Source organism: Anolis sagrei, chromosome 1 (assembly GCF_037176765.1).
Source record: "Anolis sagrei isolate rAnoSag1 chromosome 1, rAnoSag1.mat, whole genome shotgun sequence".
Lineage (NCBI taxonomy): Eukaryota > Metazoa > Chordata > Lepidosauria > Squamata > Dactyloidae > Anolis > Anolis sagrei.
The window spans coordinates 198108172-198361377 of NC_090021.1; the positions used below are offsets into that span (position 1 = coordinate 198108172).

General features: G+C 38.8%; 1 protein-coding gene across 3 annotated transcripts; it reads left to right on the forward strand.

Annotated features, from left to right (window-relative positions):
• Window positions 1-90823: 90823 nt before the first annotated feature.
• Window positions 90824-243562, forward strand: FIGN (fidgetin, microtubule severing factor). Of its 3 annotated transcripts, XM_060778068.2 has the most exons (4): window positions 90824-91210; window positions 92160-92384; window positions 152208-152261; window positions 233442-243562. In XM_060778068.2, exons 2-4 carry the CDS (start codon window positions 92360-92362, stop codon window positions 235688-235690), a joined length of 2328 nt encoding a protein of 775 aa, XP_060634051.2. In that variant the 5' UTR covers window positions 90824-91210; window positions 92160-92359; the 3' UTR covers window positions 235691-243562. The 3 variants fall into 3 exon arrangements, with proteins under 3 accessions (XP_060634051.2, XP_060634060.2, XP_060634043.2); XM_060778077.2 differs by lacking the exon at window positions 152208-152261; XM_060778060.2 differs by lacking the exons at window positions 90824-91210; window positions 92160-92384 and adding an exon at window positions 95207-95909.
• The last annotated feature ends 9644 nt before the right edge of the window (window positions 243563-253206 follow it).

Consider the following 253206-nt stretch of genomic DNA (forward strand, 5'->3'; position numbering starts at 1 on the left):
TGGCTAATGGCTACCAATAGTGGCTGGTGGCTTCCATTTCAGCAGGACAGGTGTTCAGTACCTTGGACAACTCCTTTAATGGGTGGAGAAAAGTACAGAGTGGATTTAGTGATCCACTGACTTAGAGGCCAATAATAATAATAATAATAATAATAATAATAATAATAATAATAATAATAATAATAATAAAAACTTTATTTATACTCCACCACCATCTCCCCGAAGGGACTCAGGGTGGCTAACATGAGGCCAAGCCCAAGAATTACAATAAGGCAAAATAAAATACATAGAGCAGACAATAACATAAAATAAAATGCTAAACAGTAACAAAATAATACAATAAAATAATAACAATAACATAGTGGTACAAAATATAAAGTGATAAAAAATTAAACACAGTGAGCTGGGCCAAATGCAAAAGAAAAAGTATAAAACCCCTGAGTGAGATGGATAAATAGAGTGGTGAAACTAGTGGGAGACTCAGGTGGGAAAAACAATGGGGTTAATCTTCACTGAGGGATGAGATAAAGTGTATCAGAAGGACAAGTTTGTGCTGGGACACACATGGTATGGGGATTTGGGGATTTGTTGTTCATTCCTCAAAAGCACACCAGAAAAGCCAAGTTTTTAGATTTTTCCTAAAGACTGCCAAGGTGGGTGCTTGCCTGATCTCCCTGAGTAGTGAGTTCCAGAGCCAAGGGGCCATCACAAAGAAGGCCCTCTCCCTCATCCCCACCAACCGCACTTGTGACAGAGGTAGGAGCGAGAGGAGGGCCACCCCAGAAGACCGAAGGGATTGCACAGGTTCATAGAAGGAAATGCGATCACGAAGGTAGGCGAGTCCCAAACCGTTCAGGGCTTTGTAGGTGATAACCTGCACCCTGAATTGGGACTGGAAAATGAACAACAGCCAATGGAGCTCCTTAAACAGGGGAGTAGCCCACTCCCTGTAATTTGCTCCAGTTAACAGTCTGGCTGCCGATCATTGGACCAACTGAAGTTTCCAGTCCATCTTCAAAGGCAGCCCCATGTAGAGTGCATTGCAATAATCCATCCTAGGGGTAACTAAGGCATGGGCCATCACGGCCAGATCAGACTTCACGAGGTACGGTCACAGCTGGTGCATGAGTTTTAGTTGTGCGAAGGCCCTCCCAGCCATACATAAAGATGGCTGTATTTTAAAGCTGGCACAGCACTACGAGATAGTTAACATGAGTGAATCTGGCACTGAAGCACTGAGACTGCCTTGAGTCAGAATAGTGATTCAACTAACCAACTATTACCTGTTTTGCTGTACTATACAACACCAGAATCTTAGGGAACTTACTTCCATTTGTACTATTGTCAATGCTTATGTTATTGTCTATGTGATTTATTTTAATTGCATGTATTGTTATTGTTATTGCTTGTATTGTTGTATTGCGGGCTCAGCCTCATGTAAGTCGCACTGAGTCCCTTGGGGAGATGGTAGCGGGGTATAAATAAAGTATGATTATTATTATTATTATTATTATTATTATTATTATTATTACCAAGCTAATTGAAGAAATCAATGGTTCTGCATGCAAAGCACTGCTTTACTTCTGAGCCAATGTGCCCGTAACTTGAACCAATGTGCTTGTCTATTTATAATTTTGATCCCAAAACAACTTAGCTCTTTTCTTTTCTTTCCTTTTCTTTCCTTTCCTTTCCTTTCCTTTCCTTTCCTTTCCTTTCCTTTCCTTTCCTTTCCTTTCCTTTCCTTTCCTTCATTGTACAGTTAATGATGACTCAATTTCTCTGTTTCCATACCAGCCTTTTAGTGGGACAAATATTGCTTCCGTTTCATATCTTTTCTTAATTCTTCTCCATCTAAAATGTGAAGAAATGGACTTCGGTAATCTCTCACAGTTCCTCAGTGTAGATTTTCCATCTATTTATCCTATCAATAAATAGAGAATATTTATTTGGTTACACCCCAAAATAGTAGGGAGAGGCAGGCTGCCCTTTGGTCCAAAACAAACCATGTTGCTGTTTTTTTTTCTCTTCCAGAGGTGACCCTACACATTTAACATTGTAATTATCTTGTACTAATTCTTACAGCTTGGAATAAATGGGGAGCTAAAAGCCCTATGAAATCCATGAGGTCACCATAAGTTGACAGGTGATTTGAAGGCATACACACACACACACACACATACTGCAGTGCCAGAGAAATGCCAGTCAAAGAAGCAGATGTCTACTTTGGAAGGACATGAAACATGGTTTTAAAAGAACGTTGTATGATAGTTACAACAAATGAAAAAGTAGTAATAGGTATGATATTCTTATTCATTATTTTATCATGTGGTAACATTGACAGCACTACATTCTGCTTTTGTAACTTGCTTTTTGCTTGGGCTTGGTACAGTGTCATATTTGTTGATACTAGGATTGCTTCAAGCCACAGGAAATAGTAGTAATAAAGATGGCACCCCATACAAGCCTGGCATTATGAAATAGTAAATGACAAATAGCCAAGTCAAGTATCTAGTATAGAATCCCCTACAGAAACTCAGCAGAAAAAATACAAGTTTCTTTCCTTGTTTTCTTTTCCATTTTTGTTTTATGATAAATGAAAGAGATTGGATGTGCTGTAACACACAGTTACACTAGGCTACAATAACATTAAATGTGAGCACTAATAAATCTTCTATCTTGTGCTGCTTTTTACCTTGTTTTTTTGCCCCCTCTGCTGTAAATGATATGGTTGTTTTGCCCGTATGCAACAACATGAACTAAGCTGGTAGGATTATATCAGTCCTCCCCACTGCCTATGGCAATCCTTTTCCTATCCCATTCCAAATTCAATTTAGTAAATACATTTCTTCCTTGAACACTGTCATCAGTGGCGCTGCGAGTCACCCCCTGGCCTAACTAGAGGAGGCTCGAGATGCTGAGCGGGACCTTGCAAATGGAATGTGCTGTTTTATGAGGCTTTTGGAGGCCTCAGACAGGATGTCCTGGAGGTGCCAATGCAGCCATTTAGTCACTTCTGCCCACCTATTCTGCCTAAATACCCTAAAAGCACCATCTATTGTCTTATCTTAGAACCTAAGCAGGGTCAGCTTTGGTGAGTACTTGGATGGGAGACCCAATGAATACCAGAAACTACAGATTATATGTCAGAGGAAAGAGCAGGCATAACCACCTCTGAACATTCCTTGCCTAAGAAAACCCTATGTCATTATAAATTGACAAGTGACTTGAAGGCACTTACATATACATACACATTTTGCTTTCATGCAGAAGAGTATTCTCAAACAGTAAAATGTGGGATTTTAATTCCCATAAGTACCACTTAATTTTGCCCCATGGCCGGGAATGCCATGGGGCAAAAGCCCAGAAGTTACCAGTTTGCGAAAACTGGTAGCGAACTGTTGTAAGTTTTTCCATTAGGTATGCCACTTGCACATAAGACACTTCTTGCTCTTCATCTTGGTGTAAAGCAGCTCAAGCGATTGTCAATGAATTATCAGTATGGCATAATGCTTTTGAATACACAGGTGACTTTTTTCAAGGAAAGCTAAAATACAGTTCTAGTTGGTTCCAGACTGGAGTTGCTTTCTTTCATTTAGATTGGAAATGGACTGCTCTCCCATGCATCACGAATGTTTTCCATGGTTAATACAACTACAGTTAATATTCTAGCAGTTAACTTTCCAGTTGTGCTTCCCTTGCCTTTGGGATCATTCTGCTTTCATGTTGATGACTAGCTAGATGACCTTCAAATGCATTCTAAAACTCTTGACATGAGGACAAGAAATATGAATATCTTCTCTCTTAAAATGTCACATTGGGATGTTACAGATGAATCCTACTGTGTGGTAGTGAATTTGATAATTCTTTGCCTACTAATTCTTTCCCAGCTAACAGGACAATGACGTTTATCATAGACTCCTTAATCAAACTCATTTCATGCCACAGTCTGGCTGTGTGGCACTGGCAGTATTTGTATGCCCAAACACTCGATTACTTCTTGCTTCTTTTATATTATACAGTGTACATGACATTCCTGGGACGAATGCAGAGTGTGTTTACTATACTACCACTCGATCATTATCTTGGGTGAATGGCCAGTATGCAGCCTCCTCCTTCCTCATTATTATGGTGGTTGTGTCCCAGCCATTGATCACTTGCCTAGTTCTGTCCAACAGCTCTCTGGGTGGGAGTAGTTCTCTATCTGTTTGCTATGCTTGTTTTGTAAAGACAGCCAAGTAGACAGAAAACAAATTAGCAGTGCTATTTTCCCTATTATTGGTTGGGAGTAGGGTAGGGAAAGATTGTTCTGAAAGAACACATTAACATTGCTTTCACAAAAGGGAACAGTGAAGGGGGTTGAGAAAAAAAGGCAGACTATATATAGTAGAGAAAAATATTGGCAATCCATTGAATGAAAATAAGGAGGAATATGCCCCATCCAACTCTCAGTGATATTTGTGGGTATTTCCATCACAAAATTGAATAAAGGCCAGAAATAGCCAACAGCTGATTTCAAATGCACAAGAGTGAGGCTATTAAGGGACCAAGACTCAAAGTTACTGCACATTGGTGTAGAAACGCTCTCAACCAGTGTATTGTCAAAGGTTTTCATGGCCGGAATCACTCGGTTGTTGTAAGTTTTTCGGGCTGTATGGCCATGCTCCAGAAGCATTCTCTCCAGATGTTTTGTATGCATTTATGGAAGGCATCCTCGGAGGTTGTGGAGTCTGTTGGAACTAGGAAAATTGGGTTCATATATCTGTGGAATGCCCAAGGTAGGATAAAGAACTCTTGTCTGTTGGAGGTAGGTGTGGATGTTTCAATTGGCCACCTTGATTAGCATTTAATGGCCTAGCAGTTTCAAGATGTGGCTTCTTACTGCCTGGGGGAATCCTTTGTTGACAATTCCCATAATCCCTTACTCTTGGTTGTAAGGGTCAAGCCAATGGCAGTTTTCTCCAGAGCTTGCAAAGTTGTTATCCGTAATTAATTGTCTTTGTTATATTTTGGAACAAACAAGTAATGACCAGTATTCATCATTATGCACTATTGGGATTTTTTAGAATTGATGGACTAGTATTTGCTGTTTGGTTCTTTATTTTTGTTTACATGCATTTATTTGTCTAATAATAGTACCAAACTACATTTTTAGTTCCAACCAAGATGGAGCTACAAAAGCTGTAAAAATCTGCTAAATTAATATATGCATAAGTCTCATTGATTCTAGTTAGAACTCTGAATTAGATTTATACATATAATAATAATTTGAAAGAAAAAAATAACATCCAAGATCTTTTGAAGTGACTAAATTCATGATTCCAAAATTAATGTATACAGGTAATGTCTGGTGACCAGAGAACAGACATAACAAGGAGATGGCTATATCAAATTGAATGATAATTTTTCATTTATTCTTTGCTTTTTAATGTGAAAGGAAGCATATGTCCAAATTCCTTCCATTTCAAAGAACTAGGAATGGAAAAAACTCCTTGCTTTCTGAGGCCCTTTCCAAGCAGTAGCAGCAGCAGCAGCAACAACAACAACTGATTTATATTTCGTCCCATCTCCAGCTGTATAAAATCCACATTGAACTGGATTATATGGCAGTGTGGACTCAGATAATCCAGTTCAAAGCAGATATTGTGGATTATCTGCCTTGATATTCTGGGTTATGTGGCTTCATCGAAGGCCTAAGAGACACTGGAAGGTTGTAGGATCCTGTCTACTGCATCTAGGAGGAAAATGTACAATTTAGAAATGACAAAAGTGATTGTACCTCAGCAACTATTAGGATGTGGCCAAGGAGCAGTAACTACATACATTTAGACATTTGAAGATCATGTTTACAATAATCTTTATGAGACATAATATTTATATTTTATGATAGTTTCTGGAATGATCAGCACTACATATAATCAATGATAACGCTGGCCAACTCACATTTTGGTGGCTGAAACGTTAGTCCTGTTTCTGGGTATGTTTGACTTGCTGATTCCAAAAATGCCATGCATTTTTCCCTACCATCTCTAGTTTTTGAGATATAGAACATATGCCACATATCAGTCACCATCTGCTCACCCATAACAAATAATGATAACCATATCAAAGAAAATAGAGTTGATGAAGTCTATCCAATGCAATTTTCTGAATCAGTGCCCACATAGCCGCAGCAACAGGCCTAAAAACCAAGAGAGAAAGAAAAAATGGGTTGGGCTGCGTAATTGTTAAAGAACTTTGCTGCTGTTGTTATGTGCCTTCAAGCTGACTATGACTTATGGCAATCCTAGTATAGGGTTTTCCTCTTTGTCTCACACTTTTTCATATTGAGTGTATGACCAAAAACATTCAAAAGTAGATTGTGGCATTACCAGGAAGAAGAGTTTGCATCTCCATGATGGAGTCACTGTAGAAAGGTCCACCCTGTTGTGGTTCTCTGTTCAATGGTCATTTGTTTCAAAATTTTGTGGGCTAAGCAGCGCTCAGATTAAGAAGTGCCTTGAGGTGTATGGATGTAGAAGGGGGAAAAGACAAGGAAGGCAAATGGCTGGTTTCCTCTCTCCCCCCAGGGCAGAAAATGAATGATCAAGCCATGTTGGGCTGAAGCAATGCTCTTCTTGAAAGGAGGCTTTGTTTTCTCTTCTACTTCAGAGGGGGGAAATTGATTAAATATTTGGCATCATATGGTGATGAGTTCTTGGCTGTAGCCTTTTTTTTGTCCCAACGCCTGAGAACATCCTGACCATAAAAGTGGAGAAGTGGGACTGGAAGTTTCTTAGCCAACATAAACTTCTATTTTTTTTTCCTATTAGTGCATCAAAATGCACTCTTTTCTTGTTCTGCAAACAGTACATAGGGTTCTGAATGCCCTTTGCGAATGAAAGTTTCTTCAAAGTAATTAATGATTTCATTTGAAATACTGAGCCAAGATGATCTTCAGCTTCCTGATTCATGTTGTTCCTGAAATGTCTGTTGGGGAAGCCCACACAACATGCAGATTAGAAAGTTGTTGCAAGACAACATTTTGCAAAAAAGGAAGAGAATGCCAACAAATACGAAGCATAAGATACCCACTTTAGCAACCCTACAAGATGGCAGCGTGCCATATAGATGAAACTGTTAGTTTAATATTGACATGGATTTCACTTGAAAGCTTCTAAGAGTTGATGATAAAGAAAGGAGGCAGAAAGTGTTATTTAAATACTTGATTAATGTTCCCACATATGGGCTTTACAGAATTCCAGGGGAAATTCTAAACTTTACGTACATTTGATGAATACCCTGTCTAATCTCAAGTGCATTTGATTTTTTAAAGGACAATTTTGATGTTATTAAGGAAAACTATTCAGTTATCAGATAGTTAATTAAGTGGAACTGGCTGTATTCATTAAAATATTTGTTCCAAACAAATGTATTTAACATTCAGATATTATGCAGAATAGGTGACAATTGCATATCTCCATGGAGATCAATAATGGTATTCAGATCATTGTGTAAAGAGTCTGCAAGTTTAATGCCGAGAGAATGTCATTATTATTTCTCTCTTAATGATGGTCATTATGCGCAAACACTGATTGAATTCCATTTGTTACCTGCGTTTGAGCTGAGAGGAATAATTACAATTTAAGTGTCTCCATTAAAATTCATAAAAGAATATGAATGCAAAAATTATACTTGAATCTGACAAAATATACTTTGAGGATATAAATTCTGTTTTCTGATAGGCCTCTTAAAAGTCTTAAAAATAGTTCATTTTAATAGGACGGCACATAAAGATCATGCATTATCACCTCGATGTTAATGCTTGCAAGACATGACTAGAACGAAAAACTAAAGAAATTAACTTTGAAATTATAGAGACAATAGGCTGCTGAAAGGGATATATTTTAGATTTAGTCTACTTAGTGAACGGTTCCTGATATGTAACCATAACCAGCTCTTTAATATCTAACTAACTGGCCATCTTCTCAGTGTAGTGAAGCTTAATCAAGTCATCTTTTCTATGGCCTCTTTCGTTAAAGTTTTTTCCTTCTTCTCTTTAAAACATCAATTAAACAGAGGATCATTAGTGGGGCCATTTAAATTCCCCCTCCGCAAGCACAGTATGCTCTTCTCTGTTGCACCAGCTGCTTCCTGCCCAGCCAGTGCCATCCAAACCTGCCTTATTAAGACTGAAGGCCCTGATTCTAAAGGCAGGTAACCAGCCTCTTGTGACTTCGGCTCCTCTTGGCATCCCATTGAGTTGCACCACACTTCACAGGACAGGGCCCTTAAGCCCTAATTAATAACTGCCGCCATGTCCCTGAGGGTCTGCTTAATGACCTATCTCCTGCTACAACAAACGAGAACTCTGGGCTTGCACTCCATGGCTTGCCTGACCGCAGCAGGCTGAGTAGCGAGAGGGGCCCACGTCTCACCATAGAAACTGTTTATACAATGCAGAGCTTACTCCATTCCCAAGGCAGGCCAGCATCTTCTTTGCCAATGTGAAGACGTACCTGAAGACGCCACTATGGCTCCATTTACACTACCCAATGCAGTTTCAAACCAGTATTGCTGTGCAAATGATTACATAAAAAATCCTGGAACCAGTGTGAGGTCCAGCTGGTGATTACACAAACCACAGAGCACTGATGCACATTCAGAGCTCTTTTCATGTGCTTTTATGGGAGGTTGTTGTCTGGCTAGCCTCAAAGCGCATTAAATGGTCAATGTAGCTGACACCTCTGTTTTGTTTTGGTTTCTTTATTCATTATGATGTTTGGTTTTCCTGTAGTCAATTTATTATGGCATTTGCATGATCTGTTGGGATGCAGAAGAGGCTTCTGAATGTTTAAGAGAAAGAGGTGTGCAGCATCTATGATGTACCAGATGCCTACTTGAGCTGGGAGATTTGCAGGGTTTGGTGTCCCAAACTACAACTATGGGTGCACCCACACTGCAGAATTATTGTGGTTTAGCATTGCTTTAATTGCCATGGTTCATTCAATGCTGTGGAAACCTGGGAATTGCTGTTTGGTGAGGCCCCAGCACTCTTTGGCAAAGAGGGCTAAAGATCTTTTAAAACGACAGCTCCCATGCTTTCACAGCATTGAGCAATAGAAGTTAAAGTGGAATCAAACTGCATTAATTCTACAGTATAGATGTACTCTGCAGTTTCTCAAGTCACTCCTGTCACAAAAAAAACCTCTTATGTTATGCTGAGCTGTGTCCTTGCAGGTTTAGAAAGGAACCATACACAATCTAGCTTCTAAATAGGTTCTGCTCATTATCAGGATTTAGAATTTTTTTATCGTGTCAGAAGTGACTTGAGAAACTGCAAGTTGCCTCTGGTGTGAGAGAATTGGCCATCTGCAGAGATGTTGCCCAGAGGACACCTGGATATGTTACCATCCTGTGAGAGACTTCTCTCATGTCCGTGCATGGAAAGCTGGGGCTTTCGAACTGCCAACCTTCAGATCAGCAGTTCAGCCAGCACAAGGGTTTAACCCAGTGCGCCTCTTTGACTCCTAGGATTTAGATGAGATCTATAAAAGGCTATGGTTAGTATGGAGATTAAGAACTCTTACATATTACACAGGTTTTTTTAAAAAAATCAGAAATGTTATTAAGTTTTAGTAAGACAAACACTACAATAGGAACAAAAAAGGGGAAAACGCAGAAAAAGAACAAATATCCAAACCCTACACAAAACAATTGCTACTCTGTCCCACTTTTCCCAAATACTCCACACACACCGAAACAAATTAAAAATTGACTTTCTGACTGATCATCCAAAGACAACTATATTAATATACAGTAAACATCTCACTACTACTAAACTAAAATGTATACTACTGCTTTTAAAAAATAAAGCTGAAAATCCCACAAGTATTGTTACTCTTTCTTTCTTTATGTAAGATTAAAAATGGTTCCCAGTCTTTTTTATTATTTGTCCATCTCAGCCATTTCAAAAGTCTTTAACATCATTATTCTCTTCTTGGGATAATTGTATTCTTCCATTTTTGAACATACAGAAGTCTTGCTACTAGAATCATATAATGCAACACTTTGTAGTTCACTTCTTTAGTTTGTTTCTTGGGAAGTCCTAGTAAAAATAATTCTGTTTTCAGGTGAATAAAAGTGCACATTGGGGGGGAGGGCATGGGGAAACCGTCGCCCCATGTCCCACATCACCCGATTCACCCAGTTGACCATCTCACGGGGGAAGCATCGATCACCCAATTTCCCCCAATTGTTCCTGGTAGAACATGGGAAACCTCCTATGTTGTTACTGCCACATGCTCCATGCCACCTTCTCTTTAAACATGGAGACCTGCCAGAAGTACCTGTGCATTCTGTAATGGGAGCCATTAGGCTCTGTGCTTAAATGGAAGGCAAAATGGAGCATGTCACTGATTCTATCCCCATCTGATGAGGTTGTATGTACAACCAAATTCGGAGGATTCCCACCCTACAAAATTATAAGACCAGTGTTCCACTCCAACTGCCATAGCTGGATCCAATACAATCCTGTAGCTTGCAGTTTAGTTAGAGGCACTAGAGAAACTCTGCCTGGAAATTGTAAATGCCCCTCTCTCTGTGACAAATCCCAGGATTGGATGTAGCCAAATAACTTAAAATTGAGTAATAGGGCTATAATTCTGTGAACAGTTAATGTATTTCCTCACATCCTCTCCCTAGTCAGAATCCACCCCTCCCTTATGCAGACACATGATGTGGGTAGAAATAGTTGCTCTTGCAAGCTTTTAACATGCACTAGAAGAGGTGCAACTGCATTCACTAGGGTTTACTTCTCAGTCCTCATGCCAAGCCTGGCATTGTTAATCTCATCCAAATTGGCCAGCAGCAGTTTAGTAGGGCTGGGTAGGTGTTTCACTTTTTATATTGCGTGTTGGCTATAAGATTACCCCACTCACTTCCAAAACACACATTCTCCACTTTTTTAAAATATGAAAAGGTCTCCTGGCTGAAGCACACAACAATTACAATTTATTATTACTGTGATGTTTTTTTATGATGACAGTAGAAGCCTGTTAATTGGGTTATCAGTGGACAGTCTGTCATGCTGATTAAGTGGCTGCTCCAATTAAGAGAAGAGACCATTAAAAAAAGACGACGACCGAAAAGACTTAAAACGGCATTAAAATACCCTACCAAACAAAGGCTCACAATGTAAGTGCAGCACTGCATTTGGATTTGATCTTTTCCCTGCTGCCTTAATTTTTATTTGTTAACTTCTATATTTTAAAAAAGAGAGTTTGTGGGCTTTTTCCTCTTTTTTTTTTTTTTTAAAAAAAAAATCAGTTTAACAGCTGGGTAAGCACCACTTAAGTTTCTGTCACCAGGCAAACACATCCCTATTAAACCAAATATATGCGAACATGGTTCTTATTAACTACCAGTTGTTGCCATTTATTGGTCTCAAGCAAGAATCTGTTCCTCTGAGACAGTCCCCCTAATGTGTCTGCCCAGCGTAAGTCTGTATGTCCTAGAGATCCACAGAAGAGGACAGATGCCGTTCAGATTTCCTTTCCAAGTAACTGATAGGTTTGATATCTATCTCTGGCTTCTACCTTATGATCACTAGGTAAAGGAGAAGGTTTTCCCCTGACATTAAGTCCAGTCATGTCCGAATCTGGGGGTTGGTGCTCATTTCCATTTCTAAGCTGAAGAGCTGGCATTGTCCATAGACACCTCCAAGGTCATGAATGCATGGAGTGCCATTACCTTCCCACCGGAGCGGTACTTATTGATCTACTCACATTTGCATGTTTTTGAACTGCTAGGTTGACACAAGCTGGGGTTGACAGCGGAAGCTCATGCCGCTCCCTGGATTCGAACCTGTGACCTTTTGGTCAACAAGTTTAGCAGCTCAGTGGTTTAATCCACTACACCACTGGGGGCTCCTTTATGATCACTAAAAACATTATTATTATTATTATTATTATTATTATTATTATTAAAAGAAATACAGACTATAGAGCAGAGTGAGGAAATAATGGCTTCCAGCTGTTTGAGTCCAAAGTTCCCACAATTTCTTATTATTGACCAAAATGTCTGAAGGACCGAAGATTCCTCATACCTGACAGAGAAACTTCATCTGTTATACAGCTTTAAATATTGGAAGTAACACTGATGGCAGAACATGTGGTCCATATTTTAATTGAAAGTTAAGTAAGGCGGATTCTCCCATAGACCCCACATCACAGATGAAAACCAAGTCATATGCACTAAATAACATCACAGTGTGGTAACAATGGCAGAAGTTATTAGTGAGGAAGAATTCACAAACTAGGAGATGCAGGGCTGGTTTGCTTTTGTCTGAGTCTACTGGGAAGAGAAAAATTTTGCCCCTTCCTCTCCTATAGCACCTTATAGACTTAATTGGATGCACACTACACTTGGGCTCGAATCACTGTTAACAAAAAGATTTGTATTTTTTGGTGGGCCATTTTTGTTTAATTTCCAAAAACAGAAAGGGGAGGAAGGAGATGAAAAGATTGGCAAATCAGAAAAAGTTAAGTCCGCAAAATACCGGAGGCAGGGGGATCTGCAGCATATTTTTCTCTCCCTAGCAGAAGAAGCTTCTGTCATTTTTTCTTGGAAGATCCCTCCTCCTCCAGAGAGGGCTCTGGGAACTCACTTTCCCAGTGGCACTAGCATAGGGTGGCCATTGAAAAGTTCCTCTTGGAGCATGATGAGAGTTAATTTTGTCAGCGCCAATTTTTTTAAGTGCAGGCCAAGGTGTCGACCACCACTGGGACCACCTCTACTGGCTTTTGATGGAGTCTTTGTTGTTGTTGTTGTTGTTGTTGTTGTTGTTAAGGACGAAGAAAACACATGTAAGGGGAGGCTGCAGTAGTTCACTTTGGCCCAAATCAATTGGTAAATATTCTTTTCTTCCACTTGTTGAGTTTAGCACAAACTGTCTACTGAAGTTGAAAGAGAAATGGCTTGGCCAAATTGGGAGAATCGGAGGGTATGGATTAAGGGGTGCAGGAGGGGTCATATGGCACATAGAGGAAAACGGATGGAACAATGAGCAGATTGCAGAAGATGCTGCCTCATAGAATTTGCCACCTGAGAAAACTGCCTCATTCTGCCTATAGTTGGGGCCAGTCCTATTCATTATCAGTAACACTATCTTTATCGGTAACTTATATTGATGTTGCCATGCTGGTAACTTTTCCCATCACCTACTAATTTGGATTCAAAAGAGCATGCATTAAATTCTGGGTATAAATGCAGGAAGAAAGAGCAGCTGCTAGCAATTTTTAAAAACTGACTGTTTCTGATTGGTCATAGTTTTTCCTGCTTAAATGGCTGTTTTTCAGGTATGCAAATCTTTGGATGTATGCTTACGGGCACACAATTTTTCTAAATCCTTGGTGGATGGTGATTTTTTTGGAAACATTAAAACAACACTCTCTGTTCCCTAAAGTATTTCTTTTCTATTCTGTTTCAGTAAAAGTCCAAAGCAACAATGGAACAATTCAATGCAAGTGGGTCATGAGAATTGGGCAGTTTCAAGGATGAAGGAACGGGGGGAAATCAAAGCTGATTGCTCAAAAAGACAGAAAGGGTAAAAAAAATGGAGAAAGACTATTTTAGAATCAAGTCATATAGTCTGACTAGACCGTGTGGTTCTTGTGTGGTGCTATTACATTCCTTGATAGTTCTTTGAGGTGGCCTATTCAAAGTGAGAGAAATATATCCTATGCTGATTATCACCCAGTGAAGGAAGAAGCCATAAATAATCTTAAGGAAAGGGCATGAACTTCCTCACAAAGTCATGGTTACTTTTCACACAAGGTGAACTGCTAAAGGAGGGAAAAATGATTTCCAAACTGCTATTCCCTCTGCATAAGCATTAAAGCCTCGCTGTCAAAAACTGAAGTTTTACAACAGTTGGGTTCTTGTGGGGAAAAGTGTATAGTTATGTAAATATAAAAACCAACCGGATAGTCACCCTGAATATGCCTGATTTTCAAAAAAAGGATTTTCTGAAAAGAAAATCCTCAAATATTATTTTAAATGCCATTTTTCAAAATCCATCCTTCCTATAGAAGAAACTTACAAAACCTATCTTTTTCATAACTTGGGGGCCCATAACTTGTGCTCATTCTCTAAAGGGATTTTGAGATAAAAGTGGATTGTTAGGAGTTGAAACAACCCTGTAAGGAAGGTAAAGGTGGCTGGTAGTAACTCCAAAGTTTACCTAGTAGGTTTCCTATTATTATTTCAAAGGCTGGATGGGCATCTGTTGAGGGTACTTTGACTGTGCCTCTCCTGCCTGGCAAAAGGGAGTTAGACTGGATTGCCCCTGAGGTCTTCCATGAAATAGCACTGTTAAGTTTATGTTGATTAAAACTGCAAATCAGTGGATGTGAAAATCTTTCTGAAACTTGGGAGGAATGATACCTTGGTTAGGTTGTATCATTGAAAATAGCAATTTAAGGTGAGAGCTCTTGTAGTTTTTTTTTTAAAAAAAGATACATTGTTCATAAAATCTTTTTTTAAATCCCCAAAACCAGTGGATGTGTGAAACGTTCTGAAACTGGGCAGGGAGGGGGCATAACTGTGGTAAATGTGTTCTACCATTGTAGCAAGTTTCATCCTGATAGCTCTAAAAATAAGGGAGAAAGGAGCCCTGGAAACTTTCCCACTTGCGCAATTATTTAACGAAAAAGTAACTAAAATGTTGTTATATACTTATAGTTATTATATGGACCCCTTCGATTCTTTAGAAACACTTTAGAAATGATTCCCTCTCTCATTTATTAATAAGTATTGAAACATTTTTGTCAATGATTGCACAGGCCTAATATCGATGTCTATATCATTATCTATCTATCTATCTATCAGCTTTGGAGAACATAGGGAAGGGTTAATACCTTTGTGGTGTTCATTTTCTTTTGCTGTCTGTGCCCTTGTTCAGAAGATTTCACCTCACTTTTTCTCCCTGTGACAATTGGAGTTTGAGAAATTTGGTTTACTGTGGAAGCAAGGATTGATGATAAAGCTTCAGTGGAGACACCGTTTCCCCATGATAACTCTTCCAGGAGTGAATTTCCATTCTGAGGGGCAGATTTCTCTCACTTCCTGTTGTCTCACCCCTGGTCTTAATTGAGTTGTTTGTAAGTCAGGTGTTTGTAACTCAAGGACTGCCTGGAATAAGATTGTTGTCTGAAGTCCAATATGTTTGGGGAAAAATATCTTAAATCATGGGATCTCATCTTATAACCTGCTATCAAGAATCTGGATGTGCCTCTACTGTTCGTTTATTCTTCAAAAATGTTGATTGAAAAGTTATGTCAAACTGCACTAATTCTGCATTGTAGATTCGTAAGGGTCTCTTCCACTGTGCCCTGCATTTTTCAAGCCACCTTTTTCTTTTTAGCATATCTTCATCCAAGCATATCTGGTCTCTCAGAGTTGTTGTCTAAAATTCAGACCACTACACCAGGTGGCTCTCTGTTGCAGATGCATTGTCAGAATTTTCATTAGTATCCCATGACACCACACTTGCTCAATCATACCAATGGCTAGGGCTATATCCAGAAATGACAAATTATTCCCAGTTGTGAAGCCCTTTTTGTTTTTCATCCTCAAACTCAGCTAAAGTAAACCCACTGGCAATTTAGTCTCTACTTATGTAATTGTACTGAATTGTGACCTCGCAACCTCTGAGGATGCCTGCCATAGATGCAAGTGAAACGTCAGGAGAGAATGGTTCTAGAACATGGCCATACAGCCCAAAAACCTTAAAACCCCACTATATTCAGTCTGCTGATTCGAAAAATGGCACCAGTTTTTCCCTAGTTTTTTGAGATACAGAACATATGCCATCTACCAGTTGTCATCTATCTGTTCACTCATAGAAAATCATGATAACCATATCTAAGGAACTAGAGCTGATGCAGTCTATCCAATGCAATTTTCTGAATCAGCACCCCAAAGAACCCCAGAAACAGGCCTAAAGTGTTGGAGGCAGAAATTGTGATGAGGAAATAAATAAACCAGCTTCTTGTTTTAGGTCTCTTCAACAATCTCATTTCTTCTGATCATGTTCATATCTTTAATTAATGCTATGACCAGTTTACATAGCACTCCATTTTACATGCTTCAGAGCCCTCCACTTTCTTCTCCCTCTTCTTTGTCTGCGTATACATTCCATCAAGTCACATGGCGACCTATGGCGACCCCACCTATTTACCCCACATATAAAAAACTGTATGTTGATGGGAATTTTAAATGGCTGTGCACCTGAGAACACCGAAGCCACTGTGCCTAGTTGTTAAAATATGTTGCCTTGTTGTCCACAATTTATCAGCTGTGGCCATTTGACTCACACTCACTTGAGCAGAATTAAGAGTGTTTACTTTCCTCATAAGAGGGCAATCAAATATGTACCAATTTTGTTTTTTTAACTGCAGAGAGAGCCAGGGAGCTGCAAACCGAGCGGAGAAGGGACTCAGGAAGGCCTAATCAATCACTGACAGATTACAGCTAAAGCCACTTCCATACCCATTAAAGCAGGACAAATGCAGAATTGCAACTGAACAACTTCTAGTTTTAAGCCAACAGTGGGACTTCCTAGTTATTTATCAAAGTCATTGCTGGTAAGCAGCATGCCTCACTGCTCAATTGTACTTCACAGCAGACAGAGCTGACTGAAGCCTCAGCCATGAAAGAAGTGTTTATGCCCTCAGCTGTGGTGCTGTCAGCCCTGTGGAATTTACTGTAAATCACACAGCTTTTATTGCAAGATTTAGTAGCTTATCCTCTACGGGCTCTATTCACTGCAAGCTTGTTACTATTTGGATGTTAGCCTCAGTCCATAAAGGGACTTGCTACACATCATCAAACAGCAGCGAAAAACCAAAGGTTTCATTTTTCAATTTTCTAAACCCTAAACTCCTCAACAGTCATTGAATTTCATTGCGGAAAGTGGAAGTCTACTTTATTATGGTACTCAATTTCCCCAATGGAGTTATACACTTATAACATTACTTTTATTTCCAATGACAGGATCTGGCCATCTGTCCTGGCTGTAATTTCATAACGCGCTCGCTTGTTTTTATTTTAAGGGGATTTCGAGATATTACCATTGAGCTGGTGACAAAATTGTAATGTAGATATGAAGGCCACAATAATGATAACTCTATTAAGCTTCGCCTAACATTTTAACAAAGTCTTTTTCTCACCCCCCGCATATGCTGGCTGTGATGATGGAAGAGTTGGGTGATTTTTAATATACTTTCATTGACAAATGGGGATGGGGCAACTGGAAATTCAGAAAATCCTTAACCGTTGTCAAGTGTGAGATTTGTCAGGGCTGAAAGCAGACAAGGGTAATTTTATTTTATAGACAAAAATATGTGTCACTCATGTTTCCTAATATGGAGTAAGCAATATGAAATCCCCGAATGCTATTTCAACCGACAGCAAGTGATGCTTATCAGTGCAAAGTCCAGAAATCTGACAACACAGTTAATTAATTGACTTGCCTTCATTATGCAAAACTCGTTAATTTCAATTCTCTTTTTTCTGCCCTATGCAGAGAACCTTTCCCTGACATAATATCATCTTTTTGTAAGAGGTCATCCAAGGCTTCTTTCAATTTTACAGCAGCTTTCCTCCCACAGGTGAAGTCCAACCTCCTACTGTTGGGATTATTCCTTGAGGTATTCCACAGTCAAGAAGATACAAAATAAACCCAACAGTATGAAGTTGGTCAAATCAGTTGTCTTTACTGTTCTGTTCTTTTAAAGGAGTAAAGGGGCACCATAATTGAAATGCTATACTGGTCATTTATCATCTACAGAAGCTGGACGTCTGGTAGCCCAATTTTGTTTTTCTGCCAGCACTGTAATGGAACAAAGGTTCTTTCATTCTTTTTGTGAGTCTTGTATTGTCTTCAGGAATGCCTACAGAGCTTAGGAACATTTGAAAGTAGATGCTGATCCGATGCTCCCCTCACTTCCATTTCCTCAGAATAGGCTCCAGACCTTGGAAGCACTGGTTAAATGTAACTAATCACCACCCCTTGCAAAAGAAGCTATCTTCCATTACAGTTGTAACTAACAGGTGCTTACTACACTAATCAGTTGTTTAAGGTCATTTTGAAAACTGTGTCTCCTTCATTCATAAAAGTAACCAGTGCATTGGTTCATGTATCATTACATTTGTGCTTCAATGCCTTTAATTTCTGTGCATGGTTTATCACACCAGAAATATGACAATATCATGTATTCGACCCTTTTTGCTGTACCTCCCAGTTCCTGATTGGTGTTTTTTTTTAAGTTCCAGAAGCTGCAATTGTGTAATTATACAATTGTCTGATACCATAACAATACTATTATGGAACGATCCCTACTTTCCACCCAAATTTTTTTTATCATGTCAGAACCAACTTGGGAACCTTCAAGTTGTTTCTGGTGTGAGAGAATTGGCTGTCTGCGGAGATGTTGCCAAGGGGACACACGAATGTATTACCATCCTGTGGGAGGCTTCTCTCATGTCCCCGCAGATGAGGGAGATAAACATATACTACATCACTTTCACAATTTTGTCTATACCATTTTCCCTTGAAAACAAGACATACCTGCTTTTGTATATTGCTTTTTGTAGTTTGGGATATTTAGCCCTCCATTTTTAAACTTTTTCCTAAATCACGTGTTGTCTTTGAGCATTAATACCTATATCAGGTCAACACTCAAAATCAGTAGGACTGGAAATAAATTTGAAGAAAATGAAATGGATAAAAAATAAGCCATGTGTCCAGGACTGCATTGTTATAAATGGAAATGAAATTGAGGAAGCAACTAAATATGTATATCTTAGGGCTCTTCCAGACAGCCCTTTATCCCAGGAAGGTTTTCGTTTTAAAAATGCAAATGTTCCCGAGTCCTCATCCACACACAGCCCAGAAAGCATGTGCTTTCTGGGGTGGGTGTTCAGATGTTCTCCCAGAACTTTCCAAGAGAACACCCGGATACTCGAACCCTCTCCCCAAAAGACCTTTAAAAAAATAAAAGAACTTACCTGGCCTCCATTCACGTGGTACTGGAGCTCTCCTGGCATCTTGTTCAAGAGATCCCAGGCTGCGAAAAATTGCCCATTTTCGGTAATAGACGTACCAAAAATGTACTTTTTAATCCATACAGATTTAATCACTCCCACCACTACACCTAAAAGCACTTTGAGAGGCCATTGCCCCTATGGACAGTGTAAATGCTGTGCGCAATCATGGAAAACTAAGGAGGTACACAACTATAGGAACAAAGTGAGCACTACGCTTAAACATTCTTCTACTTGCAATAGCAGCAATGTCATTTACCTTCTAACATGTGACTGTGATCTGTGGTATATCAGAAAGACAACCAGACCTCTGAGAATTAGAATTTCTGAACATAAATCTAGAATAAAATGTTTATCTACTGGGTCCTTTCTGTATGCACACTTTACACAATACAAACATTCATATAATTATTTCAAATTTTGTGCTCCTGGACACATGTGCTCTGGAATGCATCACTCCAAGACCTCATATGGACTTGGAAAGACTATTATCCCAAAGAGAAATGTACTAGATCTTTAAGTTTTAAACCTTTCCCCTCAGAGACTTAATGAGTCATTTAATTTTAGCTGTTTCCTTTAAGTTTCTAAATACTCTTTATAAACATGTGGCTAAACCTTCAGAATTAAGGTTTGAATTACTACAAGCAGAGTCACTTCTTGTAAAGCTATCAGGCACTATGTGAGTATATGTTTGATATATGGGTTATCTTTACTTCTGTAATTTTGCTGGAAAATACTTGTTACTCTATGTTTTGTTGTAGATATAAGTCTAGAGTTGCCAATTATATCAGCTCCTGAAGAAAGGTATTTCCCCAAAACAGGGTAGAAAAATACCCAGGCACCTCTGTTGGATGCTATTTGGACTCTTCTTACAGAGACTTTTTCAGCTCCTGAAGAAAGGTATTTCCCCGAAACAGGGTACAAAAATACCCAGGAACCTCTGTTGGATGCTATTCGGACTCTTCTTACGGAGACTTTTTTTTTTTAGAAGCAGCACGGTACTTGACTTGGATTTTACCCATGAAGATTTATTTGAGAGGGGTGCTCCATCTTCATTATTTTCTTCAGTCTACATATAGCCTCATGACTCAACGCTTACTTTGTTTCAATAATTTTTCTCATTGCATGTATCCCTGGAGCCGATACAGTGGAATCCTTATTCAGACCTAGAGCTGTTAGGTTTGAGAGCGGCTGCTCCTTTTCATTTTGCTTTATGCCACTGAATTGAGCTGTGTACTGGGATTTTGGTCAATCATATACTATATGCTCTTTGGATATTATACTTTCTCCTTACATAGATTGTTTTGTGTTTATATTTGTTCTGAGACCCTACAAGTATTCTGGGATATTGTATAGCATCATTCCTATGCGCCAGGAGAGCTCCAGCACCACATGAATGGAGGCCAGGTAAGTTCTTTTGTTTTTAAAGGGCTTTTGGGAAGGTGCTTTATTTCAGTCCCCTCAAAAGCCCAGAACTTTTGAGGGAGCAATCCAGACAGTGGAAGTAGTGGGTTTATCCCGCACCTTCCAAGAATGCATGGAATAAACCCACTAACAAATTAATTAATAGAAAGATGTGTGGTGTGACAATAAGAGATGAAGTCAGCAACAAAGAGTTGTGTCAAAGAACCAGGGGACATGACATGGTCAATGAGATCTATGAGGCAAAAAGGAGATGGGCAGGGCATATAGCACAAACAAAAGACAACCGATGGACGTGGTGACTAATGAACTGGATACCAAGAGACTACAAGTGGCCCTTGGACAGACCTTGTACTCACTGGGACAAACCAATGTTTAAGCTATTCAGCCAGAAATGGAAAAGAGAAGACATCATATATTTTGGCAAATGGCAGATTTGCATGAAGTCAAAAGGAGTGGATCGGTATCAAATCAAATAGAATCAGGAGAAAGGCAGAATAAAAATAAATGATATTGTACTACAGAGGGCCCTTGATATCTGATTGGGTATGGTTCCAGGACCACTGTGGATACCAAAATCCATATATGCTCAAACCCCATTTCATACAATGGAGAGTCAAATAGCGTCCGTTTTATAAAATGACAACATTTGTGGAATCAGAATCCATGGATATGGAAGAACAACTGCATTCCCCTCATTTAGAAAAAATGTTAAAAATATGCTGAAGGACAAACATACAGCAGTTCTCTTAGATTATCTGCTTTGATAATCTGGGTTATATGGCAGTGTGGAAGGGGCTCAAGTGTCTTCCCAACTCAACCATTGGAAATAGTCAGTGATTTCCCTGCTAGAGATCCCTAGGAGATCCCCCCAAAAGGAGCAATGAAACCACACCACATTCCACCTTCTATGCTTCCAGTATCACAAAAAGGCTTTAAAACCAAAGTGGTTATTAAACCACAGCAGAATAGGGGTCAAGTGGGAAAAGATCATTTGTCAAATGACCCACTAGTGGTTCAGCGCAGTATAATACTGGGAAAGCTATGATATTGTGTGATAAGCTCTAGGCAGAAATGCAATTGTGGTATAACAGTGTCAAGTGATAACCTATGTAATGAGAAATAAGCTTACTCATCTTGTGGTATAACTAACTTTGCAATGAAGCATGGGAAATCTGGTATGTGCAGGCATTGTGTATGTGTGTGAATATGTGTATGTGTGCATATATGTGTGCATACATTCAATACTGGGAAACAAATCTTCTAGATTGCATTGAACTTTGTACAGAAAGGATCATTGTATGATCTTTGAATTTTCTGGGATTGTGGACATAAATATGAACTAGCAGCTGTCATCAGAGTCACACAGGCCAAGAGCAGACAGCACTAAGCAAGTGCACATGTTTACAATGCTTGAATCTGACCTCAGTTGCTTCAATTTAACCCCATTGTGAAATTAGAATTAAGCTAAGGAAATCTCCTAACAGATAACACTCCTAACAGATAACACTTTGTCTTCTAGGCCGTGTTAGTTTTTTTTTTCAGAACTACTTTTTACATGACCTCTAACTCCTATTCATTGATTCTCTTGTTTTAAACCTAAAAGGACCAGCCCCACCATATAATAACAAGTACCTTACAGGTTTGTAAAAGAAATGACACTGTAGTTATTCCAAAAATGTCAAAGATATTAAGTAAATGAAAATTACGGTATTTGAATGATCAGGCCAGCATTCACAATAGAAGAATAATTTACCAATGTTGAAAGAATAGCCAATTTACTTTGACAATTTATTCTAAGTAATTTGGATGCACAGGCTACTCAATAATTACTATGTATGAAATTTAGGAAGAGATAATCAGGTTGGTGTGGTAGGTGTTTTATTCTCTCTCTCTCCCTTTTCTTTCTTCTACTTCGAGGAGAGAGAGAGGAAAAAAATAAGAAAGTCTGGTCTCTTAAAGTGAGTTTGTTCTTTAAAATTCCATTTTGACAGTGTCTGAAAACTTGCATTTCCATAGATTAGACAGACAGCTTTACCTCTCCTCAGTGTTTAGGAATTTTATGTGGGAGATTCCCCCGGGACTCACCTCATGCTGTAAAGTATGTTGTGATCACATTTAGTGAGTTCTCTGTTCACAAAAGCCCCTCCAGGCAGTTCAGCGCTGTCGTCCTGAGGGATGTAAACTCAAAGGAGAGTCTTCAAATATAAAGGTATTTTTAGCTCTGAGAAGAAATATGAATCTACTATAGAGGCTGCGGCAATAGCACTCTCCTAAGTGGGACCACATTCATTTGCTTCACTCAGCTGAAGCTCCGTTCCCTGCCGGTGGTGGGTCCGTCTCTCTAGATGTGTAAATCAAACACATTACTGAAATCACTTCTTCTTTTTTTAAAACTGCTTTGTGAATTGTAAACTTCTGTTGGGGCTCTGGCTCATTCCCTAGCTATTTGCATGGTGTTGTGTTTTCTTTAACCCAGGTTTGTTCATTTTTAAGGGCAAAACACACCTTTATACTGTAAGAAGTATGATGTGTGTGTGTCTATGTGTGTCCCTTACATTGCTCAAAAATCTGCCACAGGCTAGCCTGGCTCAGTGACTCTGTAGTTGATTTAGTAAGGTATACAAAAATAATGTCTCTGGAGATATTACAGTTCTCACAACTTTAAAGACTCCTGGCTCCCTATAGAAGATTCTTGGAAACTTTCATATGGCGCCTGACGTTCCTCAGCAAGATGGCTCCCCAGAGGGGAACAACTGCATAATATGCTACTGCCTTCCCTTTTCCTCATCAAGCTTTTAGCTGCAAAGTGTAGAGTAAATGAGACTGGATATGATCCTTTAGAACATGGGAGTCCCACTCCCCAATCTGTAGGTCTGCTATCAGCATCGAAAGCTATGTTCATTTCAACTGAAAAAGCTATTCGCAACTGAACAAGTGTCTGAGAATTATCTTCCTCCATTGACTTACGAAGCACTGCAGCAACATGCAAGCTCAAGTCACATTGTCTCGTGACCAAAGCAATGCTGGAAATATGTGTAGGATAAGAGAATGCTTCTGGAACGTGACGATACAGCCCAGAAAACTCACAGCAACCCAAACCTATGTGTAGGATAGTTTGCAATTGCAAGGTAGACAGATAACTGTGGGCAGCGCTCCGGAATATATTATCAGTGGATGGAAAGATAAGGAAGCACAGGCATTTTGCTTGAAAGACACTAGATGGATGCATGTGTTATTCTTGAAGAAGGGCTTGAGCATGTGATCATTCTTATGACCTCATCAGACAGGCTTAATTTCAGCGGCATGTGTTGGATCTTCTAGTTTTACAACAGAGCCTGCTGGCTCCCATCAGATGATGTTGAACTACTTCCAGGGGGGCTCCATTGTAAAACTGTAGATGATCCAGCACCACTGCAACGGCAACATGGAAGGCTATTTGTGTTACCTTTGAGACAATGGGAGGAAGCTGAGCAACCAAAGCTTCCTCTTGTAGGATGTGGCAACAGTTGAGCCAAGCGATGCAGGGCATGGGGTGATGGGTTCCACACGTCCCACAAGGACACGGCTGGATTCACCATGATGCATGTGAAAGGACTCCACAGTATCCCCACCTTTGGCCATAGTCACCACCATAATCTCTTCTTATCCTAGTCAGAGATAAATGAAGCGGTTAAATAAGGCAACATTAGGGCTTTGAGCATATCTATATGTTTAGACTATTTCCTAATGCCTAAAATGTAATGTATTTTAATATCTTTGCAATCACAAGTGACCATAAACAGCATTCCAATTTATTCAAAATTCTTTTTTTTTTACTGAATAATTATGGATGTCCCTCAGACATACTCTGTGCATCACAATACTAAATTGCTGCTGCTGTTGCAGATTATTCCAGTCTAGATTATCTCCCCTATGTGAGAAACACATTGTTTAGCAATGTAACCCAATGCTTATTTATTTAGAAATTCATGTTCCTGTATTTGATAGGACTTAAGACAGAGAGTAATACATACCTACCTGGTCATGTGTAGAACGATAGTATGGATTGACTATCAGTTGTGCACAAAATAGAGATCTCTAAACAAATCATTATCCACTGCTTTAAAAACATTTTACATTTTGAGAGTCTCCAAAAAGAGTGGATAATAGGAATACTGCTTTGCGATACATAGTACACAACACTCTATCAAATTGTGCAACAGATGCCCTCAAGCTTACCCATATAACCTTAAAAAACATTTTCAGACTATTTGACAGATCTTATGAATAACAATTACATTCCCAGAAATCAAAGATCATTTTCTGAATGGCTTGTGAATAGGAAGGGGCTAATTTCTTCACAATGAATAACTCAACCGGCTCCACACTTCAGACACAGCAGACTTTTTTCTGCTCTACTTTGGAGATTAAAAGCATGAAATAGGATCTCCATGTTAAATGCTGATTAGCAGCGCATGTGCTGTTACATTGCAGAACATGTCCTGTTTTTGAATGAAGGCGTGTGGAGTGTAATTTTCCATTTGGATAAATTTGTCAGATTAGAGCGTAGGGATTTAGCTGTGAAACTTCTATTAATGTCAAAGGGAGCCAAGTAGTCAAAAAGGTACCCCTCTGTGTTACAGTGGTGTTAACTTGGAGGACGTCTTTGTAAGGGTTGCATTTGCATTGTCTTGTGCAATTCGCAGGGTTGTCTAGTGAAGAACAGAAGGGAATACAATACAAGCCTGATCTTATGGAAGTTTCATATTCTTAGGCTTATTTGCACAGTCACATGAGATGCAAGTCACAACATGATGACAAATAAATAAATAAATGCATTTAGTCCTGTCTCCCCAGGAAATTGGATAGCAATATGTTATGTAGAGCCACCTGTTTACCAGGTTGTGACACCTGTTTACCAAGTTGAAGATAGGGGGCATCACCCCCTGCGATTTTTAGGAATGCGGAGGGGAATGCGGCAAGACTCATCATTTTGTTGATGGTGGTAGTGATGCAGTGCAGGTTTCAGACAAGGCACCTACAAAATAATGCTGTGTCTCACCTATTTTTGGAGGTGGTCGCTATAGACTTCTTGCCTCCTCCCCAAATTCATGTCACAGGCTTTTTTCTGATAAAATTTGGGCTTGGCTTTTCAGAGAAGACAGGGTAGAGGTGAGTTTTGCAATTTTATTCCTGTTGTTTTTGCCAGAATACTTGTTTGAATGGCTGGCTCTATGAACTCAGGGACTATCGTTTTTCTTTGTGAAAATTGTTGTAATCTGGGATAAATTGGGTATTCAATATCGGAGAAGGGCTTGGCCAACAAAGCAGTTACCTGCTTTATGCCATTTGCCATGGCCAGTTTTTGCAGCTGCCAGTTAGAATTAGGGATGTAAATCTCCATACAATTATTTCTAGTAGGCAAGAATGAATTATTTTACTATTTTTCCTCCCTTTTGCACTGTTTTGCACTGTTTTGAGGACTATTCATAATTCAGGATTCAAAAGAGGGGTTTGTATGTAGAGAATTGCAGTTTTTGTGCATAAAACATGGTTTACAGTGTAGAAATGTTGTTTTCTGAAGCTCCTGTTTTCTGCTCATGGAATTAGTGTGTGTTGGTGACAGTTCTATCACTGGAAAAAATGTTTCTTTCCCTTGATAAGTCCTCCCATCACCATCCATCCACACTAAAAGGATTGATAACATTGCTGTTCAGGTAATCCTAACTGTAAATTGTTTAGAAATACTCGACCATAGTTTTATCATTTCTTCTCAGTGTTATGGGTCAGCCAGGTGATAAGAAAATAGAAATGTTTGTTATTCTGCCTTCTGACTTTATTCTCCCTAATAATTTCTCTTTTACATTCTGTTGGGCCCTCAACTCTGCTTTAAGAATAGGCATAAATGGAAAGACATGTATGGCATGCCTGAGCAGATAAAATGATCAATAATAGAATTTTAATAGGATTTTGGGCAATCATTGTAGATAAGGCTGTGGTCCCATACACACTTAAGATAGAAGCGGGCCCAATTGGCCACACTGGGACTTGCTTCTGAGTACATAAGCTTACCACTCCATTAGTTTTTACTGAGCATCCCTTATTTCAGATCAATAGCTGGCAAGCCTAGAACATCCTCTACTAGTTCCCTCTCCCTGTTTTTATCTAGACTAATAAACTAGAGTAATAAATTGTACTTAGCTAACATTACTTGCTTTGTGAAAAGAAAGATTTAAATGGTATACATAACTGTTACATTAATGCTTTGCTTTTATTATTTTCTGGTTAGCCAGACTAAAATCACAACAATTCTGAGTGCTTCTGTAAATACTTAACATTCACTTAAGCTATATTCAGTATTCAAGTGGAGCTTAAATGAGGCCTTGGCAATGTAGTGGAGGTGCTTCAAAAGCAGTTTGCTATAAAATCTAGTGTAAGGGGGAAACATAAGGACATATGGGATTATTGTACCTGTAGCTGGACTATGACTTTGGAGACCAGCATTTGATTCCCCATTTGATCACAGAAAACCACTGGATGACTTTGGGCGAGTTAAACACTCTCAGTCTCAGAATCTCCATGATAAGTTCACTTTAGGGTCACCATGAGTAGAAAATGATTTGAAGATACATAACAGCAATGTAAGCAAATCCTGTTGAATATTTCACAAATTATATATATGGTTATTATCCCAAGGGCACATATATACAAATGACCTGTCTGTCTGACAAGATCTTTATGATTCCATTGTTAGATGTGGAAGTCAAACACCCAGATCTTTTCTGATGCTTGTAGAGCATAAAGTTCCTATCTGTGTACTTACGTGTACATTTGGGATGGTGGAGATCAAGGTGGAAGATGGTAGCCACTAGGGCCATAAACATGAAGAGAAATTTACTAACGCAGCTTGGAGGAGGATGGTGGCCAATAAGGGCATAGACATGAAGAGAACTTTACCAACACAGTCAGTCAGCAGTCAAATGGGCCAGAAACATAGAGCTGTGCCTAGCAACTCTCTGGCTGCAATTGCACAACCAGGAAAGAACTGTTGCACCAGGAGGTACTACTAACTATCTTTCTTTGCAATAATGCAATGATGCCAAAAGGACTCATAACACCTCATTAGACAGGCACAGACCACCAAGAGAATTCCAGCAGAATACAAAGATGCACATAGTCTTGTGAACCTATCTGCCTGGCTTTCCACAAGTGACATTCCAAGGCAAGAGAGTGTGTTGAAACCATTGGTTTCCATTTCTTGCAAAAGACACATTCTGTTGTCTCCAAAGCAACATGTGAAAGAGTTGTCTGACTGGGAGTTTATCTATACTACACAGTTATAGCAGCGTGAAACCACTGCATCCTATTGAATCTAAGCAATTTGTGTGGTTTTTGGAACACAGCACTTCTGGAGACCTTTCCTTTTGTAATTAATCGGAATGCACTAAATCCACACTAGCCTGTTATGTTCCATTCACAGAAGCTAATGAGTATGAAACAGCTTTCTCAATGAGTGTGAAACATTTTCTTGTGCTATAACTGTGCAGCACAGATAAATTCCTAGTCAAACCAGATGCAGAGCCAGAGATTGGTGTATATTTGTCAAAGAAAATTAGCTGTATTTTGAATTTTGACAGATTATTGGATGTTAGCTAAAACAGAAGCAGGCCAGGGAGTGGTTGTGAAGTGGAAGTCTACAATAAATGCTCTGGAGGATGATGTGTGCCTGATTTTAGGATTTTCTTCCACTACACCATGCATGTATAGCTGCAAACAAATGAAAGATTATGGAGATTCAAAAACTCTCCAGTGCCTTCCCATTCCAAGAAAATTAAACTAAGCTCAGTGGCGATACTGCTTCTGGAATTTCTATTGCTCTGAGGATGTGGAAAGGGTCTGGCAGCATTGCTCATGACCAATAAGCAAATTATTTCAATATTATTCAAATGGAATAATATATGGATTTGCTCGGTGTCCTTAGGTGCCACAGTGGTCCCTAAGAGTTAATATCCCATGTTGTTCTCAAGCCACAGCACCCCCTTTGCAAAAGTTTTGAGACATTAAAGAGCCTCAAAGAAAGATATATTATTTTTCTTTATTTTTAAAACTTTTTCTGTGGCTCCAAATTTGCAAAATGTCAAAGTTGCAGAGGTTCCGGGATGGACCTAGCAGCAGCTGTACTCTAAAAATTCTATTAAATCAACTATATGATTTGTACCTTTTATATATTGTAACTTGTACCTTTTATATATTGTGTCAATACTTAAATGTATAAACTGTATTGAATGTATCAAAATGTATCTAAAAGGCAGCTACCTCTCCATGCCCTCAGTTTGCATAATCCCTTGGAAGCAGTGATCATGGCCAGGGTCCCTCCAGCTATTTCCCAAGTCACATAAATGTCAAAATCTTGTGTATGTGTGTGCAGGCAAATGATCCCTTTTGTCACCAAGATGAGCTCAGAATGTTTGTCCATTTAACTTGAGGCTGAGAGCATGTGACTCATGCGAAAGATGGGGGTCAGCATACATGAATTCATTAACTTTCTGAATGGGCAGCCATGCTCCAGATTGCCTGGAACTACCGTCTTTGTTTCTTGAATCTTGCACCTATTGTCTCACAAGGAACTGGACACTTGAGTTAATCAAAGATTGATTTGTATATCCACATCACCACTTCCTCCAGGTTTGCACCATCCTAGGGGCAGCAGATCAATTCTTCAAATTGTCCAACTATCAGCTGTTTTTCTTCCCTCTACAGGAATCGCCTCCTGCAGGCTGTTACATCAAGAGAATCCCCGGGCAATCCCAGTATGGATCCCAGTCTGCCTCTCTTTTCAGCCAATCAGGAGAGGAAGCAGGAAGTGAAAACTGCATAAAATATTTTATGTGAATTTGTGCTTGTACCTTTGGAAGTATATTGCTCGCATTTGCATCCTATTTGGTGAAATCTTAATAAACCTCTGTAGTTTTGCCTTCTAACTGGAGTGCATGTTCTCAGTATGGACTGATCTGGTTTAGCACAAGCTCACCAGGCATGGACCTCCTTATCCGCAGTCCTAGCTAAAATCTCTATAATGCCTGCTGTAATTTTGTGCCCCAGTTCTGCATAAATAAATTTTATTTGTTCCAGTTGCACTTGTGTTTGCATAACAGGTTGAAAAACTGTATCCCATCCAATCATCCAACAGCTGTTACACACAATGAGGTCCTGGCCTGCCCATACAACCCAAAACAGAAAGAGAAACACTGGAAACCCTAAATATAGCCTAAGAAACATTGGATAAAAGAGAAGTCCTGAAGATTACAATTGATCAGACTTAAACCAATAACAGATTGCTTGAAATGGGTTAAGATGAATGGGTTTTAAATATGTAGGAGGCTTGTGAAATTCGATGTCATAAGAATGTGCTTCAGAGAGAAATCCTTCATAGGATTATGAAGTGGATTAACACAATTTAATAAAAATGAAAACAACAGGAATATTCTAGAGATCTACAACTGTAGTCCAAGGAGGACTCAGACCCATTTGTATAATATGAAAAAATTGCTTAGACAACAAGTGAACACTTTTCTAGGTGTAATTAACACAGTACTAAAATAGTGATGCATCATACCACTTGAATCAGTTGGAAGGATATCCCTAGGCCAGAGGCAATCGTTACTACCAAAGATAGCATTGTTGTATTGTGCACATTCAAGTAGTTTTCAACTTATAGTGACCTGAAAGTAAACCTATCACGCAGTTTTCTTGACAAAATTTGTTTAGAGAGCAGTTTCCTTTGCCTTCTTCTGAGGCTGAAAGAACATGACTTGCCCAACTTCACCCAGGTGGTTTCCATGGCCAAATAGTCTCCAGACTTGTAGACCAATGCTCAAACTGCTACACACACTATCAGCCTCAGAAGAGGGCGGACACACACACACACACACAAAAACCCCAAGAAAATTGCCTTGGAGTTGCTATAAGTTGGAGATTACTTGAAAACATATAACAATGGTAAATATACTGAAATTTGTTTATATATAAATCTAAATGTATAATCATTAATTGAATATATATGGGAGTAGTACTGGATGGCATCCTACTGGTTAGTTCCAATTAGAGTAAACTGATTCAATTAATTATCAAATAGTAAATGAACACATGGGTATATTGTTTGAGTAGGGTATAGGCTATTATTTGTTAGTCGTGAATGGTGGAGATTTGATGAAATTATTAATTTATAGATTAATTCCATCTGATTTCAATCTGTTATATATCTGAAGCTATTTTGTTGTATTTTACAGCTAATAAAATATACCCTTTAAAAATCTAGTGCCATTCTTTGACCTTGAGGAAAGTGCTTGGGCTCTTGGTACAGTCTGGAAAATATTGGTAAAAATGATTTTTTTAAAAAGTTTTGATATTATTTGTTCTTTATTAAAATCTTATTTAACACTTAAATTGTCCCCCAGCTCTCTTACAAATTCCTGAGCCCAATGCAAAAGAACATTACATATCATAATTAATATATGAATCCTAAAATCACCCAAAAGCTGGCTGGAATTTTTTTTTAATCCAGAAGTGCTAGGTGGCATAAATAATATTCTGTTCCATCTGGGATCCTGACTTATTATGCCATTCATCAGGTCATACAAGGGATTTTAATATCGTAATAGTTGCTTAAGTTGCTATAGAACAGAGTGATATTTTGTAATTGTATGCTCCACCATTTTGTGTTCAGTGTAGCACATGTCAGAAAGAGCTGCAGCCCTGGAAAGCAACTCCATTCAGGGAAAGCAAGAAATTTATCACTAAGCACTCCTGCCTGCAGGGGTCTTGTATCTCTGAATTATCTTTTAATTCCCTCTTAACTTTTGACACAGACAGGCTCAGCTTATAGGCAAAGGAACAAGATGATGATGGAGGGGAGCCTACTCCTGCTAAGACAGTAACTCCTGAAAATAAAGTGGGGAAAAATCTTTGTAAAGTGAACATCCATTTCATGAAACTCAGATAGCTATTATAGTCAGCCCCACATATCTGTAGCGGATTGATTATAGAATACTCACAGATATCCCAAGACACAGTTGCTCGAGTTCCTTATACAATGGGATTTTATATAAAGGGACTCCATTAGCATGGATTCAATAATTCCTTCAACCCAAGTCATGCATACCCCAAAGGCATCTTCTGATGGACAGGAGCCCTAGCCTTTCCTTCTCATCCCACCCTATCCTTGCTCTCTTTTCCACATTGCACTCTTAAAGCAACTGCTGCCTGATTACTTGAGCCCCAATCTCTCCTCCCTTCCTCGTCCAGAAAACCAATAGACTTCCCTCACTAACATCAGTAGCATCTGTATTGAAGTGCCACAAAACACCTCCCACCGGGCAACATGGGGAAAGATCAGACATTTCTCACACTCCTTTTTTTTAACTGTTTCAATATTTAATGTTTAAATTTATTTTTATACTCCACGGTGGGTTGAATCTATGGATCCAAAGTGTGCCGATAAGGCTCTGAACCCACTGTACTTAAAAAAATCCAATTGTTGCTAGAATAGAGCAAATTAGTCTATCAATGATGATTATCAGCCATGATAGTTAAATGACACCTCAATGTTCCATATGCTTGCAACCATCAACTAGGTGTCAGCACTTCATGAGCTTCTAGGAGAATCTAGCAAGCCACCCATGAAGCTCTTTCATACTATCCAATCACAGCACTTCATTTTGACATTAACTGGCATGGCACCATCCCTATAGAATTTGGAAATTTGCATGTTAGGGGCAGATATTTAGACTTTTTAACCAGAGACCTCATCTAGTGCCTTGCTATATCTGGAACAGCAATTGCTATTAGAGGAGAATAATAATGTTATGATTATTGATTAGTACTTGGATGGGAAACCACCAAAGAATACCAGATGCTATGCATTCTATTTCATGGGAAGGAACTGGCAAACCACCCATGAGTATCCCATGCCTTGTTGTTGTTCATTCATTCAGTCGTCTCCGACTCTTCGTGACCTCATGGACCAGCCCACGCCAGAGCTCCCTGTCGGCCGTCACCACCCCCAGCTCCTTCAAGGTCAGTCCAGTCACTTCAAGGATGCCGTCCATCCATCTTGCCCTTGGTCGGCCCCTCTTCCTTTTGCCTTCCACTTTCCCCAGCATAATTGTCTTCTCCAGGCTTTGCTGTCTCCTCATGATGTGGCCAAAGTACTTCAACTTTGTATCTAGTATCCTTCCTTCCAGTGAGCAGCCGGGCTTTATTTCCTGGAGGATGGACTGGTTGGATCTTCTCGCAGTCCAAGGCACTCTCAGAACTTTCCTCCAACACCACAGCTCAAAAGCATCGATCTTCCTTCGCTCAGCCTTCCCTAAGGTCCAGCTCTCACATCCGTAGGTTACTACAGGGAATACCATGGCTTTGACTAGGCAGATCGTTGTTGCCAGTCTGATGTCTCTACTCTTTACTATTTTATCGAGACTGGACATTGCTCTCCTCCCAAGAAGTAAGCGTCTTCTGATTTCCTGGCCACAGTCTGCATCTGCAGTAATCTTTGCACCTAGAAATACAAAGTCTGTCACGGCCTCCACATTTTCTCCCTCTATTTTCCAGTTGTCAATCATTCTTGTTGCCATAATCTTGGTTTTTTTTTATGTTTAGCTGCAACCCAGCTTTTGCGCTTTCTTCTTTCACCTTGATTAGGAGGCTCCTCAGCTCCTCCTCGCTTTCGGCCATCAGAGTGGTGTCATCTGCATATCTGAGGTTGTTAATGTTTCTTCCAGCAATTTTCACCCCAGCTTTGCACTCATCAAGCCCCTCACATCGCATGATGTGTTCTGCATACAAGTTAAAAAGGTTGGGTGAGAGTATGCAGCCTTGCCGTATGCCTTTCCCAATCTTGAACCAGTCTGTTGTTCCGTGGTCAGTTTTTACTGTTGCGACTTGGTCCCATGCCTACGAAACCCCTAAGAAGTTCATAGAATTTTCAAATGTCAAATGCAACTTGGAAGTGTACATGTGCGCACATCCATATATATACATATACTCTCTGTCCTCATTTCTCATATACAGCTAGTAGGGCTGGGCGGTTTCGTTTCGTAATTTTGTAATTCGTTAAAAATTCGTTATTTTTTTTTGATAACGAAGCGATAACAAACCATTCAGGAGCAACTAAAAACGAAACAAATTTTTAAATTCGTTTCGTAATTGTTTCGAATTCGTTTTATATTCGTTTCGTTATCGTTTTGAAATCGTTTCGTTATTATTTCCGCATGTCTGGGGCAAGTTTTATAGTTGTTGTTTGTTTAATCAGTGAAAAAAAATTATAAATATCACACCAACAGTCAACAACAGAGGGAGAGGGAAGCTTCAGAAGTTCCCCCTGTCCCATTTGGAGGTTTTTTAGCGTATTTCGCGGTCGCGTCCGCCATTAACGAATCAACTCGTAATTGTTTCATAATTGTTTTGTATTGTTTTGTAATTTTACGAAATTTCGTACATATCGAACTTTTTAAAAGAAAAAATTTGGAATTCTTTTAAAAAAAGAAACGCAAAAAACCCCTAAAAACGAATCGATTTTAGAAACAATTTTTTCCGTGGTTGCCCAGCTCTAACAGCTAGTCCTCCATATCAATGGGGGATTGGTTCCAGGATCCCCAAACACAAAATATCCAGTTTGAAAGTGTAGCCTGCAGAGCATGTCAGTCCAGGTATATAAACAGAGGAGGGGGAAAAAATAGCCACCCAGTGGTCAGAAAACATGTTCCTCAAGCATGGAGAAACCCTGACAAAAATCCTGGACCGGCAAAAATTGCATATGATTGCTTTGTGCAAAAAAACCACAATTTCTGCATAGGGAAGATATATAAATATTTATAAAAAGCATTTTCTGTGAAGAAAATCCATGTCCAGAAGCAGACATATTTCCTATGAAAATATATACTTTTTTCTGAATAGAAAATGCCTTTTTCCTCTGCAAAAATGTCAAATGCAAATTTTGTATAGAGTAAATCAAGTGTTGCAAATAGTTTTCAAATACTGAGCCATTTTTGAAGACTTTCGTGCAGTTGGAAGGCAATTGCTACACTTGTTTCCTCTTCTGATAAAAAATGCAAATAATTACATCCCTAGTGAGGCACATAATTAGCCCATTAATGACATGATGACTCCAAAAAGGAGACCTCAAAATGAATGTTAAAATTCACCAAAACATAACTGGATTATTCCATTTGGAATTATGCCACAGAATTCAGACCACGAGTTGGCTTTTTAAAGCTCTATATACTCTTCTGTATAATTTCATTTTCTATTGACAAACAGAAAGGATCACAAGTATAAGTTGGCATTATGGTCATTCTGGTTCCAGAGGACTCATAGGTGGGTGTGTGTGTGTGTGTGTGGGGGGGGGGCATTCAACAGAAGGTGAAGAACATTCAGCAAGGTCCAGGAGTTGGTTTCTAGATACATCAAGTAGTAAAAGTCTATAACAAGGTCTTATTTCCTTGTAGAACAGCCATCTATCAAAACCACTGTTGTCTACCTTCAAGTGATTTCCAATGTATGGTAACTCTAAGAGGGATATTTGACAGGATTTAATCGGGTGTGTGTGGTGGTAGCCTGACTCCATAGTAAAACCCCTCAGAAATATTGTATATTGGTGGCAGAGTCTCTGCAGCCTCCAAAGAATTAATCAAATTTAAAATAATAATCAATTACACATGTGGTAGGTGCTGAGCAAGGATTTGGACCCTGGTCTCCTGGAGTTCTAGCCAAGTATTCAAACTACTATATCACAGTGGCTCTCAGTTTACTTTAACTTCCTTAGAGCAGTTTTTCCCATCTCTGGGTCTCCAGAGATTGCAGAGCTACAACTCCTATTACTGCTCCCCACTATCACAGGTAATGATTAGGGACCTCATCACATGAGGAAGTTTTAGCATCCTAGGATGCTTCAGCCCCAGTTGAGGGATGGATAGGCACTCAACCCATCACAGGACGCCCCTCGACTTCCAGTGGAGGCCCCACCCCCAACAGGCATTGAGGCATTCTAGGACCCTTTCTCATCAACACAAGAAGGCTCCCATGTTGTGCTGGCTTTCAGTTGGGCAATGCTTCCCCCATCACTCCGTGAATGGCATGGGAGAAGAGGGCATATGATAAGTTCATAAGGTGGATGGCAGTTGTGGTCCATCAATGGTAGGGAACCCAAGGTTGGACAGCTCTTTTTCAGTTGCCTATTTCAAATCCTCCTCATTTCCACCCTTGTTTCAGATTTTGTATGGGGAAATATGATGCTTTTCTTAGGTCTTTCTAGAAATCATTCTGTACAAGTTGGCAAATTCAGAAACTCAGGTTTTTGTAACTCATGCTTTTTAATTTCACTCTGACATCTTTTTGGCATCTCCACAGCTTCAATCAGTGTCTTAAACCAGTATGTTTCCATACTACTGTGTGGATTCAGAAATGGGAGTTCAGGATTGAATGACTGAGGGCTCTTCCATACATACAGCCCTATATCCAAGAATATCAAGGCAGAAAATCCCACATTATCTGAGTGTGGACTCAGATATCTCAGTTCAAAGCAGAAGATTCTACCTTGGTATTCTGATACATATGGCTGTGTAGAAGGGTCCTGAGTAGTTTCTTTGAATCACTGCCTACTAGTTAGAAAAAAAATGCATCCACATGCTCTCCTCCTCCTCCTCCTCCTCCTCCTCCTCCTCCTCCTCTTCTAAATAAAATAGGGGTTTGATGTCAGAAAAATTAATCAATTATTACAGTGCTAGAATAAAAAGTCTAGCAGTACTTAAATATTGCTAGCCTGCATTTTACTCCAGGGTAACATATTCGCTGCTCTTATATTCATGCTGTCCACTGTTATTTAAATGGGCTAACAAACTGGGAAATGTCTTGGCATGTGTACTGTTAAGATATCAACAAAGGACCAGAAGAAGGCCAGAACTCACACAAGTTCCCAACAGTGTCAGGCTCACTCCCTTTGCATTAGTAAGTCTGATTACACAAAGGCGGCAGTCGTCCTCCCGCTTTCTCTGGAGTAGTCCCTTTTAAGTCAATTAGATTGCTTCAAAGTGAAGGATCCAAAGCTGTCCGGTCTCCAGTGAGAGGTCTGTGAAATGAGACAGGATAAGCAGAAGGTGTAGCAGCCATGAAGCTGGCTTAATTAAAGTGACTCCTAAATAGTTGCTTCTCATTATATGGTTGCCTTAACTCTGATAATAATGATTCTAGCAAATAAAAGGTGGAATTAATGCAACCTCCAGAGGTTGTTGGACTGAAAGTCCCAACATTCTTCATCGTTGGCTGTGCTAGCTCCAACAACATCTGGGGAAACTGCATGAGTTCTATGAAGTTTGCATTCAGCAAGTACTTGTCAATGTTTCTGGTTACGATTGGAAATGAAGCTTGGCAGAGTTACTCTTCAAAATGACAACTGTCAATTAAAAACAAAATCCCAATGGCTCAAGATTTCAACCTGGTTGTTCCTTGCCATCCTGTATTCTAAGGACCCTTCCACATAGCCATATAACTCAGAATATCAAGGCAGAAAATCTCACAATATCTCCTTTGAACTGGGTTATCTTAGTCCACACTGCCATATATTCCAGTTAAAAGCAGATAATGTGGGATTTAGTCAGCTGTGTGGAAAGGGCCTCAGATTAGTTTAGAAGACTCTTGTGTGTGTATTTGGGGGCGGGGGATAATCCCCATTTTTAGACGACCATTACTATTATTATATTTTTGGGCTCTAATGTACAAAATGCCAGCTTCCTGTATGATTTAAGAATATTTTATCACACAGGGTTATAATCAGAGTTTTGATGAAACAATGTTTTATTTGCAGAGTTTTATAAGAGTTGGAATATCATGGTCTATATATGCCTTTTACACCCAACTGTAAGGCTGTAGCATCCTGAGACTGTCTCCAATCACTGACTGAGCCCCACATATCACTTGTGCAGTTTTAGTGACACATCAGGATAGGAGAACAATGCTGCCATTTTAGCACATAGGCTGAAGTCTTGTATCCACACATCAAATCTTGAATGTGATATGTTAAAAATTGAGTTATTATCTCAATTCCTTCAAAATTAACAATAATATTAAAGACCATAATGGATGTAATAACAAATAGTTTGTGGGCTGAGTAGCAATTAAAGGTCTACATCATTTAAGGAATATTTGGGAGTTATGTAGTAGCTGAAAGTGCATTTCTGATAACAATAAAAATTTTTAAAAATCACAGGTTACATATTACTAAAGATTAACATAATTAATTGATTTTATAGGCCTAAAACTTGAGAAGATCTCTTTATAGTTGAATAGGGTGGACCTACGTCCCATGGAACAGATGCACATCTTTTTGACTAGTTACATTAAGAGCTTTGGATGGGCCGTGATCACCCAAAACTTCAGCAAAAAAATGGGAATATCTCGGTTTGAGCTCTGCACCATTCTTGTACCAGAAAAAGTCTGGAAACAAAAAAGCAAGAACAGGAAGTGAACAGAACAGAACTTTTTGTTGCAAGGACATGCTATTCTTTAGCTTGGGGGGATGAGGGGAGTAGGAGTCTGAAGGAGGCAAAAATAGGCTAGATGCAGCTCTTTAATCTTCAAGAAACTTTGCATTTAACACAGAATTGAGAATGTACTTCTGTCTTAGTTTTCTATATTGTGTTCAATCCTGAGTTCCACCTAAGAAAATGGCAATCATATCATACAAGGCTCGATTAGAATGTCATTCTTTTCTATTTTGGACTTTACTTGTGGCACACTTGTAAAAAAAGGTTGGCCGCACTGTGTAAGGCAATCGGTGATCATGTTGGCACCATGCCGTGTCACTCCTGGGAATTTTTTTCTTTACATTTCTGTTCTGTAAAACTGTAGCGATCTTACTTGCTCTGCTTCCAAATCTCAGTTGATTAATTTAAGAAGTTCTCAGTAGCCTGGAACACTTCATGCCTTATGCCCATGGGTAAGTAGAGGCAGTGGCATGCTGAGACTGAAAGAACGAACAAATTAACAGACAGCCTGGAGCAACAAGCAAATCAATCTGTCCTGACAATAAAAGAGAAGGAGAGAAGCAGGGGGAGTAGAAAGAAGAGGACTTTAAACTCAAATACATATCTATTTCCACTAGAATTGAGTGGGATAATAAATGCACTAATCCTAGGTGGAATTCTTAGAAAAACAGATAAGGTGAACACACAGTTTACAAATCAGAGGAATTCCAGTGGGGAGGAAGGTAAGGAGCCAGCACAGATCCAACACTTTGCTACAGAGAACGACTTCTGTTATATTGAGAGCATATCATATTTTTGTGAGAAGGGCTCAATAAGAGACCAGCAACTGCTCTCCTATCATAAATGGAAGGTTAAGAAAAGACTATTTCTTCCTGTACAAAGCATCAAGGATATACACTTTCCCCACCCTCTTCTGAAGCTGTGTGCCCACCTCTCAAGAAGATCCTCCTACAAAACCCAGAAAACACAATTTTTGAAAGAAGAAGAAGAAAATCAAAGGCTCTTTCTTAGTTTAGCTAGCTAGGTTAGGAATCAAACTAGGAATGTGTACTTGTAGTAGAAATGAGTGTAAAAGTGAGAGAGGAATGGAGAGAACTCAAATATGTGTTAAATATTACTGAATGTAGTTGTGAAACCTCTTAGTTAAACACTGTAGGGCAAATGATGGACTCTGAACTGTCTGTTCCTAATAGCTGGTTACCCTACTGGTATATTTAACTAGACTGCACTTGAATACAAATGTAAAATCTCTGTAGATTTCAGATGCAGGGCTTAACCACCCTGACTCCTCTTAGGGAGATAGGGCAGGATAAAAATAAAGTTTATTATTCTTATTCTTATTCTTATCTGGCATCATGCTCCTCAATGACATACCTTTGAAACGTACATAACTGGGATGTACTGTATACAGTACTGTCACCTAAAAGGGAAAAAAATAACGAAAAGCTTAAATGATACACTTAGTGCAGCATTCCTCAACCTGGGGTCAGGACCCCTGGGGAGGGGTCATGAGGAGGTATCAGAGGGGTTGCCAAAGACCACCAGGAAACATAATATTTTCTGTTGGTCATGGGGGTTCTGTGTGGGAAGTTTGGCTCAGTTCTATCATTAGTGGGGTTCAGAAAGCTCTTTGATTGCAGGTGAACTATAAATCCCAGCAACTACAACTCCCAAATGTTAAGGTCTATTTTCCCCAAACTCCACCCACCAATGTTCACATTTGGGCATTTTGAGTATTCATGCCAAGTTCGGTCCAGGTCCATCATTGTTTGAGTCCACAGTGCTCTCTGGATGTATTATTTTTATTTTATTTAAAACTTTTATATCCTGATCGTCTCAACCTCTGTAGAGGAACTCAGACCGAATTACAACTTCAAACTCAAGATCAATGCCCACCAAACCCTTCCAGTGTTTTCTGTTGATCATGGGAATTCTGTGTGCCAAATTTGGTTCAATTCCATCGTTGGTGGGGTTCAGAATACTGTTTGATTATAGGTTAACTATAAATCCCAACAACCACAACTCCCAAGTGACAAAAATTAGTTCCCCCACAACCCTACCAGTATTTACATTTTGGCATATTGGGTATTTGGGCCAGATTTGGTCCAGTGAATGAAAATACATCTTTCATATCAGATATTTACATTATGACTCATAACAGTAGCAAAATTACTATTATGAAGTAGCAAAGAAAATAATTTCATGGTTGGGTGTCACCACAATGTGAGGAACTGTATTAAGGGATTGTGGCATTAGGAAGGTTGAGAACCACTGACTTAGTGGGTCCTAACTCCAGTGCCTCCTATTGACCAAATCAGGAAATGACATTATCCATATAGATTCACCTATCACTTTTGTGATTGAACAGAAACAATGAAAAACAAGCTCTCATTAACCCTAACCATGCTGGCTGGAACAGATGGAAAATGGAGCACAACAACATCTGGTGAGTCATATGTTCTCCCTCCTGATATTATCTCAATCTTGAAAGTGAAGTAAATAGTCCTGTTGGATCAGGCTGAAAGAAAGGAGAAAGCTTCTGATGTGAGAACAACCCAGTTGACCTTTCTGTATTGTCGATGTTCCTGAGGATGCAACCTTGTACACACTTACAAGGTTGCATCCTCAGTGCTGCCTATGGCCAAGATCTTACATCACATGACTCAGTTTCTGGGGCTCCTTTCAGAAAATGACCCTGTGCAAGGTTACTTCCAATGCTGGAGTATCAGATAGAAGGGGATTCAAGATAGAGAGCTCCCAATCTTAGCAATTAAATGGAAGTGTGCTATTTTTCATGGTATTAATCATTAACAGATTTCCCATTAGAAGAATAAATGGGGGATAAATGGGAGAGGAAGAAGAATCTGAGTGTAGGATGACAACCTTGGAAGTCTCTATAAAATGTAGTGAATGAGACAGATGGGAAAGCATGATAAAAGCCTCATCTGGGTACCAGTCATAACCTGCTGTCCTAGCTTTGCACTGTCCCTTTGTTTAGGGCCAATAGCTCAGCTGTAAATGCATCATAAAGGGGTTGTTTTTCTATTATGGCATGATTGCTAGGGTTTTAGGATCTCAGCAGATATAGGATCTCAGTGACTAATTAATATTGCTGGAGCTGGAGGGAAGAAAGGAAGGAAGGAAGGAAGGAAGGAAGGAAGGAAGGAAGGAAGGAAGGAGACAAGAAGTACACTGAGAAATGGAGGGTGGTAGCAATGGATGAGGAAAATGGATGCTGCCCGGCCATTTTCAGTTGCTTAGAAATGGAGATGAGCACCAACCCCCAGAGTCGGACATGACTGGACTTAACGTCAGGGGAAAACATTTACCTTTACTCTTACTACCAATTCAATAAGTGGAAATACACTTAATGTAATTGATATTATGACAGGGGGCACTTTTTGTTAAAAAAATAATTAAAATAATTTATCAGTTAGTTCATTATGAACATATTTGTAATCAGTTGCCTGGGAAAATTGTATCAGGGGCCATAGAAATTTGCAGATTTCCTTTTCCCCCCTCCTGGAATCCTTTATGTTTCAGAAGCCCTTGGTGCTCTCTGTTGGTGTTCCAAAAGCAGAAGAACAACTCGAGTATGAATTTGGCAAAACGGGGTGACAATTGGATCAAATGGAACAAAAGTCCTCTTGCTTTCCCCAATAGGCTCTTGCAATAGTGGATAATGAGCAAGTGTTTTTGTTTTCCCACCCACTGAGATCAAGAGGAGACAGCAAGCTAAGAAAATGGGGGAAAGTGGGAGGAGGATATACTGCCACTCCTCTTCTTGCCCCATAAATTCCAGGGCAGCTTGGATTAAGCAATTCTGATCTGCCTCTTCCATACGACTTATTTAAGTACTAGCTTTAAGTATTTTGAAAATCAATTTTTATTGTACAAAATGCATAAGGTTGTGGATGAACTACAACTCACATCATGCCAAGTTAACCCCAAAAAACTCCATCAGTACTTAAAGGTTGTTATGTTGGGCAGGTTTGCTCTCAATGTATCATCGGTGGGGTTCAGTGGGCTTTCCGGCTGTAGGGTAAACTGCAACTCCTACTATGGTAAGTCAGTCCCCTCAAACTCCTCCAGTAGGTTGAGTTAGTTATAGGGGTTCTGTGTGCCACATTTGGTCCAGGTCCATCATTGGTGGAGTTCAGAATGTTGTTAGAATGCAGGTGAACTATACATCCCAGTACCTACAACTCCTATAAATCATGGTGAATTCTCTGTTTGCTGCACACCATAGATTAGAATAGGAAACGTTTATGGGAGAGGCAGTGGGTGGGGTCATACAAATTTGACAATACAAATTAGGGAAGGGTGATAGGGCCTCCAGATGCTCTCGCGGGCCAGTCCCATGAGCATCTGGACACCCACCTCGGAAAGCATGTACTTTCTGCGGTCTGTGTAGACAGGCCCCCAGGAACATCCACGTTTTTAAACACGGATGGTTCTGGGATAAAGACCTGTCTGGAACGACCCTTAGAGAAGTAGCACTGAGCTAAACCATTGGGCTCCCTTAATTTTATTACACAAAGCTCACTACCTCAATGTCTGTAGGAAGCATTTCTCTATTTCTTTTCTTCAACATCAATCAACTTTGATAAGTGATTGTTTATCATATCATCCTGATACTCACTACCATTTCCAAATTTGCAAACTGGATCTTTTCCCTGAGTCCCATTGTCAAGCAACAGTTAAACTTATATCATTGCTAAACTTGTAGGACAAAATCTAGAACTGGCGAAAGTACACATACCCATTTAACTCAATGACATTATTCCCAGTTCTCTTACAATTAAATATTGCCCTCTAGGTGAATGTGCTTCTCCTTTTTTACTATGTCCCTTGCTAGGGGATGGGGAGAGTTGATTCTTTTTTCTTGATATATCTATTGCTGAATATAAATGTAAAAATATTTAAATTGCTGCTGCGATGTACCAGGACGCTTTTCTCAGTGACTGCGACAGTCATGCCCTCACTGATCTCTGAGCCTTAGAGCATCTAGTGCCTGAATGGACACAGGAGACAGCTTGCCCTTGACCAATATTGCCATTTCAAGTCATTTTTTTTACTCTGATTACAGTTAAAGTGTGTATGTGTGAATTCATATATATTGAGAGATGGAAGCAAATGTTCTCTTTTCCTACCTCTTGAATTCAGCCATCTCTGGCAGCATAAAACTAAGGTTGTGTGTAGCTATGTATCAAATAATTCGCTGTAGCCTCATCAAATATTTCCTTCAGGCTAAATTTAGTAATCCCCAATATCCTACCTAGCATAAATCAGCAAATAATTTGATCCATTCTATCTTCCTCTCACTTTGATTGCTTACCCTACTTAGAACAGTTTGAAATTGCACCCATCTGAAATTAGTGCCATGCAGGGAATATTCTGAAAATATTTCATGCACCACAGAATTGCTATATGGAACCACAGCTAAACAGGAAATGCAGCTCAGAACCCAACTTTCCAGGCATTTAAAGATATTATTTGTAATTAAAAATTTAAAAAATATGCCCCACTTTTCAATTCAGTAAACTTTAGGGGCAGGATAAAGCAAACAGCTAAACATACAAGAGGCACATGAGAAGATGCAAAAAAAAAAATCATAACCCACCCTTCCACAGGGATATATGAATGACAGCATAAAAGGTTAGTTAGTATGTGTGTAGATTTGACAAAATAATTGAGAAGTGTGAAAATAAATTTCACCACACTAGTCTTATGTCAGATAATAGCCATAGTTTGAAAAAATGTGCCCTCTGTGTATGTGTCCAACTGACAAGACTTGCATAGTCTTGTGTATGTAGTCAAACATTGAAAACAAACAAAGATACCAAAATAAAGTGGCATGGATAATAAAACTGTGGGCTATACAGTCAAAAGGAAAATGTGTCAGGTTACACAAGTATCTAAAAAAATATACCTTACCACCTCATCACACAGTGTTTTGTTTTTTTTTTTACCCTTACCATGCTGGGGCTCCTCTTTGGCCACAGATCTGGACTAGGGCTATTATCTGACATTCCATTAGATGACGCAGGTTGTGGCTCTGTAAAGAAGTGTTGAAAGAAGCTTCCTCGCCACCACGATGAGTCTCCTGTCTTTTGACTAGCTGTGACAGAGCAATGAACTTTATGCTTCCCTCTATCTGTTGGGGGAAGCCGCAACACTCCAACACATCTTGCCCCAAATCTGCCACCCTTCCCCCATGTGATAGGATAAGAAGAGAGGGTGCATGGCTCACCATGCATCGCCACAGCCACCTTCTGTTTCACCAGTGATTGTCGGTGAAAGAGGACAGAAGGGAATGGGGGCGGGGCTCATAGTGTGATGAGGTCCAGTGGCAGATATTATTTATTTCTTTTAAATAAAATGGGAAGCATAGATTTAGTTTTTGGAGACAGGGTGACCTGCTTTTAAAATGGAAACATTTAATTTAATCACAATTACTTGTGGATTAAAGTTATGGATTAAAGTTGGTGGATTAAAAGATTTAGAAGGTGCATGCTTTGTTTTATGAATTACTATGGAAAGTCTTCACTCCCCAAAGTCTTTGAATTATAAAAAATACATAGCTATGTGCATATGTACATGCATATGATGACTCATGAAGTTTTTCCACACCATTTTTGAGGCTGAGAGAGTATAACTTGCCCAAGGTCACCCTGTGGGTTTCTATAAATAAGCAGGGATTAAATCCTTGGTTTCCCAAAATTTCAGACCCTTGTCTAATGACTACATCACACTGTGCTTCTTCCTTCCTCTCTCAGTGTGTGTGTGTCTGTATAAACTGAGATTTTTTAAAGAAGCCTTCCCGTGCTCTAATAATAATCACAGGGAAAATATTAAAATAGAAAACTGGGAGATACAGAGATGGTGGAATCCAAGTAGTATAAATACCAGAGGAGTTGAATTCATATTCTTACGTGGAGCCACAACCTTTTAGCCCTACTAAATTCACCAGGCTTGACTATTTTAGTTTTCCAAGGTCTGTAGCCTTTTCTGCCAAAAAGAGCTGGTGCCTCACCAAATGACCAATCCAATATTCCAAAGCACTGAGACACTACAGTGACAATGGTGTCAAACCGCATTAATTCGACAGTGTAGATGCACTCTTGGAAACACTTTGAGTTAATTTATTCCCATGAATTCAGTCAGGCTACCCCAATTGGAAGATGAGACTAACAAACTGGAAATTGGGACTAAGGACACATCTACACTGACCCCATAGCAAAGTGCCAGCAAATCAGCTCCATGGTAGCTAGATGAGACATGGGACTGATCTGGTTAATGCAGATCAAAGCTGCTTTGTGTATTCTTGAATCACATCAGCCAAAGTTGCAGGTTGCTCTGAATTCTTCCTCGGAATCTGGAGCAAACTGTAACTTTGGAACAATGTAAACAGTTGGCCATATTTCTGAGACAGAACTAGCAGCAACTGTTTACACAGTCATTCTTTGTTCCCTGACTTCAGACAGTCCAGGGAAACATAATAGCATTCCCCTCCCATATGCTTGTCATGGATTGTGTTGGTTGCTCATCACAGGGGGCCCTTCCACACAGCCCTATATCTCAGAATATCAAGTCAGAAAATCCCACATTATCTGAGTGTGGACTCAGATAACCCCGTTCAAAGCAGGCATTGTGAGATTTCCTGCCTTGATATTCTGGGATATAGGGCTGTGTGGAAGGGCCCAAGAAGTGACACTAGCCAGAGCAACAAGGCAATAGGATAAGAGAGAGAGAGAGAGAGAGAGAGATTCCTCTTCTTCCCCTATCCTCCTCACTGTGGCAGTCTGACCAATGTTACTCCAAGTGTATCACCAGCATAAGCCATGTGGTTCCCAGTGGCCACCGTAATGAGGAGAATTGGAATGGATGTTAAGAGTGGCTGTCTGGGTGGCACCAAGCTGGGTTCGGCACCACTGGATGATCAGGACTCCCCCCTAATCATCCAACAGCTGTGAAGATGATGGTTTAAACCAGGGGTGTAAAAGATATATTCACCAAGGGCCACATCAGCCTTATGGTTACCTTCAAAGGGCTAATTATTATTTGTAATAATAAGACTGTAAAAATGTATCTATGTTGCCCTAGCATTAAAAGCCTCATGGGCCACATAAGATGACATATTGGGCCAGATTTGGCCTGCAGGCCTTGCATTTGACACATGTGTTTTAAACTATGCCAAATCAGCTCTAGATAAGTGGTTATATAGAACTGCCTAAAATTTAGGTCTATATCTCTAAGGGCCCTTCCACACAGCCATATAACCTAGAATATCAAGGTAGAAAATCCCACAGTATCTGCTTTGAACTGGGTTATCTCAGTCCACATTGCCATATAGTCCACTTCAAAGCAGAAAATGTGGGGTTTTATTCAGCTGTGTGGAAGGGGCCTCAGTCCTTTCATTATAAATCTTTTTATCTCCCCTAATAACATGAGTCAAAAAGGATTCCTGTATCTACAAGTAAGTCAAACAAGTGGAGGACAAGAAGGAATGTTTTTTAAAGTGCTTTAGTAAGAAATGTTTTAGAGAAAAATAAGGCATGAGAAACAATAGTCAGACCAAGAACCTAATAGACCCAAGATGGGACTATAAGCTTTCCCCACTTACATAGGTCAATGTAATATAGGAATCAGGGCTTAAGGCCTGAAGCCCTATAACATTTTGGTTAGCAGGGACAATGAGACCCATTCAGTGTTTTGTTTTTTGTTTGTTTTTTTTGGGGGGGGGGGGAACCTTTTCAAGTGGAAGTATTAGCTGATATGAACCAATAAATCTGCTTGTGTTTGGGGGCACTTTTGTAGTATGTGGGGAGCGTGACAAGCACCCGCATTCCAGAATCTACCAACCCATATGGGCCCAGTTAATTATTTTAGCCCATTCTTCCAAACACTTCAAGAAATGTTGTGATTTTGTGGCCCTGTTATGGTGTTTGTTTTATACATGAGCTAAGATGAAGTGCCAGGTCCTTCTTGTCAGCTAAAATGCCAAGGTTTTATTCCAGTTGTCTCTAGGATACAGCAAGATTCCAAGTGGGTTGCACAAAACTGGATTTGCCGTAGTGGCCATCTATCTTAATCCATTATGGCGACTGTACAGCCTACACCATTCTGTCCCTTGGGCTTGCTAAAGCCAAAACAATACCTCCATGTTTACAACTTCACCAAAAGCTAAAGAACTTGGATACCTGTTTTAAAAAATACATCACCTGAACAAGTCTCTTTGTCCTTTCAGTGCCATCTGACCCTGGACTCCATGCTAGTGTTCTCATTTTTGTGCTTTTAAATTATTACATTTCTCATATTAGTGCAAATCCTATCCCCTATATGTGGGTGATGTCATTAATCTTGTTTTACGCCATGATATATTGCTAAGTGACACCATGCATTGTGCATGTATTGTTACTCTGCTCACATGCTTAGTTAAGACATTGCCAGCATGAGGAATGCATACCTCAAACCAGCTGTGAAAGATTTCTTTTTAAAACGCAGAGAAAGTAGAGTTGAACATGAGGACAAAGTGCCTTTCCTCCCTTATTGTAGACTAGAATAACAATGGGAATGCTAAAACTGCAATTGTTGCACTTAACTGGGAATAAATCCCACTGAACATAGTGGGACTTAGTTCCAAGTGAGCAGAAATATGTGGATTCTTAGGTATATGTGTGTGTGTGTGTATCTGGTGTGGTATTATAGATTTATTTGTACATAACAACACAGCACGCATGCATATTAGGTCAAAGTGTCTGGGATACATCTCTGAATATTGGGTTCCTCCCATGATTATTATTATATTTATTTTATAGCCCACCTATCTAACAATAAACAGCATATTTAAAAACAATATAATTTACAAATAATACATAATCTTCAATGAATGTATAACTATAAAAGGACTTTAAAAAGAAACTATTTTTAAAGTTATAAAATTCAGGCTTAGTTATCCTTATTGAAAATGCTTCAGACCATAATTGTTTTGGATACGTGTATATATATATATATATACACACACACACACACACACATATACATACACACACACACACACAAACACATTTATTTGGAATACTGAAAAAGTATTCACATGTATGTACAGAATGAGAATCACGAAAATGGGACCCAAGTCTGAACACAACATTCTTTGATGATCATAACCCTAAAGGCCCGTCCAGATAGGCCCTGTATCCCAGGATCTGATCCCAGGTTAAACTGGATTATATGAGTCCACACTGCTAGATAATCTGTGATAAACAGAAAACCTGGGATCAGATCCTGGGATATACGGCCTGTTTGGAAGGGACTTAGGCTGAAGGTAATTTTATCCTCAACACTTTAAAAAGTAATTTTATTCACGAAACAAACATTTATGCACACTGAACCATCAGGAGGTACCCATGTGGACAATTTTGGATCTTGGAGTACATATTTCAGATTTTATAATTCTGGGTAAGAACATAAATGGGCATAAGGCATCAAGTGTTCCAGGTTACTGAGAACCTCTTCAGTTAAGCAACTGAGATTTGGAAGCAGAGCAAGTAAGATTGCTGCAGTTTTACAGAACAGAAAAGTAAAGAAAAAAATTCCCAGGAGTGGCATGGCGTGATGCCAAAATGATCACTGATTGCCTTATTCAGCCGGGCCAACTTTCTTGACAATGTTGGTAAATACCTCCATAAGTCCAACATAGTTCTAATGGACTTCTAAAGGAAGACAGAGGCCTTCAAAAAGCCTAGATCCAAACCATAGGAGTCTTTCTAGGACTCCTATGGTTTGGATCTATGCTGGCATTACAACCCAGATTTACTTTGTGTTGGCTCCTGGCTATCCTCATTCCATTTTTCCACTTCTGGTGAATATTGCATTAAACTAAGGTCCTATCTACACTGCTGTATAAAATCCATATTATCTCCTTTGAACTGGATTATATGGCAGTATAGACTAACATAATCCAATTCAAATCAGATAATCTGGATTTTATATGGCAGTGTAGATGGAACCTAGGTGAATCCAACTTTGTCCCAGCTTGAAACTCCAGAGTATCTTGTGACATTTGAATATCTTGTGGACAGGATTCGGTCTCATTCAGACCAGTCTACACAAGGCAAAGGGGATGGTCTGTCAAGACCATCACTGCTTGCTGCCAGTGCAGAGCCTTATGAGACATCCCAGCTATTACAGGTGTCCCATGCCTGCACAACCAAAAAAAGGTAGAAATATAGGTGAGATTTTCCCTAAGCCATCTTAGCACATAAAAGAAGTGACATTTGAGGCAAAATGTAAACCTGGGATTCTAACATTGTCATCTTTCTTCTCTTGTTTGATTTTTAAACATTTTTTCCTGAAGAAGATAGTGAAACTTCAATGATATATCGCTTGATGCTTTTTATGCTGTGGAGGTGGCCCAATAAAGGCATCACTCCTTTGAGGATTTTGTATTTTGTTGTATCCTGCTACATGGCCAAGTGAATTTGTTTCCTTCTATCCTTATAATAGTAAGAAAAAGTCCTGAAATGATTTAAAAAATAGTAGTAGCATGTGTTGAGTTTGGTAGATCAACCTTTGCTCAAGCAGAATGGCATTTGTGGCCTTGAATGGCTATCTTTCCCTTGACTTGGGGAAATAAACAAGGATGGTTCTGACAAAACTCAAGAAATTACTTTTTTGGACTATAGTTCCTAGAATGCTCTAGCCAATATGGGCATGGTTGGAGACATGTTCTAGGCTGTTGAAGAGGGTGCATCTTTCTTGCTCACACTTTCTTGTGGGTATTGCCATTCAGGGTGCTAAATGTGAGGAAAAGGAAGACCAGTCTGTAGTTTGACTGCTTAAAATTAACAGTTTAATTTGTTATTGTTAGTACTGGTTTTTTACTGGCATTGAATGTTTGCCAGAGTTGTAAGCCAACTTGGGTCCTTTGGGTGAGAAAGGCATCTTACATGTCAGGAGCAACTTGAGAACCTGCAAGTCACTTCTGATGTGAGAGAACTGGCCATCTGCAAATGTTGCCCAGGGGACGCCTGGATGTTTTGATGTTTTACCATCCTTGTGGGAGGCTTCTCTCATGTCCCCACACAGGAAGCTAGAGCTGACAGAGGGAGCTCATCTGTACTCTCCCTGGATTCAAATTTCCGACCTGTCGGTCTTCAGTCCTGCCGGCACAAGGGTTTAACCCATTGCACCACTGGGGGCTCCAATAAATAAATAAATAGTTAATGACATAATGCTGAGACTTGAGGGGCTCTGAACATAGGATGCCCCCATCCCAAAATCCCATGTGGGAATTTTCAAACATCAGGATTATAATAGTTAAGCTGTGCACCTCCACCCATGTTTGAATAAATACAAACAATCCAAAATTTCAGGAAGCCTCCAGTGACCTCATTCAGAAGAATGCAAGCCAAGGTAAGCACTGTGTCCTCAAAATCCCGCCAATTTGGAGAATTGGGGTGAGCATAAAAAATTACAGTGAACATCTATACATGGTAAGAAGTATCCTCCAGAATTGATGATCTCTCCCTCCAGGCAGTAAAATAATTGTGATGAAGCACATAACTCTGCTAGCCTTATTGTCCTGTGCCAAGGTAATAAGCAGGAAACTCTTTTTGGCATCGAGCAAAATAGCATGGAAATTTAAATATTTCAAATTACCCATTGTAGCTAGCATCTCATTCATGTCACTGGAGCCATTTCTGTTATTTTCAATGGCGTTGACAATGCAAAACTGCAGGAAATTCCTTTCCTGTCTTGAGAGACGCTAACAAACACCCTCACAGCAAGGAAGTTTTCTGCCTCACTCATCATCCAATGTCTTAATGCATCGTTTGCTTCTTTATTCAAGACCAAACATAAACTCGGTCAGTCATAGTCCAGCAGGCCAGTTCTTTAAGTCATTGTTTCCCAAACTTTTGATATATAGGGCACAGCTTCTCCTCCCCCAAACTCTGAATTAAAATAGGAGGTATGCTCTCCCTTTAGGATACTCACATTTTTTAAATTAAAAAAAGTTTTGAAAAAAGAAGTAAGGAATCTACTTGCTCAGTTAATATCATTGCCTATTCATTTTGTCAAGCTTATGTTTGAGGGGCGTATTTCATGGCCAATATTTTCTACCTGTAAAGAGTCGCATCAAGGATTCTTACACTTGATGGAGATAAAGAGAGAACTCTTAAGAGCGAGAAAAGATTTTGTAATCATTATGATCAGTTCTCTGAAAGTTCTTTTAAAAAATAATTTGCTCCTATTACTCACTAAATTGTTTAAAAGCATTTTGGTGCTATCATTTTAAGTGCTACAAATTAATAAATTGCATTGTTCATAATTTGTTTGTTCCTTTTTATTAGCTAAAAATATGGAGGCTCCTTCTTTGGAGGCTTTTAAACAGAGGCTGGATGGCCATCTGTCGAGTGTGCTTTGAATGCGATTTTCCTGCTTCTTGGCAAGGAATTGTACTTGATGGCCCATGAGGTTACTTCCAACTCTATGATTCTATGATTCTCTGATAAATCCGTACTGATAGTACCATGGACAGGACAATGGCAAATGAAAATTATGGGTTGTTATTTTCCTTGTTGTCATACCCTCACCTTTTCCTCAGTATAGGACACAAGGTGACCTAGAACAATTAGAATCATCGAATCATAGAGTTAGAAGGGACCACGTGAGCCATCTAGTCCAACCCCCTGCTATGCAGGAAAAGCACAAGCAAAGAACTCCTAACAGATGTCTATTCAGCCTCTGTTTAAAAGTTTCCAAGGAAGAAGCTTCCGCCAGACTCCAAGGCAGAGAGTTCTACTGTTGAACAGCTCGTACGGTCAGGAAGTTCTTCCTAATATTCAAGTGGAATATCCTTTCCTGTAATTTGAAATAATTGCTCTAAGTCCTAATTTCATGGACAGCAGATAACAAACTTCTCCCGCTTCCTTATGACACCCTTTATACATAGCTATCATGTCTCCTCTCAACCTTCTCTTCTGCAGGCTAAACATACTTAGTCGTTATAGGGCATGGTCTACAGACCTTTGATCACTTGAGTTGCCCATTTTTGGATACCTTCCAGCTTGTCAATATCTCTTATGAACTGTGGTGCCCAGAATTGGACACAGTATTTCAGGTCTCACCAAAGCAGAATAGAGAGGCACCATGACTTCCTTCAATCTAGGCCTAATATTCCTTTTGATGCAGCCCAAAATTCCATTCACTTTTTTAGCTGTTGCATCACACTGTTGGCTCATGTTTAACATGTTGTCCATGAAGACTCCAAGATCTTTTTCACATTTACTGTTTTTGAGCCAGGCATCCCCCATTCTGTGTCTTTGCAGTTAATTGTTTCTTCCTAAGTGTAGTATCCTACATTTGTCCTTGTTGAAATTTATTTTGTTATTTTTGTCCTGGGTCTCTAATCTATTAAGATCATTTTGAATTCTGATCCTGTCCTCTGGAGTATTAGCTATCCCCCCTAATTTGGTGCCATCTGCAAACATGATAAGCACGCTTTTTAAACATTCATCCAAGTCATTAATAAAGATGTTAAACAGCACTGGGCCCAGGACTGAACCCTGTGGCACTCCATTACTCACTTCTTTCCAGGATGAAGAGGAACCATTGGTGAGCATCCTTTGGGTTGTCACTTAACCAATTACAGATTCACTTATTAGTAGCATTGCCTAGCCCACATTTGTCTAGTTTGCTTGCAAGAAGGTGATGGGGGACTTTGTTGTAGGCCTTACTAAAATCAAGATATACTACATGCACAGCATTTCTTGTATCTACCAAGCTTGTAACTATTGAAAAAAGAGATAAGATTAGTCTGGCATGACTTGTTTTTGAGGAATCCATATTTACTTTTAATAATCACAGCATTCCTTTATAAGTGATTGCAGACTACCTCCTTAATGATTTCCCCCCAGAATCTTTCCTGGTATTGATGTCAGGCTGACTGAATGGTATTTTTTTTGGGTCCTCTTTTTCCCCTACTTGAAGATAGGGACAACATCTGCCCTCCTCCATTCTGCTGGGACTTCTCCTGTTCACCAAGAATTCTCAAAGTTTATTGCCAATGGTTCTGAAATGACTTCTGCTAGTTTCTAAAATAAACATAGTTAAAATCATACTTTATAAACGGTAAAAAAAAATCCATTTTTTAAAAAAAATAAAAGTTATTTAAAATATAGTCTAAAGAAAACAACAACAAATAAAAATCCAATACATTGATACTGGCTTGTTTCCCTGTTATTGGAAGGCCTATACAGCTTGTCTTGGGAACAAGCCTCATAAAACTCAATTGGACTTGCTTCTTAGGGCCCTTCCACACAGTCATATAACTCAGAATATCGAGGCAGAAAATACACAATATCTGCTTTGAACTGGATTATCTGAGTGCACACTGCCAATGTGAATTTTACACAACAGTGTAGAAGGGGCTTAAGCAAGTCTGCTTCTTTTTGTGCTGTAGAAATGCAATTCCATCTGCCTCAATATTATGGAATTTGTAATTTGGTGAGGAATCAGAACTCTTCAGCAAAGCAGTCTAAAGATCCTGTAAAACTATAACTCTCGTGATTTCATAGTATTGAGCCTTGTTGGTTAATGCGGTATCAAACTGCATTAATTCTACAATGTAGATACAACCTTAGTCCCAACACCTTCAGAAGTATGCTTGGTGGGTGGACACAGGACTGGGCCTTATTGGTGATTACTCCTAGATCAGTGGTTCTCAACCTTCCTAATGGTGCAACCCCTTAATACAGTTCCTCATGTTGTGGTGACCACCAACCATAAAATTATTTTTGTTGCTACTTCATAACTGTAATTTTGCTACTGTTATGAATCATCAATATCTGATATGCATATCTAATATGTCCAAATTTGAATACTGGTGGGGTTGGGGGGGTTGACTTTGTCATTTGGGACTTGTAGTTGCTGGGATTCATAGTTATCCTAAAATCAAAAAGCATTCTGAACTCCACCAAAGATGGAATTGAACCAAACTTGACACGCAGAACTCCCATGACCAAAATAAAATATTGGAAGGCTTTGATGGGTGCTGACCTTGAGTGTTGGAGTAGTCATTCACCTACATCCAGAGAGTACTGAGGACTCAAACAATGATGGATCTGGACCAAACTTGACACAAAAATTAAATATGCCCAAATGTGTACAGTGGTGGAGTTTGGGGAAAATAGACGTTGACATTTGGGACTTGTAGTTGCTGGGATTCATAGTTATCCTACAATCAAAAAGCATTCTGAACTCCACCAAAGATGGAATTGAACTAAACTTGACACGCAGAACTCCCATGACCAAAATAAAATATTGGAAGGCTTTGATGGGTGCTGACCTTGAGTGTTGGAGTAGTCATTCACCTACATCCAGAGAGTACTGAGGACTCAAACAATGATGGATCTGGACCAAACTTGACACAAAAATTAAATATGCCCAAATGTGTAGAGTGGTGGAGTTTGGAGAAAATAGACGTTGACATTTGGGAGTTGTAGTTGCTGAGATTTATAGTTCACCTACAATCAAAGAGCATTCTGAACCCCAGCAACGATGGAATTGGGCCAAACTTCTCACACAGAACCCCCATGACCAACATAGTATACTGTGTTTTCTGATGGTCTTTGATGAACCCTCTGACACCCACTAACGACCCCCCCCCAGGGGTCTTGACCCCCAGGTTGAGAAACACTGTCCTAGATGATGGCATGCCCTTCCTGGAGAGACTGAATTAGCTTCATTCCTATTATCTCATAGGTAAATATCTTTTTTTCTCTCCAGGCAGGCCTAGAATGAACTGGCTCTAAATGTACATGGCAGACTTTTACTATTTTAATGTTATTTGTTAAGGTGGTGTTTTAAAGTTTTGTTTTGTTTTTTAAAAAACAACCTGTTTACTGTATCTATATATATAAATTTGTTAGGGGCATCCAACGAGGAAACAAAACTCAAAAAACCCCCAACGAAACTTAACCAAAATTCCCATGCCCATAACACAACCCACAAGGTACAAACATATCTACTCAAAATGAAAAACAACACAACAACACACTCACAAAACGGCAAAACAACAAAACTCAAAAATCCTCCAATGAAACTTAACCAAAATTCCCATGCCCATAACACAACCCACAAGGTACAAACATATCTACTCAAAATGAAAAACAACACAACAACACACTCACAAAACGGCAAAACAACAAAACTCAAAAATTCCCCAACGAAACTTAACCAAAATTCCCATGCCCATAACACAACCCACAAGGTATAAACATATCTACTCAAAATGAAAAACAACACAACAACACACTCACAAAACGGCAAAAAAACAAAACTCAAAAATCCCCCAACGAAACTTAACCAAAATTCCCATGCCCATAACACAACCCACAAGGTACAAACATATCTACTCAAAATGAAAAACAACACAACAACACAGTCACAAAACGGCAAAAGGATAAAACTCTAAAAAAAACCCAACGAAACTTAACCAAAATTCCCATGCTCATAACACAACCCACAAGGTACAAACATATTAATCAAAATGAAAAACAACACAACAACACACTCACAAAACGGCAAAACAACTGAGCATGCGCATTGGCGCCCAGCCACAAATTCCCTGGCGCGCGCACATGCCCTTCCGGCCAACGTTCCCTCTGCGGAAACCATGCCCACTCCAAGCCCCCGCGCCACTTCCCGCACACACACACACCCCTGCCGCACACACACACACAACTCCACACTCCATCACTCCCCCCGCCGCCGCACACACACACGCAACCCCACTCCCCCCGCCGCCGCACACACACACGCAACCCCACGCTCCATCACTCCCCCCGCCGCCGCACGCACACACGCAACCCCACTCCCCCCACCGCCCCACACACACACACAACCCCACGCTCCATCACTCCCCCCCCGCCGCCGCACACACACACGCAACCCCACGCTCCATCACTCCCCCCGCCGCTGTACACACACACACAACCCCACGCTCCATCACTCCCCCACCCCAATCTTACCTCCTTTTACTTCACGCCCCCTCCAAACCCCACCCCGCCCCTTCCCGCCCTGTCAAAATCTAGGAAAGACAGGAAGGAAGGAAAGAAGGAAGAAAGAGAAAGGGAGGTAAAAAAAAAAGGGGGAAGGAAGGAAAGTTAGAGAAAGAAGGAAGAAGAAAAGGAAAGAAAAGGAAAGATGGAAGGAAAGAAAAGAGAGACAGCAGAAAAGAAAGAAAAAGGGGGAAGGAAGGAAAGAGATAGAGAAAGAAGAGGAGAAGGAAAGATGGGAGGGAAGGAAGGAAGGAAGGAGGGAAAGAAGGAGAGAAAGAGGGAAGATTGGCCACAGCAACACGTGGCGGGTAAAGGTTGTTATTTCTATTATTATTATTATTATGCTATTGTTCCTATGAGACCCTGGAGGAATGGGAGAGGTGTCAGGTCCCAGAGGCAATGCATTGCATTATTGTTATTGTTATGATGGTGGTAAAATAAAAAGAAATAAAAAGTGAAAGAAGGAAGCAAACAGGGAGGGAAGAAAGGCAAAGGAAGAAAGGGGGAGGGAATGAAGGAAAGAGAGAAGGATGAAACCAAGTAGTGAAAGAAAGAAAGAGGTAGAGAAGGAAGAAAGGAGAGAAAGGGGGAGGAAAAGGGGGAAGGAATAGGTAGGTACCTCTCTTTCATAATAGTCCAGATATCTACCTCAACTTTGATAAGTTTTACTATAGGCCACAGCAACGCGTGGCAGGGCACAGCTAGTAATTTTATATTTATAATCCAGTGAATTTTATTAGATTATTAGCTTTAAATTGTAGTGTATTCAAACCTTGGGTGGTGTACAAATAAAAATAAGAGTTAATACATGTGGGTATAGAGCATGTGCTTCCAGTCATTTCTTTCAAATAAACAGCTAAAACTTGATGCATAATGACCAGGAACATGAGCTTTTCTGTACATTTGTATGTATGGGGAGCAGATGGAACATAATATATACAAATGCCTGTGTAGTCTGGTGTGGTATCTGTATGTCCCAGGCTGCACTTAAGAACTCAAACATAACTAATAACCCAGAAATAACCATGCAGAAATGCTTGATGTGTCATTCTTGTCTCCTTTTAGATACCTAGAGTCAACAACAGAAGGCAGCATCCCTTTGGGAAGATGTGCTACCATGTTACTTTTGTGTCTGAAAGTGATTGACTGCAAGAGTTCAAATAATTTATAATACAGACATTATTTGTGAGCATGCGGCAAGGATTTGTGACTTTCAATAAATTAGAAATACATTGTCTTGTGAATGATCTTTCAGGGAAAGACTTAAAAAGGTGTGGGAAGGGGAGAAGAAGCAAACAGAGAACTCTGCCTTGAGAATATCACCGTACTAGTCAAAAGTGCGGTAAGGAATTAAGCCAAACCAGAAAGACAGAAGACAAACCAGATAAAAAGGCCTCACTATCTCACATCAATCTTCAGAGCTGGATCATAAATCAAAGGAAGCATATCCATAGACCATTATTTAGGGCTGGCATAGGCAGCTGATGCTTTAAGGATTGCAGCATGTATGCAAAACCAAAAATACTGCTCATAAAAAAGTGTATTGACGCATCTGTGGAAGGTATGTGTATTGATGTTTTTGAGTGGATTGTTTGATGAAGAACACTTTATACTTCAGAAGTTCACATAATCTTACATTACAAGTACATCATATGAAATATTTTGAGCTTAATTGCATTGTATTTGCCATTTCTGTTGTTGGCAGGGAACTTACACAAGAAATGCACAGTGCTTTCTCCTTTGTGTGCAATACAAATATTTTACACTATTTAGAAACAAAATAGGGCACAGTTTAGCATTAGCTTTCTTAACTCAACAAAAGTTGCTTTATGCATATTTAAAGTATGCAGGAATTGGCATTAATTTGCCACATGTAGCTGAATAATCTTTCTGTGTGGACTTAAACCTTGCTTCTTGTCTTGTCTATATATTCATTAAATAGGTGTGGGGATCAGAGGGAATTAGGGTAGTTTGACACAGCCACTTAAACCAAGTTAGGAAGTGAATTAACGAGAACCAGTTTGCTGCAGAGTTCCTACACAACTTCCACGAGAACTGGTTTCAGGTTGGGACAATAGCTACAGTATTGACCAAATGAACTGAATCGAGGAATGCTGTATCTGCAGCTAGACAGCTGTAGGAAAACACAGTTTTTTGTGTTGTCGAAGGTTTTCAAGGCCAGAATCACTGGATTGCTATGAGTTTTCTGAACTGTATGACCATGTTCCAGAAGCATTCTCTCCTGACGTTTCACCCACATCTATTGCAGGCATCTTCAGAGGTTGTGAGGTCTGTTGGAAACTAGGCAATTGAGGTTTATTTATTTATTTATTTATTTATTTATTTATTTCGGGTACTTTTACCCCGCCCTTCTCAACCCCCGAGGGGGGACTCAGGGCAGCTTACAAAGAAGGCACAATTTGATGCCTATACAAACTACACATAATATACAAAACCATGGCTAAAACAATTATCGCAGTTAAAACAATCAAAACAATCAAGACAATCAGTACATAACATGTCATATAAAAACTATAAAAAACTATTCTCATGCTCAGTGCTTCGTCTTTCAGAGTTCCATAATTCTATTCCATTAATCATTTCCTAATCATTGTCAAGTCCTTCCTTTATCTGCCCAATTATCCGAATGCCAGGTCCCAAATCCATGTTTTCAGTTTTTTTCCTAAAGGAAAGGAGTGATGATGCAGATCTAATATCTGTGGCATGTCCAGAGTTTTTTTCTTAACCAGTCCACTGAAATGAACTGATGAGTATATCCATGTCCATTCAGGATCAAATCACTTTGGAGCCCTGTACTGGATATATTCTGATTGAATGCAGCAGGTTTTCCAGCTTATTCTGCACTTTCTGGTGAGTTGTTTTACATGCTATTTTGGTCTTAATGCGTGCTATAGCATGCATTGGGAATGTACGCTATGTAGATACCTGGAACTTGTGACGGCTTCAAACTGTATTATAATGGTTCTTGTGGTTTTTTTCGGGCTATAGGGCCATGTTCTAGAGGCATATCTCCTGACATTTTGCCTGCATCTATGGCAAGCATCCTCAGAGGTAGTGAGGTCTGTTGGAATTAGGACAATGGGTTTATATATCTGTGGAATGGCTGGGGTGGGGCAAAGAGCTCTTCCCTGCTGGAGCTAGGTGTGAATGTTTCAACTGACCACCTTCATTAGCATTTGAAGGCCTGGCTGAGCCTGGGAAAATCTTTTGTTGAGAGGTGTTAAGATGTGCCTGGTTGTTTCCTCTCTGCTATTTTGCTGTTGTAATTTTAGAGTTTTTTTAATACTGGTAGCCAGATTTTGTTCATTTTCATGATCTCTTCCTTTCTGTGTAGTCTGACATGGTGGACTACACAGAGAAGCCATTGAAATCCACAAGCATGTGGACAATTTCAACAGAAAGGACACATCTTAACACCTCTCAATAAAAGATTTTCCCAGGCTCAGCCAGGCCTTCAAATGTTAATGAAGGTGGTCAGTTGAAACATTCACACCTAGCTCCAGCAGAGAAGAGCTCTTTGCCCCACCCCAGCCATTCCACAGATATATAAACCCATTGTCCTAATTCCAACAGACCTCACTACCTCTGGGGATGCTTGCCATAGATGCAGGCGAAACGTCAGGAGAAATGCCTCTAGAACATGGCCCTATAGCCTGAAAAAACCTACAAGAACCTAGTGATTCCAGCCATGAAAGCCTTCGACAATACATTGTATTATAATGCTTTGTAGAGCCACCCTTATACCCCATCTATCTTTGGACTGTGGTGGACACACAAAAAGCTCCCATTAAAGTGTGCAAAAGGAAGCCCTGAATTCTCGTTAGTGCTCTGTGGTTTTGTTAATCCCATCTGGGCCTTAAACTGGTCCCATGACTTTCTTTGTAATCATTGGCACAATGAAACCACTTTCTTCAATACTGGTTTGAAACTGCATTAAATGGTCAGTGACCACTAACTTTGGTCGGTTAGGAAGACAAATTGAGGTTCATTCTTGGTTCAGTATGAATTGCAGGAAATATTAAGCTGTCATTAGATAAAGGTGTCACCAAATTCAAGAATACAGCTTTGTAAATGGCTTCAGATAAGAATTACGGAGAATGTCTTATTTTGTGGGACATTAGAAAATGCTAAGCTAGCATACAGAATTTTCAACCATATAACTCTTTGGTCATTTTGAAACAATGAAAACCTGATATTTACAGCTTTAACTGGAAGATCCGGTCCTAGAAAATCTGTTCTTAAGATCTTCCATTGAGTTTCTTTGGGCCAAAGGCATGTCTCTAGAAGCCTACTGCATCTACAGAAATTTTTGCTATTCAATATTATGTTACTGCTACTGCTTGTTCCTGGCGAAACTCCCAAGGAGACAATTTGTGCATCTATGGTTTTTTACAGAGGCATGTAGGGAACATGTAATACATTTAAATATGATATTATGGGTTTTTTGTGATTGATGTCCCACACAATTCAAGGTAAAAGAACACATTTGGGGCACAATATCTGAGGCCTACATTCTCATATCACCCATATGAATCTTAAGTAGAGGTTGCAACCTGCCATGTAAAGCTGGTTTCATCACGAATTTTAACTGGTTAACCAAATCTCTATGCTAAGTCTATGATATGCAAAAATTAGAGTTCTTCCAGAACTGAAAGCACTATCTCAACCAAATTTTGATAATTTATTCACACTATCATTACCTACCTACCTACCTACCTTTCCACCAATTTACATTGCAATAGCAGCAATAGCCACAGGGGAAGCGACCCATGTTTTGACGTTACAGATGTTTGATCAACATGAAAATGACATAATCAACCAAAACTGGATTGAACTTGGAGTTCCCAGGTTAAACTCCAAAAGAAAAACTTAAGTGTAAATATAATTTACAGTGTTTCCAGCGATATAACAACTATGACAGTTTGTGCTTGCTTTAAAAGTTTATACTTTAATTTCTCCTAAGTTATCAAGTATTTTTGAATAACTTGGTACTAGATTAAAGGTTTTAATGTAATGTTTAAAATGTAATAACATGTGTGGGTTCTAGATCTTGATTTTTAAGTATTTCAATTTTAAATGAAAATATATTTATAAAATATCTTTCAAAATGTTTCACAAATGGTGGAGAAGTTAGGATTCCTCACATCTGTTCAAGGCAGGTTTGTAAAAGCAATATCCAGGCAACTTCACCAACACCAATGGAATATTATAGTCTAAATGTATACATCCCATTTTTGGACTTTTTCTGCAGTCAACTTCAAGAAAGGTTTACAAGGTACAGGGAAGTAGTTCAGGAACTGCACGTGTTCCTCCCTATTAATTGTGACCAACTTGAACAAGTCCACAGAACTTTACAATGAATGCCTTCAAGATACTGACACACTGATGGAACAGTTTGACCTGTGGTGTAGAAAATGGAAAAAGATTACACCTGCAGAAAAATCAAGAAAGATTGACTGGATTTACACTCTTGAGTGTGCACTGAAGTTTATCGATGGTGCCTGATTTTTGTCAAAGTCTAAATAAACATATAGAATGAATTATCAATTTTGTTTTGTTTTATGAACCTACTCTTCATGATTCGCTAAAAAAAATTAAATTGTTTCACACACCCTATCCCCCATACAGCCTGAATTTTCTTTCTGCCTACGGGCCTGCTGCCATGTGATAGTTCACTACCTATATACTGTATTATCAAAATTACATGTATAAACATGTTTCCAGTAGACTCAAAAATGTGTGTGTGTGTGTTTCTGACTTTTAAGGTAAACACAAAGTCATACTCTCAGCCTTTCTTCAGAGGGAGTTTGTCAGAGGGACAGCTAAGACTGAAAAAAACTGTAACTTTGACCAAGGCTGGGAGAGTTGTCACCCAGTGGATTTTCATGACTGAAAAGGGGGTAAGCATTTGTTCTTGGACTCATAGTCCAAAATTCAAACTAACAAAGCATGTTTCTCCCAGTAAAACTCTGTTATCATGTGAGAAAAAGTACATATGGCTTCAGTATTGATGAGCAATGAAGTTACCATAAAATTGGATCATACTATGGAATTCTTCAGCATTGCCTAGATCTCCTACCATTAGTGAAGGAACATACTCAGCACTGGATTCCATGCTGGTAACGTCAGAAGAGAGGCCAAGTTACTAGACCTGCTCTCACTCTGTAAATAGACGAGCATATAATCTCTTAATGTCTGGATGAACTGGGCACATTTAAACACCTTTTTTCATTTGCTTTCATCTTGTGATATGGTATCCTGAGGGGGCTCTTACTGTTAAAGGGCAACCGGTTACATCAAAGTAGAGAGTAAAAGGATATGGGATGTCAAGTTCATTTAAAAACTACCTTTTTGCTGCTTACAGAACTTATGTCTTTTTTCTTTTTGTTTCTGTATCATTCTGAATACTGAAACTGACATTCACGTAAAGACCTGGAAAGTTGCTAAATTTCAGTCTCTAGGAAAGCAATGAAACGACAACAAAGGCAATGCTTGCTGCAATATATTTCTCTGGTATCATTCATAAAGTTTGGACAAATCGTCAAATATCCAACAATGTAAAACTGTTGATAAGTACAATTGCAGCAGCATTTAGGGTATGTATGTGGATCAACTGTGCTGGAAGATTTGATCCACACCCAATCCTTGTGTATCCATATTGCTCCTTATGTTCCCAGCCCCACATGCACTTGAAAATTTGCTCACTATATTTAGAAGGCAGGTGTATTTATTATGCAAATGCCTATGTAGCCATGGCTATTTCTGTTTAATACAAATAACTACTCTGATTTCATGCCCTCGAGGCAAATGCATTTATGACTAGCTGCAGTGTGTTTGCTGAAAGCTCCATTATATATTTTTTTCCGGGAGATGTTGAAATTTTTAAGGATCTACTGAGTGTTTGGCTTGCGGTTCCAATCATTGCAATGTGCCTGGGAGCTGCTTGGCTGATTCTCTCTGGAGCAAGCTTAAATGACTTATCATTGAATTTAAACTCTTACAAAAATAGAAAAGGAATAAGTCAATAAAACTGCAAGGGAGCAGTAAAGGCCGAGCTCAACATCTAAAACAATAACAATAGTGTTCAGGTCACCATGTGATACCCACAGATGTAAGCATCTTAAATAATAACGTCCCACCCTTCTATTAGCCTACATACCTTTCCTTCTCAAACAAATGTATGGATTTATTTTTAAATGTGTGTCCTATCTCTCAATCAACGGTTCCCCAAGCAGCTTACGGCATTTAAACAAATGTAATAGAAGCCACAAGAAAATAATAGAGGTAGAGGTTCTGCATTGGGAAATGTACATCTATCACATAGCTATCTCTGTAGCTACATCTTCTGACAGCCAACCATAGGGTCCTCGAGGAGTCTTTGGGAAATCCCTATGGAATAGGTCATAACAGCATGCCTAGGTACAGGAACATAGCTGGAGACATCATCTACTCACCAGAAATGTGGAAATGACCATATTTGGGAGGAAGGCTACATTTATCACAACATGGATTGGGAAGGATTTTGATCATTGCATGCTCAGAACACAATTTCAACCTACACAAAGTATGTTCCAATGGCACTCACTTACACCATCTTAATTCACCAAAAGAATGATGGATGCTTCTATACGGTGCAGTTCTTTATCCAAAAACTGACTATAGAGCTCTATAACAACTTGGATCTAATATATGTGAAAGACATATATGAGCCTTTTGGAGTTTTATAACCTTTGCAGGAGGCCCCTGATTTACCAAAGTCACATCTGATGGAAACACAGGAAAGGGCCTTCTCTGTGGCAGCTCCCAGGATATGAAATTACTCATCAAAGAACTAAGATGGTCCATTCCTTGCTTTCTGCCTATCTGTAAGTGAAAACATTTATGTTGAAGGAAATGTTCAGAAAAGAATAGTTTTAGGAAATAAATCCAAAGGCTTTTCAAAGCATTCTTTAAAACAAAGTCTTGCCTTTTATGTTTTAAATTCCTTCAGTTCTTTCGAGAGTTTAATTGCATTTTGATAAAACCTTTTCAATGTTTTATTCGTATTATGTGTGCTTTTATCTGTATTTGCTGTCATTTTTTGTAAACGTCTTTGAGAATATAAATGAAATTATCACCCTCATTATCCTCATTCTCATCGTACAGAAGAACAGAGTTTCTCCATCCTGAAGCCTCTTGTACACTCTCCCAAATCTGTTTTATAAGGATAACCTCTCTCACAGACTTGTTATTTGGGGAACATGGGTGGGAAGAACCATATATGACCCTTGAGCACTTGAGAAGAAAAGCAGAGTATACATGTAATAAATACATACATAAACAGATATGTAAGCACTGGAGTAATGAATAGGACTTCTGTGACAACATTTCCCAGCTAGTCGACCAGTTATATGGCTGGTTGAGGATTCTGGAATTTGTAGCCTAAGACAATAATTTTCACAGTTTTTGCTTCTATGCGCAATTTATATTCCTTTTCCATACTTATCAAGCTGTTACTTCAGTCATATTTGTGAATGGTCTGAGAAGGGGAAGAGAGAGAGATCCTGAAAAATTGAATTTCTGCCTCCTACTTCTTGTTCTTTTTAGAAGCACATAACAACTTCTTGTAATGGAGTGACCCTGAATTTACAGGAAGGCTTGCTTACAGTCTGAGTTTACCTCATTGCTGAAATTGGCATAGACAGCACTAGAAACTTTCATTGTCTAGGTCTCTTCCTACTCAATGGAAAACGAGTCAAATGCTTTCTTGAAGTCTAACACAAACAGTATAAAAACTCAACAAGACGGGTCCCCTCAGTATCTGTCCCAGTTATTAACTTAGACTACTCTTTTACCCCCTCCCCCTTTCCCATTTCCTTGTGCTGTCTTTAGACCATTCTAAAACATGGCCTGGTACAGGGCAATCCATTTTCTGCCTTATCTGTTGCAAGGCAGACATTACTAATTCTTCTTTTAAGCTGGTTCACTTGTGCCACCTCCCTGACGAAGGTGAAAAAGAATGGAAACAATATATGAGTTCCTGTGTGACCTATGAAAGCAGCATAGGTCATATGTTTGGCTGGAAAGTTCTGGGAGTTGTAAGCCAAAATATTGACTTTTCTGGGCTTTGGAGAAAATGAACGCACAAAAGGTGTCAATTTGTGGGAAGCAGTTTGAGGCATAGGAAGGGCCTATGCTGTATAATCATGCAGTTTGTTTATTATGTGGATTTTTGTTGTTGTGTGTCTTCAAGTCATTTGCAATGCATGATGACAAATTATCATGGGGTTTGTTGGCAAGATTTTGTTCAGAAGGGGTTTGCCTTTGCTGTCCTCTGTCTGAAAGAATATGACCTGCCCAAAGTCACCCAATGAGTTTCCATGGCAAAGCTGCAATTCTAACTGTGTTTTCCAGAGTTCTAGGCTCTACACAGGCCATATAATGCAGTTCAAAGCCAACTTGAGGGTGGGGTGTCCACAAAATGTACATCACCGAAGTGCACTGCAGCACACATCAGGCCCAAAACAGTACATTAAAAAAAAAACACCAGAAAGTTTGGAATAAACCAGATAACATGCTGCAGTCAATCAAAATATATCTCATGGACTCAATAATGGGACCAGAACAATGGAGCACTTGTCAGGAGATGTACTTTAAGAAGCACCAAAACAAAGCTGGCCAGAAGGTAAATAATATTTCCTCCAGGAGGGAAACACATAATTCCAATAAGGACTCCCTTTTTTGCCCCTTGGTTCTCATTTCCTGTGCCCTGCCATGGTCCAGTGCTGATCCTGAATGGACATCAGTGCATCTCATCTGGGTAAGAAAAAGAATCCTGAGTTTGGTTCTGATACATGATCAGTGGACATTGTGACCACCACCCCAGCCTTGAATCAATTCTTGGGGTTTGTTCACAGTGAATTTAGTTCCTTTTCATCCATGTCCTAACTTGGGACTTTATTCCACTACTGGGGTGAAGTAGGGGAAGTAGCATTTTTCATGTGACATTTCATTTCTTTCCATCTAAAAAGGAAACAGAGAATTTACTAACCCCATCACACATATTTGCCTTTTTTCATTTGTACTGCAATCATCCATTTGTTTTGTCATCACACAGAATAATGTAGATTCCTCCCACCTTTTCTCCATTTCCCCTTTTTAAGAAAAAATTTGCAATTGTTGAAGTCCTGTATCTCCTATATCCATTCCTTCAAAAATACCTTTCTGAAAGGCTGATTACCATAAATTTGACATTGTGCTGTTTCAGCATTAAAATTAATTAATTTTAAAAGGAACTCCCACTCCTTTTTTGTGTCCTAAGAGTAATGGTGAAAACCGGAGCACTGAGAGGCATATAAAGACCACCCACACAAAAAGATCACTAAACAAAAAGAAGACAGAGACATAAAACAATTTCCATCCTATTTCAAATTTGCCAAATGAATCCATTCCTATGTGCAGGGAGCCTGCTGGAGTAAATTCCTAAGCATGTTTTAAATCCTTGCATTTCCAAACACTTTAGAAATGGGTTCAAACAGGGAACCCACGGGTCATCTTGCATAGTCTGATGGACCGTGAGGCTTTGTGCCTTAAGTGTCAAGAAACATTTGGAAAACTACCATGGGGAAGTCCTTGGATTTATTGCCTGTGTAGAACCACCCCTAGTCCAATGTTCAAACTACTATACCACATTGGCACTTCATCTGGATATTATTGAGGTGGGAAAGCGAGGAGGACCACACTTGATTCCCGGACTGTTTTGTGACTTTTGACAACTCCACACTCCTGAAGCAAGTTGCAAATATTCTCTAAATTGTTGCACAGAAGGTACATAAATCTCTTTCTTAGGCACTGAAGGCATGCTAGTGCTTAGTAGATCAGAACAACAAGAGCTTTCCTATTTAACCACACCAGAAAGATAAGAGGTTCTTCTTTATCTTCTCTGTTCTGTCTTTGAGTTTTCACAACATCCTTGTATCTTTGGACCAATACCTCTGGCTATAGATCAATACACTCGAGAGGGAAATAGCACAGCTCTTTAATGCTAGAGTATTCTTTGCAGGTATAATGGGTGTCTGGACCCCTAAGAATATATCCCAGTACTCTGGCACAGTTATCCTGATGTCCATCTGTTAGAGTGGCATCATGCCCACTTAGGCATGAGGCACTGCTGCAGTTGAAACAGGGATTGTTGCCAAGTATGCATAAGTTTTTAAGAATGGCTTGCAAAATGCAGCATGTGTTTCAAGCTCAGTATTTTTTTCACTATCCTCAGATTCTCCTGAGATAAGAACAACCAAATTAAGTCTTATATACACATATTTCATTACCAGAGATCACATCTGCTGGATACCTAGCATAAAATTTGCATAAGGGAATTTGGCTGTTATCCTCAAATCTAACAGATTTCTTGTAGGCTGCTTTTGAGGATAAGTCAGATCATAGCTTCTCAGAAGGGATGAAAAATAATCATGTGAATACCCCTGAGTTCATCTTATTTGAAAAATCTCCATTGGCACCATAAAATAAATGCTAATGGCCTAATCTTGAGAGACATCTTGACACGATTGCTTTGAACTAAACTAAGTCCTAACACACATTTTAAAAGCTGTATGATTGGTGCAAAAATGCAAATAACATAATAAACAACCTGATTTGATCCTATGCAATCGTATCATCACTTAAGAGTCCAACAATTAGCAATGAAAACCAGCTGAGAGAACTGAGAAAGAATGGCAGAGACATGCTTTCAATGGAGACCAACCATGGAGTATGGCTCTTATTGAGATGGTGGTTGAGTGTACTGAAAAATATAATACTCGATGAGCATCCAAATACAAGTTTGTTATCTAAATGATAATTAGAAGCACTATTTAAATTTACACACTAAGCCAGTTTACAGCCACCCACTGTGAAAGCAGCATTACCTGACAACAGATTTATTCTGCCCACAGTTGGCATTTTCGTGATGACATTTGCATGATCTAATTTCTAGATGATTGTTTCCTGGGCTACACATGGAAGCAATCCAGAAACTCTTATGCCTATACACTGTTGTGGGTACTATCTGTAGATCTAGGACAAGAAATCGTGCTGCTTTCCCAGTATTATCGAACCAAGCATTCCTTGCTGTTGGCAATGCTGGTAAGGGCCTAAATTCTATTGTTAGTACTAACTAGAATAATTCCATTACAGCTATACTGTAGAATTAATGCAGTTTAACACAACTTGCATTGTCATGGTTCAATAATATGGAATCCCGAGCGCTGCTACCTCATCAAACTACACTTCCAGGATTTCACAACATTGAGCCACACCGGCTAAATTGGTGTCAAACTCCATTAATTCTACAGTGTGGATGCACTTTTGGTGGAGCCAGTACATGCATGAATCCCAGTGATTTGACGGATCTATGCTAGTTGGAATTAACAATTTATTTCAGGCCCAGGGCTGCTGGAAGTTGCACTTCAGTAACTGTTGGGAAGGTCATCCAATTCTTAGCTCTGTTGGGGCATCGAATTGTTGCCAACTGTGAACCACCTTGAGTCACTTTTGGGCTGAGAAAGACAGTATACAAATGTGATAAATAAACAAACAAACAAACAAACAAACAAACAAATAATGGAAGCTCTCCAATGAATACCATATACCAGTAGTAGTGAACCTATGACTTGTGCCAGAAGGGGCACACAGCTTCCTCTCTCCTGGCATGCGTGCTGTTGCCCTCCCCCTACTCTCTCATCTGCTCCCCATTGCCCACTTGTTCGCCCTCTCTCTCGTTTGCCTCCCTGCCCCGGCTCACCTGCCTCTCCTCACTCCCTTGTTCATTCCCCGTACATGCCCCAATCTCCCAGGTTTGGGCACTTGGTCTCTATAAGGTTTGCCATCACTGCCATATACTGTAGACTATATTTCAGAGGAAGGAAAAAGCAAGCTACCTATGAGCATTCCTTGTCTAAGAAAACCCTATGAAATGCATAGTTCACTATAAGTTGATAGGTGACTTGAAGGCACATACACACATATGCAGCTGAACAAATATAAAGCTTCCACAAATATTATTGCAATTGTAAGTGCAGTTAGCATGTGGGTGTTTCATTCTATTTTCAAGATATAATACAGTTTTTTTCTGTTAGTCTATTGCTTGAGGTGGGGGCAAGGTTTAATTTTACCCACCATGGTCAACATGCATGGGTAGGCTAGATAGTCAGATAGTTTTGATAAATTCAATTTCACCAAGAGGAAATGCAAGTGGGATTCTATTTTTTTCTCTCTTGCAGAATTGGTCTGCCAACAAATAATGCCTTTGGTTTACATTTTTTTTACCTATTCCAGGGTATTCTTCATAGATAGGTGGCCTCTGAACAGAAACGAGAGAACCCCAAAAGTGGACCTATATGAATGATATTGCTATTGTTCCATTCAACAAGAACATTGGGTCACCAGATAATGGGTGACTTGGCAGGGATCCAGAATCATGAAATTCTGCATTGAAACTCTGCTTTGCTAGTTATGACTGTGAAGCATTGCAAAACAGAAGCATATCAAAATGTGGGGTTGGGGAATGAGGATGGGAGGGAGAGCTGTAGGATAAAAGAGACAGGGGAAGGAAAATGGGAAATTATTCTGTTTTAAAAGATGGCATTTGGTGTTTTCAAAGTATTAAATTCTTTCTTTTCTTCTATTTCTTTTCCTTGTGACAAATGAATGTAAAAATGCTCATGCCTTGTGGCCTAGAGGACAACACAGTAGGATCAATGCTCTCTTTGTACTCTATGAAGCTGGAGATTAAAGTCTCCACTGATAAACTGAACATTCTTTAAAACTGACCAGAAGCAAACATTGTCTGTTTGCTGCTACTTTATTACAAAGATACCACTGAGAATAGTAAAGAATATTGTTTGATCTTAAACAGGTTGGCCAAATCGTTGCGGCAGAAAGCTATGATACATGAGATGCTTTCTGCAAATTATTGTTTCTGGTTATAAACCTTTATCATAATATCTCAGAATGAATTATGTATGGATTTCATGTTTTCTCTTCTCCTATCTGCCTTGATGTTCTCATTTCAAGTTTCACCCTAGCCTCCTAATAATGCAATATTGAGGCCATTCAGACACTAATTATGCCTCTATGGCTTTCTTGAAATGACTAAATCAGCAACACTTCTATAATTATCATTAGCAACTTTGTATCAGTGGCTTGCATTACACAAAAAGCTTGGCATTAAATGAGTTATGAATATATCTGAATCAATAGCAATGGCTCTATTCTCTCTATCCCATACGTTACTTGTGTATGCATACATTTGTGCACATGCACATACCTCATATCACTATACAATGCTTCTTTGTACATGCATCACAAAAAAGTCTCACCAAATATGTGAAACTTGATGCTGACATATTTTAACACAATGGTTAGTATGTAGAACAATATATCAACAAATTTGTTGGAGAGGGAATGCAGCACATAGTATCCCAACAAATAAGGATCAATTCTGATATTTAATGACTTTCTAATCTCTCATGTTTAACTAGAAATCAAAAGAGAATGAATAACAAGATGGAAAAAGTATGTGATGCATTTATTTGTATTGGTTCTCGTTTTGTATTAACATTGCAAGGAGTCACTTACCCTGGAAACAAATCAAGAAGCACAAACAGCAACTATGAGGCCATGTGTGCTTCTTGATTCCTTAACTACTCTTGTCTCAGGTTTCAGTATTAGACCATAATGTAAACATATTTTACTAAAGATCTTTTTGAGGTGAGTAGCAGAAGAAAAAACATTGCAACTTAACATATCTCCATGCTAAAATATTTTACTCTTAAAAGCTACAACAAAAATGTTTTCCTCATAGTGCCTTTTTAAATCCCTAACCTGGTGCCTTCCAGGTAGTTGGAACTATAGACAAGTATTGTGCAATAAACAACCAAGAGGACATTAAATGGATTTGGTTTAAATGTTGACACCAGTGACAGCTTTTCAACCAGAGCAAAAATAGCTGCTTCAAGCTGGATCTACACTGCCAAATAATGCAGTTTGAACTGCAATATATGGTCAGTGATGATTAATATAATGCAGATTGAGCTGTATTATATGAGTCTGCACTGCCATATAATCAGTTTAATGCAGTTAATCTGCATTTTGAAACTGCATTATAAGACACTGCAGATCCAGCCTCAGTGGCAAGGGTGATTTTTATTGTATTGTGTGTGAATAATTAAAGCATCTTCCTTGCACACTGTGTTATGATCCAGAACAACCCATGGCTGCTGGTTAAAAAACAAAATTCAAGTTTTGAATGTCACATTGATTTTGTCCCTCCGGCTGTTCTACCAATGCTGGACAATAACCTTTGGTCTTTGCTGGACAATGAACTCTGGAGCTGTTCTGTGTTGATTCCTTCTTTTCCCCAGGTTTCTTGTTAACATTTACAGCCATCATCCTTGAATCTATATAGAATTGTCTGTTCTACCATGGTAACCCTACAGCAGGATAGAATATCTCTGCTTTTGCATTTACTTATTGTACACGCTATAGGCTACCATTATGAGAACATACAGTTGTTGAGAGATCCAGCAACTCAATGGCAGCAGGTAAAAGAAAGACTGATAAGGGGTTTTGTGGGTAAGACTTCACATTTTGTGGTACTTGCTGCTCCCTGAAAAATTCCTATAGAGCACTGGCATATGGAAATACTGAACAACCTCTGTATCTGTAGGCGATACATTCCTGAACTTACTGTGGAAACAGGAAACTGTAGATTATAGTAAACCCAATTATAATGAAAGATGTCTGCCAGAAGTTACCATAGAGTCACCAATTATCCAATGTGATGCTATAGTAATTTTCAGAAGACATATGCCATATAATCCTCTAGGACATGGCGTTTTTATTGGGTGGAGGTAGATGAAACTGCAGGTACTGGTCCCATGGATATGGGGGTTGCACCATAAACATATAAATACAGATGTATGGCAATCCTCAGTGGTTCCTACTGACTGTTTAGCCTCTGATCCAGGAAAATATAGGAAGAGCAAAAAATGTTCTCAGTAGTAACAGTGGACCAAACAAAAATCATAATTATTACAATGTCCATGCTATTGAAACTTTGTGGAACATAATTTCCTTCAAAGTCAAAATACAAAATCCACAAAACTTTGGGGGCCCAACTAAAATGCACAAAATACATCATGCAGATTTTCAAATTTCCACTGGATTCTTCAAAATGCAGAAATGAAAGTTTAGAAGAGGGCTTATGTCAAAGTATGGGAATACTTGAAGGTATGGGTCCAGGCCAGTGCCTTCATGATGTAAGTCTATAAGACTGCAAAACCAAGGATGTTGCCATAAAAACAGTGTTGGACTTATGTCATTTTTGACCTTGCATTTAATGGCTTTATTGCAAACCACTTTTAAGATAGCAATGTGTATTATGTTCTGACTTTACAACTCAATAAGCCAGTTCTCCTGCATATGAGGCTGTGCTGAGTGGGACCCTGGATGTCTAGCAGAAAGTAGATGGCTCTAATAATCTCAGATTGTGCCATGTGTTTCCTCATTCTGCAAGTTCCAACAATGCTTTCCGCTGGCTATCTTCAGAAAACCATCTATGAATAGTTCGTGAAACTGTTATGGACCTTTTTACACTCCCTGTACAACTATACCCAACAATTATATTAAATTAATGGGTGCAGGACTAGGTGGTTTGGGGGTTCACGGTATTCAAGTGCAATTAAAAGAAGAATGATTCATGAGACTGTTAAAAATGGATCTTGATGAATATATGCTGTTCTATAAAATGCTGTTGCCATTTATTCAACAGTTCACTTTCAGATTGCTGTACCTATGCATCTCTCCCTAGTAACAATTCTTTGTTTTGTTCTTTTTAAAAAAATCCTTGTAATGGGCGCTTATATTTTATGACCTATATTATTACTCTCTGGGTAGAAAAAGGATGGTGCCAAACTAATTATTGCTTTGTCTAATTTTAAATCCAGGTCCAGAGAGATTAACAACTTGCACATTAATTCCGAGCATCAACAGACTACATAACATAATGCAGATTTGAGGGAATTAAGGAGCACTCTCTGTAAAACCTTTATACACTTTGGGCCGACACTTCAGCTGATGTACAGTATTTTCTTTCCACTACAGTGTTTTATGTAGAGGCCCAGAGAGCTATATTTGCTGATGAGATGACCCTATTCTTTTGTTTAAAATACTTTTGGCCTTCATCCAGCACAGAGTTAGACATATTTAAGCCCAGTGAAATCAATGAGTTGTATCCAATGGTGGCCTTGCTTTGAGCAGAGGCACTTTTTGTCAATCAAGGCATCAGCTTTTTGCTGATGCCCATTAGGTCCTGACCATATTGAATTCTCTTGCAGACCCACAGGAAGTGGAAAGGAGAGTAAGTGGGTTGGTATGGTTCAGAAGAAAACAATTAAGTGATCCCTCTATATAAGTAGAAGTGCTTTCTACAAAGACAAGGGTAGGCCATGGTTTGATTGCCAGATATTATAGGAAGTAAACTCATGTCAGCTCCAGTCAGTAGTAGAGATCACTGGAGTTGCAATCAAACATCTGGAAAACTGCAAAATAGTTACCCTTGTGCTAGGGTAGAAGGTTCTATTGGATACAATCCAGAAGTTTAACCAGGCTGGCATTGGACTGTGGCCATCTTATAGCACATTATGACCTGAATTCTGCTGTAAGTCGCCAACTAAAGTAGAATGGCAAGTCAAGACCTTGGTCATTCTTGAATGAAATCACTGGTTTTATACCTTTTCCCCATCTGAAAAACTCAGAAAAACACACACATACATATATGCTCTCAGCAGTGAAAATGAGGCCAAACAGATTGTTACTTTCGCATTCTGAGATTGGAATATTTTGCAGTTCTTCAAACTTGAAGGAAGAGATGTTTCAGAAACTGAGAGTGAACAGCAAAACTGCTTTTGACACACCAACATCAGTGATGACTGAGGGCACTTCTATACTGTAGAATTAACACAGCCTTTAACTGCCATGGCTTAATGTAATGGAATCATGGGAGTTGTAGTTTTAAAATGTCTTTAACCTTATCTGCCAAAGAGTGATGCTGTCTCATTAAACTACAACTCCCAAGATTCCACAGCATTGAGTCATTGCAATTAAATTGACATCAAGCTATATTAATTTTACACTGTAGATGCACCCAGAGGCTGGCTCTACCCTGTAAAATTAATGCAGTTGATATTACTTCAACTATCTTGGCTTAATACTACAGAATTATGAGATTTGAAGTGTAATGAATCCCCAGAACTCTTTGGCATGGAAGGCTAAAGATCTTGTAAAACTAGTACTCCATGATTCCATTAATTCTATAGTATTGATGCACCCTGAGGTGATCCCTGTCAGATATTACCTAAGGTGCCCAAGCAACGCCTCAGGTAAAAGAGGATTAATTCAGGACAAAGCAGGAAAACCCTGCTTTGTCACAATTTAATTGGATACCCCATTAGACCCGGGCCTTCCTGAAAGGCCCAGGTCTAATGAGATATGGGCCCTGTGAGGACTGACTATCAAGTACTCCTGGTGGTCAGTGCCCACACCTATCTCACTTCTTCGACCTTCTAAAAGTCTGGAGAACCGAGGAGGGTGCCTACCCCCTCCCCAAACCCCCCAAGTCCTTAAAATAACAAATTGCTCCTCCCCCTACCCAAGCGCATCATTTCTATGCATCAGGAGCCCTCCAGAGAGGCCTAATGGCAGCCTGGTTTTTCTTTATTTTTAAGGTTTTTGCGAAGGGGTGTTGGGTGGCCCGATGCCATCCTGAGAGGTGTGGGGACAGGAATGCAGGTGACAATGGGTTACTTTAATCCATTTTCACTTGCATTAAACATCTTTCTAGAAGCACCCTGAGACTACATATCGGTTTAGGAAATTTACCTGACATTGCCCAAGTTAGTTCTGCCTATGATTTGAATGAAGTAAAAGTTTACATTTACACACACACACAAAGATTAATCTATCTTTTTATCCAAAGAACTCTCGTCCAACACTATATTTCAAATGTTGATTGTCTTCCTGTCAGCTTTCACATCCATACAAAGAAATAAGAATTACAGTGGACCTTTGATATCTGGGAGATAGAGATTTGTTCCAGGATATCTCATGAGTATTAAAATCCATGGCTCCTCAAGTCCCATTATATGCAATGTTGTAGTTTCACTTGTTTGTTTGTTTTCATGTCAGGAGCAACTTTAGAAACTGCAAGTCGCTTCTGGTGTGAGACTTGGCCATCTGCAAGGACGTTGCCCAGGAGAAGCCTGGATGTTTTGATGTTTTACTATCCTTGTGGGAGTCTTGTCCCATGTCCCCGCATAGGGAGCTGGAGCTGATAGAAAGGAGCTCATCCATGCTCTCCCTGGATTTGAACCTCCGACCTGTCGGTCTTCAGTCCTGCCAGCACAAGGATTTAACCTATTGCGCCACTAGGGCAATCTCTTTCTTCTCATCTCTTATGGGAGATGGCAAACAACTCCCAGAAAGTGATGTAGAGAGCCTGAGGATCTGTGAAATGAAAAAGCTTGCAAACAAGTTATGCCTAGATATAAAAGAAGTAAAATCAAAGTTTGCTTTTTATCTCCCTGGAAAAGAGGAGGAAAGCAAACTTGTGAAGCTGCTGCTTCTCTGGATGAATGGGCCCAGACTGGCCTTCCCATTTGTCATGATCCTCTTGTTGTGAGAAAGTGATCTTCTATTGGCTCTTGATCTTATGAATGACAGATGAGGGCAAGAGGACGTTGCCCACCAGCTCTCAAGAGCCTTGGCAAGCATCCATGATAGGAATGCTTCCACATCAGCTCACATTCTGCCATTCAGAAGACGTACAGGAAATATTTTGCCCCTGTAGTTAATACTTTTGTCTCTCAAATTGTGACATACTTTAATTCAAAGCATAGGATATATTTGCAATGTATGTTGTATGGGATTGTGGCGCAGCTGGCTGAGTGTCAGCTGCATTAAGATCACTCTGACCAAAAGGTCATGAGTTCGAAGCCAGCCTGGGCTGGAGTGGGTGTCCAGCCATTGTGTAGCCCGTTGTCGACCTTTGCAACCCGAAAGACAGTTGCATCTGTCAAGTAGGAAAATAAGGTACCACCTTGTGTGGGAGGCTAAATTTAACTAATTTATGAGGCCATAAAGAAAGAAGACTCTGGGGAATGTGGAATGCGGAAGAACTTCATCGGTGTCGTTGATGGACGATGAAAAGCAGCAGCTCCCCTGGCGGCCAGAAAAAAAGTTAAATAGCCTTTGTCTGTTAAATGTTGTTTGTCAAACTGGCATTGAATGTTTGCCATATATGTGTTTACTATAATCCGCCCTGAGTCCCCTGCGGGGTGAGAAGGGCGGAATATAAGAACTGTAAATAAATAAATAAATAAATAAATAAATAACAGAATAAAGAGATTTTACCAGAACATGTAGATTATTTATAGGAGGGCTGAGGAATATGCAGCTTTGCAGATATTGTTGGGTTACAAGCTCAAAAGAACCTGATTAGTTGTGAGGGATGTTTGCCATTGCAGTTCAGCAACATCTGGAAGGCTTCTCTCTCTCCTTTGTTGATACTTAGAGTTGGTGCTAACATTGGCCTAGGAGTTCTGCGTAAAACATGGCTAAAAAATAGTTTTTTTCAACCAAATAGTAAATAAAATGCCATTAACAGCGACTCACCATGCATCTCAGCAGAGTCCCAGAAGATCAGACAGATGAACCAGTTTTCTTTGTAGCTGCTTTCTAGCCTAGTTGCTGTCAGTGGAAAGAGTCTATGTGAGATGGAAGTGGAAAGCAAAGACTGTAGTTTTTCCATTTCTTTCCCCCCCCCTGCTGGCTTTTCTCAGTAGGTTCTATATGATGGCATCAGAAAATAACAAATGAGCTTTGGTTTTTCCCCAGGGCCAATCTGCACAACTGTTTTTAGAGTTTCCCCTCCACAGTCGTAAAGCTTTTCTTTATTTCCCTAAACGTCTTGAAGGCACCAGAGGCAAATGTATTGATTTGGTTTGAATGTAATGCTAAGATAGCATTATGCACATGAGTTTTGGGCTCAAACCATCCTATTTCCCCTCTCTTCTTCTGACACAGCCAGAACAACCAGAAGTGCCTGAATTCATTTTCAAACAACTGTGATTTAGGATTATATTGAAACCTCATGCTATGGTGAGTCTTATTGTGGTTAAGAATAGTGGTAGATGGTCTGCATATGAGTCCTAGAGAGGCATTTAATTTCCCACCTCCTCCAAAATATTTTGTTTTTAAGAACTGACACATTTTAAAAAACCCTCCTCCTAAAAAATAGCAGATGACTATTTACTGAAAAAGGAAATGACTTCTGGTCATAGTGGGCCTAAAACAGATTGGGAAGTTTCAAAATGTGATTCTAGGCACTTCCACAATAATTAAAAAGACCAAAAACTCCCAGATTTGGTTTCTATTCTATCTGATATCTATCTATCTATCTATCTCCCCATATCCAGAATACTTGTTGTCATATCCTGGTATAATCAGATCATTATGAACACAATGGTCAATTTTCATCTAGTACGAAATGGGGGGAAATAGGAACAAAATCTAGGACTTTTTGAGTCAGTCTGGATGAATTGCCTCAAATGTGTACATGGGAATGTGTATCTGAGCACTGATTTCATAAAATACATTTTAGGAGCATGTATTCTGGAGGATTTTGGAGACCAGGGTTCAAATCCCAGCTCCACCACGGAAACCCACAGGGTGACCTTGGCCACATCACATTCTCTCAACCTCAGAGGGAAAAGAAGGCAAAAAAAATTTCCCTCTGAACACATTCTACAAAAAATGGAATGGAATCATGTTAGGGTCAGAATAAATCCAAAATGCCTTGAAGGCACAGAGTGAAAGTGGTTAGTTAAGAAGGGAACCATATTTTCCAATCCTCATGCCTAAAGACAAGAAGGAGGTCTCATTCACTTAACAATAAACCACTGTAACAGTTATTGTGTGACTGAAACTATTGCCCCAAATGGTTTGCTTACATCATGGGTTATCTGTGTGAGTGGCTGCACTTAAATAGCAACTATGTCATGGGAATGCATTAACCTGGTCAAGAATTCTTATATATCAAATTTTTACAATTATTTTCTGTTGCTATAGCACCATAAGAATTGAATGGTTGATTTCTGTGGCATTCATTGAAAAGATAAAAACATTTGCCAGAAGGTCCCAAGGTCCTTCCTGTAATCCCATTCTGTGGATTTTTAAAGTTTCCTGGTTTCCTACTATTGTTCTTTTGACAAAGGGAATGCGCATTCATTAATACACTAAATATTTTATTGACAAACTCTTCCTAAAAATGTCTCCAAAGGGATACTATGAAAGGTTGTTGCAATGACGTTCCAATCTCTGTTGCCTTTATGGTACCTGAACAGATGAAAAACCACTTTGAGCTGATACTGTTGAATCTTCATTTCACTCATCTTATTACAGATGTTGTGGTGCAGTTGTATTAATTTAAGGTCAAGGTCCTGTACATATTCTTTTGTGAAGGCCATTAACAGTTCTTTTAAAACTGAAAAAAATGCAGGCATCTAATTATCTCATGCTAACAGAATAGCAAGTAGGGAACATAAAGAGGCTCAACAACTTTTAAAGTGATGTGGTTTCTGCTTTGCTATCACTAGTTTTCTATAAATTTGGATTTGTGGAGAGAACAATCATTTTATACTAAACATTAAAAACAATTCATCGTGGTTAGAATATTATATAGTTACATATAATGTGGGGTCCTAGGCTCCTTTGAGTCATCACACTCATAGGACAAGCTTGGACCAGTCTCTGATCTACCTTTTGAGATTGTTGTAAGGATAATCAGAGAGAAAAGCTGTGAAAACTACTGTGGGCTCCTTAGATGAAAGTGAGATGCAAATGTAACTAATAAAATTAACAGTATATCAAGGACGAGGAATTTTCAGCCCTCCAAATATTTTGGCTTATAGCTCTCATCGCCCTACCAAGCATAGTCAATGGCAAATGATTAGGGGAATTGTGATCTAAAATATCTGGCGAACCAAAAGCTTTTCAACATTATTATATGTATGAAAATACATATTTTTGGTAGAAACTGAACTGCTAAACACTCTGGTCACAAATGCAGAATGTTAATACAATATTACAGGCAAACAAAATTGTTTGGTGATACTGAATTTTCTGGGATTTAGACTTCCAAACAAACATGCATCAGACCAATCTATACCATTTTCAACAACCTTTTGAGGCAGACCAATATTATTATCCTTAAATTATAGAGGACTATGCTGACAGTAGCTTGTCTAAAGGTATCCAAGTACCTGGCTGAGGTGAGGCAATTTTGATCCATAGCATGCCTCATTCTCCTAACCATTCTGTTGTGTTAGCTCTTATATAGCTGTCAAAATGTTCATAAGTGTGTTCTGGGAGAATCCTTTTATTTCGTAAAATACACCCAGTGGGGGAAGAGATGTGGAGTTGCAGGGGTTGTTTACACTTATAGGAATTCATTTTGACAAATGACATGCATGCCAGGAGCGAGTGGCACAGGAGGTGAGAAAATACAGAGCTCTGCTCTATAATTAATTTTATCTGAGAATATTGCTTACGTAGTGCTTGCCCTGTTGGAATTATCTGAAAGGTCCTTAAGTCTTGAGGCTCATCTTGGATCATGTTAGTGAACCAACTCTTATGAGTGGAAATATTTTCCTTTTTGCAAATCACTCTTTTTGCAGGTACACAATATTTTGTGTGTATGTTTGTAGTGGGGGAGAATTCTATGTCACTGCCCCTTAATACTCATCACTTAACAGATGGTTACTGCTGCCACCTTGGACAATATGGATCACTGGGCATGAGGGGGAGGACATTTCAAGCATTTATGTCCCAACTTTAGAAGTTCAAGTGGGTATTTCAAGTTCAAGAGAGTGTATCAACCCTACACTTAAAGCAACCGGCACATTAATTGTCATGGCTATCTATCTATCTATCTATTCCGTTCCCATGCTGCCTTTCTCCCACTGTGGGACACAATGTGATTTAGAAATTTTTAGAGTCCTGAATAATCTTGGGATTTGTAATATAGTGATGCATTCAAAGTCATTGTTAGAAAGAGCTTTAATTCAAATTCCTAACACTAGAGCTATTTAGGAGCACAGATTTCTAGGTAACCAAACAATAAATCCCAAGATTCCACAGAATGGAATGATGGCAGTTAAAGTGGAAGTAAACTGCTATAACTGTGGGTACACCATTGTGCATAAAGAAATCAAATTATGTCTACCTATCCATAAATAAACACGGCAGCACTAAAAATGGCAATGCACAATGTACCACATACAGGAGATTGCATTAGTCATGAATACAATACTGGTATTTGTTTACTGATAGGCAGGACAGTCACCCCAATGCCATCAAAAGGCTGTCCAGAGATGGTTGGATGAGGTGGCAATCCCAGATAGTACCTTTGCTGTCTCCAGCTATACCTGTGGAAAGGTCAGTGGAAATAACCGAGCCACTTGAAGAGTGGTCCAAGGAGCTCTATGTATTTTTGTCAGGAGCTGCAAAATTGTCATGGAACCCCAGTGCCACTTTTTAAACACTCCTAACCTACATAACCCATGCCCCCTTTGTCCATTACAAAAGTTGCAGGACTACTACTCTTGCTCCCCAAAACTAATGGGCATTTTTTTAAAAAAAGCAAATGAAGAGGACACACTTTCTGCTTTGGCTAGTGTGAAATGCCACGGTTTTGAATGCAGAAGATAACCACTCCTTTTGCCCTTTCACTCCCTATCCAAAGCAAGCCATCAAGTCATATCCTACATCCCAACCTCAAACAAAAATGGGCATAAACCTTTCTTTTAAAAATAACTCATAACTCATATTTGCTTGGTTAATATTGTAGTTTTTTAAATACAATATTGTAATATTGTATACTAATGCTTTTACGTCAAGCTGCTTTGAGTCCCATTTGGGGAGATAAAGTGGGGAATAAATATAATAATAATTAATAATAGTTATTATTTTAGTGGTAAGGAGGGGGTCCTATATAAAAAAAATATGTAAAAGAGAAGAGAAAAGTTGAAGGTACTTAAATTTCTACTCAAACAGGACATGAACACATCTGAATTGGGGCCATAGTCTCCACGAGACAAGATGGCACTCTCCAAAAGACGGGCAGGGAATTGAGGTTACATAAACAGGCAGTCCCAAAGCTCTGATATTTGGGAGAGTTGATTAAAGTCGATAAAAGACATTTTCCTGAAGTATATTTCCAGCCTAGATGGAAGTATAAAATACATTTCATTTATATAAAAGCACACCCTTAGAGATAACTACAGATAGAAATTAGTAAGAATGTTGATGAGGACAACTGAAGTACATCTATAAAACAGACTGAGTAGCCCTTACCTGGAATTCTGAAATCCAAAATACAGTACTCAAAAATGGTCCACACTGGTGACTAAGGGCCTTTCCAGACAGACCCAAAATGCAGGACCTGTCCCGCAGGATGGTGCCTACCCCCCCCTCCAGCCCCCCCCCCCCATTTCTGTCCCCAAAGCTACCAGAGATGCCTGCTGGCAGCTCATGCCCCTCTCTACAGTCCGCCTGGCACAAGAAAATGGCATGTCAGGAGTTGGGGGAGGAGGGATTTTCCTCCTCCTCCCTCCTAATGCATCATTTGCTCATGTCAGGTGTCCTGTAGAGAGGAGCCTTCTGCTGCTGCTAGGCCCCTCCTGTATGTTTGGGAGATGAAATGGAGGGCTGGAGGGAGGCTGGATGGCATCTGGGTCAACATTTGTTTGACCTGGGATGCCATCTAGCCACCCCTCCCAAGAAAGCCCAGGGTTTGGGTGGGGTGTGGGGACTACAACCCAAGATGAGGTGGGTTGTTTTCACCCACTTCCTCTTGGGTGTTAGCTCAGTGTAGAAGGGCCCTGAGATAGCGGTGCCGTTGCTTTCTGGTGGGCTTTATGTATGCAAACACAAAATGTTGTGTTTAAAATTATCTTCAGACTATGTGTGAAACAAATTTTGTATTTAGGCTTGTGTCCCATCTCTAATATATCCTATTGATTATGTATATGCAAGTATTCTGAAATTTTTTAAAAAAATACGAAACACTTCTACAGAACTAATTATTTCTATATACAAAGGTTAAGAAGGCCATTCAACTCCATTAGGTTTTATCGGGATGGTTTTATTTATCTTGTTTGGGTTTTAATAAGGGTTTAAGAGCACTTGCTAATATTTCTGGTTTTAACATGTTTTTATTGGCTGTAAGCTGCCTTGGCCCCTTGATTGGGGAAAGGCGGGGTACAAAATTCATAAATAAATGAATTCTGGTCTCAAGCATTTAGGCAAGGGATATTCAATCTGTGTTATTATATAGAACATTAGAAAATAATCAAAATAACAGTTGCACTAATTTTAACTCAGTCATTTATTACAAGTAGAATTTAGGTTTAGGTTCTTATATAGATTTTAACATCTTATTTGATCAATATGGACCAGCATGGGTTGAGTATTATCTGATTGCATGGAGGAACAAACAGAAAGACTTTTAGAAAAAAAAAACACTAAATTGACTGAGGGCCCTTCCATACAGCCCTGTACCCAAGAATATAAAGGCATAAAATCCCACAATATCTGCTTTGAACTGGATTATCTGAGTCCACACTCAAATAATGTGGGATTTTCTGCTTTGACATTCTGGGATATAGGGTTGTGTGGAAGGGCCCTCAGTCAATTTAAAAAAGCAGGTGATTTAAAAAAGCAGATGCCTCATTCTACTCTATTAAAAGTTGCTCCTAATGAGTTTAATGGGATTTAACTATTTTAAGTATTGATAGTATTATATTTAGACTGTAAGCCTTTGCATGTTTGCCTGGGCTCCACTGAACACACTGAGATTTTTTTCTGAGTAAACATTCACCAGGTCAAGCCTTCACAATTGTTTAACTGGAGGTAAACAGTTTTATTATTGAGCATGTGAAGAAATCACACACACCCTTTGGAACGATATAGCTCCAAAGGGTGTGTGTGATTTCTTCACATGCACAATAATAAAAGTGTTTACTGTCAGTTAAACAACTGGAACTTGGAAACATTAGTTTTTGGACTACACCATTTGAGTTCCCTGGTGGATTTCTTTTATACCAGACACAACCATACCTTGTACCGCTTTTTTACACTAGTCCTTGGCAGGAGCTGGGAATGTGCCATTGTGGATGGCCAAATGTGTCACTGAAATGCTTGGCACTGACACACACATTTTAAAAAGCTGAATGGTGCTCTTGGAGCTTATGCCACTCTTGGGAGTACACTGGCATGGCCCTGAAGGAAACAATCCAGGTCATAATCCTGGATACACTTGTTCCTTTGAAACCAGTGCAGCTTACTTTTGAACAAGCAGGTGTAATAGTAGACTGCTGTTATGCTTACTCCGATTGAACTTCTGATTGAATAAAGATTTTGGAAAAGAAGCCAATTTTAAAGTTGTAACATATACTTATCTGACGCAGATACAGGGATTGTATTGTATATGTTACAATACAATCTCTGCATCTGTGTCAGATAAGTTCCTAGACTTGGTATGAACATACAAAACCACGGATAATAGTGCACTATGAACTGTGGCACTGATTGGCTTTTTTAAAAATCACTCATGTATTCAGTCTATTTTACATGGAAATTAGTATGAAACAAATGTTGGTGCTATCACTCATACATTTGTTTTGTATTCATGGAATTCTCTAGAATTGCACTGGAGGACTTAGAAGATGCATAGAGAGGAGATACTTTAGTCGATATGGATACATGAAACTGCAGGTACTCCTCCTGTGAATACGGCAGATGTATTGTAGGAAAATTGCCTGACATTGCCTGGTTTTTGGCCAATGGTTTTGTATCTCATTTGAATAATACAAATAAGTGATGGCACCTACAGTCCTCAACATTTGTTCCATACTAGTTTCCATACAAAATTGATCAAAATCTGTGGGGGGGGGGTGTTTTGTTTTGAAGAGCCAGACTGTTCCAATTAGTTACAGAATTACACGAAGATGTACAAGATGTCCATATGACTCTAAATACAAAATTTGGTCAAAATGGTTTCATTACTGGAGGCTAGAACAGAAATTTGATGTGTTTCTTCAGGATGGTTTCTAAACGTTAATAAGTTGGAATGAAGGCTTCACTAAAGTGTTTGGTCTGATTGCCAGTTCAGTGACAATGGGATCAATGATGTGGATCTGTATAGCAGAACAGCTCAGAAAACCCATAACTATATAGTACAGAAGGAGAAAACATGAGATGAAACACAACTTTCTATAGATAGATTTCAGTTTTTAACTTGGACATAAAATATGGCTTTACATCCAACCAATGGAAATCATGCATGCAACCAAAAAAAAAGTGGTGGAAAGAGCATAGAAACCCTGAGATGAAATACTGAGATGAACTTACTTAGGCGATCCCTCGTTGGACGAGTAAGATGGTCTTCCATTATGGGTTTCCCTGTGGGTCCGTATGTGGCTGTGGAGCCCTATTCTTGCTCTGCATCTTCTTCCGCAGTGAGGGCATTGGTTTCCAGGTGGAAGGCGGTCCCGGTTGGGGTTGGCTTGACGCGCCTTCCTCCTGGCACGTTTCTCTCTTTCACCCTCCACTCGTGCCTCCTCAAGTTCTGCAGCACTGCTGGTCACAGCCGATCTCCAGCTGGAGCGCTCAAGGGCCAGGGCCTCCCAGTTCCCAGTGTCTATGCCAGAGTTTTTAAGGTTGGCTTTGAGCCCATCTTTAAATCTCTTTTCCTGCCCACCAACGTTTCGTTTTCCATTCTTAAGTTCAGAGTAGAGCAGCTGCTTTGGGAGACGGTGGTCAGGCATCCGGACAACATGGCCGGCCCAGCGGAGTTGATGTTGGAGGACCATTGCTTCAATGCTGGTGGTCTTTGCTTCTTCGAGCACACTGACGTTTGTCCGCTTGTCTTCCCAGGAGATTTGCAGGATTTTCCAGAGGCAGCGCTGATGGAATCGTTCCAGGAGCTGCATGTGACGTCTGTAGACAGTCCACGTTTCACAGGCATATAGCAGGGTTGGGAGGACAATAGCTTTATAGACAAGCACCTTGGTATCTCTACGGATGTCCCGGTCCTCAAACACTCTTTGCTTCATTCGGGAAAATGCTGCACTTGCAGAGCTCAGGCAGTGTTGTATTTCGGCGTCGATGTTGACTTTGGTGGAGAGGTGGCTGCCAAGGTAGCGGAAATGGTCAACATTTTCTAATGTTACACCATTGAGCTGTATCTCTGGCATTGGGGAGGGGATGGCTGGTGACTGCTGGAACAGCACTTTAGTTTTCTCGATGTTCAGTGACAGGCCAAGCTTCATGTATGCTTCTGCAAAGGTGTTGAGAGTGGCTTGTAGATCTTCTTCTGTATGCGCACAGACGACATTGTCATCAGCATACTGGAGTTCTATAACAGATGTTGTAAGTGCAGACTTTCAATGTGTTGTGGATAGCAGATTCTGATGTGGGTTTAAAGAGTGACTGTTGAGTTCTCAAAAATAAAAGACCATTGGTCAATCTATGGAGCAAAATATGTCAGGGCTATATTCTATCACCAAGCATCCCATGCTGTTAGGTGTGAATACATATGTGCATGACAATCACTCAAAGAATTAGAAAAATGTCAAAAAGTGACATTCAGTGGTATGAAATTGCCACCCAAGATCTAACACCAAAAACTGATCTTTCACATTGATTCACCCTACTTTAAATGCAGTAGAATTTGAAATAGGCCCATCCCAAAATCAGCTATGAATCACTGAGTAATGCAGTATCAAATTATATACCAGCAGATACATTTTGGCCGTCACTCTAGAGAAGATGTAGCATTGTGGTCAGTTACTCTCAAACACTTTCTCCTGGACAGTGGCTAGGAATATACCCAAAGCGACAAATAGCAAAGGATTTGTAAAGAAGCACTCTCATTGTTTAGAATCTTGCCAATTAACTTTCAAAGCTCAGATTATGGAGTTAAGTAACAGTGTTTACTAATGGAGAATAAAGGAGAGCAGTTAACCGACTATTTAAAATGGGTTCTGGGGCAATTGCTGTTTAGGCTTAAATGAATATCTGCAACTGGTGCCAAAATTCAGTATTAACCATTCCCATTTTACAAATGGAGATATTTATCCTAGTCAATGACTGACAATGCAGTGGGTAGCGAGGGATACAATGAAATCCTCTATTCAGATATACACCATTTTTTTTTAAACTACGTACACTCCCAAGTATGCCTGTATCTGACTCTGACTCTAGGTGTACTCCCTAATTATATTCATGAATATGTCATGGGACTTGATCAGAATATTTAAGACTCCAGCTTCAGGACATTTTTGTTTCTCCCATCCCAAAATATGTCTTAGGGCAAGATGCATGTGTAGCTTAAACTTCATCCTTGATATGGTTCACACTAAGGACTTCATCTCATGAGATAATTAAAATGTTTGTAATCATAGGTTTACCTCTAAGCTTCACCATATCCCATTTTGAAATTAAACAGAAGATTTTTCAACCCCCATCCTTTTCTCCATTTTCTTTAAGATTTATCAGTTTGATTTGGCATCACTTGGTAAAGACTTCTTTCCCCCACTGTCCCTACCCCATTTTCTTTTTTTTTCTTTTTTTTTAAAGAAACCCATAAACTTTCTATTTGTAATCTCAGGAGTTCACAATTATAGCCTGAAAAAATCACAACAACATATATAGAGGGGTTATTCTTAGGTTGCAGAATTGAGGAGGGAGGGGGTAAATGAAGCTTTAGCTCTCTTATATGTTTCACTCTGCTAGCTTTTGGATAGGCAAAACAATAGTCTGACAGCACAGCAGGAGTTTCACAGAAAACTGAGAAAATTGTAGGTAAGACTTCAAAAAGACTTTTATGAGAAGAGAGATAACACAGAAAGAAGGGGGGATGTTGAAAGAGGGAGCTCAGAGACAAGTGCAAGATTTGCATGGTTTACTGTGTTTTTCTCCTAAATGTTTGAATATCTTTAAATGCTTGGCCTCCTCAATCCCAAAACGGTAATAGTGGAAGAAAGGAATCAATGCTGCCCATCTCAGTTCCTCCCTCCATAGTGACATCATCATTAATAATAATAAAATAATAAAACTTTATTTATACCCCCCGCCACCATCTCCCCAAGGGACTCGGAGTGGCTTACAAGAGGCCAAGCCAAACAACACATCAATAAAACAGAAAAGCAATAAACAAAAAACAATACAATTAATATAAATCACATATAAACAATAACACACAAGGATTAAAAAACCTATTGCCGGGCCAAATGTAATAGTTTAAATTTTTAAAAATAAACGCTAGGCATGAACAGAGATAGGATGTATCTGGTAGGAGGGTTTTAAAAGAAATGAAGGGAGAGCAACCCAACGAGTAGTTAAAGTGCTTCTGAGGACATTTTGCTGGGAATTATTTCCTTATTCAGGGAAGGCACACTGGAACAGCCACGTTTTCAGGCTCCTCCTAAAGACTGCCAATGTGGGGGTTTGCTTGATATCCTTAGGAAGTGAGTTCCAGAGTCAGGGGGCCACCATCAAGAAGGCCCTTCTCCCTCATCCCCATCAATCGTGCCTGCGAAGGGGGCGGGAGCCAGAGCAGGGCCTCTCCAGATGATCGAAGAGATTGTGTAGGTTCATTACTTATAAAAGGGCGAGAGGGACTTCTCATCACATATTAAACTGAGTATTTTTACATGTCTCTATGTGGAGAATTGAAGGATAAGTTCTGGGATATAGGATATAGATCTGTGTAGAAGGGCCCCCAGAATATCAAGGCAGAAAATCCCACAATATCAGCTTTGAATTGGGTTATCTGAATCAACACTGCCATATATTCCACTTCAAAGCAGGATTTGTGTGATTTTATTCAGCTGTGTGAAAGGGGCTCCAGAGAAGGAGTCTCTCCCTTCAAAACCGGAACACCATAGGAGTCTCTTCCTCTCTCCAAAAATAAAAGCCCCAGAGAAGGACCCTCTCTGGGGCCCTTTCCACACAGCTGAATAAAATTCGACATTATCTGCATTGAACTGGAATATATGGCGGTATGGACTCAGGACGCTTCCACACAGCCCTATAACCCAGAATATCAAGGCAGAAAATCTCATAATGTCTGTTTTGAACTGGGTTATCTGAGTCCACACTGTCATATATTTCAGTTCAAAGCAGAAAAAGTGGAAGGGGCTTCAGATCACCCAGTTCAAAGCAAATAATGTGGGATTTTATTCAGATGTGTCGAAGGGGCCCCAGAGAAGTCTTTCCCTCCTAAACAGAAGCACCATAGGATACTCTTCCCCTCCCCCCAAATGCCCCAGTGCCCTTCCACACAGCCCTATATCCCAGAATATCAAGTCAGAAAATCCCACAATATATGCTTTGAACTGGGTTATCTGAGTCCATGCTCAGATAATGTAGGATTTTCTGCCTTGATATTCTGGAATATAGGGCTGTGTGGAAGGGACCCCCCCCCCCCTCACTGCAAAACTGGAGCACCATAGGTGTCTCCGGGCCCTTCCACACAGCCATATAACTCAGAATATCAAGGCAGAATAACTCACAATTTCTGCTTTGAACTTGGTCCCCTTCCATATAACTGAATAAAATCCCACATTATGTCCTTTGAACAGTGTGGGCTCAGATAACTCAGTTCAAAGTAGATATTGTGAAATTTTCTGCCCTGATATTCTGGGTTATATGGCTGGGTGGAAGAGCCCTGGGTTATCTGAGGCCCCTTCCACACAGCTGAACAAAATCCCACATGATCTGCTTTAAATTGGGTTATATGGCAGTGTTGAATCAGATAATCCAGTCCAAAGCAGATATTGTGGATTATCTGCTTAGATAGTCTGGGTTCTATGGCTGTGTGCAAGGGCCCTGAGTCCACACTGCCATGTATCCCAGTTCAAAGCAGATCTTGTGGGACCGTTTCCAGCTGTGTGGCAGGCACCTCTCTCTCAAGAAGAAAAGCTCCAGAGGAGCCTTTCCCGCCAAAAGAGAAGCACCATAGGACTCTCTCCTTCCCAAAATAAAAGCCCTAAAGAGGTCTGTGGGCTGAATAAAATCACGCATTTCCTGCTTTGAACTGGACTATATGGTAGTGTGGATTCAGATAACCCAGTTCAAAGCCGATATTGTAGGATTTTCTGCCTTGAGTTACTCTTCAAAATGAGACCTCTCAACTGAAAACAAAATCCCTATGGCTCAAGATTCCAACCTAGCTGTTTTTTGCCATCTTCTATTCTCAAGGCCCTTCCACACAGCCCTATAAACCAGAATATCAAGGCAGAAAATCTCATAATGTCTGTTTTGAACTGGGTTATCTGAGTCCACACTGCCATATATTCCAGTTCAAAGCAGAAAAATGGGAGGGGCCTCAGATCACCCAGTTCAAAGCAGATAATGTGGGATTTTATTCAGATATGTCAAAGGGGCCCCAGAAGAGTCCCTCCTTCCTAAACGGAAGCACCATAGGAGACTCTTCCTCTCTTGTGGGATTTTCTGCCTTGATATTCTGGGATAAAGGGCTGTGTGGAAGGGCCCCGGGATATATCTGCTTTGGGCTAAATTATCTGAGTTCATACTGCCATATATCCCAATTTAAAACAAAAAATGTGGGATTTTATTCAGCTGTGTGGAAGGGGCCCCAGGGAAGGAGTCTCTCTCTTCAAAACAGGAGCACCATAGGAGTCTCTTCCTCTCTACAAAAATAAAATCCCCAGAGAAGGACCCTCTCTGGCCCCTTCCACACAGCTAAATAAAATTCCACATTACCTGCATTGAGCTGGAATATATGGCAGTGTGGACTCAGATAATTCAGCCCAAACCAGATATATCCCAGGGCCCTTCCCAGGGATATAGGGCTGTGTGGAAGGGGCCTCAGTTAACCCAGCTCAAAGCAGATATAGTGGGATTTACTGCCTTGATAGACTGGGATATAAGGCTGTGTGGAAGCGCCCTCCGAAAACCCAGTTCAAAGCAGATATTGTGGGATTTTCTGCCTTGATAATCTGAGATATAGGGCTGTGCGGAAGGGCCCTGAATGTGGACTCAGATAACACAGTTCAAAGCAGATATTGTGGAATTTTCTGCCTTGATAGCCTGGGATATAAGGCTGTGTGGAAGCACCCTCAGATAACCCAGTTCAAAGCAGATATTGTGGGATTATCTGCCTTGATAGCCTGGGATATAGGGCTGTGTGGAAAGGCCCTGAATGTGGACTCACACAACCCAGCTCAAAGCAGTTATTGTGGGATTGTCTGCCTTGATATTCTGGGATCTAGGGCTGTGTGGAAGGGCCCTCAGATAACCCAGTCCAAAGCAGGTATTGTGCGCTTTTCTGCCATGATATTCTGGGATCGAGGGCTGTGTGGAAGGGCCCTCAGATAACCCAGTTCAAAGCAGATACTGTGGGATTTTTTGTCTCGATAGCCTGGGATGTGGGGGTTTTGTGGAAGGGCTCCGGGTTGGAGGCGCGTGGCTTGCCTCGCGGGGACCGTGGGCTCTGAGGGCAGCCTGGAGCGCCAAGAGGGGCCGGGCCCAGAGAAAGCGAAGGCGAGCGCCCTTCCCGCCTTGCCTGCTTCCCTCCTGGGGAAGGCAGGCCGAGGGCGGTCCGGGGCTGCCCTGACCCCGGCCCTGGGCGGCTCAGGGGCTGGAGGCGTGTGCTGTGCGCGGGGTGTGTGTGTGTGAATGAATGCGAGGCTTTCCTGAGGCGAGCCCGGGTTCCGGCGAAAGCGATTTGAATTTGGCTCGGCGCTGCTGTGCGCAGGCGTCCCCGCGGCTGGCTGGCTGGCATGCGATGCGGGCTCCGGGCGAAGCCTCCACCGCCGCAGCTGTTTGGGCTGGGAAATTCCAACATGGCAGAGGAGGAGGAGGCTGCTGCTGCTGTTGCCACTGCTGCTGCTTTCGCTCTCTCCACCGCGCACAGCCTTGCAAACTTGGAGGCACCTCCGAGCCCCGGCGCCTCTGCTTGATTCCTCCCCAACGCCGGTAAGAAGAGCCCGGACGCCCTCCTTTCATTCCCTCTCTCCCCTCTCCCCCTTCTCTCTCTCTCCCTCTCTCTCGGTTCCCCATTCCTCCCCCCTCTCAATGTATCCCTCCAAATCGCCTTTTAAACCGAGGAAGCGCCCAAATACTATGTAGCCACAGAACCCAGAGGGAAGGGAAAGGTGCGTGTGTTTATCTCTCTCCGTCCATGTGCTGCTCCCAACCTCCTAGCTGGGAAAAAAGAGGCCTGGCTTATTTATTTATCCCCTCGGTGGGAAGTCAAGAGGCTCCCAAGCCAGGCTCTGCTCTGTCTGTTTGCCTTCTCTCTCTTTTTTGTCTCTGTCTTTGTGGGTTCCTTTTAAAACAAGAGTTGACGCTTCGGAGGGGGGGCTTCGCTCTTTTCCCCGCCACTTTTGGACAAAAAGTGAGTTTATTTCCCATGTCTATACACATTGTTATTGTTAACTTCCAGGCGAAAAGCGGCGGCGAAAGAGGCGGGAGAGAAAACTAACTTTTTAAGCAAATGAGTGCAAATCAGGGGGAAGTTGGGAAGGGATGCTTGCGTTGCCCTGAAAGGGGGGCGTGAAGGTGTCAGAGGAGGCGATGCAGGGAAATGTATGGTCTCATGGAGGGGGGGGGGGGGAGAGAGAGAGAGAGAAAGAAAGAGAGAGGCTAGGTAGCACGGTGGGCGTATTGTTGGCCAGGGAGGGAGAGAAAGATGTATAATTTAATGGTATATACAACCCACTGATCCTATTACTATCCTCCCTGGAGCTCTTGTTAGTTTCAATGGGAAGTGAGTGAAATTGACATCGACTTGTATTCGTGGTCATGTGCTCGCTCTTCTCTCTCCCTCTCTCTCCCTCTCTCTCCCCCCTTTTCTTTCTTCTCTTGTGATCTGAGATCCCCCTTTTTGTTGATGTTGCTTTCCCACTTAATTATATGCATGTAGGTTAAATGAATACCTGACGAAAGGGCCCACGTTTCAAGGCAGTGACATTTGATAGCTGAGAGGAGAGAGAAAAAAAGTGGCTTTAATGAAAAGCAACCTTTGGAATTCCTGCTCCTAAGAAGAAGAAGAAGAGGAGGAGGAAGAAGAAAAAGAAGAAAAATCCCATTCAGCTGTTTTTTTTTTTGTGCTGCCAGCAAGAAATGATCAGTAGCACCAGTGTTTATGGTATGTCTGTTTTGGGATCTACTTATTTACCTCCTTTTCCTTTGCTTCTAAAAATGTTTGTTGTACTTCAGATGGTGATTTTTAAAACAGCATGATGGAAATCTCTGGAGGCTTTTCATATGGATACATAGAGATAAATGTTTGATGTCAGTGGTGGATACTCCAGCTGTATAAATAACCCATTGTGTGTGCGTATGGTCATATTTGTTTCCGATTCCTGCTTTGATTGTGGTGTGACTTTTGTTATCCTGTGTAAAATTGAAAGTTGCATGTTGCTGGCTGTGGACTGTTTACACTGGTATAGTATGTAAATTAGTAAACTCGCTGATTGTTAAAGGGCTAGTGCAGTTGTGGGGACAACATGCCCATATTTTTGCCGGTGAATATAAATATAATATTAATAATTAAATATAAATATAATATAAATATAAAATAATATAAATCTATTAATTTATTTAAATCTATTTTTTTTTACACTGGCAGACAATCGACAACTGTAGTTTTAGATTAGGGTACATGAATACCATGTTTAATATAGGTAGGAAAACTACTCCTACAATTCTTTGCTTTCTCTTGTCAGCCTCCACTTTTGATAATGGCCTGTATATTTTTCTTCTCTCTCTCTCTCTCTCTCTCCCCCCTCTTTCCCACCCCAATATATGACTGCTTGTCATTGCTCCTTTGTGCAAGTGCAAGGATCAGGTGCTTGGAACAGACTTTGAAAAAATATTGCAAAAATTATTTAAAATTGTGCGGGTTTGGGGTGTCAGTGAGTCTGACGAAATGGAGTATACGAATTTCAACTTTGATTTTTGTCCTCCAACATTCTCAAGTCCAAGGTGAGGAAGACTGTAGAACTGTTAATGGCAGAGTTGTGTTCTGCACATCAGCGCACAGGCAAAAATTAAGACTTTCCTAGGACCAGGAAGGATAGGGAATAGACTGACTTCTCATAGCCTGGGGCAGAAACAAATTAAGGGTAGAGCAAAAACTCATGGCCAGCGGTGGTAGTAGCCGAGGGATCCTGGATCCTTTGGAGCATCGCAAACCAGGATCCAAAGTAATGCTTGAGAACACTTCTCCAATTTGCACTCCTCGGCTGATGCTTGGAGGTGCCTCTTCTGCATCTCCAAAGTAAGCTCAAGCAATTGGTTACAATAGGAATGTTTATCTGATTGAATTTTTTTTCTTTTTTTGCATTTGGTACTTGTTGACTTTGAGGCGATCAATACTGGCGACTGTTTATTTTAGATGCACATAATTTGCCGTGAGACATGTTTTAACGGGGGAGGAGAGGGGGAGGGGATGAGAGCCGAAAGACAGGGCTTTCTCTCTCTCTTGCTCTCTCTCCCCCAACCCCCCCTTTCTTTCCTAGAGCTGTTGGAGCGAATGTGATTGCCAGATGGGAGATTTCCCTCTGTGATGTTAAAGCTGTAATATATATTCACAGCAGATTGGACCTGCTGCTTGTGATGAGGATATTACATTTATAAATTTTAAATCGGGAATTGGATAGTGTGCTGAGGGCTGAAATTGGATGGGGTGGGATGGTGGCCACTGTTTAAATGCAATTCTTGGGTGATGATGGTGGCAATGATGATGATAATTCTAACAGTAGTAATATACAATAATCATGGCTGGGCGATACTGCTTTATACATTGTGTGGCCTTCATCCCCCATCCTGTCCTACTGTATTCCCTTACCTTCTCCTCCCCCATATCTCTACCACATCTTACGTTTTCCTTATCTTGGCTAGGAGAGTTTTTTTTAAAATGGGCCTGAATTTTTTCCTGTGGTGGAGGTGAGAGAGAGGAAATGAGAAAATGAAAACATAATATAATCAGGCATGTGAATTACAAAATAAAAACACAGTGCAATGGTGGTTGCCAGCAAATATGCCTAGTTATTATTTGGTCTTCATTTTGTTTTGTTTTGTCCGAAGAAGTGGTCTGTCAGTGACAGAATCCTGAAATGCTGCTAAAGTGTAGGAGCGGATCACACTCTGGCAGTTTGGCTGGTACGAATTAAAAGTATGTTGTGGTCAGGAAATGAAAGCTACTGTGCCTCTTCTGAAGAAGCCATTTGTCAAAGAGTGCATGTATCAAGGAGCCACTTGTCACAATGAAGTGCCAAAAAAGAAAAGAAGGACAAAAAAACGTTAGAACTAAGTTGGAGAGCTTGCTTTTTGAGGTGACTACCCCATTTCTTCTTAAGCAAAAAAAAAAAAGTATAAACATCCAGGAAGGGAGCAGGGGTAAATAGGATGGATCTAGCTCGTATTTACTTTTTCTTGAAAATTTCTTTCTGAGATTTACAAAGCAGGAGATCTTGGTTTTTGCTGCTTTGATTCAATGTTGCACCACATAGAGAGGCATTGATATTCTTTATATAGATACAGATGGTGACTGTCAGATGCACTAGTCTTTTAAGCATGAATACATTTGTAGAGGAAAACTTGAGATGCTGTGCTACCTTTAGCGTTCATTAGCTGAGACTGTTCTCTACTTCCTGAGTATTGCATTGTCAGGATTTGATTTAGAACATTGGATGGCATAATACTGTTTTGAAATTGTTTTCCAAGTAGCAGTTGCAAGGGTTAGACTGTGGAGCAGAATCTCAAGAAAGATCTTCACTCTGTGGCGTTTGTCATAACTTATCTGTCATGGAATTCTGTTTCCATCACTAATAGGTATGGCAGGAAATTGGCACAGCTTTGCACCAATCAGGAGGACCTTTTTAAAGAACATCTCCTCCCTTATAGTTCCACTTTGACAAGTGCACAAAACAGGAATTCTTACTGTAAGCATTTGTGTCGTAAGCAGGACACACAGCTACCGACAATTCAGGTCAGGAATACCTTTTTATAACTAGAGTGCTCTGCATAATGAGCTTTAGAAAACTACAGATTAGGTGAAGTTTCATTGGACCCTCCAGGGAAGTCTTCAGCTTTCTTTGCTAGACTGTTTCAGTTAACGTGGGAAAGATCTATTTCTAGAAAAAGACTCTCTCTGATAAATTATTGCCTTTTGTGTCTATTCACTTGCTGATAAAAACAAAACAAAAAATGTAGTCGGAATTTAAGTGCTTTTTTTTTAAAAAAAAAGAAAGCAAATAATTGAATCTGATATTATGATTCCAGTGAGATTAAGTGTTGTTGTGTGATGCGTCTAAAGATACGCAATTGCTATCCAAACTTTGTGTGCCTGGCTATCAACCTCTCCACCCAGGCACCTACCCATCCACCTAAGAAAGCAGATTATTCTATTATAACCAGCTACAAGGCAGGGGGAAGTGGGATGTATGCCATTGGGATAGCCTACTAGAAGGTGTTTACTGCTGGACGATAAGCAATGGCTTCAGGTTCTGTTCATGAAGGCATAGTAGAGCATAGAACGAGTGGCAGCTACACCCCCTTCCCTCACTCCTCCCCAAATCAATACATCTGATACATCAAGGAACTTTCTCCAACTCCTTTCTGATGGCAGACTTTCAGCATGAAATCTCGATTACCAATATCTTCCATTGTAAGTTGCCGAAGAATATAATTCTGTAAGCATGTTACAGTAAAAATGCAATTGTCTTTGTGTTCTGATGTTAATCACATTTGTACTTGTGCTAGTTTATTTAGTTATTTTTAAATAGCTGGTAGTGTTTTCCCTTTCTCCTCCATACCTATCCCAACCATGTATAGTTTTCTCGTCGTAGGATTTGAGAGCTTAGATTTTCAACTTTTTATTGTACGATGCTCCAAAAAGAATGTGTTGTGGGGCATATGTTTTATGTGTGCTTTTAAAATATTGCTTTGGGGCAAATTATCATTCTGTTATGTGCATGGTTGTCAATTAGTTAGCTCTGTTGTGCATGCAAGAAATATTTGGATGTAATGACTGATCTTCCTGCAGTCTTAATCATCAATTAATCAGCTAATCTGCTTGTTTAGGAGTCATTTTAATGATACAAAATCAGCATGATAGCTGTACGCAGGAAATTCTCTTGCATGTTGTTTTTAATCCGCTAGTCTAATCTAGTGTTATTAGATCCAATAAAAGGAAATTTCAGGCTCTTTGACCTCAATTAATATATACCTTTATAAAAACTAAACTTTATATTGCATAACTTTACAGAAAGTTATATATTTAGTGACTTAAGTGTTTATCTAATTAACTGGAATTTCATCATGATTATTGATGGTGGGGAATTGTTACACGAATGTTTTTGTGAAGTAATGGAGCATTTTTACTGTCACTAGGCATGATAAAACTATTTCACTGGCATATTTAACCTCCTCCCTTCTCTACTTCCCATTCGGTTGTTGAACAAAAATGTAGAAATAGATGGAAATTTTCTGAGATGAAGAAATCAGACATTTATTTATCATTTGTTTATAATGCAAGTCTAGCAAAATGACACAAGATTATGATGATAACAATAATAACAGAGTAACTTTGAACCCATTGATTTATCTACAGTTGCTATTAAATCAGTATAGTTCTTTTTTACTTGGTAGAAGGCATATCAGTCATCTGCATCTAGACATTACACTCACTTGAATAGAGAAAACACAGCGGGCATTGAAAGTGCCACTTTCCTTCTGCCCTTCCACTTCCAGTTATGTTTTGCTACATCAAACATGGGAAATTTTACTGTATTATTCTTCATATGTTTACAGAAATAAATTCCTTTATTTGATAGGGTGTTTATACATCTGTTAATGTGTATAGGATTTTATTTTGTAACAGATTCCCCTCACTCCCATGCAAAGCCATGATTCTATATTAGGTTTATTAATATAATGGCATGATGCTTTTTGAAAAAATAGTTGAAGTTACTCTCCTTTTAAAGTGAAAAGTGATATGATTTCCGAGAAAGATTGTTTGTGGAACCCATCAGTATTAATGGGACAGGGATGGGTAAAGTTAGGAGTATTCTTATTGAGAGTGCAATGCTAGCCATACCTACTCAGAAGTAAATTTATTTGAATCAAATAAGGCTGATTTCTTGTTGAGTGCAAGATTGTAGCCTTTAAACTGCCCTTCCGCACAGCATTAAGCATGCTTATTTCTTGTAGGTGTCAGTTTCATGACGGAGTTTATATTTCTCTACAGAATTTTATTTACACACACTGTATCAAAAGAGTGTAAAATGTTTTTGAAATATATTTTGGAACACATAGGAATACAATGGGCATGTTGCATGAACTTTTAATTGAGAACATGAAATTCTCTTGTGGTATATGGAAGCAGCCTATTTAGTTTTTTAAACTCTTGCAACTTCAGGTTTTTGCTTTGTTTTTAAATAATAGAGATGACAAGAAGCTTGATATAGACAGAAACCCTGCATTTGCTATAGCCAGCTTATTGCAAAGTAACAGTTTGATTGTGTGAGCATAATTCACTGATTTGTGAAGCCTAAACTTTCAGGAAGGACAAATTAAAATTCAATTTCTCACTGTTTATGTTGGAGAAGGGATTCACATCTGAAAGGGAATGTCAGCTATGTTTCCTAGATATATAGCAGCAAATATGTATGCCTGTTGATTAGTGACAGTCCAGTAAACGTTTGTTAGAATGAATCTGGCCTTTTTTGTGTAGTATTAATAGAAATGGTGAAAGAAGAAAAAATGTAGAACTCAAAAGAAGAATTATGATATAGTAATACAACAATCTGTTTTAATGCAAACCAGATAATCTCTGTATCCAGCTAGCTCTGTGTGGGCACCTAATGACAAGGTATTATAGGAACAATACTAGTCACCTTTTTTATTCTAGCAATGTCAGTAATGGTTCCTGTCATTTGCTTCATGGCAGCATATTTTCTCTCAAGGCTAAGTTTTATTTAAAATGAAATGGTTGTTATTGTGAGGCACAGATATTAAATGCAGTGTTTCTTTTTCTCTTTAGCTAAACTAGGTTTTTCAAGAGTACTTCAGAAATAATCTTGCTATTATTGGGTATCAATGATTATTTCTGCCAAACAATTAGAAGTCATGCGAGTGTATTGCTGAAACATGTTGTCTTAAAGCAGCCTGTTAACTGTGAATTAACTGCATGCTTTCAGTTACAGTTTGAGATAGAATCACATATTTTCTGAGCCCAGGATGTTTATGATTACTAAAAGACATCAGTACTTTTTACAATATGTCAATGGGTACTATAAAATTTCTTAGGTAGTCCTGGTGAATCTCTTGTGTAGTTTTTGTGCCAATATATCACTTAGGTGAGCTCACATGCGCAAATACATGGTATAAAATGTTCAGCACCTTCAAAATAAGCACTTTTGTTTTCTGATTCATCTTCTGAATGTGCAAATGCAGTTTGAGAAATGGTTTATTACAGCAACTCAGTTTATTTTATACCTTGTATTGCTTGGGTAGGGATACTTTCTGGTTGCAACCGGGTGTGTCTTTCAACTTCTTGAACAATGGCAGAACTAGGAATTTTATTCTCTTAGGAACTATACTCTATAAATATGTCTAAATTTTCCCTTTGTACTTCTTTGTAAGTTTATCTGTATAGAAACTCCTTTTGGGAAAGCTTTGGGGAGTCAGAGGAAGTGTACAATTATCTACACAGGTTCTTTAAATTCAATTGACTTAGGTTATATTTAAGTTACCAGTGTGTAGAACTGCAAACCCAGTTCAAAGACTCTATGTTAACTTTGGGACCTGTACACCCTTGTTTTGAGGAAATGAAGATAAATGGTTCAACTGCGATTTAAATCATTTATGCTTGTGGATTTCTTTCTTTTCTGGGCAGAGTGCCGGGGCACCCAATTTCACATATGTATTTAATAGATTTTCATTTTCCCCATATGTATGGGTTGGTAGCTTTTTTGCCCATAATTCTTACAGTTAAAAGCAGGCGGGCAGGAAGTGTGAGGCTCTGACTGTCTGAATACTTATTTAGGAGTGAGTCTTACTTCTGAGTAAAGACACCTGGGAACAGGAGGCATCACTATGAGGTTTTGTCCCAGTGCTTCTGAGTCTTGTGAAGTGATTAGTGCTGCTGTGGAAGTATGTGGTGACAGCTGTGCTTAGGGATGTGAAGAAACCGTTAAGTGCTGTAACATTAACCTTTTCAGTCTGTCTCATGCAAAGTGTGAACTTAGTTTTGTTAGGATGTGCAGCAACAATTGCCTCAGCCTGCTGCTCTTCCATGCTCCCATTACCTTTCCTCATCGGTCTGATTGCTTTCTGCCTCTCTGTGTTGACATGGAGAAACTCATAAAGTCAGTGCTGCACGAATACAGTTTGAAGACTGATATAAGGCATCACATTTTGATACCTAAAACAAATTTAAAAATCAAGCATCCTTTTCAAGTCGTAACTGAGGCACCCAGGAAGGTCCAGCCACTATGTATCTGAGCACACTTGAAGGGGTGCCATTTATTTTCAAAAGAAATTTCTGCCATCAGTCATGAATGGCTCCACCACAGAAAGAGAGATATCAAAAGAGCTCAGAAAAGCAACAATATTCTTTCATGTTCTCGAGTACTCAGACACTTAGGAGATTGTTTCCAAGGAGGGAAAAGAATTGATCCTGTTTTGAATTCCTTGTTGTTGGCATTTGCGAACTGCGGTCTGTATCGAGAGTTATAAAAATTAAATTTCTGATCCATTGAGCTCATAATGTGAATACAAATTCACTTCTGGCATATGCACCTGTGAACCACATAGAAAAGTGTGACTGGGAAGCAAAAACACTGCCACAAAAGACTGGATGCTTAAACATTTTACTACATCCACATTACAGCTTCTTTACTTAATATTACTGCACAGATTTTTCATGAAGAACAGATATGAAGCTCATGCAAACAGCTGCAAGTTTCATTGCATTCATTTGGGATTATTTGAAAGTTAAATGTGCATAGAAGTAGTCCCGGCTCGCAAAAGCTGCAGCATGAACATTTCCTTCCAAGTGAATCTTAACTGAATTCAGTGTAAACTACTTCTATAGAAGATGTATATAGGATAGGGCTCTAATAGCTGCCACCTAATTACCTCCCCTAGCAGAAGTCTGACTTTGTAAGAATCTGGCAGATAAAGGCTTTCCGAACACTTTTATCTTTGTTCCAGCAAACCTGCTTGTTTCCTCTAGTCAGCTGCTGTTCAATACATAGAAGCAGAGCTAGAAAAAAAATATGATGACCAAATTGGGACATCAAAGTCATTATCATTAAGAAAAGAAGATGCCTAGCAGGCATGGTAGTCCAAGAAAATGTAGGAATTCTGGGAATGGAATTGTTCCAAAACTTGGAAAAGCCATTTTTGACTGCAAGTCCCAGGATCCCCTGGCTGACATGCTGGGAGTTGTAGTACAAAATATATTTTTTTATCCAGCCTCAGTCACAAAATAAGAGGAAGGAGAATTAAAAGGACAGTGAAACACTTTAATATGAAAGTTTCTCTATTAGAAATATGGATACTATATTCTGACTTTTTTTTGTAAAGGCAGTGAGCGAGTACATTTATTGCTCAAATACAGAACTGTTTGTACCATAATTGTCTACAAAGCATTTAAAAAACACCTATAGGTTGGTGTAGATACCTGTCCATTAACATTGTTAGGATTACTTGAGAGTAAGTGATCTGAGTGCAGAAGCTTATTGAAGCAAATCTATATTTGAAATGGCTAATGAAGAAACGAAAGAACAAGAAACATCTTGTGATCTTTGTTTCATTAACCCCATTACTTTGAACTGTTGCTAATTATATGCCATGCTGTGGTATGTGCTGCAAAATATATACAGTGTAAAGCTTACTCCTGTTTCTTTTTTCCTTTGTTTCTCTTTCATCAATCCTGCTAAATTCCTCAACAGCCATAGTGCTCGGATTGAACTGGCTCATTATCTCTATGTAAAAAGCTAGAGAGTTAAGAGTACTTGTAACTCAGGTTGCTTGCAGCTGGGATGGCTTCCAATGTGTGTTTATACACATTGTGTTTATACTCGCCCCATATTGGAAAAAAACGTCTTAAAGATATTATTGGGTTTATTTTTAACTAATTCTACTCTATAGGCAGGACTAGAAAACCTGAACGATTCAAAAAGTCCCTGAATGACAGGCAAGCTCATGGTGACCCACACTGGAATGTTTCAGGAAAGATTATCCGTTTCGGCGTGTGCTTCCTAGGATTTCTAAACTTGCCTTTCAGTTCATGTTACCCAACATTGTTTCAGCTGTTTTACTTGGATGCGATCATGACAATTATTGGAATTTTTGGGTAGTTTAACTCTTCATGTGATTCACATCCGTGTGTGTCTTATATATTGTTGAAATGGTGTTCTTCATGTTGTTGACATAAGCACAAAAATTATTAAAATGTTTCATTGACTTGGTTCTTTCTAATGTTGGCTATCCTTCAAAGAAGACTGGTGTTGTACACAGTATTGCCACAAGTTTGGTTAGGTGATTATGACAGTCAGCTTAAATGATTTGGACACAAGTCTTTCTGATTCCAGTCTTACCGCTGCACTGCATTGTATTAATACTGTATGTCTTAGAAAAATAGGGTGGGTTGTTGAATCTTACAGGCATTATCTTTTCCCACATCATTTGTTAGTTGCTCCAAGTTTAGGAGTTGCTTTTCTGTATAGAGAGCTATAACAGTGTGTGTATGGGAAAGATTAGTTTGTCCTTTTAAATACTTCTCTGCGCCTTTGCGGAGACAGAGCTACATGCCTTGTATAGCTTTATGGATTTATTGGTTGCACAGGTATCTAAAGCACTAAGGAGTATTTTCCTGCCAAGCGGTGTTGCCACGTTTTCAAAATAGCAGTAATAGTTGAAATACATGACATCCAGGTTTGACAACTAGGAAGTAGCTGTTAACAAGTTGTGTTTTACCTAAATACCAGATGAAATTATTTCTTTTCACCTAGCCATGTATTTCTATGTAAAATTAACATATTGTCTATATTCATAAATTACATGAGGCATAAATTTCTGTCTTTATGAAGGATTTTGTTTGAATCTTGTTCAATCTGTATAAAAGGAAAAGCTTTTCAGCCTTCAAACAGGTGACATCTGTTATAATAAGAAACATCAGCCAGCCTTATAAGGGGCAAGCTTTCTAACCCTCCAGTGAGGTTCATCTGTTATGAGGGACAACTGGTAACCCAGTGCTAACCCATAGCTTGTTAGAAGATAGGTTTTTTGAGGTAACAATTGTGTGTTGGAATTTGTCCCTAATTTTCTTTGCCAAACCCTGAACCAAAGTTGGTATCTATTGCTTCCAGTTTTTATAGGATGCCTAGTAGACTATGAGGAGTTTTGCAGTTTTCACTCCCATGTTTCTGAGACGTAAAAATGTGTATGTATACAGTAATATTTGTAAGTAGTGAAATATGTTAAATGTCAGGGAGATCTACCAAGAGACTTTTTTAATGTTTGTGATGTTTCCACATATCCTTGCCAAACCGTAGCTTTAATCTGTCAAATTCAAAGCATCCCAGTCATCCATGCTGTAAAAACAGTGATGCTTCTTATATTAGAGCAGTGTCCTTTCTATCATTTTCTCTTACTTCTGCCCATAACTTTATGGTCATGATACTCCTTCATTTGATTTCCAGGAATTTTAAAGTCTGGAGTTCTTGAAGTATTACCTGATGAAGATGAAAAGCTACACTGCGCTTTGTACTGAAGTTTCTACAATTTTTGGTATTTTTTTTAAAAAAACAAACTAACCCAAGTTTTGTAAGGGTTTTGCACCTAATTATGCAGATAGCAATTACGATTATACTCAATTTCTCCCCATTTCAGGATGCAGTTTACTTAATTAGTCTATGTCATATTTACAAATTCTAAGCTGTTCTGATGGCATGTTATTCCCCACACCCCATAACTAGGCATTGTCACAGACTTTGCAGTAGTACAGTTACACAAAAGAAAGCATCATTTGTAAGGGGATTTCGGCCCCATTTCTTACCAATTCTTTCTCCTTTTATAAGTATCACTTAACTGCTCAGTAATCCTACACATATTAATTTAGAAGCAAAGTGTTTGTACAATTGCAGCCTTGACTTGAAATGAGGGATGGACGTCTTCTTGACTCACTTCATAATGCTTGAAAGTATCCATGTTGGCATGCAGCTGAAATTGCTGGAGAATGTGATATAGCACATGGTAGAGTTGTCCGCCTTCATTAAGTACAGACTTTCTTTTGTCTTTAACTGTGGTGTGAAAGGATATATTTCAGCATAGGCATTTCCCCCTTTTAGTTCTCAGCCACTGGGATGTGGAAAGCCGGAACACTGGGAGTATTAAAGGAAAAGACACGTGTTTTTTTTTTTCTTGTTGCATCTCAAAAGCTGCTGGCAAGGCTGACTGCTATTCTGTCATCTGAAACTCTTTTTCAAATGGACTTGATTTGGCGTTCCCCTTCAGAATAATCCATGCTGTGGAATATTGCTAGGAATAATTAATGAAATTGCTGTCGCAATTGTATGTGGCCCAAATCAATTTGTATTTACAATATGAAATTCAACTTGAAAGCTCACACTTATACCTTATTTTTTTTGCATGATAAGTAAAGATTATAACCCCCCCACCCCCATGCACATATAGAATCACCAGCTCTAAATGAACTTTTATCAGAGATAACACATGCACACACAAACCCACACCAAGACATGTGATGTGAAGTAATGTTAAGTGGTCAGGTTGGTAGGGGCAAGTTATATACAAAGGGTAGGCATTTGGGAGATGAGCCTAATTACTTTTCCCTCCTCAATTAATTATCCCTGCAAATATTTGAACAGAACACTCTGCTGCAGTTGTACAAATATTTATTGATTATTGCTAATATAACAGTCATTTTGGACTGTCCAGAGGGTTAAATGGATACAGGGGAGTGCTTTTTAAACTGCCCCTTTATCTATAGAAAATAAAATAAGATGTTATATTGAAAACTGATTGTGGCCAACAACAAGCCCTTTGCCTCAATCACCTTACTAAAGCAAATAAAATGTTCTTCTTGCACTCTCTTCTATTCTAGAGTCATTATCATATAGTAATTAGGATGTCAGACTAAGACTAGGAAGACCCAGGTTCAAACCTCCTTTCATCCATGAAGCTTGTCTGGAACCTTGGTTTGTCATGATCTCTAATCCAGACCTATCTCACAGGTGTGTTGCAAGCATAAATTGAGGAGGTGGTGGTGATACAGGTGCTGTATCTTTTCGTCTCGAAGTAAAAGTTGTATATAAGTTCAGCAAAGGGAGAAAAATGAAGTACTGGCTAAATGTTTGGTTTTGTATACCCAAGACACTACCTCTGGAAGACAATTATACTCAGCCATGAGTGATCGCCCATGGTGCCCAAGATTTTGATTTTATTGTTCCTGACCATTTAAAAAATCCTTCATGCATTAAAATAGGATTTGCTTAATGTTACCCAGAATTGTGTAGCTTGGTGTTATGATTGCTAAGTTTCTTTAGCAGTGATACTAGTGTTTTAAATCTCTAATTTTTCTTTCGCCACCTTTTTTTAGTAGCACATAATGGCTGAGATTATACATTGGTGCATAGCTCCACCCATGCAGTTCCACATTCTTTCTTCTCCTCTGTCAGCCCTCAAGCCCTGGTGGGGGCACATCATATCATATCATATCATATCATATCATTGCCCCTGGTGGTACAGTGGGTTAAATCATTGTTCCAGCAGGACTGCTGATTGAAAGGTCAGTGGTTCGAATCTGGGGATCAGGGTGAGCTCCCATCTGTCAGCTCCAGCTTCCCGTGCTGGGACATGAGAGAAGCCACCCACAGGTTGGTAAAACATCTGGATGTCCCCGTCCTTGCAGATGGCCAATTCTCTCATGCTAGAAGCGACTTGCAGTTTCTCAAGTTGCTTCTGACATGGGAAAAAATCATATCATATCATATACATGTGGTAATTCATATCAGGATGTAGCAGCTAAACTCTTCTCATTTGAGGCGCCCGGGGAAGGGGGATGAGGGTGCACTCACTTTGTGCTGTGCTTTTTAAGTTCAGAGCAGCACGATCTTTCTGGACTGTATGGTAGCAGCCTTTCCCAGGACTTGAAGTTCTGAGGAGAGGTTTGAGACAAAGCACAGAGGCAAGAGAGTAGCTCTGAGCACCCTGTAGAAAGAGGGACCTGCATGCAAATAAGCCACATTTATGTATACACTTGTTATTTACAGGACCCTGGCTGATTAGATGACATATTTAAATAAGGATATTCTCCTATTTAGTATCGTTGAGATTCCCATTGCAGGAAGCACATGGGATTCTCCAATTCTATTTTATTACTCGCAGTCGGTATGGCCAGTTCTTTTGCTAGAAATTGCACTTTGATACATCTGGAGAGTACCAAGGTGGGAAACCTGCAGTAGGAAATATAATATGAGAGAGAAAGACAGCATATATGATTTTGGTATGGTCATCATAATTTGTATGTGTGGTATGCAGTTTGCAACAACATATAAGTGACATAAACTATGTATGATGAATAACTGTAAGTTGATTAATTGTCTTTTGGCTTAATATAAGAGAAGTCTGAATGCATGAACTTGCACTGCCTAGGAGGTCAAGGGCTAGCCCCAGTACAAATCCAGTTCAACTCTAAGCACATCTTAGCAAAGGGATAGCTGTTTATGATGGCTGTGCCCTGTACCTGGTGGCTTGACATGACAATGTTTCAGTTTATATATACAAACATCTGGTTTTCAAGTTGCTCTACTAGTCATTTTGATTCGTTTAAGTAGGTAGTTCCATTGGTAGTTCAATTTGTCTCTTGAAAGAAAAACCTGGAATCATGAACAATTAAGTACTTAATGAAAATTGTAGTTTTAAAAATGTATTTTAATTGCCTTGGGATTAATTCAACAGGGAGGGTATGAAACATAGTTAAACATTGTTGTTGTTGAGTGCTTTAAATTCATTTCTGACTTTTGGCATCCCTAAGGTGACCCTATCGTGGGGTTTTCTTGGCAAAGACAAACCCTCTCTTCGACTCAGAGGGGGTTTCTCTTTGCTTTCCTCAGAGGTTGAGGGGACATGGTTTGGCCAAGGTCTCCCAGTGGGTTTCCGTGGGCAAGTGGGAATTCAGACTGGCCACCCAGTGTCCTAGTCAAACACTCTACCCCCAAGTCCTGCTGGATCTCAGTTTCAAATATATATACAGCAAGTTTCTGTCTGATGAAGGCAATTTTACCCATATGCTTAACAGGAATTTTACATATGCCTTCTGTATTTGTTAAAGTATGTACAAACTCAATAGTTGTACATGCCATTTGAAACACTAGAAGAGTTGTGTCATCATGTTACAGTTTATAGCTCTCTGGAAATAGATATTTCACTAGAACTGCCCTTATATGATGGAGGCAGGGCACTGAAAGATAAGATATGGGCCTTCAGAACTTCTAGCATATGGTTTTAAATTTGTTTTTAATTTCTTTCATTTTTAATTTAGCCATTTTCCTTGTATTGGAGGGTATATTGCCCCGTGCATTCAGTAAAATCCTTAATTGTGCCAGAAGAGAAGATTAAAATTAGTTCTGATGCTTAAAGAAAAGTCTTCCAATATCCTGAAAAAATCCTCACCTTCGGACTGTAGCAAACCTTCGGGCTTAGCAGCTGTAGGACAAGCACCGAGAAAGTCACTCTTGTGGAACACACTTCAGTCCTGCAATCTAACAGCTTCAAGCCATTAAAACTTCCAGGATAAACTTGATCAGGTATGATCAATTTTTTACTGAAAATTTTGAACCAAGAATAGCTAAATTATTCTCTGTTTATGAAGGATATAGTAAGTTGTAGAATTTGTTTCCCTCACCCTGGCCTCCCAGGCACTTAGACAGCGCAAATGAGCCAGGGTTTTGATACATGCTTCCTTGGATAGGGTAGTGCTAAAGAAATTAACAGTGTAATACACATTTCTCTGTCACTGTCTCTTTATTATTTTTTTGTGTACAGTCCATATGTTAATGGAGAATATATATATTTAAAAGAAGATGGTGGAGATGGCCCTGATAGAGGGGTATATTAATGCTGCATAATGTGCCAAAAAGTTAATTAGGCAAGATTTCTAAGAGTCCAGCAGGCTTTGGAATGAAATCTAGGTTGGTAATGAACTATGGAAATTAAAAACGTTCATATGAAAAAATGAATTTTCTCTGGCTTAACTTCCATTAAAATGCAACTACTACTCTTCCTGTTACAGCAGTTCTTTAAACCACAGGACTTTCAAACCATCTGTTTGCCTTTACTTGTCAATTGTATATTTCCCCAAGTAGTTTGTTTCTCGTATGATTTTTCCCTCTTATATGAAACCCACAAGGTCAATCTAACAGTCAGTCTGCAAACACTTGACCCAATAGATCCAGCATTGAGCACCAAAGTACAGTCTGTCCAAGACTTGGAAAATTAACTTTTTCAGTCTGCAGTTCCCAAAACCCACTAACCATGCTGGTTCCATGTTGCTGTTATGAGTTTTAGATGTAATTTACAAGAATTTACTTGACTTACTTTTTAATGCCATCGAAACTGCAGACCATCACCTGCATCCTGTGAGACTGTCTTTTTTGTATAATGCTTTAGTCCCACTTCGAAGATATTTGTAAAACAAGCCTACATGGGTTATCTGCATGCAATGTAGTATTTGTGGTAGGGCAGAATAAATGTATAAGTTCTTAAGTCCTATATACCTCCACTTTAAAATAAAATCCTCTGAACTTTATGAATTTTGCTGAAGAGTGAGCTTGTGTGTGCCTGGCCTATGTAACTGGCTCCATTCTCAACCTGTAAGCATTTTGAGTCCTATCTACGTATTTAGGCTTTGCAGAAAAGCTGGCTGTACTTTACTGCAGAATACTTGTATATCTAGGAAATACATCCTGATGCTTATATTCTGGTTCAGTGTGCAGGCTACAAAGCTTGTAAACATACCATATATATGTGTATAACTTGACCTTGTGTACTTAGTCAAGGGAAGTTTTTTTTGGCGGGGGGGGGGGGATGACCTGTGAGTAAGTTGACCAAGTTTTTTTTTTTGGGGGGGGGGGGGATATTTTTGACTAAAATTCTAGACTTATAAATGAGTATTTAGAGTACATTTAACCCCCCCCCCCATAGGCCTTTGTCTTCTTGGGGTGAAAACTCTGTAATTCAAAATGTGAGGCTATGAAAAAAGCCCATCAAAAAATTTTCAGCCAACATTTATGTTGGTTCACACATGATAGCAAAGGAAGTTTCACCATATGTTCAACTCATGTAAAATTCCTGCTGTACCTTAAAAGGTGCCTTAAAAACACGATCAGTAGAGGCCATTGAAAATTGCTTCCATGTGGCTGTAGGAGTAGGTTTTAAGTGTTAAAGTGGACTGAGTGAGGAGTACGACCACCTGTAGAGCTTTATAACAACTCTGGTGCTGACCATGTAATCCATATTTGCAAGAAGAGATGTCTGTCTACATTTCAAAATTTGGCCACAATCCAGTGCCAGTTTTGTTGCTGTGGGATATTCAAGATATTTGCCCAAAGTAATGTTTTGGACATTTCCCCTCCCATGTGATTCTATCACATCAGATAACTTTCTCGTGGCTATCAAGGTTTAGTATTTATACTGGCTTTATGGGGGATCTTTAAAATTATTTAAAATAATTTTATTCACCATATTCAAAGCTTGGTTTCTATAGGAAAAAAAGAAGTTGCTGCTAAAGTCGGGTAGACTGTGTGTTAGAAAAGAACTTGCCTCCATCCATTGCTTGATTATACTGTATCTAGAAAAGTCCAAAGTGATCTCTTGGATCCCTTCCAGCAGTATGATTCTGTTAATGTTGCTATATGCTGTAGTATGCAGTGATGCATTATTAAATTCTCTTTAAGCCATTGGATTAAGCCCAGAGGTACAATATATACTTGCCACTGCACCACTCTTGAGAATATAAGTAGATATATTATTCTGGTTCTTTGAAAGCAACTATTCACTGTCCTTCTAGGTAGCTTTTCTGCCTTCATCCACAATATATGAAATATTTATTTGACGCACACTCTTAGATATTCTGAATTGATTACTGGGACACATTTTTGTGGCTAAGGTATGCAGATCCTGAGGTTTGCAGTGGCAATGTGGCTGTTCCAGTAATTGAAAGATTGTGGACGTGACTGTGATTTGTTTAACTGGGGACCAGTGGTTTTGGCATAGAAGTAATGTCATCAACTCTTCTCATATAATTGTGTCCTTCAGACATTACTGGAAAAGCAATATAGATGAAGACATCAGAATCATTGGTACTGTTCTTCAAGGATATTGCTGTAATGTGGTTAAACAAATGTTATAGATATAAGATAATAAGATACAATGTATCAGTGTGGGAACGGAGAATGAGTGGAGTATCTTCTTCCCACTTGTTTATAATTATAGTTGGGAGTTTCTCAATTACATCTAGTCGGTAGCATGATATCTGATCCAAGCAAATCTTTCTTGTGGCCTCTAACTGCTGGCAATTGAATAATTATTTGGTGCTGAAATGAATTACAGTTTTTTATAGAGATATTAGTTCTATGCTTCATGTTCATCTCTTGTATTTTGACATTCTGATGGATATACATTTTTAGGATAGTTTTCACAACTCTGTTATCTCTGACAATAAACATTATCTGTAATATTTTTACTTCGTAAGATGGGAGTATGCCAACAGAAAGTGCCTCAATGTGATTCCAAATGTTACCGGCTTCTTCTTTGTGAATTGTTATAAGATATGGATTTACTAGGTAAACTCCTAGAAAGACATAATAAAGGATTCCAAGTGCAAAAATATACTAATCCTTCTGGAGGTATACAAAGACCTAATTCTTTTTCCATCTGGGAGAGATGGGGCCATTGATGCCTGAACAGCTCAAGTGTAGTAGTAGTAGACTAAATAATATTATTAATAAAATTGTATCCTGATTTTCTCTCAAAATCAAGGAATATAGAATTCATAAAATACAACCGAAAGCACATAAAAAGTGAAGCTTAAGATCAATTAAATTAATCACTGTAGTAAAATGTATCTATTAAATATTTATTTATTTATTTATGTGGCATATTTGTACCCCATCCTTCTCACCCCCAGAGAGGTGGGATTTGGGATGGCTTTACAACAGGCAATCATTCAAATGCCAAACACAATCATAAATAGAATACATTTAAAACAATTCATTAAAACATTACATTACTAAAACATTTGTTTAAAATCACGCAGGTTTAAAATCAAAGTCCAGGTCAGTCCATTATCATTCATATCACTTGAGTCTTATTCTCGATTGCTGCCTCTACTGTTCAAACACTTGGTCCCATAACCAGGTTTTGAGTTTCTTTCTAAAGGACAGGAGGGAGGAGGAGGCCAATCTGATGTCACTGGGAAGAGAGCTCCGTAAACGAGGGGCCACCACATGTTGTAAAACATGATATTTTGGTGTTTACTTTGTAAAATCTTAATGTAATTTGATGTTAAATGGGCTTTCCCTTAATCCCTCCTTATTATCCAACATTTTCATTTATCCAATGTTCTGCCAGCTCATTTACGTTGGATAAGCGAGACTCTGCTGTACTAGATAATGAGTTTCAAATAACTGAGGAGCATTTCTCTCTGTAGCAACTTCTCCATTTTTGAAGCTCATCTTTGTATTAGTTGCTCAGAATATCACCCACACATCATGTATTAACAAGGAAGATGTTCTCTGTTCTGTTTGTGGTACACCTTTCACATGGAAGTGTGGTTGGCACTGGCTTAACTATACCTTCATTGTATTGTCGAAGGCTTTCATGGCCGGAATCACTCAGTTCTTGTGGGTTTTTTTCGGGCTATATGGCCATGTTCTAGAAAGGAGAAATGCCTCTAGAACATGGCCATATAGCCCGAAAAAACCCACAAGAACTATACCTTCATTGCCAAGTTAAAATTATTTGTTTCTTTGCTTTTGCAGGTTAGTTGCCTGGTTTGTTACATTGTATTGCCTTTTCAAAGGAAAATTATGCCCATGTTTTGCTTTGTTGTGGATTAAAGTTATGTGACCATTTATGGAAGGGTTAGTGTCTCGCATTTCATACATTGTCTAGATATCTCTTGGTATCAGCATAGATTTAAAATCCTACTGCTGGTCTGGTCTGGTCTGATTGGAGGGAAAGAATGACAACCACCAGAATAGCACTTGAAAGTATATTTTGCATTTGGGAATAATGTTAGTTTGAACTTAGATCAAAGCAACAATAAATGAAATTGTGGGCAAATACGTTTTCTTTCCACATATGTTTTCTCTTGAAAATGCAGTTCTTGCTCATCCTTTTACCTAATGAACCATATAGAGGTAGTGTTGGATTTAGGACAAATGAGGCCCTCTGCTTGCTATGTTATGAGGCCCCTTACTTGCGCCCTGAAGGAGGTGGGCCTGGTAGGCCTACACTGCCTGGTTTGTGCCGCGCTCCCATATACTATGAACTCTATTGTTATGCCTGGAATAGCTCCCAAAGAGAACACCTTCAAATTTAGAAATGCACCACATAAGCTAACTTTGAGAACACCTAGTCCCTAGTTATAAACACTCAGTCCTAGGTTGCCTGATATTTTTTTGTTCTCATCCAATACCCTAGGGTCCTATGGTGCGCTGTTTGCACTATCCCATGCCCGTCCCTTTTTATAGCCTGGTCACGTCCATTGTATTACTGGTTCTTGGTTTTTGTTGAGCGTTGTTTTGATTGAGTTTCAGCGCTGCTGTTTTATAGTCTTATATGTTTTATTTATTTGTGTTTTTATCTGGATTGTTATATTTTACTATGCTCTTATTTTAATTGTGTTTTTGCATTAATGAATTGTTTTGTATTTATGTCTTGTGTGCATTTTGTCCTACATGTAGGCCACCCCAAGTCTCTTCTGGGAGATGATGGTGGGATATAAGAGCCGTAGCAAACTAGGATTTTGCAAGAGCAAACTAAGCCAGCACGAGCGATGCTCCGCCTCTTTCTCCGCCTATTTCCCTTTGCTAGGGCAGCGTTGCGAGCATACGCTCGTGCCGCAGCAAACTACAGGAAGTTTGCGCTCGGGCTTGCTCTGAAGCCCCGCCTTTTTTCCCCCCGAGGCTGCTCTCTCTCTTGCTAGCGTGCCTGTTTTCCATTGCAGAGGGCAGGGATGCGAGCGTACGCTCACAGTTGAATTCTGCCAACTGCGAGAGTACACTCGCATCGCTTCCCTAGCAAGGGAAAACAGGTACACTAGCAAGAGAGAGAGCAACCTCGGGGGGAAAAAGGCGGGGCTTCGGAGCGAGCTCGAGCACAAGCTCGCTCTCGCTTCCAGTAGTTTGCTACGGCTCTAAAAATAAAGTTATTATTAGCGAAATCCATTGTAATTTTTTGGGGGGGGGGGAATGATTCCCCCCCAGCCAATGGGACCCTGTGCCTAAGCACAATGGTAAAGCACAGATTTTAAAAAAAAATAGAAATAAGGATGTGACTCATAATGGGCATATACTTTAAATAGCATTGTTATGCCTCATGGCTTTGGGAGATGTTTCTTAATCTGGAAAAATTTGCATCCTCCAGCAAAATTATCAGATGTAAGTTCAGGACAATCTAAATAAATTGCTTCCAATTTTCATATGGAGCTCATAGCTAGGACATCAATTGTGCTATCAGTACAGGCCATATTAGAAAATAAGAGGGAAAATCAAGGGTGACTGTTTGTGTCCATGAAAGTTAGGAAAAGGGTGCTATTATAGGAGGGAAACATCACTGAATATTTCCATCATGCTTTCATCAATGTCTCTGGAGCATCTGCCTGGCCACAACTGGAGACGAGACTGTTAGAAGGGGCTTTCTTCTGGTCCAACAAGAAGTTCATGTGATCTTATACTGCCATGGCAATATTTTAATTGCTAAATAAATCCAGAAATATAATCCAATGAGAAAATTAAGCTTCTGCCCAGTGGATGATTGACAGTATATCCCACCCGTGCCTAAAAGCCCAAACCCTTAATCTTTCTAAGCCATCCTATTGAATAGATGGCTTTCACAGCTTTTCCTTTTAGGCTCTTTTGCAGTGAAGAAGGGCAGAAGCTTTCAAAACCAAGAGGGTCTTCATGGCCCCCTTAATACCGCTTAGGAGGAGGGCATGTCTGAATGCCTCAGATGGCAGCTGTGATAATATGGCACCAGAATCAAATGAATCGACTCTCCAGAATGAAATACTAATAAGTATGCTGATAAGTGCATTAATTCTGTTGATGTCTTTTGAACAACATAATTAAATGTGGGTGTTTTTTAAAAAAGTGAAGCTATTTATTTAATCTTTTAACTGCTCAAAGGATGCTTTAAGGATGCTCTTAAACATTGGTACTTGGTAGCCACACCTTTTGTAGGATAGTGCTTTTGGTTTAAATTTAAAAGCTTTTCTGAGTGTTTGTCCTTGAAGTAGAAATGCCTCAATTGTTTTCTAAAGAAATGTAAGAGTGGGTGGTGCTTTCCCCCCTGCTTCTTGCACCTATTCTGCAATAAGATCGAAGTACAGCCATCCTTCCTGAAGCAGTCACTTCCTGGATTTCCTTTCAGTAATTTTTAAAATCAAAATTGTAAGGGTATAAATCAACTTGCATAATTAAGTGGCCACTTTGGGGGACAAGTCACATTTTGAATTCCAGCCCTGGATGTTCCTAAGTTCCAGTATTTGCCCTGCCCATATATTTCCATCTCCACGGACTTGTCTATAAATGCTTTATTTGCTGTTTTTGCTTGGACAACAGAGCCACTTATAGAAGAGAATAGTTTGGCTTGAGTGATGGCAAATGTGAAGGAGGCTGGCTTTGCTTTTGAATCCCTTACAAGACCATTTGCAAAACAAAACAAACCCAGAAAAAATGAACACGTGATCCAGGTTGTGATCAATAAGCAAGCTCTTTTCCATATATATATATATATATATATATATATATATATATATATGGAAAAGGTAGGGTGTGCATATCAGCATTTTTAAACAAGAGGTTTGATTTTGTTTTAGGCTATTTTTACTGCTGCTTTTATTGCAAACCAGTACCATGACCCCTTTCCCCCACCTTGTCATACATTTTGCTCTCAATCCCCCTTCCTGCCCACCCTTTCTTACGTGAAACTAAACAAATTGGAAATAATGATTGGTAACTGTCTGCAGGGCTGAAATTCCATGTACGGCAGTTAACTCCATTTTACAAAACAGCTCCAATCTAGTGAATTATGGTGCCGTTCTCCTGTGCCAGCAAACAGCAACAAGCAGTTTAGAGTTCCTCTGGACAAAGACATGCAGCCAGCATTTCATTATGCCTAGTCATTTTGTGTGCCGGGAAAAGGGGGGGAGGGGGAGGATGAGAGAAAAGGTGGGGGGATGAGTGGCGAATGAGCCCCTATACACAATTCAAAGTAATGCATTTGGAAATGAAGTGAAACCATTGCCTAATTGTTTAATTTGATCAGGTGGGGGCGGGGACAGTCTGTAAGGCCGTAAACAGAGAACAGTGCAGACGTGTGTGTGTTTCTGTTAGGCATCAACATTTTGATATTTGCAGTTTTCATCTTTTAAAGCATTTTTTAAAAGATGTAAATCTATTTGCAATATCAAAACACAGTAGAGAAATTCCTTAACATAAAAAGGAATCAGCGACTAACACCTCCAAGTAAGAAATTAACAAAATAATTAGTTACCCCACTATACTGTTACCACTAATCACCAGCATGCTTATGCACTAAAACTCCAGAAACCTATGTTCTATTTGAAGTACCCAAATAAGTTAGATTGGGGAAAAAGGTTTTTAAATGGATAATGGCATCCAATATTAACCAAAAAAGATATAAACTTCCCCTTCTCAAATAGTTTTTTTAATCATATGTTTTTATTACACCTATAGAAAGTTGCTTAAAACCTGCAATATATAGAGTTTGGAGGGTCTATCTAGTCCATAAATTCTCTAGTGTCTACTGGATTTTTCATCAGGGAGACTTCCAATAAAAATGATCTATTTTAGAAATAATATTGTTTAGTAGGTTGAAATGTGGTGTAATAAAATTAGACCTTCAGTCTTCCAAAGTTACTACTTAGATGGAACCCTTGGGATGGCAAAATGGCTGTATAAGCAGATGAATCAGACAGTTCCACTGATGGATACATTTGTCAGTCTCTGTTACAGATATAATATATTCTCATATCTGTAATCCTGACACTGTTACATCCAAATGAAATCAACATGAGGTTGTCATCTTTAAGCAAATATGTTAAGTGTTGTCTTTTGTGCTGTGGATTTGAAAGAAAGGGGCCCAAGGGAGCCAGCATCATGCAAATGGAACAAATCCCATTTCTTCTGAGCTGTGCTGTTTCTCCCCCCCCCCTCCTTCATGGCAGCTGGCTGTGTTATCTTTGTGTGTTTCTCTGAGTGCTGACAATTCTTTCAGTGATCTAAGTTAGGGCACATTAGAAAGTGGAAGCAGCTGTCTGTCGCTATACTGAGAGACGTGTTTGCTCTACTGCAAAGATGAAGGACCATGAATCCTTGACACAAACACTCCCCCCCCTTTTTTTTTTTTTACTTTCCAACATGATCAACATTCAGACACACAGATTGTCTGCTTGGACAGTTTTTTGTTCTGACTGACAGCATCTGGCATAGACAAATTTAAAAATACATAGCATGCCATGCTTGGAATTGGAACATCCCTTTCTTTATTAATTTACCCAGTTAAACCATTCATTCACATTTGAAGAAAGGTTAGAGCTTGATATGGCTGAAATGTCTATTTTAAATGAATGCGCTCCTAATGAAATACCTTGAATGAACTCCAAACAGCGAATGCATGCATCTGGTTAAAAAAAACATCTGGTTAATGTAGACCTTGGATATGGGTGGAATATATAGGGCTATTTACATTGTATTCAGCAAGAGGTTTAAATAAATGTCTGAGATCATGTTGATTACAATTTTTTTAACTCGGCCAAAAAAAAAAAGCTTAATAAAAATGATTAGTATAAACACTCAATGGCTCAGACTCCCTCAATGCTATATAAGGTGTTGCCCTTCAGTATACTGTTTACTTAACGGAATCTTTGATAACTTGAGAGACAAGGTTCATACGATTCCCTTGAATGAAATTCTTTGTGATTTGCTATGCTGTTTGTAATTTTAAGGACTAAACACTTAGCAATTTGATGGATTTCAAACTGAGATTATGCTTATGGGAAATATGTGCTGGTTAGTATGTGTTGTATTAAGAGTGCAGGCAGGTATAATATGTCCCTTCATCCCCCCCCCCCCCATTTGTTATGTACACATACCTCCATTTTAGCCACATAGATGTGTTTGTCTACTGTTTATGGGGGAGCATCAGTATAGCTGATTAGGATATACCAACGAGAGTCTGAACTCCTTCTGTGTGTGCAAATGTGTATGTTCGCATGTGTACCAGTGTATCCATGTTTAAATTGTTTGTACGGCCTGCATTTTACTGGGTTGTAGCTTTCAGCTTGGTATAGAACAATAAGGGAAGCTGGAGAGCATTGGTTCGTGGTTAGAATGGTGTTCAAATAAAATGAATAAGCTACCTATTTAAGAGCATAGTGTAAAATATAGAATGCATAGTGTGTTTTAATCTATGCTCATTTGCTGGTTGGGGGTTGGGTTGAGAGAGAAAGTGGAGGAGGGAGGGAGAGAGGGGAGGAAGGAAGGAGAGAGAGAGAGAGAGAGAGAGAGAGAGAGATGCTGCCTGAGACAGGATAGTTAATTGCGGAAAGACCAGACTTACATCATGTGGCTATACACAGAGAGGGCACTTGCTTTAGGATAAGTTCTAACAAATTTAAGATGCAGGTGAAATCAAAATGATTAAAAGGCTTTAGTTGCATCCCAAGTAGATGCTTTATGTGGATGGGCCCAAATGCACATTTGCAAATTTGCATTTGCACTTTTAGCCAAATGCACAACTCACATTTAGTCATTTGGAAATGGATCATAACAAAAAATACGTCTTTCAATAGACAGGCAGCTATCCTGAATCCGTCTGTTAAGTACACGAGCCTTATTGATTTTAATGTGTGTGTAACTGGGTCCAGGATCACAGTTTAAGCATTTCGATCTGAAAGGTTGTATGAAGAACACTTTGAAAAACATTACGTTTTTATCTTCAAATATTATTTGTTTCCTCACTCAATTTTGTAACCATGTTTTGGAAGTAGGGATCTTTACTGCATTGGTCTCCCAAAGAGGCCACTTTTTGACTGTGTTCCATATTTCATGATCATATCAACTGAAAGGGATAAATGAGTTTAACTTAGAAATCAACTTTCAATTTAAACCATGTCATTGTTTCAACATGACAGATGCCATTTGTATGTTAAACTTCCACTGCCACACTCTGGTAGTTAAAAGTGAGGAGTGCATATTTGCATCTGTAAGCAAACTGGGAATAGGTTGGAGTACACAATTCCCCTGCGGAAAAGGAGGGTTTAGCAGTAATGCTTTTAATCTGGACTTGTAGAGGATTCAGGAGCATCCATAGATCTGCTCCAGTAATTACCATACCCCAAGTGGCACCAGCAGAGACATTTGCCTAAAAACTTGATGTCTTCATTACACTGTTTACATTTTAATTAGAAACATGAAAATTTACTGATTCATGTGGACCACTGTAGTTTAAGTGGGTTTGTTCTCTACCCAATAAATCATTTAATAATAAAAAAGAGCCCTGCAGTCAGCATATGTAGTTTACTGAGAATCATTCATGGGAATAATGTGTTAGCATTATAAGCTGCTTTTAAATATGTTTTTATTTTACCAGAGGTAGAATTTGCATATAAATTAGAGAATGGCATTTTCAAATTGGCCGTCATTTATGCATGATACTACACATATGCAAATGGCATGTGTGCATAATATATGCACGTATACCAGGGTGTCAGACTTAAATGTCTAATGCAAAACAACCCAAGCACACTGCAAATGAATGGCTTAATGCACATCTTGTATGTACTAGAAGATGTCAGGACTCCATTTCTGCCTGCGCTCTCAAAATGCTTGGATGTATGTGTGTCCTCTCTGTTGGTATATATAGAGATGTAAAACAGACACCATGTATATGTATATTATTTCCCCTTGACTTTTGCATGTACCTGTCAGTGCTACTGCCCTAAAACAACTCCCACCAGGAGCAAGCTGGTCTGATGCCTTGGCGCCTGTCAGTGTCCATTCCTGAGTCAGCAGCATGTCCGTTGCTGGAAACGTGCGACAATCATTCATCCAGCCTTCCCCTCCCTAGGGGGGCAACCGTCCTCCTCATCACGGAGAATGACCCTTCTGTCTGGCACACTCAAGATCCTGAATCTCCCCACATCAGTGTGCGAGTTCAAATCCCAACTCCGGAAGGCAGAGCTGGGATTCCAGTTAATGACTCAGAGATACAGAGGGTCAATGCACTGGTGATCTGGAGTACTGAGCCATTGCACCAGCTTAGCTGTACATTTCCTTATTTTCTGTCTAACCCCACCAACTCACCGTTTCTAACTCTTTATAATTAGTAGTTTAATGTGGAAAGCTAAATGGAAGCACCCACTCCCCCACTCCCACATTTTCACTTTGTTTGATACTTACTGAATTTTTGATAGAAAATTTTGGCTTTTGATTTAAAAAATAGCTCTCATTCTTCCATGCTGTCTTAGGGATTTTGTTGTTACTTCTGTATGCAAAGTATGGATACCTAGTGCAATGAGTGACAGTAAAATGGCACTCCCTGTCTTGTATTTCTAAGACATGTTTTAACTTTAATACTCAGGAATCAAACTCATTATAAACTTGGAGAGAAAATTCCTCTCTCCCTCTCCTCCACTTTAATATCCACAGAGATTATATAAATCATAATACAAAACATTCCTGTATCCCATGTTTACTCTTTTGTTTGACTAGATTTTTATTTCTAACTCATGCAATGTACAATTTAAGAGCACGTATTAATTTAAATTGTTTCAAAACATCACTCATTCTGTTTGAATGACCTCAGTTATTATTTTTTCAATACACTTCTCAAAGTTTGCTAAATTGTGTACTATTTAATTTGATTGTAGAGCAGCAAAGACCAACCCTTGTGACTTGGTGGTTGTCAAAAGGTAGCAAGTTTAAAAGATGTAATCAGTATTTTGAAGTAATGTTTCCAGAGGGTGGCATTATCTCAGCTTTGGTAATGCCAAGTTGTGACAAGTGTAGAGAAATGGTGTGTAGCTTTAGAAATAAACTCAGAGCTTGTTTTTTACACATTTGAATGATATAATGCAGCCTCCCCCCTTCTGATCTTTCTATCTCTTTCTAGCTCTGCAATGGTAAGGCTTTAATTGTAAGGATAGTGGTAAATAGGACTTACATTTGAGTAAGGTGTTAATAGGGACTGTAAAGTGTCCCTTCCCCCTTTTCTCCTTTCTATTTCACTGTTGTATTGGAACATTTTTTGTAGTGAATGGAGCTGCCTGACTGGTTGCTAGCCATTCACTACAAAATCCTGGGTACCTGTGAGCTTATCAGTTCTTCCTCTTCTTCTGTTTTGTAAAAAAAAAAAAAAAAGGAAAGAAAGGGGATGAAAACGTTGGTAAACTGCCATGAAGGTTTAAGGCTGCCGGAATAAGGAGGCGTGTAATCAGATTGGAAAATGGTGCTTGAGATTCTCTGCTTGGGAAAGCAACCAGCAGTGGACCTACTGAGATGCTGAGCAAATGCCGAGCTGACCACTTTGTTAGCAAATCAGCTTGTTTTGAGGCAGCGGCAGCAGGGTGGAAATCCTTAGCCCTTGGTGATGGTATGTAAAGCCAGAAGTCCTCTAGCTTGGCAGAACCTAATCATTTTGCAATTAGTTCCCTTTCTATCAAAACTGCTTCCTTCTTCATGGTAATTCCCCCCACTCTCGCCCTCCTTTTTTTATTCTGGTTATAGGAGTCTAGCAGGAAGTTGCACACACTATTCGATGAATCAAACCAATCCATTAATTTTATCACCTCGGCTGAAACAAAAATAATCAGGTGGTCAACTGGCCTTCCTTGGCGGCTGGAAATTCTGTGACTCACTGTACCGTAGAAAGAAGATCTTTTTAACCCTTTCAGTGCTGAAGTAATGACAAGCTTTAAGCATGCTGCAGAAAGGGTGTGTGTGTGTATGTGTGTGGGATGATGAGAATAGCAATAATTATTATTAGCAGCAACATTAATGAAAACACATATGACTGATGAGGGATAACCTTAGCTTTATACAGTTTGCATTAATGCTCTGGTTTGTTTAGGCATTTCTATATGCTACCATTCTGGAACGCTGCCATTTAGCCTTCTAATTCCACTACTTCACCTTTTACTGAACTTCGTTCAGCAAGGTATAAGGCAAGCACTGTCTGTTAATCTTCTGTAATATCATTCTGATCATGGGCAGGTTTGCCTGGTGACTTGCTGCAATGTCTGTTTTATATATATATATATAAATATAACCATAATCTGAACATAAAAGCTTAACTATGTAATCCTTCTCCTACTTCCCTGGGAGTAAGTCTCAATATATGTCACATCATTTACCTTTCAATTCCTGTGCCTGGCAATACAGAGTATACCTTGCTGTGTGGGGATCCTGGGTTTTTAGTAACCCAAATGCAACAGTCCCTTGAAAGTCCAAGAGCAGACCTTGTTTCTGTTTAGATTATTCTACCAAATCTCCCTTTTAAAAGTGTCTAATAATTTTGTTTACTATTAGGAGTATGTGTGTACATCCAGGTTTTTTCCCCCAGTTTCGGAAAAGAGGGAAATAATCTTATACTAGTTATTTCCAAAATTAATTTGGTGGGCACAAATCTCACTAGACTTTGGCTTCTTTTTCTGTGTGTGTGGTGGGGAGGGTTTGGGCAGAAAGCTCACACAAACTTATCTGAGGGACTTTTCCACACAGCTGAATAAAATCCCATGTTATCTGCTTTGAACTGGAATATATGTCAGTGTGGACTCAGATAACTCAGTTCAAAGCAGATATTGTGGGATTTCCTGTCTTGATGTTCTGGGTTATATGGCTTTGTGGAAGGGCCCTGATTTGAAATACGAATGAATAGCAATAATATTTGGTTGGGATCATAGTTAAGCCCTTTAACACTTTCTTGCTGATGTAAAAAAAGGAAAAATAAATTTTGTGTGACAGCCTTATCAGCACTAGATCCTGAAAATACTGCAGTTGTTTCTTGGATGCTATATGTAAGGTTCTTGTCAGAAAAATTACTCCCGTTCCGTCTTGCTGAAACAACATTGCTTGTTAGTCCATCTTCTTGCACTAAATTTATTGCATCTCATATTATTAATGATTTTTGTGAAAGGGACTGTTAACATGTAATGATGAAGCTGCCTTTTCACCCTTTACAAAGAGTGAATTTGTTTAGCTTGTGAAATGAGAAAACACAAGTCCTAGCATGTAGCAGACATTTATCATGTCCTTCATTTATGCTTGCAGCTTTGGGTACAATCTCATACATAAGTTTCGATTATTATTTTTTCCAATGAGGCAAGGCCACATTTAATAAATACATTTTCAGTTGTAAACTCTGTATTTGTGGATGTACACATATAATTACATTTGTATGTGTACATGTGTATTTGTGTAAATATGTTTGAATGTGGATATGCATCTGTGTGCCGTGGTGGCTTTGCTGTCAGCCTCTTTGTTTTCAAATTTTAAAACATAAAATGAGGCTAGCCTGTATACATCTGTATGTTCAAAGATCTACTTTATATTCCTTTAGAGGACAAACTCCATTAGATATGCACTTACTGTACTTTGGATTATAAATCTTACCATTTAATGGTAATTCAGTGAGCAGTTATTGCTTCAGTGGCCTTTTTTCTCCTTCCCCCGCCTTCTTTTTTTGGTCCCGTCGCACTTGTGAAATAGGGTTACCCTTTACAAGTGTCGCATCCCTAGATTCATCTTTTGTACTTGATCCGTTGTTCCTAGTGCGTCGGTGAAAGTGAAAAGGAAAAAAAACCAGGGTTGGAAAAGCAGCCTTCAGAATAAATGTGGGGGGAGGAGCTATCTGTGTGCCGAGTATAAAGTGAAGGAGACCTCGCATTTTAACATCAATTTGACAGATTAAAATTTTGCTGTAAAGGTACATTTTCCTTAACCCCTATTCACATCCCATTTCCTCCCATAATACTGCATAGACTGTATTTGAATGTCCAAGACTCAGAAATGGTATTTCAGTGATGCAAGCTTTTGCTTTCTCCCTCCTTCCCTCCTGCTTGCTTATACTGTTAATACCTTTATTGTTCTAATATGAAATACTTTTTCTCGTTTTTTAGAGAAACAATATGCACATTTGTAAAGAAATTATAAAAGGATTCTCCTTTTGAAGATAATGAGCCCTCCTCCTTTTCAGGAACTGCAGGTTATACGGAACACAAATGAGCTCTAAGTGGAGGGATTTAACGTCCTGCTATAGCATTTAATTTCTTGAAGAAAGGAGTTCACTTCAAGGTTAGACTGTTATTGTGGTACTGGCAACTACCTCTCTCGTTCCTGTTTTTCACCAGCAGTCCTGTACAAAAGACAGTCATTTTTATTTACTACACAGGGAGGTATTAATCACAGCAGTGTTTTCTGATGAAAATTTATTTTACTAAATTCATTTTTTTCCTTTGCTACGCATGACTATAATAGGTGTTTAATTACTCAATAAGAGCAGTTTATAGATTCCATTTTTCCTGTATGCTGGACAAATGGTATTGATTTTGTACTTTGATGCAACATGAAACTGTATTAAACTCAATTAGAATTCTAAAAGTGGTAATGCACATTAGTTATGGTAAATGAGCCCTTTCCTTCGAGAGGGGAAGAAGGCTCCTCCTGTCTTCATGACTGATAAAGAAAATTGCATTTTTCCAGGGAAAAGAGGATTCAAGCAGTATGTTTATTTTATTGATACGTGTTTGTGTGTGAGGAAATAGTAATTTGAACTTTTAAAAAATGTCATTGTATTTGAGTGAGCACACTAGATTTCCATTATGGTGAAAAAGATTCATGGAAGTTAAAACCCAGTTACTAATAGGCCATCCAGCATCCCAAGATGTCACTCTGCTTACTCCCAATGCTGCTAGAGACGTGGCTCTTGCACAGCCAGTATTGTCAAGTACAGGATTTCATCTGAGAAAAATAAAATTGACATTGCACATCAACCTTGACATCAGCCTGTTAAAAAACATATGGGAACTGCCTTACTCTTGCCTTGTCTTAAGCTTTCAGATTTGATCAAAGGGATGAAGGTTGACCACATGAATATTGTGCTGCCATCACACATAGCAGCATATGATCGGAGATGCAGCTTGAACTCATAATTGCAATGTTTCTCCCTTTCAGCTAGAACCAAAACTGGAATGCCATCCATACACCTATTCCACGTCCATTATGTTCTGGCATGATTAGAAAAGAGCTCTTGCATATTGAAGAAAAGGAAAGTTTAACGCAAGGCACCTCCACTCTTTTGATTTCCTTGCATTGGCATAAATTCTGAAGCACTCACAAATGGATGAGTCTTGATCTTAGCCTGCTACTTGGCATGCTAGCTCATGGATAGAAGCATGTGCGCCTAGGTTATAACTTAGGATAAAGCACTCATGACTGCTTAGAATAAAGAGGATATTAAGATATTCTTAATTCTATAAAGGGGAAATCTTCTGAACCTCTAAAGACCATGCAGGAGAAAGAATTGGGCAGATTTGGTTTGTCTAACTCGGGGCTCCTCCACACAGCCATATAACCCAGAATATCAAGGCAGAAAATTCCACAATATCTGCTTTGAAGTGGGTTATCCCAGTCCATACTGCCATATATTCCAGTTCAAAGTGGACAATGTGGGATTTTATTTAGATGTGTAAAGGGCCTAGGACGGTACCTTCTTCCCAAATGCCCACTATAAATCTTCATTTTGTAGAAGACCTCATAGGTATCAATGACTTTGTTTTCTCATGTCTGCCAATTTATGTGGCACTTGGTATTTGGTAGAGCTCTGAACCCATGTTGTATGGACTCTATTCCCCAGCCCCTGACACAGAGCTCTTCATTCTGTGCCTGAAGCATTCTACAAATTGCCCATTCTGTTGGGGAATCCGCTGCGCTAGTTCTGTTATTGCACCTCCTTTCATGGGAGAAGGTCAGATTATAGGTCACCTTATTTTTGTTACCATAGACGTGCCTTTTATTTCTGAGCCTCCACCCCACTCCACAAGCTAACCGTGTTATTTAATACATTCAAGGATAAATCATTCTTAATAGCAGAAAGAGTAAATGTGGATATGCCTGATCATTTTTAGGTAGTGCACATTTCAATGGCTTATTTAATTACTGAAATGTGTGTTACTTAAAGCAGAAAGTTTTTTCTAAAATCAGACATCAAATAAATTTCAGAAAGTGCATATTTATTTTAATTCTACATATAATAAATTCTCCCTGAGGTTTTTAAAGAGTCAGCTCTATTTTTTTTTAACATTGCACAGGTTTGCAATAGTAATTAAGCAGTAGCTTGTTTTTCAGGTTACTGTTTTTCACTGCTATAAAAATAATTGACAACTGCTTATATCAATATCTTCTTTCCTTTGTTCAATTTAGATTATGTGATGATACCAGCTCACAGTGGAATTTAAACAAATTGCTCCTCTTCTCAGTGCATATTTTTGTGCTTTTCCAATATTTAGATATCTTCTTTTAGGTTTTTTTTTTTTTTTTTTTTACAAAAGATAAGTAATTCTAAAATGTATAGGTTTATACTTAAGAAGACTTTCCTCCTATTTGGAATATACATTTGCTGATACATGCTTGTTAAAACAGAATTTATTTCTGGGAAAGAGAAGTCTTCATTGTTTGTAAGAAGAATGTAATATTTAAAATATGTTACTATTAATACTTCAGTAGATAGAATACTTGCCTATCTCACCAACATCTCTCGGTATGTTGGCTATGCAATGTATTCAGCATAGAGGGTCACCTTGGGATATGTAGAGGGCCACAGCTAATTTGCATATTTTAGTTAACATAATTAACATAATTTGTGCAAAATGAGTGAAAGTGGTGGGGGCTGGGCAATGTTGGCTGACGCTTTCGGCTTATTTTCTCTGCCGCTCATACTTCTCATCCCTTCAGTTTCGACACAGTCTTGGTTTTGAAATGGCTAGCCTTCACAAAATGGTATCTATATACTTTTATTTCTTAACAAAAGACGCATTTCAACAAATAGCAGGATTGTTTAGTGTTTCCTAATATGAAGGGGCTTGTTATAAAAAAAAAAAACAGAAGGGCTCAACTACACACAGATTTTGTTTGAGAATAACAAGTTATCCCCATTGCAACTATCCTTTATCTGGCTGCCTGAACTCTCTTTCCTGCTTGAAGTTGCCACTATGGCCAGCCGGGTAGCAGAGGATGAGGGGATATTTGCAGCCAATGCTAAGTGGCAAGTGAGTGATACTCCATGTTTGGACTAGAGGGAGGATGGGATGTTGGCAACTGAGAAAGTATCCACTCCCCTTCCCTTTGCTCCCATCAGCAAGGGGCCAGTAGAAGTAAACTCCTGCTCTTTGCATACCTGACCACAAGGGAAGAACTGCCCAAGACATTGCAAATGGCAGCCATGAGTTGTTATTCTCTTTGGTTACATCACACAATGACAAGAATAGCCTCCCATCCCACGGGTGACTGGAATATAGATGTTAGTGGCTTAATCAGATTGGGAATAATGCTACCGACATTCAGTTGCAGAGAACATTTGTAAATACACAGTATTGTTTTAAAAAGAGTGTACTTACTGGGTAACCATATTAAAGCTACCTAGAGCTTTAGCAGGCATAGTGCACTTGGACTAATGGTTTCTTCAGTTCTGGTTTTAATTACTCTGAAACCCATTTCCCACTTATGACAGTTCCCTTTAAAGGCTGCATTGCTTCATTTCAGTAACTTTATTACCGTTTGGCTCAGAGATTGCTATTTCGCCGTGGCTACAGATTTTCATCAGTTGCCCAGTTCACCTTTGTCCACACTATACTTGTGAAATGACCTGCTCCTTTAGTACTTGTCAATAGCAAATTGCTGCATCCTCCTGCATTTGAGCTGTAGCACAACAAAGGAATGCAATACTTTTTAGTTTTTTTCTTTTTTTAGAAATTAAACTTTAATGCAGAGAATCCTAATTAGCATTTAATATCTGGTAATTAAGGCACTGGTTGGGGTCAACTATATAAAGCACCTCAGTTGAACTGGCACCTGATTAATAGTCTTGGTGATATAAAAAAAAGTTCAGCACAAAAGAATGCTCTTCTAGGGTCAGTGCTTTAATAGCTGTGGAAAGTGCAGGTTTTGCTGTAATTCTTTCATAACAACTGGATCAAAATAATAATTTGCGAGGTGTTCATGACTGGGTTCTCCAGCTATGATGTCAGGTGAATTATTTTGATGACGTCAGGAGGATTGCTTGTTTTTCCTATGATGGCCAGCAAAAACAATGAGACTTGGCTTCGTTTCTGCATTCCTTCTGAAAAGCTGTTGTTCCAAACACATTTTTTTCTGTCCTCCCTCCCTCCCCCATTCATTTTGTTTTTGATGTGATGCTGGGAAAACTCTTGCTGCCAGAACAACAACTATTCTAAATATGGATAATCACAAGCTTTGACAAACAAACACTTCGCTGTTGTTATATATATTATATATAAATAAATCAAACTTTTAGTTATATACTTGGGAGGATTTGCATAACATTTCATGAATAATGGGCAATTGTTGCCCTAATTCAGGGTGTCAGTTCCAGCTAGAGTAGACCTGTTGCATCAATGGGAATTTATTAAGTTTATCATTATATAAGCTTTGTTATTTAGTGGGTTTATTCTGTCTAGTTGGCATTTGAGTGTGCGCTTCACCAATGGTGCCTGGCTTTTCGCTATTGTGTAACTATTACATGTGATTAATACTGTTTGGGATATGTCACAAATACTGTAAGCTGAAAAAACTTAAAATGAGTAAGGCTGACAGATAACTGCATCTACCTATATATTCTTTGTTTCTTCAAATTGTTAACTGAGGGAAACAACTGAGGGAAACAACTGATACTTTTTTCCTTTCCAAGAGAAAGGCTGCTTTAATATTACATTCCTATTGTGTGCATAACTCATTTTTCTAAAGGAATTGAAAAAATGCAGTTTGTGATCTATCTGCATATGTACAAATAAGCACCCAATGTGAAATGTTCCAATCCACCAGCATTGTGCTACCATTCCTGTACATAAATCAGGTGTGGCTGAAATGAAGATGTCTTTGGTGATAGGAGCGGATTGCTATTTCCTATACTGGCATAACATATAAACTAGACCTAACCTTGCCCATCAGGTACAGTAGAGTCTCGCTTATCCAACCTTCGTTCATCCAACGTTCTGTATTATCCAACGCAGTCTGTCTCCTGCGCAGATCCACAACTTTTTCAATACATTGCAACATTTTGGTGCTAAATTCATAAATACAGTAATTACTACACAATGCTATCATGTATTGAACTGCTTTTTTTGTCGATTCATTGTAAAACATTAGGTTTTGGTGTTTAATTTGTAAAATCATAATGCAATTTGACATTTAATAGGCTTTTCCTTAATCCCTTCTTATTATCCAACATTTTTGCTTATCCGATTTATGTTGGATAGGCGAGATTCTACTGTAAAGGCAAACTTTGTATATATATTTCACAATGAACGCCTGAATATCTAATTGTTTTGTCTGAGATTCATTTGAATAAGTGTGTAACCTTAAAGCAGGGGTCCTCAAAGTTTTTAAATAGAAGGCCATGTCACAGTCCCTCAAACTGTTGGAGGGCCAGATTATAATTTGAAAAAAAAAAGAATGAATTCCTATGCACACTGTGCATATCTTATTTGTAGTGCAAAAAAAAAAAACACTTAAAATCAGTACAATAATTAAAATGATGAACAATTTTAACAAATATAAATTTATTCGTATTTCAGTGGGAAGTGTGGGCTTGCTTTCGGCTGGTGAGATGAGGTTGTTGTTGTTGTTGTTGTTGTTGTGTGCTTTCAAGTCATTTCAGACTTAGATTGACCCTGAGCGAGGGCCAGGTAAATGACCTTGGAGGGCCGTATACGTCCCCCTGGGCCTTAGTTTGAGGACCACTGCCTTAAAGGTTGCATTCTAGTTAAGAGAAACCTAAACATTTTTGCTTTGAAAAGTAGGATCAAAGTATGCACAACCTTGGATTATGTGAATTTAATAATTTATGTGATTGTTTTTTGCTTTTTAACGTAAATGTATATGCAGTGTCGGTTTCTAATGTGTGTAACTCTGAAAAAAGTCATGTGTCTGTAACAAAGAACTCTTTGCACACTGCACACTGTTATTCCACCTCTAGGCAAACACCTCCTTATTTAGGGAAGACTTTGGCCTATATTTCATGTGATAGAACGAGCTTTTAATGGGGCTGTGCTTTTATCTTTCTTTATTATGTTGTGAATGTGTTTTGAACTGTTTTAACATGCTTTTAAAATAATTGTTTTAATTTTTAAAATGTTTCTACAGATAGCATTTTAGCTGTACTAATAGGATATAAGCTGTACTGGGTTCTGTGCAAAAAGAAGGGAGAAATAAAATACAAAATTAAGGTTAACTTTGGAGAATATCCACATTTTTATTTTAAAAAAATAACTTTCATCTCATTTGCTGCATATATCATGTATAAATTGACCTCATTTATAAGGTGAGGGCAGGTTTCAGGGGCAAGATTATGGGTTTTGCTTTGCCTTGTAGATAGGTCAAGTTAAAAATTAGGGGCATGTAACAAACATTTTACTTTCTTTTAAAAACACATAGAGGAATCATGCTTAGGAGGAGTTAAATAGAAAGACTGTTTATTTGAGGGGTTAAGTGGAAGAGAGTGTAAATTGTCTTGTTCAACTTAAAATATCTACATCTATCTCAATACGGATAGGGAAAGGAATATAAATGAGGAAAAAGAATGAGAACGTAACCGGAAGTAATGGTGAGACGAGGAGAGGAAGGCAAGCTATCTGCTTCTATTATGAATCCAGTGCTAATTCCGTGACAAGAAGCAAAGGTGAGAAGCTCTCATCCCATTACCCTTCCCTTCCCCAAATTGTAGAAAAAAAGGCCTTCCTATTCACTTTTTTTGGCATAAGCAGTATTTATCAGCAGTGTGAAAGAACCCGAAAAATGCAGCACACTTGCTATTTAGGGTGCTTAGGATGGAATAGAGCAGTGGCAGCCATTTTTAATAAGGACTTTCTGCACTGGTTTCTCTGCAGAGAGTCTGTGGTGGCCATTTTTGATAGGAGCCTCTCTATTAAAAATGGCCACCATAGTTTCTGTAGAGAAGTCTATGCAGAAAGCATTTATTCAGAATATCTGGCGCCACTTCACTCTACATCAAATACATAAAAAGTAGTGATAAATTCTGCTCTGGCCAAAAAACAAGGTAAAGAAGGAGGTAAAGAGGGAGACCTACCTTTCTTTCTCTGGTTTTGACAAGAGAGGGTTAGTAGGGTGGGAAGTTCTTTGCCTCTTGTCATTGGCTTCATACTACGTCTTTTCTAGTTTTGACCCATGTATAAGTTGATCCAGGATTATTCTAGACCTTTCAGATTCCACAAGCACAAAAGGTTTTACCATCTCTGGGATCAATATGCTTGAGTACTATAGTGAGTACATTTAATCTTCCTGCCTGTGGCGAATAATAATAATAATAATAATAATAATAATAATAATAATAATAATATGTTTAAAACATTTATATTCCTCCCTTCTCAGCCCAAAGGGGCCTAAGGGCGGAGCACAACATAAAAAGCAGAAAACATTCAGTGCCAGGACACATACATAAGCATTAAAATATCGACATTAAAATTCACTGTTTATAATAATAGTAATAATAACTTTATTTATCTTCTTCCCTCTACCCCCAAGAGACTCAAGGCAGATTACAACAAAAGATGGCAAATATTCAGTGGCAGATCCAATACCAGAAACTCTGTGGCTGGTAATTCTTAACTAGTATGTTATATAGAAAAGCACACATATCTGTTTGAAACTGCTGGAACAACAGTAAAACTCTCTGCCTTGGAATCTGGTGAAAACTCCTTTCTTGGAAACTTAAATAGAGGCTGGATGGCCATCTTTCAAGGATATTTTGATTGTGCTTTTCTTCATGGCAGGGGTTGGACTAGATGGCTCGCGTGGTCTCTTCCATCTCTATGATTCTATGATTCTTCTCCTTTAGAGTAGAAGCCAACAACTCTTAGTTCTAAATTTTGATGGTTTTGTACTTAACACCATTTCTTATTTGCTTCCAGAAAACTCAAGTGGATTTGGAAAATAACTATATAAATACAGAAAAAATAGGTTTCCATAACTAATCAAGCATAATCCCAGCCCCTCCCACAGTAGGGTTGCATTCAGTAGGGTTGCATTATCTGCTTTAAACTTGAATATATGAGTCCCCACTGCCATATAAACAGATAATCTGGGATCAGATCCTGGGATATAGGGGCAGTGTAGAAGGGCCCTAAGATTGACTGTTGAGTACAGATTGGGGCTAAGTTTTCTCCAAATTAAAATAGCTTTTCCAACTAAAATTTGGAAAAACAAATAGTGCCATGGGTTAGTGTTCAAATTAAGCTTTCCTCCCTCAGACACTTGTTTGTTTTGGTTTTTTTAAAACATTCATTCATGTTGGGTAGTAAAGTGGTGTTAATTTAACACATAAATAGGATTGTTTGTGTCTACTAAGATGTCAGAGTTTTATTTCATTAAAACTATTAAATCATCACCTTTTTATCACTTCCTTTTACCCTGGTGCATGGATAGGGCAAAGGTTCAAATCAATCCTTTTCATGTACATAATCATACACTGCAATTAATCACAATCTAGTTCTTTAAAAAGGAATCCATTAAGATGTAATACCATCTGAACAATCACCATGTAGAAAATCTGATGCATTAAGAGGTACAGGGTTTTGCTGTATGAAAATTTTGTAATATTTAACCTTCCTTAGATGAGCATTAAATTTAGAGCAGCTTATATGTGTGAAGTATTAATATAAACTAGAGACAGAATAGTTTATCGTGGAGTGCTATAATTTCTGAGGCCCTTAACTATGATACGTTTTTTGTTATCCTTAAATTGGACTATTGAATTGAAGAAAAATCCGTCTAGCCTTTGATGAAAATTTGCATGATTGTAACAAAAGTATCTCAGGTGTTGATGGAGGAGAAAATTAATTTTGGAAGCAGTGAAGTCTTCTTATATCCAGTTAGATTGGTTATATCACTATTGTCTCTAGACAACTGTAAGGCTAAATTTCACTTGGTTTCACTTTATTTTGATGGAACCACATCACATTGTTCAGCTACAGGGCAACGTAGTCCATGTAATTGTAGTTGCATGCAATAATCCATGAGGTCCCCCACCCCCCTGTTGGTACTATCCCTGTTGCTACTGACTAGCGGAAGGGTCAGGGGAGGAGGCGGGCTGGAGCCTGTGGACAAAAATGGGGCGGGGAAGGGGGAGGAAGGGGAGCAAGGGTGTTGGCAGGGACCAACAAATCAAACAACTGATGAAGCAGGAAATAAGACCTTGATATTAGATCGCGGCATGGAGGGGGGGAGGTGTTCCACTAGCCGAGGGGCCCCCATAGAGGTCGTGGTGGGGAGGAGGAGATGCGGAAAAAGGAGACCTCGAATTTGGCCTAATTCGGACCGTTTATCTACATTAACAATTCCCAACCGGTCTCCTAAGGTAAATTGGTGTAACCAGGTGAGCGGGCCCTCGGGATTGAAGGTGGTGCTGCTGAACGCCAGATCTGTCAACGGAAAAACGACCTGGATCCAGGACCTAATCCTGGAGGAGCAGGCAGATCTGGCGTGCATTACGGAGACCTGGTTGGATGAAGCTGGAGGCGTAAATCTGACCCAGCTTTGTCCTCCAGGCTTCTCCGTACAGCACCAACCGAGATCCGGAGGACGGGGAGGCGGGGTCGCAGTGGTCTATAGAGATTCCATCCGTCTGACCAGGAGCCCCATCCCGCAGACCACAAATTTTGAATGCGTCCACCTGAGGGTGGGTGACCGGGACAGAATAGGGATTCTGTTAGTGTACCGTCCACCTCGCTGCACTACAGTCTCCCTACCTGAGCTAGCGGGGGTGGTCTCGAGCCTGGCGTTGGAGTCTCAACGGCTTCTTGTGCTGGGGGACTTCAACATCCATGCCGAGGCGACCCTCACAGGAGCGGCTCAGGACTTCATGTCCGCCATGGCAACCATGGGGCTGTCCCAACGAATAACTGGCCCCACCCACTGTGCTGGACATACATTGGACTTGGTTTTCTGCCAGGGATGGGAGCAGGGTGGCGGAGTGGAGGAGTTGTTCATCTCTCCGTTGCCATGGACCGACCACTTCCTGATCAGATTTAGGCTCACTGTGCCCCCTAACCTCTGCAAAGGTGGAGGACCCATTAAGATGGTCCGCCCCAGGAGGCTTATGGATCCGAATGGATTCCTGATGGCTCTTGGGGACTTTCCCGCTACCTCGGCAGGTGATCATGTCGAGGCCTTGGTCGCTCTCTGGAATGGGGAGATGACCAGGGCAATTGACATGATCGCTCCGGAACGTCCCCTCTCAAGTAACCGAGCTAAACCAGCTCCTTGGTTCACTGAGGAGCTGGCAGCGATGAAGCAAAGGAAGAGGGAACTAGAGAGCGTGTGGCGCTCGGACCCAAGCGAGCCAAACCGAGCACGGTTTGTGTCCTTTCTAAGGGCATATGCCGCGGCAATAAAAGCCGCAAAGAAAACTTTCTTTGCGGCCACTATTGCGTCTGCAAAAAACCGTCCGGCGGAGTTGTTTCGGATTGTCAGAGGTCTTTTGACTCCCGCCACCTCAGGCGGGAGCCCTGACAATTCGGCCACGCGCTGTGAAGCATTTGCTCGGTTCTTTGCAGACAAAGTCGCTTTGATCCGTTCTGGGCTGGACACCATATTAAATGCAGTCTCTGTGGATGTGACACGAGCACCTGCTTGTCCTGTTTTGATGGATTCTTTTCAGCTTGTGAAGCCCGAGGATGTGGACAAGATACTTGGAGGAATGAGGCCCACCACGTCCATCCTAGACCCCTGCCCATCCTGGCTTCTGAAGGAGGCCAGAGGGGGATTGGCTGAGTGGGTAACGGTGGTGGTTAATGCCTCCCTTCGGGAAGGCAAGATTCCAGCGAGCCTAAAACAGGCTATTATAAAGCCGCTGTTGAAAAAACCATCACTGGACCCCACTAAATTTGACAACTTTCGGCCTGTTTCCAATCTTCCCTTCTTGGGCAAAGTCATGGAAAGCGTGGTGGCCTCACAACTCCAGGTATTCTTGAGAGACACGGATTATCTGGATCCGGCACAGTCTGGTTTCAGACCGGGACATGGTACCGAGACGGTCTTGGTCGCCTTAGTGGATGATCTGCGCCGGGAGCTAGACAGGGGGAGTGTGTCCCTGTTGGTGCTCCTGGACCTCTCAGCGGCCTTCGATACCGTCGACCACGGTATCCTTCTGGGGCGCCTTGCGGAAATGGGTCTTGGGGGCACTGCTTTGCGGTGGCTCCAGTCATTTCTGGAGGGTCGTACCCAGAAGGTGTTATTGGGGGACTCCTGTTCAACCCCACAGCCTTTGACCTGTGGGGTTCCACAGGGCTCTATATTGTCCCCCATGCTGTTTAATATCTACATGAAGCCGCTGGGTGAGATCATCCGGAGTTTCGGGGTGCGGTGTCATCTGTACGCAGATGATGTCCAGCTCTGTCACTCCTTTCCACCTGCTACTAAGGAGGCTGTCGAAGTCCTGAACCGGTGCCTGGCCGCTGTAATGGTCTGGATGAGGGCGAACAAACTGAAATTAAATCCAGACAAGACAGAGGTACTCCTGGTCAGTCGCAAGGCCGAGCAGGGTATAGGGTTACAGCCTGTGCTAGATGGGGTCGCACTCCCCTTGAAGGCGCAGGTTCGCAGCTTGGGTGTGATCCTGGATTCAGCGTTGAGCCTGGATCCCCAGGTTTCAGCGGTGACCAGGGGAGCATTTGCACAGCTTCGGCTTGTGCGCCAGCTGCGCCCGTACCTTGGGAAGTCTGACTTGGCCACGGTGGTACACGCTCTGGTCACATCCCGCCTTGACTACTGCAACGCTCTCTACGTGGGGCTGCCCTTAAAGACGACCCGGAAGCTTCAGCTCGTCCAGCGCGCGGCAGCCATGTTGTTAACAGGAGCAGGACGCAGGGAGCACACAACGCCCTTGTTGTTCCAGCTCCACTGGCTGCCAATTTGCTACCGGGCCCAATTTAAGGTGCTGGTGTTATCCTACAAAGCCCTAAATGGTTCCGGCCCAAAATACCTTACGGACCGCATCTCGGCCTACGAGCCCACGAGGACCTTGAGATCATCTGGGGAGGCCCTTCTCTCGATCCCGCCTGCCTCACAGGCACGTCTGGCAGGGACGAGAGAGAGGGCCTTCTCGGTGGTGGCCCCCCGGCTGTGGAACTCCCTCCCTGCTGACATCAGACAGGCGCCCTCCCTCATGGCCTTTCGTAAGGGCCTGAAGACGTGGCTCTTCGAGCAGGCTTTCAACTGAGTGCTATGTTACTGGAAATGACAACCGGAATGAATTTACGACTACGAGATTGATTATGATTCCATAATATGACGCAGCGGATTTTTAGTGTAATTTAAATGTTGTGTATTAGTGATGTTAGTTTGTTGTCCTGATTACTTTGTAAAGTGTCTTTTTTGTATTGTACACCGCCACGAGTCGCCCTAGGGCTGAGAGCGGCGGTTAATAAATGCAAGAAATAAATAAAATAAATAAATAAATAAATAAATAATTTTGCTTGTATGCCTCCTTGAGATCATGCAAAATAGGACAAAATAAAAATATTTTAATAAATAATAAATAAAATAAATAGTTGGGAAAGATTAAAATATACCTAATTGTTTATTTGAACAAGTTCTTATAGTTCCTTAGATTGCAGAAAGTGGCTAGTTAAAATGTGACTATTGTACATTTGAGCATTTACTTGAAACATCCCTGGAAAATAAATCATGATTTATGTAGCATCCTGGACACAGGGTCAAGTCTCCCTTTGACTGGAATAGGAGGCCACTGGTAAATATCAGGGCGTTATAGGATTGCCTGAAACCTGGAGATCATTGCTTCCAATCAAGGTTGAAAATTCTAGCTTAGATGGACCAAATGGTCTGCTTACATATAAGGCTTCTTCCATTGTAGAAGTCACTGCCTCCAGACTTTCCAAATCAGTAGAGGAAGGCTAGGAACAGAGACTGGTAACAGGCTCTGTGGCACAACTCTGCCCACTACCTATATTGCTGTCATTCAACTGTAATATGTGAACAAGATTCCTGTGGTTTAGCATCTAGTTGTATCAGCTATGAAAACCAAATTGCTGTGCGCAATGAGGATTTCTCAATGTATCTTGACTAGTTTATCTTGATTAATATTTAAATATCATTTTCTTCAAACTTACCTGAATGGCAGAACTTTATATTTCTGTTCTGAATGAATTATAGCAAGGCAAGGGTATTTGACTATTAGAGATTTTAGATCTCCAGTCAACATGCCCAAGGGCACCTTACATGTTGCTCAACTTGTTAATGGCTGTATCTAAAGCAGAAGGACCTACAAGAGATGTAGTTTCATAAATTCCTGATGTTACCCAGAAATACCTTTGTAATCTTCATATGCTCTGAAACCTGGCTAATATTTATAGCCAGAAGAACTAGAAAATTAATTTATAATGTAGCTGGGCTGAGGAAATTCCTATTCTGAACCAGTTACGTATACTTTTTATGAATAGAGACTTCATCCACATTAGACTGAGAGGGAAACGACACTTAAGGTATACAATAGCTTCTGCAGCCACTGGGTAAGTTCTGCCCCTCGATCCATTTGGGATTTACAACCTTGCATCAGACTGTATCTCATCTTCTGTTGCCTGTACTGATGCATGCAAATGTTACTGAAATGCAGTGGCTCTCTCTTGGCAAAGCGAGGGAAGCAGTATCCTATCATTGCCTAATCAGAGAGAGTATGCTAGATGGCTTGGAGATGTAAAGAAAATAGACATCTGGCAGTGCCAGCTGACATCTGTCGAGAGCACTTTACAAGCCAGCTGTAGCCTAGCAAGTGAAATTGGGGACATAAGTTCTAGATTTACAATTATAACAGATCTCCATAGTGATTCGTCCCCGTTTCATACACAAAGCTTAAGAGCCTGTCATTTCTTTTATCCATTGAGGTAGTAGCTGTTTTGTTTTTAATTATACACATATCTAAATGAATGGATTAAAACTCCTGCAGTGATGTATCAGGCTACCTAGTGTGGTCATAGCCAATTCTGGGAGGCAGCTTGCTGAAGTCCTTCTAAAGAAGAAACCAGAAAGACTCTGTGCTTGGCATCCTATCCATTCCTGCGTCCAGTGGTCTTGTATCGTTCCAATCTGATTAGCCAGAGGAACTGTAAGATGAGCTTGAATTACAAGAAGAGTATGGGGGTGGCTCATACCAGTGCATACTAAGCTTGAATGGCATAGAGGTACTTGCATGAGCAAAGCTCTGTAGTACCAGACCGTCACATAAAGATTCACAAGATAGTATACTGAGAGATTAGTAGATTGCCTCTAAGCCATTATTTGGATTTCATGGGCTGTCTTAGGGAATTTTACTTTCTCTAGATATATTTCTAAATCTATTAAATGTAAATTATAGTGACTGCTCAGACATGGCTTTATAAGTGAAAATAAGAGTTTATAAAGGTTTTTCTGTACAGAAAACTGTATGGAAATAAATGACTTTTTAAAAATCCCTCCTCTCTTTGAATGACTTTAAAATACAGTAGACTCTCGCTTATCCAACTTTCACTCATCCAATGTTCTATATTGTCCGACTCAGTCTGCTTCCCACCCAGATCCACAGCTGTTTCAATACATTGCGATGTTTTGGTGTTAAATTCATAAATACAGTAATTATTACATAATGTTACAGTGTATTGAACTGCTTTTTCTGTCAATTTGTTGTAAAACATGATGATTTGGTGCTTAATTTGTAAAATCATAGCTTAATTTGATGTTTCATAAACTTTTCCTTAATCCCTCCTTCTTATCCAACATTTTCACTTATCCAATGTTCTGCCAGCCCGTTTATGTTGGATAAGAGAGACTCTACTGTACTTGGAGGGTGGTTTACAATGTTCTTTGACTGTAGTTCCCCTTAGCCATAGACATTATATTGCATGTTGATGGGAAATGGGATTTAATGTTCGGCAGCCTCTAGTGGGTCATAGACACTTCGTAGTTTATCACTTAAAGATACATATGAGATTCAAATGCTAACATTTCACAAGCATTTGTAAACAGTTATTAAGGGCTTGCACCTACATTATTTAAATGTAGAGTGAATATCTGAAACATTATTAATAAGCTGCCATTTGCAAGGGATAAATACTATTATGGTATCTGTTGGGGGAAGGAACTATGTTATCACTTAGTTTATTCTAAAACTATCTTATATTGCATGTTTGTGCACATTGAAAATTAAAGCATTGAATCTTTTTCTCTTCAATGAGACATCTATTACTAAACTCATTTTAAACAAGTATACAGAATTTGCTAAAGCCAATCATGCCTTTGTTTTGAGAAAAATAAAGCCTGAAACAATATTAGCTAAATTCTACAGATGAAAAGAGACTCATATAATAACTTGGAAGAGATTTTGCAAGGACCTTATTCAACCTTGGAGGGCTTAATTATGTCTGTACTTTTAGCACGGGGCAAAGTAAAACATAAAATTAAGCCATGAAAGAATGTTCCTATTTTGAACATAACAGTGGGATAATTGGTATGGGATTTTATTACCATTCTGTTATATGAAATGCAGTTTTTCCTTTCAGATATAACTTCGCAGTCTATTAAGTTAGATTCTTGGTGGCATGAGCCTGGTTGGAGAGGTTAAGAAGTACTTGAAGTCTTAATGCAATTGTCAGTTATCTTTGGTGTGCAATTTTAGCATAGTATTATTTTATTCTGTTTAGCTGAGCTCTTTAGCCACCTCATGGTGTCACATTGTTTTACACAAAAAGGCTTACTAATTTAAGCTGCTTTCTTTTTTAGTTACTGCAGGCAGAAGCGGCATGATGACCATCTTATGCTCTTTGATTGCACATGGCTGCCCAAATTTGTGTAAGCATATCTTGAAGTTGGATAGTAGTTATGCCTGTTTACGGATGTCTTTAGGGACAAGAGAAGCTGCCTTTAATATTGTACGTTATTTCTTCATCTATCCCTTAATCTTATGGGCAAAGAATATCCAGCATCTTATGTAGAAATCTTTGACATCATCACCTGCTACCTGGTTGTGACAGCGTCTAAACATTTCTGTATGAAATTCATGTACTCTACCTCTGAACTGTCTTTCTTCTCCATTTATCTCACAGCCATGGAGCTCACTCTGATCTCCAAGGGAAACCCATCTATGGAAACAGTCTTGTATGAACCTATCTCCTTTCTCAGTAGACCTCACTACATGGATAGTGTTGTGCATTACAGTCTCCCATCTTCATGTTTACAACTTGCCACTGGGACTGTGTAATTAATTCCCAATGTTTCAGGTGTGGGGCAGCATTAAAAAAGCCATGGGAGTGGACTGTGATCTACCAATGCTGTGCAATGTAAATTGTGGCTAGTTCCTCTCCTTTGTCTGGCAGCAAAAAATAGCAATATGTATACTGTAAGATGTGTGTTCCACATCAGCTTAATATGACAATGTATGACCTTCTTCATTTAACTCCTCATTTTAATTTTTTCCTTATATTATTTTTAAATGATCATATCTGTATGCCACTCCTGAGATCTTGTGTGGCAGAATATAAATATTTTATTAATGAAATACTCTTGATAGTTTTTGTATGCTGATTTTAATGCAGTTGTTTATTTACTGATATGTATATTTGTATATGGCATTGCATTTTGCCTTTGTGATGCCGCCCTTTGGAGTGAGAAGGGCGGGGTACAAGCGTGTTAAATAAAAAAATAAATGCTTCTTTTTCAAAAGCAAATTTAGTTCGAAAACAGAAAAAACACATACAAAGACAGAAAAATGTATTGTATCGCTGTAATAGCGTGCTTCTCCAAAGACTATATAGATGTAGAATCTATTTTCTATTTTTTCCCCTCAAATATCTATTTTATTATTATTTCAGCTTTCCATCATCTTATTTACACTTAATTTCAACTGGTGAATATACCTATAAACATCTCATTTTCATGTTATAATTCCTTTATCCGTACCTTCTCATTTTATGCATTCTTCTCTTTAATATCATTTTATTAAATTTAGTGTTAACACCACTTGTTATTGTCCTCGTCACCCTTCTTCTAGACCACATATTTTCTCTATATCTTTAGCCTTAACCATGCACTCAATTTTCTTAGTTTCTATACAGTATTTCCATTGGCTAATGTAGCCATCCTTTCTAAATTAGCTACATGACTTGATTGTATACTGTCAAAATACCTGTATCTTGTCAAACTTGCATTGCCTTTGCCAGCCTCTGAGGCTGAGAGAGTGTGACTTGCCGTAATGACCCAGTCAGGATTCGAGGCCTAGTTTTCAGAGTCAAAGTTCAAAACTAGAATCATCATAAGTCTTTAGTGACTTGAAGGCAAACAACACCACAATAGCCATGGATTACCTTAAATCTGGATGGCTGTGTTGAGGAATTGTAGTTTTGTTTTAGCTGGTTGGTACTTTTTCCTTGTTATTCCTTTGCTTTTTCGGTATTCTTAACCACACACACACACACACACACACACACACACACATATATATATATACACATGCACACACACATATACATATATACATACATACAAGTATTCATTCTATCTGAGTACAGTTATACACTTGATATGTACTCTAGATTCAAGAAGCTTATCATATAGATACAAATAGAGAATGCCTCAAGTACAACAGGATTTACACAAGCATTTGTGTATATGTAAGATCACCTATACTGTGACTAAAGCAGATTAATATATGAAACACTATCATTGGTGGTGCAGCAGGCTAAACTGCTGATCTGCTGATGGGAAGGTTGGTGGTTTGAATCCGAGGAGTGGGATGAGCTCCCGCTGTTAGCTTCTGCCAACCTAGCAGTTTGAAAACATGCAAATGTGAGTATCAATAGGTACCGCTTCTTCAGGAAGGTAATGGTGCTCCATGCAGTCATGCTGGCCACATGACCTTGGAGCTGCCTATGGACAATGCCGGCTGCTCACCTTAGAAATGGAGATGAGCACCACCACCTCAGAGTCAGACACAGCTAGACTTAATGTCAGTGGAAACCTTTACTTTTACTATCATTGGTGTAATCATTTGAGCATTTGAATATGACTTTACAGACCAGACTTTGAATCCCTAATCCACAATGGAAACTCAGTAGTTGCCTTTAGGCAAGTCACACTCTCTTAGCATCAGTGGAAGGCAAAGGCACCACTCTCTGAACAAATCTTGCCATGAGAACCTGAGATATACTCGTGATCCCAGGAATTATGTGATGAACTATCTGTACTTGAACCCAATTCCAGGTGGTTTAGCAAAAGGAAAGTAATGTTGGTCATTTATTCTCCATTTATTATGGAGATCGGGAAATGGATATCCAACCTTTTCTGGACCAAGTTGTTAATTTCTCCAAAAGAACTGCTGTGCAGTTTGCTTTATGCTTTGACCCATCTTTTTCTTTCTTTCCCTATACATCCAGGTAGAGTTTTGCCAGCTTCTACCAGTTTGTCAGCTTCTTGCAGAAAGGAAGTCTAGTGCCATTAGTGTATTTATAGCCTAATAAAAGTTACTTCTAAATTAGATTATGTTCCAGTGCTTTCTCTATAGGAATGTCTTTAAAAACAACCATGAAATCCATCAGTACAAACACAATGCTGTGACGTTGTCTTATTAGAATGGTATCATCTGATATCATTTTTTTTCACTGTTTGCCTCCTTTATTTGTGAGTTTGATATTAACCTTTAAAGCGCTATATTTACTTCAAAAACTTCCTTTTCCTAGAAAAGGCCTCCTGTATCTTGAAGACTGGCTCTGTGGAAGCCTTTCTGTTTGTCCAGAGAATGTGTATAACTAGGTGAATGGGGGAAAGTGGTGCTTCTAGTGCAGGCATGGGCAAACTTCGGCCCTCCAGGTGTTTTGGGTATCAAATCCTACAATTCTTAACAGCCGGTAGGCTATTAGGAACTGTGGGTGTTGAACTCCAAAACACCTGGAGGGCCGAAGTTTGCCTATGCCTGTTCGAGTGGAATAAAGAATTAAGGAACAAGAACTAGTTAATAAAGGCAGAAATGAGTGTAAGCAGGAGTTGCAGTGGGAAGGAGAAAACTTTTTTCCATGACTTGTGGTGATGAGAAAAAAGACCTTCAGAAATCAAGAAGTTAAAGAGAGAGAAAAGATCACCAGAGTAAACAGACATGAGAAAGCGGGTGAGGAAGCAAGACATTTGTACCACATTTTCCGCTAACAGTGGTGCAGCCCACATGTATCTCAGAAAGAAAATTATATGGTGGCCTCAGCCACAGAGGAAGTTGGGAACAGGATTGAGAAAATTAGTAACAGTGGCAAGCCATAAAGCAACAAATGCTGAGGTAACAGCCTTTTCTTCCACTGACCTCTCTCCCCCTTATTTAATCCAGGTGTCAACCGGAGTTTGAGAAGTTTTGGGGTGGAGAAGAGGTGTTAATGGGTGTCTACAGCATCTGCTATGAAGCAGCATGCAGCAAGAGGGATTAGCATCCCACAGTAAAAGGAGAATTTTCTTTTCAAGGTAGCATTTTTACCTTGAGACTTTCCTCCCATTGTCCTGAAGACCAGAGAAGAGAGGTCGAGGCTCTTCGCTCTATGAACCCTGCTATATATCCTTTGAAGGAACAATGAACCAAATTGGTTTTGTTGGTCAAAACAGAGTTTGAACCAGTGTTTCAAATTATGAATGGGTTCAAATTTCAAGAACCTGTTGAGGCGACCCTTCTGGCAGGTTGAGCCTGTTCAGCAGTCAGAACACACTGTCTCAGAAAGAGATGGACCTTCCATCATTAAAGAAGTAAAGTAGAAATTATATGTCCACCTATGTGGGGCGCTGCAGTAATGGATTGCCTGCATTGCAAGAGTGTTCAACTGTGCGATCTTTGGGGATACATTTCACACCATGACCTACATTCAATGTATAGTACCTGACCAAACTGGAAGTGGAGCATTCCTTACTTATGGGGCAGCATCAAAAGACAGTCAAGGCTAACTGAAGGGGATCAGTATGTAAAGTGGAGTGAAGTTTTTGGTAAAAACAAAAAAAAATTGTGAAAATACCATCAGTGGATAAATGCAATGTTTAGAAGCCACTCCTGTTTGTTTAGAAAACAGTCTTGCTGCATTCAGCAAGATTTGCTCATAGTTTATTAAATGACTTCTGGAGTTAATCGTGCTTCTTATATAGTATTGCCCGGACACTTTTTCACTGTGGAGAAGGAGAAAGAAAAACGTGATTCATCTGATCTTCCTGGTATCGATTTGCATTTTGAAGCAAAGCAGTATGAAAATATATCAGAAATTGTACTTAGTACTTGGTGCACAATCGGTTATACAGGTGATATTACTTTTGCAGCAATCCAAACTAAAGTTTAGGAAGAAATTGAGTACTTGATTGTGCTTTGCTTTTTAAAAAGCTTTCAAAGATTAAACAAATTGCTTCCCCATATGCTAGGAGTTCAGGGGTGGCTATGTTCTACACCCAGCTTTGCGTTGCAACACCTGTTTGTTACCTCCTGTCCCACATTTGCTTGAGGCAGCTAATTTAAGTTTGCCTAATTGTGTTAGACCCAGTTGTTTTATTACACTTTTGTTGATATTTAGTAATGTTTTGCTTTTAATTGATTGCAAAACTTTTACTAATATCTTCATATTACATTGAATAAGTTTTGTTATAAGCCACTTTGCTTGTTCACTGAAAATAAAAGCAAGATATAAATGGGTTGCTGTGAGTTTTCTGGGCTGTGTGGCCATATTCCAGAATCATTCCCTCCTGACGTTTTGCCCACATCTATGGCAGGCATCCTCAGAGATTGAGAGGTCAGACCTCAAAACCTCTGAGGATTCCTGCCATAGATATGGGTGATACATCAGGAGGCAATGCTTCTGGAACATGACCATACAGGTCAGAAAACTCACAACAACCTGGCCACTAAAGCCTTAGGCAACACAAGATATAAATGTTAAATTCACTGTTCTGCCAATCAGGTGAATGTACAAGTGGTCATAAGGAGCAAAAGAAGGTTCCTTCTTAAATCTTGCTCGTGGTAGTTTACATGTTTGTCTTCAGCAAACTAGTTAGCTCTTAAGCCTGCCAAGCAGACAAGACTGATCATTATTTTAAAAATGGGTGCTGTTCCCTCTTGTATGTATTAGGCTGTTGGCACCGGTACTTATGTGTTTTGTATAATCTGGAGAGAGTGAGCAGCAAAAGGATGAAGTTCCAAGGAAAGCTGAGCTCAACCTGACTCAAGCTCACCCTTTCAATATTGATGCCCTTGCAGGTATCAAGTAGTTGTAGCAGACTCAGCTGCATGTTTCAATTTATGCATGATTTATTTCACTTGGTCTTTGCAGATTTAAAAATTGTGTTTGCCTTCCTGGCTCACCATTTTTCCAGTCTAAAGATCATAGGTTTTATTTGATTATATTTTGGTACTCTGTTAAAGTCGACTGGGTCACCTTGCACTGCACATCTATTTAGTATTTGTTCATTTCTTTTAACATGTTCATTTCACTCCACTGTGAAAAGTTAATGCCATCTTTTATCTTTCACTGACTGGATGTCAAAGGACATAACATTAATAGAAGCCAGGAACCTCTAATATAGCTTCATACATGGCCTTTTGAAAAGCACACCTACAATCCCCCAAAGAATGCAAAATCTACAGGATAGAAGTAGATCTGGTCAGATAATTTTTATTCTGTGCAAATGGTGTACAATGTTATGCAAATTTTGATCTGGATGTATTCTTCCTAGCTCTCCCCCACCCACAAGTTGTGATAAATTAGAACATATGACTCTATGTTTCTTAATCAAAAGATTAAAATGTCTTATGTTAGATACAGAGATGCCTGGATACTCCCCTCGGGGAGATAGGGTGGGTTATTAATAAAGTATCATCATCATCATCATCATCATTATTATATTATTATTATTTTTTCATATATATTAAGAGCTTCCCCCTTAATTTTATTCAAGAGGCAGATGAGCAAATTATATTGCTCCTAATATTTAGAAAGATTTGGATGACACTGATTCCTTTTCCCTTCTTTCTGCAAATGTGCACATGTAAACACCCACACAATGTATCAAGATATACTTGGTGCAAATATAAATAATCAAACACTTGTAAAGTCCACAAAGCATAACCAGCACTTTACTCTTCCGTGATGTCTGTATGTGCACATACTTCTGTGGGTCTTTTTTGCTCTTCGTTTCAGAGAGCTGAGATACCTTCCTAGTAACTGTAGTGTGCATTAAAAGCAAGTTTGCACCTGTGTTAATGCCGCTTCCTGCTATTGAAGGAAGAACTCTGAGCCCCTTTTCCTCCTGTTCTCCCATCTCGGTAGGTGGAGCATATGATCTCTTTGCACTGTGTTCCAGAATGAGGCCGACGTTACAAGCAATGGGAGAAAAAGAAACAGGTAGTTTCTGCATCTTGTAGTGAATTCAAGTCCACATATCTGCACAATATATCTAACTAGAGAGTTAATGGTGGCACAAAACATTGGATACAGGCATCTTCTAATTAGTGCTTACTCCCAAACCATTTCAGGAAACCAGTAATCCTCCCATTGTTTCTGACTGCATAGTAAACCAAAAAATAAAATGTCAGAACTTTTGTTGCAGTGCGGGTGGTGATTTGCATTTGGCATGTTTATACAGTTGCATACTTACAGAGTTATGTGTCTTTTTATGTAGCTTCAGCTTCATTTTCTGCATGCATTAATTGATCCTCATAGCATAATAGCCCTTTTTGGGCAAGTGTTGATACCCTTAATAGACTTTGTTTCTAAAATACAGGGTGTCTGTAAAGTCTCTTTACCATTAAAAGACTCTTTAGCATTAAAAGTCTCTTTTTACTGTTAAAATGATAAAGAGACATTACAAATATCTTGTATCAGGGATGGGCAAACCCAGGCCCGGGGGCCAGATGCGGCCCCTTGGGCCCTCCTCTCTCTCACCATCCATATCCCCCCTTCCTTCTCTCTTTCCTTCCTTTCTCCTTCCCTCCCTTCCCTCCCCCTTTCTTGCTCTCTTCTTCCTTCCCTTCCACCCTTTCGTTAGTCCTTCCTTCCCTCTTTCCTCCCTCCTTTCCTCTCTCTCTCTCCCCTCCCTCCCTCCCTCCCTCCCTCCCTCCCCTTCCTTCCTTCCTTCCTTCCTTCCTTCCTTCCTTCCTTCCTTCCTTCCTTCCCTTTTGTCTTTCCTTCCTTCCTTCCTTCTTTCTCTCTTTCCTTCTTCCCTTCCCTCCATTCATTCTCTTGCACCCTTCTGTCCTTCCATCCTTCTTTTCTTCCTTTCTCCTTTCCTCCTGGGGGATGTTTAGCTGGGAAAAGAGACAGTTGAAAGGGAACCTGAGAACCAGGTTTCAAGATTTTAAAAGGTGTCCCATTGAGGAGGAGGAGGGGAGTGGAAACTGACTTTCTGTTACTCTAGAGATGAAGGCACAAGGGAGGAATGGTTTCAAATGGCAGGGAAAGATATTTGACAAAAAAGTTAGGAAGACCTTCCTGGAGAGTGGCATAGGCCGCCTCGGAGTGTGGTGGAGTCCTCTTCTCTGGATACTTTTCTGCAGAGACTTGTCTATCGGGAGTGCTTTGATTATGCCTTCTTGCATGGCAGGAGGTTGGACTGGATGGCCCTTGGGGATCTCTTCCAACTCTAGGATTCTAGGATTATATCCCAGGAGTAGACAATACAGGGTCTAATGGATACACTTTTTCTCTCCAGTCCACCATGTCAGCCTGATCAAGGCCGACCCTTGTGGGATCCAAACGTTTCCCGTTTTTCCTTCACTTTTTGCTTCTAAAAGAGAAGAGGAAGGGGAGGAAAGGACAGGGAGGGGACTTGGGGAGAACCACCCCCCTCCTGGCACACCCACTCTTCTCTGACCCACATGCGGCCCCTAAGTTAGAAAGTTTGCCCATGTCTGTCCTTTATATTTCATGCAGAAAGTGAAACAAATATTTTTTATTCTCTCCATATGAAAGTCTAAATTCTTAGGGAAGCATGCTTAGTCTGAATTCCATGTTTTTCTTTTTAGATGTGCTTGTTGCTGCTATTGCAATGAAACTTAATATCTTGTTTGGAGATTTTCCACTCCCTAAGTCTGTGTTACCATTTTTAACTACCTGATAAGGCTTGCAACATGCCAGCTCAGTTCTTTTTTCAGCATTTTCAGATAGGTTTGGGTAAGATCCCATCTACACTTCTGTATAATGCCGTGGTGAGGAGCTCAAAGGAAATTAATTGCTTGAGGGACCATTGACAGTCTCTGTGTCTGACTATTGAGCTACTGGAATTCTGTCAGCCTTATGATGGCAGGCTCCTCTAAAGTGAATTAGTTTAACTGACTCCTTAATTTCTTTATAAGCTATTGTCTGAAACAGAAGGACATTTAGCCAATTTTTTTTGACAATTGGCCTTTCTTGGCATAATTTATGTCTCTCAGTCTTCTTGACTGTGTTGCCAAAATTATGTGGTCCCCCCCCTCCCTCTTTACTTTGTTCTCACCGTGTAATTCCATGATGTCTACATTTTAATAAGCCCTTCTACTGAATTGATTCAAGTAGCCAAATGCAGAACTGGCCACTCTAGGGGCCAAATGTAGAATAGGTAGCACGACCTGGAGGACATTATATAATCCAGTAACGATTCAGGGATCTCATCTCATATGCAACAATCTGTTACTAAAATGCTGCTTTAGACTATGAGGAAAGGAGGATTAACCTGGTTTCATCACTATTTCTTTACTATTTATTACTGATGTTGAGCTGCGGGAAAACTAGGGAGGCAAGTCTCCACAGTCTTCCCTCCATTCTGGCCAGTTATCACACTCTGGTGAGAAAAATTGTGTCACGCCAGAATTTAGAAAAACTGAATTATTGAACTACAACTCCCAGAATCCTTCATGACCAATAGCTAGCATGACCAATAGCTGAAATTCTCCTGAGATTGTTTTGGCAACGTACTTTCCTGGTACAAGTTCAGAAGTAGATCAAGTCTACATCTGTAGATATCAGTTCCAAGCCTGAATTTCCAGTAAAAACCAGTGCTTTTCCAATCTCCAGCACAATCTGGAAAAAGAGCTGCATGAGCCCCAAATTGACATTACAGTCTTAACATGGCAGTATGATGCCTTCACTTCTCAGCTCCAAGTCTGGCAAGTGTATTGGAGTTAGTAGTGACCAGCCAAGTAGAAACCTCTGCCCTATCTCAAACCCTGAGAAGACCAAAGAGTAAGGAAATGAAAACTTTATCTTCCCTACTACACATGGAGAAGTTTTCTATCCACAGGAACTGCCATGGCTTTTAACAAAGTATGTGAACAAAGACACCAAAACAACATCAAAAAGAACACAAAAGATTACTAGAGGACAGGACTTGGAACAGATGAGCCTGGGTCCCATCTCCAAGATTATCTATCTATCTGTCTATCTTCTATCTATATATATGTAAAATGCTCTGTTCATTTTGAGTGACATCATAACTCAAATTTTGCTGGACGAATTGCTGCCAAATTTGGCCACAAGACATCTACTAACCCAAGGAGTGACCATCACTAAAAAAATGATTTTGTCATTTGGGAGTTGTAGTTGCTGGGATTTATAGTTAACCTACAATCAAAGAGCATTCTGAATTCCACCAACAATAGAATTGAACCAAATTGGCACACAGAACTCCCGTGAGCAACAGAAAACACTAGAAGGGTTGGTGGGCATTGACCTTGAGTTTTGGAGTTGTAGTTCACCTACATCCAGAGAGCACTGTGGACTCAAACAATGAAGGATCTAGACCAAACTTGGCATGAATAATCAATATGCTCAAATATGAACACAGATGGAGTTGTTGAAAATTGATCTTGACATTTGGGAATTGTAGTTACTGGGATTTATAGTTCACCTACAATCAAAGAGCATTCTGGACCCCATCAACGATAGAATTGGGCCAAACTTACCGCACAGAACCCCCATGACCAACAGAAAATAAAGACTTGACAGCCCAATTTGCGATCCCCAGGTTGAGAAATTGTGCCTTAAGACCATCCAGTTCAACTCCCTTCACCAGGGCAAGACAACATAATCAAAGTCCTCCTGACAAAGAGCCGTCTAACCATAGATATAAATGATTCACACATACACACATATCTATGTATATAAGTATAGTATCATAGATTTGAAAGGGACCCCCTAAATAAGGACCATTATATGTTGCGTGTTCCAGAGTTGGCAAATCAGACAATCTCTATACATCAACACTGACAAAAAAACAACAAGAAATACTGTTTACCCACAAGCATAAAGAAATTATATATATTAGAAACCAACACTTTCTTATTACTTTATTTTCCAGATCACAAAACTGGGCCACCTCAACACATGCCAGGGGATGACTAGTGTACAAATAAACAAATATAGGTATTCCAGAATTCAAACTGGAACACTTCTGGTTCCAGGTATTTTCGATAAGGGATAATTAGTTCTAGTCACTATCTAACATAGTTACCATGCTACCGTAGTTACAATGTAAAAGCAAGTCTTTATTTTCTCATCTCTCAGTTGAGCCTTTAAAAAAATCTTGCAACCTGTTTGGTACTTTACTATCTTCCATCTCAGCACCAACAGCGAAGCATGGGACCACAGCAAAATGCAGGACATGATCCTGCACTTGAACTATGTGATATTTATCCTACACCATTTAGTGAAGCCATACCACCTCACTGTAAATGTGACTGCAGTTAGTTGCATCGCACCAGTGTTATCCTCCCCTAAGTGATAATTGCAATGTGTTGTATTTATATCTGTATTGAAATATGAAATATTTACACATTGCTAATAGTTATTTGATCCTAGCAATTTACAAATCCTTCTTAAGTATCTGTAGCTAATTCCTTCAATTAGCTGTAAATACTAATTTGGGCCCCCTGGTGGTGTAATGGGTTAAATTGCTGAGCTTCTGAACTTGCTAACCAAAAGGTTGGCAGTTCGAATCCAGGGAGCAGCATGAGCTCCCACTGTTAGCCCCAGCTTCTGCCAACCTAGCAGTTCGAAAACATGCAAATATGAGTAGATCAATAAGTATTGCTTCTGCAGTAAGATAACAACGCTCCATGTAGTCGTGCTGGCCACATGACCTTGGAGGTGGCTACAGATAACGGCGGCTCTTTAGAAATGGAGATGAGTACCACCCCCAAGAGTTGGACACGGCTATACTTAATGTCAGGGGAAACCTCAACCTTTTTTTTTAAACTTCAATCTCAATATTAGGTTATGGGCTTTTTTTATGGCAGAGATGCCCTGCCCCTCCCAGTTATTTTGATAGCCCTTGACCAATCAAGCTTCTCATAGATTGTTATAGTTTTTAATGTTAGCTGCTTTGAATCTCCTTTGGCGGAGAAAAAAGAGTGTGAATGCTAATACTAATTCTTCTCTTGATTGTCTTTTCTGAGCAGCAACTGCATGCACAGACATCCAGGTGTATGGCCTTTTCAACTCTGACCTTTATGCACCAGAAATCAGATTCAACCTGATTCAGCATGGTGTATGCAGCACATTTTCAGAATGAACCTATTTGAACAAAGAGTGTTAATGTGTACTACTGGATATGTGTAGCCATCGAGTGGCAAGAAGACAGGAAAATATAGCATTACCTGGCCACATATTTCTTTTTTCTTTCTTTCTGTTATTTCAGGGCCTGTTAGTTCTATATTTATGTAGTTGATATGTGTTAAAAAAACACAACAACAAGCATGCTCTAGATGTGTCAAAAACCATTCTTTTGTGAACATCTGAAGAAAGGCATTTGCTTTTTTGAAAAAGTGTCCAATTTAGTACTGTGCACAATAAATGGGCTTAAACATTTTTATTTTCATTAGGGACCTAAGTAAAAGTGAACCCCTCCAGTGGGCCTCTGCTAGAGAAACAAGGCGGCATGTCATATAAATTAATGTGCCCTGTTACTCCCCAGAGGTCTGCCAACATTTTCCACTGAAGTGCTCTCTTTCTGTTTTATGAACAGTGAATTCACCATGGCAAAGTAAAATCTTCATCTTTTGACTGTAAATCTTCTAGTTACTCTTTATGTTGTGTTGTGTTACACACTTGATGGCATCAAATATGATGAAAGTCGAGTTCTTGGAGGAAGCAAGCATTCTTGCTTGCCACAAATGCTCTGCTAAGCAACTTGGGGAAAGCATTTTTAGTATTTCATTTCATTATTGTGCTTCCATTTGCAGTGGGATTCAGATACACCCGAGGAAAGAGTTTGCTCTTGTTTATCCTGGAAATCAGTTTGAATTTCAATTTCAATTAATACTTTGTCTAAATGGTAGCCATACTCCGGTTTCCCTTTGTTCTTAGCAATAATGGTTGGCCTTTCAGTTCATGTAAAAGAATGAGAATATCTGATGTATTTTTGTTAACTTGGAAGAAAGGCAAATCCTCTTTCCCAATTCTCTGTCCGCCCTTGGCAGTTGTACATCTTGACTGATGCTTGCTAAGTGTTGCAATGGACTCCAAGTGTACAGTAAGCATCAAAGATTATTTGATAGCAGTTTCCTTAGAAGACGTTTCCACCATATTCTAAGTGTCAGGGCACTGCTTCACTGGACTGCTGTTTCACACTGAGCTATATTAATAACCTCCTTGCAAGGAAGGCTTTCTGCAGAAAGAAAATGATTAGCTTAAAAGTTAATATAAGGTAGTCAGAAGATAAGTTGTGAAGTAGGTCAGTACATTCTGCTTCTTTTTTAACTGCATTATCAGCAGGCCATTTTTGCAAACTTTTTCTCCTTAGTACACAGCAATGTCACTTCATTCCTGCTTGCATCCTTCTGTTGAAAGCATTGTTGGTTATTGTTATTCTTTTCAATGCTGCGTCTTATATACATTTTTTTTATTTATGCTATGTTAAGAGTTTAGTTATGCCCATTCATATTGGGCATTTCCAGCCAAAGTTAAGCACTTTGTTACATTGATACCACTGGAAGGGGTTAAAGAGAAATAAATAAAGTATTTCTGTTCATGAACCACTGGAAATATTAAGCCTATTTTTAAGATATATATATTTGGAGGGAGCATTATACATAGAAAGCAAATTGGGGTCTTAGTAAATCTTTATAAAAACCTACAATCATTTCCATGGATTAAATATATGCAATATAACTGGAAACGATAAAACAGTGTCAGATCAAAGTAGATATTGTGAAAGAGTTTCACAAATAGACAGACTGACCCAAATGCTAAAAATGGTTCATACTACAACAAAAATACATGGGAATCTTTATGCATTTGTTTAGCTTTGGCCATAGCTATTGTGAATACTGCCATTTTGAAAATAATCTTGTTGTTGTTATTTGAAAGGAGGAAGTCAATATTCTGTAAATTTGACCAGTGCTCTTGTCCTTTCAGCAACTCTGGAAGAAATCTATCTCTTACAGAGCGGGTTATGGGGCAGCGAAAGAGGTACATGCTTATATCTCTCCCATTGCAATCAATGTTAACTTTGGCAGGATTGTGCTCATTATGTAGAGCTTCTATGTATTTTATAGTCTTCTAAAAGTGCACTCTTTATTGTATATGTTTGCTTCTTTTGTAATATGTGGAAAGAATTTCAGTGTGGTGTAATGAGATGTGAAAGGCACAAATAGGTGTTACAGAGATGAGAAGCGACCTTGAACACACACACTCTCTCTTTCACACACACACACACCCAGAGGAACTAAAAACCTGACCCCTAGATAAAAAAGAACATCATATCTAGATAAATGATGGAGAGGAATGAGAACCTGAACAGAGCCTGGAAAGTTAATTTTAATAGGAATGAATGAAATAATAAATTTGTAGCCATCCATAACTGAGCCATGCTAATATTATTTTCAGCATTCAAGAGTGCACAAATAGCTTTGTAGATGGCTAGAAAAAGGCCAAATCCATATTGAGATGCTAGTTTTATTAGGTCAACCAAAAAAGCATTGAAAAACTGGGCAACCTTTCAATACCACAGGCCAGGCAAAATTGCTTTAAAAAGGGAATCCCGGGGGGGGGGGGGGGATGACACTCCTAAGAGTCACATAGTATGCATGCTGTATTGAGATTTGAGTAAGAATACCTGCCAAATTAGTCATACTAGGTTACAGCCTGGTGGCCTCTAGGCTTGTTGAGGGTAGGAATGACATTAAAAGTTAATAAAGGTTGGTTCCCCTTCTTAAAAACCCCTTCCTAAACTAATAATTATAATAACAATAACAACATCCCTCTAAAATATCTTTACCCAGGCCCTCTTAGGAGTATAGAGCAGGAAGAATCTATCAGATCTAGAGATTTGGGCACTAATTGACTCAAACCAAACCAAAGGTATTCTCTTTCCATTGATTCCCAAATATTAATTTAGTGTGTCATTATAATCATTTTGGTAAATAGTAATTTCTCACCTTTGGGACCTATGACTGTGAATTACAAAGCTTTAGTATATTATACATGAGCTAATATGAATGGATGCTGTGCATATGTATGCCTAGGTTGGGAAGTGTATACAGTTGGCTCCCTTGCAAGAGCCAGGAAGGCAGCTGGGCAGTTTGAGTTTTGGCATCTCTTCTGTCTGGGAGGTAGCCCAGTGAGTCAAATTAGGATTAGATTTGGGGTTTAGAGGATCAGATGTCGAGAGGTGAAGGTCTCTGTGGAAATTTTAGAGTAGTATGCTTAGCTTTCTCTTGAGATGGTTATTTATCATTTATTTCACAAATCTTTAAGGCTTCCCAAACATTACTAGAAATATGTAAGCTTCTAGATAGAAATAATAGTTTTATAAGGAAGTGAAATTTCAGTATATCAATGCTTCACTGTAGAAACATTCAAGGTACAATGTTTGATTATTACAGTAAATCAGAAAGTTACTGAAAGGCAATGACGTTGTTGAGAGTAGGGGAGCTAACATAGCACTAGTGGGTAAGCTTTAGAATTCTGTAGACTCTTAACCTTTCCTTTAAACCGGATTTAAATATGATAATAATTCCTTTAAGATGGATGTTAAATATTATAATACTTCAACAAAACCTGGGGTGTGCCTCTGTGAATTGGCTGAAAAGGTTAATAGTGAAATATTATTTTGTTCCCACCTTTCTAATCACCCTTGTCATAACATTTTGCTCTGCTTACGTGTAAGCATAAACTAAAAATTAGAACCATGTTTCACAATCACATCCATCAAGTTACTGTTTTATTTTTGTTTTTTTGTTTTTTTTTGCATTTGCTGGTTCTGGGACAATTGTGTGAATTGTATCTGAAAAAAATGTTTATTTTCAGCTGATATTGAATAAGATGAAATGTTTATTTTCAGCTGATATTGAATAAGATGAAATAAAGAGTGGTCATTAATCTGTGATGCATGATTGCCATGTACAAATTGCCATTTGCTATAACAATTAACTGAAATATACATTACATAAGTTCTGTTTTTTTTAAAACTTTTTGCTTGGGCATTGTATATTACTTTACTTAGCTTGACACGTATTTCTTAATTAAGAAGTGTTCCCCCATTCCTCAGACTGTACATGTTTGTTACTCAGTTTTTCTTGAAAAAATAGTTGGGTGTGACAGTGTTTTTCTGAATGCTTTTTATACTGGAAATATCAGTAGTTGGGCAATAAATGTGGAACATTCCAAGTGGTGTCTTTTTTTACATTAAGTCAGGAAAAGGAATGAAGTTAAATTGTTTTAGGAAGGAACTATTGATTTTCTCCAATCAAACTATATATGATGGCAAATATAAATACTCTGTATACACATGCATAAGTCTAGAAATTTAAGTCCAAAAAAACCCTGGCTTATTTACAGCTCAATGTGGGTGCGGTATCTTAACTCATCAAAAGGGAACTATCCCCTTCTCTGTGTAGAGTTGCAAAAGGCAAGAGCTTAGACCAGTGGTTCTCAACCTGTGAGTCGCCAGGTGTTTTGGCCTACAACTCCCAGAAATCCCAGCCAGTTTATCAGCTGTTAGGATTTCTGGGAGTTGAAGGCCAAAAACATCTGGGGACCCCAGGTTGAGAACCACTGGCTTAGACTGTTCTAAAAGAAGCACTGCTTCCCTCTGCTCTCTCCATCGTGGCACCACCCCTGGCTTTTTTTTAAAATGTGCAAATCTAGTGATTATACTGCAATACAGGTGGAATATCCCTTATATAAGATACTTAAGACCAGAGGTGCTTTGGTGTCCCCTCTCCCAGATTTTGGAATATTTCTACATACATAATAAAATATCTTGGAGATGGGACCTAGGTCTAAAACAAAATTAATTTATGTTTCATATACATCTGTACATATAGTACAAAGGTTGTGTTGTACACTCTTTAAAAATATTGTGCATGAAACATAGTTCGTGTGGATTGAACCAAAATACAATTTTGGAGTGTATTTATTTATTTATTTATTTACCACTTTATCTCACCCCGGAGAGAACTCAGAGCATCTTCCAGTTTTTGTCAATTATTCAATGCCACATTGAGACATAAAGCAGATAATATACACAATATATTACACTTTAAAATCCAATAAACATATCAATACAATTAAAAATTAAAAACTGTTAAAGCATTACACCTAATCCTGCCATTATAGTCCAAGCTGCTTCGATTATATCAAAACCGTGGATGTATATTGCTCTAAGGTTGTGCTATTTCCCAAACGCCTGATTCCACAGCCAGGTTTTGACTCTCTTTCTTAAAACCAGGAGGGAGGAAGCTGATCTAATACCACCCAGGAGGGAGTTCCATAGCTGAGGGGCCACCACTGAGAAGGCCCTGTCCCTCATCCCCACCAGTTGCACCTGCAAAGGAGGTGGGACCGAAAGCAGGGCCTCCCTGGCACATCTTAATACCCGAGTTAGTTCATAGGGAGATATGTTCAGACAGGTAAGCTGGGCCAGAACTATTTAGGGCAGTGGTTCTCAGCATGTGGGTCCCCAGGTGTTTTGATCTACAACTCCCAGAAATTCCAGCTAGTTTACCAGCTGTTAAAATTTCTGGGAGCTGAAGACCAAAACATCTGGTGACCCATAGGTTGAGAACCACTGTTTTAGGGCTTTATCGGCTAAAGCCAGCACTTTGAATTGTCCTCGGTTGCAGATGGCAGCCAGTGGAATTGTCATAATGGGAGGTTGGCGGGGGGGGGGGGATGTCCACTCCCTGTACACTGCTTTGGAGAGCAATCTGGCTTCTGCCCATTGGACTACTTGAAGCTTCTGAACAGTCTTCAAAGGCAACTCCATGTAGAGCTTGTTGCAGTAGTCTATTCAAGATGTATCAAGAGAGTGGACTACCATGATTTTGGAATTTCAGATAAGGGGTGCTCAATTGTGAAATTTAAATTTTGTAATATATTATAAAACATGTGACTGTGAATATAAAAAGATTGGTCAACTTTGAATAATTACAATTTAATTATTGTTGACTACCCTTATGTACTTGAAAAGCAATAGAAGTACTGTAGATTTTTGTGTTCTCTTGATCCATGCCTTGGAAGCTTTGGTCTGTACCAATTCTGAGATAGTGACTATAATGAGATGCTAGGGTAGTGATAGTTCTTCCCACCCCAGATTAATTGCACTCAGTATGTGTGCTATTGTGAATGCTAAAGTCCGTACTGACTAGCATTATGTTAAATGCTAACTGCTCTGTCTACACTGCAATTTTAATATGTTCTGACTAACACATTTTAGATCTGAGAGCTCCAGCTGAGGTCAGAGTGCTCGACATTCTGTTAAGTAAATGTTAAAGGATTCGGTACATGATGCCTGTGAATTCCGGAATTGTAGCAATTAAAGCATTATACAAGGGAATCTTAGTGAAATATAAGGCCTACTGCTTTCAAATATCAAAAGGGATTTTAATAACCTTTCCTTTGGAATGGCTATAGCATTTTCAGAGTGGGAGCATATGTGTGTGGGGGATAAAATGAAGTTTAAGATTTTGCTGAGACTTAGTGATATCTTGTCAAAAAGTGATCTAAAGGCAGCCCAAACTGTCAAATTATCAAAGATGGTGTAGTGTGAGGAGGCTTAATATAGTAATGTGCTACATTACAAGAAGAAAAGAAATAGTTTTAATATACTATTTTAAGATGTAATTCAGTCATTTAGGAGGTTAGTAAAAACATTACCAGTAGAAACAGGATCATTCTTCCTTATTACCTACCTACATACAGCTGTATAGTTCATTATAAACAACTTTATGCTTGTTTATCTAATTATATTAGAAAGGTACAACATTTTCACTCGTGCAAGCATGTTCTAATTGCCCTAAATAGCATAATGCTTGTTCCAATTGGGCAGTTTTATAATTAAGTCTCTGTAGTTAAAAATGTATCAAAATTTATATAAGGAAACCTAAACATTGCACTAAGAAAAGAAGACTCTTGCAATCTGTAGAAATTATTGAAATCAGAATGCAATGACACATTTTCATCATTTTGCCCATTTTATTCTGAACCCGTGTGTCCAAGAAGAGGATGTACACACATACATTATAATGAATTGTTGCATCAAACCATTAGAAATCCCAATAGAGAATAGTGATAGGGGATGTGGTGGAAGGCAGGACAATTAATTGGGCATGGTACCAAAGCAGGTAAGAATTTGGATGGTCACAATTGTTGGATCCAGTCTGGACTCATTTGCACAAGATTAAAATCCATTTTTAAACGTTCCAGTGGAATCTATTTCAGACATTGGCAAACAAGTAAATCACTTGGCAGAAATCCTGAATGCAAGGAAGAGGAGGGATGCCACAACACATACAAGCACTCTTTTGAGCCTGAATTGTTTTTCCTGCTTCAGCACACAAAGGCAAAATGAGGCAAGGAAGCCTGTAAAATCACCATGTTCTTGAGTGGAAAGGAGGAGGAGGAGTAGAACACCACAGTACATCAAACCACTCCTTCAAAGTCCTTTTGGACTCCAAAAACAAATAGCAGAAGCAAAGGCAGAAAAGGGAGGATAAAATAAAGGGGGAGAGACAAAAACAAAAGCACAAGGACTGGGCGGGAATTGATTTTTTAAAAAAGATCAGGAGATCAGTGAGGAGAGGGAGTGGGTGGGTGGGAAATGTAAATAAAAATTAAATCCGCTCTGAAATTTTTTTAAAAACTTGCTGTATGACTTGCTTGTTTCATTCCAGTCTCCAGATTGGATTTTTTGGGTGTGCCGAATTTTTTCTATACAAGATGTCTCCTTCTAATATTGCCTCTATTTTTCTGCCCACTCACAAACATAGCAAAATAGTCACAGTCTCCCTCTGATTTAATGTACACGTGTTCATCCCTTTCCCCACAGTAACGCTTTGTCCTCTGCTGCTCTATGAGCTCTCTGACTCCCATGTTCCAGGGCAGCCTCGAGAGACGTGTTTCCCCATTCCTCAGACTGTACATGTTCATTACTAACTTTTTCTTGAAAAAATAGTTGGGTGTGGCAGTGTTTTATTCTGGAAATCTCAGTAGTTAGACGATAGATGTGCAAGTCATGAGAGCTCTTTGTAGTGACAGTCCTCTGCATGGGCCTCAGGAGTTATGTGAGCAAAATCATTGGCTTGGTACATTAAACCCAAGCTTTCTACCAGGAAACACATTGTTGCGTTCTGATTGGCTCAGGGGAATCTATGGGAATTTAAATGGGGTAGGGGAGGCAGCATAATTGGCAGATTATTGTTAAAAAATAAGCTCAATATCTGATCATGCACAGTGAGGATGAGAGGGTTATGAGGCAGGCAAATGCAAATCATGACATGGAAGAAGAGCAGAGTACCGGCCAACGCATAAGTGCCACTGCAAATTAGACAGATAATGACTTGTTTTAAGTTGAAATGAGTGACTACTGGGGGAGTGATGGATATGACAAGCGAGAACATATGGAGAAGCTTCAAAGAAAGGAGATAGGATACCTCCCACACCATCTTTTAAACAAGAAATTACCCCTATAAAATCCTTCTCAATAGTCTCATTTATTTCTAATTTTCCAAATATTCTGGATTCTAGCTTCCGAATTTAGGGTTCTCGGAATGCTGGCTTTTTTCTGTGACACGCGGCATCTCTACTCCTACTTATCTCCTCTCTTTCTCTAATCACTGACAAGTATGGCAATACCATTTGTGGTCTCTCTCTTTCTCTCTAATTAAATGTACACATGCTTATCCCTCTTCCCACAGTAACAGTTACAAAGACCTTGGTTGAGAACTGAACACAGAAAGTATAGCTCTTAATGTTTGTTTCAGGGGCTAGGCACTACAGAAGGCCATGGAGTGGTGGGATCAACCTATCTTTATTACTTTTTATATGTTTTAAATAATAGCATAACTTCAACAAGGGTGGTATTTGCATTTCCAGTGACAAGAGTAGTTTGTTTGTTTGTTTATTTATTTAAAACTTTTATATCCCCATCTTCTCTACCTCCATAAAGGGACTCAGACTGGTTCAGTTCCAAGTAGGAAGAGCGCTTTCATAACCAAATATACTTAAATACCAAGCAACAGGTCTTACAGTTTCTTGGCTGTTGCGGCTGGATAAAAAATTAGCACTGACGTCTGCTTCTAATGCAAAGTTATCAACTTGGGCATCCATATCCCCAAGTTCAAAACATTGAATCTTTCACAAATTTATGCATACAGTCTCTGCTCCTTTTTTAAAAAAGTAGTCATAATATAAGGGTGACAATGTGTTCTGAGCATTTGCATGCTCAATAGCTTCCTAGAAAACAGGGTCATGCCATTTTTTGGGCATCAGATAAAAGCCAGTTACTGATCCCATGCATGAGGAAGGAGAAGGGATGTGATGGAGTTGACATTTTTTTCCCAGTTAATCAGAAACACAATTATGAAAGAAATGCAGACTTTCTTTGTGGATTTTTGCCATTCTCTTTGGGCAACCAGATGAAAATGTAGGAACAAAAAGGTGCTCTCTTATATACCACTGGTAATGAAGAAGATCAAAGAACAAAGAACATGGAAGCAGGGCTGACATGTATAAAAAGAGAATGGAAAGGGGGAAACACCCTCAAAACAGCAGAAATAGTACCTCACTTGCAGCTGTTGCTTTCAGTTTTATATGAAACCTAAAAACAGTCCCAATGTTTTTAGGCAGTGAACAAAATTATATCTTTGTGCTTTCATTCTCTCGTGACGATAATAAATTGTGTTTAAGGGGTATTGCAGTGAATAAGGATGCCAAGTTAATGGGAAATTGCTGCATTTCTAAATACTGTTTTCTTTTTCTTTTTTAGATGCCTTTTCCTTTTTTTATGTGATGATTGTTTTTAACTCATTTTAGTGCAGGTTAGTTAAAGATGGCTTATGTATGTAAATCTCATCAACATGTACCCCAAAGCATAAAAATCCACCCGTTATAGGGTGGAAATCTTATTTTTCCAGTCTCTCAAGTAAAATTCCTTGTACAGCCTGTTTTTTTTTAAAAGGACACTGACAGTTTGCACTTACTATAGCAATGAGAAATTACTCTACCTTAACATTTTATGTATAGGCAGTTTCACTATTTTGCTGATCATCAGCAACATTTCCTCTACCTTATGTGTGTAGGAACCTGAGAAGCTGAAATATCACATATGAGCTCTACAAGGCCAAATGGATGAGGCACACCATGAACTCCTGTCCTGTGTTTTGTTTTGTTTTTGTTTTTTAATATAAAAAAGCTTCACTAGATAGAAGTGCTTTGATAGCTGCAACCGACCATCTGCGGTAGTACTCCATTAATCTGAGATGTTTTTCTAAGATTAGATGAAGTGGTGTTTTTTAAAAAAATTAATGTAGATGGGGAAATGTAGAAAAGTGACAGCAGTATACAAAAGGTCTTTTTATATATATAAAAAAGCAGTACAACAATTCAGTAGGGTGCGCAGTGTGGCAAAATCTGTCATATCTGAGATTATTTTAGCTTTTGATAAGTTTGTAGGAGAGACAGGGACAGTCTAGCCCTTCAGAGCTTGTTGGATTGAAATTCAAATACAGGCAGCCCCCAAGTTACGAACAAGATAGGTTCTGTAGGTTAGTTCATAAGTTGAACTTGTATGTAAGGCGGAACAGGTACATGAAGTTGTTTAATTTATTGTTTATTTTTCTGGCATTGAATGTTGCTTTTCATGTTGTAAGCTGCCCTGAGTCCCCATGGGGAAATGGGGCAAGATATAAATGGATGGCATAATTTTAATATAGAAGGAAATGTTTTAATTTATTATTTATTTACTTCATTTGTATACCGCTATTCTCAGCCCTAAGGCGACTCATAGCGGTTTACAACAATCAAGCAAGAACAAGGCAAACAATCAAGGCAAAAATTCAATGCGGCATCAACAAGATACTTAAAAACAATTAACACAGAAACAAATTAAACAATTTAACAGTAATAAACATTCGAGTGGTGTCTCATAACTAGAATCATGATCCAAACTTGTCTGTCGTAGTTCCATTCCTGAAGTCATTGCACTGCTTATTCAAACGCCTGTTCAAATAGCCATGTTTTCACTTTTCTCCAGAATACCAACAAAGAGGGAGCCAATCTCTCTTAATATGTATTAATTTTAATTTAATTTAATTTTCTCTTAATATTATTGGAATTGTATGTGTTTGTAAGACATTGAATAATTGCCTATATGTAAGCCACCTTGAGTCCCCTTCGGGGTAGAGAAAGGCGGGTTATAAATAGAGTAAATAAATAAATAATAATAGTAAAAGTGTAACTCCAACCATATATAGAAAGATAGATAGATAGCATAGGGAAGAGAAGAGTTAACAACCCTGTGGGGTTTGTTTTGCACTCTGTGCCCCTGTTCAGAAGATTTCACATCACTTTCTTTCCCTGTGATAATTAGATTTTGGAAAAAAAGGCTTGTTGTGGAAACAAGGATTCATGATATAGCTTCAGTTAAGACACCTTTTCCCCATGATAACTTTATCAGGAGTGAATTTTCCTTCCTAGGATGTAGATTTCTCTCTCTTCCTGTTGTCACAATCCTGTTCTTAACTATGAGACATTTGTAAGTTGGATGTTTGTAACTCGGGGACTACCTGTAGTCTTTCCTCATTATTTCTGGTCAGGATTAATTGGAGCTGAGGCACATAGTCTATGTTCGATCCTCTATCTGTGGGATGTGGTATACATGGGAGAAATATATCTCCCCGAAAATTAAAAACTTGTTTTGCTACCATTTGACCATGTGTCTCAAGTAGCATTTACCAAGTAACAGCGCACATGAAATTGAATTGTCACCTCACCACTGATTAAAATAAATATAAGGTAAAGTAAAATTTCCCCTTCTTTCCAAAAAGCAATATGCTGACCTCAAAATACCATGTTTCACTGTGTTCTGGATATATGTAGAGCACATGCAGACTTTTAGTCATTGCTTCAGTCTTCCTCACCCCAAAGGTATGGGAACTCTTTCAGATTCCTCTTTCATAAGTGATATAATGAGGGCAGACTTCCATTTCTAAGTAGTGTTGCCATTATTTAGCGATGTCCTGTCAAAGGCTTCATTTTAGGATAATTCTAAAACAGATCCCATTTCAAAGGACTTTTGTTGACTTAATCCTAGTATATAAAGTCTAAACTTGGCGGTTTTCACCAGTTTTCACCATCTTCTTGACATCCATCTTGTTAGGTATGAATGTTAAAAAGATCACACAGTTTGTTCACCATGACCAGAACTGTCCTAAGCATCAGGGCCTTGTCATCATCTGTTATTTGATCATCTTAACAGAAGATTCTAGGTTTTCAACCTGGAACATTATGCTTGCAGAACTCGTGGCTTACCATTGAGCTATTAGCATTCTCCTTAAATTCCCTGGAATTCTTTCTTCCAAAAAATGTCACCCTCCTATTTGATTCAGTGAGAGCCCTGTGGTCCTGCAGCATTTCTGTATCCTAGTAGATCATGTATTGGACTATTGCACAATCATTTTAGTACTATCATAATTGCAAATTCCTACAATGTGACTTTCTGTATATGAAAATGAAGCGGGGAGTCTTACATGTGTGCAATTTGTTTTATTCTCATTCAGTGAGTGCCTGGTTCTAAACATCAAGAAAAATTATACATAGAAATTAGATACTTTCCAATATGATATGGCCTTTATTTAGAAGGAAAAGCGAGGCTGGTATCTCTCTTTGCTCTCACCCTAGACCACAAAATATCAGACTAGATCAATGATTCTCAACCTGTAGGTACCCAAATGTTTTGGCCTTCAACTCCCAGAAATCCTAACAGCTGGTAAACTAGCTGGGATTTCTGGGAGTTGTAGGCCAGAATACCTGGATTAGATAGCTAGATAGAGTGAATTCAAGGAAATATGAGGACTTATTTGCTAGATATCTGTATAAACTGATGGAAATAACATGAAAATGAAGCTTCTAAATAAATGGAAATGTTGCTTTTTATTTTGTAAGTTCTGTATTTTCCCCTCATTTGCTAGAAAGATGAGTAAGCCCATGTCAATGTGAACTGATGTACATCCTCAGGTCATTTTCACTGATGGCATACAAGAGTTCCTGAGATTTTTAGAAAGCAATGATCACTGCCTTTCTTAGTTACCACATGCTGGTGCAGCGTGGTGTGTAAAATTACATGCCATGCCATGCCAGCTGGGAAGATAATGCATCTCTCTATTGTACAAATGTATATTGCTGCTGACCTTTTCTATTATGACTTTTGCAGTATCTTTGATAAGCCAATTACAGCATTTTTAGGCAAGATTGTAAACTCTGCTATTGTATTATACTGAGCTAATATATTCAACCCTTGGGAAGTTGTCCCTTCTCAGTAGCTCTTAATAGGTACTCTAGTACAGCTGGCATGACACGTCCTCTTGATTTAAAGACCAGCAGCTACTGCTGAGACCCTCTAGAAATACCAGTTGCCAAATTGCAGGACTAGGAATTGTAATTATATAGATTACAAGTAGAGACCTGCAAGAGCTGTGGACATTATGCTCTGTTTGCGATATTTATCCCTGTTTTTGAATACACTTCATCCATATACTCTGTCTGTAAATAACTATCTAATAGTTCCCCCTTCCTCCTTCTCTCTGCCATTTCCTCCTTGATGGCACACATTTCCATCAGCCCTTTATAGTCCCAGTCTGTTCACTTACTGTTTAGAGTATTTGTTTATTTAAAGCAGGGCTTGACAAAATGTGACACATCCCCCCCACCCCCCACAAGGCGGAATAGTCCAAGGGCCATTTCACACTACACAGTTATAGTGCAACAATTCCACTTTAACAGCCATGGCTTCATCCTATGAAAGTGGAATTTAGTGCTATAACTATGTAGTATATAAAGGCCCCCATCTCAGTGCATATGGAAAATAGTACTAGCACTTTGTGTGTATGTGCAAAGTGTTTATATATCTACTTTTCTGAAAGAAAATCAATCCAACCTTCAAGCTTACAATTAGAAAAAGGGAATGACATAAAAGGAAAAGTGATGATGTACAAAGGAAAACCAATGTTTATATAGTTATTGCAATGTTTTAATGTTTATATGGGTTTTAAACCAATAAGCTATGATAGAAGCAGGCTGTTGTTTCTTAACAGCATTGGCGAACCTCCAAAAAAGATCAGGCCTTCCTCAATGTTTGTTTGTTTGTTCACAGTATTTCTGTTACTCCTTCCAGTCCACAAGAGTTCACAATGCAATGAATGAATTTAAGAAAAACCCTAAAACAATACACAGACAAAAACATTTTAAGAGCACATTAAAATACTAGTTTAAAACTCCCAAAAGTCTGAAAACAACCCTCAAATGTGATCATATGTATCCTACTGAAACCTCCCTTTGCACTTTCTTTCTTGACTTTCTCATTTCAAGAGTTTGTTTCCTGCTAACAGTATAGTTTTATTTCCATATCTTAAATTATTGGAATTCCTTCTTCCAGTTTTTGTGCCTCTTCCTCTTCAGTCTTATGCTGTTTTATGTATGATACAAGTTAAGCATACAACATATAAGTTAAACAAAGAAGGTGATCAAATGCCATTTGGAAAGCATTCACTTTCATCATGACAATCAAATGTTGTGGTACACCCGATTCTTTAAGAGTGATTTATAGTTTTTCACTGTCTTCCGAACCCAGTACTTTGCTGTAATCTTTAAAGCACATTTTTTATGTTCCCTTTTCTATGAGGTGGTATCCCTCATAGAAAAGGGAACATGCCTAGAGTAGCTATCCACAGTAAGACTACTGATTGAAGTCCTATTTATCAAAATGATGAATGGATGGGATAGAGTTGGGTCTAGGGGCTATTAGTATTGTTAGTTTGTTTCATTGTTCAACCTATAAAAACAGAATACAAAAAGCAGTCAAATAAGCATCATAAAATGCAACTAGAGAAGGGACAATGGGGAGATGTAAAACAGGAAAGGGAGGAGGAATCTATGGGATTTGGGTTGTTATTGGTCTTTCGGCTTGTACGGTAGGAAAATATTCTTATGAATAATTCTTATGGCAATACACACACACACATATATACATATATACATGTGTGTGTGTTGCCATGAAACATTCGTGGAATTGTGAATTGATTGTTTTGATTGGTAAAGTTCTAATGAACATCACATTTATTCATGTTAGCGTCAGACAGTTTAGGGAGGGCTTTACAGATCTAGCCTGCATTTATCTTAAGCGTTCTCTTGTATTTATGTATATATGGCAAGGAGAGAGTTCATATACTTGTGGAAACTGGTGGAACAGTGGTTTTTCTGTATAAACTTATAAGTGTTCTCAGTCCCCTTAGGATTTGACTCCCGGCTGTGATTGGGTTTTTCTGTGGTGGAACACCATCTGGAATTTATACTATTGAATAATAAATCTCACTGATGCACACACCTTAATTCAGTCTACTTTATAGCCATTCTGTTCTGAATAGATTTGATATCTATTCAATATTTTACATTTAATTAGAATGTTGTTTAAATTAAAATAATAATAATAATAATAATAATAATACTTTATTTATACCCCGCCACCATCTCCCCAAGGGGACTCGGGATGGTTTATATGAGGCCAAGCCCAACAATACAATATAACAGTATAACCAACACAGTAATAAAGTAAAACAAAAAAGAAAATACAATACGGAAACAATTATAAATAACATATCAACAATAAAATGTTCAATTTTACCTGGTTCTTCTTTTCTTCTGTTTTGAGTTCTTTCAGTTTTAACAGCATATTTAAATTTGTTATTTCTGTTGTCTTTTGCTTAACTTTGTTTTCACTGAGTTTCCTTAAAATGTTCTGGCTCTAAATGTACTCAAGAAAGAAAACCCAGTGAGTGATTAATGCCTTTTGTACACAGACACACTGAAATCATAACAATGTAGCATGTGTAAGTTGGCCAGAACTACTTTTCTTTAGCTTCTTTTAATGGCACAATTTGCATTTATTTCCCAGATAAGGGTCAGTACACTTGAATGTATTATGTATAATGACTGATGATATTCCTGAGATTCTTATACACTTGCATTTATTCATCTAATCTATCTATCCATATTCCTATCTATCTTTTTTTCCTGTTTCTCTGTCTCTAAGTTTACAAATTGATAGACAAATGAGCCTGTAATGCAAGAATCGATATGGTGACTTGGTGTGAGCACTGACCTAGGACTGTAGGAGACCAAGATTCAAATCCTTCCTCAGCCTGGAGGTCCACTGGGTGAACCTGGGCAAGCTTTAGAGGAAGGCAGTGGCAAAACCCTTAATATATTTTGTCAAGAAATCTTTAGAAGAGGGTGATCATTAGTTCACTTAAAGACGTGTAACAACCACAAAGGCAAGAAATCTGTTCTGAGCAAGACTTGTTGCATGGTTAGGTTATCCATAGTTTAATACAGTATATACAAGTTTAATGCTCAACGTGGAACTTCCTCACTTTCCACTGAGTGCACAAGGAGATGAGCAAATTATAACCCTAGTTTGTAGCAAGCCATTGTTTGTCGTTCTCTCTAACCTATTATTTGTACCAGAAGTGTATGTTCCTCATAGCTGCAAGCTTTAATACCCATTTAGCAATAGAGACCCACTGGACGACCTTGAGCATGTCACACTCTCAACCAGTGAGAAACGCAATAGCAAATTCCTTATGAATAAATCTTGCTAAGAAAACCCTATGTTACGTTCACTTTAGGACTGCCGTAAGTCAGAAATGACTTGAATAGTAATAATTATTATTTTTGTACCCACCTCCATCTCCCTGAAGGGGCTCAAGGTGGCTTACCTATTATACAAGATGCCTAAAAACTATGCATAAAATAAACACATAGTACAATACAAAAAGTAGAATCAATAGCACATAAAACAACAATTTAAAACTCAGAACAACGCCCAATAAAAGGATTATGGGATGTGGGGAGATGTGTCTCCTCAAGGTCTTTTGGATGGGGTATGTTTGGCCCTCTACACTTTAGAAAGTTGCCTACCCCTGATTTATACAATGCATTCTGCAAAACTGAAAAAGAGGTGGCATGCTCATGCATAACCATGAATGTTAGAATAAACCATCATTTAATTCAGATGTATGCATTCTTCATGTACAGTAAATGTAGCGCCAAATTGGGTGAAAAGAGTGAGAATTCAGTATATCCGAAAATGATCAGGAAACTGCTCATGGAACGCTTCCTCTCCTATTAAAGTACTTTGTATCTTTGCATGTTCGTCTATATCTGGGTAATAATGTTTAAAAAAAAGTGCTAAAGCAGGACACTGTAGTTTCTCAACTTACAGATCTATAGGGAAACAGAAACCATGACAAACTTTCTGAAAGTAATATTAAAATGCTCAATGTAAGAAGACTTGGATTGGCTCCAAGTGCTTCTCACAGTGGATGGAACTGCAACAAATTCTATATTTTGTTTTGTTTTTAATAGACACAGTAGTGTCATTTTTCATCCATTTGATATCTGACATAACACAAAATAACAGAAGAAATGAAAAGTGGATAACGTTTATATTTAGATCATTATAAAATTACTGTAGTGTACCCAAGCAGATCCAGTAGGCTTTCTGATGCCAAGGTTTGCTATCTGTCAAAATCACCTGGCCGTGTACAACTTGATGGTCTCCTGAAGGACCATATTTACAAGATGCCCCATTGTGGATGCTCCTTTTTAGAGAAAAGGACAAAGCACAAGGGGCCAGTGCTTGAATCTGTAGTTAGAGAAAGAAGTGAGACCATATTCCAAGTTCAGAGGAGAATAGCTGGTGAGGCCTCTCCATGGATGGCTGGGCCCATTAACTCCCCTGAGTTCTGAGAGGCTAAGTGTTCTTGAGCATGTGCTAGAGAAGAGCTATTGATTTTTTTTGTTTGTTTACTTAGTGTTTCAGTCTTACAACTGAAGTAATTTTTATGAAGTGCTGCCAGTCCCCCACAACAGGTTTGCAGTGTACTGGAAAATCCTATTTATGCAAGATCTTTTTGGCAGTGTGCTATACTATCTTTCAGCCAAAACTTTTATTGCCAAGAGAATTAAGCCATTTTAATCACAGACCATATGTCTTGGGCTATCAAAGAGAACAGTAACCCAATGATGTCTTTAAAGTATGTGAAGTCTGGGGCTTTCCCCCATGTTCCATTTGCTCCAGCTTCTAAAACTACTGCAATCAAAGGACTTGATCCAGTTGCCCATATAAGGTAAAGAACTGGGACCTATTAAATCAACACTTTTTAAAGTCCCATTGATTCAGTTGATCTGATTTATTGGGGCTGATCTCTTTGGAATTAATAACTGGATTGACCTTGAAAGTGCACCATCATCATTATCATATTTACCGAGAACATGCTTTCCTTCTAAAATAAGGACCCAAAGCAGTTCATGCTTTAAAAGAATAATGCAATTAGAATCATATAAAAAGTAAATACTGAAATACAATTAAACTAATTACAGTAGTAAAACAACATATGCCTACATAAAAGGATAAAATGAATCTTAAAAATATAAACTCTTAAAAACAGTTCAGTTAAAACAAAACAGCACAGGCAAACCTATCTAGCACAGACTGGATCCCTATTCTCTGATCTGCCTTCTGACTAACCCGGAGCACCTCTGTCTTACCTGGATTTAGTTTCACTTTGTTTGCCCTCATCTAGTCCATTACTGATGACAGACACTGGTTTAGGACCAGGACAATCTCCTTAGGTTGGGGTAGAATTGAAAGTGCATATGAGTGACTTGTTGGGAATTTATCCCACAGTCGGAGTTTCTCTTCCAGTTTCCTTCTAAGCAGTTTCATAATGCTGCATTAGTGAGTTCTGAAATACTTCCTTTTTACTTCTTCATAAGAGAAGAGCATAGACATGTGTTTTCTATATTATTTATTTTTAATTGAGCTCTTCTCTGTGTCTTTTTTAATTTCCTTAATGTAGTTGCCATATAAATAATGCAAATACATAGTAGTGTTCAATAGCCCCTAATGATAGTCGTCAGATACATAAATACTTGAGATTTTTCCCCCCAGTATTGCTCTCAATAGTAGATTTGTCTGGTTTCTTCATCTTTAGCTTGCTTAGATTGCTTAGATACCTACTCTAATATCATTGACAATTATTAAGATTTTGATTGTTGTTATTATTATGAGTTGTCAAGCGGACGCTACCTTATGGCGACTGCATCACACGGTTTTATTGTTAAGACAAACTCAGATGAGTTTTGCTGTTGCCTTCATCTTAGACTACTTCAAGCTGTCTGACTTGTCCACAGTTACTCACTGGGTTACCATGTTGGAATGAGGTTTCAACCCTGGTTTCCCAGAGTCCTAGCCACACCATCCAAGTTACTAGGCTTGCTCAATGCATTCAATTTGTTAATGTTATTTTAAAATTCACTCCTATCGGAAATTCTGCCTAGAATGGGGGGGGGGAGGGGGGAAGTAGTTCAGCAGGAGAGATTTTCCATATTATTTCTATAAGCCATTGTTGAAAGTTTGTGCTTTCTGTTCTTGTGGAGGCTTCTTTTAATGTTGCAACATTAAACACTAAACTGTTTTTCTAAAACTTGAATCATTGTAAAATCTTTAATTCTGTTCACAAAACACTTTTCTCTCCTTTTATTTTCTGTTCAAAAGCAAAATACTTGAGGCCCATCCCTTAATTATTATTAAAGCTATAATGGGAAGTTTAAAAAGTACATAGGACAGCAACAATGCTGTGAAATAAATTCATTAAAATCAATGTTATTTCAATGAATACTAATGGAATTATTAATGCTTGGATCAGGTTTTTTCTCCCAGTTTGTGATTATTCAGCTTGTTGTCTACTGAATCTATATCCTTGCTAATGAATACCTTATACTGTCTTGTATGGATTGTTTGAAGTCTTATTTTATTCTTGCTTGCCCTTCTCACCGCAGCAGTAAAAATGGTCTTTCCCAAATTACCAGTTGGGCCGTCTTTGTCTTCCCATTTTCAGTGTTTTATGATAAATGCTGCCATCCATTGAGTTGTGAGGAGTTTGCAGCAGGAAATCATCAGTTTTTTCCACCTTGGAACAAAAAATTGCATCTTACTGCTTGAGGGCACATTGGTACAGAGATGCAAAACTTCTTTTTTGAGGTCAGCCGTTTTGGTCTCGCTTCAGTAGTAGTGGTATTGTACTGTGAAGCTAAAAATCTATGTGCCCTGGATTATCTTTCCATCCATGGTAAGAAAAATGCATCTCCCATTTTTGAAATTCCAGCTATCTCTCAAACAATTATACGTAGATTCCAGCTAAAAATCTCCTTCTAGAAATTAGTGTTTCCCATGCTTCTCTTCCCTAGTCAATGGCCATCTGTTTGCAACAACCTTCATTTCATCAAATGTGTGGCCCGGCTATGTTGTTCCCTATTTTAAGAAATGGCTATAATTTAGAGCTTAATTCTTCTGCTGTTCAAGTAAAACAAAACCCCTCTTGTATGGTTTTTGTTCTTGCGTTTTACATGACACAGACAAATGCCACATGCACGATGTACATAAAACTGCTATTGTTGCAACAGCTCAAGTATATAATCATCTTTTCTCCTAGAAATTAACCCACAATGTCCAGAAAGTCAAAATGGTGTGAAATTGAAAGTGGGTCCCAGGAGGGGTAACTCGCCAACAGGACACTGGCAAATGATCAATTATTTCCCGGACTGCTATACAAGAGCTACAGTTCATATTTCTAGGACCTCTGGGGAAAGAGAGAGCTGCAGCATGCCTAGAGGAAAAGGCTAATACTGTAGTTGCAATTTCTTTATGGAGCACAGCCTCCTGTTAGTACAGCGTGTCTGTTGAAAACAAGTGGGTGCTATTTTTGCCAAAATGAAATTAATGGGTCTGAACTTGATTCTTACAAGAAAGTATTTTTAGCTCATATTTCAGTTTGTAGCTTCATGTTTAAATTGAGCTTTTACATTTAATTCATACATTGAAAGATACAAAGCCATTACATGATGCTTTATTTACCCATTGACTTTAATTTCATGTTTTAGAGAGGACTAGTGAAATCCCAGCTGTGAAACTATACTAGGAGCTGCAGTTCTTTGGCTTGGCTATCACTACAGATACCTGTAGTGTTGCAAATGCATGAAATTGAACAAAATGATAACACTTCATGTGAAGGAGCAGTATGAGGTTCAAATACCTTGTTCTATGCTATTTTTGCTTTCCGGATTCCGGGGGGGAGGGGGGGGGCTGAATTCATTTTCACGCCCCAGGTGCCCAAACAGTTGTTTTTGGTCTACAGCCGGAAACTGTGATTCAATCCACCCCGTTGGTGACAATGGGGGGGGGCTTCACAGGCTCCCCCTTCCGTCACTTTTAGGTCAATCAAGATGAAAATGGCCACACTTGGAGGACACCTCTACCACGGCTAGCCCACAAAATTCCATAACATTTGGGTTATCCCCTGATTTTTAGGAATTTCTTTTCTTTTTAGAAATAATATCTCCTTTTTAAAAATTCCCAAAATGGTATCCACCACTAGCCCTGCCCGCAGCAGCAGGGCACCATTCCTTCCTACCAAATGTCGAAGATGCACATCACACAGTCCACAATTGCACTTTCTTTACTAATAAAAAAAACTTCTTCCAAAGCTTTTGCATTTCTTGTTCTCACATTATTTATTTGAGAATGAGGCTTTGCTGTTTGCTTAAATTCCTATAATTATTATTAATAATAATTAAAAGTACTACTTGAACTAAAGAGAGGTAGGAGAAGAGATAAGTGAAGAAGCCCAAGGCTTTAGGTTGAGGCTAAAGAGTTACTCAAAACTCAGAGCCACCCAAAAAGAAAAACACACCAAAATACCTGTAGTGTTGCAAATGCATGAAATTGAACAAAATGATAACACTTCATGTGAAGGAGCAGTATGAGGTTCAAATACCTTGTTCTATGCTATTTTTGCTTTCCGGATTCCGGGGGGGAGGGGGGGGGCTGAATTCATTTTCACGCCCCAGGTGCCCAAACAGTTGTTTTTGGTCTACAGCCGGAAACTGTGATTCAATCCACCCCGTTGGTGACAATGGGGGGGGGGGGGCTTCACAGGCTCCCCCTTCCGTCACTTTTAGGTCAATCAAGATGAAAATGGCCACACTTGGAGGACACCTCTACCACGGCTAGCCCACAAAATTCCATAACATTTGGGTTATCCCCTGATTTTTAGGAATTTCTTTTCTTTTTAGAAATAATATCTCCTTTTTAAAAATTCCCAAAATGGTATCCACCACTAGCCCTGCCCGCAGCAGCAGGGCACCATTCCTTCCTACCAAATGTCGAAGATGCACATCACACAGTCCACAATTGCACTTTCTTTACTAATAAAAAAAACTTCTTCCAAAGCTTTTGCATTTCTTGTTCTCACATTATTTATTTGAGAATGAGGCTTTGCTGTTTGCTTAAATTCCTATAATTATTATTAATAATAATTAAAAGTACTACTTGAACTAAAGAGAGGTAGGAGAAGAGATAAGTGAAGAAGCCCAAGGCTTTAGGTTGAGGCTAAAGAGTTACTCAAAACTCAGAGCCACCCAAAAAGAAAAACACACCAAAATTATTGTTAATTTTGGATAAAAGGTTTGCTGCAATTGCCCAATAACTCTTGTTAACTCAGGTATACTTGTATCTTCCTAGAGCTTATAGCTGTCAGCACAATACTGACAAAATTGCATCAACAGCTGGAAATGCAATAAGAGAGTGATAATTTGTCCATCAAGTCTCAGAGAGGAGTGAATTTTTGTACGCAAAATATATTGGCTTTTATAAAAATTTATCCTTGGGTTGTTGTTGTTTATTCGTTCAGTCACTTCCAACTCTTCGTGACCTCATGGACCATCCCACGCCAGGGCTCCATGTCAGTCGTCACCACCCCCAGCTCCTTCAGAGTCAAGCCAATCACTTCAAGGATACCATCCATCCATCTTGCCCTTATTTGGCCCCTCTTCCTTTTTCCTTCCATTTTCCCAAGTATCATTGTCTTCTCCAAGCTTGGCCATGATGTGGCCCAAGTACTTCATCTTTGTCTCTAATATCCTTCCCTCCAATGAGCAGTCAGGCTTTATTTCCTAAAGTATGGACTTGTTGGATCTTCTTGCAGACCAAGGCACTCTCAGAATTTTCCTTCAATACCACAATCCTTGGGAACATGACTACTAATCTCCATCCACCTATATATCAATCTTCTCAAAAATGACTTTTTCTCTGTCTTTAGTGATCACGCGCGCGCGCACTCACACACACACACACAACAGAGTGTCTTCTCTGTGGTGGTGCTCAGTATTGGACTAACTTCCCAGATGTGGTATGATTGGTGTTGACATAGCTTTTATTTTGATGTTAGTGCTCAAAATCTTTCTTGTTCATCTGGGCAATGCATGAATCAATATGAACTATATTTTTAATTGGATTAATCCTTTCTCTCAGTTGTATGAACAGATACCAGTGCTATAGCCTGACAGGAAGCTTGTCTTCTGTTCTCTTAAAAAGTCAGGTACATTGTTTGAGAGTGGTCTTTGATTTCTCATGTGATTATAATATCAAGGAGCATGTTCACAAAACTATGTCTAGTGCAGCCATTCCTAATTTCTGCAGACACTTCTAGAATTCTCATTTCCACTCTAGAAGGAACTCAAAACACATCTTGAAAATAATTTTTATATTTTAAAATATTTATTATGTTTTAATGTGGTTATTGTGTGAGGTTTTTTTTTAAAGTCACTGTGATGGCTTTCAAAAATTTTATTGTTATATTTTAAACAAAGTAAAATTAGTTGAGAATAAGTCCCATTGCATTTGCTATGTATGTTTTAGGTCATTTTACATGGAAACAAGAAGATCAAGGTATTGGCACATATACAAATGTAAGAAGAGGCATGGTACAGTATCCCTCAGGCACCTAAGGAATGTGGGATAACTATATGGCCCTACTTACCTCTCCGAACGCATCTCCTCCTATGAACCAACTAGGACATTAAGACATTAAGATCATCTGGGGAGGCCCTGCTCTCAGTCCCGCCTGCATCACAGGCGTGCCTGGTGGGAACGAGAGACAGGGCCTTCTCAGTGGAGGCCCCTCGGCTGTGGAATGCCCTTCCCATAGGTATCAGATCAGCCCCATCCCTATTGGCATTTCAGAGGAAAGTGAAGACCTGGCTGTTCTTTTTTAAAAAAAGTTTATTAATTTTTCCAATGCACATAAAATTTAGACTCCAAAGGGTACAGGGAAAGTGTGGAAACAATTGGTTGCAGGACAGTAGGACAGTAGGAAATGGGAAGACAGGGGAGGTAAAAGCGGGGAGGGAAGAAAAACAGAGAAAATAGAAAAAAACGGTGAGGGGGGAAGGGGAGATAAAACCACTGAGGAGGTTGGGATGACTTCCAGGTTGACTCCGGTTGCCTTGTCTCTTATTTTGTCTTCATTTCTCTTCCTATTGCCAGTTTATTTCTAGGTTCTCATTCTTAATATACTCCGTGAATTTTTCCCAATTGGTTTTTTGTGTTTTTAAATTGTTATCCGCAATTCTTTGAGTGAGTAACTCCATGTTCATAATGTCCCAGATCTTCAATAACCAGTTCTCCATAATTGGCAACTCCTTTGTTTTCCATAACTGTGCGAATTTTAACCTGGCTGCTGTTATAAGGTATATGAATAGTTTATTTGTATTTTGGTCCATTTCGAAATCAGTTAAACCTAAAAGGAAATTTTCCGGTTTGATATCAAAATTTATTTGTAAGATCTGTTCCATTTTCCTGTGGATTTCCCTCCAGAAGGCTTCGGTTTTTTTACATTTCCACCACACGTGGATGAATGTGCCGACTTCTTTTTCGCATTTCCAGCATTTGTTGCTTGTTCTTCCTTTATTTATTTTTGCTAATTTTTCTGGTGTTAGGTACCACCTGTAAAAGACCTTGCTGTTTGAACAAGCATTCGATTAAGCAGTGTAATGAATATAGGAACACGGATTAACGGATGATGAGATTGGATTCTGATTTTACTGATGAGACGCTAATGATTGTTATATTGATGATTAATTGTTGATGATGCTATTGTTTTAACTGTCCCATATTGTTTTATGATGTTTTGCATTGAATGTTGCTATTGCTAACCGCTTTGAGTCGCCTGAGGGCTGAGAAAAGCAGTATATAAATGAAGTAAATAAGTAAGTAAATAAATAAAATGGGAATCCTTTCCCCCCACCAAATTTATTCTCACTTGAATTGCTGTTGGTTCTGGGTGCTGATCAGGTTTTGCTGCTGGTTATAACAATAATAGACATCCAGTTCCACTTGCAGACAGTCTGCTCAGCAATCTTGATTTGTTTGTGAGCAACTGACCATGACCCCCAGTGTAGCCAGGGATTGGGTTTCAAGATGGTTGAGATACTTCAGTTAGTTCAAAATGCAACTGGCAGATTGCTGTCTGAAGGGTCTAGTGAGCAAATAATCCTGTCTGTGAAAGCATCTGAATTTATTGCCCATTGGTTTCCAGGCTCAACATAAAGTACTAGTTCTATCCTTTAATGTCCTACATGATATTAGGAAATCTTCTTTGTATGAACCTGTGTTTCTCCTTGTGTCAGGGCCCTCTCAATGGTGGTATGGGAATTGCTGAATACTATCACTATGGAGATCCTTCACAACTCCAGAGTTCTGCAGGATCAGACTGAGGCTCTCCCTGATCTAGCAGAGATTGGATTAGAGAGACTGACCAAATGTCTCTTCAGAAGCCTGCACACAGACATTGAAAGCAGTAGCCACCTCTCCCTATTGCTCCCCAGCAATTTGTATTCAAAGGTGTGTTGCTTCCAATTCTAGACAAGGCGTGTATCTACCATGACAACAACAATGACAATGACAGTGACAATGACGATGATGACAATGATACCCGCCTATCCCCATGGATTAAGGTGGGGAGCAGCAGCATAAAAATACAACACATACAATCACTTAAAACACATATCCCTATTAAAGCATCAATTTAAAAGAATATTATATATAAACTCAGAACATAATTTAAAATTCATAATTAAAAACACAATCTTAAAGCCATATATGTCTTGAATTTGTCTAATTATCCACTATTTATGGGTGGCTTGGGGAAATATTTAAGAAGGGGCATCTCATTGACATCACTGCTATTTTAAATTTATTTTATTGGCACGTGAGCTTCAAAGTTCCCTGTCATGAGACTATCAGCTTATGTGTTCACAAATATTTTCCTTATATTTATAAGAAATCTCTGGCCCTTCCAGTACATATTACTGGACTATATCTCCCATCAGTCCTGATTGCTGTTTATTTTGTATGGGGCTGATGTTGTTTGGAGTCCAGCAATCCAGGAGGGCTTTAGTTTTTCTCTATTCCTTCTTTAATATAATAGGTCTTACCTTTGAGCACTAAAGATTTTAGTGCGCTATTAAAAATCATAGCATAATGACTACTTTCATTTTGCTATTAACTCATTTCTCATTGGCTTTTATATATTTTAGCACCTAGATGTGCATCTTACATTGGAATGCAAAGTACATGTAAATTTCAAAGGCCCCATTGAACAGAAGCCAAGGACGTAGCAGTTTTGTTTCTTTCTCTACTCTGTTGCTACCATTTTAAAAAGACTTTTAAAGGGTAGTAGGCTGCATCTAAAGGCTCATACACGAAGCCTTCTGCAAAGCGACAAGTGTCTAAATTCAATGTCACTTTATCACAAGAGTCTTCTTCATTTTCAAAGGAGAGAAGAACACAGGACATTACTTCTGAGAGTCTATCTTACATGTCTTCAGTCTAAATGCCATCTCCACATGGTGGATTTTTTCCTCTGGTGTGCCTGTGCGATGAAAATCCGGATACGTATTTTTTATAAAGTCATCTTGCTTATCCTTTTCAGATTGCCTTTTTCTACAGGATGAGCTTGAACAGTGTTTTCACTTCAGGGGAGCATTGTGAAAGGAAGGTTCTTAAGGCTTCTATTCAGAACTCTTCATAGCATAGAAGATCTTTCTCACACACATTCCCCCCCCTCTCTCTCTCGTTCTTTTTTTTAACCTGTTGCTGCATCTTCCAACTCGAAATTAGGAGTTCAGATCGCAAGGACCTTTACACCTGAAGCCTTTGGCCTTGCAATTTAAAATAATAACTCCACAGGATTGCTTTTGCTCTTGCAACTTTCAAACCTACCTTCATTTTTCTGCTAGACCTATCTTGCAAAAGCTTAACAATGCTTTACTGTTGGAGAATGACTGCTACCAATTATGGGCAATGCCCTTCATTATCTCTTCCATATATTGTGTTTTCACAAAGTTGGTGGACATTCTCCCTGCTGAAGTATCCAAAGTTTCTATGTCTGTCTGTCTGCCTATATCTCTCCCTTCCGCTGTTCAGCTCATAATATGGTAATACTATTAGATATGTTCAAATGTAGAGAGCAAGTATTTTTAATCTCTGCAGATCTCTTTAGATTTGATTTTGGACTAGCAGCCTTGGCTATCAGAGGAAATCCCTAGATCTAATGCCAGCCAAGACTGGCGTGAGCCAAGACTGAACTGTGCTTCTTTTCCTCATGACTCTTTACCTGTGTTTCCTTTCAATATGTCTCCATCATGACAGATTCTTTATAGGCTCGCTCTTCTTTTTGGCACCATCTTGATAATGAATAAAGTATAAGAACATATTTAAACCTGATCATAAAATTATAGAACCCTCTCACAATAGAACAAGGTATTGTTCCATTTTGGGAGCAGCTATCTAGCCAAGCATCCAATCCTCAAACCACACCACACACTGGCTTCCAATCATTTAAATTGCTTTAAATACTCATATGTCAGTCTAGAAATTTTTAGTCAAAAAGTAGACCCCCAAAATCTAGTTTGACTTATCCACAGGTAAATGTAAGTACTGTACCTTATGTTCTTTTTTTAAGAACACTGCCTCTGAACACAGTAGTAAAAGGCAAGAGCAAAAACCATGGCACTATTTCTGCACTTTTTCAAGGCACCACTTCTGGAGTCTTTGAATGTCTAGGCAGGAAAATGGCTGTGGCTCCAAGGCAGTGCTACTGTGTTTTCCCCTCTTTGCAAAATGAGCCTCAAATTATACACATGGATCATACCAAAATCCATACCCCCCCCCCAAACCTGCAACTGCCCTTGACTTATACACAAGTATTTATGGTAAACATGTGTTTCATTTAACCATCGTGACCTTTCACTCATCCAGATGTGGCATTCCCAATTTTTGCATGGGTTTTTTTTTTTTGTACATAGAAACCATAGCACAGATATGCTGTCCTGCAGCATCATTGACCTTCAATGTACTCTTCCCCCAGCTTTCTGTTTGTGTGAAAATAAGAGTTTGGGCTTTTAAAAAGCATCTACCTGCTGCTGTGACAGAACTCCTCCTGTGCTTATCTATGGGTTCTCTAAAGCTTATTGAACTGAAAGGGCAATGAATTAATCATTTTTGTTTTGTTTTATGGAAGGTGAATGAAAGATTGATCTACCAAAAACTCACTTTATTTGCAGGACAAGTGTATGACAATATTACCCAGCAGGGAAATATTCTCTCATATTCATATTCATGTGTGCAGCATTTTAAAAATTAGTATCTTAAGGTATTTAAAGTTTTTGGTAAACCATACATCTGCTATAAAACATAGGAGTTCTAACTAATTTAAAATTTCTAATGTTTAGCCCTTGTAGGGTAATTTTTCTAGTAATCAGTGATCTAGTAAACAATAAGAGCTGCTGAGAAATGGGTTATGGGGTATATTTCAGAGACAATTAAAGAGACTTCAATGGCAAATGGAAGGAACTACTGTCAACAATGGTGTGATGCTGTTGCAGAGACCCTTTTTAACCCACTGATTAGAGAAGACCATCCCAGAATCATAGAGTTGAAAGAGACTACAAGGGTCCTCCAGTCCAACCCCCTTCCATGCAGAAATACACAGTCAAAACACCACTGAATGCTTTGGCTTCCTCAAGACATATAAACAAGATTTGGTGTGCTTGAATGAATGCCCAAAATATTTGTAACATATTAATTTGTGCATGTCTCTGATTTTGTTTAATAATTTGATGAAAGCCTATTTCCAACAAAAAGTTTGGTGTATTTTAAAAAATTCTCTGGTACATATGGGTAACACAATACTGGCCTATTTAAGCTCTGTGTTGCAGTAGTCCCAATTATTTCAAGATTGTTATTTTTATTTGTAATTGACTTGAGAAATGCTTTGACAGGTAACACAAGTCTAACAATTCCACTGAACAATAATGGGCCTTAGGCAATGTGAAGAAGCTCATTTTTTTTCTTTAGTGTAGGACTTATAATAGTATAAATTATAAATATAATAGTGAATATAAATATAATAGTAGTTCCCAACCCTTTTTTTGGTCAGGGACCACTTGACCAGGGACCACTCTTCAACATTAGTACCAAAAGGGTTATGAATAACTTTTTGGTCAACTTTTGATTTGGTTTGGTTATTTGCGGTGTTGATTCAGAAAATTGCATTGCTAGACCGCATCAGCTCCAGTTTTTGATACAGACAAATTCCATCCAGAAAACCATATTTAATAATCTAGAGCTAATGTCATAGTAGTAGTCTTTTGTGGGTCATCAGCCTCTCCTCTCCTGACATCCCTGTTGCCTCGGCAAGACCAGTTGCTCTGGTTGTCATGTGGTTTCGAGGCATGTGGTTTCGAGGCAATGGTGTATTAATGGTGAGGATGTGGACTGTATTTTCATTCTTGTGGATCACTGGTGGTCCACAGACCACAGGTTGGGAAGCACTAGTTTACAAGAACCCCATAACTTATGACATTGGAAAGCAGCTATGGTACATAGCTTGGCCTTAACAAAAACATGAAAACAGTACTTCCCATGCTTACTGCCACTCCGTCCACCCACCTTACTGTGCCATGAAATGATACCATATTTGTGCCATTTTTTTAAATTTCCTTGGATTCCAGGAAATCTGCCACAGGCAGGTTCATTGACTGGTAACAGGTCAACAAGCCTTCATCTTGAGGATCTTAGGTATCTGACATAAGGTTCCCTTAACCTACTGCACTCCAGGTAGCCATTTGGCAGTTAAATATAGAGGCAAAATGCATATTAGTCTGGAAAATAGAGCAGGCAGGCATTAACCCGGAGTCATGTAATTCTTAGTTAGGAACCAGCAATAGGTGATCCATAGTAGGAAACATGATTCTAAGGAAAGTTATTTGCTTTATTGAAATGCCATAGAAAAGATGGATATTGAAAAGTCTGGCTATGCAAATAATATCTCCTACAATTTTCTTTCCAAATAGATTAATAGAAATTAATCCAAGATAGCAGTGTGAATCCGGCTGCACTCCAGATAATTGGCTACAATTCACATCACATCAAATTTGACTGTACAGTTATTATACCTTAACATTTCTTGTCCTCTAACCCAACCCCCATGAACCCCCATGACCTCCGACACCCCTCAATATGGATCACATAAGTAACCTGCAACTGCCCATATGTTTTCTTTCACTAAATCCCCTTTATGGTGGACTTCAATCTACTTTTGCCGTCTTTTTGGGATTTTTCAGATGTATTGTGAGCTTACTATGGCAGCTAATGGTGAAGCGGGTGCTTAACCCTTTGTCTACAAGTGCTTAGATTTACCCCTCACAAGCTGCTTCTTTCCTCACCCTGGAGACCTGACTTAGTGAATCTGACACTAGCCCTATTCCTAATTGTGAGGATGAAGTTAATTAATTTCTTAAAGTATGGGATTAACTGCAGTGTTAATTAGGGAATCTTCGGAGTGAAGCCTTAGTTGGGAGTAAACTAACTAATTCATTAATTATCTTCTCCAAGTTCTTTGAACAATAGAGAATGCTTCACCATGACAATCATTCACCATGAGGGTTTGGTTCTTAACTTGTTTCACCATATGTGGACCAGCCAGTAATAGAAGGACTATTGTCAGCATAGAAAAGCTCCATCTATAAACAGAGGGGGGTTTTGGTTGAGCTCAGGGAAATTCTTTTAGTAAAGCACTGTTTGATCTTGGCCTTGCCTCCAGAATATGTATACAGGGATGTACTTTTCACCTTGCTAGTGAAGTGCTTTAATAGATGTGGAAGTTCTCTCAGTACCACCATTGTATTTAAGTATTTTATTTATGTGTATTTATTTATGTATTTATATTTTGATCAGTGGGGAGGAACATACTTGTCATATTAAAATAGTCATCATTTAAAAAATATATACATAATATCATTTTAAAACACAATAGAGATAAAGGTGCAGTGCACACCCTTTAAACACCCCTTCCTCAGCAACCAGCCAAAAGCTTGCCTAAGGATGTTTGTTTGTCAGCTTGTAGGAAAAGACCAATCTAGCATCCACTGAGAAGACCCTCTAATGCTCTTAGCAGAATCGCCTGTGAGAATATCTGACTCAAGAAAGGCCTCCCTTGAAGAATTTTTGATCCAGTAAAGAATCAGTAATGGTGATAAAGGTGGGGGGAGGTCCTCTCCCTCAGTTGTTTGCAGCTAGTGCACTTCTGGAGAAGGTATAATGAAGGAGGAAGTGAAGACAAGAAGCCTAGCTGTGGACAACTGAGGGTGGGAGAGAGGCCATGACTCCATCTTAGGAAAGCCTCCTCTCCCTGCCAAGGTAAGATAGTGCCCAAGAGCCGCTGCCACTGCTGCCATCACCATTTTCCTGCCTTTGCATTCAAAATGGCCAGAATCAGTTCTCTTGTGGACTGAGGTATCCCACTGACCTGAGTATAAATTGACCCAATTTGAGGAGGATCTATTTTTGGTATAATGTTTTCAACTTATGCATGGGTATATACGGTGGGTTCCATCTCCAAGATATCTCGTTATGTCCTTAAATGCAAAGATAGGTATTTCAAAATCCAAAACACTTCTAGCATTTCAGGTAAGGGATACACAACCTGTATAAGCATTCTATATGAGCTTTACATTGAAGATATAACTGTTAGGGAAAGCAAATCACATGTCTGTGTAGGCCCAGAGTATTTTGGCATCTACTTTTTCAAGGAGCAGTACTTTCCTCCTGGTTACTTTTAGCACGTACAGACATACCTCTTGTAAACCATTTAGCATTCTCCCCTGTTGAGTTGGCAAATATAGACTTCACTGTTGGAATAAGCCATTGTTTGAAAGATATACCTTTATGTTAACAGCACAGTAATCTTAATATATTTTGTTCTATTTCCTTTCTCCAAACTTTTCTTGGCAAGCCTGATTAACCAAAGACAAAAATAGCAGGAGATGCATCACCCTGTCTTCCACTGGCCTGTGGCTGCTTAGATAATTTTTCACACAAAGATAATATCACTAATCTTTGGATTACTGGTAGCTTGTTTGGCTTGGGCTTGGCTTGGCTCTTTTCCAACTAAAACCTCCCACTTCCATGTTCTATTGAAACTAATTAATTCTGAGTTAATGGTGACTAAATCTTGACAGGGGAGCAGGCCAGACATTTGACATATTACTGAAACACTCTGAACCAGTTAATGTTGGTGGTCACCCTCTTCCTGGAAATACTACTCTCTCTTTTTTTGTACTGCATATTCTAAATGACTTCATAGCATTCCCCATCCATCCCACCCCAGGAAAGGGGCAAAGAGGTCTTGTCAACTTCTTCTCCAACAATTTGCTTTGCATTAGTTTGGAATTGCAAACTTTACACTTCATCATTGCTAGAATCTGGAGCTATACAAATGTCATTGTGTGTTTAAAAATATTTTTAAATATGGCCTAATCCTGGTTATGACACCAAATTAAACATTATTATTTAACTGCTGATTGCATTCACTACCAAATGCCCATAGCTCTGTAATGGAGCGTGTGCTTTACAATGTCGAAATCCAGGTTTTCATCTCTGACATCTCTAGGTGGGACTGGGACAGTATATGTCAATCTAGGTAACGCTTCTACAGGAATTCTCTAATGAAACAAACCAATTTCCTATGTTACTACATCCTATTGTGTATACTTTAAATTGCAGCTAGAGGGCTTTTTTCCCCAAATCTACTTGTAAACATTTGAGATTAGGGAATTAAACAGTCATATATACTATTTGCTCAAAATTAGAGCAAAGTGAACAGCTCACCTTGTTAGATGGGAGTTCATTTTAACATTTTTTTACAAAACACATAAATAATAAATGAATGTTTAAGTATTAAATCATTCTAAATGTTTTTAAATTCTTGTTACTTCGAACACAAAGGTATGTGCTCGAAATCAAAAGTGAATGTTGCAAGCCAGAAAAATTATAGAAATTTGACTTTTCTGATCATTCAGTTTCAACCTTATGCAAATATGTTTTGCTCTTATCAGTTTAGTCTTATTTATATTACAGGCTCGTGTAATTTTAATTGGGAACATTAAATACTGTTTTTAAGATCTAATTAGTTGTAACTCCAGGGCCTTCAAAATAACTCCAAGGCTCTAAAAATAAATAGATTCTGTCATTATTCTAAACAAATTTGCTTCCCCTTTCCCAAAATTAGTTATATCAGCTTTTAAAAATAATTTTGATGCTAAAGCAGCTTTGCCTTTTAGTACACTTTATCATGTTGTCCCTTGCAACCACAAAGATGCCAGCAGCAAAAGGCACAAGACAAACCAAAAGGTATAAGACAAGCCAAAGGTACAAGACAAACCATCAGTTGCATAGTGTGACATACATTCTTCATTCTTATTGAAGCTACACTCTAGGAACCATGAAAGTAACTAAAATTACAGGACTGAAGGAGTGGAATTATTATTCATGAAGTTGCAGTTCTAATATTATACAATTGTACCTTTGTTAGTAGTAAAAATTAATAATAAACAATTTATGATTTATAACTATCTATTTCCAAAGCTTTGATATTCTTGTACATATGAGGTATCTTGTATTTATGTATCTTTTTTTTTATTTGATTGCTATCCTGCCTATCTGCCTGCCTGCCTCCCTCTCAGGGATGCAATGGATATATTGCTTTAAACCAGTGGTTCCCAACCTTTTTTTGACCTGGGACCACTTTGACCAAGCACCACTCCCTAACATTAGTACCAAAAGGGTTACGATTCAGTTTTTGGTCAACTTCACATTTGGTTGGTTATTTGTGGTGCTGATTCAGAAAATTGCATTGGATAGACCACATTAGCTCTAGTTTTTGATGCAGAACATATTCCATCCAGTAGTCACCAGCTGCTTGCCCATAGAAAACCTTATTTAATAATCTAGAACTGATATAGTCTATCCAATGCAATTTTCTGAATCAGCACCCCAAATAACCCCGGGAACAGGCCTAAAAACAAAGACACCAAGGCACCCCCTCTTGCAGGCTCCACATGGAATGGCTCTGCTCAGAGGGAGGGAGACGGAGGAGAAACAGCAGTCAGGAGGCTTGTTGTCACGCCTTTTGTGGGTAGTCAGCCTCTCCCACCCTAATATTCCCATTACCTTGGCACAATTAGGGGGGGTTTGTGAGACCAGTCACTCTTGTTGCAATGATGTAGTTCTTGAGGACCACTTGTGGTACCCAGACCACAGGTTAAAACCACTGCTTTAAGTAGACATTTTAAAAATGATCCTTTTGGAAATGTGATTATTTCTGTTTTGTGTGGCTTTTGAAACGTTGGAGTTTTGTTTACCTCCTGCATGGTTTTCCTACTAAGAATAATTGAATTTCGTAAATGCCTTCATAAGCATGTCTGGTTTTGTTAGCATGGGCCATGGTTGTTACTTCTCAATGTATATGTTACAGAGATTTAATTTCTTACAGAGATTTAAACTGTATAACTAAAGTTACTACTGTTTCTACCTCAAGTGCTAAGAGTTATTTCAGAGGTGGGTTGGCAAGAGTTGAAGTAAGGAGGCTAGGGATTCCTTGGCATGCTTTTCTATGCTAGGAATGCATTGTTTCTAAAACGTTATAAAGTAAGAGTCATTATCATTATTTCCTCAGAAAATGAAATTTGTATGAACCACTTTCTTTAGAACCAACTTAAGGTAGTTAACACATATTCCTTAATATGATTACATTAAAAATTGGGAGGTACCTGGATAAGGATGGATTTCTATTATAGTTTGATTTCAGGTGATTAAACGAAGGGGATTTGATCATTATCCGTGCTTCTGTGACTTATGTACAGTGTTTCAGTTATATTTGTGTATGTATATCAAGGATTTCAGATCAAAGGGTGTCGCTGTTTATTTGAGTTATATGTGTAAATGCAGAAAAATCATTTTGAGTTTTAATATGTTATATTTGTTTATATTTTTCAGCCTGTAGTAATATTTTTCCTATCCTATTTTGTGTAATACTATTAATGCTTTTTGAGAAGTAAGACTCATCATGTTTAATGAGGCTTACACTCAAGTAAGTGTGAGTAGGAGTGATTCTATCAGTGTTTGTCCAGAAGATGCATGAGGGTCTGAGTGTACAAAAAATCGACTAATAAACACACAGGCATGGCAATCTCAATTAATTCAAAATATTTTCAGATAATATTGGTAGTTCTTCCTCTACTTTACATGCACTCCTTTAGTCTAGACATATCCTAACAAAAACCCCAAAGACCCTATAATAAATGAGGCTGCCTTTTTTGCCGGCTCAGTATTTTGGTGCTTGATTTGCTTGATTTTTCTTGATATCTGCAGAAAACAGTCTCTCTATCAGGTGTTTGATAGCCTTGAGCACCTCTTTTGTTCTTTCAGGTTTTGTGCTTAACTGATTTATTACTTATTTCCTCCCGTGGTTTGTATTGTGTTTGCCATTAATAGTTCCGCAAACTTATCATTCTTTCCTCTAGTGGCACAGAATATGAAGCAGCTTGTATTTGATCTTTCCTTTTTATTTTTAGAACAGATGCTCCAACCTCTTACAGTTTTTGTATGGGGAATGTTGCTAGTGGTTGCTTATTTCCCCTAATGCTTCAGCTTGAGGGTACACTTACCACCCCACTCAGCCACCTCCTCAGTTGCCTTTGGGCCCAGTGGGTGGAATCAAAGTTTAAATGACAAACTGATGTTGTCAATGTTGTTAACCCTTTTCTCCTCCTTCCCCCTTCTCCCATGCTCCCCAAGGGAAAAGGTGTGTATTAGAAAAACAGATAGACTGCACTGTGTTGTTTGTTGTTGTACTGTGACAACCAGAATGGTGTAGTGCAGTGGTTCTCAATCTGGGGGCCCCAAATGTTTTTGGCCTACAACTCCCAGAAATCCTAGCCAGTTTACCAGCTGTTAGGATTTCTGGGAGTTGGAGGCCAAAAACATCTGGGGACCACAGATTGAGAACCACTGGTGTAGTGCGTTCAACCTTGAACTAGAAGACTAGGGTTTCAAATCTCTTGTCAGCCATGGAAACCCTCTCATGGACCTTGGGCAAGCCACAGCCCTAAGACCAAGGATAATGCTATGCTGAACCAGGATTCCCAACAAAACTGTAGAATGGAGTGGACACAAGTCAGAGTAGACTTAAAGCCACAACCAACAGAAAACTGTGCTCTGGATTTTCGTCTCCCAGAATACGTATAGGAAAAATAGGAGAGCCTGAAGCTGTTATAAGAAGAGTATCTTTGCAATCGTAGCTGATTGGAGCTATTTTTCTTTCTTGCAAAAAGCATACTTTCCCTAGCATGAGATGTACAACATATCTTTTTAGTAATGAATGTTGACAATTACTTTTAAAGAGGAGCAAAAAGTATAGAACTAGCTGCAGCTTTGTGCAAAATATCACCTCCTTGTCCAAATTCTTATGTAAAATTGAATAGCAGTACCACTTCCTGTTTTGATATTCACAAGAACAAAAAGGGAGGAGAGGAAACTCAATTCCATCTTTAAATGTGCTTTCAATATGTGGAAATTTCTCTTTCCTCAATCCAATGTTGAGTTTGACAAGGTAATGGCGTTATTTGCTAAGTGATGAAGACTGTCCTTATTTCAAAGTGATTATATATAAGATAAAACTGAGTGGAAGGCAGTAAAGCATATAGAATTTGATAATATGAAAGGGTTCCTGCTTTTAAAAGAGTTTCAGTTTTAGAAAAAAATGTAATTATTGCAGAAAACATGGCTAAATGAACCAACAGACTGATTTTAAGCTAAGCAGGGTCAACCCTGATTAGCATTTGGATGGGGAGGCACTAGCTAATATCAAGTGCTGTAGACCATATTCTGGGGAAGAAATGGGCATGTGTATTCCTTGCCTAATAAAACCCTATGAAATTTATGGGGTTTCTATATGTTAACAGATTACTTGAAGGCATGTACATACAAGAAGATGCAGAGTGGGAAAATATGAAATACCGTTTATAGAATTTGGGTTAAAAGATGGTAATCATTCCAAAGGAGTAGAAGAATGATTTAATCTTGTAGATACATGTGCCAATTATATTTTGGGAGTCAATTTGATACATCGCCCCAGTATTTCCAGCCAGTTCCAGCAACACTTCAGTGCATTTGGGATGTCTTGAAAATATATTCCTCCATGTGAATGTCTGGTCCATACATTTCTAGTTTTAATACGGTAGCCACTGCATTCTGACTGCTACTAGAATGCAATTATAATGTTAGATCAGAAAATATGTCAAAGCAGCCACGATTCGTTCACTTGTCATATTAGCTGCTCTGTTAGGGTAAATGCTTGTGGTGGTAGAAAATGGTCATGTTGGCAATGCTGTATATGCAATTTTCTTGCTTATGGCACTACCAGGAAAACATGGCAACAACTGCAAAACTAAGGCAGCCATGGGCTGCAGAAGAAAAATGGATGGTTACCTATTAAATGACTGAACCAAATAAGATAATTTTATATGCTGCTTTTCAGCCAGGATGCTTTCAATGTGTGCTCTGAAGTGGTAAAACTAAATAAAATCGAACATGTAAGAGATTTAACAAAACACTAAACATGTAGATCAATAAAAATCCACAGAGAAACAAAACATTCCATATTTTAAAATGGGAAATGAACAAGTTTGAACAAATAAAACATAATGTATCTGGTGCTGAATGGGATCAGATTTGGTGACAGGTGAAGCCTGCAGGAGAAGAATGTACCTCTGTTCCCAATCACCACAAGATATTACAGTATCTGAGAAGGTGAGCTAAAACTGACTTTTACTTTTTAAAATGTGTGGGGTTTTAAACAGGTAGTTATACGGGATAATCAGGCTACTGGCTGACATAATGTGTATGATAGCCTGATATTACAGTTTGAATAGGTGAAATTAACAGCTGTCTGTACATTCATGTAGACCAGTGTTTCTCAACCTGTGGGTTCCCAGATGTTTTGGCCTACAACTCTCAGAAATTCCAACCAGTTTATCAGCTGTTAGGATGGAGTCCCCAGTGGCAGAGTGAGTTAAAGCCCTGTGCCGGCAGGACTGAAGACCAACAGGTCGCAGGTTTGAATCCGGGGAGAGGCGGATGAGCTCCTTCTATCAACTCCAACTCCTCATGCAGGGACATGAGAGAAGCCTCCCACAAGGATGATAAAAACATCAAGACTTCAAATTAGTTAATTATCATTACAGTGAACAGATTATTTTGAAATCATATTTACCTCCCCCTTTCTCAATTTAGTTACTTTTAAATAAACTCCTGATTCTTTATTTAAAAAAAATTCTCCTCAAATCACAAAGATCATTCAGTATAGAAATAAACCCCGAATGTTAAACATTGTGCATGGAGAAATCTGAGACCCTGGAAAAGTTTGTTTTTGTCATCTTCCCACAGAATTAGAGGATTTTCATAGTTTATATGAACTATCTTGTGTTCAGATATGCAGATTCTTTTCCCATTCTGGTTGTGAAAATTAATGAGATGTGCAATACTAATCATACTGAAAGGTGTGCTATTCATCAATCTCATAGTATAGATTGCAAGATCATTGATAAAATGGGATCATATTTAATTTTCTTAATCATTAGACTAAAGCAGCAATTTAACAACAACAACTAGAAGAACAATAAGAACATGTATTATAAAGTTTGTGAAAAGGAATTATTCATCACTGGACTACAAAGAGCTTTGAAACCCATTTAGCTGTGTATGTAAATCATAATCTTCTGGACCATCGAATCCACACTTTGAATGTGAATTCATTGATAATTTAGTGTACTATGTTACTTAGGAGGCCAAATAATAATTAAAACAGAAGGGAGATGGGAGTTACTGCCTCTACTATATCAAGGAATTTGTAATCAAAACATTGTTTTAAAAAAGACACTTTTGACATTGTTGTACGAGTCGAATTTCTGGAAGAAAGCTGTTTTCGGACCTATTTATCATGTACTATCTATGTTCCTCTAAACCGCCACCAGATAGCACCTGATTGCCTCTCTCTTTCTCTCTCTCTTTTGTGGGAGCAGGGACATTTATTTCATTTGCAGCCAATAGCATGGCTACTGGTAAGTAGCCAGCCAACTCTCACACAATAGGAGTGACATTATCAGGCATCTTTTGTGAAGTCTTCACAGACTGGTAGTGGAAGTAAATTCATTTGTCGCAGCTAGTCTGGGGTGGTTGCATGTGTGTACTGATAAGGTATTACCCTTATTCATGGTAAGAAATGCATCTTACCTTTTGAAGTCGAGGGCTGAATGAAGTGGTTATAGTTTTCAGTAAGTAATACTGTCACGTTGAGGGCATTGCTACCATACTCCAGCCTTACGGTAGTCAGGATGTGTGTGTTTTTTTTATTATCATAAGGTTAGACTTCCCAGTTGGCTGGGCAGCCTGTCGGGGTATAAACTGTAGAAAGAGTCTGTAATCCTGACATTTCTGGCAAAGCTTGCCCATCAAATATTGTGTTTTTTCTCAAATGCTTCCCATTTTCTTTTTATGATCCAATTCTGATCTTTTGCCAAATACATACTGCACAATATCTACTAATCTCTTACATTCCTCCATTCTTGAAATGCTTGACACTAAGTGGAGATACATTTTAAATATAGAGAGGAAAGACCGTTATTTTTTTATTTAGCTTTTACTGTGTAATGGCATTTGTGACAAGGTTATTTGCTTCAATATAATTTTGTGTACTGATTAGCGTTCTTTGAAAAGGGCCTTGAGGCACATTGTTTGGAAAGGCACTATATGTGTAAGGAATGAGAGGATAAACGACCTTCATTTAAATGCAGTCAAGTAATCATTATCAAAGTTTTAAGCAACTTGAACTGCCAAACATGAGGTATGCTGACAATAATTGCTGCTAGGACGGTGGCAACTATTTTGATCATTATCATAGCCCTGAAGTTCATGCAGAAAAAAATATTATTGTAAAATCAGGCTGATAAAGAATGTTTTTTAATATAAAAATGCATCTTAAAATTTAAGAATGGCGCTAAATTGATTTTAATGAAAATGGTATACAGTTTCAACAGTCCGAGTACATAAATATTGTTACTACTGAACAAAGATCAATGACATGGTTCAAACAATTGGAAATGAACTGCATTCTGCTTGGAGCTTTGAAGAATTTGGTGGTGCTCAGAGAAAATTATTGATATAATTATCTTATTCTATTCCACCAGGAAGATGTGTTATTTACTTGTTTGCAGCAGTTAAGATGGTAAACAGTGTTTCCTGGCTGCTACTAAGAAGTTTATAATCTAAGAAGCTTAATGATCTTATACATATACATTTCTGTATTCATGATGGCATTAATATGTCAAACATTGCTGTTGTGGCAGGCATTACATAGAAAGAGAGAATTTTGAAACCTAAAAAAACCTCACAGGTCTCCTTCCTCTGGTTGGACGCTCACAGCCTGTGTTATTGATATCATCAAGGGCTCCATGACTTTTAGGGAGTCATGCCTGAGGATCTCTCAGGAGAAAAATTCCTTAAGAATACTTGAAGACTTTACAGCTGTGGTTCTCAACCTGTGGGTCTCCAGATGTTTTGGCCTTCAACTCTCAGAAATCCTAACAGCTGGTAAGGTGGCTCGGATTTCTGGAAGTTGTAGGCCAAAACACCTGGGGAGCTGGAGGTTGAGAACCACAGCTTTGCAGAGTGCTTGTGTATAAGTCAACCTCATTTATAATTTGAGGGCTGATTTGAGCCAAAACAATGGATTATTGATAGAACCTGTGGATAAATCAAGGATTATTCTGTAGAGAGGGAAATACAGCAGCACTGCGGAGGACAGCTGCTGTTTTCAGACCCAGGCATTCAAAAAGGCCCCTAGTCACCCTTCTCACAGAAGTGAAGCTACAGTATGTAATGTATTGTGTACAGTACAGTAATGTATTATGAAAACATTACAGAGTAGTGGTTAAAAAAAAGACAGACCTCTTCTTTTCTCTTGGTGTTCCTTTGTGAGGCAGCGCCATGGAACTGCCATTTTCCTACCTAGGCAATGGAGTCACCTTCATTTTACTGCAGTGGTAGCTGGCAAGACCCCATTATCAGGCTCGTGTTCTTTTTTTGACTTTTGCCAATGTGGCAGGCTTCTCTTCTGTGGGTTTCGGGACTGCCACTGACACTGTAAGTCTACTTCAGAGCCAAGTCTACAACAAGACATAACCCCTGCTTCCAACCCTTGGGCTTGTCCTGGCCAGCCTGCTGCCAGTGTCATAGACAAACCATTACTGATTTAAGTAACTATTTAGTGACTACTTGTAGCCTTATGAGAGAGAGCAAAATATATTTATTTTCGAGCTGATGTTAGGGAATCAGCTGCAACCTAATCTGGATACGCCTGACTGTGCGTCCGGTGGTTACACGGGGGCTAGACTGCTATATGTGGGACTGCCTTGAAGATAGTTTAGGTTCTTCAGCTAGAACAAAATGCATGATCTCGGATGCTGAAAAGGACAAAGTGTGCAAAGGACATCGCAGCCTGTTTAGTTCCAACAGCTCTGGCTGCCGGTGTGCTTCCATCGCAATTCAAACTGCTGCTTTTGGCCTTTGAAGTACTAAATGATTTGAAACTGTAACTCATACAAATCTTCCACAAACATTAGTCTTGAATTGACCTGTCTGATTTATCCATTATTAACAAATATAATATTGCATAAGCAATAGAGCCTATCCCAATGGCTGTCATTTATGGAACGCTCTTCAGGATATATGATTAGTCATTCCCATCAGACAAAGAGTAAGATTTTTTTTTCCTAAAAACATATATACTTATTGGTTAGGGATTTTTTTAAGTTAAGGTTTTGCCCTTGCATTGATCATTTGGTTTGCTTGCATATTTACACTTTCGTGTTTGAAATGTTGATGTTAAATTTAAGTGAAATGTTACATTTGGGGTTGTATTTTTTGCCCCTTGTAAGTTGCTTTGGAAATTTTGCTTATGTGACATATATAAATAAAATAAATGTATTTTTGGTATGATATAAGGGTATGGGATAACATATTGAGTGACATCATGTGGGAACCTTCAAATCTATGTAGAAGTTTTTTTTTATCATTTCAGAAGCGATTTGAGAAATTGTAAGGCACTTCTGGTGTGAGAGAATTGGCTGTCAGCAGAGATGTTGCCCAGGGAACACCTGGTTGTGTTACCATCCTGTAGGAGGCTTCTCTCATGTCCCTACATGGGAAGCTGGAGCTGACAGATGGGAGCTCGCCCTGCCTTGCGGATTCAAATCGCCAAACTTCAGGTCAGCAGTTCAGCTGGCACAAGGGTTTAGAAGTATATAAAAGGCATTAATAGCCAGTGAAAAGTAACATCCGAAGTTGAACATTGGTTTTCTCCATATGAGAGAATAGAGTTGTGAAGTATAAACCTGTTCATGAAGTTCCCTTGTACTTAGTAAACAAACCCCAATAATTAATTTTTTAGGAGACACTTTAGGAGATTATTATAATTTCTCTGACTGGGTATCACTAAAACAAATATTTTCAGCATTCTGCAGTAACTTCTTCTGCATCCTTCTGAATTTGTCCTCTATAATGTGCTGTTGCATTCCTTAGTTTCTCCCATAAACCTTGCTTTGATGATGTTCCTCCCAAATGATTTCCTGAGTCTTACATTTAATTAATCGCTCACAAGAGCATGGTACAAATAGGAGTCCCCTCTAAACCCCCTATTTTGGATTTAATTGTTCAGCCATTCTTTGTGGGCATAAAATAAGTACCACATGAGCATGGGAAAAGTGGTATTTTGGTTTGTCACCACAATGATCTACATGTCTTCTATACATCTTGGAGATCTGTTCTGGGGCTTGTAATTTTAGAAAATACAAATTAGCCACTGTGAGGGGAAAGAGGTGAAATATAATTGATGATTATATTTCAAAAGAAACAAAAGAAAAAATGGTTTGACTCCCTTCTGTCCTTTATAAGGATTTGCTTTCATAATCCAAGGGATGGCCATGTCACTTCCTATAGCTAAATGAAAGCTTGATCACATTGATGGTTGAGTCCATCAATGCCACCTTGTCCAGTTCAGTATTCTCTTTTATTCTTCGTTTGCTTTCCCTGCTACTCCATTCACTGAGATTTTTCAGCACCAAAGCCATATCTAAGACATTTTTATCTGTAATAGATAGAAGACAGCAATAGAGGCTGCTATTTGGTCTTAAAAACCAAGTAGGATCTTTGATCCCTTGGTTGTACAGCAGTAGAAGTAATATTCCGCTGCTGCACTTTGCGGCAAATCCCAGGGTACAGTTCCTGAGCACCAGATAAAAAAGCAAGCAATTTTCCAGTTTCCTTTGGTATTGTCATAAGTGAACTCCAGCATTGCTAGCAGCCTCCCTTCCAACACTGAATGAGACAAATGGGCAAATGGCAACCGCTGTCCTGTCTTCCCCATCACATTTTCTAGATTTAGGAGACAGGGCAACAACACTGACTACCTTCTTGCTCTGGACCCCTACAGCAAACCTAGACAAAATTGAGAAGGGGTATGCTTACAAGTTCTGTTAATCTCTTTAGCATGTGTTCTGTATTGCTATTAGTGCAATTGGAGCACCACTACTTCCCTTACATATACATTCAGTGTTTGATGCACAGTAATTTAAAAGAATCTAGTAGGGAAAATGCAGATATTCTGACACATCAGTGAAAATTATAAACAGAAGACTTCTCCTGATATGGGCCCTTCCTTTATCCATGACCAAGCTTAAGATTTCTGGGATATAGAGTCTCTTTAGCTGTGAACAAATGAATCTCAAAATATAAGATTTGCCTATGACAATTCATCTTTATTACATTAAATTAACAACAAGCTGGTCTGGCAATCACTTTATCCTCCTGTTACTCTTTTTTTTTTTTTTGCTGCAAATGATATTTTAGCAAAGGAATAATTTGCATTCAGTTTTCAGAGCAATAAATTGTTATGCTATAGAAGCAATTCAACAGAGCCATTTAGTCAGTGATGCTTAGGAGGAATGTGTTCAATGTGTACTCTAGTGAATGAATGTACATTGCAGTTCTGATGCTTTCAAGACTTAAATCATTTGAGATAACAGCATGGAACTCCCTCTCTTTTTAAAATACCAATGGATTCTCCATCCTCTTTGGATGCCATGTGTAAATTGGATGTTATTTTAAATAAACAAGGTTATACTGGATATTGTTTTTCCAGAGCACTGCCATTGATTATATGTCGCAACTGTGAGTTTATGGGGCTTTCTCTTAGGTATACCTTGGCTCCATATCTGTGATTATGCCCGGCTTTCAGTAGATCTGTGTCAATGAGGGTCAGCATGAAGGCAATGCAAGCAGTGTGGGACATAGGTCCAAATCCCTATGCATCCCTTCAACATGCTTGCTGGGTGGCTTCAGGCAAGTTATTCCTGATCGCTTCATTTGAACTTTAGTGCTATTGTGAGAATACATCTTATAGGATGTTATTATTGCTTAAAGGAGAATTTACTATGGATGTTATAGCATAAAAATGTACTCCATTATGGGTTCCTATATTCTTTCGGATGTTTTCTCCTTTTCACATTTATGTAAATCGGTGCTCTTGTCTTTTACATGTGTCAGATTGCAGTAAGAATTGTATAGTAATACCAAAATCTGTCTTCTCATTATAGCTTTTATTAATGTATTTGGTGTGCATATTTATTAAAATGATTTATTATCTTCTTATCTACCCTGAGGCATTCTGGAATGCAGCGTAAGTGTAATGGCTCTATCAGATATTGTGTGTAATGGGATGGGATAAACTTTCAAGACAGAAATTCATTCAAGGCACTACAGTCTTTTTATGTCTAAGGCTTTTTACACGGTTTCTATATTAATCTGATAATTTGAGACCAGAATTATATAACACACAAATGCTGTACCGAACAGAAGGTGAGATCTTTATTTGAAGTTTACTTGAATTGATTTATGAAGCTATTTTTAGAAGTTACATTCTCATAACATCTACATAACCTGTTTAACTCTAATCTGATTTCCCCATGCTTTTTAAAGAGTGCTGAGGATTGCTTTAGGGAATAGAGTCTTTTTCAAACTGAGTTTTCTGAATAAAGTTGAGGTCATTGTGTTCCTAGAGAGATTGGCTGAATGCCATAAAAATGTGCTGCGACTGTTTTCAAGTCTGTCACTCAGCAATCTGAGTGGCCTCCTGCATTATTCCCAGGTATTGTGCAATCTTAGTAGAAGAGTGACTTTGTTGAACCTTAACTGAAACCTATCTATTATTTTATTTATTTATTCAGGACACATCTGTGGCACCTCTCTCTGGATTAAAAGAAAGAAAAATTAAAACAATTTAATTTAAAATGGAACATAGAATCAAAGGCAAAATAAAAACTGAAGAGTACACAGACAAAATGTAGCCATAATGTGGTCACCTCACCCGGTAATCTGGCAGTCCTATTTTGGATTAAATGCAGTTTTCAAACTGCATAATACATTGTATTAGTTCAAACAGAGCTGGGGTAATTATCAGAACTGTCTTTATTCAGGAAGCATTAAAGCTTTGGGTAATCTGCCAAAGGTATTTCAGTCAGAGAGGTCACTTTAGTCTCCAGTGATAAGCAACTCCAGGTTCTAATATTTCAGAGGAATTTCCTGTTAGGATTGGGAACCTTGCCTGCTTTGTTGTTGCATTGAACCACTAGTATATGTTAAGCCACCTTGAGTTCCCTCCAGGGTGGGAAAGGCAGAGCAGAAATGTCATAAATAAGAATCAATCAATCAATAAATAAATAGTATATTTGAAAATTTAAAATATGTTTACCCAATTCTCTTTCTACACATAATTGAGTTAAAGAGTTGTGATGCATAGAAGCCATGCCCATCTCTGAGTTGCACTGTGTGTCATTTTAAAAAGATGTCTGGCATCTGAGACCAACAATCAATTAAGCTCCTATAAGAATCTCACCAGTCTATCAGGTGGCCAGATGGCTGTATACAAGGTGTTGGGAGATAACCAAAGGTTGGTCATAATTGTTATGTGGATGATTAGTATGCCTGTGTATCCAGTAATCAATACATGTTGTTTCACTTATAGAAGTGATCAGTAGGGCTCAAATGAGTGAGGAAATGGCACTATATTTCCCCAAAATACTTTTAGAATTCCTGTATATCTGATCTTGGAATTTCCATAAGTATATGTACTGGTTGATCCTTTCCATTAATCAAGTGTGTGACTTGAGGCACAGAGTTGGAAGAGGCCTCAAGTGCCATCCAATCCAACCCCCTTCTGCCATGCAGGAACGCAGGATCAAAGCACCCTCAATAGATGGCCATCCAGCCTCTGCCTATGAACCACCAGAAAAGGAGACTCCACCATGCCCCAAAGCAGCATATTCTACTCCAGTTTTGTTCTGTTAAGCAGATTTCATGTGTTCATAGGGCTCAGCTATGCAATATGTAATTCTTCATTTAAATGTGAATTTATGTTCAAACCTTAACACTTTTCACTAATTAAGTAACTGGAATGGGGTGGGGTTGAAAATGGAGATGATCTGTTATTTTATCTTTACACAGAAATACAGTATCTATAGGACCTTTCTACAATCCCAGTTGCATAACTCCTGCTATCCACATCAAAATAATCTGGAAGGTACTAAGGAAGGCAGGTCTATAGTTACAGGAAATTCACCCTATGTCTCCAGCTGGCAGAAGAAAGCTAGGAGGGAGCAGAAGGCTTTATGGGATTTAGGGTTCCAGTTTGTGTACTGCTCCTGGTAGAGAGCTGTCACTATGTAAATAAAGACACATCTCAATTCAAGGAGTAACCCCCCCCCCCCCCCGCGCTTTTCACTGTAAACAGAACTTATTGATAGTTTCCGGTCTGTTGTTTCTCTCAGCAGGTGAGTTCATACTAAACCTGTATCCTGTTAAAAACAGACTATTTTTCAATTTGTATGCCAATTCTGGGTTTCTTTCCAACACTGTTATCACAGGGAATAATAAAGTCCTGGCTCCGTTCCTTTTATATATGTAATTATACATACAAATATAAACCGTGCCTTACATTATACCCCAGATCAATCAAGATTCCAAGTGATAATTTACAAGCTCAAATTGTGGGCTGTGCTTTGCCTAAAGCGTAGTTTAACTGGCTTAATGTTTAGAGCTGGCATCATCCTAATTGAATGCCAATGACAGAGCAAATACAATTCCATCTGTGCACTGTTACAGCTAATGACTGAGCGTTTGTGACACTTAAGCAGTGGCTGTCAAGCAGCCTGAAGAAGAAGTAGGAAACAAATAGGAGCCGTCTCATTTGAATTTTGCAAAATTATTCGCTACAGAGAGGAAGACGATTGGAGAATGCCCTCTTAAGCTCCAGTTCTGTCTAAAGTGTGGGCAACTGCTTTTCCTGCCATATGAAGACATGGCTTTGGAAAGGTGTCACATAAGAAAGGTAGAAGAGGAAGGGCCTCAAAAGAAAACTCTCCACACTGAACCCATTCAGACTTTATGGTCATCATCAGGTCTTTCTATTTTATGTCCACTGTCTCCACCCTCTTGTAGAGTATAGAACTTAATATTCATGTCAGGAATTTCAATATTTTTGTTTGACTATACAGTTTCCCTGATCCATACTTCAAGCAGCCACTTTATGGGGACAGAAAGACCTTGCTGCATTGAAAGAAATGGGGGGACTTCCTTACCAAACATTGCACAACTCCCAGGCTGATCAATCTGAACTTGTAGAATCTGCATGAGGCTGTACCTGGCATAGGATGATCCATATTCAGTGCAACTTTACAAATGAAGTAATTATTGTGTATGTATGTTCTTTTATTGCCTGTCAACTTCTGGTGACATGAATTTCATTTTTTTCAAGGCAAGGAATATTCAGAGATAGTTTTGCCAGTCGTCTTTACTGGCTACTAATTAAGAGTTCACCTATTTAAAATTAAATCCCTTTGATTTGAAGTTTATAGAAAATCCAAGTAGATTGTTTTTAATTAATTTATCACATTTCGATTTTAGCTTTTTGAGGAAGTGCTTTGTTTTCCCAGTTACTCAGACTGATCCAAGATTGATGGCTTAGTTGAGATGTGGGAGTCTGAGGGTACAGCTTATTTTGTTCAGAACCCTCTGCTTTTCAACTTTTCCAAAGAAAAAATGGAAAATACTAGGAAATCAGAAGATAGAAATCATCGGTGCATATGTTTCTGTTTCATAACATTGAATTAAGTACTTTCACACTTTTGAAGTATGCTGCACATGACCTTATTTATGATTTTTTTTTATCGTAGGGTTTACCAGCATTACCTTTTAAAAGTTTCATTTTCTGTGCCTACGTCACATATAAGCAAGATGTGATTTAACCCAATTATGTTTAGTTCATCTAGATTTACACAGTATAAGTCAAAGAGATATGTGTTTGGGTCCAGGCAGAGCTCACTTACGTTACCACCAACTTCATAAAATAGCAGATTCGTTGAATCTACTGAACCATTATAGTCTATATAGTAGAGGGGTTAAATGAAGATATTTGCTGAAGATAGTGCAGAAGTTTCAGCTCATTCAACATATGACTGCTTGCATTATAACTGGAACCAGTCAATTGGAATGTATTTCAAATGCTTTTTACTGCCTTCACCAGTTGCTTAATTTAAGTGCTGGGTTTCATTAAACAACATGGGATCAAGGTATTTCAATAAATGCCTTTCTCCATATAAGTCTGGCCTGCAATTTCATTCAACTGATAGACGGGTGAAAAAAGGCAGGGCACTTCCATTGTTCTGAGCAAATTGTGAAACAGCTTCCAAGGAAAGTCTACCTGTAGGTCAGAGCAAGTACATTTTAAATTGTAAATCTAGCTAAAATCTATCTATTTATCTATCTATCTATCTATCTATCTATCTATCTATCTATCTAAGCTTTGGATAACCTAGGAAAGAGTTAATACCTCTGTGATTTTTGTTGTGTTGTCTGTGCCTTTTTCAGAAGATTTCGTCTCATTTTCAGTCCCTGTGATAATTGGATTTTGAAAATTTTGGCTTGTTGATAAAGCTTCAGCAGAGACAGCTTTTCCCCATGATAGCTCTTTCAGGTGTGAATCTCCCTTCTGAGGATAGATTTGTCCCACGTCCTCTTGTACCACCTGTACTCTTAACTACGAGTTGTTTGTAAGTCGGATATTTGTAATCCAGGGACTGCTGGAAATATATAGAGAAAGGGAGGGAGGGAAGGAGAGGAAGAATATGCATGAATGCAAAAAAATTTAAATAAATGAAAGCATGAATTCTAGTAATTATATAAGGCTCTCTGTACTCTGAACATAAACTTCTACCAATTGCAGATCTCTGACCTGCTTCAGACACATTTATCTTCTGCAGCATATGAAAGAAACTGATAGGTGCTTAAGAATAAACACCAAATCAAGTAGTAAGTACACATGCAGAAAACGAAACTTGCTTCAACCTGTACAAAGCCCTCAGCTCTTTGAAACAGATCTTTCAGAAACCAGTTCTGATTCTAGAAAGAAACTTGAGATGATAGTATACTATTTCTAGGTTATTGTGTGTGTTGACTGTGGAATCATTCTTGGACCATCAATATTTATGCAGCCAAATTGCTCCACCCACAGAAAAAGTCTGAAAAATCCCCAACGTTTTTGTTATTATGTGCATTGAAGTTGTTTCTGAAATGGAAACCCTAAGTCACAGCATTTTCTTGGCAAGATATGTTCGGGGGGGGGGGGGGATGCCTTTGTCATCCTCTGAGGCTGACAGAGTGTGAGACAGTTCACAAATCATTCAATGAACACACACACACACACACACACACATATTCCATGGCAGAGTGGGGATTCAAATCCTGATCCTTGGAGTCCTAGTCCTAGTCCAATGCTCAGACTGCTACACTATGCTGGCTCTTGTTGAAGGGACTCGGAGTGGCTTGAAGGGACTCGGGCATTTGGTGCATTTATTTATTTATTTATTTACTGTATTTGTATACCACCTTTCTCAGCCAGTTGGCGACTCCAACTCATTAATGTTGGAGATCTTTTTAGGAAAGCGGGGATCTGTATCACACCAGCAAAATTTAGATAAAACTATGGTATAGAATTTACTATGGTCTAGGACTAGGCAGTGAGGTGGTATAAAATGAAGCAAAGTTAAAAATCTGTTGAGCAGTGAAATGGAAAAAAGTGGAGTTGATGTCTATGAGAAACTCTTGAATTCCTTTCTTCTAATCTTTATTTTCTTCCTCACAAGAGCTACCCCACCCACTATGCAGAGTGAGTCATTCATCTCATTTAGCAGCATGCCAGAGGTGACAACTCAAAGATGCTCCTATAAGAAGAGCTACTCAGAAAAGCATTGATTAGCCAGCCTGCTAATACCAGGCTCTGATAAGTTCCTAAAAAGTGAGGCATTGGAGCCAGGATACTGTGAAACATGATAATCCCCAATATGTGTAAATGTACTTTAATTAATTTGTGATGAAAAGAAAAAATATATATCAGTGATCTTTTAGTTAAATCACAGTAAGCAACCCAACAATAGCAGTATCTTTCTGCAGTACTGGAACTGCGTACTCCTGAAAGGGTCTCATATGAGGGGGCATCTTCATTGCCAGAAATGCTGATGTTGTTCTAAAGTCAGGTGCTCTGAATCAGCATCACTGGAGTCCGCACTGCATACCCTTGTGTTGGCTTGGGAACTGGATGGCAGCTGCACAGCCAAATTGTGTTTCTGGACTTCTACTCTTACCTTGCCCCTGTTGTCACTTTTATGGTACCCAGTGGGCACGAAAAAGGTGCTAGTCACTGCTTGGCACCTGTAACAACTATACATAACACAATGAAAGCATGCAATAGAGCGGAGAGGGGGGAAGAGACATCACTCCCTCATCTCCTCCCTCCCTTCTCCAATTGCCTCGTTGCTCTGGATATCATCACTATAGTCATCTAGTGATGACTAGCACCATTTTTGCACCTGGTGGGGACTACAAAGGGCCAGAATGATGGTATCACTCCCTGTCACCAGACTGCCTGAGCTCAGGAAAAGCAGCATGGTGGTGTAAATAATAATAGAAGCAGAACAGTTACTTACATGGGCCCGAAGTCACAGTTTCATTTGAATTCATTTGAGATGTTGTGCTAGAAAAGAGTTCTAGGGATAACGTAGAGTGCTAAAAAGATAAAATGAATGGATTGTAGATGAAGCCAGGCTTGAACCCACCCGAGAAGACAAGATGATTCCACTGAGACTGCTGTACTTTGGACACAACATGTGAAGACATGACTCACTAGCAAGAACAATAATGATTGTAAAGGACTCAATCAGGAAAGCCACAGCTCCAAGTCTGCAAGATTGGAGCAGGGGTGTTGATGATAGAGTGGAAGTCTCCCATTTGTAGGTTTGCCATCAGTCAAAGTCAACTTGATGACAGTTAATAACAACAATAAAGCAAAGTAAAGGCTGCATGTGCTACCCTCCTCCATCACAGTATTAAACCCTTCTGGAATCCCCCTCCTTCCCCACAATATTTGGTTTCTCAAATGGCACAGAAGAGTCTCTAGGGACACAATATTCTATTTAAATACAGATTGGGGAAAGTTGATGTAGATATTTCTTGCTTGCTTCAGGATAAAAGCTTTGTAAAAAAATAAACCATGTGGTCATTTTCTGTTTCTGGGAGACAGAAAAAATCTATAATAGGTTGGTAGGTGGACTACATTTAATGGCAAACTCTACCATCCACAGCAGCTCCTAGAGATGCAACTTTACATTTTATAGGCCAATTTTTATGAGCGGGGTGGCGGGGGGGGGGGGGGGGATGAGTATTTAAATGTTTCAGAGTAGCTGCTGTGGTCGGGATCAGAGTAAAAATGGCCATTGAACCCTCAGGAGCATATTTCAATTTATATCAAAACAACTGAATATGTATAAGCTGTAGAACTGTATTTGTACATTAGAACTATATTTTTCTATAGTACAATAAATATGTTAGACTTCTAAATAGGAAATCAATTTTCTTCTTCTCTGAGAACATAAATCTTTCCTTATTTCATTTTTGCATCCAAAAAAGGTCTGTTTCAAGAATATTTTGCTCTAATGGGGAAGATTATCGGTTTTACACATTTTAAAATAATCTGTTGTACTTCTGGAGGTTTTTTTTTTTTTTTTACAAAAAAAGTTTGTGCAAAAACTATTGTTCTATATGCAGTGTTCACTTTATTTTGCCCAAAAATGCTACCCCCACCAAATTACAGAGAATGCAAAGACTTTCTTCACAAAACTCAAGGTTTTCTTGTACACAATTTTTGCAGGGGTGGGGGAGCGGGATCAGAAGTGCAAACAAATCTTGTGACTGTTGATTTTTTTTTACATAAGACAACATAGAAATATTATTTACATGCCTGGTCTTCAAAACCTTTATTCTTCAGAAACAGATGCATCATTATTCTCAAACCGCCCTCCCATAAAACAAGGCAAATGATTTTTTTGTATGCACAAAACTGCTTTTTCTTTGGTAAATTACAAAAATATCAATATTTTATAGTGAAAATTACTTAAACTGTTCATTATAGCATGCCAGTTTATACGAGATTGGATTATAGCATCCTAACAACGATATAAACAATTTCATTGTGCTAGTGTTGCGATTGAATCCAAGACTCGGTGCCCTCTGAATATTCTCCAACCATTCTTTTTCATTGATGGTATAGTTATATAGCACAAAAGATTCACAGAGTGCCAGGACCAGTGAGCTGTGTAGTGGTAGGTTCTGGAGAGCCAGGAGCAAGTGCCCCATAAGCTGTGAACCTCAAATTGCGACCTTAGCCAATCACACATTCTCAGCCTAAGTAATCTCATGGGATAGTTTCATGGATAAAGGGGTGATGAACATCACCTTGAGCTCACTGAAGGAACAGTGTGGTGTAAGTGTAACAATGAATACATAAATATTGCATATGTGCGACTTCGTCTTTCAGCAGAGCTCTCATGGTGTTCTTTCATTTTGGTACTGAACATGCATAATGTAACTGCAGACAAAGAAGGGTGAGATAATCTCTAAGCATAAGGCTCTAAAATGTACAGATCTTGCTGTTATGTTGATGCATAGTTCCCACTATACACATAACATAGATAGAAGAAATGCAAGCGACCCTCCTTTGTAATGAATGAAGTTATTTAGCACATAAACACTTCAGGAAGCAAAGGTTTCTAGATGGTTTTTGCTGCAACTACAATGGCTGTTTAGTTTCTGGCCGCTCATGTAATTGAACTGTTCTGACTAGAAATTGGGAGAAATCTAAATTGGTATGAAAACAGGCAAAAATGCTGTCATTACAGAGAATGGAAAGAGCAAACACTATTTACTTGGAGGGTTATGATCATGTTTATTATTTTTTTTATCTCTACAGAATAATTTTTTAAAAGGGGAGAAAATCTCATAAAATAAATGGCCTTAGAGAAGTGCTGTACGATACCATATTTAAAATAATTAGACTTCTGTCTTATTGAATTGTGTGTGCTCTGGGTTTCATAGTGATAAAAGCATGAATATTAGTATGATTAGGAAATTATATTGTGCCACTGAATGATTGATTGATAACTGGAGAAAAGCTAACCATGAAACATGCTGGGAAAAAAGCATATTTTGTGTGTTTTCCAATTGCAAGATGAGCTAGTCTGGAATAATGGGAAAGCACCACTCCTTGCATTGCTTTTTGTATTTTAGATAAGCTAATAAGAAGAGAAATAAAGGAGACTCTGGGAGAAAATGCAGCTAAGCAACTGCATGCCTAGAATTACAGTAAGGCTACAAAAAAGGGGGGGGGTGCATTAAATTGCTTCATTAGCAATTAGGTAGACAGACTAGGTAAGAGCCATTGAGCCTCATATAAATTATAAGAATACCTAGACTACACTTAAGATGAACATCTCTTATCAAATTATCTAGGGAAATGTTCAAAAATATGAAGTCGGGGAAATGCCCTTATTATTTCTTCTTTTTCTTTTTAATGAAACCATTTTATTGATGTTTTTCATTTATGGCCTGTCCCCTAAAGGCTGCTACAACATTTGAAGTCCACAGTGGCAGTCACTGGTGGGGGGATGAAGCCAAGAGACCACTGCAGGATTCCCTATTTCAAAGCTTAACCAATATTCACCATTGACACATCCATTCATCTGTGCTGGGTCATTGGAAATCCTTTCTCTGGTTTTTCCTTCCCTTCAGGGAGCAGTGCTTAAAAGAGCAAACCCCTATTGAGAAGAGAGAGAATTCTCAGCATGGCCAACAGTGCCAGGAATCGAATTAAAGTTGTCCATTTGCAGATGATGGTGTCTTGGAGCTCCCAGCACATTGAGCCAATGCCCTCACTGCTGGGGCTTTGTTTACTTGCATTGCAGTATGTGGCACTTCAGTCTTATTATTCATTTCCCCTCCGGCCAGAAGTCATCTCTCAATGAATGACAAGTCACTATTAGCATATGCCTGAATATATATATATATATATATATATATATATATATATATATATATAGAAAGAGAGAGAGAGAGAGAGAGAGAGAAAGGGAAGAGATTTTTATATGAGTGTCTGGCATGCTTTTAACTATGGGTGTGCGCAACAGATTAGCACACACTGATATAGCTACAGAGAGGTAAATAATTACAGAATTTACTTCTGTTGGGGTAGTTTAACACTTGTCACTTATTTTGCTATTGCTGACACCTCAGATCTCTATTTTGGCATATATCACGTTTTGACATGACTAAACCTACAATTTTGTCTCTCTTCACACACATTATCTCTTCTCTGTGAGAGGCACTGAGAAGACGTGGGCTGCCATTAAATCTTAAATGCCTGCAGTCAACACTGGGGATGATTCTTTATTTCAATTTGATTTCCTTTGTTGCAGGAGACTATCTAGGCAAATCTGTTTGTGGAAGTGTGAAAATTGTCAAGGGGGCCTTTTGTGAAAGTAACTTAAAGGATGTGAACAAGAAGGCATCAGCTGTAGGCACTGGGATAGCATTCCTGCAGCAGAGTTGAGCCCAAAACATCCTTTCAGCCATATAATAATGACGATCATGTTCTGTTTTGTACAAAATAGAGACATACCATGCCCCTAACAACATACTTGGGAAGTAAGTCTTACTTATTTTAACTTAATTTATTGCCAAAAACGCTTAAGAGTATAACCTGCCTTACTCTCTCATCTGAAACTCAATGAGCCATATCTATTTTGTGGGTTCAAGAAAAAAATTGATGGGAGCGGGGAGACAATTAGGGCTCCACTGAAAGCACTTTTTAAATGGAACTTTGAGCTTATCTTTTCAAGTTATGCCTAGTCTATTTATAGAGCTTTGTGTAGTTTAATATTTGCATCCTGGAATTTTAAAAGGAATAGGGAAAGATTCCATTAATTGCTTTAGGAAATCTGCCCAAGTGGCAGCTATGATGTTGTGGTCTGTATGATTAGTGTTAGCAAGCTTCAGAAGGCACATCCCTATGGCTCATTTGAGGGACCAACTTTATTTGTTTTTGCAGGGCACTTGAAACAGTGGAAATGGGGGGGGGGGTCGTCTACTGAACTACAATTCTCCTTTTCTCTCAATACTTGCTGGTTGTCTCAACAACACTTGAAGAGGGCCACAGGATCTCTATCCTGGCAATAGGGGCTCTTCCCCAAAAAACTACTGCCAGCCTTCATATTAACTGGGATTGGGGGCACAGGACCCTACACGAAAGTGAAAAACCATAAATTAAAAATTACTATATTTTTATCTGAGAAAACACATCTCTATAAATTTCTATGTCTTCCAGCACAACCCAATGGTCAACTTCCACTAGAAGCTGACCACAGCAATACACTGAAAGACTTAAAGTTATCTAGAGAGGTTTTCTCTATAATAATATACTTTATTTATATTCCGCTTTATCTCCCCGAGGGGACTCAGAGCGGATTACAGGTACATATATGGCAAACATTCAGTGCTATTATACAACTGACAAAGACAGACAGTACATAAACAGAGGCAAGGCTACCCTCTTTTCATCTTTGGCATCCGGCTATGCTCAACTCAGCCATGGGGAGGTGCTATTGTTTCATTTTCCACTCCGAGGATCCTGTTGTCCATGGACGCCTTCCTGGTCAGATTTTGCCGGCATGTTTTCAGGGCACCTGTTATCTAGACATCAAAGCAGTATCTATTCATCTACTTACATTGTTGTTTTCAAACTGCTAGGTAAGCAGAAGCTGGGCTGACGGTGGGAGCTCACCCCGACCTATGCTTGAACTGCCAACCTTCCCGTCAGCAGGTTCTTCCATAGCTGGCAGTTTAACCTGCTGTGCTAGCTGTGTCTCTAAATCCTCCAGCATGTCTCTGTGGTCAACACTTGGAGGAAATTGACCTCACAGTGGAGAGCTAGAGATTCCTAGAATTAACATTTTAATCAAATATGTGAATAATCAAATATGTAAAAGTCAAACCACAAACGTGGAGGACCGGCTTTATTGCTAGTGTGTGGCTACTTTTAAGAAGAAGTACATGACCAAATTAAAAAAAAATAGGCAATTTCTCATCTCTCTTTTTATTCCCCACTTCTAAACACTCAGATAAAAAGCATATTAAGTATATCTACCTTTGTAAAATAAAATAATGACTGGATATTTTTATAGTTTACTCTGGAGTCAGCTTCATAGTCTTTTGGAAACTGGGAAGCTTGTCAAGTCCTAAAAGAATGTGTAATCATATCTACCATTATCTGGAGGAAATGGGTGCTCACTAGAAGCCACCCTTGTAATGAAGGTGAAGGTGTCATTTGTAACAACCCAGAGCTGATTCTTTGCTATTATCTTCCATTTAAACTTCTTCATTTGTGGGGTACTAAGTCATGCTGGGCAGTATATCACTGAAAGCATGGCGAGAGACAGTTTAATCATTTTAAGAGTATGCTTTGTAACTGATCTTAGAAGTGCTCCGTGCTCGCTAGAGATTTATTGAAAAAACATTTCTAGCAATGACTGTCTTTCCCTCAGAACTAGTCAAAATATTAAAAAAGAAAGAAAGAAAAAAGCAGTCATGCTCAGCAGCAGTTCTCATCCATGCATTTAGGGCATTCCCTCTCCTTAGCAATCCAGACCTTTTAAAAGAAATGTCATAACTAGTTATCCTCAACATAAAGTAGCCCATCAAAGCTACCTTGGTGCAACCTTACCTCTTTAAATATCAGCCCATGCCCTCCAACCATTTGTTCTATCACATACCTTTCTGTTCAGTAAGCTTTCTCTTTTTATCCTTCTGCAAATGGCTATTCTTTAGGAGCTTTGTTTTCTTTTTCTTTTCTGTAAATAGTAACATTACAAATGTTATTAAGATTTATCAGAATGGAAAAGGCCTGTTTGCAAGGCAACTTCATCCTGAACAAATGCCTAAGATCTGCACAATATAAATTTTGAATTGCAGAGTCCCTCCGTCCCCATAAATATGTGATGCTTAAATACAAAAATGCAAAAAATAAAAATCATATGCTTTTTTTAAAAAGTCAGTCCTAAGTTGTCACAACAGTTTCCATCACCTATAGAAGCTTTTCCTTAAGTCAAAGAAGCAGCTTTTCCAAGACATAACAATGGCAGATGGTTAACCTGACAGCAGTCACTCTTCTCAAAATAAAATATTCTGAAGAAAACTACTATCTACTTAGTGAAGTTTAGGCTCTGCCACTTAAACAAAACGCCCACATTTTATTGCAAAACTGGAATGATCAGACAAACAGACATCTATATTGGCCAAGGCCAGAGCTGTTTCTTCCTCGCTATAAAATTCTCTGAACAAGAAATGATGGCCCTGGTTCTCATTATGTTTTCTGGATGGAAAATAAAGGTACTTCTGTCTTTTTCTGTGTGGGGATCTTCATCCAGAAAGACAAATGTCATGTAATGGAAATCAGTCCATTTCAAAAGAAAAGTACAATGAATTACAGTATATACTCGAGTATAAGCTGAGTTTTCAGCCCTTTTTTGGGCTGAAAAGGTTCCCCTTGGCTTATACTTGAGTAAAGGTTATTTATTATTTTACTGGTTTATTATTATTATCATTACATATATTATTTTACTTTATTTATGATGATTATTATTATTACATTCGCATTACTCTATTATTTTTATTACATTTATTATTTTACTCTATTATTGTTATTATTACATGTATTTTACTCTTATTATGACATTTATTATTTTACTCTATTTATTATTATTGTTATTATTACATTTATTATTTTACGCTTTATTATTATTGGAAGGATACATAAGCACATTTACGTTGAAGAAAGTTAGAATAATGGTTTAATCAGAGTTGGACAGTCTTATCTTCAATTACAGTTTTATGTAAATATTCAAAAATGTTTAACCTACCCCAATTAATGTAATTTTATTGGTATCTATTTTTTTATTTTGAAATTTACCAGTAGCTGCTGCATTTTCCACCCTTGACTTATATTCAAGTCAATATGTTTTCCCAGTTTTTGGTGGTAAAATTACATGCCTTGGCTTATATTTGGGTTGGCTTATACTCAAGTATATACGGTATTTTAGATTTGGTGGCAGCAAAATTTATTAGTAGCAATGAGTTGAAATATAACAAAAACTAAGTTTTAGGTGACTACTAAATACTGAAAGCTGCCAAGTATATGATACTCCAAAAATCATTTGCATTCCCATCTTTTAAAATGATGTTGAGGTCCAATAAAGATATTACCCTCGAGCCACACTGTTATCTTCCTTGTCGTCACTCTTGCAAACTACTTATTTAGCTATCTTTGGGTCTTGTCCAAAACATTGCCTTCTTATTGATGTTCTACCTGGCACTCTATGGGTGGCAGCAATGAAGACAATGAAGAACAGTTACAGTAGCATGCCTTCCCATCCAAGTATCTCGGTTTGACAGGGTCCAGATTAATCGTGATTAAAATTTAATCCAGATTAAAAGTCAATGAGAAAGTATTGCTCCACTTTCTCATTTACTTTTAAAATGTCCCGGTTTCTCTTTCCTCCTCTCTATTTGCCCCTCTGCCTCATCTTATTTTTTATTTTATTTTTGCTATTTGTACTCAGTTACTCAGCATGGGGGAGAAGGCAGGGGGAGGCAATATCTTTCATTTCCCAACAGGCTGAGGCAAAAGCAAACTTCTGCAGTCTGCCCTAGCTTTTTTGTTCTTCCTCATTAATACATTTTTAAATCTTCCCCACATCCTGGTGATGCTGAGCCACAAATACCTCTGCTTTGTTGGACAATATGGTAAAAGATAAAAAAAGAGGAGCCCATGGAAGTTGTTTTTGCCTGTCCTCCAAAAAATTGGCCACATATATGCGTGGGAAGCAGCTAATCCCAAGCAATCTTGAAGTTAAAGATCTGGATTGCTAAGGAGTGGTAAATCAGTGAAAAGTCACATATTCAATGAAAGTCCTCCTTCATCTTTTTTTTCAATTTCCCATATACTGCAAACATGATTCCTTTTCCAAGTCCATTTATACAACTTTTGCTTGTAGTATGGAACTCTAAAGCAAATATGGCACAGTCTGACTCTGAATATATATGTGTGTTAGAGTACGTGTGTATGAATGTATATTACGAGTCAGATACTGTAATACCTGTGTATTTTCTATATTACATATAAAATAGAAATTTATTCTTGCTTGTGTGGTCTTTTTCTTTTTTCAGATTCTTCCCCATTCAATTTTATAGTGGTTCCTTTTTTTCTTTTCTCTCCAATCTCACTTGCTCTGCTTTGGTGCAACTTTGAGATAGAGGGCAATCAAGGTGATACAAATAGAAAGAAAGGAAAAAAAGATCCTATAATACAGATATAGAGGACAGCTGCATCTGGTAGATTATATGATGCTGTTTGAGGGAATCCCATAGCCTACTCCAATTCCTTCACTGAATTGGATGGTAGGGTTCGTATCATGTAGAGCCCAGCCTTGTACCTTTTTGTGGTTTCATCTTCCCTTTGCAAAGAAACCTATTCAAAATAAAATTCTTTCAGCTGACATCTACAACAGTCCTTTTCTGGGGGAGGGCTGTTTATGATTGTGGGGGATTTTATTCTGCTAACTTTACTGCAGAAATTGGATTTTTTTTCACATTATTTCTTAGTATTACTGATGTATATTGTATTGTATACTGGGTTTATTATCAACATTATATGTTTACTTTTTTATAGTACCTGGCCTTCATAGATTTATAATGAATAAGAAATCCCTTTGTCTGTCTTCATGCCTATCATATATGGGGGTGAGGGGGAGAGAAAGATCCAGTTGCTGCTTTATAACAGTAATATAAAAAACATGAGGATCAAAGGTTAATAATAATAATAACAACAACAACAAAACAACAACAACAATAGCTTTATTTATATCCTGCTTCCTCTTCCTGCAGGGACTTGGAGCGGCTCACAACAATATAAAATCACAAAATACGTAATAAAACAAATAAATGTTTCAAATTAAATACATGACCAAAAATAACCAATTACAAAAATTAATCAAAACATAGCAAACAAAAAGGGCATCATACATGAATAAGATAAAATAGATAATGCATAATACTTACACTATGCTACCCTAAAAACCTCCCACCACTGTCCTAATTAAGCTTTTTCATTCAATGTATTCTTTCATGCAATGTTCGATGTAAAACCATTTAGCCACTGACAAAATCAGCGTGTTTGGAGGACTCAAATGTTTCAAATAGAAAAATCTTAGAGAAGTAAAACAGCAAAAACACCCTTTTCTTGTGTAGGTGAAAAAACATTCCTATAAGGGTATTATAAGTAGCCCGCTTAAGGAAATGAATTACACTGAAGTGTTTTATTTGACTCATTATTTCTCATACTAAACATAATGCTCATATGATTAAGAATTAGGCAGCACAATGAGGCAACCAATCGTGAAAATATTTGTAGTATTTAGACAAGGGGTTCCCAAACTAAGACCAGCGAGCCGGATGTGGCCCTCCAGTTATTTACCCAAAACCCATCCTAAGCGTTAGACTAAGGGTTACCATAAGTTTGAAACAACCTGAAGGCAGACAACAACAATAATCCTAAAATAGGCCCACATTTCTCATTGAAATACTGGTATTTCTGGCTCTTAAAGCAGAACAGGTCAGAGGGGGGCTGGTGGAGTGGGTCAGGAAAATGATTAAGACTTCCTTGCATCAAGGATCACTCTCCAACATTAGGATCAAAAGGGTTATGAATCAGTTTTTGGTAAACTTTAGATTTGGTTTGATTATTTGGGGTGCTAACTCAGAAAATTGCATTGGATAGACCATATCAGTTCTAGTTTCTGAACATATGCCATCCAGTAGCCGCCATCTGCCCACCAACAGAAAACAATAATCTTTCATGGGTAGTCAGCCTCTCCCCTCCCAACATCCTTTTGCCTCTGCACTATAAGAGGGCTTCACAAGATCAGTCACTCTTGTTGCCACGTGGTTTCAACACAATGATGGAGTAATGGTGAGACAGCAGACCATGTTTTCATTCTTGTGGACCACTGGTGGTTCATGGACTACAGGTTGGGAACCACTGATCTAGATCCATTTCAATCTGATTTCAGGCCTGGTTATCGGACAAAAACAGTTTTGACTACCTTGTGAATGACCTACACACAGAACTGGACAGGCTGAGTGTGTCCCTGTTGTTTCTCCTGGAACTTTCAGCATCTTTTGATACCATTGACCATTATATCCTTCTGAGTCACCTTTCTGGGATAGGACTTTGAGTACTGTTCTTCAGTGGCTCTGTTTCTTCCTGGAGGGATGGTATCAGAAGGTGGTGCTCCGGGACTCCTGTTTGACCCCTTGGCCACTGGCCTGTGGGGTCCTTCAGGGTTCAGTCCTGTCCCCTATGCTGTTCAACATATACATGAAACCACTGAGAGAGGTAATCTGGAATTTTGGAGTGTGGCGCCACTTATATGCAGATGACACCAAATTCTATTACTCCTTTTCACCTAATTCCTAGGAAGCGATTCCTATGCTGAACCATTAAGATTATGGATGGTTTTCACTTTCTGTATTGAAACTGTAGCTAAAACTGAGCTCAACAAAAACATAAAATTGACATAGCATGCATGGAACCAAAAAGAAAAAATTTAAGTGAGGTAAGTGAGTGGAAAACATGCGAACCTGAATGGTCTCTCAAACTTGATTAAAAGACTGGAAAAAAATCTCACCTCTAAATGTAGCTAGTCTTCCACTGCTGAATGTACACAGATTTTGACAAATAAAGATAGCTTCATACAGAGACCAGATGTAGCACTTAAATGATTAGCTTTTTTCTCCTTGTATCAATGCTGTAACTTTAGAGATCTATACAAATTATGGCTTCATGCTTCACTTAAATCAGTACACTTGCTAGTGAATCTGTATACATGCTGGCAAGGCAACTTGAGATATTAGAGAATTTCACATGGGCAGTGTAAAAGTAAGAAAAATGTTCAAGGAAATCTGTGACCTAAGTGGAGAACAATTTATTGGAAGCTTACTTTGTACTTGTAGCACAGTTTGAAACTAGTCTTGGCTGACTATAAACATTGATAAAGAGAGAACATCTTGTTGTAAATCATAGTGATTTTAATCCTTAAAAGTGATATTTGGAGCCGAAGCGAGGCAAGTCTTCCTGTGGATGTCACTGGCAGTTAGGTTTTGGCTCATTGTAATTACACCATAAGTGGGTTAAGTATCCCTCAGAATCCATACATTCACCCTAGTCCCACTTGGTATTAATAAACCAAACTCTTTTTAGCATACATTAAGGGGTTTCCTCCACTTTTGCATGCATTTTGACGTGCTTTGGCCGAATAATTTCCATGGGAAAACTTGAAACTTGGAAATTATGATTCCTTGAAGAAGAAGCTTGAATCATGGTTTTTGGACCAGGCATTTGGGTAGTAGGTTTGGCAATGATTGTAATGTTTGAGAATCTGACCATGGACTGGCTTTGGACTGGGTCTTACGACACTGAATCAGACTTGGACATGGCTAAATGGTTGATAATAATGTTTTAAAGGGATTTTAACTCAATGTTTTACCTGGTTCAGCCAAGCCATAAAGTCATCAAGCCTACTGGACTGTTTCCTCACTCTCCATGTTGTTGCCATCTTCTCAGCTGGGTACAGCTCAATGAGAGCTCCTGGACATAACGGGTATGCTTTTCTGACCGCACCAGGGGCACCCATGAACCGGGAAGGAGGGTGATCAATCTACCCTGCTTCTTCTTGGTAGTGCGGGTGCCTCTGTTGATGTTAGGACAGGTGCCTGTGATGGCCAGAAGATTACATGAAACTCTGTGTCCAGCCAGCAGCGGTGGTGGTGATATGGGCATGGTCCACCATCTAGAGTGTTGGTGCTTGTTTCCCTTCTGGACAGTGCCCTGGACCAGATTGGACCCCATCCTATTGTCAGATTGTCACAAATCTGTAGCAAACTCTGGATTTACCAGCAAACTCCTGAGTGTCAAATCTGTACCACTTTGTGTCACTTTGATGTAGCATTTACAGAGTCAAACTGGCTCTGTAAATGCTCTGTTTCTTTAAATCTTACATTTTTAGCCTAGTTTGGAGTCAAGGTAGTGTACCCAACTCATTTTATAAAACAAAAATTACCAATAAAGTGGAATTAGTTATTAAGTAATTGTTGATATTAGGCAGCATGTGTTTTGTTTTAGAAAGTCCGCCCCATAAAACCTACATCCACATTTTTAAAATTTGCTTTTAGAAGTGTAAGGAAAAGACTGTAAAGCTACTGTGGAAATGCTGTTAACTACAGCTGCATGTAAGCAGACTTTTAACAGATGAGCCCTGTGATATTGGGGATTATGTAACAATTTGATGAAGACAGAGGAAGGATTCTCTATATACCCTCAGTTAAGAAGCTGATGGATTCCAGTATTCCATCATTCAGATGGAGGCCACTAGGGGCTGCTAGAGAGTTCATTTTATGGATTTGGAAGGGGGGGGTTGAAGTAGAAAAACCATTTCCTCCATTTTTGCTGGTTATTCCCCCCTCTCCTCTTCCCATATCATAATTGAGGGTTGTTTTCACTACGGGGACATAGGTGTGTGTGTGGGGGGGGGGGGGGGGGACAAGAAAACAGGGAGAAATTGTTTTCTTTTTTCCAATCCACTTCCACCCCCATAAAATGAATTATTTGTCTCCCTCTAGCGCCCCCTAGTGGCCTCCACCTGGGTAATGGAAGAGTACCTAAGTTTTCTCCCTTTTTGCTGCATTTTAGATGTAAACAGTTCACACCACAAAAATCATTCTCAGTGTTTACTGTTGTTTTGATTTTGAAAGCTGTAAACAGATATGGATTGTTGTTGACTCTCTTCTTGATTGCAGAAGTAAGGCAGCAAAGATTTTTTTAAAAGTGTTCTGAGGGAGAATCCCTTGGTAACAGCATTCTCCTTAACACCATTAAGTTGTGTTTCAAGGGAATTGTATTATCTCCTGTTATTATTTTCTTAAGAAAGTGTTTTCACTGTTTGTGAATTGAGATCATTTGACAACCAGCTGCAAAGCTTTTGTTCAGGCATATACAAGCAGTTTGGTATTATGTTAAACAAACACAACAGTACATTGACTCTAAAATGAAGGCTTCCTTTCCAAGATAAGGATTTGGAAGATTTCATCATAATTCCACTTTTCGTTTCGAGTTTATAATCTTGGAGCACCTATTGTGCCAAGAACAAATCAGTCTAATGAGAGAATGAAAGCACGGGCTATTCCTTGAAATCTGCTCTCACTTTTTTTTAATTAGTCAGATGCATTTTCTTTCTCTCTTTAAAAAGATGGGTTTTTTTCTGTGTACTTAGTGTTGAGTCTTCATGTTTCTGGTGATTAAAAACCCCTCTGTCTCACTAATAGCTATATTTTTATGAATAATATATGCTGGCATGTTACTTTTGAAGTATTACAAGTCTGGCTATTAGGTGCTTAATAACTACTAGAGGTTGGTGGCACTTGAAATATGGCTCAGGAAAAATACAGTTAATTAAAATTTTAAGTAACTTTAACATTTTGGTCAACCAATGATATATGTATTTATTAATTATCGACATTATTGGATTTTCTCTTCAGCATTTAAAAGACACACACAAAGCAGGCTCTGCAGAGCTGGTTACATGTAAATACAATTTTAAAATATTCAGAGTGTGCCTGATATGTGCAACCTGCCGTTTAAATGTCTCCTTGCAGCCTTCCAATGATCTTTGAGTGAATGCTGTGTATCAGAGTCTAGGAAAGCTTGACATACTTTAAAAAATTTCTATGGAAATATTAACTCTATTTTTTTTACTTAAATACAAAGATTGTCTTCTTAAATACACTGTGTAAGGCAAAAAAAAAAAACCCCTTTAGATTATATTGCAGTAAATCTAACGTTGCAGCCACCGGTTCCTCGAGCTTAATTATGACACTACTAAATGTGAAAATCTATTCAGTGCTAGGAACACTTTTCACATTACATTCCCGCTAAAGATTGGCTGTTAAGAGCTCATTACTGGTAGTTTTCTAAAGAGCGGTTTATTAAACACTGTTACCTAATAAGCATCTTTGGTGGTGCAAATTGCTGAAAACAGTAATGAGTCTGATTAGACTTCATTTCAATTACGACAGCTTGTCTAGCAGGCAAAATGGAGGGGGGGGGGAACCCAACAGCTCCTTTTTTTTCCTTGAGGCTTTGGAATCTGGCTATAAGACATTACATGGTTTAAAACGAAAATGCTACCTCTGTGTTTCTTTTCCACACTTCAGTAATGACTAGAAAATTGTCTCAGAAGCTGCCCAACTGACAGTGGAAACAAGAAGGACAGACGCCTGTGTTCAATCCCGAATGCTTTAAACCTGTAAAGACATATAGAGCTGTGCATTCACCCACATATGTGTGTTTGAGTACTGTATAAGGTTCTTTCACAGATTCCTCTACATCTTTTGTTTTAAAGTAAATGAAAAAAGAATTCTTTACTCTGAACATGACTTCTAGAAATGTATGCATCCCTCTAATTAGCATAACTCCACATCTCAATTGTTTTGCCTATAAGCCTTTTATCCAGCTATTGAGGTTTTCCGATCAACGTCATTGTAAACATTCAACTTCTAAAAGCAGCAGTTCTTGCAAATTGTTTTTTAAGATACCCACACTGATTATATTAAGATGTTTATGGGAATATTCATTCCGTTTTGAGCTTAATTTCGGGGTAAAATGTGTTAACTGTATTTAATGATTGCCTCTCTATTAAACAAAGCTTTGACCATTATTACTGAAAATGGAGGGTGAAAGAAATGTGGCTAATGTAGAAAGTCCTTAAGTGATTAGCTGTCATTGCTGCTGTTTATTTGCTCTAGCAAGATTTTAATGGATCTTTAGGAAGTGAATAGTAGGCAGTTGTTGTTATGCTAGCCAAAGTGTATTGTTTACTATAAATCTTTAGTGGGCGGAGCTGAAGGGAAAGATGGAAACTATGGCTTTTGGGAAAGACATGATGAGATTATAATAGCACACAATAACGAGAGCCCAATGTTGTTGCCTTTCTTCCAATATAAATAGCAGGTTCATGGGATAGCAAAGACAATAGATTGCATTAAATTTTACAACTGAAGGGTAGAAAGGCTGTGATATGAAAATACTATTTTCAACATTTGATTGAAACAGTTTGGATTAGCTAATTCTACTCAAATATTATTTATACTGAAAATATAACAATACCCATAGTATTATGAAAGTATCAACAGTAATAAAGAAAACAGCAATGTATTATTTATATAGGAAATTAATTTTCAATCTGTTCAATTGATTGATATGTGTTTTAATTGCTTATATATTTAGATTGTTTCTATTTTGATGAGATGTGTTTATTGTTTACCTGTGTGGCATTACATTTTGCTGGATTAGTAAGCCACTTTGAATCCCCTCTGGAGTAGAGAAAGGCGGGGTAGACATTAAGGAAATAAATACATTGCATTCAATCCACATTCATGTGATAAGAGATCAGTTGGATGCATTGTTTTATTACATGATTTTTGATGTCATAGGTATGTTTTGATAAGGACAGTTGCACATTATGTGTTTAAGTACTGCAGTGTTAAAGATGTTTGCTCAGTTTGTTTATTTTTAAAAAATATCCTACTTCCAGCAGTTCTATCGGACCACGCTGAATTCATACTTTATTTGTATCAGGAAAAGGAGAACAGTGTCTCTTTAAAACTATTTGCCTGCTGTATTCAGACATTATTAATTGATTTGTTTATAAAGATGTGCAACTTTGAACAGTCAGAAATAGAAAGAAGAAAAGCAATGAATGTAGTATTTTTGGGAAAAGATTGTACTTCTTTGTAAATTGCAGCTGGGTTTTATGAGCCCATTGCCTTAGTTTCCATCTCTATACATGTGTTATTGTTGGACAGTCTTTAAACACAGCTCCAAATTCCTTTATTTCTGCAAATCAGTATCCCTGTAAAGGAATGAATTTGTAAGCGCATCTTTGGTCTCTTTTAGAAGGAAATGATAGTGACAACAAATTAGTAATGAAATGTTTTTTGAAACAAAATTGCTTTTACAGTGGCCTTAATGTATCAGACTAGCAGCTGTGTTCAGATGTCATGGCAAACCATGGTTTATCATGACAGGAATCTCTCTCTTCGCCCCCCACTCCCTCTCTCCCTTGCACCCTTTTCTACAAAACTGTAGTAATATGAAAGATTTTTGCTTTTTTTAATTAATGGGAATTTCCTGCTATGCAATCCATTTTTGAAGTTTTTTAAGACGCAAAAGTTTCCTATTCAATTCTTCCAGAGGAGCATAAACCCAGATCTTAATGCAACTGTTTGCTATTCCTATAAGCTATGGCTTATGAATGAATCTGTAATAGAATTTTTAAAAAAATCTTCCTCAAAGCAATTAGATTTCAGTAAATATAAAGGAAATGCAGGTATGCTTGCCCTGATGGATAAACATTCAGATAATGAGCTCTCCCTGATTTTGAAATATTTTGTTTCTGGTTCTTTAATTGGGTGAACAAGCGAGGAAGCATGTTGATGGACTACGTAATTGAGAGGTGTAAGCACAGGGAATGTTAATCTTACCCTGGTGTTTCAGTGTGTCGATTTGTTTAGTCATCCTTTGGCCACTAATCTTGTTTCTCTGCAATAGAGAGAGGATACTTTGCCAGAAGAAAAGAATGTTCATCCTACAAGTAGCAAAACCCAATAAATTAATCTTTCTTCTTCCTTTTCTTCTCCTAATAAAAATATGGCTTGTGCTAAATTATCCTATTGGTTCATGCATCACAGCATTTTGAAGGAAATATTTTTCTCTGTACTACGTTTGTTTTACATTGACAAACCTTTTGCAGAATCTAGAAAATCCTGTTTAATTTTGTACAGTTCCACAGAAAAGGGATTAATGTTATAGTCAGTATACATCTGGAACAACCTCTTGCTGAACTCTTAAAGCATGTGCTATATACAACTTGTGTGTGGTAATGACAAAAAAAGAGACAGTGCCCGGGTGATAAGAGTTTGTGTGTGTCTGTAAGACGGCTGTTGCAGCTAAGAGTGTTCTGCTCTTAATCCTGGGCCACGTCAGTAGCATGCTAAAGCAGTTTATCTTCATGTGTCGTCTTGTATAAAAGAAACAACACTAAACCCAGCAAAACTCATTTCATATGTAGCTTTCTTTCCCCCCACAGTGTTCAGATCAAAGTTATTTTCTTCAGCCTGAACTAAATTATACGCAGGTCCAGGGAGTGAAGGACACTGAATTAATGCAGCATGTCACCCAGTCATGGCTGTAGAATAGTTTTCTTGAAGCCTGAAATACAACAGCTTTGTACAATTGCATTAAAAATTAATGTGTGGATTACCAAAATAAAAAAAGCACAAATAACTTAACCAGTTTTTTTTTCAGGTATCCTGTGTTTTGCGCTCAGCTTAAGGGGGATTTCCCCCACTGAGAGTATTAGATTACTTCTAAATATACCTATAATCAGTATTTGCCTTCCTTTAGCTTATTAGCAATGAGGTACTCTAATCTCAATGAAGAAATTCTGCATAACTTAAACAGGTGCTAAATTGTTTGTCCAGAACTGTGATTCAAAGGAATATACAATTTTAGATTAGAGTGTTTGTTATGTTGGTTTCTCTGAAATTTTATGGTGATCTGTGTCTTTCAAAATAGACAACCATGTATTTCAGACTTCCTAAATTAATCTATACTTTTATACTTCCTTAAAAAGAACAAGATTGTAAAGGGGATTCTAGAATTAACCCTACCAAATCTCTACAACACAAATTTAATTTCTTTGAAAGCCAGATGATAAGGATTAAAAGTAAACAATTGCCATTTATTTCATCATGTTATTTTGCGAAAGAGAATCTATTCTTTCAAGTAGCGCAATTTGATGTAGGACTACATTACCTATTGACCTTAAAGCAAGGAAGGAACTGGCAGAACCACCTCAGAGTATTCCTTGCCTGAGAAAGCTTTATGGAATTCATAAGTCAACAGATGATTTGATGACATATACATCTATTCCACTGTTAAGGGTTACAATGGCTTTATATATGCTATTCAAACAACCAGCCCTCTCCAGAGTTATGTGAAGAAGCAAACTGTCCATTCTCCCCTTGAAACAAATGATAGAGAAGGCATCTGAGAGTATTAGATTTCTCCACCTATGTCCTTAGTTAGCACTTAAGCCCCATAGTTGTGTTGTTTTATGCTGCCGCTAAAGATTCATAATTTCAGTGCATTTTATTTGTGCATGGTTCATTACCAGAACCACATGACTATTCAAGAAAGAAATTGGAGTCAGACCTACATATGTATGTATTTCATCAGCTACTGCCTTGATTAAATCTTTGCACACTTATCTGAAAACAAGTTGAGTTTCCTGGTCTTACTCCCAAGTGAACATGTTTTGTATCTGAATATCAATGTGAAGTACTCTGTGCATTTGCTAACAACTGTTTTTGCTTAATGTGTACTGTGCGTCACCGAGACATGCAGATATACATGTTTTGCTTGCTTTCACGTACATGTTTACATATAGTCTTATCTAGAATCCTGCAAACGTGGGTATAAAGGGGGAAATGTGAAAAAAAGGCAGTGAAAGAACACTGAGAATGAACAGCATGCTGTAACTGTCCTGCATATTGCTAAACTGGGTGTTAATGCTGGCTAGATAATGACTAGACCTGATGATGGATGAAGAGCCCACATACTCTATAGTGAGTCACACTTTGGAAGTCACACTTCCCCCTCATTTCTGTCTGTCATATGTTGAATTTATATACATGCACAGTGTGTGCATATGTTATGTTAAATGTCAGGAAATCATTGAATGTTCAAAATCCATGGTCTGGGTAATAAAGATATTGCCAGACTCTGGATTTTGGATTTTCTTCCACCCCAAATGAACCAACATGGGGTTTTTTGTGTTACTTCTCAGTTCATTCGGGCCAGCATCCTGTCCAGTGACTGCAAGATTGTAAACTAGGCTTTTGATTTAGTAATTGCTTGTGATTCTTTTATCTTTTTCTTTTTTCGGAGGGGGGTGGGTGGGTGAAAAGTTGAATTGTCCACACATTTTGACTTCTGCCAGTAGATTTTGGAAAAGAATTATATATGTCTTTGTTCCATCCCCATTTACATAATGTATCAGTAAATACTGACATTAAACTTACCAAACCGCAGGTGTCATAACCAGTTTGGAGTTGACTCATTAATTAATTCTCAGTTCATTCGGGACAGCATCCTGTCCAGTGACTGCAAGATTGTAAACTAGGCTTTTGATTTAGTAATTGCTTGTGATTATTATTTATATTAATTGATAACCAGATGTGACCCCCCCCCCCAAAAAAAAACATACCTGTTCAACCTGGCAGGGTCCCAACAGAAGAGTTTCCAAGATGCTACTTATTGGATGATGGAAAATGATATCAGTTGGCACTCTCTCATTTGCAGAGAAATATGTTCTGTATATTCCCAAAGCCTCTCAATGCACTTCTCATTAAGAATAATCAACCCATGGTTTACTGAGAACCCAGGCTGCATTATATGAGTCTATACTGATCATATAATGCAGTTTCAAACTTGATGATTTGGCAATGTAGATGGGACCAGACTTTGTAGCTATCTCCTTATTACTGCACTTGTGATACATCAGTGTCCTGTAACTGAAATACATCCAGGGTGCCCTTGGCATCCACTGCAATTTGGCTCCAGGACCTACCATGGATACCAAATTATGGTGTCCCTTATACAAAATGGCAAAGTCAAGGTTTCCTCTTTAGTTTATTTGTTGTTGTTTTTGTTTGTTTTTGAGGGGGAGGGTATTTTCCAAGCTATTGATGGCACCCAAAGCACCCTTGGCCATCATCTGCCTACTCCTCAGGCCATGCTTCTCTTGATATCAGTACAGGATGTCACCTTGTCCTGATTCTGGAAGAAGGGTGAGGCAGGTGGCAGCTGAAGGGGCTTTGGGACCTTCACCCAGCTCTCCTTCCAAGAGGAGATGGGGACAAGCCTCTTCCAGAGATCTCTCTGGCAGTGGCCTGTCTCTGCACTCTTCTCTGCTTGGGGAAACAGCCCACTGCTTTCCCAAGTGGAGAAGAGGAGGAGGGGGGGGCAGACCTGACATCCCCTTCACTCTTCTCTACCTGGGGGGATGGCAGCCTTCCACTTTCCCAGATGGAGAAGAGGAGGAGGAGGGGACAGGCCGGTCTTCCCCTCCATGCTCTTCCACGCCTGGCAGGATGGCAGTCCGCCAATTTCCCAGGCGGAGAAGAGAAGGACAAGGGGACAGGCCTGGCTTCCCCTCCGCACTCTTCTCTGCCTGGGGAGATGGTAGCCCATTACTTTCTCAGGTGGAGGAGGAGGGGAGTGGCTGGTCTTCCTGTCTGCACTCTTCCTTGCCTGAGGAGACAGCAGTCAGCCGCGTTCCCAGGAGGAAAGAAGAAGACACATGGCTGGCAAGGGAGCTTTTGCTAGCTGTGTGTTTCCTCCTCAGCCTTCCTCTCAGCCTGGAAACACAGGCTACCACTTCCCTATGCTGGGAAGGGGGATCGTGACAGATGGGAGCCGGATCTGATACCCCAAAGGACAGTGTCTGCCCCACAGGCCTGGATTTGCCCATGTCTGATTTAGAGTATGGTACTATAACTTAGACAAAGAAATTCAGTGATTACTATTGATGGTAACAAATTAATATCCTAATTTATAATGTTTAACATCATTCTGTATAGAAGTATATGTATTGTGTTATTTATTATCTTACTCCTACAAGATTCATATTAAGGGAAAGTGTTTGTCTGAAAACACCTGATGCATATTAATCTAAACCAGAACAGACCAGACTCACTAGGGGGCTTCTGGAACTGTTGAAAGAATTATTGTTGTGCATGCAATTTCTTATGTGCAGCATTTATTTGACAAATATAAAAAATACCAATTGTTCCACAAAATATAACCTTATAAACTGTGTCATGGTCCTCTCCTTTTTCCTCTTCCGATCACTCCAAGTGTTCCATACTTGGATTTTTTTTTTGGCGGGGGGGGGGGGGGGGGAGGTTGCCAATGTATGCATTTTACCTCATCTGATTTTGGGTTTTGACTATGACTGATGTGAAGTTTTTCTAATTCAACTATGGCTGTTCAGTGTCCTTCTTTTTTGTTTCAGGCATTAATAATACATGGTTTATGCTTATTAAGTGGATGAGAAGGGGAGTGTAACAGAATGCAAGACTTTGAAAATGGTCTCATTTCTAAGAAAATTAACATTATTGCTAAAAATACAGGTGCATGCAAAATTTTACATGTAAGAAACTTTGGTAATTAACCACTGCATAATTTAGAGTAAAATCATTGGGGTGAGAAGTGCTTATTTAATACCTGAGATATCACAATGGAGAACACTTTTTTGAGTTGTTCTTTTTATGACCATTGTCAAAAGAAAAAACTTTCAAGTTTTGGTTAAAAAAATAGCCATCCTGTTAAAAAGATTTGTCCTATAGTAATACAAAATGATGGCTCTAGTAGTTCATATTTTATTAGCCCCAATTGCTTCATATATTACTGTTTCTATATGTCTGTGCCTCTTTGTTGGATAGAGATGTCTTTGATATGTGAGACTTTAACAATACTTCCCAAATACATTTAAGACAAAAGTGCTTTCATGATTGTCAAAGGGTACATCCAAAAAAATGAAGAGAAAACAGGCTGGGGGATGGATGCAAGTCATTCGCTGCAATTGTATTGTAATTGGCAGTCCTGAGGTTTGCAAGTGTGATTTAAAAGGAATAATCATTTGCCAGCAATTCGATTAAATAATGGGGTTGTAGTTCATTTAGTCTATACTCTACAGGTTTGAAATTGTTCCTTAACTAACAAGAAGCTCTCATTTGACTAACAATATTGTTTTACATTGTGTGCTTCACTGCATTTGTTTTACTATTAGTGTAGTGACTGTTGAGTTAAAATACTTGCTCTTTAATGTTTGTAAATACGAAATACTAAATATTTCATATTTAGTAGGGATACTTAGGAGAGAGCTTAGTTGACAGTGACATGTCAGTTGTGAAAGGCCCATTTACTGGAGTTTCAACTGGTGCCAAAGCTGTTTTCTTTATGTCACTAAGCCAATTTTTTTAGTAAAGTTTTCAAGGAAAAATATATTTTAAAATGTGTAGTGCAGCGTTTCTCAACCTGAGAGTCAGGATCCCTGGGGATGGGGGTCGTAAGGGGGTTTCAGAAAGGTTGCCAAAGACCATCAGATACATATATTTTAAGTGGTCTTTGGAACCCCTTTGACAGAGAAGGCTGAAGATTTCCCTTCTTGCCCTTCTCTTCCTTTTTGGAAACAGATGGCGAATCCTGCCACCGAAAGCTCTCTTACACTGTGATTGGCTGGCCTCTCAGCCAAGAGGAAACTGTTTCTGAGACTCCAAATGGGGAGGGGAGAGCAGGCATGTTCGGTGCATGGCAGCATGGTATGCATGTGAGGGCAAGGGAGAAAGTCGGAGGTTGGAGGGAGGCTCACACCATCGTCCCTTCAAGGCATGGGGACTATGCATGTGAAATTTGGCCCAATTCTTTCATTGGTGCGGTTCAGAATTCTCTTTGATTGTAGGTGAACTCTAAATCCCAGCAACTACAATTCCCACATGTCAAGGTCTGTTTTCCCCAAACTCCACCAATGTTCATATTTGGGCATATTGAATATTCATGCTAAGTTTGGTTGAGATCCATCATTATTTGAGTCCACAGTGTTCTCTGGCTGTAGGTAAACCACAACTCTGAAAATTCAAGGTCAATGCCCACCAAACTCTTCCAGTATTTTCTGTTGGTTATGGGAGTTTTGTGTGCCAAGTTTGGTTCAATTCTATCATTGGTGGAGTTCAAAATGTTATTTGATTGTATGAATCCCATCAACTACAACTCCCAAATGACAAAAATCAGTGCCCCCCCCCCCCCCCCCACTCCAACCCCACCAGTATTCAAATTTGGGCAAATCGGGTGTTTGTGCCAAATTTGGTCCAGTGAATGAAAATACATCTTGCATATCAAATATTTACATAGTGATTCGTAACAATAACAAAATTACAGTTATGAAGTAGCAATGAAAATAAGTTTATGGTTGGGGGTCATCACAACATGAGAAACTGTATTAAGGGGTCACAGCATTAAGAAGATTGAGAAACACTGGTGTAGTGGATGTGTATGCCATCGATTTACTTGTTGTCTTACATCCAACTCGTGGGTGTATTTCAGAGGAAGGAACTAACCAACAACAATTCCCATGGATTTCATTGGGGTTTTTTAAGGCAAAGAATATTCAGAAATAGTTTGGCTAGTTCCTTCCTCTAAAATATAGCCTACAACACCTGATATGTGTAAAAGTAATGCTTTTGGGTTTGGAAAGATTGGCCGTTTACAAGAAACATTGCTCAGGGACGCCTGACTGTATTTACTCAGAATTGTTGAAGGCTACAGACAATGCCGTTGCTGTTACCCATTTTTGGAGAATACCATTTACAAAACTGTTTTCCTGTGCAATATTATAACATTGTGCACTGTTCTGAACCATCCTTTAAGTTTCTGCACCACTCTGAAATAGGTGGTGGCACTACCATTAATGTAACTATGTAGGATAATTTGTAGTAAATATAAGAGTAAGTAAAAATGGTCTTGTAGAGGAGGAAAGGACAGCATAAAAATGCATAGTTCTCTTGTCCTGTAAATATTTTCTTGGTATCAGAAATATTTTGTGAAGCAGTTTCCTTCTGTAAAATATTTTTTTTCTAAGTGCTCAAAATACTTCAAATTAGCTTTCGATAACCCTGCAAAGTAGGTCAATATTATTAGCCCCCTTTTCAGGTTGCCCATTCATGGTTACCCTGCACTTTCAACCAGAGCAATTCCATTTAATTTTTTTTCATTCAATTTACCTAGTGTGCTATGGTAGAAGTTTGCATCCTTATTTGTAATTATTGAATACTCACAGATAAGAGTAATGCATCTCCTTTTGTTTTCTCTTGAGTATATAAACTTTATATGCAGAAATGTCATGTGCAAGATTTCATCCTGGCTTTCTGAAAGCACAGAATTGCAAATCAGAATTGTTTCTATTAAGGACCTGATTCTTAAAGGTATTGAGTATCTTCAACTCAATGAAGCCAAACACTTGAAAGCACTTGACATCTTTGAGCACTGGGACCTCATCTGAGTTGATGGATGTTTCGCCTTTGATATAGAATCAGGTGTCTGTATTCAATCACTTCAGAGTAATTATTATAGTCCATATTCTAAGTGTTCAGTCTTTTGGATATTTCCTAATACTTGAAGAACTAAGAGAGTACAATCATTGAGCAGAACGAAAATATATGCTTCTGGAATAATCAGTACACTGCGTTATTTCAATAAATATAGATCTGAGGCAGAGCAATATGTTTCAGAAGGCTTTGAATCAGAGACAGGATTTTTTCATGCAATCAGATATGGTTTCTTCATCTTGTAGTCTTTGCACATTTTCTTCCCACTGAAGTTGTAGATGTACATCAGTTTAGTCAAAAACAATACCTGAATAAATATAGAAGAGTCTATTTCATGTTTAATTTGGAATTAATTAACAGAAATAAAATCATTCAAATCTCTCCCCTCTCCATTGGATATATTTTGATTGAATATAATGATTTGTATTGTATTCTGCATTTGCAGAATTGATTGTAAGGAAATCCTGCCTCCCCCAACAACTCTTCTTGCTGAGGCTTGCATTCCTTTCCCTAAACTATTAAGTACCCTATATACTTGAGTATAAGCCAAGATTTTCAGCTCTTTTTTAGACTGAAAAAGCCCCCTTTAGCTTATTCTTGAGTTAAAGTTATTTATTATTTTACTCTGTTGCTGTTGTTGTTATTATTACATTTATTATTTTACTCTCTTATTATTACATTTACATTATTTTAGTCTATTATTATTTGTATTAAATTTATTATTTTACTCTATTATTACTATTATTTCTACATTTACATTATTTACCCTATTATTATAATTGGAAGGATAAGTTAGCACAGTTACATTGAACAATATTAGAATAATAGTTTAATCAGAGTTAGATAGTCTTATCTTAAATTACATTTTATGTAAATATTCAAAAACATTTAACCTACTGATGCCTCTGTTAATGTAGTTTTATTGGTATCTATTTTTATTTTGAAATTTACTAGTAACTGCTTCATTTCCCATGATCTGCTTATACTCGAGTCAATACGTTTTCCCAGTTTTTTGTGGTAAAATTAACATGCCTCAGCTTATATTCGGGTCGGCCTATACTCAAGTATATATGGTAGACTAGATTCTAATTTAAAAATGCAAAAATGAAAGAAAGGAATTACTTTTTAAAAATTACACTTGGGAATTAAAAAGATAAGTACATAATTTTGTGTATGGACAAAATGGTTGAAATACTGACTATACTTTTGGTATAGTCAGTGTCTCATGTACATACTATGGAATGCTTGAAGTACATGTTTCAACTTCCCATTTAAACACGATTTTGGAAATGGGCACCTTTTTATAATTAGAATTTTATTAATTTCTATATAGATTACAACAAAAGAGTGAGAACAATAAAGTATAGGAAAGTGAGGAAATAAAGGAAAAAAAAGAGAAAAAAGAAGAAACACAAAAATTTACCAAAATCCCAAATAACCCAAAAATACACAAAAAACACAAAAAGAAAAAAATGACTTCCATTCCATCTTCTTGGATCATATCTTCTTATTATTCAAAAATATAAAATAAGTTCAAAAAAAATTGTCTCTCTTGTTTCTTATTTTCCCAAATTGTCCAGATATTCATGGAGATTATCCCAATGGGCACTTTTTATGGAAAGTGTGGAAGCAAGTGTTTAGGTGCAGCATGGTGCAGACAAAGTTGCATCAGTCTACTTCAAATAGACAATAGGATGCATTTCTCATTTACATGTTAACCTATCATTCAGTAGACAAGTCCCATTTGGTGCATTTCTTATGTATAGACTCAAAATAAACAGAACTTTACATATAAAAAGGTAAAGATTTCCCCTGACATTAAGTCTAGTTGTGTCCGACTCTGGGGGGTGATGCTCATCTCCATTTCTAAGCCAAAGAGCCGGCATTGTCAGTAGACACCTCCTAGGTCATATGGCCAGCATGACTGCATGGAGTGCCATTTCCTTCCTACAGAAGCGGTACCTATTGATCTATTAACATTTGTATGTTTTCAAACTGTTGGATTGGCAGAAACTGGGGCTAACAGAAGGAGCTCCCCCCGCTTCCCGGATTCGAACGGCAACCTTTCGGTTAGCAAGTTTAGCAGCTCAGCGCTTTAACCCACTGTGCCACCAGAGGACCCTGCTTTACATACATATACATCATTGTATAATTACCTTGTATTATTAAGTCAACTTTACATATAGCTGAGTTAATAATACAAGGTAATTATACAATGATAGAGATTGAACACAGAATGGAGTCAAATATTTGCCTGTCTTAATTTAAAGTGAAGATATCTTCCAAATAAAGAAACAAAGCGAAATGAAATGAAATGAAACCACCCAACAATGTTATTCCGTATAGTTTTACGCTAATTGGAACCCTCTTAACCCGGAATGAAGCTGAAGGTATCGCCACCTCTCTCCAAGCGAATTTCTCTCTGTCCTCTTGTTTTCTTCTGTCCCTTCTACACTGAAACATGACTGCTTCAGTTTTGCTTCTTTTGCCACCAAATTGGGTAATCAGATTAGGTTTGAAGCAATGTCAACAGTTAACATCAGTTCCAATCAATCACTTCCATCATGTAAGGAAAGAAAAAAAACACTAAGAAACATGGACTTTGATAGTACTACATCAAGTATGACATTGACTTTTTTTTAAAAAAGATTTTTTATGGCAAACCAGTAAAGTATAATTTGTTCTAATTCCTATTAAAAGAATTAGTTTCTGAGATGCTCTGTTCCTGAGCATTTCAATGTATTTGAGGGGCTCAGGAGTGACAGGGTTGCCAGATGACTCTGTTTGCAGGATGAGGCCCCATATGTGCTGTGATTCTGAAACTGATCTCATTAAGTCTTAACAGGTCTCAACTGTCAACCCCCCTTACTTTTAGTCAATTTTGCAACACAGGATGGGAGAGAGCGAATTTATGAAGCTCCTTGTATAGTTTATACGTAGTATTTATACAAAACCCATAAAGCATTTTGAAACAGCTTTCTCTTTGTTCCAGTTTAATAAGCAGAAAATAATGGGATATTAAAAACAACAACAAAAATGTCAGTCACAAAATAATTTGATTGCTGCAGATTATGTAACAACCTGCAAAGGAAAATGGAGTGATATTTCTGTATAGGAAAATATTTTTGGAACCTTTTACACAGACTTTAGACAACTGCACATCTTTGCTCTTCAGTTGATCATTTTATTTTCCTCTTAAGATGCTGTTTTCAGTTTTCTTTTTCTACCCCAAACACAACTATTGTACTAATACAATGGGTTCACATAGCCTGTGCTAGATAAAATGTCAGTAGAACTGGCATTAAAGATTTTAGTGACATTGGTCTCTATTTCAGTGCATGTTACTTGAGTTCATAACAGGGTTGCCAGATGTCTGTTATTTTAAAGGAATATTGCAGCTTGCAAAAATGTGTCAGAGCATTACAGCTCCAGAGAGCCCCATAAAACAGATAGCGTAGCTTGCAATGTTCTTTATTTTTGAATCTTTGATCCATCGGCCCTAGCGTGTTCTGTATTAATATGGAAAATGGCTTTACACTTCACTCTTAACTTCCAAATAGTACTAATTATTGCAGCGAGGTACAGCAAATGCTTACATATGAGGATATATTTTCAGAAGGTCTTATTTTTTTAAATTCTGAAATGCTGCCTTTTACCATTTTAGTTAAATGCACTGGTACTTAATATGCATCAATAAATAAACTTTCAATTATTGTGCAGTGAGCAGAGCCAGGATAGCAATCTGAAACCAATGGGCTAACTAGTAATTATGCCAAATAGTTTTGATGCATACGATCATTTTTTACCAGAGGGATGATGACTTTGCTGGAAATTCCTAATAGCTTTTAAGGTCAGTTCTGAAAGAAAAGAAGATATTTTGTACTACAAAATTTAGCCTAATAAGGGGGGGGGGGGAGGGTTGTGTTTGTTTCATTAGAAAGTTTCTGTATTAGTTACACCTTGGTCTTTAAATTGGTCATTGCACTACACTGTGTTTTAGCCCTCATTTCTATCTTCCGAACTTTCCTTTGTTTACCATATGGTTCTTAAGGTAATAAAAATGTTTGTCATATTATAGCATAACTTATCATTGACTTAATTATGTCACCACAGTATGTAATATTAAATGTTTTGGAGATCCTGCTGAAATATATTTCACCACAGTGAATGTCACTGTAGTCATTTTTCTAGAGTTTGGAAAGTTACTTGCCAAAAGTAAATAGTTACAGTTAAGAGTTTGACCATTATCCTTTACCTCTGTAATAAGCTACCATTACAGATATTGTACAGTGGCACAAACAGAACAAATATTTTAGCCTCAAGTCTCCCGACTACAATACGGAAACAATAATATGGACTTATTTTACAGGGTAGCCATAAGATTGGCAGCAAGTTAATAAATGTGGAACAATTCATACATCATAAACCTAAAATACTATGTAAAATGCTGCTACTATTGTTAGGCCAATTTTCCAAGGGGAGAAAAAAAACGCATTTAGATCATCTTCATTGGAGTGGGACAAGAGCAATGAATGCGTGCAGGACTGTAGCCATTGTGTTAAAGCATGTTCAATACTGTCTTTTCAATTAAGCTTTTAAAGTAAATTATAACTACGCTTACTTACCATTCCCAGCTGCATAAACTTAAAATTTCTCTCTTTTTTGCAGAATGCTTATCCATACACATAAAGATAAGCATCAACCTATTGCCATTGTAGAGCTTTTACATATAAAATTGGTACTCTTCTGTGATTTGTAGTCACTCAAAATCTGTATTTGTGAAATGTAAAAATAATTTTAAAAAGAGGGATAATCTGTACTTGTTAAACAAGCTTGGCTCATTTATTAATTTCCTTCTCTTTCCTGAGTTAAACTTTGTTGATTGTTTGCTTCTGGCTTGCTTTTATTATTAGTTTCAAATTAATGTCCAATAAGCCATTGAGTGTCATTTCTTAGTAGAAACAAATCCTTCTCCAACTGTACTTGTTTTTCTTTGCTCAAAATGAAAACAAGCCTGTCAGAAGCAACTTCCATTTTTGGAAAGGATGTCTGAGTTATGCAATGCAGGTCAAAGGTATAGCAGTTAGCCAGATCTTTGTCAGAATTTTGCATAATATTAGGATCCTGCCTGTACATTCTCATGCAAAGTAAGACTGTTATTAATGCTAACAGGTGAACCTCAAGAGCTTAAAAAAATTCCTACGCTAAGTGACCCCACAGATTAGCAAAAGCATGCCTATGTGCATCATATTAACAAATCCCATCCCAAACAACCCCAATTCAAATGAACAGGGCTGCAATAAAATATATTTACAAATTAATCCTGTTGCTCTATTAATTTATTGTGTAATTACAGCAATTCTTCCCACCTTGTTTTCAGTATTTCTTAATCATTAAGCTGGAAGCCTGACAGCAGTGCCAGCCCTGGCATGATTCTCTTTGACTAAAACCTTGTAAATTAACACAATTAGCACAGCATCATGCTGCTAATTAACTTCCTGTGTCTGGTGCAGCGGATGTGCAAACAAGAAAGAGGGAATCAGAAGGGAATAAACATGCCATTCTGTTACCAAACTGTATGCTGTGTTAGGTTGAGCTCATCAGGGCTAAGCTGGTCATGTCACAAATGCTGGAGTCGGGCAAAGGAGAGCTAAAGGGGTTTGGGAAGAAAAGCCAGACAAGAAGGGGTACATGCTGTCAGAAATAGACTGCAGGAATTCATAAGAGAACCCCCTCCCCCCATGTCACAGATGTTTCATTTAGACTAAGCCTTCTTATCTGAGAATCGGTGCCAGAGGGCACGAGGCAGGTTGTGAAAAAATAAATATGACTTTTTGTAAAACGAGCACGAGATTACCGAGGCCTGCCTTAATGCCACCTGCCATGCACAAGTAAGGCTGGAAACTGCTTTTCTTTTAATGCTGGAAAACTCTGCCTGCCTTGTCTAGTGGATGACCAAAACAGAACTAAAGAACACATGATGGCATGATGAATTCTGCTAAAGCAGAAGATTCACTGGGCTACTAGGTCTGCACCCCATGAACTGCCACCCCACCCTTATTTTTAGTGCCTAGGCCATGTTTAATTCTCTCTTTTCTCGTGCCCCTCTCTTCTGTAGGGACAGGGAGTTGGAATAGGGAAAGCAGAGAAAAGACCGATAGACAAGTGATGCTTGGGCTTTGCTTCTCCCCCGCCACTCCCCCCCCCCCCATCCTCCCTGAGCCTCAACAACAGAACAGTGAGGCAGAGAGCAGCCAGTTGTAATTCATACCGAGTTGTAGGCTTTGTGTGATGAAAGCAACGGAGCGCTGCCTGGGAGATTGCTTTGCTGCACTCCACGAAGCAGATTTGAAACTGTCGTGGACCACTTTAGATGAGAGTTGGATTATGGAATGACCTGCTATGTCTGTGTCATATTGTTCTGCGCAGGGTGCATTATACTGTGCTAACTAGGTATTCAGTACCAAATAAGAAAGGTATCCTAGATGTGATCTGTCGGCTGTGTCTTGTAGGTTTTTAGAGGGGGAAAAAATCTGTTAAAATTTAAAACTAAAACTGTGATGAGGAAAGACAGAATGTTCAGGGTATCTGAGAATGAGTTACCTAACAATGATTCCGTGCCCAGGAAATAAAATGCCTATCGTCATCTTAAAAAAAAAAAAAAAAAACACAGCTTAGTCTGTCTTTTAAAAAAAATCAAGCTTGGTTAAGAAATGGATTCTATTCCATTTAAATGAGCAAAATATGCCACATGGATGTTAGTGTGTCTTTACGAAGATGTTGATACTCTTAAAGACAATTTTCATATTTATGACTTTAAGTACTCTGATGTCTTTAAAAACAGAAATCATTTTATCTGTAAAGGAGAAAATGTAGTGATCTAGTCTTTTTTTAAAAAATGAATTATTCCATATCATTGTTAATTTTGTTTCTTTCCTGCCTCCCCACACCCCACCCCAAATCCTCAGGCTTGAAGATGCAGTGGACGCCAGAGCATGCCCAGTGGCCAGAGCAGCACTTTGATATCACCTCCACGACCCGTTCTCCTGCCCACAAGGTAGAAGCTTACCGCGGACACCTGCAGCGCACCTACCAGTATGCTTGGGCTAATGATGACATCTCTGCTCTTACTGCTTCAAATCTACTAAAAAAATACGCAGAAAAGTATTCTGGTATCTTGGAAGGGCCAGCTGAACGGCCCATTCTGAGTAACTATTCAGAGCCTCCATCAGGACTGGTGAATGGTCGCAAGAGTGAGAGTGAACCTTGGCAGCCTTCTTTGAACTCTGAGAGTGTTTATCCCATGAACTGTGTCCCAGATGTTATTACTGCCAGCAAAGCTGGAGTAAGTACTGCCCTCCCTCCAGCGGATGTTTCTGCCAGCATAGGGAGTTCACCTGGGGTGGCCAGTAACCTGACAGAACCTAGCTATTCTAGCAGTACATGTGGAAGTCACACTGTACCTAGTTTGCATTCAGGGCTCCCATCTCAGGAATATGCTACTGGATACAACGGATCTTACTTGCATACAAGTTACAGTGGCCAGCCAGCACCTGCACTTCCTTCACCTCATCCATCCCCTTTGCATAGCTCTGGGCTTTTACAACCGCCCCCACCTCCGCCACCCCCACCAGCCCTAGTGCCAGGCTACAATGGGACATCTAACCTTTCCAGTTATAGTTATTCCTCCGCAAGCTATCCCCCTCAAAGTGCTGTTGGGCCTGGGTACAGCCCTGGTGGCGCACCTCCTCCTTCAGCCTATTTGCCTTCAGGAATCCCTGCTCCAACTCCTCTCCCCCCTACCACAGTACCTGGTTACACCTACCAGAGTCACGGTTTAACACCTATCCCACCCTCTGCCCTGACAAACAGTTCAGCAAGTTCACTCAAAAGGAAAGCTTTCTATATGGCAGGACAAGGAGAAATGGACTCCACTTATGGAAATTACAGCTATGGCCAACAGAGATCTACACAAAGCCCCATGTACAGGATGCCTGACAATAGCATTTCAAATGCAAACCGAGGAAATGGTTTTGACAGAAGTGCTGAACCATCATCCTTAGCATTTAAGCCAACAAAACAGATAATGGCATCTGAACAGCAAAGGAAATTCAGCCAGTCCAGTAGGGCTCTGACACCCCCTTCTTACAGTACTACTAAAAATTCACTGGGATCGAGAGCAAGTGAACCATTTGGGAAATACAGCTCCCCTGTAATGAATGAACATAGTGATGAACATAGGCAGCTCCTTCCTCACCCAATGCAAGGCCCGGGACTTCGTGCAGCTACCTCATCTAACCACTCTGTGGATGAACAACTGAAGAATACTGATGCACACCTCATTGACCTTGTAACCAATGAGATTATCAACCAAGGACCTCCCGTAGACTGGAACGATATTGCTGGCCTAGATTTGGTAAAGGCTGTCATTAAAGAGGAGGTTTTATGGCCAGTATTGAGGTCAGATGCATTCAATGGGCTGACTGCTCTACCTCGGAGCATCCTTTTGTTTGGACCTCGGGGAACAGGCAAAACATTAATGGGCAGGTGTATAGCCAGCCAGCTGGGAGCCACTTTTTTCAAAATCTCTGGCTCTGGTCTTGTCACAAAGTGGTTAGGGGAAGGAGAGAAAATAGTTCATGCCTCCTTCCTTGTGGCAAGGTGTCGCCAGCCCTCAGTGATTTTTGTTAGTGACATTGACGTGCTACTTTCATCCCAAGTGAATGAAGAACATAGTCCAGTATGTCGGATGAGAACCGAGTTCCTTATGCAGCTGGACACTGTGCTCACTTCTGCTGAGGACCAAATAGTAGTAATTTGTGCCACCAGTAAACCGGAAGAAATAGATGAATCTCTTCGAAGGTACTTCATGAAACGACTTTTAATCCCACTTCCTGACAGCACAGCAAGGCACCAGATAATAGTACAACTGCTCTCACAGCACAATTACTGTCTCAATGACAAGGAGGTTGCACTGCTTGTCCAGCGTACGGAAGGCTTTTCTGGACTAGACGTTGCTCATTTGTGTCAGGAAGCAGTCGTTGGCCCACTCCACGCCATGCCAGCCACAGACCTTTCAGCCATTATGCCCAGCCAGTTGAGGCCCGTTACATATCAAGACTTTGAAAATGCTTTCTGCAAGATACAGCCTAGCATATCACAAAAGGAGTTGGATACATATGTTGAATGGAACAAAATGTTTGGTTGCAGTCAGTGACAAGTCTTTTTTTTAAAAAAAAATGTAATGAATGTTGGTGCGCGCACACACACACACACACATACACACACAAACCTGTTACATAGGGCATGGAATCCCTTTTTCAGTGGTATTAAAATTGTGAAAGGGTACTGGGAGAAGGGAAATAAAAAAAAACATTATCACCTTGCATCTAAAGAGCCAGGTGTAGTCTTGAAGGAATAGTGCATCAGACAAGAGCTGTTGATCTGAAAAGCCACAGATGACAGGAGGCATCTGTCGATGCTCCGTTCCGTTCAGTCTAGACAACACACTCTCATCGTGAGCAAGGAGCCAAGTGGGTTGAATTTTAGATGGACATGAACCCTGTGTGTTGATTCCATTCTGCTGTTCTTAAGATTTAGTTGCTGTCAAGTGCCTGAAGTGGTGCTTTATTTTTTTTATTTTTTGTTTGTTTGTTTGTTTGCCTCACAATTACAATGGTGGCATGTGCTAATATAAAGAGCTTTAACTTCAAAATGTTGTGGGACTAAAGAAATGAATGCTTGTGTTGCGACAGAGAACCAGTTTACTTTTTTCCCACTTGTTTTTGTTTTCACTTTGGCTAGTTTAAGAGCAACAGTATTCCTCAGTCCTGTCTGTTCTAAAGTATTAAACTAAGAACAGGTAAAACAGGGTAATGGTAAATCTGGATCTTAATTTCTGCAATTCGTTTTTTAAGTGTTCTGTCTGCAAAAAAGAGAAAAAAAACTCAGGAAAGTGATTGTGATTTGTACAGTACCTCAAAGGAATGTGTTGAAAGCACTATGTACTGCTGAGAGTTAATAGGCTAGGCTTCAATGTTACTTTATATTAAATATGTATGTTTACCTCAAAAAGTTGGGAAAAAATACAAGGAAAAATACTTTGAATGTATCCTGGAGCAAGCTGAAAGTGTGCTATAAATTAATCTTTGAACCTTTTAAAATAGGAACAGCGGGGGTATCACAGTGTTTAAAAGTAACATTTCTTTAAAAAATAAAAACAATATTGGAGATCAAAACAGAAGAGGAGTATTTTCATGGCAGTCGTGTGTGAAAGTCCTTAGTCCTTGACAATTTTGTGACAAGTTGGTAGTGCACAGACAATAAGAAAGCCACCCTGTCGAATTATGTCATCATCTGGGACAGTCAAAGGCAACATCTAGTTAGGACTCTGAGAAGCAAATTACCTTAGACTCCAGCAGCTTTTATATCTTGGTTAGAGTTGTGGTGTCTTGATTATTTCATTGAGTCAGTCGAACAAAATCATTCTAGGTCACTGAGATTGCTTATGGGTTGCAAAGCGGTTTCTGGCAATGCAGTAAAGAGTGACCAAACAAAGAAGCGAGACAAAACTGAACCTTCAAATTGCATTTCTCTTTCTCGCCATTCGTTTTTGACACACAAATGAAATGTTGTTTGCTTGTTTTTATGTGTGTGTTGCCTCTTCTGTTTTTCAAGACTTAATCATGCCCATTAGAAATGTTCCAGCCTGTGTCTACCATTTTATTCCTACCTCAATTTTTGTTAGTATTACTTTTTGTCAGACAGAAAGGAATGGGACATTACATTTCATCAGGAATGCGCATTTGTATCATGAATAACTAGTGCATGTTTCCTTGAAAATCAGTTGCACTGTGTGTTCAGTTAGCTTACTCCCAAGTAAATATGCGTAAGATTGCCATCAAAAGACAACATGGAAGGAGAGAGCATGACAGTTTCCTCAGTAAGGGAAGCCATTTGCCTCTTTGCTTTTTGTCAAGCCAGGACTATCTTCCCTCTGGAAAGGCAAGCATTTGTGGCATTCTGTACATTTTGTGCCCCCACTCCACATTGTCTTTCTTTGTATTCTTTAATGTTTTTATAAGCAATTCTTTTTATGACAGCTGATTGATGTTGGTAATGCCTCTGCACACTGTAGCAATCTGAGCTTTTGCAGCCACATGAGCAAAACAGTCTTTTCTATATATATATATATATATATAATTTCCGTTTACTGTAAAGCGGCAGTAGCTGAACACTAGCAAGGCCCTGACATTTAATGTTACTTTAAAATTATGTCCCTTTGAATACATGAAACAAATGCACTGAAAAGCCCTTAAGAAGAAGAGACCAATAAGCTACCTGGTTATTTTGTGTCTTTAAAGGTTTTGTCCAGTTATCACACTTGGCATTTAGTCAGCCAAAACATTAGGGGCAGGTAAGTTAACAATGGGTAGGTGGTTGGCATTTTATTTATGATGAATCCATCCCTTTTAATTCCTTAAAATATCTTTTAATCTCCAAGCAAACAAACCAAAATGTACATTCTACCCATTTCATTTTTTTCACTCTAAAGGAAAAATCAGAAGGTCCATTAAAAAAACAAAACAGTGCCTTTCACTGATGAAGATATAGTAAAATTAGTCTAAATAGATGCCCTACTTTTTGAAGTATGCCTCCCTTTCTCCCGTCTGTCCCCTTACATCTCTCTTCCCTGATCTTTTCCCTTTTTTTGTTTGGGAAGCCCAAGTATCCCCTTTGCAGTAGAGTCATATTGATCTTGCAATCAGGTTTACTCATGTAGATTGTGGATCAATCTTCTGCCTTTCAGATAACTACATTTTGTGTTTATTATCATGCTGTGCTTATTTAAAAGACCCGAATATGTTTTTGAAAACAAACTATATTTACATCACAAAATCTAAAAATCCTTCTCAATCGATATTACTAAGTAGTTTTGAGTAAACAAAACCCAATGCAGAACAACAGCTTACAAAAATTATTTTCCATCCCAATACCCATGTTCTAATTAAAATTGTTTGATTTCACTACCTTTGACTTCACATCTCCCTATGTATTTTGGAAAAGGAGCTGATTGTTCAATGAGGTTTAAAAATAAAGGATTAGATGATGAAACTGATTTTTTTAAATCAAAGTCTTTTCCTACCAAGTATTGTCCAGCTGCAGCTAGTGGGGTTATAATGCTTTACCTAACATAAGAAGAATAGCTCTGTTTCCCTATCGTCCTTCTACAGGCAGGAAGCAAGCTATAACATCCTATCACATCTCAGCCAATGGAGGTTCCCTGGTAAATGGAATCGCTCAGCCTTTGTCCAGCCTGCTCAGACCCCATTTGCTCATTTTTAACGAACTCTCTACACTGGGCTGGGAAGCCACTGCTTTCACAGTTCTTATGTGAATAAGGCCTTTCTTTTCTTGTGCTGCTACATTCTCTCCCACATGGAATGGCTATCCTGTATGTCTCATTACAAAAGAAATGGATCCTGAGACTTAAGCTTCCAGGATATTTGGATGTGCCATGAATGAGAAGACTGCTTTTTGTGAGGGCGTTGATATGGCCAACACACAGTGATGTTCTGAGAATTTAAAAGGACTGAGGGAAGAAAGTGTCTGCTGTCTTTTTCATTCGGCCAGGACTTTACCTCCAATGTGTTTAAACAAAGACTCTCAGACAGGGCTGCCAGATTCCATATTTAATAGGTATTCCGTGCCTTTAGTAGAAGGGGAAATGTTATAGTTACAGCTTCTCCCATCATCATATCTCCAAACCAGTTAAACATTCACTTGCCAAATTCTTCCTGCTCTTCAACTGGTAACTAATTGAAGGCATCAAATCCCAGGTTAATAGCTTTTCAGAAAAGTATTTGAATAGTTTGGAGTAAACCACCTACAAAATTATGCTTGTGTGGGCCTTTCCAATTTTGCACTAGACAAAGTTTCTTTTTTGCAATTGCAGCAAGAAGTCCAACAACAGTAAACGCAGGGAAGAATTATCTGCCTGCCAAATTATCAATGTGAATGCAAATATGCAATATAATGTCCTTTATATAAGTTTGTGCAGAAATACTCTATTTCTGGCATGTTTCTCAGCCCAAAATATTTAGACCATTAGGGACAGTAGTGAAAAGTTTGCTGACTGAGCTGATCAATGGAATGTGAAGGCAGTTTGAGGCTATTTACTTTTGCACAAAATATTTCTCTATTAGTCAATTTGTATTCTATTCAAATGCAGATAGATGGATAAAATGGTTTTTCTTGTGCATTTCAAACCCATCAAGGAGAAAATAAAACCTCCCAGTAAAACACATAGGCAAAGCACCATCTGGGAAAGCTAGCTCATCTGTCCAGGGGCTATGCTCTGTAAAATAGTACAAGGTCATTTTATATGAGCTGGCGTAATACTTTGCTAGGCAATTTTCAAAAGGAGATAATCTAGTGTAAAAACCCCAATTAATTCCAACAGATGTTGGTAGATGGTAATGTGTTTACATGTCAAAAGCAGGAAACAAAGGTTTCTATGGCCTGCAAATGTGTGTAACTTAGAGTGGATAAATGTTATTGTATAGGATTCATTCCAATCAACACAGGCTGCATTTCTGTGGCTTTCTTTCTCAAAGTGAGATCTCAAAAACAGTGTGTTGAGGTTGACTTTAAGTTTTGTTTCTAGTCCAATCCATTGGTTCAATTGAATTATATCTCACATATCCATTTGAGAAATTATTGCAATTCTAAAATATCAAAGCAGAAGTGGGAATTGTGTTAGCCCTCCAGGTGTTGTTGAACAGCAACTTGCAACAACACTGGTTGGCAACTAATGGTGAAGAATGCTAAGAGTTACAGTTCAACAACATTTTGAAGGTCACATAATGCCAACCCTTGTAGTAAGATATAGACTATATACGTCAGCCTTCTTCATTGAAACATCTGCACAACTTCCATTGACATAAATGTGAGTTGCACATGAGTGCTCTTACTCACCTCCCATTCATTTCAATGGGATGAATGTGGTCAAAACACCTGCTCAAATGTGTGCCAGACAGATATGAAGATCAACATGTGTTCCCCTTTCATCTTATATGTGTGCATGTGTTTATACAATGTTTGTGTGTACCTACATAACCTGAAGGACTTTTTAGGTTTCTTTTTCAAATGAATGATGAAAGCTTTCGGTCCCTTAATCATTTGCAGATTTATATACAAAGCACATTAGTAAACACAGAGCTAGCAATATTTCTGGGCTCAAAGAAATAGCTGTACTGGGGATTAGTCAATACATGAACTGTCTCCCACTCTGCAAAGACCTTTGGTTGACATTCGATTTTGAACCTGCCAGATACATTTTTGTGAACCAGGGATGCTGCATCTTTAATGAAGAAGTCTCTACTCTTTCCCCTGTTTTTAAATACAACACAAGGAGTGTAGAACTAGGCACTGCAATTGTCAAAGACAATTAGACTGAAAGCAGGAAAAGTTCACCTCCCTGTCTCAATGATATGTAGGATGTCGGCAGTGTGGGTCAGCCTTGCTACAGAGCTGCGTGAGAATATATGAACCAGTCCTATAGAATGTTAAATATTTATAAAATGGTTCTGTTCTACACCAGGGTTGGGAATATAGTCATCCCTCCTTGTTGTCTTTCAGTATACAAAGAGGCAAAAGTTTATTTTCCACACCTAAACTTGTGTGTTTATGTTTATCTCACCCACCCCAGTTGTCCTTCTTGTTGTTTATATGCTGTCATTAGACCTTTTTTTTCTGGTGGCTTCGTTTATTTTATATCTATATATCTATGTATCTAGATTTTCCCCAACCGCCACATTGGGTGTGTATTCAGACATTGTTCTTTAAAAAACCATTTCTACCTCATTACTACATATTGTACATGTAGTATTTATTTGTTGTCTTTTTTTGAATGTCATGCATTTCGTAAGAAAGACTTGTCCTTGAACTTGAACAGTCTACCTCAGAAAGACTGTCTCTACACTGAACAGTATTAACAACTGAAGTGATAAGAAGCATTAGCAAAGTGTGGCAGGGTAGATAATGCAGGGGGACTTGGGATACTGATGGACTTTTTAATTGTACTCTTGTAACACAAGATTGCTTAAAGGAACTTAAAGGAAATTATGCACTGTGCAGATCGTTATCAAACTCCCACTTTTTGGCATGCTATAGGAAAATGCAGCTTTATTACAATGAACCCTGATTTGGGGGAAAATGTCAATTTCCTCAAGCATTCTTTGCATTGGCAATCTGGCTACATTCTATTACTGTACTCTGTTAACTGACATACAGTACACCTTGGCTCTTAAACTAAAAACAAATGATAGTACTTAAGGATTATTTTTAATCTTCGGTGATGTAAAAAAATGTGTCACATGCTGTTAAGACTGTACGTTTATCACATCCTGTATACTAAAAAAGAAGAAGAGAGATGGCATTTGTAAGGTTTCAACATAAACCAAAAAAAAAAAACAAATAAAAAGAGGCACTTCCCAAAGGACTTTCAAATATGGGCTTCAATCCTGCGCGGTATTACACATGTCTGAATCCCATTGCAATTGACTTACCCATGCACCGAGGTGCACAGGATTGCAGCCATGGAGTCAAGGTACTCATATGTTCTGTAATCAAAACGGTTTTATTGCTGATTCTGCTTTATAAACATGCTTGCTTTTGGAAGTAATTGTACATGGATGGCACATTTGAAGTACTTTGTATGAAGTATTTTATATTTTATTATTTATTTTTGCATTATTTCCCTCCCTTCCCCTTTGTCTCTATCCGCTTTGCATTATTGTAGGAGAAGGAAACAACTTGTGCGCTCTCTCTCTCTTTGTGTGTGTGTGTGTTTTTTAAAGAAAATACTGAAATGGGTTAACCAACCCCAATCAATGCATGGACCTTTCTAGTTGCTTGTCAGCAAATTGTGGATCTTTTTACAAAAGCAAATGAACTGTGACAATCCACAACTCTCACAGATGTAAATGCAGAAATGCATCTGAAAATTCTTGGTATGCCTGACAATCTGTTCTTTAAGTTCCATTAACAAAGTAGCATCAGATCCTTTCCTTTGCAGTTTCTTGAAGGAGTATCATTGTCTTGAAGATGTCTAGTGTAATGATTAAGAGGTGGGGGGATTATTTCTGTTTGTTTACTGTATTAAGGTGAGGGATGCCATATTTCTCGTCAACTAATAGTAATCATCTGGGGACAGATTTTTATTATTATTATTTTATTTTTGTTCAGGCTCAACTAAATTAAAATTTCAGTGCACTTTGCTTTCCTGGCCATATTGATTTTATTTGCCTAAATTGAAACAATGTGTTGGGCTTGACCAGATTTTGACCTCTCAGATGGGGAGAAAGGCCTCTATATTACATATTTCTTTGGATCCTTCTGGTACTGTTTGGCTTATTTATTCAGCAAGTACAAAATCATTTTTGTTGTGCATTATTTTGCATCTGCCGAAACTAAATGTGATATTATTGCACTCATTAAAAAAATGAAACAATCCATTTCTCTTGGAAAAAAATGACAAGCTTTAGATGATGAAAGCTTAAATTATCCATCACTTGCAAAATGAATTCATATGATTTGTGAACATTATTAATGTAAATGAGACATTTCTGCTTAGATTTTTTTATTTTGATGGGATCATTATATGGTTGATCATATGTGTGTAGGAAGCTGCTGTACAATTAACCTGGAGATCTGAAAATGCTTTTTTGTCCTCATTGTTACAGTTTCAATTGTAATCCATGCATCTCATTTTCTTGGGTGTTAGCACTGTTATATTAAAGAAAAAGAATAAAAAAACAGTGCTCAGTATTGTAACTAACTGTCCCTACTGAATATTCCTTTTCATAAATACTTGCTACCACAGGGAAATTAAGTTTTCATATAGAATAACTAGTTTCAGTAGTAATCATTGAAGAATTAAAAAAATAAAAGTTGTGGTTCAAGGCAGATATTTTTATGAAAAGTTTTCTCTATTGTAAAATTTGTTGTATATGGCTATGCTACTATCATGGAATATGAAAAAGAACAAGCATACCTCAAATAAAAGAATTCTGAGTTAAAAAAATAATTGCTTACTGATTTTATTTCTCCAGGTTCTCGTGGCACAATGCTTATTCTCTCACACAGTTACAACCCGTCAGTTTATGATTTACTATGTCAACAGAAATGTAGAGTCAATGGCTTTTATCGCTAATTATAATGTTAAACATTAAACTGAACACAGTGAACTGCATTGTAAACATTATTTAAAAACACATTCTATCACTTAGGATCATAATCTTTCTCCATTAAAGATGGAGCTATGCATAGCGAGCACCATATCTCTTTCAGCTGAGCCTTGTCTCTCCTCTTTCGTAATTTGATACCCAGTCCTCCTTGTTTGGAGCTACTGCACCTTTACTGAGAAGTTGTAGAAGGGACATTTGTCCCACAGACCTCATATTCCCTTAACTGAAGAGATAAGAAAGTTTGCCACACAAGTAAGTTCTGGTTACATCTGCGTGCTCCAGATGGGATCCCATTCAGAGCTGACATTCCCTGACATCTCACAAATAACAATAATAGTAATACTTTATTTGTAGACTGCCCTATCTTCCCAGAGAGACTCGGGCGTTTTCCAACACATATGGCAAACATTGAGTGCCAACACAGACATATAGCAGACATATAGCAGATTACATCAAAACATGATATCACAAAAAATAGAACAGCCACTACTATAAATTCAATACCATACTGCTCTGGCACTGCGAGATGCAGAGCCAACCATAAGAAATGGGACCACAAAGTGGAGTCCACGACGTGTGAGTGTGGAGAAGAGCAAACCACAGACCACCTTCTACAATGCATCCTGAGCCCTGCCACATGCACAATGGAGGACCTTCTTATAGCAACACAAGAGGCACTCCAAGTGGCCACCTAATGGTTGAAGGACATTTAATATAATCCCAAGGTTTTTTTTAAATTTTGTGTTTTTTAAATACATTACAACTGTACCCTTGGCTTGCTTCTGATATGATAGATGGATAGATAGATGATAGATAGATAGATAGATAGATAGATAGATAGATAGATAGATAGATATCAAACTCAATACAAAACCATGGTATATTCTGAAAAACATGACTGACAAGGAAGCCTACTGTTTTAAAAATGCATGTTATTGCTTGTTGAGATGTAGTTACTTTTACTCAATAATAACTGAGCATAGTTTAAGATTAGTTCAACAGTTGGCATCTTTCTTCCAGCTCATTGTCCCTAATTTGATAAACACACATGAAATAGGTCATTAGAATAAAAAATAGTGTCACATAATAGTTACGAGGTGATCATCCCCTTATGTTGTCAGTTTGATATATTGGAGCATTCTGTATGATTTCTTTCTAGGAAAACCTATCTTTTCGCCATTTGATAATAATTCTTGCTGCAAGAAATAAAGAATTCTTGAAAAATGTCATTTTTTTGGAGTAGAACTGAACAGGTTTTAAAAGCTGGGACCTTAATAGGTTTTGGAATGAGGCTAATATAGCAGAAGCTATAAAGTTTTAGTGAATGTGTGGAAATTATATTACTCTTCCCCTCAGGTCCTCTCATTTTTTTTTCCCAGTCAACTTAAGATTTACACAAAGCAATTCTTCATTTTTGATAAACTTCTGAAGGCTCCCGCAGTAGCTGCTTAAGGTTCATTAAAATGTAATTAATTAATGATTTGCTGCTGAATAGCTGCTGACTGTGGTTTTCTTTTCACTTGTCTGACAGCATGAGTCACAGTTGCCCTGCCAACATGAAAACTATTTGCAGACTATAGCACCTATCAATGAGGGAGCCTCCCCCTCCCTCCAAATCTGCAGTCATTTGCATAGGAAAGATGCTGGATCTCTGTCTGTGGCAAGAGATACCTCCTGTGTGTTGACAAGGGCAGAGCAAGGAGTGGGTGGCATTTTTCAGAATTTGATTTTACATATGCAAGGCGTATATATTAGTGCAAACAAGTGATCAACCAAAAAATTTAAGCCGAATTTTCTAAAGGTTGAACTTCATTTTAGAAACCCTCTCCAAAATATTTTTAAAACACTGTTCTATTAGACATTTATACTTTTTCTGCCCCGTCTTTTTTTTTTTTTTTGGCATGTGTGCTTGGGAAGTCAGACACCAGAAATGGCGTACTGAAATTCCTAGGGCCCAAAGGCCATGAAATCTGCCTACTTAGGCCTGAGGAATTCACATAAAATGCAGAAGGTAAGGTACTTTTGTGTCTATTTTGCAAGCAGTAGTAGCTACTCATATAAAAAGTTCTTGCTCTATAATACTGCTTTCAAATGTTTACAAGGAAGGCAGCTGCGGTTTAACTGCTGATGTGTTTGCTCTAATTTTGTAGAAGAGCTTTTTAAAAACTACAGTCGAATTGGTAATTATAATGTTAAACATGCTTTCATTTCACAGCAAAGTAAAAGGGAGAAAACACACCATCAAGCTTACATTCTCTAGGCTGAAACAGACACTTCTATCCCATTAATAAATGCGGTTTCAGAGATTTGCTTGCTGAGAGCCGGGAGTCTGGCTTGCGCTGTATCATGAGTTAAGCGATCGTAGTATTTCTTGTGAAGCTAATCAACAGAAGCCCAAATGTAAGTCAAATTTAAATATGTTCTCGCAAACACAAAGGATGCTCCTTTTGTCATACAAAAGATAAATTTGAAAGAATGGATTAATTTTATAAAAAAGAAATAGAAGCAAGAGTCTGCTTGGAGAGTGTACTAAAATCTCATTTCCAAATTAATTGTGGGGAAATGCGCCAGTTAAGCACTTATATGTCATTAATACCTTATAATTCTTATGCTCAAACCAGACTATGTATATCATTTTATTGTAAGTATAGTTAGTGTTTGGTCTAAATACCATGAAGGCGCCAGATGCATCTGATTTTGGAAGCTAAGCAGGGTTAGTACTTGGATGAGAAAACACTTAATACATTAAGCTATATTTCAGCCCCCGGTGGCACAGTGGGTTAAAACACTGAGCTGCTGAACTTGCTGACCAAAAGGTTACAGGTTAGAATACGGGGAGCGGTGTGAATTCCCGCTGTTAGCCTCAGCTTCTGCCAACCTAGCAGTTTGAAAACATGCAAATGTGAGTAGATCAATAGGTACTGCTCCGGTGGGAAGGTAACGATGCTCCATGCAGTCATGCCAGCCACATGACCTTGGAGGTGTCTACGGACAACACCGGCTCTTTGGCTTAGAAATGGAATGAGCACCAACTCCCAAAGTCATACACTAAAACCTTTACCTTTACTTATATTTCAGTATAGGGGCTGGCAAACTACCTCTGAGTATTTGCTGCCTAAGAACACCCTATAAAATTCAATTGACAAACCTGAAGGCATCTCGCACACATGCATCTCACAAGTAGATATCCCAGGAATGAAGATTCAAAGCAAGTTGGGGGCTTTCAGATGGGAAGAAAATAAAAACTGCATTTAGTGGCTTGCTAAGTATAGATCTCGTCACCTAGATAACATCAAATTCACAGTTAAGATAAGAACTTTTCTTTATGATTCACAAAGATCCTTGGAAGCTTTCACCTCTACCCAATAGGCTTTCTTAATTTGGTTTCTCTTCTTCAGTTTACTTATTTAACAAGACTTTATTTATATTTCTCAACTTTCTTTTAAGGTGAAGTCTCCAAATGGTGTTTTATAAAACAACCCATGATTACTTATATTTAATTAAGAAAACAGCATATTTTGAAAGCCATATACCTTTCTGAAGATAGAAGTGAAGTTTCTAAAAGGTGTTCTCAATGTGACAGCCTTTTGTGCAATGTTCCATTGTGGTGCAAACTTGAGCTTTACTATCTTGTGTGATACAGTCCTAAGGAAATAAAAAGTAATAGCTAGAGCTTTCCCAAGACATTTTGTTACCTGAATGTTAAGCACAAGTAGAACGCTCCCAACAGGAAGAAAGTGAAGATACTCTTCTCATCTGCAATGCTATATTTGCCACCCTAGGAGAAGAATAGTAGAGGTATCTCCTAATTCCAGAAGATCAGAGATACATTTATGTGAATATGAGACTGTGCCACGTGGTCCACTGGTCTATTTTAAGGGCATATTATGTCTGCCTTTACAGTTAGGAAGGGAAGCTATTAGCCCATCTATGGTATTGTCATTTACATCTGCCAGGGCTGCTACTCCTTTATCACATCATCTTGCATAAATTCTGGTTCAGAATTCTATTGTATAGCATTATTTTGTGAAATTAATGTGTTTTTTTTATTTATTTAGGTACTTGGATGAGCCAGAAGGAGAGAAAAGGAAATGCATCTGTGTCTATACACAAACCATGAACTACTGCAGTCTGTATTTTCTGTTATTAACAAAAGGATAATGACACTGGTTATCCACAGAATTTTCATAAAGTTTTAATTTGGAAGGTTTATTAACCGAAAATTAATAGGAATTTATTTAGCCCACTGCTTTTCAGGCTATATGATGAGGGTATCCAGGAAAATAAATAAATAACATAAATGAAATGCCAGAGTTTATTTGTGCCTCCTTCACAGTTGTATCTTTCCTAGAAATTTGCCAAAGCTCCACAGCCAATGGGTCTGGTTCCACGCCTTGACCACATCCCGTTTGGACTACTGCAACACTCTCTACATGGGGCTGCCTTTGAAGGCAGTTTGGAAACTACAACTTGTTCAGAGATTGGCAGCCAGGTGACTACCTGGAATGCTGTACAGGGAACAGACAACTCATGTGTTACAGCAGCTCCACTGATTCAAAGTAGCAGTCCCCAGAAATGAAAATTTCTAGAAGATATACAACTGTGAAGGGTGCACAAATATAGCACCCTGGCATATCATTTATGTTATTTATTTATTTTCCTGAGTCCCTTCGGGAAGATAGGGCAGACTATAAATAAAGTTTCAATTCATTTCATTTCATTTCCAGGGATTGCTACTTTGAGTACAGTAATTCAGACAATATGTTTCCACAAATGGTTGGCCTTCACGGGCACATGAAAATAAATAAAGTCACTGTCATACATTGTGTAGGGTTTGGAAATAATTAGTTGCAAATAAGTTGATTGTACCTACTTACAAACAACAAGCTATCCCTTTTAGAAAAGCTTAATTGAATTATTCTGAAATTCTGTTTCCTTTACTTTTATGGTCACAGACAAGTGACTTACAGCATTATGATGCTTTAAAAATAAATTATCAATTTTCCCTACTTTCAAACAAGAAAGCAAAGCATCATTGATGAAAATGCAACTTTAGTGGCAACTAATTATTTTGGTGCCTTGGAACAGTAACTGTCCACTAATTACTTTATTATCAAAAGCCAACACATTGCCCTAATTGCAGACATACTGAAACAATAAAATTTACCTAAGTGTTGACTTAATAAGTCCCTACTGAATCAACAGGTCAATTCTAAAATTCTAAAAGTAATTTTCCAATATGTGACATAGCAGTTGTATATTGTTTTATATTTTAAGTCCTTTTAACTTGGGAAGGAACGAATCATACAACCCAGGTTTATATTTACATTCATTTGTGTGCATAAATTCTCTTCTGTTGTCTTTAACTGATGTTTTCACTAAATACCCTTTCTTCTATTGTTTTTGCACTTCAAATAATGAATCTATGTGTACTCCCCATAAACAAGCAGTAGATGGGATGGCAATAAATGAGAACATAAAAGATGAGGGAAAGTCCAACACAAGAGCAATAATTAGATTTCCCCTAGATAAAATATTCTGGCTGGTTAGTGCAATTGTGGCAACTGTCTGGATCTGAATGTGCCAGGCCAAATTGTTCACCCACTGTCTAAGAAGTGGTGTCAGCACAGTGACAAAAATCCAGACTGAAGATGTCTGGGAAATCTCATGTCCTTGGCCTCGACTCACCAAATAGATGAAAAATTATAGGATGAACTTGACTGCCTTAGAACTTACTACCTTTCCTGCCTCAGTGGGACAGCAATTCATAGGAGGCAATTTCACCGGGATTTATTTAGGAGATTTAGGCAGCACTGATGCTCTCTCTCTCTTCTCTCCCTCCACACCATGTCTCTTATTTGTAATACATAGTGATGTCCCCTGCTGCAAAGGATGTACGGCAATGCCCTAGATATATGCAATGGTAAATTATGAAAAAAGATAGAGCTATTGCAGCGATAACATGAGGAAAAGGGCGCCCCACTTAGATGTGATTCATAACATTACATAAAAGTGGAATTTAAATCAAACAGTATGTAAAAGTGGACAAAGAAGTTCAAACACTTTGCAGCTTCTTTCTGCTGCAAAGTGGGCAGTTGAAATTCATACATTTCATTATGACTTAAATCAGCAATCCTCACTTTCCCACGTTACTGTGTGCGTGGAAAAGAAGTGTGAGTGACCTGCGCTCTCTTTTCCACTTACGTATCATGGGAATAACTGTGAGTTGTCTTCCAAATACACAGAACAGTGAGCTGCATCTTCTGGCAAATAAGGGTTCAGAAAATAAGGCAGAAAATGGAAACAGAATATTGCGAGCAATCACTGTAGATCATTGAGTAACAGCAACTTCTAGATCTAGATTAGGATCCCTTTACAACATCCTTAAAGAGCTTTTGACTAGTTACTGCCTTTCAGCCTCGATGCCAATCTGGAAAACGGGCATTTCAAAATTACACCTAACATAAATGCTGAAAGTCAATGTTCCAAGTTTGAAATCAACTGCATTTTGAGATCTATTATAATTATTGCTGTTATTATCATCACTGTTTAAAAATCAGTGCATCAAAAATAAAATTTCCTTTGCACACAGGAAGATAAGGGCACCATACAATCTTGTGTCCTAAATAAGCTTAACCTCATCTAGGAAGTAATAGATTGAAAGCTTGCCAGATTTAATGGTATTTCCATCTACTGGGTGACGGAGTTTTAAAATAAAATACTTACATAAGAGGCTACTTCCCTACTGACATGAATCTCTTCTATCCCTAAAAATATCAAAAATAATTTTTGGGATGCTTCTTGATTGGAGTTCTATGTTCATTCTTGTGTATGTGTCTTTTTAATCCTGTGTGGATCCTATTACTGACTCACATAGGCACTCTAGGGTGTGTGGGGTGATTTCCAACATGTTTGCAACCCAGATACACGCACACACAGCCCTGGATAACTTCAGCAGCCTGAGGATTAGGGAATTTTAATGATATGTGTCATATTTATTAAGTTGTTGGATATGGTTTTTGCGCAATGTGTGATCTGTTTATTTGGTTTTATGATTTTTTTTTATTTCTGGAAAGCTATTTTGGACCTGGCAATGTTCAAACAGCCAAATAATGAAGTTTTCAGGATCTTAGCACAACTGTTTTTTTATGGATAACTTCAGCAGCCTGAGGATTAGGGAATTTTAATGATATGTGTCATATTTATTAAGTTGTTGGATATGGTTTTTGTGCAATGTGTGATCTGTTTATTTGGTTTTATGATTTTTTTTAATTTTGTGTTACGTATTTTTTTGTTGCTTTTAACTATTGTATGCCGTTTTGAATCCCACCCATGGGGAAAAGCGGGATAAAATGAATTATTATTATTAATAATAATAATAGGGTCACAAACATAAGATACAGAACTCCTATTCCGGTCCAGATGGTGAATCCTAATCCTACTGGCAGGGAGAACCTTAATAAAGGATTTGCCTAAAACACATTAAGATAAATGTTGACAACTGTGAGAGGCTCAGGGGCTGTATTTCTTTCCCAGAAAAATCTGAAAGGCAATACACCTATTACAGAGCACTTGGGGACAAAACTTGGCTCCTGGGGCCCACAAAAATAACACTTGGGTGCAGACAGGATGGACTTTTCCCAACCTTGCATTGACTACTGCTTGGGCAGGGATGTGGTAAATATTGGGTTGAAAATCTCTTCATCCATGAATCCCACAAGGTGCCTTGAACAAATCACTAGCTTTCAGGGATCACTAGTAGGAAAGGACAGAATGAGATAAGGGACATTGATAATGGAATATAAATCGGAATGGGAAATTCAGAGAGAAGGGAGGAGATAGTGAGGAAGGAAGAATGGAATACAGGAGTTGTTGTTGTATGGCTTCAAGTCACATTAATGGCAGCCCTAAGGCAAACCTATCACTGTGGTTTTCTTGTTAAGATTTGATCAGAGACAGTTTGGCCTACTCCTTTTAGAATTTGAGAGAATGTGACTTGTCCACACAGTGGACTTGTCCACACAGTGGTTTCCATGATTGAGGGGTATCCACATTGAGGGGTATCCAGAGCCATAGTCCAACTCTTCAATGACTATAGCACTCTGGCTCTGGGAATAAGGCTGAGTGGGTACATAATAACAAGAATGTTTGGCAGCAGTATGCTTGATCTCCTCTTAAAAGTAACCATGTCAAATAGATTTAAGTATCACATGTGGAAGGAGGAGTAGAACTCCACCTACCTAGAGCCTAACAGGTCTTAGAATTCCCTTTTTATGTGACTTTTCAGTGAGTTGATGGATGATGCGTTTTTGCAGTAAAGAGGTGGCTGCTGCACTGCATTAGTAGCATCGTATATATGCTAAGATGCTGACATATTTCAGTATTTAGAGGCTGTACTTGGAGATACAGCAGTCAAAGGCAGCCCATAATTGTTTGTAATTTAGCACAACCAATGCCAACTTAATCAAATTCTGCTGGTGACATGCTTCACGACATTAGGCTGCCAGAATTGAACGCATGGCTTTCATTTTCTGTGAACTTTAACTAGATTTGGTAAGAGGTAAAACAAGAATCATATATTTTTTAATGATCCCTTTAGGAACATTTCTCAACCCACTTAATCAAGTGTAGTAATAATTTGGGCAATATTTGACCAATTTTTTCACTATGTTTCATTATTATTTTTATTAGCTTTATAATTGACCAAATCCATGCCATGATCTAAGCGTTGACTGTCTCTCTGTTTTGAAATGCTCTGTACCATGGCTCCCTCCTTCCCTGCTCCCAGTAGTAGCAAAAGTAGCAAATTGCGGTATTATATTCTTCCCTGAGTGACTATAACATTCATTTCTGTGTGTCATCAGACTAATAGATATATTTCCGTAGGTAAATGGAAAGAATTTCTTGCTATAATCTTGTTTGAATTTCATTTCATTTGATTAAAGAGAGGAGGAGGGAGGGGAAATTAAACAAAAGAATTCAAAATGAAATTGAAGAGATGTGTTGCTGGAACGAAAGTGAAGACAGTACCTGACATGATTTTCCTGAGCATAATGCTGCCAGACCTAATAGGGCAAGCTGTGGTTTGAATGGATGATATCTTCGTTTTTTTGTAATGCTAAAGGACTTATCAAGGGTTTTTTTTAGCAGACAGATAAGGGAATCTAAAGTTATGTCAAACAAATTACATTTTAGTTATTAGCGGCTAGTTTGTAAATATCAAAGACCCACTTATTATAGTGCTTGGAGCTGCATTTGCATGCTGATGAAATGCGAGTGGATGGCTGTGAACTGTAGGGTTATCTCTAGTGGAGCAGTGGGGAGCTCCCGAATCAGACAGTTGAGAATCTGACCGACTCAAGAGTCCACGCTGCAGACCTCTTCTATTCACTTTCTTCACAACAATTAAAATATGCAAAGTGATAATTTTCCTTAAGTAGCCTTAAATGTGCGATCTATTTAAATGTGAGGGAAAATTGCCTGA

What these genes read in the sequence shown, in the direction of transcription:
- FIGN (XM_060778060.2), top strand. Translation starts at nt 95,864, where the DNA reads ATGGCAGACTTTCAGCATGAAATCTCGATTACCAATATCTTCCATT. An exon ending in GATTACCAATATCTTCCATT is followed by an intron (nt 95,910 to 152,207) that starts GTAAGTTGCCGA and finishes TTGTCCTTTCAG; the next exon opens with CAACTCTGGAAGAAATCTAT. An exon ending in GTTATGGGGCAGCGAAAGAG is followed by an intron (nt 152,262 to 233,441) that starts GTACATGCTTAT and finishes CCAAATCCTCAG; the next exon opens with GCTTGAAGATGCAGTGGACG.